This window comes from Thamnophis sirtalis, unplaced genomic scaffold (assembly GCF_051295495.1).
Source record: "Thamnophis sirtalis isolate CommonGarterSnake01/CBP01778 unplaced genomic scaffold, rThaSir2_p1.2 scaffold_3, whole genome shotgun sequence".
NCBI classification, from domain to species: Eukaryota; Metazoa; Chordata; class Lepidosauria; order Squamata; family Natricidae; genus Thamnophis; species Thamnophis sirtalis.
In genome coordinates, this window is record NW_028261383.1 from 74,536,918 (window position 1) to 74,792,311 (window position 255,394).

The following is a 255,394-nucleotide window of genomic DNA, read 5'->3' on the forward strand; positions in this document are numbered from 1 at the left end:
ACAATACAATTATCAGTTTGAATTCAGAAATCCCACAATATTTTAACCTGCTAATTTTTTTACTACTTTTTTCAATTATATGCTCCAGTAATTTTTCATTCCTGGCATATGATAATATTTACAAATGTTCCAATGAATCATTTTGGCAACTGTGTTATATCACTTTTATAACAGGTTTGGGTGACTGGATTCCTTTATATGATCTACTTTATATGATTGTATAGTAGCTGCACAATATGCACTTTGAATCATTTGATGGTTTTTCAATTCTATCCCTGATTACGTTAGTTTGGATAGTTTGCTCTTGAACAGCCAAAATTCAAGATTTCACTTTCTTTTTTTAATGTTGTAAGTCATTGCCAGGTTTATCTTTATCCACTTTTCCCTGAATCTTTTGTAGAAATTGGATGTGTAATATTCTTGCTTGCCAGCATTTTGATCACATTTTTATTACATTATTTCAATATTCATGTTTTGTTTCCTTCATATTCAGCAAGTTCCAACTTGCATCAATGCTTGTTCTTGGCTGGCTTTTACATAATCAGCCAATACCCGCTTTTCTTCTTTGACAGTTTGTTTGACTCAAAGTAAACCTCTGTCTCCATTTCTGTGGAGCACGTATAATCTTTATCTCAATATCACTATGGGGATGTATAGAATAGTGAATAGTCATGGAGGATTTTTTTGTTTCTCAGTCCAACATGTCCTGTTCAGCTACTGTCCAGTTAATATTTCCACCACTACATTTTGTTACAGGTATGGCCCATACGGATATATCTTTCATGTATCCTTTACTAATCATACTTTTAACTTGTCCATGATTGATTTTATCCAACTGTAAAATCCCCAGATATTTATAGGCTTCATTCTGATGGCTCCTGATGGTTTAATCATTCAGCATTCCAATTCTATGACTTTGTGATTTTACTGTAATTTAGTGCAATTATAGCATAAATAAGTAAATAAAATGCTTTAGGCCAAAATCCATTGCCCTATATGTGCTAACTCTTCTTACAGGGACAATGACTGGATTTCAATTTCTGATTACTTTTATTTATATTTCTTTATATTTTATCACAGCTGTCAATTCTGTTGGCCTTCATTTGTTCTTCGCAAAAACATAGAAAAGGAGTCCTCAAACTTTTTAAACAGGGGGCCAATTCATGATCCCTCAGACTGTTGGAGGGCCGGACCGACTGGGTGAGTGTGGCTAGGTCATGTGACTAGTTGGGTGTGACCAATTTAACAGTTCATTGAACAATGCACACCAATTAAACTTTAATTTGTTTTGCTCCTGGGAGTGTTTTATTTGCTTTTGTTTGCATGTTGCTCTTTTGGTTGCCTCTTTCTTTTCACTAGATCGTTCTTTCAGTTGTTTAGGAGTCTAGTGGTCCACTTCAGGAAACTCAGTTTTGCAGCAATTCTTCGCAGCCCCAAGGAGCTTGACAAATCTCTGTCTGTCTGTCTGTCTGTCTTTCTCCGCCCCCCCGCCCCCCCCGGTCTCTCTCTATCTATCTCTCTTTATCTATTTTCTGGAGGCAGGAGAAGTGAAAAACAGGCTGTTTTCACCAGTTTTTCAACCTCCTGGGGCATCTGTGTGCCCCGTTTTTCACACATACACACACCTCCAGAAGCATTCTGCAGGCCAAAAACAGGCAAAAACAGTCCAGTTTTTTGCCTCCTGGGGCATCTGAGTGCCCCATTTTTCATCTCCTCCATCTCCAGAACGTCTATTCAGGCCAAAATTGTTGGCCTTACCTTTCAGCTCCAGCCTGTGGGGCTCACGAAGGTAAGTCCTGCGGTCAGCCGAAGGGTGGGTGAGGCGGGGTCCTGCACAGGCCAGATTAATGGCTTTGGCAGGCCATAGTTTGAGGGCCCATGACATAGAATGTTGTAGTATATAGGCATAATATACATCTAGAACCAAGCAGCGTGACCTTTTGTAATTTACCGATGGAAATTTTGTCAATGTGCAGCTTTTCTAAATGCCAATAAATGTTTAACACCTTGATTAACACCAACACTTTGCATTATGCTGGGAGCCTAGCTGGCAGATATTTAAACATAGGCATCGGATGATTAGCTGCACTAGTTCAAGCAAGGATAGCTCATTTTCTTCTATGGTCCCATGTTATTCTTTGGACAGTTCCCCTTTGCCAAAACAAAAGATAGTACAACACCCCCATAAATGTTAGGCACCTATTTCTGATTTCTTTTTTTTTTTTTTGGGTGGGGGGGTGTGTGATAATGTTTTCCAAACAGTAGGCATTGTTTCAACAGTAATTGAGACATCTGGCTGAAGTGGCTCTGAGCTAGAAACTTGTTCCTGAGCCTGCTCTCCAGCTGTTAACTGCAAACATTGGGTGACTTCAAAGTTCCTACTGTTCATTCTTCTTATGGCTCTTTATCCTGAAATCAGATTGGTTTGGCAGCCCTTCAAACAGATCTGTGCCTTCAGTTAAAGAGGACATGCAACCATGTGGTGCAATCTGGAAATATGGTTTTGCGATGACAAGATTTCTAAATTTGTCCCATGGATGTTCTTCTACTTCACTAATATATTTAAAATGTAAAACATGAATAGCACTTAAATAAATTGTAGCACTTCTCCCCTTTGATTCAACACTTCTGGGGAATTCTCTAGGACTCCTTTGAATATGTGGAGAACTGAAACTGTGCATTAAAACTAGGGTTAAAGTTTGCCCAGTTGTGTGTCATTTTAAGACCCAGCCCTACAATATGTGTCTTGGTCGACTGAATAATATAGAATCCAATGCATCTTCTATAAAGACTATTTGCAAGAGATTCCACTGTCCGGCAAAATATGATGGCAGAAGATCAAACTTTGTACTTATAAAATCCCTTTATTAGACCTGAAGTTATGTTAATAATGGCAAGATTTCAAGCCTCTTAAAACCTTTTACAGGCAGAAAACGTTCAGTAACTGCATAGTGCAAAACATCAGTCACATTTCTCTACCCCCACCTTTTTCTCCCCTCTTCACTAAAGGCACAAATTTGTACAGGTAGTCCTCGACATACGACCACAATTGAGCCCAACATTTATGTTGCTAAGTGAGACACTTGTTGTCAGTTTTGCCCCATTTTGCAACTTTCTTGCCAGAGTTGTTAAGGGAATCATTGCAGTTGGCAAATGGTTTACCCATCGAGTTTGCTTGTCAAAAGGTCGCAAAAGGTGATCACACGATCCCTGCACACTGCCACTGTCCTAAATGGGAGACAGTTGCCAACTGCCTGGATTTTGATCATGTGACCACGGGGATGCTGCATGTGAAAAATGTGAAAAAAGGTGAAAAAAAGGTGAAAAATGGTCATAACTCACATTTTTCATTGATGATGTAACTTTGAACAGAGACTAAAGGAACAGTTGTCAGTTGGGGACTATCTGCATTTTTCACAGGTAAAACTCCTTTTTAATGTTGACAGATCTATCCACTGGAAAAAAAAATACTGAAGAAATAGCCAAATTGGACGGAATTGTAGGTACAGGGCTGGAACACACTTACATCATCTATTTGTCTCCTACGGTTCTATGCCCATTGCCAGCAAATTTTTTTTTCATCAGCCCCTAACTTGGCACTTAGAACACTCTTCTCATTGGAAATAGAGTCACAGGAAGCAAAACAGAGGTTGCTAGGCAGGACTGCTTGATTTACTCATTTCTATTTGCAGATGGGCTTTCAAATTTGTTTGGCTCTCCAAATATGTCCTCTAACTAGATATGTGCTGGATAAGTATGTAGATAAGTAAATAGTGTTGGGGAAGGGGTTTAGATTTGTTATGCTAGAGAATAGAGCCGTGGTGGCGCAGTGGTTAGAATGCTGTATTGTAGGCTAACTCTGCCGACTGCCAGCAGTTCAATTCTGACTGGCTCAAGGTTGACTCACCTTTCCATCCTTCTGAGGATGGTAAAATGAGGACCCAGATTGTTGGGGGAAATATGCTGACACTTTCAACCGCTTAGAGAGGGTTATAAAGCACTGTGAAGTGGTATATAAGTCTAAGTGTTATTGCTATTGCTTATATACTGAAAATTTTGAGGTCAAGTTGGGTCTGTACAAGGAAGACAGGTTACAACTTGATTCTCTTTTTGAACCATAGGCAAGCAAACCCTAAGCAGAGAAAGGTACACATTCTAGCCTAAGTACCTCTACCCAGATAAAGGGTGATAGTAATGGGTTGAGAAACAGATTCTAAGCACATTCACACAGAGAGCTCTATCCTACACTCATATATATGGCCAAGCTAATCAAGTGCTGAGTCTTTGAAGGAAGAGTCTTTTTACTGGCAGTGGAGGCAGCCATCTGGCATGGTGGAGAGCATGATGTGGTTTTTAATTGATTAAATAGCAAGCACAATCTAGTTGCAGAAGCCGCAGAGCCAATTCAGGGGAAGGAGGGAGCTCTCTACTGAAGTTCCCATGAAAGGGGAACTATGAAAAAGTCAAAAGTGTAGGATTCCTCCAAGATCCCCTGTTAGAATGTAGACCTTTGTGGTTTGTTAACTCCAGAAAAGTTTCTCCATCACAAGAAGAAAATTCCCCTTTTGAAGGATGGCAATTATGTTTTAGATTTATGTGTTAGTGTCTCTAGTAATTATTGCACATCTTTTGTGTGAGTCTGCATTTTGCATGGAGGGAGAGAAAGAGAATATTTGCATCTCTATAACTTAATAATAACCCCCCTTTCTCCCCCCCCCCCCAAAAGCAATTTGCTGTGTGAATTACAGAACTTGAAAAGCAAACTATTCCCGAAATGCATTCTGGCTTCCTACACATGTTGATGACAATGAACAAATCACCCACATTCAGTTAGTGAAACTTAGCGTACATCACATGTCAATATCTCTCGGGAAGGGAATGAGTTTGAATATCCACTAACACCATTTTTTAAAAAAGATTAAAGACTTAAATTATGCAATTACATATTATGGTGTAGAGAAGTTGGTGTGGCATTGATAATTGATTAAATAGCAACTACAATCCAATTTCTGACTGCATAAAGCAATTGTTCTTGGTGGGCTTTGGTAGCCTGACATTATTGGGATTAGGTTGCATTGGAGCCAAGACTAAAACTGCTTAAGCAAACTGGATTTGCTTAAAAGATATAATAGTTATTACAGCTGAGAGCTTCTGTAGATTTCTGAACTAAATAATACAGGCAGGCTTGGAAAACTGTTGTACTAATTGAGAAGCATGTTGCATTTTCCATCAAAATATTGCCTTTTCTTGAATAGCCCTGTCATAGGAATTGTGGATGTTGTTGGTGTGTTGTGTTACTTCCTAAGGCAGAAAGTAAATTAGAGGAAAGGTGTTAATGTTGAAACAGACACATCTGTAATCACATTTCTTCCTCTTCCTGGAAGCTCTGCTCGCCTCCAATGCTTCAACCCATGGCAACAATCTGACAGTTAGGTATTCCTGCCTTTTTGGCTTTTTTTCAACCAGATATCTGTGAAGTCAGAGCTTCTACTTAAGCAAACAAACCAAGTCTCTCTCTCTCTTGTTCACTCGTTATATCTGTATCTATATCTATATCTATCTATATCCCTCTTTTCATATAGCAAATAAATTATAAAATAAAATAACTCACCTGGACACTTTTCTCCATAGGTGTTGGAGATGCAGTTCCCAGTATGGTGACAATCCCAACATCCTTGAAGACTTAGCAGAAGCCATGGGTCTTAAATAGAATCTTCAGTTTTAGAACTATTTGATTCAAGTTTTGTGTTGCTTGATGCTCTGTGGTACAAGGAGCAGTAATTGTGCACTAATCATCATGGTTATTAGTGAAACCCAGGACTCTTAACATGTCAAAACCTGAAAACTTACATTCACATTTGAAAACTGTAACCAGTTTAAATTTTTAAACTGATATTCTATCAAGTAGCATAGTTTTATTTCAAACACTTCTAATTGTACTGCCTGTATGTGGTTTCTTCTATAGCAAATCATTATTTTTTCATTAATACAAAATTATTTTTAAAAGGCATGTATGACATGAAACCGTGTGTGTGTCTGTGTGTGTGTGTGTGTATGTATGTATGTATGTGTATATATATATGGTTTCATGTCATACATGCCTTTTAAAAATAATTTTGTATATATATAAACAAAAACAAATGGAGGTCAGTATACTGAATTGAAAGTATTTTTTAATGTTTTTCAGATATAATAATTCATATTATTACAAACTCAGTCTTCATTAGGTACAAATTAAGCAAGTATTAGACTCTCCATATTCTTCTTTTAAAAAATTCTAAGCAAAAACGTTTACATAAAAATACATAGTTTATACTTCAAATTCATACATAAAACTTTTGTTAAAAATTTGAGGACAGTAGACACAGCTTTTAACTTCTACTCTATCTTCCCTTCTCCCATTCCTTGATAATTCCATTCAATATAGAATTCCTTTTAAATATTGAATCAAGCCAGGCCCAAATAAAAAGAATCCAATTAGTTTTCTTTCTATTATTCTTAAAATAAGCAGGTGGATCGATTTCATGTTGTTTATCAAAAACTTTACCTGCAGACGACTAGATAGAGGTCAGTAAATCTGTTCTATGGACATTTGTATTGGACATTTTTCCAATTACCTTTTATCCAAAATTATTGTTACCTGCTGTGATACAGATGTTTCATAAAAGCAGATTGTTCAAAAGTAAAATGTTAATTAAAAAATTAGAACTCTCTAGAAAATAACCCTTAGATAGTATAACATTTCACTAAGTCCCTACTGCATAAATAGCAGCATTTTTTGGTTGTAAGGTTGGAGAACCTCGGGTTTAAATTTCTGGAATTGCTGGCCTTCGTGGTGTTTTTGGCACCGGAAGATCTATGCTATCCTCCCAGATCCTGTGGGTGTCATCCTCTGGACTAGGGCAGGATGTTGGCCTTTGGCTTCCTCTTGGTACTTATGGTCTATCACCTCAGACTTGCTATATCTTGTTCCTCTTTGGAACGGGTGGAGAGCACTGGGATTGACAGAGTATCTAAGATTGCCAAGTGCCAAGGAGTAGATACAACCTACCTGAGGTGAGATCCAAGGACTGCTGCAAGGGCAGCAGTTTGGAATATGTTTGGTTATATGTTTGGGTGAATGTATGAGTTGATGGGGCCAATAGGTGAATGAGGGAGGAGAGCACAGAATAGGAGTGAGATGGGAAGAGGAGGAAGGGTACTCTGTTACTGGCCTGCCCTCAATAAAACAAGATTCACCCCCTTTCCCATTCCCTGCCTCAGGTAAGCTTAATTGACCCTCCATCTTTTCCTTCCTTCCTTCCTTCCTTCCTTCCTTCCTTCCTTCCTTCCTCTCACCATGTACTATTTATATATAAAACGTTTGTTTCATATTTAAAGTATGTTGTCCTTTATAACAGAGTAATATTATAATTATGCATTGTTTCAATGTTACAGCTTTGTTCTGTAACTAGCACTGGCTCCCAATTTGCTTCTGAGTGCAATTCAAGAGGCTGGTTATTACCTATAAAGCCCTACATACATACATGGGGCTGATTATTACCTATAAAGCCCTACATGGCATGGAGCCAGACTTCCTGAGGGACTGCCTTACTGCTATTGTTCCTAGCTGACCCATTAGACTGGGCAGCATGCCATTGCTCCACACACCATCAATTGGTTTTTTTAAATCTAATGCTTTTTCCTTTGGCCAAGATCTGAACGGTCTCAACTCTGCTCACCTCTCAGAAAGCTTGAAGACCTGGCATTTTACAATATTTGAGGGATTCCTGCAGTGGTGGGTTTCAAAAATTTTTTGAACATACTCTGTGGGTGTGGCCTCCTTTGTGGGAGTGGCTTGCCGGCCATGTGACCTGGTGGGAGTGGCTTGCCGGCCATGTGTTTTATCTCTCTCTCTCTTCTCTCTCTCTCTCTCTTTCCTTCTTTTTGTCTCTCTGTCCCTTTTTTCTTTTTTCTTTCATCTCTCACTTTTTCTTTCTTTTTTTCTTTCTTCCTTTCTTTCTCTTTCTCTCTCTCTGTCTCTCTCTCTGTGAGTCTGTGTGTGTGTGTGTGTCTTTGCCTCTCTCTCCCTCCCTCCCTCCCTCTGTGTCTCTCTGTGACTCTCTCTCTCTCTCTCTCTCTCTCTCTCTCTCTCTCCCTCCCTCCCTCCCTCCCTCCCTCCCTCCCTCTCTCTCTCTCTCTCTTTCTCTCTCTGTGTGTATCTCTCTCCTCCAGTGGTGGGTTTCAAAAAATTTTGGAACCTCTTCTGTGGCCTGCTTTCCAGGTCTGGTTTGGGAGATTTGATGAACCGGTTCTACCGAATAGGTGCGAACTGGTAGGAACCCACCTCTGGATTCCTGTCTTCACACTGAACCAGATATTCTTTTGATGTTCCTTAAATACAAACATTTAGGATACTGTCTAATGTATCTCAGTGTTTACATTAGTATGGTAGGTGGTTGTGGATGGCTTACTTTATTAATCTTACTATTGGGAACAAAATCTCCACATCAAGCTACAGTCAAATGATCCCTCCCATTGGAAACAGCAAATCAGTCTTCTAAGAGCTGACTGTGAAATAGCTAGGTAAGGAATTCTGTGCAGTATTAAAGTAATTTCGTAAGTAAAATAGATCAATATCTAAACCTTTAGATTGCTGGCTCCAGAGTTTTCTTCTCACTTCTAAGTGTATGGATTGCACTTAATAGAAAATGGCAGTTGATCTAACTGATTGTTCAGCCAGAGTTTTCAAATAGACACAAGGCTGGAGGTTGCTAAGCCTCCTGCAGTCCTTTAGAAATTGGTATGAACAGTTGCTCGGGGAGTTCAGGTTGGCTGCTAATTATTGAGTCATTTACAATGCACACACACTGTTCTGTGTTCCTATCTCTCTCTTATGCCAGATTATTTTCTGTCGCTGCTATTTTCTAAAATGTAATTTTCATTAAAGTTTTTTTTAAAGGAAGATAAACTAATATAAAGCAGGAAAAGGAATTAAAGAGAAAGCTAAACGTGCAAAAATAGAAAAATAGAAAAGAAATTTTAAAAAGATACAAAGAAGTATTTACAGAGGTCATAAGCACGATCATAAATTTGTCTCTTATTCATACAAAAAAAAAATCTAAAAGGGGTTTCCAGTCAGCAGTATATATAGATATTGCCTTTTCTCTGCTCAAAGAAGTCAATTTAGCCATCTCAGCAAGTTCTATTAACTTCACCATTCCTCCATGGTGACTAATACCGAATGCTTCCATCTTTTTCACTTCAGAGATCGTGTTCTGGAGTTGCTATTGTTCTGCAACATTCTTGTCAAAGCACTATTAATATTTTTAGATTTCTGGAGAAAAGAATCCAAGCTGTACCCATGATTCTAATCTGTCTTGTGAAGCAGGAGTTCGAAGAGCCAGGGATGTTGTTTGGCATGCAAGTGCTCGGAGAATGCATGAGCACAGTTTATATAGTTTTCTATAGGTAGAAGAAAATGTGCAGGTCCACATATGGTGTCTAGACTTTCTCTGACCCACAGTACTTATGCAATGACAGTTTTACCTCAAGGAGCCCTACTTGGTTCGGTAAGACAGAGTTCCCATCCTCTGAAATTGTATTACAGGTAGTCCTTGAATTATGATCACAACTGAGCCCAAAATCTCTGTTGGTAAGAGAAACATTTGTTAAGTGAGTTAGCCCCGTTTTACGACTTTTCATGCCGCAGGTGTTAAGTGAATTGTTGCATTTGTTAAGTTAGTAACATGATTGTGAAGTGAATCTGGGTTTCCCATTGACTTTGCTTGTCAAACATTCGCAAAAGGTGATCACATGACCCCGGGACACAGCAACCATCATCAATATGAACCACTTGCTAAGCATCTGAATTTTGATCATGTGACCATGGGGATGCCATGATGGTTGTAAGTGTGAAAAACAGTCATAAGTCGCTTTTTTCAGTGTCATTGTAAATTTGAACGCTCACTAAATGTACTGTTGTAATTCATGGACTGATTGTATTACAATCCATATTTCCTAAATTATCCAAAAATGCTGCTGCCTCCCAAACCACTCTCAATTTTAAAAAATCTATGTCAGCTGTTAATAGCGTGATCATCTTACAAGTTATTTAAAAGTCAAATTAATCAGTTAATTTTATAATTGCCCAAGTCTAAAAAACCCAAACTGCTTTTGAGGTTTCGATTTCAGAAAACCTGAATTGTTACAGTCCCCAGAGCTCCTCCAGAATGGGAGAGATCGCTATTTTCCATTTATTTTTATTTTGTTTTGCTTTTTAGGAGTTTCCACAGCCGGAATTATAAACCAACTATATTTTTTTTAAAATCAGCAGATGTGATTTTCCTAACAAGGAAGTAAGTGTAATCTGTATAGCTTTTAAGAACATGGAACATCAATTGGAACTAGTATACCATACAATACAATACAATACAATAAAATAGCAGAGTTGGAAGGGACCTTGGAGGTCTTCTAGTCCAACCCCCTGCCTAGGCAGGAGACCCTATACCATTCCAGACAAATGGCTATCCAACATCTTCTTAAAGACTTCAAGTGTTGGGGCATTCACAACTTCTGGAGGCAAGCTGTTCCACTGATTAATTGTTGTAACTGTCAGAAAATTTCTCCTCAGTTCTAAGTTGCTTCTCTCCTTGATTAGTTTCCACCCATTGCTTCTTGTCCTACCCTCAGGTGCCTTGGAGAATAGTTTGACTCCCTCTTCCATGTGGCAACCTCTGAGATATTGGAACACTGCTATCATGTCTCCCCTAGTCCTTCTTTTCATTAAACTAGACATACCCAGTTCCTGCAACCATTCTTCATATGTTTTAGTCTCTGGTCCCCTAATCATCTTTGTTGCTCTTCTCTGCACTCTTGCTAGAGTCTCCACATCTTTTCTACATCATGGCAACCAGAACTGAATGCAGTATTTCAAATGTGGCCTTACCAAGACATTATAAAGTGGTATTAACATAAGATAACCAGACGTCCCGCTTTTGGCAGGGCACGATTTTTTAAAATTTGTACCGTGTCCCGCGGCATGTTCAAAAAGTCCTGATTTTCCAAAAGAAAGAAAAGACGCCGAATCATCAATTTTAAAAAGGACACCGTTAAAAAAGTTTTTATTTCTCTGAAGTGTCGTTCCTGATGTGGCCTTTAGAGGGCAGTGGTTTCCCTCCCTCCACTCGGCTCGCTCACAGCACCCAACAAGGGGCGAGGCTCCCTCCCCTCCTGCGCATGCGCGTGCCGACACACAGCGTTTTTGCGACAGCCGTCCAGCGTCCTCAGACAGGGGGGCTTGGCAGCAGTGGCAGCACAGCGAGGAGAAGGCTCGGTCCCAGGCCAAGTGGCTCAGCCGTCGGAAGCTCCTCAAAAGCACGGCGGAGGATGAGGAGTCGGTGGCAGGGGTAACGCTTCATGGTTTTTACAGCCCTCTTTTTTTTTTTTTTACAGCTCAGATGCTCCGAGCCCCCCCCCCCCCTCCGGGTCAATGGTGTCCCGCTTTACCCATCTTAAAATCTGGTCACTTTATATTAACACTTCACGTGATGTTGATTCTATCCCTCTATTTATGCAGCCTAGAACTGTGTTGGCCTTTTTGGCAGCTGCTACATACTGCTGGCTCATATTTATATGGTTGTCCACTAGGACAGTGTTTTTCAACCACTGTGCCGCGGCACACTAGTGTGCCGTGACATAGTGTAAGGTGTGCCGTGGGAAAAACACTTTATATATAGTCAATATAGGCACAGAGTTAAATTTTTTTAACATTTTCTAATGGTGGTGTGCCTCGTGATTTTTTTCATGAAAAAAGTGTGCCTTTGCACAAAAAAGGTTGAAAAACACTGCACTAGGACTCCAAGATCCCTTTCACAGTTACTACTATTGAGCAAGGTACCACCTATACTGTACCTGTGCATTTCGTTTTTCTTGCCTAAATGTAGAACCTTACTTTTTTCACCATTGAATTTCATTTTATTAGATAGTGTCCAATGTTCAAGTTTGTCAAAATCCTTCTGTATATTTAGCCTATCTTCTGGAGTGTTGGCTATTCCTGCCAGCTTGGTAGCTATCTACTGAACGGAAAGGGAGCATTCTTTTTATTAAGGGGCGAAAAGACTGCCTTTTCCTCAGACTGCACAAAATCTGAATTGGTTGGTTTTCCTCCTCCACATGCTTCAAAAAAAAGTCTGCTCTTCCAGCTGGTAATTTAACCGAGATCCATGCTAGATTATTGCTGAAGGTTTCTGTGATACATTTATTATATGACCACATTAATAATTCATTTTTTTCAGCCACAAAGGGGCCAATGCTGTTCATTGTTAGAGTTCAGAAAATGATCCTGATACTGAATTACTAAGTATCACAAATAGAGGCAAATGGAGGGTATGACATCACTGGTGTACCAGCAGCCTGGTAGGAAAACTCCAGGCTGCTGACACACTAGTAGCAATCAGTAGACTGCTGATGATTATTTACCATTAAATCAGTGTCAACTTTTAGCAACCAGATAGTTATTCTCCATGACAACCTGCCTCTAAGACAATCCCTGCCAGGTCCTTCAGGTATTCCAAAAGCGCACCCATCACCATTGTAAGTGAGTCCATCCACCTTGCTGCTGGTTGTCCTCATAGGTTCACCAACAAATGCGCGCACGACAAAAGCGTGCCGACAAAACCGCAGTGAGAAAACCGCAATGTTGAAATCGCACCCACAACAGCGCATCTTCAACAAACAACGCGAAAACAAGGTAATAACCCTAACCCTAATCCTAATCCTAATCCTAAACCTAACCCTAACCCTAACCCTAACCCTAACCCTAACCCTAACCCTAACCCTTACCTTAACCCTAATTGCGCTTTTGTGGGCGCGCTGTTGTGGGCGCGATTTTGACGGCGCGATTTTGTTGTGCGCGCATTTGTCAGGTCACGGTCCTCATATTCTCTTAAAATTACTGCTGGCTATATTTATTTAACAACTATTAAAAAAGAAAGAAGGAAACTAAGCAGCTCAATAGCAGAGACCCTCAAATGTTGTGGGGCAGCAATCCCCAACCTTCGCATGCTTGGCGGTTTGGCTGGGGGGGGAAGAGGGGACCCAGGCCGCGCATACAAGCTGAGTTGCACATGCGTGCCAGCCTGCTGTTTACACAAGTTGAGTGTTGTGGCCCACCAGCAAAGCTGGTGGCAAACTCACACAGTGAGTAGTTGGGGAGGAACATGGGCCAGTCCTGGCGTCTGGGGAAGGCTCTGATAAGTGCTCTGCATCAGAGGCAGAGATGGGGCCAGGGCTGTCCGACAGTTATCAGCTTCCTTCAGAGGCGGGGATCAGTGGGGCAGAAGAACAGCTGGAGCCCGTTCCCGATGTGCGCATGCACAGAGTTGCCAGAAGGGAACAGTTAAGGAGCAAGGGCCAACTCGGGAGTAAAGCACAGGTGGATGGTGAACGGCCCCTCTCATAGGGAATAAAGAGGAGTGAAAGGGGAGTGGAGTTAGCAGGAGACAATTAGTTTGCTTAATTAATGTGAAGATTTGTTTGTGACTCTCAGAGACTCCTTGCCAAGTATTTTCTTGTACAGGGCGGGGCATAACCTTTTCCTAGGGGGTCACAGCAACACTTGTAATAACAACACAAATAATTCATACACCATTCGAAAGCCCATCAAAAACTGAGTTTATTGACACGATTTAATAGTCAGTATGACCACCATTAGCCCTTCGAACAGCATTCAAACGAGGTGCCTCTCGAAAGGCAATGCATTTTATTCTGTCAATGATCCTTTGTTCTTCCGAATCGAATTTTCCAGCCATTCTTAAAGCAAATTTAACATTTAATAGCTCATTCAATTCAGTTTTTTATGGGCTTTAAAATGAGGTGTCGCGGAAGTTGTAAACTGCTGTCGATCTTGCTGTGACCCCCTAGGAAAAGGTTATGCCCCGCCCTGTACAGCATTGCGTTTGGAAGATATTGGCCTGGCAGCTCTCCAAGCCTGATAAGTTCTTTGGTTGTAAATCCACCCTTGAAAGACTGTTTGCCGGGACTTTGCTGGATGTGAATGAGAGGAATTCACATTAGCTTAATAATTAGCTTGTCAGGACAAGTAGTTTGCTTCGTGATTTTTGTGAAGCTTAGTTCAGAACATTGAGCTGCACATACAAGAGTTGAGCTACATGCGCATGCACACCGGCCCACTTAACATACAGCCCGGTTCTAATGAGGCCACGGCCCGGTACTAGGCTGCAACTCAGGGGTTGAGGACCTCTGCTGTGGAAGGGTCTGTGCGTCAGACAATGATAGATTTGCCCTGCCTTCATTCAATTAGGATAAGCAGAAGATATTCTACATATTAAATGGAAGCATTCTAAGTTCTTTTCCTTCTTTCCCGTAAAGGGTGTGACAATAGAAACTTTACTGAGAGTACCAGACTGCATGTTTTCATAGGCCCACACTAGGGGAAGTCTGAATGGAACAGATCCCAGACAGCTGTTAAAAAAATACTCACCGAGGGAGTGCAAAAGGGAAGTGAAGCAATGCTGAACTTCATTCAAGCAACCCGCACAGCAGTTACTCCGTTAACTCTTCGGTGGTCAAACTGCACATATAAACCATTTATGTGGGGAAATTATTACGGTGGCTCTTCACCACACTGGAGAAACTAAAGAAGAAATGGTGCAAGGCCAGAGTGGCACAATCAAGAAAAAGGGACTTAAATCTACTCTTTGTGAAAATGAAGTGAGCATTCCAAGTTTATTGTTAGCCATGGAAACTAATCAACTGCACATGCAGTTATGTGTGGACCTGGTCTCTTGAACTGATGCAGATTTATTTTCTCTGCTTGGAACGGCCCAGAAAGAAGATTTTAAGCAGATGCTAGAAGAGGAACATTCTTCTCCAACTACAGATTGAAACAAAGAGCCTGGTGGAGCAATTTAACCCTTCTAACTTATATTTGCAGAATAACACATTCAATGTTAGGTAGGTCCCTGTTGAGAGCGAATGATCTGGAAGACTCCCAGTAGTAAATACCAAATCCAGCCTTCTGCCTAGAACGGATTATCTAGACTCCTTTCAGTCTGGTTTCAGGCCCAGGTACAGCACGGAAACTGCTTTAGTCGCCCTGACCGATGATCTGTGGCGGCCCAGGGATAGAGGCTATCCTGGTGCTTCTTGACCTCTCAGCGGCTTTTGATACCATCGACCATGGTATCCTTCTGCGATGCTTGGGGGAGGTGGGAGTGAGAGGTACCGTATTACGGTGGTTCTCCTCTTACCTCTCTGACAGGTCGCAGTCGGTGTTGGTCAGGGGGCAGAGTTCGACCCCTAGGCCCCTTGAGTGTGGTGTGCCGCAGGGTTCGGTCCTGTCCCCCCTCCTATTTAACATCTAATGAAGCCGCTGGGTGAGATCATGCGACAGCATGGGGTAAAGTATCATCAATATGCTGATAATACTCAATTATATCTTTCTGCCCCTTGCCAGCTCAGTGAAGCGGTGGACATGATTGCCGATGTCTGGGGGCTGTTAGGGTCTGGATGGGGGCGAACAAACTTGTGCTCAATCCCGATAAGACTGAGTGGCTTTGGATTTTGCCCCCGAAGGACTGTTTGGATAGTCGATCCTTAACCATGGGGGGAGAAAATTTACGCCCCTCAGAGAGGGCTCGCAATGTGGGAGTCCTCCTGGATTCGCAGCTGAAATTGGAACATCATCTGTCAGCTGTGACCAGGGGGGCTTTTGCCCAAGTTCGCCTGGTGCACCAATTGCGGCCCTATTTGGATCAGGATGCGCTTCTAACGGTCACTCATGCCCTTGTCACCTCGAGGCTGGATTATTGTAACACGCTCTACATGGGGCTACCCTTGAAAAGTGTTCGGAGACTGCAGTTAGTTCAGAATGCGGCCGCATGGATGATAGTGGGTGTGCTGAGGTACACCCACGTTACACCTATCCTCTGTGAGCTGCACTGGCTACCTATTGGTCTCCGGACTCAATTCAAGGTGTTGGTTATCACCTCTAAAGCCCTACATGGCTTAGGGCCAGGATACCTTCGAGACCGCCTGCTGACACATACCTCCCAGCGACCAGTAAGATCCCATAGATTGGGCCTCCTTCGGGTGCCGTCGGCCAAGCAATGTTGGCTGGCGGGCCCTCAGAGGAGAGCCTTCTCGGTGGCTGTTCCGACTCTTTGGAACCAGCTCCCCCCGGAAATCCGGACCATACCCATTCTGATGGCCTTCAGGAAAGCCGTAAAAACATGGCTGTTCCAGCAGGCCTGGGGCTGTTGACCTCACTGTTGAGGTCCGGCCTCGACTAGAATGAATTTATGAGGGATGATTGTTGTTTTAAACTGTATTGTTTTTATGTTTTTTTTTTAATATATTCTGTTTGTAAGCCACCTGGAGTCCTTTGGGATTGGGCGGCATATAAAAGCTTTAAATAAATAGATAGATAGATAGATAGATAGATAGATAGATAGATAGATAGATAGATAGATAGATAGATAGATAGATATAGATAAATAAATAAATTCCTGCTCTAAGCAATGTTAGGCAGGTGATTGTGCCTATGTTAAATTTCCCTGACACACTATTGATGCAGAATGCCATAAGAGAGTAAAATGGCAATGACGTCCAGCTACTTCCAGTGTTTCTTAGCATTCTGCCTAGGATCTGCTCAAAATGAATGTTACTCTTGCCTCCATTTTTGGTAATGTTTGTCTCTATAAGTATTCTGGGGAATGCATTATAAAGCATACCCGTTATAAATCTAATCCCATAGTGAAGGTTTACATTCAGAGGGAGTTTCCACGCTATAGTTGCCTGGATCAACTTTTTTGCTTCTTCTAGGCAAGCCCACATTGTTAAAACACATATGATTCATCGTTCACCCTGAATGCTTATTTGAGTAAAATTTTTATCAGAATTAAAGTAACAAAGGTAGGAATGAATTTTTGTAACTTAAAAAACTATGTTAAGCCCAGAATTTAAGGCTGACTTTGAAAATGGGAAACTGAAATGAACAAGAACTCTGTATTTAAACAGCTATTCTTATCCATTCTTGGAAATGTATATTGAGACCAGTTCATGCATATTACATATGTACAAAATTACAGGTTATCCCTATCAGAATGAGCCACGGAGGCATATGGAAATTAAAAATAGTTGCGCTCACAGTGACATGTCACATATGTGGATATAGAACAAGAATGCAAACATGTCTCTCAGTGCTTTCTCTTTAATTATAAGGCAATGTTCTGTAACCAAGAGTGAAATTATGGTTAATTATAACTAGGGTGATCATATTGCCTACTCCACTTTTCCACAATTTAATGGCATCCAAATAGTGGAGTAACAACTTCTGGAATTTCAACTACCCTTTGAGTTGGACAAGGACAGCCATTCAATCAGCCATTGAACATCAAAGTATGTTTCCATGATAAGCCAGAATGGCCTTTTCCCCATTACCAGTTGGAAGTGAGATCAATCAATGCATCAACTACAGCTATAAATGTTAAATACCTGTTAGTGCTAAAATAAGATAAAGTAAAAGATAGCTTAGATAAAGAATGAAGACACTAGAACAGTGATGGCTAAGCTTTTCCAGACTGAGTACCCAAAGCGCGCCCCGCCCCCCCAAAATGCAATGCACATGCCCCCCCTGTACATGCGCCCCACTCCCATGCATGCACGTGCACCCCGCACGCCCACCCCCTACACAGAGACCTGAAGACCAGCTGGCCAGCAGGAGGTACACGCACATGCGCGGCGGAGCTGAACTGGGGTGATGGCTCATGTGCCCACAGAGAGGGCAATAGAGTTAATACAAAATGGGGCTTCATTTTACTACCAGATTACATTGTCATTGTGAGAATGGGAGCAGAGAAACTATATTTCATGCTGGATCGCTGACATGTAGCTTTTTTCCATCCTTCATATGGAAAGAAATATACAGCCCTATATAATTACAAATTAACCACAACATTGCTTTAGTTTAAACTCCTAGACAGGAAGGAAAGTGGGCATTGCTTAAACACTGCTTTTTTCACTGTATTTGAGTACGTTTTAACATGTTCCATGCCCACAAGAGCCAAAAATATTCCTTTGCTTCAGGCCCTAGGGAGTATTCGAAATGAAAAGAGCTGTTACTAAAAACTTTAGTGAGGTCATATGTTTGGCAAAGTTAATGGCAACAAATTAAACTGCTGTTTTAAGAACTTGGCTTAGCATTGGCCTGAGATGCCAAAAACGTCCCTTAACTCTTTGTAATCTGCTCCAGAACCAGCCACAACTCATTTCCTAAACTGTATATATGGATGGAGTACTTAAACCAGGAATTTGCATCAGACGATTTGAGTTGTTTCCTGAAAAAGCAGTTTGCAAGATGAGGAATGCAGCTGTTTCATGAAGTTACATGCAAGGAATAAGTAGGTTTGTGATCCTCCCCGATTAAGAATATTATTTGAAGCTACTGATGTACTTGAATTCACACATTGCACTAAGTCAAAATGCAATTTGACCCTCGGTTTAGTCTGCTGTTTGAACCTTATGGCTGATTCAACAAACTATAATTAAACCAGTTTGGGAAAATATGTAAACAAACTCTGTGAGTACTAATTAGAATTGTGACCATAATGCATGAAAATTGTATTGATCAGACCGATAAAAAAATTTAAACAGAACTTATCTTAAAGAGGAAACCTAGAAAAAAAAGCAGTCAAGAGATTGTCAAAGTAATGATAGCAGATCACCAGCTTTCTATGCACTCTTACTATTTATTGCTTCTTCATCTACAACTTTATTACTCAATGGGCAACCAAGAGAGCAAAACAAACCTCGATAAACTTGGTGAGCACTTCAATTCCATAGGTTACAGCTATAGTGGTTGTGCTTCTCACTTGGGTATAAACTGCTTAGGACTTTTCAGTGCCTGTGGCTTATTCTTAATGCAAATTTGAAATACTGCCCAGCCATTTAGAACATCCAAGGTACAACAAGATGATTTGGATCAGACCTTTCAATGAACAAATGTATGGATATTCAGAACCAAATGAAAATACCCCCATAGGCAGAAGGGCCACAAAAGTTAATGTATATCTAGTATAGAAATATCACTTTATGTGTACTTATCTGCAACTAAAAGTGGATTTTAAAATGACAGACTACAAGAATGACATGGAAAAAATGTTATATTGGACACAGAAAAGAACCAGCTGATGTCTTAATAATTCAAAGCCATTTATAAATGATAAATCAAGAGAGTGACCTGGATAATGTTCTTATATTGGATTTACAAAAGAAACTTGTTAAAGCTTTCAAGAATTTTGTGTGAAGGGACAAAAAAAATGGTGGGGAAAGTTCTAGGACCTTATTTGGAAGCAGTAAAGATCAAAAGATCAAGATTGTTAGAAATAAACGGAAGGAATATAAAGTTGGTTTATTTGATCAAGGCTCAAATAGATATATTGTTACTAGTATCTCTGGTAATAGATTTTTGCTGACATTAAGGTTGAAATGATGATGTTTTATGGGTTTGTTTCCAGATAAGAGATGGATATGGTAAGAATATCACTTTTTTGTATTTTAAAAGAAGGTGATTTTATTAAAATTGTTTATACTTATGATGAAGGCGAGAAGTCATTTCTTTATACATTTCTTTTTATTATTCTTATTTTTTCTTTTCTATTTCTCTTATTTCTTTTTTCTGTACCTTCTTTTTCTTTTCTTTAGTTTAGTTTCTACTAGCAGTTTCTATATTCTTATATTTTAAGAACAAAAAATTAATGAATCTTTTTGGGGAAAGTAATTACAGGTGACATTTGTAAATAATAGAAGTATGGCATAGGCAGTTATGGCAAACAAAGTCTATGACTAGGAACAAGTGTACAGATCTGAAACAGACAAATAGAGAAAATATACTAAAGGTTCTGAGGTTTGATTAGCAGAAAAATAATGTTCAAATTAACATTAAAATACAACAGCAGTGTACTTTTTTCTTTTCAGAGAAACGTAATATCAGAAGTATGTGAATCAACATGGTGTATTCATTTAAAAGTTGGACAGGATGAGGAGGACCCAAGTTCAGAACCACCCTCAGCCATAGAAGCTCAGTGGAGGACTTTAAACAGACTCTCATTTCTCAGCCCAACCTACCCCCGTTTTCTTATTTTGGGAATAAAAGGAAATGGTGATGGGACACTCCAATAAATAAAACACCTAAAATTCCTGGGAGAAAAAGCAAACAGAGAGAAAGGCAGGTATCAACCATAGATCTCTCTATGTAAATAATATTTCAGATGTTCTTCTGGCATTTGAGATTCAAGCAGAATCTCCCCAAAGCACCAATCATGGGGTTTAAAAAAAATTTTTGAACTTTACGCAGCACATTTGTAATTGAGACGTCTTCTATTTTTTAATGAAAAACTCCCACAGTGTGTCTTATGCATGAATGCACCCACGCATTCATATTTCAACAAGTCTACTTCAAGTTCGAAAAAATCGGTTTCAAAATAAGAATATCCATTTCTACTTTCATTTCATTTTTGTTTAGATTTGAAATACTTTTGCTAAATAAACCTTGGACATCAGAACAGTAAAGCCAAGCAACAAATCTGGCCATTTTTAATAAGAAAGGAAAGTTTAATCTTAACCAAAATGTATTTACAAACATTATTAGCTATACAGTTTATTCTAATAAAATAAATTTCACTTTAAAACCATTCATACGAAAAGACTTCATCAGTTTTGAGGGAGAATCAGGTAGTTTTTCTCTGAGTAATTTTTTGTTGATTCTCAAGACACTCCTTCAGTTTGTCTTCTGTTAATGTCAACCTTTGTTCTAGAATGGATACAGTCTGCAAAATGAGAAAGATAATGACAGAATGTGCTATAGGGTTAGCATAACAACAATTCTATGTAACTACTTAGATCAAGTCAGATTCATGTGAGAATTACATCTGAGTAAATATCTGTAATATTAGGCTATGCTGCCCATCTTATTTAAGGATACCATGGGCTATTTTTCTAAGAAAGGTGTGCAATAGAATAAATTACTAAAAGCAATAAACTCACACAAAAGTCATGCAAAAACACAATTGCAGAAGAAAACATTTTGCCACATTACATATCAAATTTGCGGCCATTCCCTATAATTTAATGGGAAATTATTATCCAAAGTAGAAAAGTATATCATTTGCTAAATAATTCATTACTATTAATCTTAACCTTTGGGGAAAGCTAACATGAAAAGAAAATATAGTCTTAATTCTACATTAAGGCCCAGCAAGCAGAAAGGATGGAGAATTGTCCTTTTTCCAATTTTGCTTCTCCTATTAATTGATCTTACAGCCTCAGGAAGAACAAGCGTGTTCTTTTATATATTTGTCTCGCTTCTGCAGCGTAGGTATTAAAACATTAAACAATATTGCACCCAACCCCAATCTAAAAGAACTCTCTGATCATTAAGTATAGGGAGAGACCCTTTTAGAAATTTAGTGACTTCCCTTGCAATTTAAGAGCTTTCTTGAAGCAGGAGAAGAATGGGGACTGGTAAAAATATTTTAAATTAAACTTTACTGTCATCCCCACAGGTATAAGTGACTGGCTGACATCAAAGACAGCAGTAACATACATTCAAGATCACTGTGGTAGAGCAGTAATTTGTATGTCTGCAATGAAGCAATGATAAGAGAAAATGTCTTGTTGCTTGCAAAGAAATATCAGAAATAATTCCATTTTGAAGCTATAGACAAGATTTTTTTTTTGATGACCACAGAAAATTATGAGAAAATTGGTGGATTAACTTCTGCATCTTTTTTTTGTCTCTGTGTGCCCGCCTTCAAGTTAGTTTTTTTACTCCTGGCAACTGCCTGTGTAAGTTCCTGCAATTTTCTTGGCAAGATTTTCAGAATTAGCTTGCCCTTTTCTGCTTCCCGGGGATCAGAAAATGACTGGTCAAGGTCACCCAGTTGGCTTTGTGCCTATGGCAGAATTAAAATTCATGGTTTCTCAACTTCTAGTCTGATCCTTAACCACTAGACAAAATTGGCTCACTTTGCAAAAGTCTAGCACATAATAAAACCAGGCTCATATATATTACTAGGAAAACTAAATTATCATTTTTCATTAGCTACCAAATTATTACACTCTTAGCAATTTACCGCATCTTACTGTCATGAAGGCAAAATATTAATGGGAATAAGTTTCCTATTACTTATATATTGAGTATCTGCGGCTACAAGAACGCCATAAATCCCTACAGGTAATCCTCAATTTACAACAATTGGCACTGGATTTTGATAACTAAGCAATGCAATTGTTACGTGAGTTATCACGTGAAGACCCAATTTTATGACCATTCCTGCTACAATTATTAAACAAATCACATGGTTGTTAAGTGAATCCCATAGTTATTTAAGCACATCTTCAATCCACTGCAACAAATTAACTTTTTCTTGTCGGAAGCTGGCTGAGACGGTTGCAAATAGCAATCATGTAATTGCAACCTGCTGCAATCATCATAAATGTGAGGAGTATGACAAGTCCCAGAATTGCATTCATGTGACTGCGGGATGATGCAATGGTTATAAATTCGAGGAAGGATCATGTCATTTTTTTCTGACTCCATCGTAACCTCAAACCATTGTTAAATGAACATTTATAAGTTGATGACTAGCTGTAGTAGGGAAATGGACCAGGTACAGCTTGGGAAATTTAATGCAACCAGGTTTGCTAAATAATACAGAGTTCTGTACAATGGGATTAAGCAATCTGATAATGGTTCCATTCGTTTCCTTAATCTCTTTTAAGCCTTATGACTGATTAAAAAAACACCACATATTTAAAATGATTGTGGCTATATAGTTCAGACAGATTAGAAAGAAGAGTGACGCTGCTTCAGTGTAATGTGGTATGTGTTTAGATCCCTCTGCTGTTCATTCTAGGGTACTAATAAAAGAAGTGCTAATAGTACGATATAGTTTTTGCTTGAGACATCTTCAAATTCATTGCAACAAAGCTTTTCTTCCGGGATTTGTCACCATGGAGGAACAACATAGAAAAAACTCTTACCCAACCCAAAATATCTTAAAAATTGGGGCCATCAAGCGGTAATGAAGCAAAGTTTTCAAGTCAAAAATCATTTTAAAGCTACTAAGCATGGTACAGATTATTTTTTAAAATATTGCAGATAATAAACATTACATACAATAAACAAAAGTAAAGTATTTTTGTGTACGTGAATAGAAGGACTACATAAAACAATCAGAATATCATTTCTCCATTACCCTCAGTATTTTTACAACTTTTTTTTTCAGGATGGCATTTACATCCAGTAATATTCAAATGTCTCCTGGACTATACCTAACCACATCCAAAGCAGGCAGATAGCCATTCTTAATATCACTGTCCTGGCTGAACTAAAAGTTTCTCCATCCCTAGGCCATGTGGCTCTGGGCCAAAAACAGACACCATTCATTGCAGCCACTCTGAAAATAGCATTCGAATGCAGCTATGAATCCAGAGATGCCAAGGCACATAGAGGCCTATCCTCCCTCACACACACAAGGAAACTCTTCTAAAGATAAATGTGCATTTAGTGACAGTGGTTGAGTAGGACGCCATGGGACACAGTGGAGTGGGAAGTAGGTCCAAGTCTTGCAGGGACCCTCAAGGGCAGGAAGCAGAGCACAGAGTGCTTCAGAGGTGGCAAAAGCCCAGGACAGACAGACCTGGGCCTGTGCTAGCTGTCCCATGGCCTTCCCCATCCCTGAGGCACCCCATGCTTTCCTTAATGACCAGCACGGTTACTTAATAAACACACTGGGAAGACAAGGGAATGCTCAAAACAGTGAATGCAGCCCAGAAATAAAAAATCGCATTGCACTGGGTCTACAGCAATGATGAACATGAGTGGAATGTGAAAAAGCAAGGACATTAGCCTGGCAACCAAATACAGGTTAGTCCGCGCTCTCTTGTGTCCCCCATAGTTATCTACGGTTGTGAAAGCTGGACCTTAAAAAAGCAAGACAGGAAGGAAATTGACTCATTTGAGCTGTGGTGCTAGAGAAGGGTCCTGCATATTCCCTGGACAGCAAAGGTGACTAACAAACAAGAACCAGACATGTCACTAGCAGGCAAAATCATGACACTGCATCTCACTTACTTTGGCCATGTCATGCGGGGAAATTCACTGGAAAAAGCAATTATGTTTGGAAAAGTTAGGGGTAAAAGGAAACCAAGCCGCCAAGGGTCAGGGTGATTGGATACTTTTATGCACACAAGCTCCTTCGCAACTTACAGGCAAAGAAAGAAAAAATGCTGTGAATCAGGAAAATTCTGCTTTGCCTAAGAGCCAAGGTGGCGCAGTGGTTAAATGCAGCACTGCAGGCTACTGCTAGATCAGCAGTTCAGCGGTTCAAATCTCACCGGCTCAGGGTTGACTCAGCCTTCCATCCTTCCGAGGTGGGTAAAATGAGGACCCAGATTGTTGGGGGCAATATGCTGACTCTCTGTAAACCGCTTAGAGAGGCCTGAAAGGCCTATGAAGCGGTATATAAGTCTACTGCTATTGCTATTGCTATTGCCTTCCCTCACTAATCCATTACAATGTAAGGCAAGTATACAAGCATTTTCTGTTTTATATGTAGTTACCCAGAAGTTTCTTCATCATATTCCTCACGCTGATTCTTCCATAACAGCATGATTCCATTGTTACAAAACTATTTATATTAGGACACTTCATCAAAATGCCAAAGTCTTTTCTACCTGAGTGAGAACATCCAACTGTCCCACGATGTGCTGGAGAGTACTGGTAAGCTCAATTTCATCAATCTGTACTTGCTGTCTTTGGACTAATTCTGCCGTTCCGGCTTCTTGAGTTTTTGGCCTAACTGGGAAATCTCCAGAGTCTAGCCCCAGTTGCTGGAGGATGAGAGACGCAATAAAGGTAATGAAACAAAAAAAGACCTGTCACTCTCATAACATACACATTTAAATTGGCACAAACATGTGCATAGAAGCTTAGGGCACAGAAGAACAGGTGCCTAAACCCAAGAGTGGTGCCAATGTTGCCTTCAACGCCCATGGTTGGGGAACAAAGATTTGAAGAAGGAAGCTGTTTTTGTTACAGATCTTTTGCTTCTTGTTGCTGGAGGAAGATGGTGGCAGTTTATTACCTGCAACTCATGTTTGGGACTGCCAGGAATTGAAACAGCCAAAACCTGGAGCAAAATCAATGGCAGAAAGCTTGCAAGCCGGCAAGCAGGTAAATGACTGCTGTGGCACGACTGTGTGGCGGGTGTGCCAAAGGTGGAAAGACATGCAAGTGGCTGCTGCAGTCAGGCAAAAAGGCAGTCAGATGGGGAGGGAGGGATGGTGTGCAGGAAAGTGGCAAAAGCAGGAGCAACTTACTGGGACGACTTAAAACCTTCACTCTGGCTTCCCAATTGATTTACTTATGGAAAGCCAACAGGGAAGATTGCAAATTGCAACGAGGTGACCCTGGGATGCTGCAAGTGTAATAAGTGCAAGTTAATTGCCAAGCACCTGAACCATAATCGCATGATCATGGGGTGCTGGACAGCTCAAACTTCAAGGACTGGTTTTAAGTACCACTCATTTAGCACCATTCTAAGTTCAGACACTAAACAAGTGATCATTAACTGAGGATAATCTGTATACAAATATGAGAAATATGTCTTATCAGTTTGAGGGTGAGCTTTCATCTGTATTCTGATGATAACCAGCTATGTATCTCCACCCTTGATGGGACATGAGATCCAGTAGAGGAAGGAAAATTCACATAGGTTTATTTTTCACTTTGGGCATATCCCCAGAGAGAAAATAATGAAAAGAAAGAAAGAAAGAAAGAAAGAAAGAAAGAAAGAAAGAAAGAAAGAAAGAAAGAAAGAAAGAAAGAAAGAAAGAAAGAAAGAGGAGAGGGAGGAGAGAGAGGGAGGAGAGAGAGAGGGGGAGAGAGGGAGGGAGAAAGAGGGAGAGGGAGGGAGAGGGAGAGAGAGGAGAGAAAAGAGAGAGGAGGAGAGGGGGAGGGAGAGGAGAGAGAGGAGAGAGGGAGGGAGGGAGGGAGGGAGGGAGGGAGGGAGAGGGAGGGAGAGAGAGAGAGAAATTATAAACTGGATTAAGTTAAATTAAATTTAGTTTTGTCCTGGCCCTGACCATGTTCAGTGGTCCAAAGAATGTATGTGGCTCTCATCTAATAAAAGATCCTTTTACTCTTAAAATGTATTGTAAATATTTTTAATTTTATAAAATACTTTTAAATCATGTTATAAACAAACAATAGTCTCCTGATAACTATAGTTTCAATTTGACTTACCTTTTCATGTCTGTAATTTCCAGCTTTTTGTTGCTCACTATAGCCAGTATCCATTGGTTTCTGCAATCAAACATTTGGTAAGATTTTGTGTTATTCTACATGCTTGCAATTTCACCGTAAGCATCCAGATATTCAATCTGCTTTCCCCAAATCTCAAGTCCTATATCATCCCTTACTTTAACAAATCAATTAAGGAATATCATCTGGCAGGCCTGCCTGGTGCAACATCATCTCCCACCCCCCCAGGTCAAACTGGCTCTGACCTAATGGACTTTTCCAAGACCCTGAAGACATCACTGTGTTCTCAAGCATGGGGGTCAAAGTTAAATGGCTGTACTGATGGTTGTTGGGTGTCAGCTATTTATTTTGTCTTCTTGTTGGCTTTGTTATTAGCCACCCAGAGTCACTTTGATGAGATGAACAATCATTTAAGTCCTGACTGGTCTTTTCCTCTGTTTATAGTGCAGTCATTTTGATAAGCTATTGTTTGTTTGTTTTATCAAGAGCCCTGATTTTAAATAACCCATACTCGACTCCCATTGTCTCTTCTGGATTTCTTCAAACCAAAGCCTCTCCAACTTCATACTTCAAATTTAATCATTTCACTTAAGGAAATTGATGTCTTCGGACCTCCAATCAAGGAAATATTTACACTTGCATAACAGCAAAGCGGCTGTTTGGCCATAAAATTATTCTCCAGATGCACTTTTTGAGCTCCACAGTCGATATAAAAAAATCTACATATGAACTATTTAGAAGGGAAACTATGCAATTATACTGGTGAAGAGATGACACTTATTTTAGTTCATTGTTCCAGTTCAAAATTTATTCAGCACAATGAAATGTTTAATACCAATAGTAGATGGAATCAAAGCCAAAAAAATGTTAAATGAAAAGATAGAGAAATGGGTGTTAGTTCAATTATCAGCCACTAATAATCCTTATTGTTTATAATCTCTACTAAAATATTGGAATTGAAACAGTTGTGGGACAGAAAGGAGGAAAAAAACAGTCTTTATTTGAAATTTTTATTATACTAATCACCGAATAGTCTTGTTAATTAAGTTGGCCAAATTAGACAAAACAATGTATTTACAAATAATGTTAAAAACATCAATGCATTGAGAACTGAAGAAAAAATGTTCTTTACAAAAGCATAAATTCAACAATAATCTTGTAAAATAATTTCTAATCATTTTATTCATTTATTAAATTTGTTTGCCACTCATCTCATCAAAAGGTGGCTCTTTTATCCAATATTAAAATATTTCACATATTTTCTTCACTATAACTTACAAGAAGTCTACAAAATCTATCTGAGAGGCATTAAATCCATTTATTGTAGTATCGAGACCCAGGAGGGGCACCTTTTCTCTCAGGTAGAAAGCTGACAGGTAAATGAAGAATGGAGTCAAAGCATCTTTGATCACTTCAGATTCAAATGCTCTTTACTCTTTCCCTTTGAATGTTTCATATAGTTTCACATTCTAAAATTATTAACCTGACCTATCAATTATTTTTATTATTTTACCCACGGCATTGTTATTTTTTAAAATCTATCTGTAAACTAATGATAATTACCAGTGACAAATAATTATGTGTGAAAAGCTAAGGGATATGTAAAAAAAAGCTGAAAGTACAGAGCACTAGACCTATTTTATGTTGACATTTCTTTCAAATAGAGCTAAGAATTAGATCACTTTAATATGGTTTCATGGTTCCAAATGGCAGTGTATCACAATGAGAAAAATCGGCATGTTTCAAAAGTCAGATTGCTAAACACGTCTTTTCAGTTCTATCCACTAACGCCTGAGTTTTTTTCTGCAAATTTCAGTGTTTTCCTTGTAATAACAGCATCCATCTATTTTAACCCAAATAAAAATTCTAAAGCTCTACAGCAGTTAAAAACTTTCAGTTATCAAAATCAATCCACTTCTTTTTCAAATACTCCTGATCTTTCAGAGGATGAATTATCACCATTACTGACAGAATATATGGAAAAAGCAAACACATGAGAGTTGATATAATGTAACACATTGGTTATAGTGTTAAATTAAGAGTGGGAGAATCTGACTTCAGTTGCTCTTCAACCAAAGACCTTGCTGAGTTGTTGTTTTTTTTTAAAAAAAAGGCCAATTGCATTTTCTCAGGCCAGCCCACTTCCTGGTTGAATTACAGGTAATCCTTGATTTACTCATTTAGTTCAAAGTTAAAACCATTTGTTTAGTTCAAAGCTACAATGAAAACAGTGACTTATGACCATTTTCACAGTTACAACCCTTGCACGATCTCCATGGACATGGGATCAAAATTTGGGCTCTTGGCAACTGATTCATATTTATGAGGGTTGCTGCATCCTGGGGTCATGCAATCTCCTTTTGCAACTTTCTGACAAGCAAAGTCAATGAGGAAGGCAGATTCACTTAACAACCATGTGGCTAACTTAACAATTGCAGTGATTCACGTGACAACTACAGTGATTCACTTAACAAGAAAGACCGTAAAATAGTAACGATTGACTCAACAAGCGTCTTATCAGCAGAAATGTTGGGGTCAATTATGGTTGTAAGCTGAGCACTGCCTGTACTGAATTAAATAAATATAGGAGTCTTATTATCTCAGTTCAGTATAGTGATTAATGCATCAGGCTGGAAACGAGGAGACCATGAGTTCTAGTTCTTCTTTAGGCACAAGGCCAGCTGGGTGATCTTGGTCCAGTCACTCTGTCTCAGCCCGAGGAAGGAACTAAAGACAAACCATTTCTGAAAAACCTTGCCAGGGACTTGTTCAGAAAGATTCTGAAAATTGCACACCGCTGAACAGAAGGAGGAAAAAATATCTAAGAATGCAGAATATACTGTTGTGTCAAACCAGAAGAGAAAAATCTAGAATACTAATTCCATCAACTTACCATACCATTAAAACCGTCATTCATATGCATAATGGAGTTCTGTGTTTTCAGATTATTACCATAATCACCAGCATTTGCATTTGCATTCATAGTATATTTCTGGGCTTGTATTGTATCACCATTATCAGCAGCATCAAAGTTTGTCTTCCAAACCATTACCTACAAAAGTAAAATTGTAAACATGTTAAAATAATCAGACTCAGGATTATAGAAATAACTTTCCCAGAAAGGGGAGTGAACTAATTTCTGCACTTTTCACTCAAGTGAATATTTCACTTAAATATTATATAATTCAGGTTTTTACAGAAATGGATTTAAAAGATTATCAAACTGATTCCAATCTGAGATCCTAAATGAATTTGATATTAAGAGTCTCTTGGATCAATATTATATTAAAAACCATGGTAGATGTGTAATTGCTATTTTTTTAAATATCAAAGTACTTTTCTGCCTCATTCTTAGTTCCTGCTTCCCCCCACTTGTTAAGAGTGCTAATTTAGTTTTTAACAAGCATAATTAAGTTCAAGGGCTTATCTGGGCTCTCCCCATACAAGATAAGATTTCTTTGAGAATATCTATAAATGAAGTACTGCTCATCCACATTCTCAAAGGAAAAACTGCAGGGTGAGCAAAGCCCCAAGCCACTGGAATTAGAAGGCAAAATCTTCCAAATACTGGCTGTTTGGGATTTCTGCTTTTTCTATGTAAAAATAACACCACATAAGTACTTAAGAGATTAATTTTGTTTTAGGTGCTGCTCTAAAATAACAAACATATCATAAGAAATAATGGGAAACTCAATGCTTCCATCATAAACACAGAAATAGTTCACCTTACATTTTCTGTGCAGAGATAACAAATTATTTCTGAGAGTTGAGGACTTGGAATAAACTGATAGCCATGAGACATGGAGCAGAAGGCCAGGCATGGCATCAAAATGATGGATCTTGTAGGCCTTACGTACTACTTCAAGGAGTCATCACTATCAGCAATTCCAGTTTTCTCTTTCTTAATATGATTAAATAATTTTTATTTAGGAAGTTTCAAACATAATGAGGGGAAAGCATACAGATTTAACTTATTTTTATACCTGCCACATAAAGTATGTAAATATTTTAAAGGCACACAAAGCAAATATACTGTACTTAATATATACAATGTAAAAAGAAAAAAAATCCTTTGATTTCATTTCCATTTCTTTGTCCCATTCCAAATTCAGAATGCAACCTGGAGTTTACATGTTATTCATATGCATAATAACATCACACCACTGATACACAAAAGAATAGAGAGAAAATACTAAACGTTGTTGTTGCTGCTGCTGCTGCTGTTGTTATTTAAAGTAATAAAACATTCATTTCATCATATGTGAACCTTCTTCCCACGAAAGCCCAGAACCACTAATAATAAAACGAGGAGCTGACATTTCTAAACCATCAATGGTTAAAGACAAGGTAGCCCTTTCCATAGGTCTACTTCACAGAATTCCCAACTCTTTTGAATCCATGTGCACATTTTCTAATTTCAGAGTAGGGCACAAATGCTCACAAGCACTGGTTGATGAATGAAATAATTGTCACAGCAGGTATAATCTGTTACAAAACAGCAAATGATTTGGCTATTTCCTGATGCACTCTCTAAGAGAGTTACTGAAGGCACAATTAGATTGCTGAGCATGAAATCTCTGTTTGCAACTCCCAAAGCCAAATGCATCTTTTCCTGGGGTTCAGTGAGCACAGCACAACTGCTTCAAGGAACTGAAATTAGGGCACTATATAAGCATGCTCATGCATTCCAAAGCACCTTTTTGCCTTGGAATCAAACAGCTTGTGAGCACACACTATTTCTGCCATAAAGGTATATTTGCTACAGGGTTATTTACAAAAACAGTACCTGCTCATCAAAGCCTCCAGACGCAAACAAATCTCCTGTTCTTGAAAAAGAAACACAGGAAGCTGGTCCCTATAAAGTTAAAAGAACAACCATTTAGTATAGATTGGAAGTACTAAATATCCATGTGAAAGCCTTATGCGGATAGCATATTTTCCCTATTACAATACCCACGCCAAGCTATTTGAACAACAATATTGGTTTTGATTGGATCTATATATAATTGTGCATATAAATGCACAATTATATATAGTGCTGTTTTCATTAATGGTAGTCTACATTGTATTCTTTTTAATTTTATCTTGTAAATTGCCTTGAGATTATGTTGTTTTGAAAATCTGGCATGAACTCATTTTAATGAAAATAGATGAATACAATTGTACTGGATTTTCCCCAATAAGTCTTTAGTGTTCCTAGATCACTCTTCTTTCTAAGTCCTACACAACAGTATCAACCATCCCACTGAACAGCAGTTAATTTCCCTAGTAGATGATGACTGATACATGAATCATGAAGCATGGTTTCCCTACCAATCACGTATCAACAATGGATCTACGCATTCATTTCAAGCCTTGTTTATGGGAAAAGAACTCCATAAATGAAGATACTGTACTTAAAATGCAGTCAGAATATATCAAATTGTGTAGCTGTAAATGTCAGCAATTAAACTCCATCTCCCTAACAAGCTTTCTGGTTTGAAAAGTAAGCACCATTATAATTAAAGACAGCAATGTAAACTTAGAAGTATTCTCTATGTAATCAACTGGCAACTGATTCCGGTACAGAAATACGTCAAAGTACTTTTAAGACATGTTGGGCTTTTCCTGTGACTAAGTGTCCCAGAGAAGTAATCAACTGTTAGATTATAAACCATATTTGAGCCAAGCAATGCCTTTTGTACAACATGCGAAGTTACATTAAAATGTAACAAGGTCTTAATCCAACTAACTAATAATTGCAGAGTTAACTCTTAATTATTAATCCTTGTATCTTTAAACTTCTGCCAAGCCAACAAAGAACCAGTATTTGGCTCTCCACATCTCTGTGAAACAAAATTGAGAAGTTTAAATAACAAACAAGTAAAAGAATTCACTGCTTTTCCCAGTAGCACTATTGCACAAAAACAGTGCAGATGCAGCTAGGTACCCATGGGATTTACATGAAATTTCAACAGTACCTGCACATCACAGTTTATATCCATGTTCACAAAGATAAGGCATGCCCTTATTTGGGGGAGGGGGGTTGTTTGAGTTTTGGAGGGGAGAATTCTTTGAAAAAAGCATAGTGTGGATCTTTGCCACAGATCCTATCATGCTATGGAGGCTCTGTTAATGATAGAATGCAGCCTTTTTAAAAATCTAATTAACCATTGATTTAATGATGATTAAAGTTGTAAATTTTTATCTATGATACTTGAATCTAACATTTCTATTATAAATCTATTATATTAACAATAGATAACAATAGATAAAGAATATAATTAAGAATATATTATATGTTAATATAATAGATTTAGCTACAGTTCATACATTAGAAAGATGACATTTAGTAAATTATACTGCACAAAATAAACAGTACAAAAACATACCCCCAAGTCTTTCTAGCATATTCCTACTAACAACATGGAGAATTTGCTAAAGTCAACTAAAGTGCAGATGATAGATTAGCAAGTACACAGAAATGAAAACTGGGAGAACAGGCAGTCTCAGAAATGTTAGATTCAAGTATCATAGATAAAAATTTACAACTTTAATCAACATTAAATCAATGGTTAATTAGATTTTTAAAAAGGCTGCATTCTCTCATTAACAGAGCCTCCATAGCATGACAGGATCTGTGGCAAAGATCCACATTATGCTTTTTTCAAAGAATTTTCCCCTCCAAAACTCAAACAACCCCCCTCCCCCAAATAAGGGCATGCCTTATCTTTGTGAACATGGATATAAACTGTGATGTGCAGGTACTGTTGAAATTCCATGTAAATCCCATGGGTACCTAGCTGCATCTGCACCTTTTAACTGTTTTTGTGCAATAGTGCTACTGGGAAAAGCAGTGAATTCTTTTACTTGTTTGTTATTTAAACTTCTCAATTTTGTTTCACAGAGATGTGGAGAGCCAAATACTGGTTCTTTGTTGGCTTGGCAGAAGGGCCTCATGCACATTTAGGATAAAATGCTTAAAGGGATATCTTTCAACCTTTCTATTGTGATCAAACCTCTGTTCAAACTGTAGGGGATGGAAAAGTGAAGAGGGATAGGACATGTGGCCAGGCACACATTTTGCTTCCTGACTGCCTGAAGCAGTGTGGCTGCATATTGCAATGTGTTATACGTGCAGCTCCTTTCAAAAACTCTTCTGCAAAGTCACTTAATACAAAATGTATCTGCAGTTATTGACATAGCACCTATAAAACTGGTTACTGGTACATTTCTGTGCACAATTCTAAGTACTGATTATTGTACCAATGAAATCCTAAAGAGCTTGGAAATATACTCTGCAAAAGATATCACAACAAATCACATCAGCCTTTCTGGAGTCATTGTTCCTTTACCAAAGCCTTACATTCTCAAATTACTGTCTCACAATGGTCCCTTCATGAAATACTGCCGCTACACACGCACACCCTGCAAAGTTTGCCTGGTATCAATTTTTATATTTTTTAATGCCCAGCAATTAATTTTTTATAGTCATGTTTCCCAACATATTTAACCTATTTTAGATTTTAATGGGTTTTGCGCTTTTTAAAGCTCAGACGGAATCTTTAGTTACTGGGTTTTAATTTTTATTATTTTATTCTATTTGATTTTATTAGAATTTTAACATAGAATCTTTTGTGAGCCTTGAAGTTAAAAAAGAGTGATCTTTTTAGAATGTTGTATGCTATTAATCAAACTTCTACGTGAGATTTTTTATAAATGGTTCTTGGGAAAATCTGAAATTCTGAGAAAATGTTGGAGCATTTTTTTTAAAAAAAACCAATTGATTTTCAGTTCAAACATAATCACACCAAAATATGCCTTTAAAAAATTAGTTGATTTCCTATGACTTTAGAACTGGAGCATTGAGATTGTTCAATATGTGATCTCCACGTATTTCAGAAATGTCCCATCTGAAAATTGTGCATTTTTGTAATGATATCTATATAACTGAACTTCTGCAGATATGTAAAAGGTATAAATGAATTCATGTGTAAGTTATATTGTAACAACTTCTGCTGTAGAATTGTTTATATAGTTATTGCATTCACATATGCAATCCATTACTTCCGAACCAACTCTCCTTACCTGATGACCATGTAAGGTATACAATAGCCTGCCTTCTAATAAATCCAATATTTTTAGTGTTGAATCATTAGAAGCAGTAATGAGGTAGTTTCCAGAGGAGTGAAAGGACAGGCAATTCACTGAAGCACTATGAACTGTGAAAAAAGAAAAAGAAATATTTGCATATTACATTAAAAAAGGTAAAGGAGTCCCTGAAGATTTTACTCCAATAGTCATTGCCGACTGTAGGTATGGTGCTCATCTCCATTTCCATGCCATTCAGTCAGCAGTGTTCAAAGATATTTCTGTGGTCCTTTGGCCAGCATGACACCATGGAGTGTTATAACCTTCCCACTGAAACAGTACCTACTATATTTATCTACTCGCATTTGCTTTTGAACTTCTAGGTTGGCAGGAGCTGGAGCGAGGATGGGAAATATACCGCATCACATGGCACTCGGGTCTTGAACCTGGGCTGCCAGCTTTTCCTACTGAAAAACCCAGGGTCTTAACCACTGAATCACCTCACATTACATACATTCACTTAAATTAAAGTATAAAATAAAGCAGGAAAAAGTGAAAGAATCATTGTAACAGAAAATAACTGGGGGGAAATAGCTCTTAATTTATTCTAATATAAACTTTTCATAAGTTTTGCTTAGCTCTCAGGTATCCTCATGTGGAAAAAACACTCGTGTAGTTTTATGTGAATAGTAACCTATGTGAATCTTAGACAGATTAATGGCACTTCACCTCAGAAATCTTCCAAGTTCATCAAGGAACTGTGAGTTCTAGACTTCCCTTAGGCATCAAAGCCACCTGAGTGACTTTGGGCTAGTCACTCACTCTCAGACCAACCCACCTTACCTGCTTAGTTCCCTTCCCTCATTATCTGCCCTTTAGGCCATGTTGAACCCTGCCTTGCTGCAGGGTGCAATGAGTAGTCCCGAGAAATACAATGTTAAACACTGCAGCAAAGTTTGCTAGAGAAGCTGGGTCCAAAAAGTCTCCTTTCCGCAAAGGAAATGTGCCACTGGGTGCAAAAGACAAACCGTTGGTGTAGGAAACTGGGAGAGAAGGCAGCTGGGCAAACTAATACTTACTAGTGCTTTTTAAGGCTTCCCAGAGTATGGCAAGCTGCGGCAGAGCTGTGCAATTCTGGGGCTACTTGTTGCCCCATTTGCCACCCCACAAAGCAGGCTGCAGGGTGGCCCAAAGGACAGAGTGAAAGGGGAGACAGGAGCAATGGGGGAGTTGAAATCAGTCCCTTACCTTATTGAGACTCGGGCCAGGAAGGACTGAACCTGGAATAACTTGGATTGGGGCAATTACTCCCCAATTAATGACAACTCAATTAACAACTACAACAGGGAAAACTGGGATTGGCATCATAAGTCAATAAGATCAGACAATGCCTTGCTTTGTGACCCCACCGACTTACAATGGAAATTCTAGTCCCAATTGTGGCTGTTAAGTTGAGGACTACCTGTAGTAATGTTTCATTGTGAAATAAACATGTACACTAAAGATATAGGTAATACGCTACTTTTCAAATATTTAACTGCTTAAAAGTTAACAGCACCATCCCTAATAGTACGATCAGAAAGGAATTGGGGGCTGCATTGCTTTAAAAAAAAATTGTATATAAAATGATGTCCGCATACTGCTTAGCCTTCAAAACAAAGTCCTTCATGCAATCAAATATGAAGTCCTTTCAAATGTTCAATTAGGAAAAATATCAAAGAAGCATGCTTTTTTCATTTTTGGGAGTTTATTGTTCTCTGAAACTCTTACAATAAGCTTAGCAAATATTCTTGTTAACTGGTCACATGGACTTTTTTAGGCTGCCTTCTGGTTCTCTGGCACCTGCAAAGACCAGCTGGCCGGCACACATGTGCACGCCGGAAACCATAAGAGAAGCTGGACCCAATCAAATCACATTATGATGTGCAGCAGACAGCACAGCCAGTCTTAACAGCGCACAGGTTACTTACCTTGATAATGTTGCAGCAGCCTGTTCATCCTAACGTCCCATACTTTCACTGTGTTGTCAGTGCCAGCTGAAGCAATGGATGTACCACTGGGATGAAAGTCCACATGTGGGACAAACCTGCAATGATTAAAAATAAGGGAAAAGTTCTAAACCAAAAATGAAAAAAGTTGCTCAAGTGTTGTCTTAAAAGTTACATGGTTGTTCTGTTTCCTATAGAATTTTTAAAAAGTGCTGCTTGACTAGTGAATACTTTTTAAACTTTCCCGGTAAAGCAAAGTCATCAAGGAATTATCCCAATAAATATGCATGTGACAGTACACGCCTTACCCCTTTAGAAGTAGAGTTTATACTTCTACAGAAAGGGTCATAACATTTTTGTTTCTCCATTTTCAGACTTGAAAAACTTCCGTTGGGTGATTTGATCTCCTTGAAGGGAGGCACGAGCAATACTCATCCCAGGGAGACATTGCCTTCTTGCAGCAGAATAAAGGTACATCACCACAATAGGCATGCAACTTCTTTACTTCATAAGGCTCAATGCAAGGGGATAGCTAAACCAAGGTCCAGCACTTAGTTCTTACATGTTTAGCTTTGCTTCCCATTTAGAACTGCAAAAGAGCCTCGTGGTTACATGATGCTCTCTACCTACCCTACTTATTTTCATTAGAAACCTAAACAAGATTTAACTAGACAGTCAGGTGTTTGATCAGGTCACTGCAATGGCTGTAATGTTGAGTCTTATATAACCACAATGATTCTAACAACTGTAGAAGTAACTTCCATTCCATGGGAGCATTAGGACAATCTGAATCCCTGAATCAACGATCTGCACGAAGTCTAGTAACTTTCACTGAGGACAGAAGCAAGGATCATCCTAAATTATGGGTTTAGCTGGGTTTGACAGAATCTTGTGTAATTACTTGAGTTTATAAATATTTTAAATCAAGTAAGCATTTTTATGATGGTTGTAAAAGACTACAGTTTTTTCTTGGCAAATATATGTGTCCCAGGATAATGTTAGCAGAATTCTGCTAGGGAAGTTCCCTGATGGGTTCCAGCATGAGTTCAAAAGCTCGGAAGACTAAACCTCTGGTCCAGGTGACGGACCAAGATTGGATCCTACTACAGTATTTGCATAAAGTTTCAAGCCTGAACTCCCTGAAATTTAGATGTAGCTCTATGAAAACAGCTTGGAATAAAGGGTACTTCTATGACCAGCCTTCAGTGAAATTCTCTCAATAAATGCTAACTCTAATTATAAACTTTATATTCAGCATTCTATAAATCACAGTAAATTATTCCATACTCTTTGAGGAGCTTTTCTAGTCACTTTCTTATTTCAGCTCACTGGTCTTTTGGATTAATTGTACCTCTTCCAAGCTATCTTTATTACCTTTATCCCCAAGTGCCTTTTATGTCACTCAATAGTTTGAAAGAGCTAGAGAGAACCAGGGTTTTCATCACGTGTGGGTGGAAAGAAAAGCCTAACAGTTCCAGATTGTAGAAATTGTTAGAATTTAATTTAAGTAATAATGCTTGTGGGCCACTGCTTTGGTTTTTAATATAGCACAGTACATAAAATTCATTACAAAAACTTCACTTTTAAAACATACTAATTAATTGTTAAACTGGTATGTTGCCTGACTTAAATAAATGGTATAGCATTATTATTTTTAAGAGATATTTCTTTATAGGCTTAAAAAAAATATAAGACAAGCCCCAATGAATGATAACTGATACTTGCCCACCATGCTCACAAAAAGAATGTATACATTCTCGGCTTGCTTTATCCCAAAGTTTGACTGTTTTGTCATCACTGGATGATACAATCAATCTTCCATCAGGAGAAAATCTGCAGCAAAGACATTTGTGGAAGCACATTTAGTAATAGCCAATGGAAATTATATCTGAGTATTCTCAGAGAAAAATTACTAGAATGGTGGCAATATTACCTGGTTATAAGGGGCTCTGTGAACCATTCAGAGCGATGTTTCACAAGCAACAAAAGCCCCCATTCAAGACCACTGCTTAAAACAATGAGGTATTGGACCCTCTCCAAAGTTCACTGTGACCACTTTGAAGGCCTTCCCACATAATTGGAGAACTCCCAAATACATGCACCAAAAGCGGGGCTGTTACAGTTCTAATAGTTAATGAGACACTTGTTTTAAATCAGAGAACATCTGTTCCTTCTCTGGCAAGCTATTATTTTACCTATTCTATTACCAGGACAATGGAGTTCTAAGTTTTTTTGACCGCTCTTAATATATCAGAAAATAATAATATACATTCTCAATCAGAGCTTTTATTTTTGTAAAAATGTTCCCATTTCTCCTGTATGACCTGTATGATCTAAAGTTATAAGAATTAAAAGGAGAAGAAAACAAGTTAGCAGTGACATTCTCTTCATACCTATTTCGAAATAAAACCTATTAAGGTTTTAGTATTTAGCTTCAGTTAAAGCTTTTTTAAAGGCCTTCAGAAAAAGCATATTATACAATACAATACAATAGCAGAGTTGGAAGGAAACTTGGAGGTCTTCTAGTCCAATCCCCTGCCTATGCAGGAAACTCTATACCGTTCTGGACAAATGGCTATCCAACATCTTCTTAAAGACTTCCAGTGTTGGGGCATTCAAAACTTCTTGAGGCAACCTGTTCCACTGATTAATTGTTCTAACTGTCAGGAAGTTGCTTCTGTCCTTGATCAGTTTCCACCCATTGCTTCTTGTTCTACCCTCAGGTGCTTTGCAGAATAGCTTGACTACCTCTTCTTTGTGGCAACCCTTGAGATATTGAAACACTGCTATCATGTCTCCCCTAGTCCTTCTTTTCACTAAACTAGACATACCCAGTTTCTGCAACCGTTCTTCGTATGTTTTAGTCTCCAGTCCCCTGATCATCTTTGTTGATTTTCTCTGCACTCTTTCTAGAGTCCCATCTTTTCTACATTGTGGTGACCAAAACTGAATGCAGTATTCCAAGTGTGGCCTTACCAAGGCATTATAAAGTGGTATTAACACTTATAGCAATAGCAATAGCAGATTTTTATATACCGCTTCATAGGGCTTTCAGCCCTAAGCGGTTTACAGAGTCAGCATATTGCCCCCAACAACAATCTGGGTCCTCATTTTACCCACCTCGGAAGGATGGAAGGCTGAGTCAACCCTGAGCCGGTGAGATTTGAACCGCTGAACTGCTGATCTAGCAGTCAGCTGAAGTGGCCTGCAGTACTGCACTCTACCCACTGCGCCACCTCGGCTCTTATTCACGTGATCTTGATTCTATCCCTCTATTTATGCAGCCTAGAACTATGTTGGCTTTTTTAGCAGCAGCTGCACACTGCTGGCTCACATTTAAATGGTTGTCCACTAGGACTCCAAGATCCCTCTCACAGCTACTACTATTGAGCAAGGTACCACCTATACTGTACCTGTACATTTTGTTTTTCTTGCCTAAATGTAGAACCTTACTCCTTTCACCATTGAATTTCATTTTGTTAGATAGTGTCCAATGTTCAAGTCTGTCAAGATTCTGCTGTATCTTAAGCCTGTTACTATTACACCTGTTATATTACACAAATGGATACATGCTATTTCTTCTAAAAATGTAATTTTTTTCTTTAGCTGAAAAAGTGAGTGAAACTTCTCCCTTTTTCCATCCATACCATATAAAACAGCTGATTTTATTCTACATTATTCTCATTTAATCTAAAGTAGTAATTATCCCTTCCAATAAGATAGACATGTATAGAAAGATCATCTGCAATATGAAATGTGGCTAGTTCCTAAAGTATATAGGTAAACATGAAAGTACATTTTCTTCACAGATCTTATTTGAGAACACCCTAGTCAAAATCTTTTTCTGTTTCTGCAAATAGCATTGCATAAAGACAATCAGAGGGTGCACTGTCAGCCTATCCTGCCCTCATATCTTTTCTGTCTCCCCTTAGTCTATATATTACAAGAAAATCTAAATCCTCAGCAACTTGAACACAGCTGTTGTCATATACCCTATACATCAGGGATGTCAAACTCGCATCATCACAGCAGTATGACATGACATACCGCGACCTTTTTCCAATGTGCTAACTGGCCATGGGTATGGCCAGCGCATGACACATCTGGCCCGTGGATCATGAGTTTGACAGTCCTACTATACATGATCACAAAATCATTTTTTTTTAAAAGACTTACTTAGCACAACGAACCCAGTTTATGTGCTGATTCAGGGAAAATAAGAATTTTTGTCTGTGGACAGTCCATACTTTGATTGTTTTGTCATCAGAGGCTGTAACCAATGACTGGCCGTCGTTAGAAAAGTGAACGCTTCTGACGGTTGCTGTATGAGCCTTGAATGAAGTCGATTCTCCCTTGCTTAGTTTAGGGAAACAAACACACAAAAAATTATGCTAACTTCTAAATCATTCAGTATTTGTACACATTTGTTTTAATGCACACATTTGCATTAACAGAAATTTGTTGAATTTAGATTTATCCAGTACAGCAAAGCAAATATGGATGGATGGGTGGATGGATGGATAGAGAGGGAGGGAGGGAGGAAGGAAGGAAGGAGAAGGAGGGAGGGAGGGAGAGAGAAAGTAAGTTCTTTTTCAATAAGTAGAATAAGGGATTAGTTTAATGGTTGTGCAAAATAATCAATTAATTCTTGGAGTAATAAAACAGAGACCTATTAAAACTGAAGCAACAAAGAAAAGTAGAACATCATGTTAAGCATTTTCATATAAAAAGAAAAAAGACATATGTACAAGAGCAAACTGAAAACTGACAGACTCTGTATTCAAATGAGAAAAAATCACAATCAGGAACATATAATTTCATCTCAGAAAAATAAATATTTTTGGTATTTATTGTGTGTCCTATAGCCAACTTCTTTTTTATTTATTTATTTATTCCAAACACAGGTACCAAGTTGCCAGCTCAGTGTACACTGAAGTAGATTTTCATGTAATAAGTAATGTATTTATCTTCTTACCATAGAGTTACAAACAGCAAACAACACATAAAAATTTCTAGTTCAGCATACACTTGAAAAAGTGACTGCTGTAGATCTTTTTTTTAAAAATCTTTAAAATTCATCCTATCTTTCCAGGTTGCATCATGGATTAGAGGACGCAAATGAATATTTTTCTATTTAAGTAAGGATGGGAATCTAGAAAAAAAAGGTAACCAGTATAATTTATTATACTTACACACTTGGAACCCATAAACGAACTGTTTTATCTCTAGAACCGGAAGCAATCAGATGGCCAGATGGTGAAAAATTAACAGACATTACTGCATCTTTGTGACCTACAAAGCGATAGGCCCTCATCTGAGGTTTCATACTCCAGATCATCAAACAAGAATCCATAGATCCACTTACTAAATGGAATTAAAAAAATAGGTTCATTATATTTTTAAATGACTAGAAATAAATCTCCTATTTTACAAAGACAGTGGAAAAAATGAGTGGTCAGTTTTATCAAACTATCCATTCAAGAGATTTTCCTAATGTACATCTGGAGGTTCTTCTTAAAAATAGACAAAGAACAGAATGAAGAATGAAAAGCCACTGTGTTATTCCAAGTGAAACTATTACTACAATTAAGACAGAGGTCTCCAAACCTTCTGGCTTTGAGGATAGGCAGGGGGATAAGATGGTTCTGCACAAGTGGCAGGTGGGCGCAGCTCCATTTGCGCAAACGGCACATGTGCGGCACCTGCTGCTTCTGCTGCCCGATTGCGAATGGGCTGCAGCCCAGTAGTGGGCCATGGCCTGGAGGTTGGGGACCCCTGAACTAGGAGGCACCTCCAATTTATCCTTTATTAAAATCAGAATAATCTGTAATATCGTTTCAGTTTTCTGAAACATGACTTTGTGCCTAAGCTTAACATATTTGCAGACTGCTCTCCTCCCTTAAAGTTAAATGAAATGTTTGTGTGGTGTGTGTGTGTGTGTGTGTGTGTGTGTGTGTTTGTGTGTGTTTAAGTAATCTGGAGACATCATAATGCTTATTTTAGAAATTAAATCTGAATAAAATGGTGCTGAGAGAGTAACTTACCTAGCTGTTTCTTATTTAGACTGAAATCCACACTAGTTATTGCATCCCGGTGGCCTTTGAAATTCCTCTCCAAAGTTGGGTCTTCCTATATAAATGTTATATTGAAACAAATGTTATTTAACAAGAATGCAAACATATTCATAGATATTCATGTATTTTATGATGGGAAATGCAGGGGGGGGGACAAATGCCAAGAATCAAATTCTGTATTCTGAAATAGTAAACTGTTTTGTATTCTTAATTTAATAAGTTATGTTCACTGAGTTTTAACCTAATCTGGCTCTGATGAAAATTAAATCAACTACTTCAGATTCAGGTTTAGAAAACAATTTTGATTTTGCCCCACAGCTTATGGAGCAGAGCATTAAATACTTGACAACCCTTCTTTAGGAAACGACAGAGATGCTATAATTTAGAATTTTAGAAAATACAGAGACAATGCTCTAAATATATAGTACAAAACATTGTGGTCTCTTCATGGCTCAAAAAAACCCAACCTACCATATTTAAATATTTGTTTAATGTGATTAATTAACCCAATTCAGAATTTAGCTTTCCTTCCACAGAATCAATATCAGATATTTATTGATGGATGCTGTTAAAATCATTGTCTGAATATAAGAGAGAAAAATAACAAATATCTGTTAGTTTTGAAGTTCATTTGGATTCTCCAATCATTCTAGTCTGTTGAATAAATTACAATGTTTGAGTTCAGATTCTGACTCCAAGCATAATATGGGCACAACGATAACTAGGATTGTATACTACATTAAGCAAAAACCAAAGAAGTCATATTTTGGCTTAGAATAATAGACCCAGCCTAGGATTTTGTTGCTGCAAGACAAATGAAGCTCAGCTTGATATTTATTATGTCAAGATTTGAGCTAATTTTATCTCACCTTTAATAGTAATATTTTATGAAATACAGATACATGAAATCATAAACATTACATTTTCACACCATACTTCCAGGAAAGATATATTCTAATAGCAACTATTACAGCACTCTCTTATGTATAGGATTTTTTTAAAATAAAAAAATACTTGGAATCACAATATTTCGCAATCCATTTCTTATCACTGTAATAGTAAATTGAGTGATCAGAGATTACAATTAAACTGGCAAGCCAAGAAGCCCCAATACAATGTCCAAATACTAATAATAGAGCAACAGGAAAAACATTTCTGAACTAATTTTTCCCCTAAATTTCTATTTATGCACTTCAACAGTTAAAATGAATAGTTTCTATGAAGATCTTTGTCATCATATATAAAGTAGTTATATTTCGGTTTCCAGGTAGCTTGTTCTTTAACCATTTTGAGAATGGTTCAGCATCAAAGAACAGAAACTCTTTGAAGCTTAAAGCAGTGTAAATAAGGTGTCTTAGCGATTATGATCATGATTTATTGTAAATAAATTACAATAAAATCTACAATAAAATCTGAAGCAAATTGATAGGGATAATTTATGATTATCCCAGGTATAGATAATTGTCCAACATTGGAAAAAACTAGATGCCCTAACAACTGACATGAGAATTAAGAAGATATCTTCAATTGCCACTTTAGAAAAAAAATCACAATAAAAATATAGAGACATCAGAGGCAGGAATCACAATTTTATCAAATTTGGATGTATTTACAGTTTACCTCAATAACAATAGACTATAATATGGCAATACTTTACATACAGGTAGTCCTTGACTACCACAGTTCATTTAGTGTCCTTTCAAAGTTACAGCACTGAAAAAAAATGACTTATGACTGTTTTTCACACTTATGACCATTGTAACATCCCCATAGTCATGTGATCAAAATTCAGACACTGGCAACTGACTCATATTTATGACGCTTGCAGTATCCCAGGGTCATATGGTCCCCTTTTGCAACTTTCTGTCAGGTAATGTCAACAGGGAATGCAGATTCACTTAACAACCATGTTACTAACTTAATAAATGCAACGATTCACTTAACAACTGTGGCTAAAAACAGCCATAAAATGGGACAAATTCACATAACAAATGTTTTACAAACAGAAATTTTGGTCTCAATTGTGACCATAACTTGAAGATTACCTATATATGGTAAATGTGTATGTACCCATCCTGCCGCTTTGTTTTACATTTTAGTTTTGGTTTTGGTTGGGGTTTTTTTTTGCATTTTTGCATATCATTTTTCTTTATACATCTTGGAGTTATGTTAATTTAATTACTTGATAATGTTTATCATACTTCAATAGAAAAAGGAAAAAAATCTATGATTCAGAAAAATATTTTTTCATATAATCTACATCCATTTTTTGACAACTGTCACTATTCTACCTGAGTATCCTCCAGATACTTATTCCTCCTTCCAGGGATGTAGGAGAAAAGAAGGGAAGGGCTTGTTACATTTTTAATATTGATAAAGTTGCATAGAAATAGAGGAAGACAAATCTAGCGGAGGGATTTGTTAAAGACAAAATCTTCACTCCCAGCACCCACATAGTTGTTACTAATAAAAAGAAGGGTGGGTGAGCATTCTTCCAGGCATACAAGGACAGGTGAGCTCAACAAGGGGGTGGGCTAGAAGACCTCCAAAGGTACTTTCCAACTCTTGTTATTCTGGTATTTGGCAAGCAAGCCCAGCTAAGCTACTTAAATCCTCCAGAGCCTTAGAAGATGGTAAAACAAAGGGAGGGGGAGCATTTCCGCCCAGAGCCTTTTCCTCTCTTCCTAGGCTGAGTACCCCCTAGTTTGGAGGGTTTTTAGTCGTAACATTCAGCGGGATCCAGATTGATGTGGCGCAACTTCAGGATCGCCCCCTCTTTCTGCGCGGAGGCAGCAGCCCACAATTAGGGGCTGGGACGGCCAAAATTGGCTCCAAATTAGCTGCCCAAGCCCGAGTTCTGCTTCTGGCAGTCGGCGGGCCTGGCTCTCTCTGCGGATTTGCTGCCTCGGGCCGGCCCCGCTTCGATTTTTTCCACCGGCTCTCCCCCATATATCAGTGCAGCCCCGCTTTCTCCCTGCCAACGCGGTGGAGCCAACTCCGACATCGCTTCGGCGTCCCTCAGCGTTGCCCTTACCAGGCAAGGGAAGGCCATGGCGCCCCGAGAGCCGCAGCGGAACCAAGGGCCGCCCCGACTGTTGCCGCCGGAGGAATTCAGTTTGCCCGCTCCTCCGACCGCCTTAGTAACGGCGTTCCTGCCTTAAAGGGGAAGGCGGCGTGGAAACGGGGGGGTGGTGGGAGGAAACTCTCCGCCGACGCAAAAGCGACCAACTCGGAAGCGGCGCTTTAATATTGGTCAGAGCCAGTGGGAGATTAATTCCCTCTCGGTTTCCAGAACAGGAAGGAAGGGAGACATTTCTCGGAAATAGAAAGATATATAGAAAGATATAGAAAGAGCATCAAATATGATTAGGGGACTGGAGGCTAAAACATATGAAGAACGGTTGCAGGAACTGAGTATGTCTTCTAGTTTAATGAAAAGAAGGACTAGGGGAGACATGATAGCACTGTTCCAATAGTTCAGGGGTTGCAACAAAAAAGAGGGAGTCAAAGCATCAGAGAGGGCAGGACAAGAAGCAATGGGTGGAAACTAATCAAGGAGAGAAGCAACGGCTAGGGGATTCTGGGAGTTGAGGTCCATCCACTGTAAAGTTGGCAAGTTGAGAAATGCTGGCCTAGATACATTTAGTGAAAGGAACTCCATCATCTCTTTGAGATATCTGGTTCCGCTATAGAACCGCTTTTCCTCAGTACATTTTTGTAACTTTCTGGTGGAAACCTCTTGCAGCTTATTAAGCAGAGGCTTTAAAAAGTAAGCATTCCATAAGAACACAGCAACAAGGCTGCATTTCATAGTATTATATTGTCTTTTAAATATCCTCCACCTATTTTGCTTACTGCTAGTCTCCATTTGAAAGGAGTCAGTAAACTCTTCCTTAAACTGAAAGCAACCAATAAATTGACACCAACAAATGAGCTGAGTGCCTCCTGACCTCTTTGGGTTACTGCGGGCACACCCTCCGCATATAAATCTTAATTTCCTCCACTACTAGTCTTTGTTCCCTCCCTGTAGAAAAATATTGGCATAGCTGTGAGGCTACTACTGTGTTTTATGGCTGGCATAGGTGCTGGGTTTTGAAAGACTACTGAGAATGAAATAAATCAGAAAGGTTATATATTTATCTGTTCCCTGGGCTTGTAGCAGTGTGGAGTTTTGAAAGCACTAAATCTGTATTCTAAGAGTAAAAGTAGAATGCAGTTTAAGCCATCTTTCAAAATTCACCACACCTGCAACCTTGCTAAATTTGGGAGCAGATTCATCCTTTCTTGTTTTGCTGTGTGAGTTAAAGCAGGAAGACATAGGTCAAAACTTGTGTTCACATCGCTGTCAAGATTGACTATGATTCTTTTTATAATTCATATATTATCCCCATAATATAATAACATATGTTTATCAATATATTTACTGATAAATATATTAAACAATAATTACTTCCTCCTCTTGCAAATCAGGCCCAAAATATATAAACTTCTACATCTATTTGCATCCAAGTTGACCGCTTGTACATCTTTCTATTACATACTGTAGGAACATCCCCCACACCTCAATTAAAATATTATTTATTCTTAATATTAAAAAGAGGCAGGATAGAATATTTCCCCTGAAGGAAAAATGGAGACAAATCATTTAAAAGGCAGAAAGCAGCCCCAGTCTTCCTGTCATAGGAAAACAGTCTCAAGTAGAATATATATAACAGGTAACCCAACAACAAAGTTAAACTTTAAAGCCTTCTATTAACAATCTATTGTAATTATCTCATAGAAATTCTACAATGGCTTTTGATCAACTCCATCATTATCTCTGATCAGTCCAGGATAAAATGTCCTCATTGGTTTAATAATAATAAACTTTTCCTTAAGATTTACTGATAAATATATTACATATTGAGAACCTCTCAAAAATTACTTTTGATTCTCCAGAATAATAAACCTCTGTTGTAAATATTTCTGCAGCACCATTGTTCAGAATGTTTCTCTGTAGGCAAAAACACAGCTGCTCTTGTCAGGTTTTGTGTGGTTAAATATAATAAATCCATTCTCCAAAGTCGATCCATCTTGCCAAGAAAGTTCAGTCCATCACTCATCAATTTAATTATCTCCGAGTTGCTTGTATTCACGCCTTTTCCTGCTTTTTCCATCAAAACTGCCATAATCAGACTAGACTCTTTTTCTTCACATCTGACAGCATCAAATCAAATTCCAGTCCCTCAGACTCCAAATTGGGACTCCAAGATTGGCTAATGGTCATGATTCTTCATAAGCTAATGACATTTGGAAAAGGGAAGAGTAAGAAAGCAAGAAGATTTAACCCAGTGTGTCTCAATCATAGCAGTTTTAAAATATCAGCTCTGAGAATTCCCCAGCCAGTTTGTATTGTAGATGCATCCTGCATAATCTGGGAAGTAAAACAGAAGCAATAGGAGTAGCAAATATTATGCTGATTTAGATAAACATAATTGGAACATGGCAGTGATAATGGCCCCTAATTATTCATAATGAGTATGTTATATCTATAGATTCCTTCAGCAGGTGGCAGCACCTGACTGCCTGATTGGAATCAGAAGCAATGCAGTCAGACCAGGTTAGAATTTGAAGTGAAAAATAGGTTCATAAACTACACAGAGAAATTAAAAAATATCCCAGAAGGAGGCAGTGGGGAATCATTTATGCATGATTGCCCCCCCTCCCAAAAAAACATAGATGTCCCTGTGAAGGCATTGACAGTTAAGGAGATTTATCAATATATTTATAATTTCTTTTTCTTGTGAATAATGCTTCTAGCCTTATTCTAAAAGGCACAATCAAAAATGATATATATTTATAAGTCGTGTATGAAATGTGAAAAAATAAGCAGGTATTACTTTATCACAAGTATCTTCAGATTAAATACAAATAACGTAAGAGGGGAACATTGCAATTAAGAAATTCTCAATATTTATTCTGTTGGTTAGGGCATTTTGACTTTTTAAATAAAAACTTTTTAAAGAAAGTTGGGAGGTGGTACATCTCCATTTTTTTAGTCATTAATATAAGAACCTTGCATACTAATGTTCTTTTTTAACTCCTAAATGAATGGAGTTATTGATATGGGTCACTTTTGTCTAAATATATTTTTTATTTTATCCTCTACACACCTGGACACCTGATGAGGCAAAACCGGTTCTCATTTTTCATGAGAACTAGTTTGAGCAATGTTTGGCTTAACTAAACTTTGTAGGTACAATACTGACAAAGCAACATTCTATACGAACTGTTTTTTCCTGCTACTGTGCAAAAAGCAGTATTACATAGAAAGGGTAAATTATTATCATTGTTCAATAGTTAACAACATGGCAAAGTACATGAAGGTATAATTTATCTGTTCCTACGTAAGAAAAATGGAGGAAAGGGTGAAAATAAGTGAGGTAGAAGTACATTTTGAAATGAAAGCTAAAAATCATGAGCTGTTTGAGAAAGAAAATCATAAGAAAATAAAGTCAACCTGACAGATGATCTTATAGTGTTTTTTCTTCTTAAAAAAACTGAAATCTGGTTTTTGGGAATATTGCCATTTAAATAGTTCTCCACTTAACTATCGGATCCATATTTGAATAAATCAGATATGTCTAACTAGTGGTGGGTTACAGGCGATACACCCCGGTACGAGCGTACCGGAGCCTGCCCGGAGCACTGGATACCGTTCTGTTCCGGTGCTCCGGAGGGCCTGCCTGCCCGCCCGCCCGAGCTCCTTACCTGTCTTTTAAGTCTTTGGTGCTTCTGCGCACATGCACAGCACGTACAGTGCCTGCACAACGCTCCGCTGGAGCGTCATGAAGGCTCGTGGAGGTGCTAAGACGCATGTGTGCACTGCATGTGTGCGCACGCAGGCTGCACACGTCCACGTGGACGCCGCTGGGCCCGTTCCAACCATACCAGTTGGAACAGGATCCCGAACCCACCAGTGTGTCCAACCTTAATTACTAAGAGTGCAGGACTGCCACATGCATTATGTGAATTTATAGACATTAACTATGTTATATATATTTTATATGCAGTCCAAGACAATTCCTTTTCACTCACTCTCTAGGCCAGGGGTGTCAAACTCACATTGTTACAGGGGCATCACATGATGTATTGGGAGTTTTTCCACTTCGCTAAACTGCGTGTAGGCGTGGCCAGAACATGACGCATCTGGCCTACGGTTTGACAACCGTGCTCTAGGCCCAGGCAAGCATAAAGATTGCATATGCCTGATATATATTAAGGCATTAATAGCCAAGAAGTCACACATAGAGCCTTTGAAAATTAAGAGAAATGAATCTTTATCATAATTACTTTAAGAAATTTCTTAAATCAGAATCAAATTACTCCTGTCTGGGATAGAGTATTCTGTTAACTTTGAAGAGAGAAATATGATGAATACCAAAAATAATATTATTGGAACTGTAGGGGAACAGGTGCTTTCTTCCTCAAGCCTTAGGCATAAAATTTTGTGGCATTTCTTACAGCTGAGCTCTTTATACTACACTTTCACAAAGCACGTTACTTTCATTGAGTTATACAAGAGGGATATTTATTCATTCATTCATTCATTTCTACAGCTGCCCATCTCAAGCAACCTCTGTACATGAATGTATTTTACTGCAAGTGATACGTGCTGAATTCAATAAGTAAATGTATTAGGATTAGATATATTAGATTGAAAAGGAATCTGAATCTCTCTGTTACAGCAATATTTTCAAAATATAAGTAACTTTATTATTCCTTTCTGCTATTATTTTAAATTTGTTAGACTCAAGAAAATTCAGTGGTTTTTGAGTAAATTAATCCACCAAAAATTGAAGCTCAGAAGCTTGCTAGAGGTAGACCAGCAATTGGAAAAAGGTCATTAGAAATCTCTAGACTTTCTGCTTAGTAATGACATTAGTGTTTGTTTGTTTTTTTAAAGATTGCTGGAATTACAGAGAATGTGAACAAAGAATGTCCTCCAATATTTCACTGTGAAGCTCCAGGGGCATTAGAATCATTGAAAGGGACAGGGACAGATTAGCTAAACCGGTAAAGCTATTACTAAGAAAACAATGATTTTGCAAAGTCTGGCCATGGTCTGTGCTATTGGTTTCAAGTGTTTTCCTTTCCTCCCTCCCTTCAACCAAGCTGGAACTTTGCACAAGGTCAGAAAAGTTCATAGCCTTCGGGGACACATGGACGCAAATAGCTTGGATGTCAAGATAATATCACATGAACCCATTAGAGGTGGTAGAAGTTCACATGCAGCTCTTCATAACATACCATGTCACTTTTCCTGGTTTTTAGCTATAAATTGTCCATGATAGTAGTTGAACAACTATAATGTGGTCCAACTGCATTAAATATCCTTGCACAAACATTTATGGTTATACTTTTGATGACAGGTTTTTTTGCAATCTGTTGTGCCCTTTGGCTCTACTTGGAAACAACTCCAGTCCCTTACTAATATTGAATAAGAGATACATTGTGTTGTTCCATGAAGTGGAGTCATCCAAAAATATTCTTGGATTTGTACAGATTAGATAGTTCTTATAATTGTTGCGTAATTGTTGCATATATATATATATATCAAAGATATGTGTGAATGTGGGCACAAAGTGAAGCTGTGCTAGCAGCTTTTATGTGCTTTTGAGATGGGAATATAATAAAGGATACATTGTTTCTTTATATAGTAGTACTTCCATTTCCAACTCATTACATAAAATGGAGAAATGTATATATCTGCTCATATTGTGATATTAAAGTTTGAGTAAGCTTAAATTAAAATTTTCTTTATTATACGTGATGCTATCTTTAAATAATCCTGTGTGAACCAGCCTGTTTTGATTGGAATTGGAGATCAGATCTAACTACAAATTCAATTTCAATTCGTAGTTAGAAATTCACAGCCAACATGTTAAATAACTTTGCCCACAGTCTGTAATGAAAAACCATCAAAACTCTTCCCTCTGCTTCAATTTTTGGCAGAACGAGACGAATATAGCAAGGTTGGTACTGTAAACTGTTTCAGTGAGGTTCAGTTTCCCAGGTTTCAGTCCAGTAAATTTGAGTGCTATGTCAGAATAAAGTTTTGAAATATTCCCTTTGCACATTTAAATTGGACAGCAGACAAGAACAGTCAACACAGCTATGAAAGAATCATCACAGCAGAAAACAATTGAATTTTCCTCCTCTTCTTCGAAATGAATCCAAAAGAATCCCCTCTTCTACCTTTTCTCATTAGTTGCTTGAAAATAATTAGGTTAGATGAATTAGTTGTTCTCTAAGTGCTCCTAGAAATGTAATTATATAATAATAGCAGCCAGAATGACTAACACTGGACAAGACCACAGTATATTTCCAAACCAAGGGAAATGGGGAGAAAATTAAAGGAAACATAATAGGAATAAGGATGTTTGGAATAACTATAAACTTTTTAATATAATCTTGTATGCTACAGGAACTCACTTGAAAGGCATGGCTGTAAATGTGCCTGTTTTACTAATATCTCAAACCAAGTATTTTGCAGCCACTTTGGCTGCAATCCAACAGGGAAAACTTTCCAAATCATCTATTTGACTCCACCCACAAACATATGCTGTTTAATGATTCAGCTAAAGTAAAATACTGAACAACAATCTAAAGTAAAATACTGAACAAAAATCTTGGATTAATTATATTAAATCTGAATTAGTTGCACTGCGTGTGTTTTAATATTGTAAATTTACAGATTTATTATTTAGTCTTGCTTACAAAATACATGGTATCTTATAAGATCGTGCCAGTGCAACATGTCTATATAAATAAAAGAACCTTTGAAGGTAATTTCCAAACTGAAATTAACTTAGAACAGCATAGCCATTAGCTAGGACACCTAGAAATTAATATATTTCCCCTAACTTCCCGTTAGTTTACAGGCACACCAAAAGAATCCAGATTTAGCCTATGATTAGGTTTGAAAATCAGGATATATCCATAAAAAGCCACAAGCAATAAAAACATAGATTGCCTGATTGGAGCAGGAGATGAGCTAACAAACTGATCCTTTTCAATTATGGCCCCTTAGGGGTGAAATTCAGCAGGTCCTGTAGAACCGGTAGCGGAAATTTTGAGTAGTTCAGAGAACCGGCAAATACCACCTCTGCCTGGCTCCAGAGTGGGGTGGGAATGGAGATTTTGCAGTATCCTTCCCCCAGGAGTGGGGAAAGAATGGGGATTTTGCAATATCCTTCCCCTGCCAAGCCCACAGAACTGGTAGTAAAAAAAATTGAATTTCACCACTACCCCTTCGGTGTGAATCTCTTTCCATCTTCTATTTAACTGACATTCAAACTGATGCAATGTGTTGGATATACCATTTTGTTTTTGTTTTTACTATAGCTTTCAAGAGTGCAATATGTTTAGGACTTTTAAATGGCTTTTAGAGTTCTATTGCTGTTGAGCATTGTTTGTACTTTGTTCCACTATGGTCTGATATTACTTTATATTTCAACTTTATAGTAGTATTAGAACCTATTTATTGAAAGCTGCTTATGGTGTATGTTGTGTTTTTCCGATGCAGCCGGCAGGCGGGGCCAGAGCCTCAGGCTCCTGATTGGCTTAGGCGTGCCTGCCGGCCGGCGGGAAAAATGCTAGCCGCCAATTGGCCAATTTGGACAGCTGTCAAATATAAATAGCTGTCAGGCGGGCTTTGTTTCGTCCGTGTTCTGATTCTGTTGTAGCCTGTTGCTTGTTGAATAAACCGTTCTGTTTACCTCAGCGCCTCGTTTTTAAAAGTGTAGTCATGTTATAGCACATAATCATGTTTTAAATTTTTGGTGCATGTATCCTAGGCAAAGGATGACATTTTTTTAGAAAAAAATAATGAAATGCATTTAATATTTATGTATATAAATTCTAATTTAATTAAGAAAAGACTTTAACCACATATATGCATACAGACTGTGATGATTAATGCTACACTTAGACTATTGTGAAATACAGATGTTATTTTGCCACACAGCACCTATTCACAAGAGGAGAAAAACTTGCTTAATAGCTTGTTTCTAAAATATTACTTTGCCCAAAAGACAGACAAAAACCCCTTAGAGGTAGATACCAAATAATGACACCAAAGTTCCAGAAAGATTTTTGTGCAAGAGGAAAATAAATGAAGCACATGGATTCTTTTAAACGAAATGCTTCAGGGCAGTTTGTGTGTCACTGATCACTGTCAGTGCTGGACTTTAGAAAAAGCAGCATGAATTGAAAGAAAGTGTAACAAACATCTTAAGCAACCTCCCTGATTGAATATTTGTCTAGAGTACCAATAACTTTATTAATTTAATTATCAGGTACATAATTCAGAACACAGGATCCTAAATAAGGGAAGTGGTTAATATCGATTGTTGGAAAGATACTGCACCCTGTTCTTACAAAACAACTTTTGGATTTCCAATTACAGCACTCACAAAATGGCTGTCATGGAAACATGCCAGTAAGAAAGCAAAGGGTTAACCAGAATGCCATTTGCCACTCCCTCTAGTCCATTCTTTGCAGGCATATTTACTACTCCACCCTATTTCTGTCCTTTTTCTTAGCGGATAGTAGATATGCTGCCAAATTGAGGGACCCTTGGGACGCAAGAGCATTCTTTGAAATAAAAGTTTACACTAGAGCTTCTTGCTTTGTTTTGCAATATGCCACAGAAGCGAGGAATTAGACAATTTGAAAGTTCAGTTGCATTTGAGTCTGTGAGGTCCATCATGTTCTGCCTTTTATTTTACCTTCCAAGTGATGCCCTCTCACTTGTCTGTCTTTGATAACCTGCCTGTAATAACTTTGAAAATAGCATTCCAGTTTTATACTCAAACAATGCAACATCTTGTGGTAAGCTGAAAGGACAATAATGGCAATTGCAATGTTCTCCAATCTCATATATCTTGGGGTCCTCAATGGTAATCGGGGTTCTATTGGATTTGCTGTATATATTTGTATAAAAATTAAATGGGCAACTAACATGGAGCTAATTTCTAGCCCCTTTGCGTCCTCCAGAAAAATAGAAAATAAAATTACTAGGAGACTGGTGCTTGATGTGTTTGGAAACATGCCATGTTGCCCTTCCCCCTCACCCCCAGTTTGGAGGATGGAGAAACTTTATCAGATTGTTTTTATTTTTACACAAACAGGGCTCTTTTATTCCAGTTCCTGGATGTCATCATGTATGTATATAAGAGATAGAGATATCAAATAGAGATAGAGACAGAGACAGATCGATAGGTCTCTCTGTCTAGGGTTAAAGAGCCTGGTTTGTGAAAATTCAAAATCTTGACCCAATTTACATTGAAGCAAATTATTCTTCCTCCCCGCCCCCACCTGATTCTTTTCAGAGATTGGCTGAAATAAAATGCTGTAAGAAAGTAATTCTCTACACACATGTGATACATCTATTTAACTAAAACTCTTGTCATGGCTGTTAACTGGACAAAAAAAATGCATCATAGGGCAATCATTTTTGAGCCAAAGTACCTCAAATGGGCTAATTTACAGAATGTGTCCAAAATCTGGAACCCATGACTCCCAAGGGAATGAATTTTGGGGGGGGGGGGAATTGGGGCTGCTTCAGTGTTATTGGCTGCTGCTGTGCTGTTGGGACGCTGTTTTGGTCACATGATCTTCATATTCAATATCCTGTAACAGTTTCCTCGCCAATGTGGCAATCTTTCACATCCTCTCTCATCCAGCAACATCCCCAGCCAGGCAGGCAGGCGGAAGATTTCTAATGCTTCCTGGCAGAGTCCCACTGAAGCTGGTAGAAGCTCCGGCTCCCACTACTTTTTTGCCCATTCATGGTCATTCTGTCTCCGTTTAGGTAAGGAAATATTGCTGACATAATAACCCAATGGGGCATGGGTTGTCTAGTTTGTTCTACAAATAGAACTATCCATTATGATATAATAGGGATTTGATGCAATCGTGCCTTGTTTGGTGCTAAAGTTTATTATTTAAAAGACACAATGCATTATCTAATCAACTACTGCTCCAGATTTTGTGGCCATTTGAGGCTTAGTGGGTGGTAATGGGAGAATGGCCTTTTTGGTAGCCATACTCATACAGATTATCTTGTTGATTCAATCTTAAAATAGGCTTAAGAGTGTTTTCTTTCTTCTGTTTCTATACTTTCGGGGCTTGGCGATGCTTGGCCTTTGAAAGGTTTCTATATTTTTTTCAGTTATTTTGTATATTTTGGGATTAGAATATTAACTACTTCAATTAATTGTACAAGGAAAGATTCAAGGGAAATATATTGCTGGCAGGTAATACATATCCTGAATGGAAAAGCGACATACATGGTTTGATAAAAAATACAGAATCTTTGTTTATACAATACCTTCAGAAGAGCACTAATAGTAGCCATTTTCCCCTAGGACAGTGGTAGTCAACCTGGTCCCTACTGCCCAAAGTGGGCGTTCCAGCTTTCATGGTGGGTGGTAAGGGTTTGCTGTAACTCTGCTTTATAAATTTTATAAATTAAAATTACTTCCCTACTTTATAAATCACCATTACTGTGGAACCAGTGGGCGGTTAGAAATTTTTACTACTAATAGAGATACAAAAGTGGGCGGTAGGTATAAAAAGGTTCACTACCCCTGCCCTAGGAGTTACTGCTAAAATGTGTGAGTCACACTGATAGTTTTTAAAAAAATAAAAGATATTTGATTTAATATAAAGTATTTGATTACTAAAATGTTTCATATTTCCAAATATAAAATAGCTTATAACCTACTTTATCTTGTTGGTCTTATTTTCTTCCTGCAGTAAGATTTGCATGATTATAAGAAGAAAAGTAAATTATGCCTTCATACGCATTGCAAAAGTCCAGATTCAGATTCAACTTTTTTAAAAAAAAAAAAACTAATATGTTCACTTTATCACAAAGAAGGAATTAAAATTTAATTTAATATATTCTAGAATCTCATTTCAAACTGCAGGGTTTAATTTTTCCATTATGTCAAATGATCAAAGTGAAATGCACTTTATCTTCATACAAGGTCCTAAAACTGACTTTCCTAAGCCTTTCCTCCAGATCTTTGTTCTTTTTTAAATCACTTTCAATCACTTCAGTATTCTCTAAAAAATTTCACTGTACGTTTGTGGACACATATGTGCCCTCTGCTCCCAGTTCAACACCATTTCTCAGCTAGGATGAGGAAAATAAAAATAAGCATCTTTGGAATACAATAATGGCATTTCTGCTTATCACTGTGCCTTAATCCCCTGAGGAATGACTACAGAAAGCTATAGACGAAAGTGAAGCCTCCAGCTTTGCTAAATGGAAGACAATAAGCTGCTTTTCTGGACTATTGGTATGTGTTGTTTGCTAACATCTTTCTTCAACAAAGGGGAGCAAGGAAAAAGATGATTGAGGATATGGGGTACAGAACATGGCAACAAAAAAGAATGTGATCAACATTTTGGAATTTTTTTTTTAAAATAACTTATTTCCATTCGTTCTTTATCCTCCTCTCTCCCTTTTTTGTATTTATGCTTATCAATTTTGAGCTTATGCTATCCCTCCAATGCTCTTTTCTTGATTATCTGTACTTTTTGCACTACAAGATGTTCCAGACCATAAGACGCACCTAACATTTGGGGAGGAAAACAAGAAAAATAAAAATCTACCTCTGCCTCCCAGCAGTTTGCCTCCTTGCAGCAAAGAGCAAACAGCCTGGTCAGCCTCAGCACAGCCAGATTTAGCATGAGCAACTGATTGGCGGTTGGATCAGCATCCCAGAATACTGTTGATCATCTGTTCCAGGCTGCAGGGATCACTCCTGCCCATTGCTGCCATCACTGCCCATTGCTGCCACTATCTATCACCACCTCCGTGCGCCCCATTTTTGGCCTCTGCACACTTCATTTTATGCCTCCGCACATCCCATTATCAGCCCGTTCCAGGCGGCAGGAATCCCCATCACCGTCGATCACCTGTGCCGCTGTTCAGCGGCAATAAGCAGCAGTGGCAATCCCTGCCGCCTGGAATGGGCCAAAAACAGTGCACATGGTGGTACAAAATGGGGCACATGGAGGCCAAAAATGGGATGTGCAGAAGCGGCGATGGGCTGTGACTGCAGCAATGGGAAGCAGTGATCCCTGCAGCTGGAACAGCTGATCAATGGTATTCTGGGATGCCAATCCAACTGCCAATCAGTTGCTCATGCTAAATGAGGCTGTGCTGAGACTGACCAGGCTGGTGGGTGGGCGGGGCTTCAGCAATATTTGCTCTATAAGATGCACAGGCATTTCCACTCAGTTTGGGGGGTGTGCGCCTTATAGACCGAAAAATATGGTATTTTAGCATAATAAAGTAATAATTACATAACCATCATAACCTATTTCAAATTTTTAATCTCTACATGAGACCAATGGCTTCAGAGGCTAGCAACATTGATGATGAAAACAAACATTTTAAAGAAAAAATATATTTCAACTTATAAACAGTAGACAAATTTCTCTATCCATCTTTTATTGGGCTTGTTAAGGAAACATAATAGAGCCACTAGCATATTTGCTCTTTAAAAATCATTTTACTTCCAAGTAATTATGCAACAAATGAGTTAAATCCATTTTCTTTTTTTTTTACTTGATATTGCAATGAAGAAAGTTACTTGCCCCTGATCAATAAGACCTATAACAAAACACTTTATAAGGAAATCAGTTTTTTATACTTCCAGTCATCCATGCCTTTCTTCAGGAAACTTAGTTTCATTTCATGTACCGTGTAGGTTTCTGTCCCTTCTCTAACAGTCAGCCAGTATTCATGGCCTCCATGCATACACAGCATCAATAAACTTTGCTTGCAGTCTTTTTCAATGAAAAGCTTTTTTCTCCTACCAAAGGATCTTTGTAGCTTCATAACCTTGGAATGCCTGTAATCTTGTTGATATTTCCTTCCCTATGCATAGATTGTGCGCTTTTGGATGGAGAAGCAGCATTTCCACCTGAACACAAAGAAAGAAAAAGCGAAATGATATATTCACCTTCACATATTTAGTGTCCTCCAGATGTTTAGGATTAACTGTCAATGTTTTTCAGCCCAAATTCATGCTTTCTGGGTGTTAGGGGAATTAAAGTATTATGCACCTGAATAGCATTAGAAGCCTGGATTAAGTATTCTGGTTTTCGTGCCTCTTGTTGTAAACTATTATTATGTTATATAAGTAAACATTATACCTGTTACCTAATACAAGCAAATCACAAAATTCATCATTCCCAAGCAACTACTTTCATGTTGATAATTATGACATATCACAGTAGAGTCTAGTAATTAAAATATGTCCTCAGTTCACTTCTTCATACTCATATAGAAGTTTGACCTAAAAAGAAGAAAGGCATTTTACACTGTCAATGGGTTACCCTGGATTCAAAGTAAGAATCCTTACCCCACCCGCAGGCTTTATATTATCCATCTGCTGCTGCCATACCAAGATTTTAGCTATGGTTGCTTAACCTTTGCTTCAGTTTGATGGGCACTTGGAAGTAAAATCCTGGAGTGTGACAGAATAAATGTCAAAACCACCTGCTGGCACAGGCGAAGTATATGAAAAGAACACAACAACAAAGCTTCCTTGTCAAAAACAGCAAGCTACAACTTAATAGGAGAATCTTTTCACAGTATGAGCCGGATGTGTCGTGCAGCAACCATACTCAACAAAACCATTTTGTAAATAATAAATTGCAGTAGGCCTACATGAACTGTTGTGTACTATGCTTTGTTCTCTTGAACAAAGCCATTTCTAGGAAGCAGTAGAAAAGAGTCCACTGCCATATGTGTATCTCCAGTAAAGGTGGATTTTATGAAGTTAATATTTCTCTTGCCTTCTATTTTTCTACTGAATAATTCCAGCATTAATCCTTCCCTCATGTACAAACCCTGTTTCCATGTTTACCGGCAGCTTCTTGAAACTGGAATCCCTAAAGAGTTTTTAGGTACCTTAAAACTGAAAGGTTTGATTGTGGCATAAACAAATATGGACTAGAATCTACTTCCTCAAATGCACAAAAATCTTACATCATCATGTACATTCATATAGTATTTGCATATGAAGGCCTTGATATATGTTTGCCCTGAATTTTATCACCAATCTACCATGTGTCAAGGATGGCAAATGTCATCACAGTACTGTAGTGGCTAAAGTTTTCATTAACATAGCCCAACTTTATTCCCTCTCAAGGCTTCACTTCCACCTTGAAACAGACCATCTCTGATAGATTGTCCCTGACCTGACAAGGGTGTAAGAGATGGTTGGGAAAGCATATTCTTCAGCTGTCCGAGAAATACAGAGGTAACCTAAAGTTTCAGAGAAATCACAGTTGAAGGAAACAAAAGTCATCTCTGCTCTAAAGGAAATGAAATTCAAAAATAAAAATAATCCAGTTACTGTAACAATACCCTTCCGTAACAATACCCTTTATCCCTTCAATCAGCAAGTATGCAGTTTTTGGTTTTGGCTGTCAAGATCAACCTGTTCAATCCAACAGGTTTTTCAGGTGATTTACCAACTATATGATTTTCAACAGAGGTCTAGAATTCACAATATGCTTCTGGAGAGCTCAGCTTCAGCTATTGATTATTAAGCTCTACATGAATGGAGAAACTAAGAAGAGAAATTGGTATAATAACTGTTATTATAGGAACCTGGTTTCAGGTTCTTTGCTTTTAACTGGTTGTACAATAAAACTAATGAGCTGTCAGCAATTCTAACACAGATAAATAAGGCAACTTGGTCCGGTATAGAGGAGCAATGGACAGTTTGATGACCAAGGAGAGAAGTGTAGAAACAGATTTTTCTATTGCCTCACAACCTCTAAGATGGAAAAAAACTGTGTATGGAGGGGTGGGAGAAAGATCTGAAATTGAGGCTGACTGGCCAGCTATTACCAAAGAAGAGGAGGAAGAGGAAGTAGAGGGAAGGGTCCCAATCAGCAGGATAATAGAGCAAGGAGGAGAAAAGTCCCTTTTGTGTCATATTGTTGGGTCAAAAAGGAGCAGGGATTCCTGCTTCTTCCAGACACACACCAATGGGAAGCATTGTAGAATGCAGAACAGGATAGTTGAAAACCTAACTGCTTTTTAGACCAGAGATGACAGTTTTGTCAACCACAATGAGTCAATCACCTTCAAGGCCACAAAATGTCCATCAAACTGTGGAAGGCTAGGAGAAAGAACTGCTATTATTAAATTGTAAGGAGAGATTACATGGTCATGTTGACAGAACACAGCTCAAGTCTTTCCGGGGCTTCATCTTAGCCCTCAATTTAAAAAAGTCTACATTTAGCCTTCATCTCAGTTTGAGCCTAAAAGTCTAGTCAAGCATTGCCAAACTTGTTTGGGAACTAGCCAACAAAACTTACCTGTTGGAATGTATCATTTTATTTTATTTTAATGTGATAATTTTGACATTGAGAAATCTATCTCACCAGATTTTCAAATGCTCTCTATAATACGTAGTACATTTCTTTTATTTATTCAATTTCCACCTGCCAAGTGATTCTAGGTAGTCTACAAAAAGATGGGGGAAAAAATAACAAAGTAGAAACAGACAAAAGAATCACCATAAAGCAACCATGCCAGGGCAGCACTGACAACCATACACACCATATTCCAGCCCACTATCTGTAGGAAAGATAAGGCCTTCAGGGACCTCCTAAGGGACAGCAGAGTTTGGACCATACTAATATCAGAGTTGCTATTGAAAAGAGGAGGCACACCAACAGAGATGAGATTGATTCATTGATGGGACCTGGATGGCCAACCCAGGCCTATCTATACCAAAAATGGACTGCTTGGTATTAAAGCTGTTTCTACTACAAATGCCCATGGAGATACCTTCTCAGCTGAGTTTCAACCTGAAAGCAGAAATACAAAGTAGAAGTTACTTTGGATTTTGTAAGCTTTGGGATTGTAATTCTCAGAAATACAACCACTCTGGGTAACAGCCTCTGCAGCTTGGAAACAGAATCATAATCCTATTCTATATGGAAGTACCTCAGTATGAGAAATGCCAAACAACCATTATTTCCTTAACTGGAATCCCCACCCCACCCCCCACCATGCATGACAGATTTGGTTCTTTGTTATATCTTCCTATGTGGCTAAACTAACAAAGACAGAAGTACCGTAAGTGACAAAAGCAAAAATATCAGTGAACAATATATAAAGGAAGTAAACTAAAAAAAGAAAGTCAATTTATTTTCATAATGTTTACTTCTCAAAAATATTAATAAAAAGGAATGTAGCATTTTAGATTTGATATATGTAAAACAATATAGTGCTCTATGAAACTATGAAAATGTATGCAGGAAGATAACAAGATGTTGATTAATTTAAATGTTATGTTTGCATTTTAGTATAAGGTACTTTCCAAGGAAGTACACAATAAAAGAAAAAAATAATGAAATCAAAATGAGTAATTAAAAACAGACCCGCACCATATAAACCACAGACCTGCTACAATCCTAAATTATAGGCCCAACTGAAGTCCTACATGTATGGGATTTAATGGAGAGCAGCAGGAGGACATTCTATAAGTAGAGAAATGGGTAAAGCACACCCCTGATTTTCAGCATCTGTACTAGGAGAGATTTCCAAAAATAGAACTTGGGGTGTCACCTGCTATACCAGAACAAAGGCAGGATTTGGATAAAGGTGGGTGACTAGTTCCAAATTCATATGGAGGAAAAAAATGTGATCTTTACAGAAACATGCCATGTTTCAAGTAAGAAATTAAAGTTTCTGACTTTTCAATATGGAGTTTGGGAGCTTTGGAAGATTTTTTTTTTAACGCAGCTTAGGTTTTACATATCTCAAATCGGCGTTTGCATGTATATGGCCAAACAAAAAACAACTCCAGAGGCATAGCCAGGAAAGTAGCCTAGTGAGGCCAGGAAAGTAGCCTAGTGAGGCCAGGAAACCACCTTCCTTAGGTTTGGTTTGGTTTTTTACAGAAGACAGTTCTCTAGAAGGGCAGTCAGAGAACCACCCTCTGTGGAAAGACAATCAGGAAGAGCTGCCTGGCCAGGTGTGGTTTTAAAGATCATTAAACAGTAACAGACAGATCACTGAACAGGCACAAAGATCATTGGACTATCCCACTCTAGTGACACGCACTGTATTCAAACTGTAATTACTCATTGATTCATAGGAATATTTTTATAGATCTGTTTCCTCTCTGGTTACTTTCCCTGAAGTCAAACCATTTTTTCAAGTTCTTGTTCTAGAAATAAAGGAAAATCCCATGTTGATTTCCTGGGGAAAAGGCAGAATACCGTATATGCCTCTAATGCAGAGGTGTCAAACTCAATTTCATTGAGGGCCGCATCAGGGTTGTATTTGACCTCGGGAGCACAGGGTGGGCATGGCCAGCTCGACATCACTCGTGTCGGGGGTGCCTGTGGTGCCGGAGCCCCACGTCAGCAAAAATGGTCTCCCAAGCTCCATTTTAAGCTGTGACAGCTGCCTGCAATCCTCTGCCAGCTAAAATGGAGCTCATGAGGGCTGCCTGTGGCACTCTTGACCTCCGTTTTGACTGGCGGATGCCAATCATTCACTGTTTCCAGGATGGCCCTGCAGGCCAGATTTAAGCGCCCCAAGGGCCACATCCGCCCCTCCTGGACCTTGAGTTTGACACCTCGATCTAATGCATACCTACATGAGCAGATAATGAAAATACCAAACAAAATATAATGTAGAGGTCTCAGGTATCAAATTACTGTCACATGTATGAATTGCTCCTAAAATCAGTCTAGCTGGAATTGTAACATAACACAGACACCATGCAATGTGGATATCAATCTGCTATGTCATTGCTTTGAGACTCAACTGCTTTATGTCTGAATCCCTAATATTCTAGCATCATACAGATGCTGCAATGCTACTATTTTGCATTTTTTATTTATTTTATAATATTTTAATACCTGTATATTGCTTAACAATTTGGTTTGGGTTTAGGTTTGTTTTTCTTTTAGCTGCTTTAATTCAGCATACTAGTTGCCATGGGAATTTCACCTGGCCAATACTGAAAAAGCATTATAGCTACCATGACCACAAATATTTTATTATAAAGGACAGTCATTTATTTCAGAAAGCTGTCTTTTAGATTGATCAAAATCCCACTTTTATCCTTTATTTTGATAATTTACCATACAAATAGTACCACAATACTAATCTTTCACATTAATGTGAAAAATATGGAAACTGAATTATGTTACATTTCCTTGGTTTTGCTCTTGAATTTTCTGTTGTAAAGCAGAGTTATAATAATAAAGAACACTTTTTTATCCTTATAAACCTCCTTCACATTTGCCCTTTTATCAGGTTTGTCCTTTATTTTTTTCAAGAAAATATGTAATCACAGCTCATCTAATGACTATTTTATAAATTACCTCCACAGTAGGTAAATATTTAATTGCTACATCAAATAAATGGGACCTTTGTCCTAAGTACAATTTTAAAATATTCAGGAATGGGTTAAATTTATTGGGTGTTTCTTTCTGAGAAATACCAAGCATCAGGTAATTTTGGCAAATATTTTTATTTCCGTGTGCTAAGGCAGTAAGTACAGAAACACATATGCTCAGTGAATAAAATTATTTTACTAGAGGTGGAGGCCAGACAGAAACTTCACTGCAGCATGTGGAATGCTACAGTACAATGGGTGATTAGTAACAATGTTTAGACAAGGAAGTGCATTTGTTAAAACAGATGGACTGTTTTAGTAATAGAATCATTCCAGGTATTTCAAAGTAGCAAAGGAAATCTGCCCATTTCAGTTTCATTCACATTCATAAGCTCATATTCCTATTTATTTTTATCAGTTTGCAAATTCAACCTAGAAAGGCAAAAAATGTACTGTATATACAGTACATTATCATATACATATGTGCCTCCTGATAGCTGTGAGAATTTTACCTATATGCACTCTTTCCCAAGCTAATTGTATATATTGCGGTATTATGGTTGACTGCAGAGTCGGCCAAATCCTTATTTGGCATTCTTGTGGTCCTATTGAGTCCCTCCCAAGAATTTAGGATAGGCAGATGTTGATGTTTGATTGTGTTAAAGTATGTAAGCTAATCCAAATAGAGCTCCCTTTTGCAATTGACAAATGGTGACAGTTAAATCTGGTGTGTTGTAAGCCAAGACTTTGTTTGTATTCAGAAATTCCACAATATGTTAACCTGCTCATTTTCTACTACAGCTAGACCTTGATTTACAACAGTTCATTTATTACTGTTTGAAGTTACAACAGCACTGAAAAGTGACTTACGACCGTTTTCACACTTATGACCATTGTAGTGTCCCCAGGGTCATGTGATCAAAATTCAGATGCTTATGACCATTGCATTATCCTGGAATCATGTGATCACTTTTTGTGACCTTCTGACAAGCAAAGTCAATGGGGAAGTCAGATTCATTTAACAACTGTGTTACTAACTTAACTACAGTGATTCGCTTAACAACTGTGGTGACAAAGGTTATAAAATCAGCAAAAGTCACTTAACAAATGTCTCACTTAACAACAGAAATTTTGGGCTCAATTGTGGTCATAAATTGAGGACTACCTGGACTTTTCAACTCTAGGTTACCACCAATTTTTCATTACTGGCACATGATATTTTTATAGATGTTCCAGTGAATTGGCAACTGTGTTATGTGGTTTATAATCAGCTTGTGCCATCTTGCATGAGCTGAGTATGAGACATACTGCTTTTTACTGCTTCTTTGCACAATCTGTACTTGAATTATTAGACAATTTCTCAATTCAGGCCTTGATTTCATTCGTTGAAATAGCTTGGTCTTGCGCAGCCAAAATCAAACTTTCAGGTTTTTTTTTTAATGTTCCAGTTGCCAGGTTTTTAATGCCATTGCCAGGTTTTTATCTTTATCTACTGTCACCCTGATCTTTTGTAGAAACTGACCATGTAATGCTTTTCAAAATAACATTATTCTGATACTCACTTTTTGTTTCCTATACCTTTAGTAAATTTTGTGCTTGGCTCTATTTTACATCCAATGCATATTTTTCTTCTTCAACAAGTTGCTTAACTTGAAGTAAACCTCTGCCTCCATTTCTGTGAAGCATACACAATGCACATCTTAATATCACTATGAGGATGTAGTGCACAGTGAATAGTCATGAGTTTTCTTATTTTTTAGTCCAAACTGTCCAGTTCAATTTGTGCCCAGTTAATAATTCCAACAGTGTATTAATTATAGGTATGACACCAGTATTGACGGTGCTTTGGCTTTAGCAATTTTCTCACTCTTTGGGTGAATCCTTTATTAGTCACATTTTTAACTTGTCCATGGTTGATGTTATCCAACTGTTAAAATGCCCAGATTTATTTATTTATCAAAAAGTAAATACTGCCCATTTCACTCTCAGATTGACTCAGAGAGATCACGTGTAGGCTTTATCCTGATGGTGCCTGATGGTTTTGCCATTCAATATTTTAATTTCATTTGTTTATGATTTTATTCCAACTTATTACCCCTGTAGCATATTTCTCTAGGCCTAAATTCCATTGCTGTGTCTGTGCTAAAAATTCTCAGTGTTTTGTCAATGACAGGATTTTGATCTCTGACTTTCCAGAAAACTTCAGATGATCCACATAAAGCAAATGATAATTTAATTAGAATTTTTTTTTGCTGTTTCATAGCTAAGATTTGTTTTCAGTTGACCTAGGTGTCATATTTCAGATGAACTACAGATAATCTTTAAGACCACCATCAGTTTTAAGATCTTAAAGGTGAGTTGTCTCATTGTCTGAAATATTATGCCTTACATCTCTTGATCATAGCTCAGAAGTTGCAGTATTTGTCATGGACCAGCCTACCTTGCCACCTGTACAGTATATAAACAGTAAAACTGAACAAGAGGCTCAAAGTATTAAGCACACCATACTGATCATCTGCAAGGATGGTGTGTGTGTTTGTGTCTGAATAGCATAACCAAACGATGGGATTGGTCTTGGTGGCAGGCCTGAAAGGTCCATGTAAAGATGTGGCAAATTTCCTGGTTACCCAGTCCTTTGTTGGGGCACGTGATTTTGCAGAGAATTCTGGGGATCTTGTGAGAAATAATGATTTTCTACCTGGTGTTCCAATGTGGGAAGCATTTGTGTTTAAGGCTTTTGCAGTAAGGAGGAAACAGGAACATTGACGGAAGAGTTTGGCAGAATGTGCTGTATATCACAGAGAAGACCTTGTATCTAAGACCAAGGCACAAGACATTCTGAGGTCCAAAGTGCGGGAGGAGGAATGGCTGCAGTTAGTCAGAGCAAGGCCATGCATCTCCCTTCCCTTTCCCTGGTCTCGTTCCAAGGGCAGCTGTAGTTGCTCACTCTGGTGGGGGGGGGGGGGGCTGTAGCTGGGCCAGAGAGAAAAGCAAGGACAAGTGATAAGGAAGCATGAAGAACTATAGCATACTGTAGTTAAAATTTATTGTTGTTATTCAAACAGGATGCAAAAACAAAGGAGGTTTAACCATAGCTATGTTTCCACATGCATGTAAGACTTCAGCAAAAAGAATCCAACTTTATCTCAATGTAATTGAAAATTATTTGGGGGGTTCCTTTCTTGCTCCGAGAACAGAGTTTTCTTTGAAAGCCACAACCAAGATGGTCTGTAAACAGCACTGCTGGCTCAGCTCAGATACTACAAAGATTGCTGATCTTCAGCGACAAAGACAGGCAGGATGCCCTAAGCAAAGTTTCTAACAAAAAAGAGGACAAATTCTAGTTCAAGAAGTCTTACCTCCACATTAGAATCATTTTACACATGTTTTACACAGGGTCCTGCATGGCTGATAGTCTGTTTCAATAGTGCCTAACCAGTGTATTTCTGACTTTCCAACTCGTACTTCCTCTTTCTCACTAGCAAGACTCATTGGGTCACTTGAGGTTGCATTTAAATGCTTCGAGGTTTTCTTTAAATTTCAAAATATTCTTTAAAAATAAAAATAGCTACGAGAATGAGTAACTTTTACTTGCTGTTAAATAGTAGGCTTGTGACTGGGCATGCCTGTCAAATCAAATGTTTTGTGAGATAGAAAATGTCAACCTCTGTCTGGAGTGACTACAATATGCAATCAAATTGAGGAAAGGTTCAAACCCTTCTGCAATGGGGCTCATCAAATGTTGTTTTCTTGTAGTTTCTAGAGCAACAATGTTATGTAGAACATTACTTGGTCCAGTTGCTTTATTTAGAAAACTGAAGAATTCAGACATGTGTTACTAATTTACTCAATGTTTTAATAATATTCTTTTCCTGAATTAATATTTATCTAAACAAAATGTGTAGCCTAATTGATTTAGCATTATTGCTCAGTCACAAAGTATTGCTGAGCACAACAGAATTCTTGTCTATCTTCTTAACTGTTCAGCCCTATTAAAAAACAGAGTGCTACAACTAAAACGAGATTTCGTCTTCTGGCTGATGGCTTTGATTTCACAGACCCAAAGCAACTGGAGAAACTTTTTTTTTTTTTGGCAGGACAGAAGAGGAAAGTCCCTTGCAGTTCTTCTCCTCTGGAGGCTTATCTGGTCTTCTCCTTTCTGGCAAGCAAGGGATTTAATTAGTCCCTTAGTTATGTAGGAAGTTATCACCCAGACCTCTCCCAGAAAAATGAAATATCCTAGGAAATATTGAAAAGGCAGAATATTTCTCTGGATGTGAAAAGAAAGAAACGTGTTTTAAAAGACAGAATAGCTCCCTGTAGCTTCCTGCCCATCCCCACATTATCAATGGGCCATTAAGAAGGCCAAGTGTAGGCACTTCAGGTTTCATTTCAGATTGAAATGTTGGCATTAGACTTAAGAAACCAAGATCCAAGTCCATAATGGGCCACGTTAAGTACACTGGGTAATTTTGAAACAGTTAAGAGTTGGTATCTCAGTCTTTCTCACACAGTTATTGCTTTGGGGATAAAATTAGGGGAGAATTCTTAATTTGTGCTGTGCTTTAATTTGTCCTGTTCTTTCAGAGGAAAAGTGAACTATAAATGCAGTCAATAAATCAAAGGCTCAGAATTACATACAACTACACTGGAGTTTCCTGTTCTCACATACGTCTTTTAGCTAAGAGAAGTCATAAACTGAAAAATTTAATAGAGAAATATAGTGTGTCATCTACACTCCAGGAACAGCAAAGTTGAGTTGTTTTGATTCAAAACTTTTGATCCAGCTTTATCTAACCACAGGCAGTGCCTTCATTCCGGCAGACATATCTAAGGGATCTTTCCCTTGCATTTAAGAGGGATTTTAAGCATTAATAAGGATTTCAACCATTTCTTACAAGGTTGAGAAACTGTAATTATGGTCAACACATAACGCCTTAGAGAAATGACTTCTAATTAAAAAAAACTAAGTATGAAAACAAGTAAGAAACATTAGTAAGAAAAACAATGAAGCCAGTGCAATTATTTGAACACAGGGACTTAGAAAACAATCCTTCATGGAACTTCGTAAAAATGAATTATGCCATATTCAAAATAAATATCCTGGGAAGAAATTGTTTTGTTTGAATCCATGCGTCACCAGGAATTTGAAAGAACCTTTCAGGGCACTTAAAGGTTATGGTCTATGTGAAATGCGTCAAAGGTGAGGGCACTGAAGCATATATATACATTTGTACTGTGAATTAACAAAACAGCTGATTATTGGTACCGGCTAACCTGTTTCCCTTGACAAAAATATCAGCATTCTTAAGCGAATGGCATTCCTGAAAGTTTAAAAAGTGCAAACACTACCATTTCATTAGCAACTTAGGGATATCATGCATGGAATAAAAGGGAGTAGCTGGAGGATTGTGCGCTAATGCAATTACAATAACCGCAATGGGACAATTTCTTAATAGGACAATTTTAAATCATGTGTCCTTATTTTAAACTCTGCTAGCATATCCATTATCTTGTGTTGCTTTAATCTGCCTGTTCTCCTGGCAATAGCTAAGTGAATAAAGTTGATGATGAAATAGCAGATTTAATTTCCTCATCATAGAACTTCATCTATTTACCTGCTTACTTAATTAAATACTATAAGCATTTAAAAATGATAAGGGGAGCTTGCAGATAATGATTTTTGGAATTATTTCTAGCCCTTTGAAAGCAATACCCAATATCCAATACTTCTTTTTTTCTCTCCTTTTTTCTTTACAAAACAACCCTGTGAAGTGAGTTGGCCTGCGGAAGAGTGACTGGACAAAATTCACCCAGCTGAGTAAGGAAATTGTGAAGAACTTTTTACTAGGGACTAATTATCAATACTATAGTATTGAGAGATAGACATTGATGATTTATTATTACTTTATGATTGCTTACTTATTGCTTAGAATTCAGGGATGTTTAAAATCCAGCAAGACAGATAATCCAAACAAATTTGTTGTTTTCTTCATTCTTGCCATGTTCCATTTGTTTCAGTTTCTTCCTCTCAATATTACAATACATTAGGTTATTTTGTCAAATAAAACATTTTATTTCCTCCACAATTCATATCAGCAACACAGTAGAAAAGAAAACCTTCCTTTTGGTCATTAACCAATGAAAGTACATTCAACAAAACGAACAAACAACACAAAACTATCCCCTAACAAAAACAATTGTGGGAGACACATATAATTTAGTAAAATTTGGCTACTTTTAGAGAAATAAATTTGTCTTGATTGTTTAACAGACAGTGCAAATAAAATTCATAGACTGCCCCAGAAATTTAAATAAAGAGGGGTAATCCACAGATGGCAAATGTCCCTGTAGAACTGGCAATACAGAAGAGCGTGAGCTGTGGTTTCTATGGTACCCGTATCACAGTGTCTTTCATATGGGGTTTTCCTATATTTCCCTGCCAGGACAGCTGAGGGGAAATCATTGAATCCAGCTAAACATAAGGCTCTTCTGAATTTGGGGAGTATACTGTACAAAGTAAACTGGATTGTGCAAAACCAAAACCATAAATGTACCTATAAAAACAAAGATATCCTTAGTATTGTTGGGGAGATAAAATGTGCATGAAATTTGCACATTTCAAAAATAATTATGTATTGTATCATGAATACTGAGTTTAATTTTGCACTGCAGTATTTTAAAGGAAAGGTATTAAGAAAGAACTATTAATGAATGTGGAAACATTCCTTTTTAATAACTTTGACAGGGTTGTGTAGCACATTTTTTCCATAATAGCCATGCAATTCCAGGAAAGTCACAATTGGTTTAAAAAGTCACAGATCAATGCTATACTGTATGAGATGTCTCACATGCTGAATCTGCAGTGTTGCCCAGCCCCCGCCCCCCCAAAGGACAAGTAATAGCAATGACTGAGTCTGGATTAAAGGCCTTCTGTAATTTCTAATGCAGATCAAAAAATGGAGTAAGTGGATTCCAACTTGACAGCATCTTACAGCATCTTCAGTCAAAGGACAATGTAATTGATACTGCAGGCAAACCATCCAAACTGAGCAAACATGTCTAACCACTTTTCATTTGGGATCTGATGTGAAGGATGTAGTAACATTTGATTATTTTGCTGCTCAGGCATTAGTGCTCAAAGATGACTCAAGCCTGCTCTTTATGAATCCAGAGTGATAATTAAGCAGATAAAGGTCTGTGTTCTTCATCCAGAAAACCATAGCTTATTATATTAATTATATGTTGTTGTGTAACGATTGAGCTAGAAAATAAAACATGGTGGAGGTAGGCTGTCAAATACATTGCAAAATAGAGTCAGAAGCTATTTATTTCAATTAGCAATTTCAATGAGTAGTCAGTCCATGGCTTCAAGGCCATCTTTTGCTTCAGAATCTTATTTCTGAGCTCCCTAAAGTTAAGATATGATTGCATCATTACATTTCATTAGTACAAGCATCAAAAATCAATAGTGGCGTGATCTTCCAGCAAGCAGAAGTGAGGGTGTGCACAAATAGTGTATTTTAAATCGCTCTTCCAAGTTCCATCCATATGTGCTATGCAATCTTGCCATCCTGCATGATTTCCCAATGACTACAAACCTCCTTTCCCCACACAAAATTACTATAAATTTAATCCCGGCCACCCAAAAGATGTCCATTTCTGGGAAAAGAATAACTAATTAAACATCTAGTGTTATGATTCTATTTGCAATAGTGTCAACGGTTTTTCTTTTCAATGCTATTAGAAATCTCTAAGGCAAGGAATTTGTTTTGTAAGCAGCATTATGAAACAATTAGCACTTCCTTTAATTCACTAAAGAATTCACATGCGGATTATTATCATGGACCTTTGAGACAAGTAAACTATTTTCTGTTACAAAAATCACTAAAGTGACTGGAATCCTTTCAGAAATGCCTAGAAAAGTTGTGTATTTTAGGAACATTTAACTATGTGAGTGTGATGGTAGAAAACAGGTGAGTCTCACCAATAATGCTATAATTACACCTTTGCTGCTTATTATGGTGTTAATACTTCAGTAACAAGATTTTTCATCATGGAATTTTTACCTTATTTGAAACGTCTGTATTTTCTTTTCTTTTTTAATCTGGATGCTCTATCTATCTATCTATCTATCTATCTATCTATCTATCTATCTATCTATCTATCTATCTATCTAACTAACTAACTAACTAACTAACTAACTAACTAACTTATAATATAATATAATAAATATAATATAATATAATATAATATAATATAATATAATATAATATAATATAATATAATATAATATAATATAATATAATATAATATAATATAATATAATATAATATAATATAATATAATATAATATAATATAATATAATATAATATAATATAATATAATATAATATAATATAATAAATATATTTATATTACTGTAACTTTGGATAAAATCTAAGGTAATTTAAATTCAGTGAAAATCTATTTTAGATTGTACTAAGCATATTATGGATGCCACAAAGCAATTTTTCTCCAGAGTCATCCCTTAAATTTTAGACACCTCTATTGCATCTGATGTAGCCTGGCTGAGGCAGTTCAACTTAATTTTATGTTGATATTACATCACTTGTGATCATTTATATAATTTTAAAAGGTAAAGGTTCCCCTCTCACATATGTGCTAGTTTGTTCCTGACTCTAGGGGGCAGTGCTCATCTCCGTTTCAAAACCAAACAGCCAGCACTGTCTGAAGACATCTCCGTGGTCATGTGGCTGGCATGACTAAACGCCAAAGGCGCACGAAACACTGTTACCTTCCCACCAAAGGTGGTTCCTATTTTTCTATTTGCATTTTTACAGGCTTTCAAACTGCTAGGTTGGCAGAAGCTGGGACAAATAAGGGGAGCTCACTCTGTTATGCGGCGCTAAGGATTTGAACCACCAAACTGCTGACTTTCATGATCGACAAGCTCAATGTCTTAGCCACTGAGCCACCACGTCCCTGCATTATATAATTATATAATATAATTTATATGCATTATATAATTTAGGTTATGTTTAATAAATTCACTAAAGGAAGAAAAAAATTATATCTGCAAAAGAACTATACATAGTAGACCACTACATATACCTTGGCCAATGGATCTCAATGGAAGATGATACAATAAAGAAAATTGAACAGCGTTGTTAAAAGTGGTTGGTAGGCATTCAACAAACTAAGCATAATTTTCAAGAACCTCCCCTATGCCTGAAAAGTTTTTGATCCGTGTGCTACCTGCTCTAACATATGCCCGAGAATCATGTTATGTTATGTTTATTACACTTGTATGCCGCCCTATTCCCGAGGGACTCAGGGCGGCTAACAAACAAGATGGGGGGGGGGGGAATACAACAACAAACAAAGACAAAAACAAATACAAGAAACACAGATTAAAAACAACACAACAGTCGCAACAATTCAAGTGGGGTTGGGAACTCATCAGCCCCAGGCCTGCCGGAACAGCCAGGTCTTGATAGCTTTGCGGAAAGCCTGAAGGGTGGTGAGGCTCCGAATCTCCATGGGGAGATCATTCCAGAGGGCCGGAGCAGCCACAGAGAAGCCCCCCCCCCCAAGGGGTCGACAGTTGGCATTGGCTAACGGATGGTATTCGGAGGAGGCCTAATCTGTGGGATCTAATTGGTCGTAGGGAGGTAATTGGCAGGAGGCGGTCTCTCAAGTACCCAGGTCCAATACCATGCTTTAAAAGTAACGACTAGCACCTTGAAGCGCACCCAAAGCCCAACAGGCAGCCAATGCAGCTCACGGAGGATAGGTGTAACGTGGGTGTACCGAGGTGCACCCACAATTGCTCGCGCGGCTGCATTCTGGATAAGCTGAAGTCTCTGAATGCTCTTCAAGGGCTGCCCCATGTAGAGCGCATTACAGTAGTCCAGTCTTGAGGTCACAAGGGCATGAGTGACTGTTCTGAGGGCCTCCCGGTTCAGGTAGGGACGCAATTGGTGCACCAGGCGAACCTGGGCAAATGTCCCCCTGGTCACAGCCGACAGATGATGCTCTAAAGTCAGCTGTGGATCCAGGAGGACTCCCAAATTGCGAACCCTGTCTGAGGGGCGTAAAATTTCACCCCCCAGCCTGAGAGATGGAATACAAGGCCAATCTTTGGGAGGGAAAAACACAAGCCATTTGGTCTTGTCGGGATTGAACACTAATCTCACAATCGATACAAAAGCTACAAGTGGTGCAACAAGCCATGGGAAGATACTTGCTTGACAACATCAAGAGAGTAAAAGAATTGAAATGGAAATGGACTGGTCACATAGCAAGAAGAACTGATGGCAGGTGGACCAAGGGAGTCACAGAATGGATCCCACTTGATAAAGAGTATCCATGAAAGAGACCTAAACAATATGGATAGACAACATCAGCCAGTCTTGCAGGCCCAATTGGCAAAAGAGAGCTCAGGACTGTATAGGTTGGAAACGTGCTGAAGAGGCCTTCATCCTACAGTGGATAGACAATGGCTAAAATGATGATGATGATGATGATGATGATGATGATGATGATGATGATGATGATGATGATGACATCATTTGTAAATTCAGCGAGTTTAATTCTCAAATGAATGTGCTTATGACTGCAAGTTTCCTAACATTGGTTCAATAATGTCCTAAATGTTTGTGCAATTTTAACCGTCAACCTCCAACCCTTAGAACATAGAAAAGGGGGAACAGGTAAAACTAGTTTTTAAAAAGTAAATAGGAATAATAAACGATTAAAATATTAAATTTTCTTTCAATAAAATATATGCTATATTAAATATAATAAATAATAGTAGTAGCAACATACAAAGGTTTTTCTATAATTATGAGGTCCAATTTTATAATTCTGCTACCTTCAGATTATATCGACGGTAAAACTAAAATAGATTTTAAAAGACTCCCATTAAATGCAGAGCTAAGAATCTAGGGCACATAGCCAACCATGTCTGTCTTAAAGTATCTTAAATTAATTAGCCTTTTTTCTGCCTTTTTTCACTATTGGTCTTACATTAGCCTGGCTTCCTTGCCACAAAGTGCTGCCTCTATGCTTTGTTTCTGATTCAAACTAGTCATTCAACAAGATATGTCTCATTAAACCAATTAAGCTATACTGCACACCATCCTTTCATCACCGGAGCTCATAAAGAAGAAATGAAAGGCTATGCCTAGAGTTTGTTTCTTCATGAAGTAGCTCTGTGTATCTGATAAAATGAATAGTATATTTACTGAAAGAGAAGCTTAACTACAGAGCACTGTAACTGCCGCTACTCAATTACAGTATGCTAATAATATCCCATCTTGCTGATGTGATTACCTACCGTAGTGTCAAAATAATCTATGAAATGAGATATTTAGTATTTTATATGGATTTGGAAGGATAGGGAAGAAGGGGCAATGCATATAGCACATGTGCAATAACTACAATGCACTTTCATGTTTTAACAATGGAATAAAATTACTAATTGTGATTAATAGATATTATGACTATTGTTAAGAGGTTCCATGTCTTTCAATACCATGGGAAACCTGAGAGGATGGCTGGTAGGCCACTGAGCATGGCTATTCTATTAATTAATTGGCCTCTCTAGGAAAAGGGACTTGCACAGGCCATTTATTTGAAACAGCGTATTTTTCTTATCTTTGTGATTATATCCAAGAATTATAAATAGCCATGTTGAAGTTTTAAGAGAAAAACAATCCAACCCTGACTCCTATAAAAAATAAATGCACAATGGTAAATCCAAACTTTTGGAGCCTCCAGAATGCAACATCAAGTTGGAGAAAAAGTGGGGATAGCAAGCTACCACCACCTCTGCAATTTGTAACCTTTAAAATGGAGCGCTCTAGCTGTGCAAACATAAATGAATTGCGTTTAGGAAGGATTGCTGAATATAATTGTGTCAAATGACCAACAATTACATTTAAGACTTGCTTAGTTCTGGCCCTAGGGGAACACTCAAGCCATGTGAGCTGCCCACTCTCTTAGGATTGGATCAGCACAGAAATTGTATAAAACAAATTCATTAGAGAGCTCTACTGAACTCAGTACAGTTTAAAGCTGTATGATGTTGTATTTCCTTCTAATAAAAGCATGACCATGTTTCATGGTTTAGATTTCATATATCATTTTGTACAAAATATTCCTTATTTATTACATCTTGCCCTAGCGATGCTGGATAACAAACACCACATAAAACCACAATGCAAAATGAATACAATAGATAAAATCTATAAATGAGGCAGAATTCAATCCACAATAGAATAGCAACATCTTGTGCAAACTTTATCAAAAACATCCAAAATAACTCCCCCCTCCCTCAAAGTTTCAAGTGATATTGCTATGTGCTCTGCCTTGACCTCCAGGAAGGAAGGCAAACTATAAATTTCCATGCACGCCCTGTGATTAGATAGCCAGGCAGCATATGAAATGCAGGGTAAAATTGCTTGATGTGCTATAAAATGGTAGGAGAAATGGTCTTGTAAATGATTGAGAAGCTTGAATAGAGAAATAAAATATCAGAAAAGTACATCATTCCTGGCTCTATCAAAGTCCATCAAATCTTTCTACAAACCTAACAAAGAACATAATCCACAGCCAAAATCTCAACATCCCTCCCCAAAAGCACTGTGACTGACAGAAGTCTACCTTTTATATACAAGGAATGCCTTTGAGGGCTGTCAAACCATTCAACTCCTCTCCTCACTTGGGTAAGAAAAGTAAATGCAAGCAAATGAATTTGAGTTGTTGCTTTTTCATGTTTGTGCAAACTTTTTGCACAAACACAAAAAAGTGCATTTCAATTCAGAATTAATTGAGTCCAGTGCACATTATTAATTAATACATAAAAACCAATTTAAAACTATTTTTAAATCATACTGGATGTAGCAAACTAAGGCACAAAGCTAGAAACCAGGAGACAATGAGTTCTATTTCCCACCTTAGGCATGACAGCAGGGTGGCTGACTTTGGGCCAATCCCTCACTTTCAACTCAACTCCCCTCACAGTGTTTTGTTGTGGGGGAAATAGGAAGAGGAAGAAGCATTAGATACACTCACCATCTTGAGTTATTTATAAAAATAATAAAGGCAGGATAAAGATAAACAATAATACTACAATACATATACCTCGGAATGTAGAAAAAAGCAATGTAGTAGCAGACAGTTTAAGAAACAGGAACTCTTCCAATATCCTGAGTCATTTTGTTTTCATTGGTTACATTATATATATATTTATTGTTGTGAATTATTAAACTTCAGAATTGTTGAATCATAGCACTGAGGTCATGCATCTTTCACATGCAATAACCAGGAAATAAGCCACGCCTACTCCTGTTTGTTCCCTGCCCACTTTCTTTTACTAGAAGAAAGACAGCCACATTTTAACTCTGAACCAAATAGAGGAAGGGAAAGGCTACCACTATTAGCATAAAATAAAATATGACCATGGTTAGGAAGCGAATACTTTTCAGAGCTCGGGCTTCTCAATATTGTCTTGCTTACCACAATAATTCAGAAATAATTATATATTATAGTTCCTTTTAAGGATTTCTCTTTGCTTTACAAAAATACCTTGTTATAAGGAATATTTGAAACTTGCTAGCTTTCAAGTTGTTTTGCCCCTCTTGCTTCTGAAAGGAAGTTCAACAGCTGCCAAAATAAATTTTTAGCTAAACCTTTAAATTACTTTACTATTCAGCTATTGAAAACCAAGACCAAAACATTCAGGCTCAAATTTTAAAATTGCTTTCCTTAAAACGAAGAGATAGCGCTTCCCAATACAGTATACTTTCACGTTTTAAACTTAAATTATAGATCATCAGGCCTACAAGAATAAAATGAAGTCTGCCTCTGCTGCCCTGGGGCAAACATTGATTAAGTTCCATTTGGTGATAAAAGGCTAATGTATAATGTAAAAATAGAAACAACACAACAAGAACATATAATTAATACATCTCACCACTGCCACTCACAAACTATCAGAGTTTTTGTGGATTGCTGCCCTATCATCTGTCAGGCTTGGAGATTTGACCACAGAGCCCTGCTTCTCAGCCCTGGAGATCACCTTTATTTGCACCCTGGCAAGCTGAGAAAACAGCTTTTCTGTAATTTTTCAGAGGTGCCTAAGATACAGAGATTGAGATACAAACCCATTCACAACAACCAATTCCTTTCTGAAAAGTTGAAACAATTATGAAAGAGTACACACATTTGAATATGTGTAGGTTGGCTTTCTCTTATCTTAAGACAAGCTTCACTAAATATACAATTGACTGGATTCACAAGTCATGTTAAATTATTTTAATGATCACTTTAATGATCACGGGGTTCATAGAGTATCTTAAGCCACAACCTTTCCTCCCCAGCAGGCATTGGTAGGAACGCAGATTTTCCCATGCAAACCACTGTGAAGTTGAGATTGCATAACAGGTTTTCCAGAAAGACAGAGAAGAGTGGCAGCTCTGATCGCTCCTCATTCCCAACCTAGGATGAGTACAAACAGGTCAAACTCGATCCAGATCATCCTGACTATCTGCTGTGCTTTTCACCTCTTTCTCCGAGGCTGTTATCCTCATTAACAGAAAGGAGGAAGATTCTAAGGAAATATTTTGCCCTTTGGAAGGACAGAAACCCCGCCCCCACTTGGAAGATAACAGAACTCACACTCCTAGGAATAGAGTAGTGGTTCCCAGAGGGGGGGGGCGTTGATTTTTAATAGGGGCAATTTGAACCTTGTTTAAATCAAGTTAATGGTCTTTTAGGCTTCCTCCGTGTGAGTAGAGTTCACTTTTTGAGTAAAATAAGAATTATACCTCACAGAGGGAGCATCAGGATTTTAGAGATGCTGAGGTGGGACATGGGCAAAAAAAGGTTGGGAACCACTGGAATAGAGGTTAAAATAAACCTGTCTGCCTCCAAGCACGTTAGTTTGAACCAACGGACTTTTTTTAATAAGAGAAATTATTGTTTAGAAAAGAAATACTACTCATGTGAATTTCCCAAGTTTCCTATATGGGCCTAAACTGCATCATTCCAAGATCCTCCTTTCTTCCCGCTGCCGACGCCGACAAGGAGGGGAAATTCCCCACGCAGAGCACACAACTCATCCCAGGAACTTGCATAACCTCTCGACGCAACCGGTCGGGGTTGCTCCGTGTCTTAGTTTGGCTTCAGCGCTACGTTTCGGTGCAGTCGCGTGACTACCCCCTGCCTATTTGGGGAGCAACTTTCTGAAAAAGGGAGGGGGGGCGTAAAGAGGTCGCAAAGCGACCATTAAAGCAGCAACTTGTTTTATATGTACGAAATCCACATATTCTGAGCTTGGAAAAGAGGAGAGATAAGCAGACATAGAGCCTAATTTCCCTTCTCCCTTCAGAATCACTCTCTTGGAGAGATCAGAACCTCCGACTCTACATTATTTATTGGCTGCAGTAGTTCCGCCTATCCACGAAACGCGATGCGTTCCCTCTCCCTCATCGTCTCCTTCTTTCCCCCCGCGAAGCCACCCACGCACCACCATCTGGAGCTAAGAAAGCGGTGGGACCCAAAGGTCTTTCTTTTTTTTTACCGCCGCGGAGCGATACATTCACAGGGAGACGGATTACTTCCGTCTCTCTTGCGAGATTGCTCCAAGTTGCGCAGCTGCCAAGATCCAGCCGGGCGCATCTTCGCCCGCGCCTGCGCATTTCGCCCTTGCGCTCAACTTATATATAGATAAGCGTTCCGAGCGAGCCTCTCAGAACGGGAAAGGTTTGGCAGGTGAGGGCCGGCGGGGGCAGGGATGAGCGCGAGCGCGAACGCGCGCGACCGCCAAGCGGGAGGACAGCCTGGAGTTCGGGGAGGCTGGGGGGGTCCGGTAGCCGCGGGAGGAGGAAACCGGTGGCTCGGGGGGCGGCTTCTCCCCGCTTTGACCTTGTGCGAGGCCGCCCAGCGGAGGCGCCGGAGGGGTTTAACCGGGAAAACGGGCGGCCAGCGTCTTTGAATCGCCGGGGCGGCGGCAGAAGGCGGCCGGAGAGTGCTTCGTCCCCGGGAGGGAACCTCGCCCTCCCCGCCCTTGTCTCTCGGTTGAAAGGAAAGAGGCGCCTCAGAGATCGGCGCTCTCTTCTTGAATCCCAAACGATCCGGCCTGGCTGCGTCCCAGGGAGAAAGGGCATCTCGATGTCTACTGGGTTGAAGCCTCTTTAGGGGTTTTCAAGCACTCATGGAGCAGTTGGGGACCAGTTGGGGTCGTGGTTAAAGGCAGCAGGCGCTAGCTACAACCGGCTATAGTCCTGCCTTGAGGCAGCTTGCGTGACTTGGGCCAGTCACTTTCTCTCAGCGCTGGGAAGGAAGGAGGCAATTGCAGATGGCTTCTGACAACCTTGCCAAGATAACTGTAGGGAGTTGGACAGGCAGTCATCAGGAGTCAAGGATGACTTGAAGGCACTCACACAGTCAACTTAGGGTACCAGAGTTCAGTTTTGGATCATCCCCGCCTACAATTTTCTTTGCTTCCATTGTTTTATTTACCATAGGTTATGCTATTAAATAATCATAGGTTATGCTATAAGGGATGCGGTGGCTCAGTGGCTAAGACTTGTTGATCAAAAAAGTCGGCAGTCCAGTTATTCTGCAGATATTTTTTTTTTCCTTTAGTGAATTTATTAAACATAACCTAAATTATATAATGCATATACATTATGTAATTATATAATGCATATACATTATGTAATTATATAATGTATGGACGTGGTGGCTCAGTGGCTAAGACGTTGAGCTTGTGGATCAGGAAGGTCAGCAGTTTGGTGGTTCGAATCCCTAGCACTGCATAATGGAGTGAGCTCCCGTTACTTGTCCCAGCCAACCTAGCAGTTTGAAAGCCTGTAAAAATGCAAGTAGAAAAATAGGGACCATCTTTGGTGGGAAGGTAACAGCGTTCCGTGCGCCTTCAGCGTTTAGTCATGCCGGCAACATGACCATGGAGACGTCTTCGGACAGCGCTGGCTCTTCGGCTTTGAAAAGGAGATGAGCACCGCCCCCTAGAGTCTGGAATGACTAACACATTTGTGCGAGGGGAACTTTTACCTTTATCTTATGTTATAAATTAACCCCTTGCAATGTTTCATGATCTCAGAAACTCTGCTTCCAAGATCATATTAACACTTCAAAGGCTTATATTGTAGCGTAACTTTAGGTACACAAAGCCTGTCCCTGCCAATAGATGAAAGGTTATTTTCAAGGTTTATGTTGTAGCCCAATAACTTGGTGCAGGACAAACTACTTAGCAAAATCTTTATGTTGCAATGTATTTTCCAGTCTACCACTTATTTGTATTTAGAGGAGTACAAGAGGTACATAATTCTGAATGTGTATATCAATATTTCCAGATATTCGTTTAGCTCAGTGTGGTCTAATTTTATGTGGTGATACTAAATTTGGTAACTTGCTGTAGTTGTGAAAAGATTGCTTCACACATAGACGTTATTGCAGAAGAAAGGCTTTTCCCCAAGACTTAGCTGTAGATATGTAGTGTAGGCTGTAATGTATCTCATGTATACATAAAAGCTTCAAATAGATCCAAAGCTCTGTGAGTGAATTATTTTGTTACAGTACCTTCTAAATATGATAAACTGCATATGAAAAAAAACCAAGCATTTAACTTAAAAATAAACAACTGTGTACATTTTTGTTTGCATTTTAGGGTATAAAAGGTGCAGATTTATTTTATGCTTTCAACCAAACCTCTGAAAATGGAAACCATTGTCCGTCGTTGCCCATTCCTGTCAAGAGTATCCCAGGCTTTCTTGCAGAAAGCTGGAAAATCCCTTCTATTCTATGCTCAAAGTTGCCCCAAAATGATGGAAGCTGCGACCAAGCCTGCTTCAAGAGCTATAAGCACTTCAGCAACTCACTGCCAGCAAACCGAAGAATCCTCTTCTGCCAAGGAGAGTAAGTCTAGACCTATTAAATTGACTAATTTGATCTGCCATGAACAAAAAAAAATTGACGAATGAAGGCAAATATACGTGTCCCAGGATAATATTGTAAGATCAAATCTGGGTCTGAAGAAGAGTAAGCCTCTGATCCCAGTAACCAACCCAGATTCAATCTTGCAAAAATCTTTTGCCTCATATGGGGAAAATGTGCTTGCATACATTGTTTAACAGATTATGCCATTTAGAAGTAATCTGGGGCATAAGCACTGCATTGAAGCATGCTATACTTTATTTCTTAATCTATAAATTGATGATAATAATTCTGAAAATAACATTTCATATGTTAAGACTATCTGACAATTTTTGGGAAAGGTGGCAGCCTATTTAAACTTTGAACATCATTCCATGAGTTAAAGGCCAAAGTATATTGTACTTTGCATCCAGCAGAAACTAGGAACAGAGGTGAAGAAAAGCATAAAGCCAGGAAAATAGTGTGTAAAGAAAGTTGACCTTGTGTACAGCAGTATGCTGTAGTTACCCCAAATGGAAAAAAACTTTTTATAAGCTTTTGTTTTTATTGTAGAAAATATTTTCAATAACTGTTTTAAGCACTGCTACATTATACTTTTAGTGCATTAAGCAATGACCTAAACCTAATATAGGAAGGAAACTTTTACAAGCTATAAATTCAGACTTGCATTGTTTGAACTTCATAGTTCTCATAAGTTTTGGTAGATATAATTATCTAACAATTTTCTTTAGAGCAAACACACAGCATGCAAAGGATTCTGCGTATTTGTTGGCTACAATTATATGCATGCGTTGTCGAAACAGCTAATGGGAAGTATAGCTGATCTGAATTTTTCAAGTTATTAAAATGCAAATAGTGAAATGAAGTTGTGTTTTCAATAAACGTGCTGTTAGACAATAAATATAAACATATTTTTGTAAGGATGCAAAATAGCGGACAACATAGTCTAAGATATAGTGTTTTTCTGGATAACTTAAACCTGCTCTTTGGAAGGCTTTGAGTAGAAAATACCTTCAGTGCTAATAGTTTTGAAGGAAATCCATCTTTACTTTTTGATACTTAAGGGACCTCAAATAATGCAGTGCACACACGCTGTATTTAAGACACTAAAAACATACATAATGTTCCCATTAGAATGTTCTTCCGATGGTAAGCAGTATTACACAAAGTACAGAGGCATAAGAAATACCTGTTCAATGACTGTTTCACATATTTCTGTTCTGTAATGATTTTTTTTTTCATTCAGAGAACGGAAACTCTACAGATGTGACTAAGCAAAACCCAAGCAGACCCCAGATTTCTGTAAGTGAACCATCTGCTGTTAGCCCAAGTGCTAATCAAGCTCCTGTGAGTAAATGCCCATTCTTGGCAGCTCAGGTGAATGAAGGAAACAATGTTGTCTGTGAAGCCAGCCGGGAACTCCAGGAGGATGTGGAAGAAATGCAAGCTGTAAGAAAAGGTGTGTAGTGAAAGTCTAAGTGTTTGTTTGTTTATACAACATACAAAAAGATAGTTGTGGTAACCAGCTTTAAAGAGAAGAAATTATTAAACTTTTAAAATCAGATACAAATTTGCAACACTTTTCAAATAGTACTTCTGCTAATATCCCATGTTGTTCATCTATTGATTCTATATACCTTCCCTTGACTAATAATTGCAGCAAACTTTGATTTGACAAAGGAAGGGCTTTTAACTCAGATTTTAAAATATCATTGAGCTCTTTTTTCTGTTTGGCTTAGATTTTTTGTTAGCTGAAATTTAATACTCACCTGGATTAATTAATAAAGCTTCTGTATGTCACTTATTGAATGGCAATAACATATGCCGTAGGATATCATCTACCATATCCTAAATGAAAGGCATATAAAATAGTTGTTGCCCGTGAGAGACTCTGTAATAGCGTATACTTATCAAACAGGCTTTACATATAGAAAATGTAACAGAATTATTCAGTAATACTGTATTTGAAATCTTTTTGAACAATTCAACTATTCTGGAATGGCTTCTTAAATTGTTAATGTTACTATATTTTATTGTATAGAATTTACCCAAACACCAGAAAGTACTGTTGAGGTTAATGCTCAGATGGATGGTGAAAAGAAAAATGGCTTGTTGAAGAAATTCCAGGACATAATGTTGAAGCAGAGGCCAGAAAGGGTATCTCATCTGCTGCAGGAAAACTTGCCAAAGTGTAAGGATTAGCTTTGTTGAACTGACTAATAGAAATCAAAACTTGCAGCTTTCAATGTTTTGCTAAATCTAAATAGAAATAATATTTCAGCTTAGTATTTTCATTTTTAGCTGTTTCGACTTTTCAATACGATCAGTTTTTTGAGAAGAAGATTGATGAGAAGAAAAAAGATCATACATATCGTGTGTTTAAAACTGTGAATCGAAGAGCCCAGATTTTTCCCCTGGCAGATGATTATTCAGAATCCTTAATCAACAAGAAAGAAGTGTCTGTCTGGTGTAGCAATGATTATCTTGGGATGAGTCGCCACCCTAGAGTTTGTGGAGCTGTTATGTAAGTATTTTAAGTAAAAAATAACATGTTTTTAATTAGGGGTGTGTAGAATATTGCACAATCATTTTTAAGAAGGTGACTAGATGACTTACTTTCTAGATCAGTGGTTCTCAACCTTCCCAATGCCGCGACCCTTTAATACAGTGTCTCATGTTATGGTGACCCCCAACTATAGGAACCAGTGTCTCAGTTCCTAAGACCCTCAAAAATATGTCTTTTCCAATGGTCTTAGGCCAGGGGTCTGCAATCTTAAACACTCAAAGAACCACTTGGGCTAGTTTTCCAGAGAAAACAAAACACCAGGAGCCACAAAACCTGAGTGGGTACGGCTAACTTGATGTTACTCACTCCCACCGAGTCACTTGACTCCCCCCTAGCCACAGCTTCTCAGGTTTTTGTGGCTGTTTTCTTTTCTATGGGAAATACACACACACATACACACATTTCTCCCTCTCCCCTTCAATCTTTCTCCCTTTCGCATCTCTTTCTCCCTCTCTCCCTCCCTAATCTCTTTATCTGTCTCTCCCTCTCCCCCATCTCTCTCATTCTCCCTCTCCCATCTCTTTTTCTCTCTCCCTCTCCCATCTCTCTCTCTCCCTCCCTCTCATCTCTTTCTCTCTCCCTCCCTCCATTTCTCTCTTTTTCCTTATCTCCCTTCCTCCCCCTCTCTCATTTCTCTCCCTCCCTCTCCCCATCTCTTTCTCCCTCTCTCCTATCTCTCTCTCTCTTTCTCCCTCTCCCCCTTCTCTCTCTCCCCCTTCTCTCTCCCCCTTCTCTCTCTCTCTCTCTCTCCCCCCCTCCCTCCCCCCCTCTCTCTGCTGAGGAACAATCGCCAGCCATGGTGGAGGCCTCCCTTCAGGTGACCCTCCTCCCCCTCTCACAATCCCCTGGCCTTGCTGTGTCATCCCTCCCCCTCACACGAGAGGAGAAGGAGAGGGAGAAGGAGGAGAGTCGCCAGAGCCTTAGTGCAGGAGCGAAGCAGCTCTGTACCTCCCTTTGCACCACATTCGCCCATTAGACAGCCTTCGCTTCCTGCCACTTCAAGTTTGAGCTTCTGCCTTCCACACTCGGCCAAAGACATGGAGGACACAGCAAGGTCATGGCTGGAGCCTTAGTGCAGGAGAGAAACCACATCCTTTTGTGCCCTGTTAAGACTCTCCTTAAGCGAGCAGCCAGCCGCCCCATGCACACCTTTGCTGCGCTTTGGTGCTCGCTTGTGGGTGGTCTCCCCATGTGTGCGCACCCTCCCAGCCCCACAGCTGGCCAGGAAGTTGCAAGAGGAGAAGGAGGAGGAGGGTCTTGGCCAGGAAATGGGGGACAGACGGGAAGCAAGAGCACCGCTTCCCGCCGCCACCGCCTCAGACCAGGCGAGGAGGAGGAGGAGGATCGGCGGGGCACCTGGGAAAGTGTGCAGGTAGCACAGGACAGGCACCAGAGTGAGCTGGTGGGTCACAGGGGAGCCCGAGACGCAGAGCAGCGCTGTGAGGTTTCGACGCTCCCGCTCCGACGGAAAGCAGAGTGCTGCGGCCAGGCAACCTGGCACGATAGGCAGGGGCTGCTGGGTGGCTCCCCCCTGCCTATTCCCTGCAGCAGCCACTTCCCGAGCTCCACTGAGCCGCCTCATCTGTACCACTCCAGGCCCCGCTCGTAGTGCCGGTCGAAGAATTGGGGCTCGGTGCCGAGGGCGCGCATGCCCGAGTGGCCGCAGATGAACTCCAGCACGGCGCAGGTGCTGTACTTCTTGACGTCCAAAATCAGTGCATGAAGGAGCCACTTCGCCACCACCGCCTTGGCCCGGTTGCTCCCACCGCTCCTGTTGCCTGCCGGCCGGGCCGAGGCAGCAAGTGGGCGGAGGGCAATGGGGCAGGGACATCACTTCTGCAGAAGTGTTTTGCGGGCGGCGGGCAGGGTGGGTGGGGACGGTGTCAGGGTGGCTGGAGGGGTGCAGCAGGCTGTAGCAGAGGCAGGTGCCCGAGAGCGAGAGCAGTGTGCCCAGCAGAAGCGCCAGGCAGCGCCACATCTGCCACCTCCGCCGGTCGAGCGCCCTGGCTCCATTGCCGGCGGCGGCCATGACTCCCTGGCTGGCACCAGCGCGGGGTCGGGGCACACGGGTTGTGGAAGAGCCACACTCAAGACTCTTAGGCGACCCCTGTGAAAGGGTCGTTCAACCCCCAAAGTGGTCGCAGAGAACCGCTTTTCTAGATCCTCTTTGATTATGAAGTACTGTGTCAGATAAATCTTGAGGATCCTTCTTGTATCTAATAGTCTTATTTATTATTATTAAATTCATTGTCACCTATCTTGCCTCAAGGCAACCCTTTTTCCTCCTTGGTTTTCGAAGGTCCAGTGGAAAATAGAATAGCTATATTTATTTATGTAAAAGTTTGGTATGACCAGTCATCTTAAACCCAAGTTTCTGTGGCTCCCAAAAGCAGTAAAAAAAATTTTTGAGACAGAACCTATTTTTGAGGCTTATTCATTAAATTAATCAAATTGATTACTTGTTCATTAATATTCTGGAATCTTGGATAAAATCTTATAATTAAGTACTCTAGAAATAATTATATGAAGTAGCATAAACCCAAATTGCAAGAATAATGTTACCCTAAGTGGTGCCACTGATGGAATTTTCTCACAGGGAAACACTGAAACAACATGGTGCAGGAGCAGGAGGCACAAGAAATATTTCGGGAACCAGCAAATTTCATGTTGATCTTGAAAAAGAATTGGCTGATCTTCATGGAAAAGATGCTGCTCTTTTGTTCTCTTCTTGCTTTGTAGCAAATGATTCAACACTCTTCACATTAGCTAAAATGCTACCAGGTAAGATCCAATTTTTCCTATTATTTTCCAAGGTAAATATTTTAACATAACAATTCTATAGCATTTTCTTCTACAGGTAAGTTCTCACCTTAGGACCGCAATCAAACCCAAAATTTCCATTGCTAAGGGGGGCAGTTGTTAAGTGAATTTTGGCCATTTTACAACCTTGAGTGCCACAGTTTGGTGAATCACTGCAGATATTAAGTTAGCAACACAGTTGTTAAGTGAATCAGGCTTCTGTATTGATTTTGCTTGTCAAAAGTCGCAAAGTATGATTGTATGACCCCAGGACATTGCAACCGTCATAAATACATGCAGTTGCTAAGCATCCAAATTTTGATCATATGACTACAAGTGTTGTTACAATGGTGCTAAATGTGAAAAATGATCATAAGTCACTTTTTTCAGTGCCATTGTAAGTTCTAACAAGTTACTAAATGAATGGTGGTAAGTCAAGGATTATCTGTATTGGTAATTGATATTGGTAATTGCATTGATTTCCTTTTAAATGCAGTTGTTGCAAATAAGAATAGTTGCTGGTTCAAAACCATAACTGGTAATTTTAGCAGTTCATCAAGAGTAAATGGTAATTCCTTATCTGTACTTTTTGCTAACTCTTCATAAGGAGCTACTTTTAAAAAACAAGATGTATAAAGATATATGCTTACCTGACTACATGCTTATGGCTACCTTTAATAAAATAGAGTATTTTTCTTGCAAGATTCTCCTAAAATCCATACAATCAAGAAAAACTTAATTTTAATAGAATCCATCATGCTGAGTTAGATTTCTAAAACATTTCATAAAACAAGGAAACTTGTCATAGCAGGAGCAGTTTAACTCCAAAGCATTGTTATCACCTTACAAGAATCATAGCATAAGTTTTATCTTTTCATTGATACACCTACCTTAGCTATCAGCCTCCACCTTTTTTTTAAAATGACAACTTGGACTTGTGTAATTGTTGCCCAAAAACTTGAAATCCATGTTAGGTAAGAACAATTTACTAATATCTGCTTGTAGCTCCAATATTTGAGGGAATTGAAAGAGTTTTCTTGCCTCATGATTTTTATTTGATACCTAGCTAGAGGGATCCATGAAATTGCTGCTGTTACTGGGGATGAGGTATTAGTTGCCACTTGGAATCATCTGATTTCCAACTGGCTTAGTCAGTTGCCCCAGTTCTATTTTGTAAATTAATAAGTACCCAAGTTAAGAAGATCAGTATGTAATGTTTTACACTGTTGGGTTGCATTTATTCTTTTTTTCTTTCTTTCCTTTCCTCAGATTGTGAAATTTACTCTGATTCAGGAAACCATGCTTCTATGATTCAGGGGATTCGAAACAGTAGAGTGCCAAAGCATATATTTCGGCATAACGATGTTGGTCACCTTAGAGAACTCCTGAAAAAATCTAATCCGTCTATTCCAAAAATTGTTGCATTTGAAACTGTTCATTCAATGGATGGTATGTTTGATGTCTGAGGCACATGTTACTGAAAATTTGGAAATGATAATTATAAAAAACCAAAATATAAATTTAACTTTGTTTTAGGTGCAGTTTGTCCATTGGAAGAGCTTTGTGATGTGGCTCATGAGTATGGAGCAATTACATTTGTAGATGAAGTGCATGCTGTTGGACTCTATGGAACACATGGTGGTGGCATTGGAGACAGAGATGGAATAATGCATAAAATGGATATTATTTCTGGAACACTTGGTAAGTATATTCATATGTGCTGAAATTTAGTTTGAAGGATAAGTAAAATGAGTCAAAACAGTGATGGATAATCATTAAATCTTCAGAGGTAATTGCTTTTGGGGTTAAATCTAACAACCCTATCTTCAGATTAATGTTTTTGAAAATATAATTAACTTTACAAAAATCTCCTTTTGATTTTAGATCTTTAAACACAGGTCTGGTCTTTATTTGATGAGGGAATTATGTAAGGGCACTTGATAGGAACAGAACTAGTAATTCCATATAGTAGAAAGCAGTATTTTCTACAGGTAAAATATAAAATGTTCTACAGATAAAATACACTATATTGCCAAAAGTATTTGCTCACAACTGCTTCTGATTATGTGGATGGGTGAGCGAATACTTTTGGCAGTATAGTGTATATTGAAAATCTTTAATCCAAACAAAGCATGATTTGAACTAAGGGAAACTAATTCGTTTAAATTTAAAGGAACTGTGAACTGACAGTATTATGCAAGAGAGAGAGAGAGAACTGTAATCAACTCCCATCTGCTCTTATTTTGCAATTGAGAGATATTGGTTTACCCAAAGTATGCTTTCCCAGTAGATTGCTTTACAAGTAGAGTTTCGTATGTTTGCATTCTTGGGATCTTGCACAAAAGGCAGTAAGCAAATGAGAACATGTATTAGAGATGACAAAACGTTATACAACAATTTCCTAATTTTGGTTATAGATGACAAAATCTAAGATTCCATGTAATTTACTTAGTGAACAATTGCTATCTTAGTATGGAGAGTTCATTCTGTACCAAAACTTCAACTGAAAGCTTCAGATTATTTCATTTTGAATATAGTAAAGTTTATTTAAGGTGTTACTTTATGGTATAGAAAATAAGTTCAGAAATACTTGATGGCAGTATTATGATAAAGGTACCTCCTGCAAGAAGATTTGATACTAGAAGAGTACTGCTTAAAATATCAATTTTTGTATTATTTGTGTTGATTGAGAGATGCCAAGAACTGAGACTTTTACTTTTTTTCCCTTCCAGGTAAAGCCTTTGGTTGTGTGGGAGGCTATATTGCCAGTACGAGTTCTTTAATAGATACTGTCCGTTCCTATGCTGCTGGCTTCATTTTTACCACTTCCTTACCACCCATGCTTTTAGCTGGTGCATTAGAGTCTGTGAGAACACTCAAAAGTACAGAGGGGCAAGTCCTCCGCCGACAACACCAACGTAATGTTAAACTCATGAGACAAATGCTGATGGATGCTGGGCTTCCTGTAGTGCATTGTCCCAGTCATATCATTCCTATCAGGGTAAATATTTAGCATACTATCATTTTACAATAAAGTTTGGAAGCATCAGCAATTTGTAGCATAGAGGAAAGACATGTCTTTAAAGATCATAACTTTTTGCTTTTTGTTAAACTTTGTGTATTAAACCTAATACATGTATAGCTAGTTCTGTTGCAAAAATAAATAGTACATAGACAGTGAGAGGTGGGAGATGCCCAGACATATATAGGATATGTATGGATACATACATAGGAGATGTGTGTGTATTTGTGCGTAACTATTTATTGATATATATATGGGAGACAGACAGGTATATCGAGGAAGAAATGGATAGAGGGATGGGGGAGGATTCATTAAATAGCTGATGGTGACTGGATAAATAAACCTTTTCAAGAATCATTAGGTGATAACAGTTTTTGATGGAAGTTTATTTGATTTCCAAACTGTTTTTGGTAATGAACAATCGTTTTGTTTCCAGAGCAAATGAATTGCTTCATTAACAGAGCTTGGGAAAAATGCCTAGCATGGTGAAGATTAACTGACATTTTGAGAGAATAGAAAACTTTTGTTGGTAGTTGCATCTTTGTCCACTTGAACATGGTGAGATGAGAGCTGTACTTTGTAAAAACAACAACAACAACACATCACTTTGTCAACTGAGGCTCAATAGCATGCCAAAATGATACCAAAATAGAATGGGGCCACTTTTTTCTCCTGTCATTTTGGGGCGTACCCTTTTTCCCCACCAAAAATCATGCATCTAATATTTAGCAGTTTGCCACAAAATATTTCTTCCCAAGAGTTTATACCACAAAAATACAGGGAGTGCATCAAGGCTATAAATTTCCTTGCAGTGAATTATATATTGGGGCTGCATAACTGAAAGAACTCCCTCTATGATGATGGCAAGAAAAGTTCCATTCTCTTATTCCAATTTCCTCTGTCTCTTGCCTTCTTTGTCATATTTCCATAACCACTTTTCTTTTGTCTCTATATAGTTTATATCTCATTAGCAAAGATTAGACACGGTTATGAGAAGTAAGCTTGTTCCATGTAATGGTTGACTTTTTTTCAGGAACCATTATAGTTAGTCAAAAGAAATTGTGCCTTCAGCCTAGAAACTCATCTGATCTTTTATTAATTTCAGGTTTCAAATGCTGCTAAAAATACTGAGATCTGTGATAAAATGATGAACAAACATAGCATCTATGTCCAGGCAATAAATTATCCCACTGTGCCACGTGGAGAAGAGTTACTACGTATTGCCCCTACACCACATCATACTCCACAAATGATGAATTATTTTATAGGTGAGTGAAAAAACCCAGCTTTAAGGTGTTATTCTTGACCAGAATATGCATTTCTGAAGACATCTTCATATAGAAAAAGGAAGTGCTATGTTGCTGGCCTGTATATGCAATTTCTCAGCTGTAAAAAGAGATCAGATCAACCATTCAATTTCTAAACTGAGTTTATTTATTCATTCTATTTATATAGTTGCAGGTCTCAAATGTCATAACTCTAGCAAGTTAAAAGTACTGAAAAACAAGAAAAAAACACATAAAATTATATATAACATGTACAGCAACAAGGAAAATCAACCAATGATTTTGTTAACCAAGTATTTTTTATGACTGGTAGTAAGGATCTAGCTTAGCTACACTTGTTTAAATAATTTCCTCTCTCTGTAATTAAGACAAATTATCATCAATATTGCTTGGTTTCATTTTAGAAGGGCCTTCAATCAAATATGCCTCCTTGTTGGCAACTTGCTCTTGAATTGAGCCTTCAGATGGTAGGCTATGGATCTCTTGCCTCTGTATAGTAAGCCACAAGTGTCCAAAGCACATATTTGTGTTTTAGGGCTGTATAAAGCATTTAAAGGGGGCAAAACGTTAGCATGTTTTAATCTTTCAATTTCTAGAGAAAGAGTTTGGTAAAGAGATGATAGATTTTGGAATTGTTTTAAGATTTTACTAGGAGAAATCTAAGACACACACACACAAACATACATACTTAAATGGTAATAGTACTTAACTCTTTAAAAGTAATCTTTATGTGCAATTAACTCATTCAGTATTAAGACAATAGTGAATCTATTACTGAAAGAACAAAACCAGTGTTTTAGGTTTTGCTGGATTTTTGTCATTAATATGTTTTCACAAATTAAAGCTTACAATTGAGGAAGAAAGTAAACTTCTTTACATTATCAACTATGTTTTTCTTTTCTTGTAGACAACCTGCTAAATACCTGGAAGGAAGTGGGCCTAGAATTAAAACCCCACTCCACAGCGGAGTGTAACTTCTGTAGTCAACCCTTGCACTTTGAAGTTATGAGTGAAAGAGAAAGATCCTACTTCAGTGGAATGAGTAAACTTGTGTCGGCCACTGCTTGAAACAAATTGCAGCTTCATCTATGTTTAGAAGTCAGATATTCAAGATATATGTTACAGGTTATTATGTGCATCTTACTCTATGGTCTGAACAAATTTCTGGAAAATAAAGTTTAAGATGATGTTTGCCAGTTCTTTATTTTATAATCACATTTCCCATTGTCATGTCTAAATAGATATAAAATATGTTTGTACTAATTTTGAAATATATAACAGATCCATGTTGATACATTCGTCCTTTCATTTTTTAGTAACATGGTGCCATGACGTAAAGTAAATGAGATGAGAGAACTTGTTCATTTTCATTGTACATTTTAGCTATATGCAGCCACACTTTGAGGGGGATATGTGCCAACTTACAGCAAGAGGTAAAGCAGAGTGCAGAAGAAATACCACATATTTAGTGCTTTAAAAGGAGAAAAACAAAAGAGAAACATTGGCTAGTTATTAAGGACTAGAGGAGTTTTCTTCGTACTTCAAGTCCAAAACACTACAAATATATGTATGATCTGGCAGAGAAGGCATTCCGCTGATCCTGGTCTGTCAGGGAATTACATTTGGCAGGTCCCAGGAGGTAGGCTTTCTCTGCCAGGGTGCCCCTCCACTTGTGGAATTTTCTCCCGCTGGACATCAGGTTAGCTCCATCCCTCTTAACATTCCACAGGTTCCTCAAGATCTTGTTTTGTCTCTAACTAGATGCAGCTAATTAGTCCTTTAATCAAGACATGGATAGAGTGAAGTCTGTACATAACAGTCTTACTTTACACATGAAGTAAGATAATGAAGCCATAGTTAGACTCCAAGAGGGCTCTATCTTGGTTGCTAAGCCAGGCTTATGGCTTGGCATGCTGTGCTTGCTTCTACTTGGCAAAAACATTCACACCTTGTTTATTTTATCTGTGCATATTTATTGCAATTCCAAAATCTATATTTGGACAATGCCTTTATTACAAGCCATCAAAAGTGTACAAACTTGGTATTTCTAAGGGAAAAAGTTTGAAGAAAAAGGAAATAGAGGTGAAAGGTATAAAGGTATTTAAATAAGAATAGTAAAGGAGCAAACTTAAGTTTAATTAGGTGTTAGGTTGTTAGAACATAGGGTAGACTGTTGTTCCTTTCAGTAATACCTACTTGGTTTTCTCACCAGTTAGATCCTTATTAAAATCTAGAAAAATGCCCAAACTTTATATACTTGAACAAGGCGGAAGAAGCATATTATCTGATATCCTGTAGGTTGCCTGTTAGACAAAGTTAGATTACCAGTCGCCCAAGGAAAATTGATGGACTTCCATATCTATTTAAACATAAGGTACAATGAGTTCAATGGAATTACATCCATATAAGTAAAGTATGTGAATGTGCGTGAGCTTGTGCAAATGACTGCAAACTTAAGTATGTTGTGATACATCCATAATAACTATTAATCTAATCTGGCAACTCTTAGGACCTTGAACTTTATTTTGAACTACTAGAGTACATATTAACAGATGTTTTGTATGCTTATACAATCCTTTTTTAAATTCTTTCTTCAGCCTTTTTGGAACATGCTTCTGCAGCTAAACAAAAGGAAAAATAGCTGGCACATACAGCTTTCACCTGCAGCTGAAATAGTTTGGCCCGCTGCCCTTGGCAGAATTGAGTAGAAAAAGAAGCCATTATTGGCATGGCACTTCATCTTTTTTACAGTACACTGAGGACATATTTTCTTGCTAGCATTTTTTGGGGGGTAAATGGGACTAACCTTGTGATTTGAAACATCCCTATTATATCCTTTCATTAGTGTCTGCTTCCATAGCAGCCCTGGAATGCAAATGTCATATCTGTCTCACCTGTTGATGTCCAATTACCAATTATCAAAGAACTTCAATGTTATCCAATTTTTGTGGATTCAATTTTTTTCAAACAAGGGGAGAGGGGATCCAAAGTTAACTTTGTTCTTGCTCCCCTTCCCCCTCATCAACAGCACCATAACTCAATTCTGAGGAAGAAACCTTGAATTAGTAGTGTTTGCTATGTTCTTCAGGGATTTTCCTTCTAAAAAGCATGATGGGCTATAGGCATATACTGTATCTTTGCTCACTCTATAAGTCTCCACTAAGGAGTGTGGGCCATGGTCCTCTGCCTTTCAGACATGTTTGGTTCCATCCCTCCCTTCCTCAAAAGTTCAATTTATCCCTCCATTCTACTCTAAATCATTGATATGTTAATATCCATGATATTATATTGCACAAAAGTGGAACAAAGACTTTGAAAAAGCTGGAATATATTTGATTTCTACCTTCTCTACTACCTTCTCTACCTTTTTCTATTACTGTTAGAAGGTATTACAGGCTAGTAACGATGCAGAGGTGCTAATGGTAAAAGTCAGGGAATCCAGTATGTTCCGCTATTGATAGTTTTATAACAATTAAACCCTTATTTTTCAAACTTAGCAATTTTAAGAGGTGTGGACTTGAATTTCAGCATTCCCCAGCCATCATGCCAGGCTATAGGAATGCCCTATAGCTGCACTTTTTCAGAACTCTAATTATCTGTAGCTTTAATTTTATATAAAAGTTCCCCCTAGTGGAAACTGCGACAATAGGCTTTTCTTTACAGTACTTTTTTATACTCTTTGCAAGGAATTTATGTTTAGAGCACTAACAGCATCTACGACATAATACATGCACTTTCTAAACATTAATTAAATAATGATTAATAGTTTATCTTTCTTCCACACAAAAGCTTACCTGTTCAAAATTCTAATAAAGTGAATCAGATGCCTTTATCACCACTAATTCTGTCAAAGTCCAGAGAAAATGGTAAAGCTTTTTGAGGAATTATTGCAATTTTTAAAAAGAAAGAAACAAAAAACAAAAACACAAAATATGAGTAATATTTACATATTCATTAGTTATAACATTGTAATCTAAAACAAACAATAAAAATAAACTTGTTTTAAATACTTTTTAAAATGTGGTTTATTCTTACTTAATATGAAATATATGCCAAGGGGGTGATGGTTATTTTTTTTATTAGCACAAATAATAATCTTTTAAAGAATGAATAAATTATACATTTTTGGAATCCAATTTTTGGAATAGTAACATTATTTTTCCCTCAATATAATTATTCTATATTCCATAAAACTAAAGCTTCTCAAAAAACAGGTTCCACTTTTGGAATATAATTCAATATAACATAATTATAACTTGAAAATAATTATCCAGACTTCTATTTATATATATTACAACATTCTTCTAAAATAAACCAAAACCAAACATAACCAATTATATATGTTAATATACCTTCAAGTTTCTTACGCCAACAATAGAAAAAAAACCCTTCTGATAAATTCCATGAGGAATCCAATAGGTTGAAAATAAAAGTCTTTTCATGGATTAGCTTCAAAGAAGTAACATTAAAAAGAACTTGTATCTATTGATTATCTATTGTTCCATTAACAGCTATTTCAGTTCTTTATTCTCTAATTCATAAAGATCATTAATTTAAATTTAAAAAATATATAATTTCTAATATAGTTTTGAAGTCAGTTTAATTTCAGAGAGAGTCTTGATCAGAAATAATAGTACTGCATTTTTGAAATCAACAGCCCTTCCTCTAGAAATTTTCTAGATTCAAAGATAGAGCCAGCTTATCCAGTGTCAGCATCACTCCATTACATAATTAGGAAAGAAGACCAAGAGACTCCATGGATGGGAAATCCAAAGTACTTTTACTAATTATAAATGGTAAGCAAGCAGTTGCGAAGCAAAGTCAATTAGGCGCGAAAGCGATTGATATATAGAATAGTCCATTCTCCACCCCTTAGGATCATAGCTCCAGGCCAATCATAAGTCCTTCAAGTGTCAGGTGTGAGATAACTTCAAACAGGCATCACGAAGATGGAATGTCGAGGCCGTTAATCAACGCGGGAAGCTCTCACGCATGCGCCATCCGAGCATCTCGAACATCCTAGAAGATTCCTCCAGCACATCAATTAACCCCTCCCAAATACCAGCCCTCCCTCCCCGTTTCATGGCAGCTGAAGCAACAGCAAGGCAGAAGCTGACATCCGGCCGCCCCCCCCCGGAAAAAGGCTGTTAGGCCTGGGAAAAAAAACAAACGAAACAGACAAACAACAAAACACAAAAAGAAGAAGGGGGGGGAAAGAAAGTCAAGGCTTGTCGGAATAAGCAGCATAAAATTTCTGAAGTAGGCGGGGAGCACGAACATGAGATTTATCAACCCATTCTGTGTGGGAGGGAGGAAAATGCTTCCAAGCCACCAGGTATTGGACGCGATTACGGTGCTTGCGGGAATCAAGAATGGCACGAACTTCAAAATGACGTTCCCCATCAATTAGCAATGGAGCAGACGGAGGATCATCAGGGGGACGCAAGCGGGAAACCCGAACAGGTTTGATGAGGTTAATGTGGAACACCGGGTGGATTCGGTTGAGGTGTTTTGGCAATTGTAAACGAACAGAAACAGGATTGATGACCTTTACAATAGGGAACGGGCCAACATATTTGGGTCCCAATTTCTTTGACTTCTGCGTAGTGTGCAGGAATTTCGTGGACAAATATACCAAATCCCCAGGCCGGTATTCATAGGGCTGAGAGTGCTTTTTATCCGCTTGCTTCTTATGGGCTTTATGTGCAGCGTCCAAAGTGGAGAGGGTCAATGGCCAAATGCGACTGAGACGCTCACTCCAGTCCGCAATTGAAGGGACTTGCGGTTGGTCACTAGGCAATTCGGGAATAGGAACAAAATCCTGACCGTAAACGACCCGAAAAGGGGTGAAACCCGTGCTGGAGTGAACCGAGTTGTTGTAGGCCACCTCAGCATGTGGTAACAAATCCACCCAATCGTCTTGTTGATAATTGATGAAACAACGTAAATATTGCTCAAGAACGGAATTTGTACGTTCACAGCCGCCATTAGTCTGAGGATGGTAGGTGGAGCTAAGGCCCTGGGCGGAGCCAATTCGTTTGAGAAATTCTTTCCAAAAATTAGATGTAAATTGGACCCCACGATCGGAGATAATACGTTCGGGCACTCCATGCAAACGGTAAATGTGGGAAATGAACAGTTTAGCCAATGCCTTGGCAGAAGGAATTTTGTGACAAGGCACGAAATGAACTTGCTTGGAAAACAAATCAGTGACCACCCATATAACAGTATGCCCCTGGCTTTCGGGAAGCTCAACAATAAAGTCCATAGAAATCTCCTTCCAAGGGGCAACCGGGCGAGCAACAGATTGGAGCAGTCCTTGCGGTTTCCCTGGCGGTTTTTTGGCGGCAGCGCAAACTGGGCAACTGGCCACATAAAGTTCAATGTCCTTTTTTAAAGAGGGCCACCAGAATTGTCTCTTCACTAGATGTAAAGTTTTTACGAATCCAAAATGACCCGCCAACCTGGAGTCATGAGCGCGATGAAGGACCATGAGTTGTAGGGACGCAGGGATGTATAATTTAGCACCAATCCACGGTAGATCGTCTCTCATAGTGCACTCGTCCCAATGGTTCAGGAACCAGTCGTCGTGAGGAAGAGCTTTTTTGAGGTCAGAAAGTAGATCGTGAGGCACCTCCCTCTGTGATTGGGTCTGTTGGCGCGTGAGCACCGGAGCTGCTAGGAGCGGTTGGACGATACTCAGTTTAGAGCAATTATATTGAGGTAATCTGGACAAAGCATCCGCCATGAAGTTCTTCCCTCCCGGGATATACTTTAGAATGAAATTGAAACGGTTGAAATATTGGGCCCATCGCATTTGTTTGGGGGAGAGATGACGAGGCGTTCGTAATGCTTCCAAGTTCTTGTGGTCAGTCCACACCTCAAACGGGTGTTTAGCGCCCTCTAGGAAATGGCGCCACGTAGCCAGGGCACAACGGACCGCGAAAGCCTCCTTTTCCCAAACCGCCCAACGCCTCTCCGTGTCAGTGAGCTTTCGGGAGGTGTACGCGCAAGGCTGCAGGTTACCTTGGTCGTTGGCTTGCAGCAGAATGGCCCCTACGGCGACATCGCTGGCATCAGCCTGGACGACGAAAGGCCGGTCCAGGTCAGGATGCTTAAGTACTGGCTCAGCGGCAAAGAGGCGTTTAAGTTTCTCGAATGCCGCCTGGCATTCCATGTTCCAGTCCAAAGGCTTATTAGGTTTAGGTTTCGGGTCTCCCTTCGTCTTGAGCAAATTAGTAATAGGAAGAGCAATCTTAGCAAAAGAGGGAATGAACTGACGGTAGAAATTAGCGAAACCCAAAAATTTTTGTAATTGTTTACGAGTTTTGGGCGCGTCCCATTCAGTGACCGCCCTCACCTTCTCAGGGTCCATTTCAATGCTGTCTGGTGAGATGCGATATCCAAGATAGTCAATTTTAGTTTGGTGAAACTCACACTTAGACAATTTGGCATAGAGGTCAGCGGCCTGGAGTTTTTTCAAAACAGTGCGCACCAGAGCGACGTGGTGGTCATAGGTACAAGTATAGATAAGGATATCATCCAAATATACGATAACTCCTTTGTACAGATGATCGTGCAAGATTTCATTAATAAGTTGCATGAAAACAGCAGGAGCCCCCTGTAGGCCAAAAGGCATGACCCGGAACTGGAAGCAACCAAGAGGGCAGTTGAAAGCAGTCTTCCATTCGTCTCCTTCCTTTATGCGGACTCTATAGTAAGCTTCTCGGAGGTCCAATTTAGTAAAAATGCGGCCCTTCCCTAGCTGTGCCAACAAGTCTTTCATCAGTGGGAGTGGGTAGAGATTCTGAGTTGATACAGCGTTCAGGTTTTTAAAATTACAGCATAAACGAAGAGAACCATCTTTTTTTTCACGAAAAAGTACAGGGGCAGCCACTTTGGGTCGAGCCGGTTCAATGAAACCACGTTTCAAATTTTTGTCGATGAAAGAACGCATTTCCTCCATTTCCCTGGGTGACATGGAGTAAATTTGGGGTTTAGGCAGTTTAACCCCGGGTAAAATGTCTATGGAGCAATCAGTAGGCCTGTGGGGGGGCAGATTGTCTGAAGATTTTTCGCTGAAGACCTCTTTAAGATCCCAATACTCTTTCGGAATTTTCTCCTCTCCTGCAATCCTCTCCTGCCCTCTAGCGGCCACTTCAGGAATGTCAGTCATAGGTTGGTCCAGAGAGCCCTCCCCCACTGGAGGCACCTTGGAGCGAATGCGTAAGCGGCCTGTCCGCCAATTTATGTGAGGGTTCCACTTCCGGAGTCACGGGATGCCCAAAATGAGTGGCCTGTCCATGCCAGGTGCGACCACAAAGGAAATTAGTTCAGTATGGGTACCCATCTTCATCTCCAAAGGCTCCGTAAAAAAATGGGCGCCCCCCCCTGCAATAGATCCATCTATTTGGCAAAACACAATTGGGGTTTTCAAAGTGCGCAATTTGAGGCCCAATTTTTCCACCATGGCTGGATTGATCATGGACCGGGAACAGCCTGAATCGAGCAGGGCCTGAAGGGTGGCTGGTTGCCCCTCAGGGGGTACTTTTAACTCTATGGGGATTAGCAGGGGCCCTTTGTTTGAACTCACCCAGTGAGGCGACGTGTCGTCATCGGAGTCCTCAGAAGAAGAGGAGTTGGCGTTCGCGTCTCCCTCTAATGGCTGGGCGAAACGAGGGGGGTTGGAGTCCACAGCGAAAGCAGTTTCCTTCTTCTTCTTTTCGGAGACTCTGCCAGACTTTTCCTCACGTTTGGGAGGGAGTTGAGCAGAGATGGGCAATTTAGCACGACATTCGGGGGCGGTGTGCCCCAATTTTCCGCAACGGAAGCATGTTAAAGGTCTGGAGAGGCCTGAAGGGGGCCCCTCCCTTCCCCCCGTCGTTTGAAGAGCGATTTACTGGCTTGAGGGGGGGTAGACTTAGCCGCTCTCTCTTTCCGCTTCCTTCTTTCCTCTTTAGCATAATGGAGCCTGGTTAAGTCGAGTTCAGCGTCCGCTGCGTGTTCAAACCAAGTGATCAAACGTCTGGGCAGGTTACGATTGACACATTGCTGATAAATGTCTTCATCTAACCCCGAAGCAAATTTGTCCAGCAGGGCATCCTCCCCCCAGCCTCTCATGTATTGTGATAGACACTGAAATTCCTGGATGTATTGGGCGACAGGTCTATCGTCCTGTTCGAAGGTTATAAATTTCAATTTGCTCCGCTTCTCCGTTAAAGGGTCATCAAAATGTTGGCGGAAGGCCTCCATAAAGCGGTTGAAATTCCCCAAGAGGGGAGAGCCAGACATATGTAAAGCCGTTGACCATTTGGCAGCTTCACCATCCAAAGATAAAAGAATCATTCTGACCCTCATAACATCAGTCTCAAAATCACGGCCATAAATTTCCATGTAATTAAAAACCTGCATCATAAAAGAGGCCAAGCCAGCAGAATCACCATTGTAACGTACAGGCAAGGGAGGGATTTTAGCCATCCGGTGTCTTCGGGGAGGTGGGCCCCCTGGGTCAGCAAAACCTCTAGCCGCAGGGGGTGAAGCAGGCCGAGGGGGAGGGGGTGACGGCGCGCGTGGGTAATGTTGCTGCCAACTTCTCCAGTCTCTTTCATCCTCCCCACTTCTTTCCCCAAAGTACCTTTGACCCCAATAATCAGGTAATTCACTCCTCTGGGGTTTTCTCATGGCTCCCTGTTGCTGCCAGCTTCTCCAGTCTCTTTCATCCTCCCCACTTCTTTCCCCAAAGTACCTTTGACTCCAATAATCAGGGTATTCACTCCTCTGGGGTTTTCTCACGGCTCCCGTCTCCAGCGTTGGTTGTCGGGGTTGCCTTTGGGTGATTCCAGCATTCCAGCTTCTCTCTGCCTCTCTTTGTCCCACCGAAGTCGACCATCGGGGGGGGGGGGGGGGAGGGTCAGGCTGGCTGGAAATTTGCAGTTGAAATAAATCTTCGTGCAGGGAGAGGTCGGGAGATCCGGGCTCGTGAAGCGAAAGTTCGGGAGGCCCTGCTCCGCTGGTATCCTCACCTCCAGTAGCCCCCTCCTCTTCCCTGATCGGTGAAGACATTTCCTCCCTTCACGGTAGATGTAAATCTCCTGGAAAGGGTTTTTGAGACTTTGCTTCTTGTCAGCATCACTCCATCACATAATTAGGAAAGAAGACTAAGAGACTCCATGGATGGGAAATCCAAAGTACTTTTACTAATTATAAATGGTAAGCAAGCAGTTGCGAAGCAAAGTCTACTTAATTAGGCGCGAAAGCGATTGATATATAGAATAGTCCATTCTCCACCCCTTAGGATCATAGCTCCAGGCCAATCATAAGTCCTTCAAGTGTCAGGTGTGAGATAACTTCAAACAGGCATCACGAAGATGGAATGTCGAGGCCGTTAATCAACGCGGGAAGCTCTCACGCATGCGCCATCCGAGCATCTCGAACATCTTAGAAGATTCCTCCAGCACATCAATTAACCCCTCCCAAATACCAGCCCTCCCTCCCCGTTTCATGGCAGCTGAAGCAACAGCAAGGCAGAAGCTGACATCCAGTCTCCAGAACGAACTGGAATAGATTGAATCATTTGCAGAGCTCTGGATCCAGCCCTTCAATTCAAGAGATTAAATTCACTCCACATCCTAGTAAGTCTACAGAGATCTAAGTGATGAGGAATGGGATTCTGAAAATTACCTATTGTTGCATTTTTATCCTTCCATTTCTCATTCAAGTATTGTATGGGGAGACTGTATGTCAGGGCAGAGGCAGAAATTTCACTTAAACTTTTCTTCAAAACAGCAATCCAGTAAAATAAATTAGGCTTAGACTGAGTGGTTCACAATTACCAATAAAACCTGTGCCTGAATAACAGTCTTGAATCTTTTATTCCTGGTTTAAATGCATCACTTTAACCATTAGCGCAATGGGCACATATAGAAGCATCTATGCAAATATAGCAATATATACAGGCATATTTGCAAATACTAATAGCAATAGCACTTAGACGTACCGTATACACCACTTCATAGTGCATTACAGCACTATGAGTCAGTCTACTGCCCCCAACAATCTGGTCCTCATTTTACGGACCTCGGAAGGATGGAAGGCTGAGTCAACCTTGAGCTGGTTAGGATCGAACTCCTGGCAGTCAGCAGAGTTAGCCTGTAATGCTGCATTCTAACCACTGCACCATCACGGCTCTTTAAATCCATTAAATTAAATCCATTAAATTAATGGCTTCTTAAAAGCAGGCTGGAAGCACTGTTTGCTGACTGCACTTACAGGCACCCCTGCCCAGTCAAAGGTCATCCTTTCCCTGAGCAATAGGTAGATGTGCCCTACAATAAAGGTCCATAAGCTTCTGTGATAAGCACATCCTGCCAAATGATAGCAGGGGAATTCCCCCTCCATTCTCTGCATGCTTATCCTCCTATTGTTATTCCTTGTTTTGACTTCCTGAAAAGAAACATTGGTTTGCAAAATATGGCTCCTGCCTTGAGGCCCATTAAAGCCGTTCTTTAAGGGAGATGAATTGTGGGGTGTATGTGTGTGTGGGGGGGGGGAGGTGTACAAGGAAATTCAGTAAAGAATTATTTATTTGCCTAACTGTTCTCTTGAGTTTTTTGGGGGGAGGGGAGATTCTTGGGAGCTTCTCTTTGCCAGGCACTAAAAAGACTGAATTGATCAGAGAAACCATGCCCTTTGACAGTAAAGGTGTGGGTGCTGCTTTACCTGCTTAGCTCCCTGCTTCCTGCTCCTCCCCACTTTCTCAATGAGCCATTAAAGCCTGAGCTAGTCTACCCTACATAACAAAGGTATGATTAGCCTTCTACAGAAACTCACCACAAGGCACCTGGGAAAATTACATCAGCCAGCAAGGCACAAACATGGACTCAAAGCACAGCCTGCAGAGTTCCCCTGCATGGCCCCATGGGAGTCTGACAACCAATCAGAATACAAGCTCAAGATCAAAAGCCAGAGAGGGCATAAAACCAGGAACTTTCAGCATCTCGACCTTTTTCTCTTCTTCACCCAACATCTGGAAGCATGCAACCCCCCTTTTGTGTTCAGGAGTTCAAGCCATGAGGTCCTGTCCACCATTAAACCATCTTTCCAAGCAGCCTCCATGTCTCCAGTGTCTTCTTCCCCACTTGGAGCTGAACCCAGAAGGACATTTCTTCCACCACTTTCTTGCCACAAAATATAGCACCTTATACCAGACCTGAAAAACAGTTAATATAGTTTATATACCTATATAGATGTTACTTTATTTATTCTTAATCAATGAAATGTTAAAACAGGCTATACAGGTAGCCCTCGCTCTACAACAGTTTGTTTAGTTGCAATTCAAAGTTACAACGGCACTGAAAATAGTGACTTATGACCTTTTTTCATACTTACGACCATTGCAGCATTCCCATGGTCACGTGGCCAGAATTCAGATGCTTGGCAACTGACTCATATTTATGACAGTGGCAGTGTCTTGGGGTCATGTGATCCTTTTTTGTGACCATCTGACAAGCAGTCAATGGGAAAACCAGATTCATTTAACAACTGTGTTACTAACTTAGCATCTGCAGTGATTCACTTAACAATTGTGGCAGGAAAGATCGTAAAACGGAGCAAAATTCACTTAACAAATGTCTTGCTTAATGACAGAAATTTTGGTTTCAGTTGAGGTTGTAAGTCAAGGACTATCTCTATGGCATTTGTGTAACCACGGCCCCAATATCGTTTGGCTTATGTCACATGAAATATAAGAACAACCAGGTACATTTGTGAGTTTATAAAGATTAATAACTTGCCTATGAATTACATGTACTGCTTGAATTTACCCACGACACTAAGATATGGCTTGTTTTAACCTAAAGACACAATGCTGGATTTAAAGACTGCTAAGCTGAAACTAAGAATGTTACAATAAGGACCAATACAGTGTACAAACCCAGAACAGGTAGTCCTTAACTTATAACCATTTGTTTAGCAACTGTTTGAAGTTACAAGTACGCTGACAAAAGTGACTTATTGGCCAGTTCTCACAGTTATAACTAAGGCAGCATCCCCACAGTCACATGATCAACATTCGGGCGCTTGGCAACCTGCCTGTATTTACAACAGTTGCAGCATCCCGGGGTCATGCGATTGCCATTCCAGCTGGCTTCTGACAAGCAAGGTCAACAGGGAAGCCAAATTCACTAAATGGCCGCATGATTCACTTAACAACTGCCTTGCTTAGCAATGAAAATTCTGGTCCCAAATTGGGATTGTAAATTGAGGAGTGCCTGCATTGTGTTGGATACATAAGAAACCACCGGTTACATTCCTACAGTGTGTTGCCTAGAACAGGTGTCTCCAACCTTGGCAACTTGTGGACATCAACTCCCAGAGTTCCCTGGCTGAGGAATTCTGGGAGTTGAAGTTAAAGTTGCCAAGGTTGGAGACTAGAATCTTTTTAGATCCAATGCATTCTACAAACCAAGAGTGGGCTGCTGGAGTTTGCACGGCTTTGGGCAATCCTCTAGCTAGGATTCTGCCCAGTTCGGCGAACCCCCAAATGCCATCCCTAACCAGCCATGCCCACCCTGCCCCTCCCATCCTGCCCCACCGATCCCAGGCGTCTCCACGCAGCCTGTTCATCATGCCAGGTAAGTGCAAGGCACGCACGGAGGCTCCGGGGTGGGGTGGGGGAAACAGACCTACTGGAGGTACCAGAAGTCCAGAAACGGGCCTGATTCCAGCCTCCCGAGAGTCTCCAGAGCCTGGTTGAAGTTGTTTTTGCCCTGGCAGAGGCTCGAGGAAAGCCTTTGGAGCCTGGGGGGGGGCACCCCCCCCTACTGTGGTGCAGGAGGCCAACTAGGCCATGCTCACCATGGCCACACCCATCTAGCAATGGCGCAGCAAACCCATTGCTGCAATTTTTGAAGCCCACCCCTGCTACAAACCCAGAAATCTGATCGTTCGGAGTCCAAAGAGGGAACATTTTAGCCTCAATATACATTGGGCCAACATTCCTCTGGCCAGACTGTACTGTGTGAATACAGATGCCATTTCTGCAGTATTGGGCTGCGCTGCCTAATCAATTCTACCAAGGAAATGAGATTGAGAGGAAGAGCAGCTGAAAATACAAGTGATTATATTACAAAGTCCACTGGCAGTCACAGATTTTGCAATTCCAGTGCTGATTGGCAAACAGCCCACAAAGTATGGCTGATCTCCTTTGCTGTACCTTAGCAGGAGGTCTATTGAGATTCTCAGTCATCCAGGTCATGGTTGTCCCAAAGGTGCTTTTTCAAGATGGAACTGGACTTTCTGGTTTTTCTTTGAAGACTTTTCGCTTCTCATCCAAGAAGTTTCTTCAGCTCTTAGCAGTAGGTGTGCCCAAGGCAAGGCTTGCATGAATGCATAGAGTTCTTGGCCAATCAAGGCTACTAATCTTTGTAAGAGGAAGGGCTATTGATGCAACAAAGTCTTATCAATACTCACCTTGCCAAGAAGGACTTCTGGAGTACTGAAGATACTGAGAAGCAATTCAGGAAGTGATCAGGGACTCTGTATTCATCCCTAAGACAATCAGACTCATTTTCTTGGTAAATTTGCCACATTGCTCATCTAATGGCACCTTCTGGGCTAGTTATGAGAAAAGTTATGGAAAATGAACAAAAGAAAGTTCAAGAAAATTAACTTTGTTTACTGGTCTCATCAAATGTTTATTCAGAGTAGTGAATTATTATTTTTTTTAAAAAACCTATTAGCAGAACAGTTGCAGTTAATATTATAGTGGATTGTTCAATTTGGTTTTTCCCCCAACCTATTCCAATATTTTAGTCAGCAGATGGCAGTGAAGGGTTATCACTGAAAATAGCAAACTTGGGTCAGAGTAGTTGAGAGAATATAAACTCACAAATGAAGGCGAATTGTCCCAAGACAATGTTGCAGGATCCAATTTGGGTGGGTCACCAGGACCAGAGGTTTAGTTTTCTGGCCTTTTGGAGTCTAGAATGGATAGGATCAGATCCTGCGGAATTTAAACTGCCCGTCCCTATTGATGAAGTGGAAAAACTTCACGGAATCTCACCAATGGCTCTTTCCAGAATGCCTATCAGTAGAAAGACTATACGCCTTGGGCACTAACCTCACAAGTGATAAAAAAAGCTAGGAAGTAGTGCAAAGAGCTACGGAAAGATGCATGCTTAGCATTACAAGACAATATAGAAAGACCTGCACAAGGATTAGAGAACAAACAAAAGTATACAATATCATCAAGAGAGGAAAAGGATTGAAATGGAAATGGGCTGGCCACATAGCAAGAAGAACTGATGGCAGGTGGACCAAGGCAGTCATAGAATGGATCCCACTTGACAAAAAGTGTCCACCAAAGAGACCTAAAAGAAAATGGATCAATAATATCAGCAAGTACTGGGGCCTAATTGGCAAAAGAAAGCTCAGGACCATATAGGTTGGAAACATATCTAAACGCCCTTCATCCTGCTGTGGATACACAATGGGTAAAATGATGATGATAATTGATGTAGATAGTGGCTAACTGCTGCTAATTTGGAAGGAAGGAAGGAGGGAGGGAGGGAGGGAAGGAAGGAAGGACTTTATTACAAGTCATAGGCCCCTTAAGCACATCAAAACAACAATGAAATGCAATACAAAGAAGTAAGAACAAAACAGCACAACTTAACCAAATCAGCAACACATGAATATCTACCAGTTACAAATGCAGACTTAACAACAGCTTGTCTTGTTTTACTATTTTTCATTCTGAAATCTAATCTTGGTAGTTTGAGTTTTATAGTCAAGATAGGCTCCAAACAACAGATTGAAACAAAAGCAAAGCAGCCATTAAACTTGCTGAGAGTTTGATTCCTTCCCTTTTTAAAGCAAATGAATAGAAACTGGCTGTTATACCAATGGCTAATCCCTATCTTCATTCCCTTTTAAAGCATCTTGCTCTGGTGATCAGCTTCTTACGCATAGCAAGGCATTTGGGGAGAACTACAGCAATCTTTTCCACTTCAATGATGGTCAGTTCCTGTCATTTGTCATCCAACATGAGATTGCAGGACTGGAAAAATTGGATTGTTCCTACAGATTAGGCAAGACAGAGCTAGAATGTTACAAGCTTTGCTATTGAAATGTCACATGACGTTAGTTTCTCTGCTCAAAAATACGCTATTTCTAATATAGGCAAGGTTTCAAAAGGTCCAAGACGCACACCTAAAGATAAAATCGCTTGGTTTGTTCACCAAGGTTAAATTGCTTATTTTTTGAATCTACGTTAGGCAATGAATCATAAACTGAACAAACAGTCTGAGTTGGCCCAATAAAGCAGTGGGGGAGATGGAAGGTGGAAATCAAGTTTCAAATTAACCAAATGTTGGCGTATTGTACTAATTTCCTATTAAGGTTTTAACTGGGACCTAAGCTTGTTGTGCAAAGAAGCCCAAAATCTTTTGAAAGTTTCACTGAGAGATCTTGTGCCTTCTTTACTAACTGCAACTTTTGATAATCAGCCACAATAATAATGCCATGTTTCAACTACTCGTGTATATGATTAAAAAATGTAAAGGACTTAATAGTATATTTACCCAACTCCTAGATTGCTAAACTAACCCTCCCAACCATCCTGTCTTCTGACACCGAGGGAGGCAGGAAATGGTAGCCCAACAACCCATAGAAAGTAAAGGGGTTCCCTCAGAGAAAGTAAATAAGCAAGGGCAACAACGGAAAGGAGAGGGGATGAGGAGGGAAAGGAAGAAAGGCTGAAGCAGAGAAAGTAAGGGTGGGGAATTAAGAGTAGGAGAGAGGGTAAGAAAAAGGAGAAGGGAGGAGGAGAGGGGAAAGAGAGGGGAAGAAGAAAGGAGGAAGGAGAGGAGGAAAGAAGAAGGCAGAGAAAGGAGGTTGAGAAGATGGAAGGAGTAAGGTTGTTGCAAAATAAGATAGAGGCACAGGGTGGCAAAATGTATTATACGTGTGTAAAAATAATTATAGAGACTAATGATGAATAGACAAATATTAAATAGCAATGATAAGAATGTATATTTGTGAATGTACTTGAAAGGGAAAAATAAGAAAAAACTTTTTTATTTAAAAAAGTTCACACGCGTCTTATTCATGAGCTCTGAAAACTCTCCGGAGCTGGTCTACTTCTTGGGGAGTTTGGAAAACTGCTCCCAAAAGAGAAGCCCTGGCTGGAAGGCTTTCTCGTCTCCCTCTTTGCCCCCCATCCCTCCCCTGCTTCGATGCGCGAGTCCTGGGACATCGCGGGGCCGCCACACCTGACGAGGCCAGGCGTGCAGTATCTGCACTCCATCGAAGCCTCATTCCCTGCTACATCAGAGCTGAATCAGCGAGGGCGTCGTTGAGGGAGGTTTCGGGGCCAGGAGGTCGGGGCGATGGGGCGTGGCCTGCAATGGCAGGGCGTGGCCAGCAGGTGAAGGGGTGGTCGAAGGTAAGTAGCCTCGGCATGCCTGGGTTGCCTTTGGCAAGCAAAGCGGTGGTGCGAGCGGAATGCCGGCATCAGGAGGGATGAACGGGCGGCAAAGGTAACTCGGCTACCCTGAGGGCGCGCGGGACGGCCGTCTCCTCCTTCTCCTCCTCCTCCTTCTTCTTCTTCTTTCCGTTCGGTCGGGAGCTCTCTCGTTCCGGCTGATCAGCCCCCAGCCCGGCTTTTCTCCTCCGAAGTGGTCAATGGCTTCTTTGTTAGCAAAAATGTTTCCACCGTGCCCTCGTTTATCCTCTTGGGGGTAGCTGGATCTGTTTGCAGGGGGATTTCGGCTCGCAGCCGACTCTTTTACACAGGCTCGCTTTTGTGATGCTAGTTGTTCAGGCGGGCGATCCTCCACTCCTAGGTCGGACTACAGTTCCCATCGTTGCCCTCGGCCAATTCATCTAGTGGGCAGTGAGTAGAGGAAGCCGAGCCATCGCATCCTCCTAAAGAACATAGACCGGGGTTCCCAGTCGGGTTTCTCTCCCCCCCCCCCGAAGGACACCTCCCCGTCCTCTCTTTTGCTCTATGCATATCCTCCCCCTCCATTTCTATCTAGGCTTGGGTGTGATTGTGTATTGTGTTGATGGTCAGGTTTTGCTTTTACCCAACTCATGATTCTCACTTCCCCCTCCCTTTCCAAGTGCTTTGCTCTGTTGTTGGGGTTCTTATTCCATCCATCCATCCAAACCCTCTTCCAGCTGTCCCAAGAAGTCATGGCATGCTTGAGCCTAGGCAGTTGTGGAACCAACTTTGACCGCCTTGGTGAAATGGTGGTGGTGGTGGTTTCTGTTGCTTCTGAGGTTTAGCAGGATAAGCATCTTATTGAGGTAGGGAAAGATTAAAAATGGTGACCGATCCAGATTGGATCCTCCAAGATTAAAAATATATGTGAGGTGAACATCTGAATGTGGGCTTGGAGAACTCCTGATGCAGTGGTGAAATTCATTTTTTTTATTACTGGTTCTGTGGGCATGGCTTAGTGGTGTGGCAAGGGAAGGATACTGCAAAGTCCCCACTCCAGGGGAAGGATATTGCAAAATCTCCAGTCCCTCCACACTCCAGGGGAAGGATACTGCAAAATATCCATTCCCACCCCACTCTGGGGCTAGCCAGAGGTGGTATTTGCCGGTTCTCTGAACTACTCAAAATTTCTGCTACTAGTTCTCCAGAACCTGTCAGAACCTGCTGAATTTCACCCCTGCCCTGATGGTGTTTGGGGGGAAAAAGAGATGATTGGGTGCTGCAATGAATAGCCCCAGCCTCCTTGAGTTTTTCAACTGCTGTTACTAAGCCTCTTCCTTGTCTTTTGTCTTTTGAGGGCTCTATAGCTTTGAACTTCTCCAAGTCCAGGGTGTGTTAACATTCCAGCTTTTCATCTTGCATGAAGTTCTTGTGAAGAGACCTTAAGTGCAGGAGAGTCAGAGAAAAAGTTGGAAGTTTGCCCAAAGGGAGAGGGATTGAGTGAATGGTGATGAAGCACCACTGCAAACACAAAGAAGGCAAAAGGGAATCCCATGTGCTGCACATTTCCAAAAGGAGTTGGTAGATTGGTGGTGTGAAAAACTAAGAGGTAGCCTTCCATGTGGCCAATCATTGCAACATTCTGTGCACAGTATTTCCACCCCATATCTCCTGAACGTGAAGGGTTTCCTTTCCTGTAATTATTGGTGATGGTTTCCCTCTTGCTTAAGCCAACTCAATCCGGTCTGTTGGCGTACAACCTCCATGATTCCTACCCAACTTGAAAAGGAGAGTTTTGGTTGGGAATGGTGACAATTATTATAACACATGTGGAGGACATCTGGTTTGAGAAAGCTGCCCTGAAATTGTTCTACAATACAGTACCTGGGATATTAGATCATGTGTTTATTTGTTTTTAAATTAACTGATGATGCTATGTGGATGACGCATGGCCCCACTGAAATATACTGGTAATTACCAGATATTTGTAATATGCCCTTGTTTGCTAAAAACAATGGGCCACAATGATGCTGTGAAGTATAATGTCTTTAGACAATGTCTTTCCCCCCCCCCCCTGTTTTTCTCTTGCCTAAACCTTGTCCGTGTTCAGAAGCCCTTTGTTAAAACATTACAAATATGTGTGGGAATATTACTATGCAATAAGTGAATAGTCAGACAAAGAAGGGAAGCTTGTTCAACATTACTTACCTTTTGGTAAAACTCAGGCATATAGTATATTGATCTGGTCACAGAGTGTTTATTGTGGTACAAACCACAAAATGGGCTTTTTAAAAGGTTCCACCACAAAACCACGGTAGACTAAAGCGCGTGTGACTAAAGCGCGGTGACAAAACCGCACCGTCAAAACCGCGCGACAACAGCACGCTGACAGAAGCGCGCTGTAACATAACCTTAAAAATAACCCTAAACCTAACCCTAACCCTAAACCTAACCCAAAACCTAACCCTAAACCTTACCTTAAGTTAAATCGCGCTTCTGTCGGCGCGCTGTTGTGGGCGCGCTTTTGACATCGCGGTTTTAGCACCGCGGTGTTGTCGGCGCGCTTTAGTCTACCGCGGTTATGACGTGCCACGTTTTAAAAAAGGGCTGAAGAAATTGAGTGTAGCTTGATTTTTAATGAATCTGTGAGTCATCATTTGAATAGTTCTTTTTCCAGATGTGTCAAAGTAGTTGGCTCCTTATAGTGGGGGACAAGGTGGTGGTTTTCATGTACAGCAGCAGCTGTAGTTTCCTCCACTGGTGTCTCAGTGTTGTTTTCACACAAGTGATGGGATTGCATCCTCACAGTTAGCAGAAAGATTGGGCGTATGTTTAATAATGCACCAGTTAGCAAAAGGATTGAGTAAATGTTTAATAACAATTGTTTAGCTTGGAAATCATAGGAACTGTGTACCCAACAACTCTGTCCACCTACTTTGCTGTTGCCACCCTAATCCAGCATGTATTGCAATTGCCACCCTAGGGCCACCCTGAAATATGAGATGGCTTTGTTATTGGATTCGGAGTGGAATTGATTGGCAGGTCATTGATTAACTTTGTCACTTTGCTTTAATATTATGTTACTCAAATTTATCTGCATGCAACATTAGGAAACAAAATCGCATCGAATATGACTAGCAGATTGTTTCAGCTAACTTCAAAGTGCTATTCCTGGGAGCACAAAGGTCTTGATCTAAAAGAGATGGACTGGGGATGCTGGTTGTGGATTCCAACATGTGCTGGACTTGCTCAGACAATAATTCTATGCTGGACTTGTTCAGACAAGAGGAGCTCCCTCCCACTGTCACATCTTGATCCCTAAAGCGAGATGTGGTGACAGGGCTGGAAGTTCCTGTCGTAGGTAAATATGTTTTCTGAATTCTGCGTGGGGGGAATCAACTTTTGTTTTCAGCATAAGCAGACAACGCACTGTCACTTTGGAAAGTGGCTACTGATTGTTCAAATTCTGTTTTTGGATCTGTTGACTTCCACAACTCCGTGTCCCCTTTCACTATTATTTTGTTGTACTTTGTGAAGGGTGCAGTAGTTATGAGTGTATCTTGGACTGAATAGATCCATTTGGTTCAGCACTGTCTACTGAAACTGATGGCAGCTCTAGAACACAGGGGTCAAACTCGATCGCATCCCGTGGTGACTTTTTTTTGGCTTTGTGGATCCGGGGCGGGCATGGCCTGCGTGTGACGCATTCGGCCCCATGGCCACCACTTTGACAGGCTTGCTCTAGAGAGAAGGGCCTTCCCTAGAATCACTGTCTACTACAGGTAGGCCAATGTGTAAAGTGTTGAAAGGGATTCTGGAGTAAAAGGCAAGACTTCTAAAGGGACCTGCTACAAAGATCCCTACCTTGAGCCCAAAGGTTGCAGACTGAAACTTGCTATTATGTAGACCTAACAACATCATGTTCAAAAAGCATCCAGAATCGCAATTAATCAAAACAGAGCTGGAAGAAACCTTGGAGGTCCTCCAGCCCAATCATTTGCTCAAGCAGGAGACCCTATACCATTTTAGGCAAGTGATTGTCCATTCTCCATAGTGAGGGGGGAGGAGTATCCAGGATGGGTTTGACCTTATCCTCTCGTGATTGGTTTGAGTCAGATAAGCTCTTTGGGCTCCGCCCCCTGGCAGTGAGCATGCCCAGTTTTCTGACTCAAAACCATCGTGAGAAGTTGCTCATTCGAGAGCTCCAGGAATTTACTAGGATCTAAAGGAATATTCATTTGGACCCGTCGAGTTTTGCCTCCCTGCTTCACACACAGCCTCCTCCTGCAAGATTGGATCTGCCACTAGCCCCCCTGGGGCGGCAGGCTGCCCTGGACACTGAGGAGATCCGAAGACTCCCAGTGAGGAGCTTGACCAGGCAGCAGGAGAAAGGGCAAAAGCCTCCAGCAGGCAGCCCCAACCGCTGAGGCTTGTAAGTCGCTGGAGCGCTCCGTTGCTCCCCTTAAGGGTTGAGCGACGAACCAGGGCTTTCAAACGCCCACAAGGCAAGCTGTTCAACTGGTTAATTGTTCTCACTGTTAGGAAGTTTCTCCTTAGTTCTAGGTTGGATCTTTTCTTGATTAGTTTCCATCCTTCTTGTCTGATCTTCAGGTGCTTTGGAGAATAGTTTGACCCTCTCTTCTTTGTGGCAGCCCCTCAAATACTGGAATTCTGCTATTATGTCAATCCTAGTCCCTATTTTCTCCAGGCTCCCCATGCCTAGTTCCCGCAAGCATTCTTTATATGTTTTAGTCTGCAGGCCTTTAATTATCTTAGTTGCTCTTCTCTGAACCTTTTCCAAAGTCTCAACATCTTTTTTGTAATGTGGTGACCCAAACCGGATGCGGTATTCCAGATGTAGTCTTACAAGGTTTTATAAAGTGGTACTGATACTTCTAGTGAATCCAGTAGGATTTAAGAGGATAAGCTGCTCTTATGGAACAGACCCTGGCCCAATTAATCCAGCAGTCTATTGTCACAGTGGCCAACCAACCTTAGAAGGAAGACCACTAATCTCCCAGCAGATGACCTCAGAGATAACCACACTGTCTTCAGGGCTGATAGTCATTGATCCCCATGACTCCCAGGAATTGTTCCATTATTATTATTTTTGACAGTGAGATTGATTGTGTTCGTATAGCATGCTAAGCCGGGCTATTATAACACCCAGTATATTGTTTCAAGTAAAGCTTGAATCAGCTTGGAATTAACAGGGAACACCTTAACCACTCCCCCCCTCACCGCAAGTTCAACTGAATCTCAATTTCCCCAGGTCCTTGAGATTTGAAAAAGTTGAACTTTCTCTTCCAGACTCCTCCAAGGCTAAGAGCAACTGCAGAATGATTGTGTCAAGTTTATATCACCCTGACAGCCGCTCATCCTTTCTGAAATGCATGAGATCATGCAGATGTCAAAAGGTAATGCTAATTCAGAAGTGCAATGGTAAAAGCAGGCTCAACTGGATTGGCTTACTTCTGCTTTTGTAAAGTAACTTCTCCTGTTAGTAAGGTAAAGGTGAATCACCCTAGGGGGGAATCCTGTTTCTGGGATCTATATGGATACCAACATGTTTCCCGTCAAGAGTTCAGAAGTGTTTTGCCATAGGATTTTTCCAAGATGTTTTTCAACCTTTCAGCCTAACTCAGAGTCCTGGTGTTCCTAATTGCCCACCCAACTCTTCACTAGTTTTATTTTAGATATACTCTGGTAGTAATACTTCTGGTCTAGGAGAATTTCACACCTAATTTCAACTATATCTTCTTTCTCCTTGAAAGATGGCAGAGAGCTTGATCCCTTTCCCAACACTCATTAAAGTAATATCCATCCACCCCTGAAGTGGCAGAAAGTTATACAGGTATATTATTGACTGGTCCTTATCTTTACTCCATTGCATCTCTTCTGGTGTTTGTTCTGATTTTGGGATACAGGATGTGCTAACAAAGCCACTGGATAGACTCTCAAGTCTTGCTGCCTTCCCCTTTCTGAATATCGTCATCAGAGGGGAAACTATTCACCAATCACAGCAGAACTGTGATGGGTGGATGATTTTGGCAAATGGGTAGTAATGTGCTTCCACATAGGAATGGAGTTTGGCAGGAGGGTTGCTCCCAACAGAATATCTGTAGTTCAGGGTTGAATTGTTGAGTCCTCAACACTCTCCAAGCTCAGTTGTTTGCCTGAAGATCAATGATGGGATTCAACATTTTTTACTACCGCTTCTGTTGGCGTGGTTGGTGGGCGTGGCAGGGGAAGGATACTGTAAAATCCCCATTCCCTCCCCACTCCAGGGAAAGGTTACTGCAAAAGCCCCATTTCCTCCTGATCAGCTGGGACTTGGGAGGCAGAGAATAGATGGGGGCGAGGCCAGCCAGAGGTGGTATTTACTGGTTCTCTGAACTACTCAAAATTTCCGCTACCAGATCTCCAGAACTGGTCAGAACCTGCTGAATACCACCTCTTCTGCAGATGTTTCATTTCCTAATTATGTAACATCATCAGTGCCCCCATGTAGACTGAAACACGTGTTCCAAGCCAATTCTTTCCAATCTACTGAGTAGCAGGCTGGAGGAGTCTCACATAAAGCAGGAGAACTGACTTTGTCAGTTTACTACATCAAACAGCAGAAGCCACTGGGTAATGATCCATGGGCTTCAGGAAGTAATGTAGCACACTGAAGGATAGTCCAGTTTTAAGAGCTAAACTCTCCTACTTTCCTTGACACAATGTTGGGAGAGGGAGAGAGAGAGAGGGCATAGTTGGCTCCAGCCTGCAGTGGCCAATAGGTGTTGGGTTGATTACCGTTGATTACCGTACAGTATAAGATGCACCTTTTCCCCACCAAGAAGAGGGTGAAAATCTGGCTGCGTCTTATACATTGAATGTAGCATGTTTGGCCTCCCAAAACCCCGCCCCCTTTGCAAAAATGGACGTGCAGAGGGTTTGGGAGGCTTGCAAAGTGCTCCTGAGGGCTGGAAAGGGCAAAAACGAGTGAAAAATGAGCTGTTTTTGCTAGTTTTTGACCCCCCAGCCCCTTGGAGCACTTTGTAGGCCTCTCAAACTCTCTGCATGCCCTGTTTTTCACAAAAAAACGAGGCCTGCAGAGGGCAAAAACTTTTTTTTAAATTTACCTCTTCAAAATCTTGGTGCATCTTATACTCCAATGCATTTTATAGTCCGAAAAATACAGTACATCTTCTGTAATTTACCTTTGTGGTAATTGGTGCAAAATGTCATAGATTTATATCATTGTAGATGTAATTGAGAGGGACGCAGTGGCTCAGGGGCTAAGATGCTGAGCTTGTCGATCAGAAAGGTTGGCAGTTCAGCAGTTTGAATCCCTAGCTAGCGCTGTGTAATGGAGTGAGCTTCCCAGCTTCTGCAGTTCGAAAACATGTAAAAAAATGCAAGTAGAAAAATAGGGACCACCTTTGGTGGGAAGGTAACAGTGTTCCGTGAACCTCCGGTGTTTAGTCATGCTGGCCACATGACCACAGAGACGTCTTCAGACAGCACTGGCTCTTTGGCTTTGAAACGGAAATGAGCACCACCCCCTAGAGTTGGGACCGACTAGCATATATGTGCAAGGGGAACCTTTAGATGTAATTGAGTGCTGTTGGTTTAAAGGGTAATACATACCTTTAAATACTGGGGTAACTAAGGAAGATTTTAGATTGACTCAATTTGGGAAGAGTTCAATATAAGATGGATAGCTATATAAATGTATGTAAAGCTATATAACAAACAAACAGCAAAAAGAAAATCAACTAACCAACCAAAAACTTGGCATGCATGTTCCATGGTTACATGCAATTCTGGGAAGAAGACTTGTTCCTTTTCATCTTTGACCACTCCCACTTCCATCCCTGTTATACAAAAGTATATATACCTTTTATATAGGACTGGGATGAATATGTTTTTTTAAAAAACAGATTTTCAGTGTCATATTTAGGTTGAGTTTTAAGTAATCTTCAGTATCAGAGTTCAAAAATTCACAGGCATTTTTAAAAATAACATCATACTTTAATGGTTTTCCGAAGTCAAGTCAATGTAAGCAATTTTAATCTGAATAAGAGCAGGCTTAAATTCTGGATATTACAATTTGTATAGTGGCTTAAGGAGAGAAACCTCAAAATTGCTGTAACTGTTCTTTTAGTGAGTAATGGAGCAACAGTTTTTTTTTTTTTCAAAACTGGCTTTCCTCAACCCACAAAAGAATTTTCAACCTGAATGGCAGATGTTGGGATTCATGTAAACAACTTTATGGGTTCTTGTTGAAAAAAAATCTATGCAATTCTATGAAATTAGTTAAACACCTATTAGAACCAGTCATATGTTGAAGTCAACTAAGTAAGTTAACAGGCAAACTGCTCAGAGTCACTTTGAACCACCAGAGGGGTGATAAATTTGGAGGAAAAAAACAAATTTTTACCAATTATTTTTCCCTCTCTCCCTCCCTCCTGCCACCCATCTCATACTGGGCTTCTTCTTTACCCCATCATTTGCATACATACCAGAGGTGGTATTCAGCAGGTTCTGACCAGTTCTGGAAAACCGGTAGCAGAAATTTTTAGTAGTTCAGAGAACCGGTCAATACCACCTCTGACTGGCCCCACCTCCATCTATTCTCTGCCTCCTGAGTCCCAGCTGATCCGGAGGGAATGGGGATTTTGCAGTAACCTTCCCCTGCCATGCCCACCAAGCCATGCCACGCCCACAGAACTGGTAGTAAAAAACATTGAATCCCACCATTGATACCTACCCTCCAATGTAGCCCCAGGCCAAGAAGTTTTCAGTTCTTCTGGAAGGCTAGGAGTGTGGGACCAGACCCCATCTCCAACAGGATAATATTTCAGATTTTGTTTTGGCAGTGGCCATAGCAGAAAAGGGTCTTCTCCTGGATCCTGCCAGCGGAAATTCTTTGGCAGATGGGATCTGAAGTACAGCCTTTCTGCTGGAACAAGGGGAGTAAACTAAGCGGCCCGGGATGAGACAGCTCCTCAGATATCAGAGATAAATTCAAATGATTCAAACAGATTTGCTTTGATAAATAAACATTAAAATTATTATGAAGTTCTACTTCACACACGCACATGCCGTATTTGTAGCTGCTGGTATGGTGAAGAATCTCTACACATTTGCATTAACACTCATTTTGATATGAAGTCTGCTATTCAAAGGATTAGAGCACGAAGAAGAAATATTATAGCAGGATGCTGTCACAATGCAGTCAAAATTAAACCAATTTACTATACTACAAAGAGAATTATAGTATCTCTGTTGCCTAGGGTGAAATCAACTGTGAATGAATGCAAGGATAACTGGAAGGAAATTAATTAGATCTGAAATCCAGCTGCTATACTCTCCATTTCTTTGTAGAGTATTTCACATGTCAGGAACTCACTAATACCTTTTGTGAATTCTGTAGTTCCTTATATATCAACGAACCACACAGGACAATAAAGATGCCAAAATAGTTTAGATTGGTGCCCTGTGAGAAATGACCAATTGTACAAATGACTTTAAAGAAAAGAGAACATCATTGTATCCTATAAACATAATCTTTTAAACCCCAGTGATATGCTGTCAGACTATGATGCAGGCACTTTTGCTAATACAAAATTTAGGACTAAAGGCAAAACTTGCTCTACAGAATCTGCCTTCTTGAATAAAATGATTTTTTAAAATGAGCTATTATTCCTAGCAGAAATGTCAAGAATTAAGAGAGTGTGTATAAGAGAGAGATAGCAATGTGAAGGCAACATTTATATTTATAAAATCTGATTTTCATCTTTATGAAGATGTGTGTCAAATCTGGCTGATGTCCCCCACTCCCAGGCTATCACCCCATCAATCTGCAATGACTTGCTAGAGCTGGAAAGGCAAGTTCTAAACCTGTTTTCCTAGAAATAAATTATTCTGAATTCAGTCAATCTGAATTGCTGGTAATTGTTGTTAGAATTATTGGTTGACTTTACTGAATAAGAAAAAAAGGGGGGGGGAGTAGTTGAGCTTGGATTGATTTATGGTGGAAAGTGAAAGTTGTTAATTACAACTCTTATTGTTAAGAGGGGGATTGAAGACACCGAAAACCCATGATCTTCTTGCCATTTTCCACATCTAAAGCACTGTCTCTCAACCTTGGAAATTTTAAGACAGAGGGACTTCAACTCCCATACTTCCCCAGCCAGTCAGCATCTGAGAGTTGAAATGCACCCCTTAAAGTTCCCAAGGTTGAAAAACACTGATCTAAAGGCTCTGATAGATTGCCTGCAGCATGCAAATATCGGAGGAGTTGAGTTTTTATGTTGGCTTTATGGAGTTGGAACCAGCTGTTTGCTGTTATTTTACCAGGCTGAGTCTTAGTATCTTTGATAATGAAATGAAGGTCACGTCTAGCTATGCTGGAATTCTCACAATTCCTTATCATTAACCAGGCTAGCAAAGTTTAATGAAAGTTGCTCTAAAACATCTGGAGGGCATCAGATTGTCTCCTGCTGATAAAAGGAAAATAATTGAGGTTTATTTTACTCTATTTGATTTGTATTTACTTAAAATATTTTTGTGTCCCCTTTGAAGAGGCTGGGGGGGGGACACAAATCAGTTGATTAGATTGGTAAAAGCTGGTGATTATAGTAAAATAAAGAATTCCAATAAAACAAAACCACTCCTAAACATTAAAAAGAGAGAGGGGGGGAACATTGCAATTCTATAAAATTGGAACAATGAAAAAAGACTGCTGCAATTGCTCATGCTTATGGATATAGTCAGGAAATTGTCCCCCACCCTACCCCACCCCCATCTCTGCCTAATCTTTCTTTGAAAGGTTGGGAAATTGAATGCTTTCAAAGCCTTTGTGATGCAATTAAGGAGTGTTAAATAGTTTTGTCCATATTAAGCAAGCATATACCTGCTCACTAATATCTGAATGCCAGACAACAGAAATGAAATCTTGGAGTTTTAGTGAAACTATCCTACCCAGGAAAATGAACAGGGTTCAGAGATGAACATTTCTCTCCTCCTTTTATCTGAGGGATATTTGTTGGAGCTGCTGGTTTTCTAATAAAGTGCGTCATTTAAGTTGATACTGTCTGATTGGTTCAGAAAGGTCGGCTTAATTGAAGTTTGGGGAATCTGCCCCTGGAAAATAGAGAGAGCACTTGAAAACATTCTCCATAGCCCAAGGGTGTTTTGCAATAGAAAACAGTTCTGGAAGATCTCTACCCTAAAGGTGGAATATTCATATCTCTTTGCTACATATTCAAGAAGATTCAAGAGAAACATTTAACCCTTTGCATGCCCTGCTTATAAAAGGATCTAAGTGTGATCTGCTCATCCTAATAGGTAGCATACTTTAAAAACAAATCAGTACTCAAGGCTCTGAAATTAACTTGTGTTAACCCTTCAGGGTGGAAACATGACACCAGAAGGACTACTGATAATTATATGATAAAATATAGAATCGCAAAATTGGAATATTCATCTCTCTTGGCTACATACTCTCTTCTCTCTCTTAAAAGAGAAGTGGGGAGAAACTCTTGAGTTTATTCGTTCTCCCTTTCAAAGCTAGGCTAGGCTGTTAAATAGCTTTTTCAGGACCTTCTTTCTGATCCTCTATGAATGGGATTTTCCTAAACTGGTGTTTTCCATTAGTGATATGGGTGAGGGATTGGGTTAGGAAACTGAAATCCAACACTTTCAGATTGAAGAAGACTGCCATAATTCACAGTTCTGTGTTTGGCCCAGTATGTGACACCTTCTTATATAGGTGATGAAAGAAATTCATATCCCACAATAGACCCAAATCCAATCCCCCTTGAATTCCACTGACTCTTATCTAGTACCAATTTGCTTTGATTCTTGGGATAAACTGGTAATACTTTTGAACTCTATCCGGCCTCCTGATTTCTTGTGTCTCAACTTTATGACTGCAAATGGGGCTGGAACTTCCATTGCTAAGCAATGCAATTGTTAAGCGAGTTGTACCCATTATTATTTTTTTACCTTTTTGTTGGGTTTGCAGTTGTTAAGCAAATCACACAGTCATTCCTCCATTGACATCCAAGAGTGTTGGATGCCAACTGAGCAGCAAATGGAAACCATGCTGGCTGCCAAGCACCCAAATTTTGATCCCATGACTACAGGGATGTTACAGTGGTCTAAGTGTAAGGACAAGTCATAAGTCTCTTTGTTTAGCCATGTCATAACTTCAAACGATCATTAAACAAATGGTGATAAGTTGAAAGCTCCCTATACTTGCAGATGTTTTTACTATGAATTTGGTAAGCATGAGCAAATTTTCAGTGGGTTTTGCTAGGCTCAATCTCAAGAGCAGGGATGGGGCTATTCAGCTCTGGAGTGTAAGCCATACCACCATCTGAACATTTTTATACATTACAACATTTTCATTAGACAGTAATAAGAACCTCAAGCTCATCTTCATTATTCAAACATTAGTAACACTCTCCAAAATGTATTAAACAGAATGACAGAGTGGGAAGGAACCTTAGAGGTCTTCTAGTCCAACCCTCAAGCAGGAAACTCTACAGCATTTCAGACAAATGGTTGTCCAATCTCTTCTTTAAAACCTCCAGTGTTATAGCACCCACAACGTCTGGAGACAAGTCCTTCCACTGATTAATTGTTCTAGCTATCAGAAAGTTCTCCTTAGTTCCAGGTTGCTTCTCTCCCTTATTAGTTTCCATCCATCACTTCTTGTTCTGCCTTTAGATGCTTTGGAGAATAGCTTGACTCCCTCTTCTTTGTGGCAACCCTGAGATATTGTTTAGAATTAAAAAATAAAGTGATTTTGAACGTATATTTGGCCTACAAATTTGCTGTCTGGAGGAGACAAAATGAGCTCACAATATTTTTAATTACTGGCCTCTTTCTTTACCCCACCAAGTAATGCTGAAAAGTAGCAGAAAGAGGGAACCTGTTTTGTTGTTCTTATGGCTGAGTCACTGAGATGCTACAGGTAGTCCTTGGCCTAAACAACCACAATTGGCACCAGGAAATTAATTGTTCATCGTTGCAGTCGTTAAAGTGGCCGTGATGTGACTGCGCCCTGGTTTTACAGACTTGTTTGCCAGAGTCATTAATTGAATCACTGCAATAGTTAAGCAAAATACCATGTGAGTGCCAGCTTCCCCATTGACTTTGCTTATGGGAGGCTGGTAGGGAAGGTCACAAATGGTGATCTCACGAGTGCTGGTTGCCAAGCACCCAAACCATAATCACACGAACAGCAGGGATGTTGGTGACTTTTTCAGCACCATTGAAACATCAAACGATTGCTAAATGAATGGTCTTCAGTGAAGGATTATATGTATTAACTATCGGCTGTCAGCATTCTTCACTGCAATTTTTAAGGCATGTCTGGACCAGGGCTATTTTGTTCCTGCTACCATGTTGGCCCTTCTCTCCACCTTTAGTAGCAATAGCACTTAGACTTATATACTGCTTCACAGCGCTTTATAACCCTCTCTAAGAGGTTTACAGAGTCAGCACATTGCCCCCAACAATCCGGGTCCTCATTTTACCCACCTTAGAAAGATGGAAGGCTGAGTCAACCTTGAGCCTGGTGAGATTCGAACTGCTGAACTGCTGGCAGCCAGGAATCGGCAGAAGTAGCCTGCAATACTGCATTCTAACCACTGCGCCACCACCAGCAAGCTGGTCCTTTAAAGGTTTTCAAGCATTGATGAGCAAAGGACATGAATTTGGCCAAGCCAGCAATCAACTTCAGTTTTCTCTATCAGCCATACAAGGGACACTTATGGACAACCAGAGATGAGTGTAAGAGAAAGCAAGCATGTAAAGGACTTGGAATAATCTCAAATGGTTTGAACCACACTAACAGGACCATGTGTAAAAGTAAACCTTTGGAACAGTCCAACTTGCTAGGGAATCTGGATGCTGTCTTTGAACAGGCAAGGGAGCCACCAAGTTGGCCAAGTTTGCTCTGAAGGTTTAAATGGCAGGTCCAATTTTCTGCTGCTTTCTGGAAAGAAGTTGCAGCTGTTCTCTTCCCCCCACCCCAAAGTCATTTGAAGAAACCCATCCTCAGCCCTTGAAGCCCCTCGGGCTGCCGAGGACTGCTGCAGTTGTGCTTGTGTCTGCATTCCTTCCCCCCAGCCCCACAAGTCCTTCCCTGGGGCCCCTTTTCTGTTGCTGAGAAAGGAGAGCAGTTGGGTACCCAGGGACAAGAGGGTAAGGGGATAAATAGCTACTGTTCCAGCGCTGCTGCTTTGTGAAATGAGTCACAGCCGGTCGGACTGGGCTGCATAGGCTTCAGGAAACCGCAAATCCCAACAGCTCAGGGAGATTCTCCTTTCACGCAACAGAAGTCAAGAGATGCCTTTGGAGGCAAAGCCTTTGTAATCAGCCAAATCTCAGCCCAGCTGAATTATCTTTCATGACTCTGAACAGCTGAGAACCAGGGAAAACTGTCTGGTGAAATGAAGGGCTTTCCGGCTGGCGGTGATATTTGCCAGCCTCCAGATGTCGGCCTGCCACTTGCTGGGGCTGTGACAGACAAGCCATCTGCACTGGGAACTGAAAGGATAATCGGACCGGAAAGCATATATGCATATAGCGCTAAGCAGATGTCATAGGATACAGGGCTTCCAAGCCATTTTCAGGATTGCACAGAAGGGAAATATTACCGTTGGCACCAATGAAGAATTTACTATGTACACACACACACCTCTTAAAAATAAAGCAAGTGTATCCTTAAAAAAAAACTGGCAGTTTTAAAAGGGTGCGTTTGCATACATACACTGCAGTTAGTTTTCTAACACTTTCTAATGTTTGGGGAGCAATACTCCCAGCAGTGATTCCCCCCCCCCCCTTTTTAATGTTTCAGGAGGAAAAATCCTGCTGAAGTTTAGGCAGGCATCCTTGAGTCTTCCTCCTGCTTAACAGACTCCCTTTGATTTCTCCACTGTTTGAAATGTTTGTGATTTTTCTTTGTAGAGGATTACTTCCAATTGTTTGATTACTCAATGTTTGGATTACAATCTGTTCCACTTGTTTTTGCTAGCCTCAGAATTCGAGCAGCGCCTATCGGGCAAGTGTGCTTGAGCCCATATGTGCCCTGCTGAACTTGTTTTATTGCTTCTTATTTTGATAACAACTTAAGTCTTCTGTGCACTTTTGCCTCCTGAAATCATAATTTAAATTATGGCTAACTGCAGAGCAGATGCCCTTTGAACGTACAAACATGCAACTCCTCATATCTTCTGTGATCCTCACAATATGGCCATCTAGCAGTGTTAGCCTCTAACCAGCTTAGGAGAATGGGAATTGTACTCTAATATACCTAGAAAGCATCAAGTTGGGGAAATCACTGCTCGGTGCAGAAGCGTTACTGGAACGAACAGGTTCAAAGATCCACCTGCACAAATTTGCTGTGAACAGAATATGGGCGTGAATTTATTTTCTAAGAAACCATAAATGTAATAAAGACCAAGCAAGCTCTTGCTAACAATGGCAAACTACAGTTGTGGTAGAAACTTCCACCAGCAGCACTATTACAACACTCACTCTGCATTTAGATGTTTAGGACCGACTCTCCTTCATGCTTATTGCCTTTCGGCTATTTTTCTCCTTGTCAAGCTTGGTGATGTTTGCCGCCAGTGAAGCAAAGTAAACAATGCTGTTATGATGAACCAGAAGCCCCTTGAACCATTTTATGAAGAATTGGAGTTACCTTTTTTCTGAGATAAAGGTGGGAAGGATGCTTTTCCTCTTGTTGCAGGGGAATGGATGATTAGGGCATGTCACTAATGGAATGAGGTCACAAATGTGCCAGGAAGTTCTAGCAGAGCTTCAGGGCTTTCTGGCCTTCCCTCTTTTTATGGAGGTGCATTACTATTCTTTTGTTTCCCCTGTGTGACCATATGGTATTTAATTCCTCCAGAGACCAGCAATGAGGTTTTTTTTAAGCATTGCATCCCAAAGAGTCTTCTCGGGTCCGTACTATCAGTTGTGCAATATTCAGTGTATATTATCCTCAATAGGCTCAGTTTCAAGAAAGCAAAGTGATTTCCCAGAAGCAAAGAGGAAGAGGAATAGAATAACAGAGCTGGTTAAATGGGCTGATAGCAAATGTCCAAGAAATTGTGTGTGTGTGTGTGTGTGTGTGTGTGTGTGTATCAGTGGTGGGTTTCAAAATTTTTTAGAACCTCTTCTGCATGTGGGGCCAGCTTTGTGGGAGTGGCTTGCCAGCCATGTGACTGGGTGGGAGTGGCTTGTCAGCCATGTGACTGGGCGTGGCCAACTTGTAAAATGTGGTGAAACTCACTTAACAACGCTCTTGCTTAGCAACCAAATGTTGGCTCAGAAACTCTGGCATTTGAAGCACACAAGTCTTAAAGTTACAAAACCCTTGTACCCCTAACCCTTTAGAAAGAAAAATTCCAGGGGTGTTCAAACTTGACAGCTTTAAGACTTGTGGACTTCAGCTCCCAGAATTCCTCCTCCAGTCATGTTGGCTCAGGAACTCTGGCTATGAAGCATGCAAGTCTTAAAGCTGTCAAGTTACAAGACCCTTGCACCCCTCTTTAGAAAAAAACCCAGGGGTGTTCAAACTTGACTGCTTTAAGACTTGTGGACTTCAACTCCCAGAATTCCTCCTCTCGCTCTTCATCTTGATGATGTGCGCATGGGCAGGGTGAGGGAGCTGGAATTGGTTCTAAACGGTACTGTAGATTTGTGGAACCTCTTCTATAGAAGAGGTTAAAACTTGCAGGAACCCACCCCATGTGTGTATCTATCTATTAGGGCTTCTCCATATACCTGGCCATTTTCTTCCTTGTGTGCTGCTGTTCACTGGCACATTCCTCTCTCTGCTGCCACTTGATCAGTCTCGTGTTCACACCTGCTCCATTCCTGGCTGGGCTAACTCCTGCATGGCCTGGCTCCTTTCCTGAATGCAGGAGGCCAAGCAGGGACCAGGAGGAGAGAAGAGAGCAAAGCAAGGGAGTGAGCAAGCAAGCCAGAGATGACAAGGATGGTCGCTGTGGCACAGATGGAGAGACAAGCCCATTGCTTTGCTCAGTGGCACTCCCTAAGGAATGAGGAAGAGGTGTATTGTGATCCTAAAAGTGGTGGTGGTGGGGAGACAATGACAAGGAATCATTTATGTGCCGTACAGCAAGTGAAAAGAAAGAGCAAGCATAATCTGAGAGTGCTGCAAGGCAGGTGGAGAAAGAGGTGATCCATCTGACTTTGGATATTTGGGGTTGGAAATTTCGGGGGAGGGGAACGGCAAAGTCTCTCCTGGTGATTCTTGAATAAATTTTACCATAACCAGATTAAGAGGATACTGTAAAAGACAGGAATTGGGCATTAATGGACAATGAGACATTATTTCTAGAAAACTCTTTAAGGGATGTTTGTTTGCTGTTCTGTTTTCTTTGTACCAGTAGCCCAAAATTTATCTTGTTAAGTGAGAAATTTGTTAAGTGATTTTTGCCCCATTTAATGACTTTTCTTGCCACATTTGTTAAAAAGGATCACTGCAGTTGTTCAATTAGTAACATGGTTACTGAATCTGGCTTCCCCATTGATTTTGATTGTCAGAAGGTGGGAAAAGGCGATCACGTGATACTGGGACACTGCAATCGTCATACATGTGAGTCAGTTGCCAAGTGTCCAAATGTAAATCACATGACCCTGGGGATGCTGCAACCCTTGTTAGTGTGAAAAATGGTCATGTCCCTTTTTTTCAGTGCCATTGTAACTTTGAACAGCCACTAAATGAGCTGTTGTAAGATGAGAACTACCTGTATAGTTAATACTGAGCAGGTTGCTACAGCAAGTTTGTAGAAGCCAGGGCCAGAGAAATAGCATTTCAAAAATAAAAGTGGTCCCTCTCTTTTCTCACTCAAAAGAAGAAATTTGTGCCACGTTATAACTACCCTGTGCAGACAAATGTTAGAAGTTGTAAGATTATGATTATGTGTATCTAAATAATATTAGTAGTAGTAGTACTGTGTTTAAAATATATTGACCCAGACAATACACTGTTCACCAAGCATTTATGGATGTTAAAGAAAAAACTATAAATAAAACAAGGCTCTTCTGAAAAGCCAAGGATTTTTTTAAAAATGCAGATTAATTACATTTTAAATACATAACGTTAGCATCCTAATTTGCAAGAAGCCATTTGTGGTGAAAACCTGGGGCCAAGTATATGGTGTTGCACTGTGTCCCCCTAATCCCTTAAACTAGAGCTAAAGGAAGGTAGAAGCTTCTACCAAAATGTACTTCATTTCCAAAGGTTCAGAAGAAGAAAAGATCTAGAAAGTGAGACACTGGAGGAAGTTGGCTCCATTGCTCACCCTCACCAAGATTAGCACTTTAAAACAAACCTGTTTCTTGCCATATTATTTCTCTGTTCCTCCTATGGCAGCGCTTGGCACAAATCACTTCACTCTGCTGAATGATAGGACCAGCCACATTGGTTAGTGTTGTTTTTGCAAAGTTCTCATCTTCAGATCTCCAGAATGAGTACCTATAAGTAGTCATTCTTCTCACAATCTACCTTGATGTAATCCCTCCCCACCCCCTCTATTCTTTCTATCCATCAACCTCTATGACTTGATAAAGGAGGATGTCCAGGAAAATCAAGTGTCTTTTAAGGTCATTTTAAAAAAATGATTTATTTGTCTGGGATCAAGAGAACTAGTCTGCTTATTTTAAGCATTGAACCATTTTAAGCGCCAAAAGCTATTTACGACCAACCCATGCTGCAAAGAAATACGCTCCATTTCTCTGTATTTTATTGGCTTTCTTTGCACTGAAATGGGCTACTGTGCTCGTGACAATTGGGGGAGAGCCTGTAGCTGTTGGAGTTGATGTAACCCTTTCATCACTGCATTTGAACACTGTTTTGATTTAAGCAGGCTGTGTTTAATGTAACAAAACAGGTAACCTATCGTTTTGCTAGGAAATCCAAATTGGCCAGATCCAGTACCAAACACTGTTATGATGTATCTTGAAGACCCCATATGTGGGAGGCATCCTGCGTAAGTCATGGACTGTAGCAGAGATAGACCAACCAGTCTTGTCACAAATCTTCCCATGGCAATGCCTCTGCCATGTATTATTACTGCAGTTCTTATGACTGCAGGACTGTAACTTTGTTGCTTGGTATCCTTACGATTTATATCGATATTGCTTCCTGATTGCTTATTTGTACCCCATGACTATCATTAAGTGTTGTATCTTATGATTCTTGATGAATGTATCTTGTCTTTTTATGTACACTGAGAGCATATGCACCAAAGACAAATTCCTTGTGTGTCCAATCACACTTGGCCAATAAAGAATTCTATTCCATTCTATTCTTAATCTATTCCACTCCATTCTGTTCCATTCTGTTCCATTCTGTTCTAGTCTAGTCTAGTCTATTCAGCAGAGGAGTTCTGCCAGATGTAGACTAGACTAGACTAGAATTCTTTATTGGCCAAGTGTGATTGGACACACAAAGAATTTGCCTTTGGTGCATATGTACATAAAAAGACGATGTATTCGCTGAGAGTACATCCCTTAATGATAGTCATAGGGTACAAATAAGCAATCAGGAAGCTATTCTGCTCAGAAATCCAGGATCAGGTTTCCCTGTCAGAAAATACCTTATTATTTTTCTTATTCCTCTCTTATTCTTTCCTTCTGACTGCCCGTGCTTTTTTTCCAGATGTGTGTGTGTGTGTGTCTCTGTGTGTGTGTGAATTGTCCCTGGCTCTTTCAAGTTTGCAAGTGAGAACTCTCCAGCCCGTGGTGGCTGCTGAGCTGAGTTTCTTCCGTTTGAAGTTTTGATGAAGTGTACACCGAGACCTCTCGGTTGAAGCAGCCGCGGGGATCACATTCCAGCTGCCCGCTTGATAAAAAGGCATAAGAGCAAAGCAAACGAAGAAAGCCCTCTGTACACAGAGCCGGCTGCGTGTCTGATGGGAGAGTCAATAAAAGACGGGAGGCTTGTGGCTCCTGCCTGTCACCGCAAACGGCGAAGAAGAGTCCCTGAATGGGCCGGGCGTAGTAGTAAGAGTTTTTCGGTCCGACTGAATGAACACAAGGCGTGCACCGCAACGGAGCACGAGGTTAGCTTGGAGGAGGTGCACATAAACACAGCTGTTCACAAGAGCACCAGACATGGATCGTACCACTCTGGAGGCAGGGGGAGAGCAGCCACAGGTAGTTTCCCTCCTCTTCGCTTCTCCCCAGTGAAAGAAGACCTCCTTGGTGGCTCCTGGTATAAAACTGATGGGCAAAGCGTAGCTGATGGGAATCTAGGTGCCAGGCAAGGAGGCTCTTGGAGCGGCCGGAGGAAAAAGGGGATTGGTCCAAGCCAGAGGGACCCACGGAGGAAGCCGGCTTAGCAGGTGCCCTGATACTCCAGGCTCCCAGCCTGAATTGAAAGAGAGGCAGAATAGCAAAGTGGGCAGAGTGTTTCAAGGAAATCCCGGGAAGCAGACGCTCAGTCCCATGGCTGCAAAACTCTTCAGGTGGGTTTCCCTCTCCTCTCTCTCTCTCTCGTTTTGTCTTCCTCCCGCCTTGCGTGCTGCTGGAAACCCTTCCTTGCATTGTCCTCCACTGGGGAAGGAGGAGGAAGCAGTCCGGGTTGGGCTGCTGTGGGGAAGAGCCGGGATTCACCTGACTTCGATCTGCAGCTGAGAGGCTGGAAAGGGAACTGGAAAAGGCTGTCGTTGGGGTTCCGTGTGAAGTGGGCTCAAGCCTGGCCTTTGAGCTGGTTGAATGCCCATCGGTTCAACTCACGGCACGCTTCCCTGACTCGGGGTCCTTGAGAGAGGGGCAAGCTGGCTCGGGGTGAAGAATGGCTGAGGAAATTCTTGCCGTGGCTCAGGGCTGGAAAAAGACCCTTGGGAAATAGGATGCTGCAAATAACTCGAACCTCTGTCTCTGCTCCTAGAGGGGATCCCTGCCCTTTTCTTATGCTCCACCCGTATTTTTTCCCCCGTTTGCCTCTTTCTACAGGAATCCCAGGCAGAATACATGTCAGTTTTCCCCTATTATGGTCGCTGTTATTTCTATTTGGCTTTTGTTCTATCTTTCTGCCCAGAGAAACAAGGTTTTTTTTTTTCTCCCCCACTGTTACTTGTACTACTCCTAGTGTTAGTACATAGTGATCATCTGCCTTTGGATTCTTATGTGATTTCCTTCTGGAATTTCATAGTTAAAACCACTGCCTTAAAGAAGCCTGTCTTGTTAAATTTTCTACAACTTCTTTTAACACACACACACACACACACACACGGCTTCTTATTTTCATGAATTTCTTTTCATATACTAGTTCTGGTGCAGGCTTTTTTTTTTTAAAAAGAAAAGCATTCAAATATAAAAAAGGGAAACTCACTTTCGGTATTCTGAATTCTCTAGCATTTATTTCAAAACCAAGTCAGGTGTAAAATTGGATCAAATCCAACCCAAATTGCACAGTGCCTGCCATGTGCAGAAAATAGCAAGGGTAGACGATGAGTAAATGATGCATTGTTGTGGGGAAAGGAATAAATAGGAAAAGGCGCTGGGTGCTAGTTAATTTGTTTCAATTTGTGTAATTCTACCAACCACAGAACAAAGTGTCTGATTTGGGGAAGGCTGTGCAGGTTTCCTTGCTTCACTTTAGCTGCATCCCCCCTGTTCTTTCAGAAGCCAGAATGTAGTCTAGAGCAGTGATCCCCAACCCCCGGTCCGCGGACCGGTGCCGGGCCGTGGAGTATCTGGCACCGGGCCGCGCAGCAGCCGGGGGCCATGATCGCTGCAGCAGCCGGGGGCCATAGTTTCTTTCTGTATGCAAATTAGGGCTAACTGGCACAAGGGGTGTTACTGGACCGCTGGTGGCACTCTGACATCACCAGCGGCCCACCGCCCCCGTGTCCAGTGCCGCCCTTCTCATTCCTTTTCAGCACTTCAGCGCTGGCCGATTCCTGAAAAAAACCTAAGAGCGCCTGCGCAGCTACGTAGGGCTAGCGTAGACAGCGCTAGTAGCGTAGCCTTGCACTTTATATTTATGTAATTGTATTTTATTTTGTAAGGCATGTTTAAATACAATAAAATAAAAGTTGTTTAATCAAAACAATCTGATATATAAACAATCAATGTGTCGTCGCAAACAACGGCCCCCCCACCCCTGCGCGCACTCAGCGGGCCACGGTAAAATTATCAAAGGCTGACTGGTCCGCGGCGATAAAAAGGTTGGGGACCACTGGTCTAGAGCAGTGTTTCTCGACCTTAGCGACTTTTAAGTCCTATGGACTTCAACTCCCAGAATCCAGCAAAACTGGCTGGGGGATTCTGGGAGTTGAGGTCCACAGGACTTAAAGTCGCCAAGGTTGAGAAACACTGGTCTAGAGTGTCGCAGGGCAGGTTAGTCATTTTCTTAGTAAAGTTTTTAATGCACCTGATTCTTCAATTTAGTTTTTGTCTTAGGCTGACCTAGATATCAAATGTCGCTTTCTTCCAGTATACTGCTGTTAGTTTTCAGACATTAATGAAGTCTTGGTTGGAAAGGAGAGATGCTTAGTCAAAGGTCCACTAAATCAAAAAGCTGCATGACAAACAGTAGCATTTAAGTGGAAATAGGTTAGATCTAGAAAGGCCTAACCTGAACTTTCACCTGGCGTTTCAGTTTGAAAAAAATCCATAGTTGCTCATAATGCTGAGGCCACGGTTCCCTCAAAAGAAGTAGACCATAAATCTCCCATATGTATCAGAAGGGCACTTTCAAGCCATCAGTGCTAATTGCACAAACCTTCAGCCCCATGGGATGACTCTTCTCTCCCAGAAAAAGGGGTAGATTATAGTCGTCATGAAGACAAATCAGTTTTAATCACCCTGTCTCTACTTTAGAACTACAAATCTGCTCAAGAGGCTGAGTGGCTGGCTAGATAGAATTCCTGATTTGTTTCTGGAAATATATTTTTTTGTCCAAAGATTATCAGAGGAGAGTTAAGTCCTATTGCGGGCTAATTGTACAATCTCTTTCTCGGCCTTTGCTAATTGGCCACAATCTTTTCTCTGTAGAATGGTTACTTGGTCATTGAATATCTTGAAATGTTTCTTTAAAGTCAAACTTTATGTGGCACCAAATGGGTAGCTTGCAGGTGCATTTGATTTTTTGTTTGTTGTTAAAAGTGTATGTAGCAAGGGTGGGAGTGGGGAGCTGTAGGGAAATGTGCAGCCAAAATCTGTAGCACAGCAAAGTTTCTATTTTCCATAAGTCCCAACAATTACCTGGCCCTCCCCGGCACCTGGCCCCTAGCTTCTAGAGGAAAGTTCCCATGCACTCTCTAGGCCTACATGCAGCTAGAACAGAAAGAGCCATTCTGGATGCCCTTGAAAGGAGAAATTGTTAGATGGCTTGGCTTATACGTTATAAAATGCTGAGGTGCTTCCAAGTACACAAATATAGAATTTGTGCTGGCAATTTATGCTACCAATTTGATTTTGACTCTATTGAATAATGCTGTACTCAAAAAAACTGATTTTCCCAACCCCATTTGCCTCCTTTTATTAATAAAACACAAAGTTTATTTCAAATTAATGAACTGTGCAGATGATCTCCTGCTTCCCTTTAGCAATATTTGTTTTGGTGAGGGGGTGCGTGAACAAATGCATGTGTGCGAAAGAATGAGAGACAGACTGCTGCAATTCCTGTCGTTTTCTTCTTAGATTTTTTTTTTAGTTTACAACTACTTTTTAATATTTTAAAGCACTATCACTTTGCCTTTCCACGTTAGCCACTAATGGTGGTGTAAACCATTCTTATTTGCAAAATCACAATAGATTCAGGCTGATACAGTTTTCAAAGAACTTTATGATTAACAAATAGAAACATATTTTGAAATCCATAATGGCACAGTGGCTTTAAAAAAAACAAAATGCTCTAACTTAGTGCTTTATTTAGATACTGGTGCTTTTACAAAAGAGTGAAACGGGAATAAAAGTTTGAATTAATCAGATAGAAATGTCATTGCATGACTGACATTTCATGACTTGCCAATTCAGCAAGACCAGAAGAAGAAGAAAACGTTTTCTTCATTGTACCTAACAGCTGCTCAGCTGCACACCTAGAATTCTACAGGTAGGATTTACAGGTGGTGCCCCACCTGGTTTCTAACAATGGGTTAAATGGGGAAAGCCTCTTCTCCAAGAGGCACATTCTCTTAATTCCAGATCAAACAAGTCTGGGGACTTCTGCCTTAAAGGATAATTTATTTTTTGAACGTCATGTCACAAATTCCGTTCATGAAAAGAAGAGATATCTCTGCCCCTTCTTGTTTCTCATCTGGCTGGCTAATTTCTCTGCCAGAGGATTCTGGGCCTAATGCCAGATTCTTCCAGCAAACTTCTACAACTTAAGTGAGCTGGCACATGCAATATTAAGAGCACAAGTCCAGAGCAGGAAATCTCCTGAGGACTTTGCTAAGCTCTGTGTTCACTGAATGGCCTGATCTGATGCTAAGCTGTTCTTTCCGATTTAGCCTCCCATTTGGAGAATGAAAACAGTCATCAAGCCAGCTGCTTACAAAGGTGCAACATAAGAAAAACTGCAAACATTGGCTAATTATATTGTTAGGAAAAATACAGCAGAGTACAGCATTTTTGACATGAAGTGCATACAATTGGGGGGGGGCAGAATCAACTAGGAACTAGGTAATTGCTAGATACGTTAAGTTCAAGATGCTGCTAATGAATGTCAGGTCTGCCTGTAACAAAACTAACTTGTCCAATCATGGATGAGAGGACAGACCTTGCATGTATTTCTGATCTCATCTTGGAGGAATAAAAGGTTGGTCCCTCTCATGGAGATCTTCCCAGTTGGGTTTCACGTTTTGCTCTCTATTGGGGGAGGGGGGGGAGGGGAGATGGTGTGGCAATTGCATATCAAGAGACCTTAGCAGTTGCAAGGATCATTGATCACAGATAGCCAGATGTGGAATCTTGGCTACTTATGCACATGTAAGTACTTGCTGTTATCCCATCCTCCCAGCTGCACAGCAGCATTCCTCACCAAGCTCTTGATCTTGTTATGAAGGTGCTTAAAAAGAGCCAGGGTGGCACAGTGGTTAAATGCAGCACTGCAGGCTACTTCAGCTGACTGCAGTTCTGCAGTTTGACTGTTCAAATCTGTCTGGCTCAAGGTTGACTCAGCCTTCCATCCTTCCGAGGTGGGTAAAATGAGGACCCGGATTGTTGTTGGGGGCAATATGCTGACTCTGTAAACCGCTTAGAGAGGGCTGAAAGCCCTATGAAGCGGTATATAAGTCTAACTGCTATTGCTATTACTATTGCTTGTAGATTTGTCCAGGTTCTTAGTACTGGGTGTTCAACCACCTTTCCCTGGGATCAGAGAACCTAAGAGGTCCTGTCTACTATGACAATCATGCATTTGTCCCAAGTAATCACTGACCTGGCTCACATAGCTGGCCATATTTTAAATCTGGTATTCACTTGGCGCAAATGTGTGATGATTGGTTCTGGAGAGTTTTTCCTTTGATCCATTGTCACGGACCAATTACTTCCTTGAGACAATGGAGACACCAAACTCTGTAAAATGTCACCCGGATATCTAATGCATCCAGCAAGTTTCTCATTTGATTGAGTTTGGGAAATTTCTTTTTTTTAAAAAATATTTTTTATTGCACAGTTTTTTAAAACAAAAAAGAAACTACTTTAATAGTTTCCTTCTATACAACATTTCCATATTGGTATACATCTATTATATGTGCATCCCCCCACCTTTCTCCTATATGCTATTATTATACATGTAATTCCAGTGTTTTTATACATGCAAATATATTAATTTATTGAGTTACAGTCATTCATTGTATGTCATTTCCATTTATACATATTTATCACTAATTTCTAATTCCTGTATCTTCTTCATGTAATCTTTCCTTAAGTTTTACACCTGTCCTCTAACCATTTATACCATTCATCCCATAACTTATAATAATCTGTTTCTCCTTTATCTTTGATCTCTTTTGCGAGGCTATCCATCTCTGCACACTTTAGGACCTTCCTTATCCCTTCTTCCTCTGATGGAGCAAAATTATTCTTCCATTTTTGTGCATACATAATTCTGGCTGCCATTATGATATTTAAAATTAGATGTTGTGGGTTTTTTATCATATTTCTCTGTCAATATTTGAGTTTGGGAAATTTCTATGTAGACTGGAGAATGAATCTGTACAGTCCCTTGTTGGCCACTGGAACGGAGAAACCCTTAATAGGATCACCCCGGAACAGTCTTTCCTTGACCTCCAAATCATGTGGAGGTCTTTTGGATACCAAGGAACTTGGGGAAATAAAAAGTGAAGAGTTTCTGGTGAAAATGTATAGAATGTAAATGCAACCAGAATGAGTAAAAGCCAAGGGGTGAACAATAAAGGCAATAAGGGTGGCAAAGCTCAATTACCTCCCCACCTTTTATTGTGGGGAAGAATACTAGCTACTGTCCTTTAGGGAGAGATGAGTCAGTAGATTATAATATAATTTAACAGATTTAACAGAGTTGGAAGGGACCTTGTAGGTCATCTAGTACAAACCCCCGCTCAAGCAGGAGACAAATGGCAGTCCAATCTCTTGTTTCCCTAGCTGAGTTGGACTTCTAAGTTTGAGTTGGAATTCAGATAAACACATCTACTGTACAGGTAATAGATAAAGTCTGATGGTGCTATCTTGGAAGCTTTTGAATCTGTAGTAACCAAGGGAATGGATAATAACCTCTTTGATCTTATGTCTGCCCCTTAGAAATTGGACCCTTGCCTTACGTTGTAATTAAAATGGACAGGAGAGGATTGAGAGTTGGATCTGAGCTGTAGTCAACAACAGTTGAGGCAGGACAGATGCCAGGCCTCCTTAAAAAGGCACAGGTGTAGCAATTTCTTGGGTGCAACAAAACTACACACTTATCAACCTATCTTTAAGGCAGCAGATCTCAACATGTGGGTCACAACCTCTTTGGGGGTCGAACGACCTTTTCAAACCCCCCGCGGATGGGCTCTGGAGTCATCACCAACCGCGCAGAGCGTCACCGCGGTTCCATGCCATAGAAAACATAGGTGCATGCACACATACCATACAATTACAGCCTCGCGAGTTCGTAATGGCGGGAAAGTGTTCTCACTCTGACAAAGGGCTGTCTTGTCTTTCACAGCTGCCTCGTTTCCAATTGGGATGGGGGAGAAATCCTCTGCATGGATCCCCCCAATTGGAAACGAGCAGCTGTGAAAGATGTGTGGGGTCCGAACGGGCACTAGACGAGATGCTAATGGTGCTGGGAGCCGGGCTGCGCGCGGAGGAGCCGGTGGCCGGGGTGCCCTGAAGCAGCGCCAGCCAGCATGTCCCGCAGGAGCCCCAAAGGCAAGGGTGGCAGCGCCATGCCCTCCTCCACCCTGCCCATTGCCCAGCAACACACTGCCGCCGCCGCTTCATCGAACGGGCCCGACAGGGGCGGGCAACTCTCATTTCCAATTGGGGGGGAGGAGAAATCCTTTGCATGGATCCCCCCAATTGGAAACGAGACGGCTGTGAAAGATGTGTGGGGTCTGGAGCCCATATGCAGGAAGAGGGGTCCCCCTTGCATTCCTCGTCTTCCTGGATGGGCTCCGGAGTCATCACCAGCCATGCAGAGCCTCGCCGTGGCTCCACGGTGTTGAAAACATAGGCACATGGCGTGCGCACACCCTATAAATTACAGGCTCAGAGACTTCCCCCCAAGGGAAAACGTCGCTGCCAGGTACTTTTAACCTGTGATTAAAGGTGACCACAGTAAGTGTGTCTGTGTGTGTGAGAGAGACAGACAGACAGACAGACAGACACAAACACACAGAGTGATAGAGATGGGGGAGGGAGGAGAGAGACAGAGAGACACAGACAGACAGACAGACAAACAGGCATAGAGCGAGACAGACAGAGAAACACACACACACAGACACAGAGTGACAGAGATGGGGAGGGAGGGAGGGAGGGAGGGAGGGAGAAAAGACAGAGAAAGACACACACAAAGATTCACACACTGAGTGATTAAGTGAGTGAGAGACAGACAGAGAGAGACACACACACATAGAGTGAGTGACAGACAGACAGACAGACACACACACACACAGAGTGACAGAGATGGGGGAGGGAGGAGAGGAACAGAGAGATACAGAGAGAGAATGACAGAGGGGGCGGAGGGAGGGGGAGAGAGACAAAAAGCCACATACAGAGAGGCAGATAGACAGAGAGACAGAAAGAGAGAGAGAAAGATAAAGATATATTCTCTTAATATATAGATATATTAAGAAATATTTCACAATATATAATTACATATTGTTTTTGTGATTAATCACTAAGCTTTAATTATGTTCAATTTATAACAATAAAAATACATCCTGCATATCAGATATTACCTCACGATTCCTCAGGAAAGAACAGTTTCACAGTATGAGCCCCTCTGAAATGTATGGTTTCCAACTTGAAGAACAGAAGAGAGAATGTCCAGTAGAGCTTTTGCAGAGCATTGGTTGGTGTGATTGTCATATCCTGGCCTGGAATAGGATGTACTGAAGATGTTCACTCATATCCTTGATGTAGCTGAATTAGATTACTGTAATCAATGTTATAGGGGGCTGTTTTTGTAAACTGCCCCAAAATTTCATCTGATCTATTATGCAGTGGCATGTGTACTGAGTGCTTTTAATAGCATTGCCATGTTACACCTCTGTAGGCTTCCAAGTGCAATTCAAGGTGCAATTATTACCTATAAAGTCCTATATGTTCAGGGTTAAGGTTCTATGTACCTCTATTCCCGAACAGTTTATGCCCATCTTGTCAAGACAATGAGGGATCAGTGGCCTGATGGTGGCCATTCTCAGTAGCAACTCTATTGCTCTAGAATGGCTTGTTGTCCAAAATGTAGATGGCCTTAATCTTCACAGCCTCCAGAAAGCAGGTGACTTTTTCAGTAGGAAAAGTCCAGTAGCACCATTTCCCACAATGTAGCTTGTTAGTTCAATTGCCATTTCAAATAATTTTATTCCAATGTTGTACTCTATTCTATCATGTCAGTTCTATAGGCCACCTGAAGTCTGGCTGATTTTGAATTTCATAAACAAATGATAAGAAAATCAGAAGGCAAATCTAAAGTTATTTTTTCATAGCATCTCTTGAATGCATTGCTGTGTCTATGCCTAGAAGCACTCTAGAACTTGAGCTGCATCATCAGAGCCTCATTAAGAAATTACTATAATTTTGAAGAAATTATAGTAATAATTTCTTGATGATAGAAACCAACATTTTTGAATTACCATTTTATTTCTAAATAGTTGAATGGAGAGGAGAATAATGGATGTCTTTCAGCAGTACACTTTTGTCCCTCTGACTTTCTTTCGTACTTGCCCTCCACTCAGTATCACTCCCCTAAAGTTACCTTTGAGCTTCATTTAATGCCTGGACTTGTCTGTGTAGCTTCCTAAGGTATTGAATTTAAACAGAGAGCTGCTGAAAAGCTATTGGGCATTTTTTTCCAGTTGAGTGACAGGAAGAAGGGCATAATATCACTTCTGTAATCACTCAGCCATTGTTTATATCATCACAGCTCAAAGTGTCTAAACCCATCAGATGTAATGAGGTTTCATTAAGAAATGATCTCATGCTAAATTGTCTAGGCTCGGAAAGAAATGACCTGAGTATTAAGTCTAAGTACTTTTTTCTGTCAACCACCTGGTGTGCATCTCCATTGTTACCTCATGTAAATGATGAATGTACAGCTCAAAAAATTCCGTAGTTTTAATGTCTCACTTTGTTTAACTTCTCAGTCTCCTTAAAGAGATTGATTAGTATTAGATCCAGTATTCATAGTTTAGAGTCTAGATATTATAAAAGCAAGGGGAACAGGTCTTCCTACTTGTCCTTTCTATTATAAAACATGAGAAATTGGTTCTTTATATTATGCCTTCATTTCCTTTCCTGTTGCTTTTTCTGATCTTCCTGTTAAATCGCACACCCTTAGTCGTCTTCCAATTTCCCTCTTTCCTACCTGTTCTTTTTCTTCTACTGCAACATTTTCTCCCTTTCTCCTTTCAGTGCTTCCCCCACTTAACCCAACAGCATTCAAAACCCTTGGAAGAGAATGCAATCGGTGCCTCTGGTTGAGGGCTGCATGAACGAGCATATCCAACAGTGAGGACAATGTAGTAAAATTGTCCAGATGGGATGACAAAAAACCTCCAGAGCCCTGAGCTCTGTCTTGTCCCAACCTCAACCCAGCTGTTTAATTATAAGGTGGCTAAGGGAACATTTGGATTCATAGCTTCAAACTACTTCCCCTGGGATGTAAGCAAAAGGGTGAATCCAGTAAGCAGAAGGCCCTCTCTGGTGAAGACACAACTTATTCCCCCAGAATTTGCCACCCAAGAAGGAGGCTGGGATATTTTTCAAAGTTTCAATCTAAAGTTTTGCATTTCTTTTTGTCTTGCCATAACCAGGATCCAGCTTGTGAGTTGTGAGACTAATCTTGCCTTCAAGGAATGCTACAATTTCCCAGCTCCCTAATGTACCTTTGAAGATCAGGTTCTGATAAAATCTACTATTTTCTTTTCTTTTGCTATTATCTTAGTGGATGTATGCAATTGTTCCCCTTTGGGCTGATTGGTTTAAAGAGTGTTTTTAAACAAAATCAGCATATCAGCTATGCCCTACTATGGATGCTTATGGTTTGGGTTGTTTTTACTTGTACAGTATATCCAGGCTGACTAGATAGCTAATTTATAAAGGATATATATCAGGTTAACACAGCAAACACATGCAGGGGGGAAAAGTTCATGGACCAGCTTCTAAACCCATCCTGTTTGTTGTTCTTTGCAAGAACCCTAGCCTCAAGTAATCCAATGGAAATGTATTTATGTATTCATTCACATGAATATCAACTCTTGAGGATGCTGGCATTTTATATAATAAAAAGCTAGCATATAGAAATACGTGTGGGGGAGGAGGGAAACTGAGCACGGATTGCTGAATAGATCCATGGATGGCTTTCTGTTGTATGATGATATCTTTCTGACATGGCTGATTGATGGGGGGGTCACTCTGAAACCTTAAAGGACTGAACCATCAAATGGACAGATCCTTTTTTTTTTAAGCCAAGCTGCTGCTAAGTTTAGGGGAGAATGCAAACAAACAGGTGGTTAGCATCTCTTGTTTAATTTATTAGGGATCCGAGCTGTCACTAAAGTTTGTGTGGACTTAATAGTTGGTGGAAACTCAGCCAAAGACTTTGGTACTGTTAACAACTACAGCATGCATTATGACTACTTTAAAAAAAAATAGAGAGAGGTCTAGACATTAATGGATAATGCATTTGGCTGAGAAATCTTTTATCTCCAGGGGAACAGTGCGTTCAACAGAAGTCACCAATGATCGAGGACGGCAATCTCTGAATGTCTGCTCCGTGACCTATGTAGAGTGAGGTTAATGTGATTGCTCCATTCCTGGTGGAATTGGTCCAAACAAATAAGGAAAGAGGCGCTCGTGTTGTCAGGGAAGGAACGGAAAGCAGCATCCAGATTTCTTCACAGTTTTCTACCAGGGACCGTAGCCTCTGGGGTTTTGGATTCAGAACTTCGCCTCCATACTCTTTTCAGAGGCACTGAATACTAAATATAAACATATGGACTTTCTTTTTCTTTTTTTAAAAATCCAAATGGATTGGAATCTCAACAGAGAAAGAGCAATGAGAAAATGACACAACCGCAACAGCAAAGTGAAACACACACACACACACACACGTGTGCGCGCGCACACACACACACACAGAGCTTTCATAAATAGCATAGGAAGCAGTTCTGAATATTTTGTAATTTAGCTTCCCCCCCCCCCTCTTTCTCCAGTCACTGATTAAATTAGCTTGGAGAGAATCTCCGCAATTAGCAAACAGGCAGACTCCTTCTTGTGCTGCTTTACATGGAAAGAAAAAGAAGGCTTTCAGTGCACTCTCATTTATTGTCATGCCCTTGTCTCCAAGCCCCAGGGGGTTCCTGACCCCCCCCCCCCGCCCCTGACCCAGGGAGAGAGCTTTATGGTACTTTTTATAGCAAACTGCTGGAGGATTGAGGGGCTCTGGGCTGCTCTCAAATCCAATAAAAGGATGGCTTGCTGTAAAGGTCTATAGTCAAAAGGTTGAGTGCTTCTGATGACCCTGGAGTCTTCAGCGTCTGTCGGGGAAAACCAGTTTGTAATGGGTGAAGTGCCATTCAAGAGCAGGGGGGTTTATTTTAGAAGGAGGGAGTGGCTGATAATCGATCAGTGCAGTGCTGATGCCATGTTGACAGTGTGTTCTGTCCTTCTTGCAGGATTGCACACCATTCAAGAACGTCACGCTCAGCTGGGGTGCTAAAATGGGCTTCGGCACAATTGAGACTCTACCATTCTCTGGGTCAGCAAACCTTCTTGTTGCTGCTGCTACTCTTCCCAGATGCTGCCTTTCCTCTTGCTGCTCATAACTTGAAACCAGCCCTGCCTCCCATTGTAAAAGACAAACCTTTCCTAGTGACTTGGAATGCGCCAACGGCTCGCTGTGCAGCTGCCTACGATGTCCCTCTCCACTTGGACTCCTACGGCATCCTGGTGAATTCCCAGGAAGCCTTTGTGGGTGGGAACATCACCATCTTCTACTATGACCAACTAGGCTTATATCCGTATTATGTGAACACAACAGTGGCATCCTCTGTGGTTCACGGCGGCTGTCCTCAGAATGTCAGCTTGAAAGACCACCTGGAGAAGATGACAAGCGACATCGCTCTGGCCATGCCCTCACACTCTTTTGCAGGTCTCGCTGTGATTGACTGGGAGAACTGGAGGCCTCAGTGGATTCGGAACTGGGACAAAAAAAATATCTACCGGGACATGTCCCTCCTTTTGGTCAAGCAAAGAAACCACCATTTATCTGATTATGAAGCTGAGCTGGAGGCCAAATGGGAGTTTGAGACAGCTGCCCAGAATTTTATGACAGACACTCTCCGCTTAGCCCAATCTCTGCGCCCCAATGGCTGGTGGGGCTACTACCTCTTTCCCGACTGTTACAACTATGATTACTTGGATGACTTTGAGGGCTTCACGGGTCACTGTCCCCCGGTGGAAGTGCAACGCAATAATGACCTCTCTTGGCTTTGGGAGCACAGCAGGGCCCTCTACCCGTCTATCTACATGGAAGAGATGCTGAGAACTTCTCCTCAAGGGAAGAAGTTTGTGAGGGCCAAAGTGGGCGAGGCCTTGAGAGTGGCCGAGTTGCCCTCTGCCCAACATTCCCTACCTGTTTTTGTGTACGCCAGACCATTCTACACCTACACTCTGAAGGAGCTGAGCCAGGTGAGATTCTTTCACTGTTTTACCTTTGCCTCCCCCATGAACTTTAGCTCTGAGCTCAGCAGAGTTCTTGGGCATCAAGAACTCTGTGCCTGTTTTGGAACTGTGTGATAATTAAACCTGACCTGTGAATGGAATCTTGTAGGACTGAAAGAAATGAATTTGATCCCCAAGTTTCAGGCTTCATTTGGGAATGAACCACTAGGTTTCTCAGCTAGAGATGCCAAACGGCATCCAAATGAGAATCACTGAGAGATGAAAAGGATGACGTGAGTGAGCCATTTCCCTTGGATTGACGCATACTCTGTACTTAAAAATGGATGTATTTAAAAAAATGATTGTGTAACACCCTTCCTCTTGAATGGGCTGGATACACATAATTGCTTCCAGCCCTCCTTTAAAAAAATATTTTCCCCCTCCTTTAGTTGTAAGATCACTACTTAACCTAGGCTGCAAAACCTCAGCAACCCGGGGCTAATGCAGAGCCTATAGTACCTGCACTCACTTTTTACATCATGGTGTCTGCCATGCTCATCATTTAAAAAACCCTCATCTGCTGATACGGAAAATTTCCAGTTATCTCGGGAACAGTTCTCTATTTGTTCATTGTGCAGCATTATGTATCATGTTGCCTTTCGTGTGTAGTTCATTCAGCCCTTGGAAGGGGGTTGCATTTGTGTAGGGCTGAAGGACGACTGTTGGTAGTTCTAGTAAATGAGGCCTTTACTCCCAGGTGGTGGCGTTGCGGTCCCCTTCCCAAAGAGCAGCAAAACCCCTTCCTGGCTGGTGGAGCTTTTCCTTCCCTTCAAGCTGAACTGGGGCAAGGTGCTATTTCTAAGTGAAAGCAGCTTTGCTCTTCTCATCTGGCTTCTTTGATGCCTCTCCGTCTCTTTGGTAGTTTTTGAGTCAAGGCACCACATTGTATCAAATTGCTCCTTTGATCTAACTTAAGGGAGCTCTTGTGAAGCCAAGAAGGGCTTTGTTGCCTGGCTCTACTTAAAAAAAAAAAAATTAACAGAAGAGGAACCTTTTAAAAAGTAGATGTATATTTTAACTCAAGTGGGATGGCAACCCGATTATGGAGGCTATAACACAGATGATAGGTAGATGGGCAGATAGATAGACCAAGAAGCACTTAAAGAATGTCACACATCTCCATGTGTGCCCAGGATTGAAGCAGGAAACTTGTGTAAACAGGGAGAGATCAGCACGCTGGAAATGATCCATGGGGGCCTTTTGTTGAAAGTAGACCAGGAAGAGCTGGCAGAGAAGGTGAACCTCCAGTTATTGGAAAGGAATGGAGCAAAATAAAGGGATCTTTGTGGTCCACTCCCCCCCCCCCCCAAGAGGGATTGACAGAAGAGGAAATGCATTGGTTAGGATTATTGTCATAGATTCATGTGGAAAAAAACCTAGAGGCTGATGATCTCACTGGGCTAGGAATAACACTTCTTCCCAACCCTTGCTTCAACATGGCAAACCCACAGTAGCTTTGTTTTCATCATTCTCTTCATTGAGAGAATGGTGTAGAGCAGGGGTGTCAAACTCGCGTCATCACGGGGATCACAACATTTTCCCCCTTGGCTAAACCAGGTGTGGGCATGGCCAGAGTGTGATGCATCCAGCCCATGGGCTGTGGGTTTGACAGTCCTGATGTAGAGAATTATGCAATTAGGAGGGACTATTTAGGCCAAGTTCAATGCAGAAGTCAAAATTAAAGAATCTTTGCCACATAAACACCCAGTCTCTGATTGAATATATCCCATGAAGTGATAAATGACTTTATTGCTTGTAGTGTAGTTAGGAAGTTTGCCCCCAAGCATCTATTGAAGCGGAACAAGCTTTCTGACAATTTGCATCCAACTTTTTTGTGTCCACACTGGAACAAGAATTTTAACTCAAGAGATTTTATTCCTCATGGAAGAGCTTACTATAAGTATCTTAAGGATTCAGAAATACAGTGTTTCCCGGAAAATACGACATGTCCTCATAATAAGTCCGTGCCACATTTTTTTTCTGGTGGGCAAAAATATAAGCCCCCCCGCATATAAGCCCCCTGGACAACCCCCCACCTCCGGCCAGGCAGAGCGCTGCTCACCAACCTAGCAGTATCCCGAAGGTGCCAAGCCGCGGGAACCTGGGGGGAGGCAAAGGTGATAGTGTTGCTTGGCGCCTTCGGGATGCCGGTAGGTTGATGAGCAGCGCTGTGCCCAGCTGAAGAGGGGGGTTGCCGGGCAGCTGCTCTCTTGTGAGCGGGCTCCCAAAGAACTGGGCACAACCTCAGGGCGTTGTCGCAGCAGCGCAACACAACAGCCATAAAGCGACCATGCTCACGAGCAGCCACCGGCAAACCCCCTTTGCAGCCGGGCACAGTGCCATTCACTCACCTAGGGGTGTTGCCAAGCCGCGTGAGTGCCTGTTCACTGCCACCTGGTTCCCACAGCTTGGCATCTTCCAAATGCCAGTGAATGGTGCTCTGCACAGCTGGAAAGGGGGGTTGCGTGAGCAGCTGTTCCGCTCTCGCTCACCTACCTCCCAGCCTCACGATGCATGTCCTAGCTCTCATTACAGAGCCAGGGCACCTCTGTCGCCCCCATCCCAGCCTGGCTTTTTCCGCGGCTTCCAACCCAAGTCTTGCATCAGTGGCCGCTCTGGGTGCATGCTCTATGGTTGTACGCTCTGCAGGCAGCTGGCCCACAACCATAGAGCATGCACCCAGAGTGGCCACTGCCGAAAGACTCGGGTTGGAAGCTGCAGAAAAAGCCAGGCTGGTATGGTGGCGGCAGTGGAGGTGCCCTGGCTCCGTAAAGAGAGCTGGGCCATGCATTGTGAGGCTGGGAGGCGGGTGAATGAGAGCAGAACAACCACTGTGCAACCCCCCTGTGCAGCCATGCAGAGCGCCATTCACTGGCATTTGGAAGGTGCCAAGCCGCGGGAACCAGGTGGCGGTGAACAGGCGCTCACACGGCTTGGCGATATCTCTAGGTCAGTGAATGGTGCGGTGCCCGGCTGCAAAGGGGGTTTGCCGGGTGGCTACTCATGAGCGTGGTCACTTCATGGCTGTTGTGTTGCGCTGCTGCAACCCCAAAACAATAAACCCTCCCCCCCCATTAAAGCCCAAGCCATATTTTGTAGGTAAAAAGAAAATTAGACCCTGTTGTATTTTCGGGGAAACACGGTAAGATCAGTTTTTTTTAAATCACACAGAAAAATAGAAGTTTTTAAAACTTGCAGTATCATGAAATCATCAGCATCAGATATCGTGATTTGTAAATAGTTACATTCAGGGGTAAAATTCAGCAGGTTCTGACAGTTTCTGGAGAACTGGTAGCAGAAATTTTGAGTAGTCCAAAGAACTGGAAAATACCATCTCTGGCTGGCCCCAGAGTGGGAAGGGAATGGGGATTTTGCAGTATCCTTCCCCTGCCACGCCCATCAAACCACGCCCACAAAACCAGTAGTAAAAAAAATTGAATTTCACAGCTGGCTACATTTTAAAAAAAGAATCTAATCACATGACCAGGGAACAATTCTAGAAGCAGGTTTTCACAAAGTAAATGGCAAGAGGTTTTAGGAAGCTCCCCCCCCCACCACAAAGAATTAAATATTTTGGGAAATATTAAAGAGGCAGGATAAAATATTCCCCCTAAAGGAGAAATAAAAAAAAAATATTGAGGCAGAAACCAGCCCCAGTTTCCTTGCCCCAAGCAGAAACTGAGGAATCCAACTTTTAGAAATGCAGATTTGGTAATCCATTCAGAAAGATGGAGTCCAGACAGAAACTCAGATAAGCAACAAACAAAAGGTTGACAAAATTACCTCAGACAAACAAATAGGATTTGCGTTTCCTCTTTTGTCCAGAAGCTATAAAAACTCACTCACTCTCACCTCCATTTTGTCAGCTGTTCCTCAATTACAGAGCCGAGGTGGCGCAGTGGTTAGGGTGCAGTACTGCAGGCCACTTCAGCTGACTGTTATCTGCAGTTCAGCGGTTCTAATCTCACCGGCTCAAGGTTGACTCAGCCTTCCATCCTTCCGAGGTGGATGAAATGAGGACCCAGACTGTGGGGGGCAATATGCTGACTCTGTAAACCGCTTAGAGAGGGCTGAAAGCTCTATGAAGCGGTATATAAGTCTAACTGCTATTGCTATTGCTTTGTGGTTGGTGGTTCTGCTTCATCAATCAAGGGAACCTTTCTTTCCAATCAGCCTACAGCCTCCATTTTATTTCCAGTGCCTTTCTCCCAGCATGGACCTGGACCTGGATATTTCTTCCAACAAGGTTCACCGGAAATGTCTCGACCTCTTCCTTGTTTATTATTTATTATTTCATATTTTTGAACCGTCCCTCTTCTTTGGGGAGGGACTCTGGACAATAGACAATAAACGTTAAAATATAGAAACAGCATATGAAAATCTAAAATTTAGAAGTGGGCAAGGAGGATGAAATCCTATTGCTGCTAATTTCTTTGTGATGGTTTCTCTTGCTGTTCTAGACAGACCTGGTGTACACCATAGGGCAGGCTGCAGCCATGGGTGCTCATGGCCTTGTACTTTGGGGAGACGCAGAATATTCTCGGAACCGGGTAATGTAGTTCCATAACTCTCCATCCTCTTTTCTTAATTCTTTATTTTTCCAATTCATTTTGCTCATTACGTGCCACAGAGTTGAGGATAGACCTCAGGCTGTCTGTATCTCTTATTTATCTGGTGGTTTTTAGATCAACTTGCATACAATGCAATTTATTTCTGCAATAAATAAAAGAGATTTAAAATCCAGTGTTAATGAGAAATTGGGAGAGGGGGGGAAATCAATATTTTTGACCTGATCTAGAGAGAGGCAAGGTGTCACATTTCAGATGTGGCTGAATTACATCTTCCAGCAGCCCCTATCAGGCTGGCTAATGGTGAAGGAATCTGATAATTGTGGTTCAGCAACATTTGGTTATGCACCTTTGGACTAATCCTTCTCTTTGAAGTGACATCCTGCATCTGGGTTATACTATTTCAAGTGTTTGTGGCAAGTCCTGCATCATTAGTAGCTGTTCTGTAACTAATTAAACATCCATCATAGATAGAAAGATACTGCGAGGAATAGTTATGTTCTGTTGTTCGGGTTTCTTGACAAAGAAATATGGAAGATCTGTTTTACTTAGAGAGGTATTCCATTATATGAGTTCCACCAACTGTTTCAAATGGTACAGCCAAGACCCATTGTTCCCTTAGGTGAGAATGCCGCACGGGGCAGGCTTGCCTTGAATTTGGCTTTTAAAGGAAGATTGAAGTGTTAGGCTGACCATCTCTTATTACAGGTTCCGTACAGTATTAGTGCAGTTTAGTGCATTAATGCATGAATAAAACACACAAGAGAAACAATATCATTTCTGAGATTTCTCATTGGTATAACAAGGGAAATGTTCTAAGGTTGGCAATTTCTCAGAGTTATTTCTGGGCAGTGCAGAAATGTAATAAATAAAAAAAAATGTTTCCCAATAGTCAGTCCTGATCTCAATTTGGACTTTCTAGAACTGTTATCCTATGGATTTTCTCAAATCTGTAGCCCCCAAGACATTCCAGCGATCACATGATTTTTTGGATTCCTTACCTCAAGATTAGAGAGAACTAGCTCTACCTCAGAGAGAAGAAAATCAGATACTGAAAACACTTTCTCCTCAGGCCCTTGGTAGAATGCTGTACTTCTACAATGGATTCAGCCTTAGCCAGGCAATTTTTTCTTTGGATTTATATCAATTATGGTAATTGCTATGTTTCTTAATGTATATCTTCCCCTCTCTTACAGACCAATTGCTTAAAGGTCCAGAAATATCTGAAAAGTACTTTAGGCCCATATATTGTCAACGTGACCAGGGCAACTGAGCTCTGCAGCCGTCATATCTGCAATAATCATGGCCGCTGCGTTCGCCGGAGAATGGACTCTGACGCTTATTTACACCTTGGTCCTAATCCTACGGAGGGCATATCCACCCTTGAGTTGGCCAACAGGACTTTAAGCCAACAGCAGAAGGTCAAGATGGAGCAGGAGTTTGCTTGTCATTGCTACAAGGGATGGAGTGGCAAAAGGTGCCTTTTCAAGGGGCACAGCGTGCGATTGTGGGCAGACAGTTGGTGCATTTACGGCACAGTTTTGTCTGTACTTTGGACAAGGTATTTATGAGCCATTTGGACTGGTTGCTATAAATATGAATATTGTGACGCCAATGCTGTAAAGTGAATCCTGTATCTTTCCGTGTGACAGAGAAGAAAGGTACAGGCATGGTGTTGGGTGATAAAAGAGGCATTGTCGAGTTGCTGTAACTCTCCCTGATGTCCCAGGATGTCCTTCTCTTGTGGTGTTGCACTGGGGAAAGCTGGCACGTGTGGATTAGTCCTAGTACTGTTCACTATCTATGCAGGACTTCCCATACACCAGGGATGGGCTGTTTGGGCTCTCCGGAGGTTGCTCACGTATATCTCTCAGCCATCGATGAAGGATTGTTGGAGCTGAAGCTTAGCCCTTGGGGAAGAACACAGATTTTCTACCCCAGATGGTTTTTGGGGAGATTTCAAAAAAAGTCAAGAAGGTGGTTGCAACTGCATGATCACAACAACCATATGGATTTGTTGTTTTTTTTTAAACTTCTCTAGCAGAACTTCATTCCTACCCCAGCAATACACAACAAATAACTTTCTTTTTAGTTTCTAAACTTCTCACCAGCATACAAGCATCCTTAATATTCGAGGGGCACGTTTTCCTAAACTGTGACAAAGACCGTAATTTCTTATTTCCTTTTGTTGAATCAAAACTGATCTAAGCACATTATTTATATACAGAGCAAACCTTTCCTACTTGAACCAACTAGGTGTCCTCCAAAATGTGATTGGTGCTGTTTTAATTGAAATATGTACGTAGGTGAAATATGTGTACTTGTCAGGCTACCTCTCTTATCAAGGAATGGGGGAGAGAAAACTTAATTTTTTTAAATTAAATATTTTTCATGTGACCCTCAGTGCCTCGGTGCCTCATTCTTTTATAATGCTATGTACTGGAAGCCAGAAATATCTTTCATCTTGATCAGCCATGAACATTTTTATTTATTTATATGAATTGACTCTCATGGCTGTTTGTTTCCTGAAAACTCTCAAATCTTTATTGTCTTCCTCTTCTCTTTGTACTGTATACTGATGCCGTTGCTCTAAAAACATTGAAATACTTTAGACCAGGGATGTCAAACTTGTGGCCTGTGGGCCGGATGTGTCATGCAGTGGCCACGCCTGGTTTAGCAAAAAGGGAAAAAGTCACGATACGTCAAGTGACGCGGCTGTGATGACACGAGTTTGACACCCCTGCTTTAGACTCTCATTCAGCTCAACCTACATCACAGGCTAGTTTAAAATTTAAAATTGGAGGGAGTGGGTTGACTACTATACATCTAGAAGAAAAGTGGGCTAGAAAACTCTAGTTCCGTGATGGCAAACCTATGGCACGCATGCCAGAGGTGGCACGCAGAGCCTTCTCTGTGGGCTTGTGCGCCGTCACCAGCTGATCTCTCCCGGGTTATGGCATGCCAGATGGTCTTTGTGTGAAGACCAGCTGGCCAATTTGCATGCACAATGGCCAGCTGCTTTCTTTCTTCCGAGCTCTAGCACTCCAGCACGCACACGCTCCAGTTTCAGAACTTGGTGCCGAAAAGGTTAACCATCACTACTCTAGGTTGACAAGCAGAAGTCCAGCAAGTGCAGCCTTCATCTTTAACAGCATCCCTGTTCAAGGAAAAAATGGGCCTTGTTTCCAATCAGCTTGACACATGTGTGGGTCCTCAAGGAAAAGGTTGCAGCTTTAAAAGCAACCCAGTGTTGCTCTAAGGAGCCACATTCAGACAATACAGAGACAAATGCAGATATGGTGGTTTTGCAGGCTGATGAGAAGTTCAATGCACATTCGGACTGCAGAGTTTGGATCATGCTGGAGCCCTGCAATGTGCAATGCATTATGCAGTTACCCTGTACCAATGGATGAGTCATAGGATGATTTCACCAATGTCCTAGCACCACTTACAAAGGGGAGGGCTGCTCACTCTCCACTGCCGCTCCATATGATCAGGGCGGTATTTGTTTGAAAGGCCCTTATGCAAAGGAGGCTTTTGCAGGTAGCCAAGGTCCTCCGCTGCATGCCAGCCAATTTCTGCACCCCGGTAGAACCCAACCACACACCGCATTGTCTCCTGTAAAGATGATGGGATTAATGCTCATGGTGTTGATTCAGATTTCATATATCCTATGTCAGGGGTGTCAAGCTCATAGCGTCACAGCGATGTCATGTGACAAATTGGGACTTTCCCCCTCTTTGCTAAACCGGGTGTGGCTAGTGCCTGACTAACTCCTGGGCTAGGAGTTTGACAGCCCATCCTATATCAACGGCCCCTAATTTTTTAGGCACAAGGGGTCTGTTCCGTGGAGAGACATTTTTCCGCAGGCCAGAGGGGGCGTGATTTTGTGTGGTGCCTTCATCCTGTGTATGGCGCTTCGCTTGTTTGCGCGGCCCGGTTTCTGGCATGCGAGGGAACTGTGCTGCTCCATGGAGTGGGGGTTGGGGGACTGCTGTCATACATATCAGCATTTGCGATCTAAACATAATAAAGTGTATTGTTGGTGGTTTGTTCTGCAAGCTTGCTGCTTGGCTTCCGAACGTTTTGTCACCAGGCTAGATAACATTATCGGCGGAACGTCGGTTGAAGCGTCCTGATTTAACAGCAACAAACCACCAACCACATCTGCCTCCTGAGTTACAAATCTTTTCCATCATCTCTAAATGTATTGGATTTCTAGCCTACGTATTATACCCATGGCTTGGGACAATTGTAACCCTCCTACTATACGGCCATTCTGTGCTGTAAGAGGCCTGGGGGCAGATGCCATGACAAATATTACTAAAGTATAAAATATAAGTTGAAATAACGAGGAAATGAAAAAGGGTGCATTTGTTCACGTACGGTGGAGAACAGTAACGCTGTTTTTATAAGAGAGACAGATTGGGGTGGGGTGGGGTATTGTTATGTATCCATAGAAGAAAACAAGCCACTGGCTGTACATTCTTGGTTATCAGATGCGCACGTGCTCATGTGCTGGGATGACTATCACAGCCTGAACAGCCTTGTGTGCAATGCGGCAGAAATGGAGATGAGCTTGTTTTATTTATTTTATTTGTATTAACTTTCCAAATGAGCTTAATGCTAATCTGGAGTCCACAGAACATGAACTGAACTGCACTATTAGCAAAGAAGTAGAGTTGCAGTTGTGTCATGGGAACACAAGGCTACTTATTGCACACTCCCCAGGGCCGTAAATTTAATCCAGGTTCATTTAGGTTCATTTAGTGTCCGTTCAAAGTTACGTCACTGAAAAAAAGTGATTTATGACCATTTTTCAGTTATCACCTTTGTAGCATCCCCATGATCACGTGATAAAAATTCAGATGCTTGGCAACTGGTTCGTACTTATGACCATCGCTGTGCCCCAAGGTCACGTGATCCCCGTTTGCAATCTTTTGACAAAGTCAACAGGGAAGCCCTATTCACTTAACAACCATGTCACTAACTTAACAACTGGAGTGAGTCATTTAACACCTAAACTGTGGCAAGAAAGGTTGTAAAATAGGGCAACACTCACTGAACAAATGTCTCATTTAACAATGGACATTTTGGGCTCCATTGTGGTCATACGTTGAGGACAACTTGTACTACCTTTCCCTATGAATTCGTATTGAATTTTTGGTGAAGACAGCTGTGGTCCACATAGATTTAGGCCTAAAATAAGAGAGCCCTACCTAATTAATTGGCTGTTTTTGCCCAGAGCAGGAATTCTGAAATGAACAGCTTGTACATGAATTAGAATTGATTCCAGCCTCTTCTTTTATTAGAGAATGACAGCTCTTGGCTTACTATTAAACCTGGATGTTAAATAAAGATGGATTGTTTATAGCAGATCATGTTAAATCTAGGCTCATCATCTGATGGCAGAGATGCCTACTGAGTAAGCTGCTTACTTGCACCTCTTTGTGTGAGGATCTATCCGATGTATTAAGTACTTAACTTCAATCCTGGGCAAGGGAATTATGCCACGTGGCTTACTAATTTGGAGGCATAATACTCAGTTTTAACTATGGCACAATAACATTCCTTTGTTTTTAAATTACAAATTGACCAGCTTATTATGAAATCCATGGTGCCTACCCACTATACAGCAGTTCTAGCTTTAATATATCCCGGACAGAAAATTCAGGCTATGTCCACCAAGTACATTCTCTAGAATATTCTTAAGTACATAAATCAAATCTAACTCCCTCAAATGTCTCTCACCTAATAATGCCCCCAAATGCATTGAGCATCTGTGCCAAAAACCAGCTGATGAATACAGGTATTTTTGTGATTCTTTTGGGGAATTATAGCTTGAGGTTCATTTACCTTCTTGCACCAAAATGTACGAGAACCAGCTATGAACACTGAATTGATTCCATAATTGAGTTGTGATGACACAGAAAGAAGCAACAAATGGATCTCAATGCTTCTTTGGTATTTAGGACCAGGTAGTGCCATGCTTTAAAAGGGCAACATACAAAGCTTTGGAATTCAGCATAAATATACCAGGTTGTCTTCACTATGTTTCAGCTGCATATTAGGCATCTTTCTTGGCACACAAGACATTTTTAAATCTGTACTTGAAATATATTTGTCAGTAAGTTATAATCAAATGATGTTAACTGAAGAGCCGAGGTGGCGCAGTGGTAAGAGTACAGCACTGCAGGCTACTTCAGCTGACCGCAGTTCTGCAGTTCGGCTGTTCAAATCTCACCGGCTCAAGGTTGACTCAGCCTTCCATCCTTCCAAGGTGGGTAAAATGAGGACCCGGATTGTTGTTGGGGGCAATATGCTGACTCTGTAAACCGCTTAGAGAGGGCTGAAAGCCCTATGAAGCGGTATATAAGTCTAACTGCTATTGCTATTGCTATTAACTGAACATGTTATTAATACTTCAAAGGGCAAGTTCACTTTGTACTGCTTTGGTAAGACATTTGGAATATTGTCTCCAGCTTTGGTCACGATACAAAAATATATTTGCAATCTAGAAAGAGTGCGGAGAAGAACGATGACAATAATTAGAGGAGTGGAGGCTAAAACATGATGAACTATTGCATGAACTAGCAATACCGAAGAGAAGGACTAGGGGTGTCAAGATAGCAATCTTCCAATATTTGAGAGAATTTGGCATCTATCTATTCTCCAAGCATCTGAGGGGAACACCACAAGAAGCAAACTATCAAGGAGAGATCCAACAAAGAACTAAGAAGAAAATTCCTGATAATGAGAACAATTAACTCAGTGAAACAGTTTGCCTCCAAAAGTTGTGGGTGCTCCCTCACTGGAAGTTTTCAAGAAGAGAGCCATTTATCCAGAATGGTATAGGCCCGGGGCTGCTCCTCGAGCAGGGGGTGGGATTAACAAACCTCGCAAGGTCCCTTCCATGTCTTGTTGGCTATTCCAGCAGGCCTGGGGCTGTTGACTTCATGAACGAGGTCCAGCCCCACCTAAACAGAATATATTGTGTGTTGTTTTTAAATATGTTTCTCTTTTTCTATTTTTAACTCTTACCTTTTATCTTGTTTTTGTAAGCTGCCCGGAGTCCTACGGGATTGGGCGGCATATAAATTTATTAAATTACTAAATTAATTACTAATTGTTATTCTGCATAAATTTTGCCTTTAAACTGTGTACACTAAGAATGCCAGCAATAAAGCTCTCCCTACTGGATATTTACCCTGTTTCCCCAAAAATAAGACCTCCCCGGATAATAAGCCCAATTGGGCTTTTGAGCGCATGCTCTAAAACAAGCCCACTCCCGAAAATAAGCCCTCCCCGAAAATATTGCAACACAACAGCAGCCGTGAGGTGACCACACTCGCTGCCACCTGCACCTCAAAAATAATAAGACCTCCGTGAAAATAAGGCCAAGTGATTATTTCGGGGGGGGGGGGGGTCAAAAGAAAATAAGACCCTGTCTTATTTTGAGGAAAACACGGTAAGGAACATTATGTTTACAGATTTGATTTCAGTATTTTGGCAAAAACAAAGGAACAATGTTGGAGAGGCTCCTCTATCAACACCTGGAGAGTAAAACTGATCTTGTTATCCTTGATAACCAAGCCAAGATAGGGCCTTGAATAGATGTGGACACACCAATGCAGGCTATATATATGTAGTATTCAAAATGGCGGTGGCATGGGCGGGGATCCATGGTTTATTGCAGACCTGCAAACATGATCTTTTCTGCAGTTACATGATGAACATGCAAACCATCTGGCTTCACAAGGTAGATTCAACCACTTTGTTGCAATAGCTTCCACGAATTCCTGAGACATCTAATTTGCCATAACTGTTTATTAAAGGAATGGCCAATTGTATCAACAGATATCTTGAGTCTACTAAAGAACTACTCAAAACAGGTTGCTTTAAAAATACTTTAATTTTTAGAAAATACAGCATTCAAAACAGTATGCCCTGCCTCCCCCATAATTTCCAAATTTACATCATCGTATAGCCCAGTCAGGAATGTGCATCTCCCAAACTCCAAACCTTGATTCTTATGGAAGATTTGATAAGTTACTAGCATGGATACAGAAGCAATCACCCCTAGCTTGCTTTTCATCTGCAGCGAGTTAACTGTAATGGCCAATGAAAACTACTTACAGTGTTAACCATGTAGTCAATTAGACATTCTTTTAGTGTGCTAGAGATGTCAGTGTAAAACTACTGTCATTTCAGTTGTGTGCACACAGGAAGGAATATAGTTGTTAGAGTATTAGCAAGGTCTTACTGTAAACATATAATTCTTGAAAAATTATTTTGGGACTCCTACAAAACTTTATTTCTATAACGAGATGTATGCTCTTGCAATCGCTCAACGTTTTGTAGTATTAGTCAGATCTAATAAATGTTTTGATTAAGTGTTCATCCTGGATATAAATAGCAAGATACATTCTGATCCAAGCTAACTGGTTCAGAGACTATTCCAGGATGGGGAGTCGTTTCTACTTTTTTTTGTGGAACTTTTTTGCTACTTGCCAAGTGTGTTGATGGTAAAGTTTGTAAGATCACATAACTGCAAGGAAAACAAAGTTCTGGAGTCTAGCTGAGTACTGAGTCTCCCTATCCTGGAATTAGTCTCTATTTGTTAGCTTGGATCATAAAATAGGACAAGGGTGGGGGAAGAGTCGGTTTTGATAGAGTAGACCAGGGTTCCCAAACTTGGCAACTTTAAGGCGTATGGACTTCAACTCCCAGAATTCTCCAGTCAGCATAGCTGGCTGGAGAATTCTGGGAGTTGAAGTCCACAAGTCTTAAAGTTGCCAAGTTTGAAGACCTCTAGAGTAGACAGATCACTATGATTCACACACTGCATAACTGATTTTATTGGTCTGCCAGTCAATAAATAAGAAAAGGGATTCACACACAATATGAATACGCATATGGCAGCAGCTACTAAGATCAGACAGACAGCTGAGAAGCAGCTCTTCGCAAGGCTGAGTGACTCCCTTGTTTCATTGTGAAGGGAAAAAGGCAGGTTGTGGAGGGTCAGCTTGAGAAGCAGGCTGTTTGCCTTCTTTCCTTCACAGACGTTCTGACTGGTCCTCATTTACCACTGATCATGCCTTTGAGAGTACTGACTGATCCACCATCATTGCCCAGTGATATTTGGCAATAATACCACAAAGGAATCGTTTCAGACTAATTTGATGGGAGTAAAAGATGTAAAACAAAGGCAGGGCTTGCGAGCTTGCTTTTCTGCCTCATTTGTTGGAATCACATGGATCAATTAATGCAATTAGTGAAAACGAGGAAAATGCCAACAGTAGTCATCCAAGTATGCTTAATATCTCATCAAGAACCCACGGAAATATGAGTTCCGGATCAGAGTAATAGCTGTTATCAGTATTGGAATGGCAAATATTTGTTCTTCTGCATCAAAATATAATAGGGAACAAAAATGATAATAATCTGCCTCTTATTGGTGAGGAGAATAGAACAAAACACGCAGGACAAATCTAACCTAAAATCTAAAATTTGCCTGGGAAAATAAATCATATTATTACAAGAGTGTAGCACTCTCAACAAAAACTTAAAATGAAAGTAGTAAAGCTATCTTTGCATATATGATGCAGAAACTGCAGAGGTCCAAATCCAAATATTACAGAATATCATATCTCTAGATTTAGCTGAACTGATTGAGATTTGGTCACAGTAAAAATAAAGTATTTAAAGATATTATTGTGCCAAAGATCAGCAATGTAGATAGAGCCTTCAAAATGTCCAAAGAACCACCCATCTTTTTTTTTATTTTAAAAAAATTGAAATGTTGTGCACTGACCAGTGTTATGCTTAGATTTTGTATTTTAGTTGCTGATCACTGCATATGCCTGTTAAAAACAGAATCTTGCTGTTTGAACATGTTTTAGGACAAAATTTAAATTTAATTATTACCTTAGAATCATATACTGGATGCAAGATCTGTTTATTTCTAAGCACTACATTATTATAAAGACATCTGTCCCAAGGGATGCCAATAAACCTAAGATGCAAAAGATGAACAGTTAAAAAAAATCAGGAAAAATTAAGATTTAGACTTTCCCCCATCCATGAAATGATGGTGCATACCACCACTTCCATCATAGACATTTTCATCTGGATTCCTGTAGTGAGTAGGGGATTGGAAATGAAGGCCTAAATTTTGTCCTATTTTTGAGAATCTATGATTTTTTTCCAGTTTTTTATTTTTAGAACCTGTGATTCTATTTTCCCCCCATACAGAATATTTGGAATTTGGCAAAACCTACTCTTTCTTTCTTAAATTGCAGATCAGTCCCACTGGGGAAAGAATGACCCAGAGCACATCCAGGCTTGCTCTTACACAAATACTACTCCACTCAAGCCCACCATACTAATACCATACGATTGGCTATGTAAAAAATAAAAAAGCTTGTAATTTCAGAGTTTGTTTGCATGAGATATAAAAGCAGACCAATAAATTGCTCCTTGGGGTCATAGGAACTTTCATTATGTATATCGAATTCACCTGCCCTAATGGTTTTTCATAACCTCCCAGTCCACAATTGTGTTTTGAGTTTTTTGTGAGTAGATCACAGTCTGCTTCTCCTTTAGACGTTCAAAGCTGATCATCAAGACTCTTCCCAGACTCCTTGGCAGTTAAAATGCCCGTCCATCATGTACACGGCTAACAATTTCATGCTATGGGCTATCCTTTCCTTCCACCTGGTTTTCATGGATCTAAAACAATTAGTCTTGGCAGACAGTATCCAACACATGGAATGAACATCCTCTGGGCAAAGTACATTCTGTGAAAGACAGAGCCCATCCGCATTCAGTGACCAATGAAAGGGCTAATGCTCCTTTGGCCTGGCAAAGCTCTATCACATAACTAAAGAGCTATGACAAGGGGATGCATTGGTTGCGTGTCATGATCTAGGATGAGGACAAACAATTGAGTAAATATGAGAAGACCAAGGACCAAGCGACTTTACTTTAGATGCCAAGCATGGATGGGTGAAAAACCTCCCCAACAAAACAGATCAGGAAGGAATCTACTTTCTCAGTTAAGTCAGAAGATGATCTCAGTTAAATCAATGCTGTGTTAGGCTGCAAGCTAGCACACGTGGAAAATGTGACCTGGGGAAGCATTCGAGAGCTACCCGTGAGGTGATTCTTGCCATCTTGATGTAGTTAAGTGAAACCGATGCCAATAAGGGCAGGATAACAATTATGCTCCCAGTTCCTAACCGTCCACGTGTCTATCCCAGGCTGTGACATCACACAACGAGCCATCATGACATAAGGCAGGGAAGAAAGAAAGGCAGTATAATTAGCTTTCTGCAGATCAGAAAGGAAGCAGAGCATCTTTTAAGAGAAATCCAACCCATCACTGGATTTGTGATGGAGATTTCCCCTCACAAACAGTAAGGCCTAGATTGGGATTATCAGGACTCTTGAACAAAATGAGTGTTTTACTTCTTCAGTAGCTTGGGAAACAAAGAGTTTCTTAAAACCCAAACAACGCACCTCTATTTTGGAGGAGATCTGTTTCTTTTAGCACTACCCCCATCCCTTCAACTCCACCCTACCTCAAAAACAATCCATGGAACATACTGCTATTTGCCTTAACCAATAGGCAACTGACCACTGCATCAAATATTAGGGAAACAGACTCCCTTGGTAAGGGAATGGCTTTGACAGGATAGAGTGCCACTAAGTTATTGTTACCATACAAATGGTGCCTCTCTTTGATGGGGGGTCACAGCACCCAAGGTAGAAGTTTATAACTCTCTTAGATGAGAGGAAAACAAAACTCTTTTGAGTGGTGCAGATTCCAAGTAAAACAGGCCACAAGATGAAGCAATAACAGCATCTATTGTAAGAAATATTTAAAAAAAAACAAAGAACAAAAAGCCCTAGGGTACCCCTTCCCCCTAGATTTAAATCACCATAGAGCAAAAGGTAAGAAAAAAGAGCATGCCGTCGTCTTCCTCTTCCTCTCTGTCCCCCGATTCCAACCCTCCCATCCTGTTAATGAAACCGATGGACATGACTTTGAGAAAAGAAGTAGGGAAAAGGCTCTGGAGTTCAGTGGACAGGCTCAAATGCAGAGAAGTGGATTTCCTTGGAGCTGCGATGCTGGAGGCTGACCCATCCTCTGGGTTTAACTGTCTTCTCCGTTCTCGCCTGGTCCTTTGATAAGTCGCTTCTGTCCCCTTTTGCCCACAGGACCTTTTGGCTTGGCAAAAGCCTGCTTGAAGGCATGCTGCTTGGGATGGACCTCATCATACAGGAACTCAGCAGTCAGCTCAGCTCCATCACCAATTTCAATCTGATACAAAAGAGAAAGGAAAAGTTTTAGATCTGACCACTGAGAACCTGAAATCCAACTGAGATTGGGAATTTCTTCCCAGGAATGGTATTCCATTATATTTCTCTTCCCCCATAGCTTTCCAGCTTCCACTCTGGTTCGCTCCACTCCTACTTCACAGGACCATTTCTAAATTTGTTTTGGTTTTATTTTCAGGACTTGAACGTTTCTTCTTCTCATTAGAGATGGGTTCACTAAAGTCTTATCTTACTTTTCATGTTGTCCATGGTATTAGGACACCTGTTTCTAGCATGTCCTTCCAACAACCTCTGGTTGCTTCAATCTTCAGATCCCCGCATCACCCTCTTTCATACTGGTTAAAACACTAGATGCCTAGTTAGAATGGAAGAGAAATCATTTTCCTTCAAGATGCTTATGAATCCAGAGGACAAAGACTTACCTGTCAGGCTTGGAAGTCATCGGGGGATAAGGCCTCAAGCCTGCCACATATTCAAACATACACTATATTGCCAAAAGTATTCGCTCACCCATCCAAATAATCAGAATCAGGTGTTCCAATCATTTCCATGGCCACAAGTGTATAAAATCAAGTACCTAGGCATGCAGACTGTTTTTACAAACATTTGTGAAAGAATGGGTCCCTTTCAGCAGCTCAGTGAATTCCAGCGTGGAACTGTGATAGGATGCCACCTGTGCAACAAATCCAGTCGTGAAATTTCTTCGCTCCTAAATATACCACAGTCAACTGTCAGCTGTATTATAAGAACGTGGAAGTATTTGGGAACAACAGCAATTCAGCCACAAAGTGGTAGGCCATGTAAACTGACGGAGCGGGGTCAGCGGATGCTGAGGCACATAGAGCAAAGAGGTCGCCAACTTTCTACAGAGTCAATCGCTACAGCCCTCCAAACTTCATGTAGCCTTCAGATTAGCTCAAGAACAGTGCACAGAGAGCTTCATGGAATGGGTTTCCATGGCCGAGTAGTTGCATCCAAGACATATATCACAAAGTACAATGCAAAGCGTCAGATGCAGTGGTATAAAGCACGCCGCCACTGGACTCTAGAGCAGTGGAGACACGTTCTCTGGAGTGACGAATCACGCTTCTCCATCTGGCAATCTGATGGACGAGCCTGGGTTTGGGGGGTGCCAGGAGAACGGTACTTGTCTGACTGCCTTGTGCCAAGTGTAAAGTTTGGTGGAGGGGGGATTATGGTGTGGGGTTGTTTTTCAGGAGCTGGGCTTGGCCCCTTAGTTCCAGTGAAAGGAACTCTGAATGCTTCAGCATACCAAGAGATTTTGGTTAATTCCATGCTCCCAACTTTGTGGGAACAGTTTGGAGCTGGCCCCTTCAACATGACTGTGCACCAGTGCACAAAGCAAGGTCCATAAAGACTTGGATGACAGAGTCTGGTGTGGATGAACTTGATTGGTCTGCACAGAGTCCTGACCTCAACTCGATAGAACACCTTTGGGATGAATGAGAGCAGAGACTGAGAGCCAGGCCTCCTCGTCCAACATCAGTATGTGACCTCACAAATGCGATTCTGGAAGAATGGGCACAAATTCCCATAAACACACTCCTAAACCTTGTGGACAGCCTTCCCAGAAGAGTTGAAGCTGTTATAGCTGTTATAGGTGGACCAACGTCAGATTGAACCCTATGGATTAGGAATGGGATGTCACGTACAGTAAGTTCATATGCGAGTAAAGGCAGGTGAGCGAATACTTTTGGCAATATAGTGTAGTTACTATGGGAAACTGGGAGGGAGGATGGCATGGAGCTTGGGAGATGTGTAGCCATAATCACAGAAAGTCAAAGTCGCCTTATCCCTGCACCTGGATGGATGTGGATGGGAGGAATCTTCATCCACGGCAGTAACTGATTGGATCATTTGATGGACTTGTGAGTGTTGGGGAAGGGTCTTGAACTTTCAACTGGGTGGGGAAAAACCTGGAAGATGTCATATTTGGGTTTTTCCCAGCTGTGCCAAATGGCTCTTCTAATAAATGCGTGTTTTGAGGAACTCCTCTCCTCGAGCTATTATTTCATAGAGGATGCTATTTGGAACCCTGACATTACCTTCTTTGCAATTTCTAGGCAGAAATCTTGCTCTATGGAGTCAAGCAATCGGCTCTTGCAGCTAGAATACAACATGCGCTCTTTGATGCTACATTTATAACCAGGCATGGAGTAGATAAACACTAGGAGAAAGAAAAAAATCTATGTTGAAATAATGGTCATTGCATGCCATAATAGCATATGACAAAACAAATAAATACAGTTGCATTTGTATACTGTTTATATATTGCACGGATGGAATGATACCAATTCCTATTATAGCTAAAATCTATTGCACATGAATTGGGTAACTGATTTTAGAAACAAATTAAAACTTTCCCCTGGGCTGTGAACTCTTTTGTTTTAGGACTGGCATAAAATTATTTAAATGTCTATGGAGATTCTCAGTCATCCAGGTCATGGTTGACTCAAAGGTGCTCCCCCCCCCCCACACAAAAGGCAACTGGACTATGTTTTTTTCCTTGAGGAGGAAGACATTTCGAAACCTCTTCTTCCTCAAGGGGGACACCACCACCCCCGTCTTTTGAAAAGAGTACCTTTGAGATGAAGCTGTTTAGTTTCGCACTGCATTTCTGGACTGTGTGTAGGAAATATTTTTACTCCTGCTTTTGAGTTTTTCCAGAGCAGGGCAGAAGAGATCAGTCTTAGGTAGAGAAGTGAAAGAACTTCCCAGCCGGCTAGACTGCGGATAGCAATAGCACTTAGACTTATATACCGCTTCATAGTGCTTTTTTTACAGCCATCTCTAAGCGGTTTACAGAGTCAGCATATTGTCCCCAGCAATCTGGGTCCTCATTTTATCCACCTCAGAAGGATGGAAGGCTGAGTCAACCTTGAGCCTGGTGGGATTTGAACTGAGTGAGATTTGAACTGCCGAATTGCAGTTAACAATCAGCTGAAGTAGCCTGCAGTGCTGCACTCTAACCACTGCGCCACCTCAGATGCCAGGAGATTCACCTATTGTAATTACAGAGGTGCTTGGATAAGGAATCCGCCAGAGAAGTTTTAAACTTCCTCCCCAGATGGCAACACCATTCTAGGAGGTAAGGAAAATACCCACTCCGTGCCCAAAGGGAGGAGGTAAAGCTTTCCTCAGCTGTAGATTTGGTTACAGCTTACCTACTGACTCCAGATAATCTCCCTCATGAGAGTGTTTGAACAGAAAGAAGTGGTAGCGGGCAGAATCCTGAGGAATTCTTCTAGGCAGATCAGCAATTTCTGTAGCCTTTGTGTGGACCAATTCTATGGTCTCCTGCTCCAGGTTCAGCTTCTGTTGAAACAAAGGCAAGAGAAAAACAAAAATAACAATGAGGTGGAAACTCCAACAGTACAACTTGTGCAAGCAGAGCATGCACAGAAACGAGCAAAACCTGGGACAATTAAACTGAAAGCGCTCTCCCCCCCCCAACCCTACCGAAGAATCCCTTACCAGCTGGATGTAATTGATTTTCCTCTGCTTTAGTAGCTGAATGGCTTGTTGTGCATCTGGCTGCAAAGGGAAGGCCAGGCCTTGGAGAGTCTGGTGTTTGCTTTCTACGCTGATTTCAGTTTTCACCTGGCAACAGAGGCGCAAAAAAAAAACACACCGAGCCTGAAGTGAAATCCTGCATGCATATCCTTGCATTTATTTTACACTTTTACCCATCAAAAAAAGTTAATCCCCCCAAAAGTAGAGAGGTACAAGAAAGATGGAGAGGTAACAGACAAACCATGCTACTAGCATCCAGAAGTGTAAGGATCCTTTCAGGAAAGAGCCATTGTAATGTTCTTCCTTTCCCTTCCCTCTAAGACTAGAGAGTTTAAAGGATGTCTCTCTTTCTCTTTCTCTCTCTGTGTTTATGTGTGGATTACAAAACTCTGTAAAAGAGAGAGGTGAGAAGGACTGAGGTAGATATTGAGAACAAGGGGCCAGCAGATCCGACAGCAGTCAGACAATGAGGAGGTTGGAGAGGAACATGGGCCAGTCCTGGAGTCTGGGGAAGGCTCTGATGAGGGCTCTGGGTTGGAGGCAGGGATGGGGCCAGGGCCGTCTGACCGTTGTCAGCTGCCTTCGGTGTTCCCAGTGTGCGCATGTGCAGAGCTGCTAGAAGAAGGGAAAGGCTAAGGAACAAGGGATGACTCGGGAGTAAAGCCACAAGTGGACGGTAAATGGCCCTTCCCATAGGGAATAAAGAGGAGCAAAAGGGGAGGGGAGTTTGCAGGAGACAATTAGTTCAATTCATTAAAGTGAAGATCTTTTCCAGACTTCTTGCCAAGTATTGTCTGCTACAGAGTGGCATTTGGAAATCTCTTGGTTGGGACTTTGCTGGAGAGGAATTCACTTGAAACTAAATAAAAGGGGTTTTATCGGGATGAGGAGTCGGCTTCATGCTTTTGGGAAGCCTAGGTCAGAACAGAACTCTCCGCTCAAGTCCAAATAGAACTAAGTTCATTGGTTTGAATGGGGCTGTTTCCCAGGGAAGTGCATTTATGATTCCAGTCTTAGGAAGAAGGGAGAACACCCGAAGGCAGGAAATGGCCAGAACAAATGAGGCTTGTGGCTGGATGACAAGAGGAAGGTCTCTTGTGCTTTATTAGTTGTGAAGAAAAAAGAAATCCATCAAGTGTAGTTTGCATGATGTGCTGAAATTCCATTCTCTACTCAACTGTTAAAGCCACCCTGCCCCTTTTTTGTCTTTGCCCAAGCAGGAATGAACAGAAAAGCTGGCTAGGAGATACAGTACACAGGCATTTACACCGATGTAAATCCCAGAGTGAAATCGGGTTACATCAACATTTACATGCCTTTGATTGGATTGTGTACAGAATTTCTTGGGCAAGCGACTTATCCTTTGACCACTCACGCCATCCATGGAAGTTTCTCAGCTTTCTAAAAAACGTTGTCTAACTTATATGTTAGACAGCCCTTTCTAGTGATGCCTAATACAGAAAAAGAAGGCTTCGTATTTTGGAAGTGAGCAGAAGAGGAGATGTCAGATATGACTGGCTTTATAAATATTCTGGAGATGATACTGAGAAAAACAAAGTCTGATGGACACTAAAAAGGAAAAACAATATTTTCCTTTTGAGTGGCAGCTTGTAAGGAAAATAGGAAAAGGATTTTTCATCATAAGCTGCAGTAATGATTAACCAATCTTATAAAGCTAAAGAGGTTAATACTAAATAAGATACATACTTTTTAAAAATCTACCTCTTTGGGTCGCTTCTGGCAAGAATCAATTATTAGGTGAGGAAGAATGACATTTTAAAAGCAACTTCAGCATAATTTTTTCTTCTTAAAATAATTAACAGTACAAAAGCAGCTTTATAGGCTCCACACAGAATCAGCAGAGGGAAAATCATTAGATTTCAGTTTCATGCTTCATAGAGGAGAAAAACTAGGTCACATGCTTCATTGAGTAACAAACAAAATATCATTTGTAAAATAGAACTGCTAGGTCTACTTTTCATCAAGTGCTGGAAGTGACATTTTCAGATATACAAAACATTTGCATTTTTTAACTTCTAGTCTCTAGAATAGTCTAGTCCAGCAACGGCGAACCTTTTTTGGCTCGTGTGCCATAAGGGGGGGAGCGCGGTGGGGTCGTGTGTGAGCGTGCCGCACCCATAATGCAACGCACGCCCCCTCCCACTGCACATGCGCACATGAGAGGCACTCCCCCCATTTTTTGCATGCTTTTTTTGCCCTCCCCAGGCTCCAAAGGGTTTATAGGAGCCTGGGGAGGGTAAAAACAGCCCTCCCCGGAGGCTTCAGGGACCTTCAGGAGGCCCTGACAAATAGCTCCATCTGTGGCATGCGTGCCATAGGTTCGCCATCCTGGGTCTAATCTTTTATTTCTAATCTCAGTTATTTCAAGTAATTTTTATTTTATTTACAGATTTTTACCCTCAAACATTCTGAAGCAGTTTTGGGTTTTTGGCCTCCTAAATAAAATTATAGATTTCCACCCAGATATAGTCTGGATTAATTTATATGGAAGAACATATGATAGGCACAACTATATCAAAATGATATATACATTAAATGGTATTGTTTATTGTAGATGATGCTAAAGAAAAAGTGTAGATAAATTTGTACCCAATTATAAATTATTTTTGAAAGATGAGGCCATATTCATATGGGAGAGCTTTGGTGGTGCAGTGGTTAGAATGCAGTACTGCAGGCTACTTCTGCTGACTGCCAGCTGACTTCAATTTGGCAGTTCAAATCTCACCGGCTCAAGATTGGCTCATCCTTCCATCCTTCCGAGGTGGGTAAAATGAGGACCCAGATTGTTGGGGGCAATAGGCTGACTCTGTAAACCGCTTAGAGAGGGCTGTAAAGCTTTGTGAAGCGGTATATATGTCTAAGACCTATTGCTATATATTACTGAGGAGCCCTTGATGCTCTCTGAGCTTGTTTGTTTTCTTCCAGATGTTTCATTAGGTAATGAAACATCTGCAAGAAAACAAGCAAGCTCAGAGAGAACCAAGGATCCCTCATTTCAACCCTAAATTACAAATATTCTCCTTTATTGGTATCATATATTATCAAATATATAATTTGCATCTCTATAGAGTAACAAGTATTGCTCCCATGACATAGGTTCTACAAGTGAAAGCCCTGGGCATCAAATTTTGGGTGTCTGTGCTTTCAACAACCATGATAGTGAGGTGACCTGGAAGATACCAATTATCCTGACTGAGTTTGTGAATCTTTGAAAAAAACAACAACCGAAAACAAGAGGTAGGGGCTGTCACAATGAAAGAAATGAAATTAAAACAACATATTACCAAAGTTTCTATGTTGATATAATGCTTTTTGACCATTTCAAGCACTATTTATAGTTCGGAAAGAACGGTGCGTGATTAAATTGAAAGTTGTCACTGAATAATTTCAGTTGTTACCTTTGACCAAAGGACAGGGAAGACTTTTATGGGCATGGTATGGTGAATTATTATCTCAGGTAGTAACGCTCAAATGAGTCACAATAGTTCTAGGATGTTTCTAACCAAAATGACTAAGTACCAGGGTGATGTAATTTAATGCAAATGAGTATACAGATTAGAACTCTCACCTTTTGATAGCCAGAACACAGTGCGAGTTGAACTTTATGGAGGCATTATACATTTTATGTTCAAAGGTCAATGGGTGGTTTGCCTTCTTTCCTTCTAAATTCCCTGGGCTGAATTCCTGTCCATGCTGAGTCTTCCTTATAACAAATTGGGGGATGAGCTAGTTTAGCACTTGGAGCTCTGGAGCAGAGTTTGATTGACATGGCCTAATCAATGTAATTTTCTTTAGTGAACGTGGGCTGAAAATGCATTTTTCCAGGGTGTTTTTTTTTTAAACTTCACAGCCTAACCTTCAGACAGGGTCTGCCCTGGATCTCTCCCATTTAAGTACTAGTTAGGCATGGCCTTGCTTAGCTTTGTTTGAAACTGTATTCCCACCTAAACCTTATGTTATAGAGATATTTCTCTTGCCACTCTAAAAAAACTTGAAACCTTGGATTGATCATAAAAGAGTGCAATTAAATATAGGAGAATTCTACAGACTATAATGCGGGAGGCATAGGAAGCGACTGAAATCTGATCTTCATTTTTGTGTTTGATGTACCTTTACTTTTCTTCATTTTCTTTAACAACAGTAACAGGATCACAATGACAGGGTCAAGGGTTGTACCTAAGGCTTTGCCCATGCTGCAATCATAATCAAAAATTCCTAGCACTCTGCTCTTCATGTCAGAGCAAAGACCCCTTTGTCTGCCAATACAAACCTCTCTTATAAAAACAGTATTTTCCTTGGGAGGGAAGAATGTAACGTCAACCCTTTCTCTTTATATTTAGTGGTCTGAATCCTAATATTAAAGGAACAAATGAGATGTAATCTGCCATTCTAATCTAGTGTTGGCTCTAATTTCTAATCAGTGCAAACCTTTGACAGGTTTTGTACAAAGCAGCCATAATCAGATGGGGGTTGTAATAATACAAGTGGAAGCTAAAAGAGATGCCAATCCAGACTCACCCACTTTTACCAAAATTTAGAGAACTAGAGCCCTTCCTAGCATCACGTACTGACATAGTTATTGCATGGTGTAATTAACCAGGAGCTCCCAAGAGGCTTATTAAACTTATCAGTGTGAGATAGAAATTAATATATGTTTTGATTCTTTGAATTTTGACAAATTCTCTAAGATTCTTTAAATTTAAAAAAATGCTTTCTTGAGATAAACTGAATTTTTTAATTCATGTAACAATAAAAAAAATTAAAAAATGATAGTAAGTTAACTAGTAATACATGTTTGCCAAATTTATCAGCACAATAAAAACAATGGAATTGTTTGGAAGAAATTCAAGACACCCCCCCCCCCCCAAATCTCAGTAATAGCACATTGCCAATCTTGCCTGAGTTTAAAAGCTAAGCTGGACCAGGCAAGAATAGCACTTAAATGAGAGATCACAAAGGAATTCCAGGTCTGCAGGCAACTCCAGAAAGTTAGAAAATATTAAATGAAGGTAAAGGCAAACCACTTGTATATTATTGCCAGGAAAATTTCATGGGTGTATCCACGAACTCACTTGACCACTTAAGACTTAACCTTCTCAAGGCTTTGTTTAGTTTTTACATAAACAAGCTATGAAAATGGGGAGGGGAAAAAAACCCTATCACTGAAGATTTTTAAAACCAATATGTATGTGCAGTTTATTCTAAAAGAAATGCAGGCAATCCAATTTTTTCCCCATTAGAAATTCATAATGTCCTTTAAGTAATTTATCTTTTTACCACATTTCTCTTAAAGCAGTTTAGAGAAAAAAAAGTTTGCAGACATAAAACCAGTGGTGGGTTACAACCGGAATGCCCCGGTATGGGAATACCGGTGCCTGCCGGGAGCACCAGGTACCGTTCCGGTACTCCGGAGGGCCCACCCACCCGTGCTCCTTATTGGTATTCAAGCTCTTTGGCGCTTCCACGCACAGAGCGTACGGCTCCTGCGCAACGCTCTGCCGAGCAGCTGGAGTATCGCGGAGGCATCCTGGAGCGTCGCAGGTGGTAAGTACGCATGTGTGCGCTGCGAGCGTTCCTATGGTGGACGCCCAGCTCCGTTGCACCATACCTGTTGCAATGGGATCCAGAACCCACCACTGCATAAAATCATACAATAAAGTAATGATGGATTAGGTTTAAGAATCCAGTGTAGTAGTTAGGCTAGAAACTGAGAGACTGCCAGTTCTGTTTCTGCACAGAAGCAGCTGTGTGACTTTGGACCAGGTACTTTCTCTCAGTCCTAGGGAGGCGGCAGTGGCAAAATACTTCTGAAATCTTGTCAAGAAAGTTGCAGGGATTTGTACAGGCAGATACCAGCAGTCCAGAAGGACTTGAGGGCACCCCGCCCTTCAAAATAATACTAATACTAATACTACTAATAATAGGCACATGGGGACATGAAGCCACATCAATTCTTTCAATAGCAGAATACTGAAGGAACAAGAGTAAAATAAAGTTTCTCAGTACTTTATGGCTCTTATATATTAGTATATTTTAAGGAGTGCTAGAACCACCTATAGCAGGGGTGTCAAACTCAATTTCACTGAGGGCCGCATCAGGATTTGTGTTTGACCTCAGGGGGGCTGGGGTGGGCCTGGCCATCTCAACAGCACTCATGTCAGGGCGCCTGTGGTGGCCCAAGCTCTCTACCCACGCATGGCCCTCATGAGCTCCATTTTCACTGGCAGATGGTTGCACGAGGCTGTCGCCGCTGAAAACGGAGCTCAGGAGGGCCGCATGCTGGCAGAGCACTCGAGCCACCAAAGGTGCTCCCGACATGAGTGAGGTCCAGATGGCCACACCCACCCTAGTGCCAGAGGTCAAACAAAACTCTGAGCTCCGTTTTCACTGGTAGAGGCACTGTGGGCCAGTCCTCTGTTTCCAAGTCGGCCCTGCCGGCCAGATCTAAGCACCCTGTGGGCCGGATGTAATGCGCAGGCCATGCCTGACTTATAGTAATTTCTTGGAATAAAGGATTCAAATCCATTCATAATATTTAATAGCCATTAGATATACCATAACAGCTCAACAAATTCTAGACTTAATTTACTTATACTTTTATTTTGAATCCAGTCACCTGAGAAGCATGTCTAAGTAGGCTCCTCAGATAATCTTTAGATACACTGAGTCAGATGAGTCTAGATTTAAAATGGGAAAGTTTGTGAACTTGGTTAACAGAAAGCGGACCTGGAATACTGTGGAGGAAATATATAAAGGAGAATATGATGAAGTGAGTAAGGGAAGGGAAAGAACTCTGCAAAACGTAACAGAAGACAGAATGCAGGCAACATGGCCTACCTCCTCAGGATGAGGGTATTCTACCACAGTTGGGCAGCAGCAGCAGCCCAAAACCATCTGCCAAGTAGGAAATAAGAAATGATATCATATTATAAGAGGAAAAAAACAAAAAACGCTGCCCAACTTCCATCTATCCTGGCATGTACTAATACTCAACAACAATCTATGGAGTCATCCAGGTCATGGTTGTCTCAAAGGTCCTTTTTGAGAGCTGAAGAAGCTTCTTGGATGAGAAGCTAAATGTCTTCAAAAAAACAACAGGAAGAAAGTCCAGTTGCCTTTTGAAAAAGCACCTTTGGGACACTCAACAACAATCCTTAATAGAAGACAACTGATCTGAAACCTTGGTTGTAGATTATTATCATTCAATAAACCACACAGCTTGTTTAGCAGGGCTTCCATCTCTCTGCGATGACTTCCAAACATGTAGCTTTACTTGGAGTTAAATATGATGGCTTTTAAAGTCTATGCTGCAACATGTACAACTACAATTGGAGTAAGCAACTGCTGAAAAAAATGTTTTTATCTTGAAGCAGAGTTTTTCTTTATATAGACCAGCCTACTAGCCCAATGCTAGAAAAACAGTGCCATAAACACTTTTTATTTGGAAAAGTACCTTGAGATAGTGCGGCATGCCACTTTGATTGCTGTATATGACTATAGTACATAAATCTATATTTACAGGTTCTACAGAACCTGAAATCTTTCTGCAAATCCACCTCCATATTCTTATAGTGCTTCTTCTCAGGGGAAGGCAGAAACAGATATTACAGGGCTGATATCTGGTTGATTGGCACTAAATCAGCAAAAACACATGATTCCTAATTGTCCAATAATGAGGGCACTGGAAGTCCTTTATTGTAGTTGCACTCCTCCATCATCACAGGATTCAACATCAACAGCTAAAATGCTTTCCTCCTTTAAATAATATTGTTTAAAATGCAAGGAGGAAAACCAATAGATTTTTTTACTGATTGACTGAAAATATTTCTACGCTGTTTTTATGGCCAAAGAGCCACTCAAGAAAACGTACGATATTAAAGTTCCACATGATAAAGCAGAACAATATAAGCAGAATAAAAGTACATTGATACAAGGAATTTCATTCTAGCATTTATAATATCCTACATAGTAATAAAACCAGATATAGCTAAATTAATAGCCCACGGCTGAGTAATAATATTGATTCAGGAGATACATGAGAAATAAATAAACCAGGTTTTAGAACTTTCATAAGTATTAACAGTGATGGAATCTGAAGCAAGAAATTTCTTGCTTTAAATGATGTTCTGTTAGTGAGATGGGTAGCCTCCAAGTTTGATAAATAAACTAACAAACTTTCACTGGTACAAGTCAAAATGGTCCTTTACACTGTTACATTTTTCTTTCTTTTTTAGATATATTTTTTATTTTATTCTCATGAAAGCAGCCTTTGCAAGATAGGTTGGGCTAAGAGGGAGTGGCTGACACAAACTCTCAGCTTCTAGGGCTAAAGGTGGAGTTGGACCACATTATCCCTAGTACAAGTCCATTACCTTCACCATTACATCATACTGGTATTAGGAAAGAGACTTGGAAATGAACTGGTAACCAGTATTGCTGTGAAAAAAAGATGACTCAGGATAGGCTCAACACATCTAATTATCTATCAATATAGGTAGTCCTCGACAATTGAGCCAAACTTTTTCATTGCTAAACAAGACAGATGTTAAGTGAATTTTGCCCCATCTTATGACTTTTCTTGCCACGTTTAAGTGAATCACTGCAGTTGTTAAGTTAGTAACATGGTTGTCAAGTGACTCTGGCTTCCTCATTGACTGTGCTTGTCAGAAGGTCGCAAAAGGTGATCACCCCCGGGGACACCATCAATCATCACAAATAAAGCCAGTTGTCAAGTGTCCAAATGTTTATCATGTGATCGTGGTGTCCCCCCCCCCCCCGGTGCCATTGTAATTTCCAATGATCAGCCAATGAATGGTTGTAAGTTGAGGACTACCTGGGGTGAAATGCCCACTTTCTATACCAGCTGAAGTTTTTCAAAGCCTCAGACAGAATGTTTTATATTATGCCAGTCTAGATGTCTCTGGGGCATGAAAAATTGAGCAAACATCTAGCTAATATGGCCATATAATAGTGATAAAAGGCACTCTTGGCCTACATATCACTTGATCTAGTAGGATTCCCAAACTACGGTATATCCTTAGAAGTTTTTTTTTAAAAAAACAAGGCACTTACAGTTAAAACCATTTGTAAGTTTATATCAAGAATGCTTGGATTCCCCACTTATGCTGCCTCAATCTTATTTTGCTTATGACGTAGTTTGTTCAATCTCACATACACCTTCCAAACATTGTTTCAGGAGCTCCCAAACGTTTTTCCAGATGAGATGAGCTAGTTCAGTGTTTTTCAACCACTGTGCCGCGGCACACTAGTGTGCCGTGACATAGTGTAAAGTGTGCCATGGGAAAAACACTTTATATATAGTCAATATAGGCACAGAGTTAAAAAAATTTAACATTTTCTAATGGTGGTGTGTCTCGTGATTTTTTTCATGAAAAAAGTGTGCCTTTGCACAAAAAAGGTTGAAAAACACTGAGCTAGTCCAGCAGTATACAAATCAAGGGGTAATTAATCCCATTCTTTTAGATAAAACTCTTGCTCTATATATACTGCTTACAAACTCATTCATCATCTTTTTTGCAGAGGCATCTATAAATTGTTAGGGTTACAGGTTCACTGGTAGAGAAAGGAAGGAACTTTAAAAAAAAAAAAAGCAAATGCTTCAAGGCTGGAGGGTAAAAGGTTTAGGATTAAAACATGCAAGAGAAAAGAAGCTCCAAGGAAGAGCCGTAATTCTGAGAAGAAATGTGTAACATCAAGCCTACCATCTCAGTGTAGGACTCCTGGGAATCTGAATCCTGAGGGCAGGTGAAGAGAAGACACAAGAGTTCAAAACCCATGAAGAATTATTTAATAGAATAATTTGTCCTGAATCAAGTGGCAGGCAATAGATCAAGTTATGCATGAAAAAGCTGGCTACTGGGATTTAATACTTACTGTTTACTATATATACTATGCCACTTATTTTCCCCAAAATACATCCAAGTAACTTTGGAGAAATCCCCCTTCATCACTGTTGGAGAGCTGTGACTGAAAATCCTTGGAGCACACGCAAAACAAATATAACCACAAATTTCCTCCAGAAGTATCCACAATATAGAGAGCCAAAATCCTCTGATATACAAAGGGGAGGGGGCGCAATCTGTGTGCTGTAGTTATATGCAGCTCTTGAATTTTGTTTTTGTATTCCCAGAACCTTTCAGTTCTTTTCACTGAAACAAAACAGCAAAACAGAGGGATAGTTTTCTACTACCGTGTTTCCCTGAAAATAAGACAGGATCTTATTTTCTTTTCACCCCTGAAATAAGCGCTTGGCCTTATTTTTGGAGAGGTGTTATTATTTTTGAGGTGCAAGAGGCCCCTTAAAACCTTGGCATGTGGCTCAGCTGATTCAGAGAGGGCCAGAAGTTCTGTTCTCTGTTTCTGGCACACTCTTGCCAGCCTAGCGTCTCTGGGTCTTCTGCTCTTTTTGCGACCGCCACTAAGAGAAAGGACGCAGTAGCTAGGATTTGCGGTTCCACATGGATGGCAGATGCATGTGGGGCACATGGGACATGTTACCCCCCCTTTTCCCTAGGAAATGGTGGGGACCAGCTGCGCATGCGGTTAAATATTTTAGGGGAGGGCTTATTTTAGCACATGCGCTCAAAAGCGGGGAAGTCCGGGAAACAGGGTACTTTTACATTAACAAACAGGTTAATGGAGTTATGTCAAGCCTATTATGACTTAGTGCATCTATTTCATTAAAAAAAAAAGCTCAAACAGAAACCAATGGCCAAATAGAAGCCCCCCCCCCCCCACCATTATGGAAAGCCTCTCACAATTCTTGACTACTTAAACAGACAAGCAATGTAATGGAGCCATACAAAGGTTAACCAATGCAGTGATAATAAAGACCTGGGATTTTGAGCTTATCTAAGTGGTTCAGAAAACTGTATTTCTGCCATAATTCTAACATAGTTTCTTGCTTTAATTATGGCCTTCTTTCATTTAATAACATGAAAATTAGGTGACATTTGCATAAGTATTCAAGTGATTGCAATACATTTATTTTCCTTTCAAAGACAACTAGCCAGCAAATAGGGTTCAAGATGGGATGTTCTAAACTCGGATTAGCAAACTTCCAGAGGAGTAAATTCCTCTTTATTCCTTCTTTTCCATGACTCAGAAATAAACTATGACATCTTCAACTTTCAAACACGGTGCAACCCTATATGAATTTTTGACACTGGTTTAAGAGGCTGACTTTTCCTAAGACGACAACTATAGATTCCAGATCAGAGGAAATGAAAAACCATCGATCTAAGGCTTCTGTGCTATATCCAGGTGTGCTGGGAAAGGAGAAATAAGACATATAAAAGGAAATAACAGCTATGTTTCAATGTATAACGAAGGACTGATTGCCCACCAGGGTTACTATAGCTGATTAAAGAGCAAAGATGATATAGGGCCAAAGGTATAAAATATTATTTCAATCAACACTCTACTGCCAAGCTGCTTATAAAACTAATAGCACTTTACCAAACCACAAATCGAGATAGTAAGAAATGAAGATCCTTAGACATTTATATATCTAGTGCAGCAATTCATTTTAATGTAATTCATCATGCTCCTCTTCAGCAATGCTGTCAGAGCAGTTTTAAGAAAAAGATGCAATGCAACAATCAAGCAAGTTGTCAGGCCTGCAGCCATCTTTTCTGTTAGATCTTTGTCCTGCCGCACTTTCTATTATTCTATTATGCCTTTTCTATTGTGGGAAAATGGGAGGGGGGGATTGTACGGAGTTAGATGCTATGTAGCCATAACAAAATTCTTTCTAGAAAGCCAAGGTCATCCTTTGTCTTTACACCTCTGCACCTGACCGGAGCTGGATGGGTGGAACTGCCAGCACAGCAGTGGAAGATAGGACCATGTGATGGACTTGTGGGTGTGTGGGCAAGATTTTGAACTTTCAACTGGGTGGGGAAAACTGGGAAGCTTTCAGATTTGCGTTTTCCTAGATGTGCCAACATGACTCTCTTAATAAATTGGAACTTTGAGCAATACTTTGCCTTGGACTCTGATTTACTTTTGGATGCTATTTGGAACCCTGACACAAATGTGTATACAAGCATGTGCGCCTCCCCCTCCCCCACAGATACATAAATAACGCAATTACAATATTGGATAATCTAAATGGAAAATGTCTCCTGCCCTTTTTGGAGTTGACTTAATGGCAACTCTGAGTGAGCAGCTCTGCTTCTAGAGCAGGAGCGGGCAACTTCTCCAGGATCTGTGTATTGGAGCAGGGACCACACTCCTAAAGCAGTACAGGATCAGATCCCAATGATATTTCTTTTGTGGGCTGGAAATGCACTGCCAAATTTTAAAATTTTCAGATACAGCAGTAACTGATCATAGGCATATATGCTCAAATACGTTGTTATTTGAAAACATTTATTCTGAGATGCATTTTATCAAATACAAGGTGAACGTGAAGAGCAGGCCTATTGTGCACTTTTAATCCCTATTTCTACATGCTAGAAAGATCATTCATTTTTTTAAAAAAAAAATAGTCTGAGGAAGTGACAAAAACTATTGAAGCACAATAGGACCTTCAGGTATCTCATACAGGCAGCACACAATAACCACGTGCAACTCAATCTTACACCAATTGATAATTTTTGGCAGTGGAGCCAATGGTACTTAGGTTGCAATCCTATACATGTTTATCTGAGAATAAGGGCCACTGAACCAGGTAGGATCATTTCTAAATGGACATATGTGAGTTTGCACTTGTGGTCGTCCTATGCTTCCACTACTTTTTGTAGTCCCTTTTATACATTGACCTATGCAACAAAAACACCGCAAAATTATGAACAGAGGTTTAGCTGCTCCACATTCAAAATATTCAATGAAAGCTACAGAAATATTGATTTTAAAGGCTACACTGTGCAGGAAGTTAGCACCTAGCCTTCTCCTAGAAAAATGAAATATCCTGGGAAATATTGAAAAGGCAGAACGTATTTCCCTGGATCAGAAATAGAGAAACATGTTTTTAGGCAGGAAATAGACTCACTCTCAATAGCCCCTACTTTTCTTAATGGGCCATTAAGATGCCCAAGGTAGTCTATTCTTCATAATAAAGAGTTCTCCCCTTCAGCTCCAGAGTGATGTGATGATAGTATTAGCCCTTTACCCCACTCACCACATGGCATCTGGAAACTCAAACTTGAACTCAAAACAAAGCCTAGAGAGTTGCCCCTGCATGGTCCCATAGGAGTCTGACAACGAATCAGAATACATTTCTTACACAAGAACAGGAAACAGAGAGGTGGGGCCGAACAGAGAGTATAAAGCCAGAACTTCCAGCCCCCCCCTTCTTCTTCACCCAACACTGAAACATGTGATCACTTTTTCTGTTCAGGACTCAAGCTATGTGGTCCTGTCCACCATTAAACCATTTTTCCAAGCAACCTCCATGTCTCCAGTGTCTTTTCCCCCACTTGGAGCTGAACCCAGAAGGACATTTCTTCCAACAACTGCTTGGAAAGAAAAGTAGGGTTTTTCATTCTTAACTTTGTCCTGGAAAGTCTGCAGATGTGAACAAACAACATTGCAAAAAAACAAACATAAAAACCAACTCTCTCAGTTCTCTTTGGGTTGAAAGATGCCCTTTATAAAAGACATACTCAAACAATCCTCCAATGTAATGCAGTTATCCTGAATTCTGATTTCTCATTGACTTGCATGTATTTGAAACAAGCCCTCTTATTTTCTAGAGAAATTCACAGCTTGATAAATAGATTTGGGGTTACGCTTGAGATTTTGTCCACAACGCCCCAATTCTTCCCAACAGGTCAGGCTTCCAGGAAAGGTATGGTTCGAGGCTAGGAGATTATCATTTGCATCTGCTAAAGTTCCTTATTTATTTAAGTTTAAAAGTCAGGACATTCTACCTGATCAATCCAGTTGGCATTCCTAACAAGCCAATGGAGTACATCAAGGGCCTGAACAATTTATGTAAAGAACCCTTTAGATCAGCTCCTTGAATTTTCGAGGCAATTGTAAACATTCAATGGCCTGGCAATTCAACTTCAAGGACTTCCTGGAATCCTCTGGGCATTTATTTTGCATACCCAGAAAAAAAAAATCTCTATCAGGGCTTCTAGCAAAGCAAATTCTATTGCATAGATGCAATCTACAATTTAAGTAGAGGAAAGGAAGAGGAAAAAATACATTAAATTGTGAAGCAGTGATATCCATTCTCTGGTTACCAATGATAGTCCATAAGGGTATTGCAAGTGATCTGCGGGGAATGGGAAGAAATAATGTAGTCCTATCTGAATCATTTTTCACATTAGGTAAATGTTCTCTCTTTCCCAAGGGCAAGTTACTGTAGATAAATGAACTGTAATGAGTGCAATATGCTTACTGTTGAGAGTAATAAATCACTAGGATTTTATAAGGTTTATTCCCAATTTATGTGATTGTCTTCAAAAAGTTTTAAGTCGATGGAATAGTCTCTATTTTTTTTAAAAAAAGTTAGAAATGGCTCCTTACACTGTTCTGTGAGATCAGAAAACCTGGCAAATCTTTTAAATGCAATTGCTACTGTGTCTGGACTCAATCCGGCTCAACTAAGCCTGAGTTTAATACTAGTATTTGAGGCTATAATAAACATTTGACTAAAAGATAACGAGAGGGTCTCTAGTGATTGAGATGTAGAAGATAGATAGATAGATGGATGGATGGATGGAGGGAGGGAGGGAAAGGAAGGAAGGAAGAAAATCTTTAAGGCCTGTAGGAAGTTAGCACCCACTCCTCTCCTAGCAGAATGAAATATCCTAGGAAATATTGAAAAGGCAGAATATTATATTTCCCAGGATAAGAAATGGAGAGACATGTTTTTAGGCAGGAAACAGACTCACTCTTAACAGCCCCCACCTTTGTCAATGGGCCATTAAAATGCCTGAGAGTCTATTCTGCATAACAAAGGTAGGATTAGCCTGCAACAGAAACTCACCACATGGCATCTGGGAACTCAACCAAGCTTGGGACTCAAAGGACACACAGCCTACAAAGTTAGCTAAGGCACCCCACCCCTGGGAGTGTGACAACCAATCAGAATACGTTTCTTGCACAGGAACAGGAAACAGAGAGGTGGGGCCGAACAGAGAATTAAAAACTCAGGAACTCTCAGCAAGCCCTTCTTTTTTCTTTCTCTTCTTCACTCAACATCTGGAAGCATGTAATCACCTTTTTCCCTAGGACCTCAAACCATGTGGTCCTGTCCACCATTACAATCATCTTTCCAAGCAGTCTCCATGTTTCCGGTGTCTTTTTCCCCACTTGGACATTAGATGGACCCAGATGGACATTTCTTCCAACAGGCCCCTAGAGCAGTCTGGAAGTATGATGAAGCTAGCACCTATTAAATCAGTGGCAAAGGTGACACATTCCACAAGCATAACATAATTTACTCACTGTATTTCCCTCAAGGAAATAAAAGAATAAGAAGTGTCAGAAAGCATACCATAGAAACACCAGCCTGTTTTATCCCACAAGGCAGAGACAGAAAGCCATTTCAATCAAACCAAAATTAAAACAAATTTCAGATGGTGGTGAGTTTACCAGCAGAGTGGTCTCAAGTGAGTTTGGTCCTTGCTTTTTGTCATACTGGAGGAGCGGCAGAAAGTTTCAAGAGGACCTGCCAGTTGAGATGGACCCACCACTCCATCCTGCATACTCATTTTCCAGAAGAAGCAACATCTTCCTTGTCCTTTGGCTGGCTGACCGGCTGCTCTCTAAGCAACAGTCCAAGGGGATTCTCAGAGCAAAGCATTGTGGTTGGGAAAGCAAACAGCACAGCCATCTTACAGTTTTGCCCCTTGAAAAAAATGCACCTAGAGTAACCAGCACCATGTGGTTGTGGCTCTGGCTGCAATCCTAACTGGCCATCTGATCCGGAGTGAGTTCTGTGAGAAATGGCTGCTTTGACTTGGTTAACAGGAGGATTAGTCCAGAAAATGGAATGGAGCAAGGGAAGACTTTCTAATGCAAACTCTAGAGCAGGGGTCTCCAACCTTGGCGACTTTAAGCCTGGAGGACTTCAACTCCCAGAATTCCTCAGCCAGCTGACTGGGGAATTCTGGAAGTTGAAGTCTTCCAGGCTTAAAGTTGCCAAGGTTAGAGACCCCTGCTCTAGAACAGTGTTTCTCAACCTTGGCAACTTGAAGATGTCTGGACTTCAACTCCCAGAATTCCCCAGCCAGCATTCGCTGGCTGGGGAATTCTGGGACTTGAAGTCCAGAAATCTTCAAGTTGCTAAGGTTGAGAAACACTGCTTTAGAAGACTGGGCCTAGCTCTCAGGTCAGCAAAAAAACTTTCCTGATGGCTTAAGAAAGTTGTGGGCAGCACTAAGCTAAACTGCCAGAGCCTGCCTTAGCCAACCCTTAATTACAGTACTTCAGAGTAGTACCCTAACAAGGAGAAATGGAAGTTGGCTATCCCAAACTGGCCTTAACTTTGACTTCTTCACATCCATAAGTATACAACGGAACTACACTAAAGTCCATGGTTTACACCCAACCATGCCTGGCTCCATAGGCCCAAATCAGAGAAATCAGACAATCACTTTAATGTGGTGTGTGAATTCACACTGATCCAATTGAGGGCAATTCTTACACATCAAAAGTCAGGGCGGAATGCAAAAATCTGGGCTGTCTAGTCAGGCTTCGTGCGAGATAATCCATTTTCTGAGCATCCTCTAAAATAAAACGGATGCCTCATCTGCCGCCAGTGACACAGGATCACAAGCAGGGTGACCCAGAAATGGAGCCATAAACTGAAAGGGATTCTCTTCGCAACCTGTCAGAATCGCTCAGCCACGCAGAAGTGGCAGTAGGAAGCTAAGCTCCAGGCCTGTCATATTTAAAGAAAGCTGTGGAATGGGACGGAGGGGAGGAGAGGGCTGGAGTGCTGCACACTCGGTTGGGGGCCCAAATAGGCTATTTGGCTGCACCTGATGTGTGCAGGTCTGATGGAAGGCTGATCTCTCTATAAAGACGCTTTGTTCTCCCTCGCTAGTAATATTTAGGTTGACAGTTGGTACAGACTAGTTCAACAGATTCAGATTACAGAAACACGTGAAAGAGATATTGCTTTTAGGCCCAGTGCCCAAAAAGGATTTGCACCCCCCTCCCCAAAGAGAAGCAGGCACACTGCTCTCTAAGCTAGTATCTTTCTGAATGAATAACTTCAGCTTTCCACCTGATCTCCAATGTGAACTTGTGCCAATATTCCAAGTTCAGGGTTTGGCAAGCAACCCACAAGGACGAGGCAGGAGTGAATTATTTGGAGAATTCGGAAATAAAGGTAAAGGTTCCCCTCGCACATATGTGCTAGTCATTCCCGACTCTAGGGGGCAGTGCTCAACTCTTTTTCAAAGCCGAAGAGCCAGCGCTGTCCGAACACGTCTCCGTGGTCATGTGGCCGGCATGACTAAATGCCAAAGGCGCATGGAACGTGTTATCTTCCCACCAAAGGTGGTTCCTATTTTTTTACTTGCATTTTTATGTGCTTTCAAACTGCTAGGTTGGCAGAAGCTGGGACAAGTAACAGGAGTTTACTCCATTACGCGGCACTAGGGATTCGAACCACTGAACTGCCAACCTTTCTGATCGAAAAGCTCAGCGTCTTAGCCACTGAGCTGCCGCATCCCTATACGAATTCAGAAATAATAATTTCCTGGCCTACTCCAGCCCCAATCAAAATAGCAGCCCCAAAACTTTTAAGTCCTTTCCAGTCTTGTTACGGGGTAAGACTATGTTACTTTCACTGCTATATGTCAATTTAAGAGATTTTGCTTTGGGAAATTTGGTCAAAATGCAGGTTTTTAACTTGAAAGAAAAGTATTTTTGTCCAACTGGACAGCTTTCCCTTATATTACTATTTTACCTCAGCCATTTCCAGTCTCTATATTTAAACAGGCAGATGCCTTTTGTACTTCAGTCTCAAAGCCCTTCTTCCATTTCCACACCCTTCACTTTCTCTCAAAGACAGCATAGCCAGTGTTGGTGGAAGGTAAAGGGAATAAACCTACTCAAGAATATATGTTATAAAGAGCCAAGGTGGCGCAGTGGTTAGGGTGCAGTATTGCAGCCACTTCAGCTGACTGCTAGTTCTGCAGCTCGGCGGTTCAAATCTCACCGGCTCAGGGTTGACTCAGCCTTCCATCCTTCCGAGGTAGGTCAAATGAGGACCCAGATTGTGGGGGAAATATGCCGACTCTGTAAACCGCTTAGAGAGGGCTTGAAAGTCCTATGAAGCGGTATATAAGTCTAACTGCTATTGCTATTGCTATGTTGCTTTGGAGGGGATAAGGGCCCAATTCAAATATATTGTATATATTTTAGCTATATGGAATATTAAGTCCCCCCACTTTTCTCTTTCTTTTTTTGTATTTAGATGTATATGTACTCTGTTAGTATTATTTGCATTTAAAAATAAATAAATATTTTTTTTAAAAAGACAGCATAGCCATGGTGACTTTAAAATCTTATTCCTATGGTTTACCTCTGTGGGGACTCTCATACATAACACCAATCAATTGTTACCAGACTTATAAATTTACCATATAAACAACTGAGAGAAATTTCTTTCTGTTTGCTTTCAGTCTCCTTCATCATCCACTTCGGTAGGAGACGAAAACTGCACAGAGCGCTTGGGCCAATAAATGCAAATGGAAAACCTACAAGCAGCAATCTTGCCCTGGCTGCTAAATCATCTTCTGACTTGATAATCATGTGCCAGAAGGAGATGAAAGTCCTACAGTCAAGACCCGGCAGGTTAAACATTATTCAACTCAATGTACACATCACATTAAGGAAGCAAATAAAACGCAATACTTCAAAAACTAATTCAGGAAATGACGGGAAAGAACACTATATGAGGCCTATGTTATTGTGCAATCTTGGGAAAGTGCTATCAGGTGTGCCTTGTATATACAGGATCTTCAAATCCGTACAAACTCTGGGTAGTCCCTGGTTACCAATGGTAATTGGACCTGGACTTCCATCACCAAGTATGTGGCGGTAAAGCACAACATCACGTAACTGCAACAGTAAGCAATGGCAATCCTGGCACTTGACGTTGTTGTCGCTAAGCGAGGATGGCAGGCAGCTTGCAAGCAAACTGGCAGGCCAGGTATAGAGTGAGTTGAGATACAAGTGCAGTGGGACTGGGGATGGCTGCTGCAGGAATAGCCCCTGCAGGAACATTGCATCGTCCATCATCCCACAGTCACATGATTCCCATTTGCAACCTTCCCTGCCAGCTTTCCAAAAGCAAAGTCAATGGGGAAGCCAGTAGGAAAGGTTGCAAGTTGCTCCAGTTAAGTTTCTCTCTCCCACAGGGCACAAATGCAGCGGATCAGGGGGATGGGTTGCAAATGGCAATCATGTAATAGCAGAACAATGCCAGAATTGTAAGTGTGAATCAGGTACCCAGATTATGATCGTGTGACTATAGGGATGCTGCAATGGCTGGATCTTTGAGGACTGGCCGTAGGTTCCACTCATTTGTTAACTCTAAACAGTCACTGAATGAGTGGTCATTAAATAAGGGTTACTTGTAATACTGTGCTATCCTTTTACCATGAATGTTTTGATTCGGATTTCTTACAGTTGCATTAGTTCAACACTCTACTCTTAATGTGGGATTACAACCTCCAAAACCAATGCGTAACTACACTGGACACAGTTTCGTCTGGGTGTTTCTTTACAGTGGTAGAATCTGGGTGTTGTTTTAAGTTTAACACTTGTCCATCCCAGCCATTACTCTCATAGCTATGTATGCTGGGATCAATAGCCCAACATCAAATTGGGGCAAAAAGATGGGTCTATTGTCCAAACCAAATGATGTTTCATCACACTTATGGATGATGTCATTATGCACCTTGTGCAATTTGAAAATTGTTTTCATTCTTTTTCCTTTGCTTTAGGGAGCAGCTGTCCTATACATGAGGAAGGATAGTAGTATGTCTATAAGACTATTGATGATCATGGCATAATGGCACAGATATTGGACTAGGGCCAGATTAATGTTCCTCCTTAGCCATAGAATCTCTCTCTCTCTCTCTCTCTTTCTCTCTCTCTCTCTCTCTCTCTCTCTCTCTCTCCCTCCCTCCCTCTCTCTCCCTCTCTCTCCCTCTCTCTCTGTTACTAAAGAATGGTAGCCAGACATTATTTCTGGAGGAAACCTGAGTTTCTTCAAGATTCAAGATAGTGCTACTTCGTAACTGGAAAGACAGGCTTTACCTATTCCTAACCACCAGTCATTTGAGTTGGGTGATGTACTCGAAATCAATCAATCACTGAAAACCTGACTATTAAGAACAATATGGCTGCTCAAGTATTGCAAGTCACCTACGGGATAGCAACTGCCTTGGGAATGATAGCTGCAAACTTTGGCATTTCCCCCCATACAACTGTGCTCGGAATTATCCTCTGAAGTCTGTGTCTGTCTTGTTGGGTTGGTTCTGCAACCCAACAAGACAGATGCAGACTTCAGAAGATAATCAGAACTGCAGAAAAAACAATTACTGCCAACCTGCCTTGCATTGAGGACCTGTATACTACACAAGTCAAAAAGAGGGCTGTGAAAATATTTACAGACCCCTCGCATCCTGGGCATAAATTGTTTCGACTCCTACCCTCAAAATGACACTATAGAGCACTGCACACCAAGACAACTAGACACAAGAACAGTTTTTCCCCAAACACCATCACTCTGCTAAACAAATAATTCCCTCACCACTGTCAACCATTCACTAAGGCTGCATTACTATTAGTCTTCTCATCCTTCCTATCACCCATCTCCTCCCATTTATGACTGCAGGACTGTAACTTTGTTGCTTGTATCCTTATGAATTATATTGATTTTGTTTCCTGATTGCTTCTTTGTACCCTATGACTATCATTAAGTGTTGTACCTTATGATTCTTGACTAATGTATCTTGTCTTTTATGTACACTGAGAGCACATGCACCAAAGACAAATTCCTTGTGTGTCCAATCACACTTGGCCAATAAAGAATTCTCTTTCTATTGATCAAGGGTGGAAAAGTGAAGAAACCATTTCCCCCCCAAGAATCAATGAAACACAAAAGGAAAAGAGGTGAGAAAAGAGATGGGGTGCATCAAACCAGCATATTCCTCTATGTTAGAAGCCTTTCTGTTCTTTTTAAGCACCTTGAACTTCCCATTTTCCTAGCTGGACTGCTCAGCTCTTCCTTCCAAATGGAAAATGCAGACACTATTATGACTATCAGCAGCCTCCAGAAGCAAACTTTTTATTCTTAATTGCACCTGAATGGACTTTTAAATGACATTGTGACACGTTTACACACAAAATCCAAGGGAAAATTGTAAAATTGAAAAGAAAGAACTGTATAGCATAATCAACAGCTCAGTTAACTTCCTTCTTACCTCATTGATGCGGATCTGCTGAAGCTCTTGTTCGGCTGCAGTCAGAGGAGCTGGAGCAGAGGAAGAAGACACATGCTTCTGGTAGCCACTGAGCGAGATGTCTTCCTGTGGCCCAACAGAAAAACAACCGCAGGAAAAGCATGAAACTGGTTCAAGGTAGAACACACCGTGCATTCATAAAGTGGCTGCCTTAATTGGTTGGGTTAGCCACAAAAGTGCCAACCAATACAAACTGGCAAAGTTGTTCTTTACCACCTCCTCTAGCCTTGCAAAACGTTGTCTATTAAAGGGGCATCAAACTTGCATCGTCATGGTGGCACCACGTGACATATCGCGACTCCCCCCCCCCCTTTTGCTAAACCAGGCATGGGTGCGGCTAGTGCGTGATGCATCTGGCCTGCAGGCTGCAAGTTTGACAACCCTGGTCTATTATCCCAGCTTTTTGTTTGTTTGTTTAAAAGGTGCAGGGAAGAGCTCCAAAAAAAAAAGGACTGACTAAAACTCTATAATTTTCACTTTGTAAGAAGGCATATGGGAGGTCTATGAGGGCCAAGAGACCTTATCTGAAGTACAAATTATGCTTGTGGTTGGCGTTCTGTAATACACTAGTTTTCCTATTCATTTTTAAAAATCAAAATATTTTTTAAAAATCAGATGGAAGTAGGGAGGCTGGGGAACACTGAAGGAAAGTCGTTGTAAATCACGGGTACCACTTAGGCTTGCATTATATAACTATCAATGAGCCATGACACGTTTCTCAACGGATCTTCTTAAATGAATCTCCACTTGCTGAGGTCATCTGAGGTGATTTGCTGTCAGCTGCCTCAAGATTGCCTTTATCCATTCAGGGTTGGGCCTTGACTCTGCCCAGACTGGAAGCTTTGGCTGACCCAAAACTGAGAAGCCAAGTTGATTATGAGAGGTAACGTGAAGAAATCATATTATAGTTGTGTTTATTGCACTACAATGGTGCTAACTCATTTCTGGATTAAATACCAATTGCTGGTCATTACTTTAAAATTCTCTATGGCAATAGAGATCTGTAAGAATATCACTATCAAGCTATTCCTCCATATTTCCTGAGACCACCTGAGAAAGTTCACCTTAAGGGTCAAGGGACTGGACTGGTGGTGACCCAAATATTATAAAGATGAATTTTAAGGCCCTTCTCTATTGCTGCTTTACATCGTTAAAATGTAGAGTTGAGCAGTCTAACACATTTATTAGCTTTTTACAAAGTCCTCAAAATGCATCTTTATGTCTTTTCACTGTTGATTGAATATTCACTTTATTAGTTTTAAGTGTTTTAGTTCTTTTCATGGGTTTTAATGCTTTGATTTTACATTTGTTTTACAGTACTGTAAGCCACAAAGAGACTTCAGTGATCCAGAGGTCTATTAACTTCAGTAAATAAGCAATAACAAAAGAACTCTACCAGCTGGTGGATCTAGGATAGCTGCTCACAAATCATATTGAATGACAAAGCTTTGCAGAGAGTCATCTAGATTCTAGAAGATTTCACTTATAGTACTGTATAATCTAATGTACTATCATTTGATGTGCAACACTGCCCCCTTCTGGCACTTTTAAAAACGTTCCAGGTCTGTAAGCATTTTTGCTGGGTTTTCAGGACATGTAAAATGAGTTTAGCTAGTCAAATTTTATATTGGACAGAATACAAAGTATTTAGATAATCAATAACTACTAGTCAACAGCCGGACCTATGCCAATCCACAATATGAAACTCTCCCTTTCTTTTTATCTTGTTATTTGCATTTGTAGGAAAGAGAATAGAGCAGGGAGGGGCTTAATGCAATGCATGCATTCCAATTTCTACGTTTCCAATTTAGTGAATTAGTATAGTCAGCAAAGCAGTCTAAAGATTTTAGGACCAAGCTTCCTCTGGACTAAATGTTATAAACAAACAAAATAACAGAAAGGACAAAAGAAAAGCAGGCTAGAGACAAGCAATCTTCCAGAGGATATAAGTGCTCACCTCTGCTCTTATGGCACAAACAGATCACCTTGTGCATAATATCTTTCTCTTATGTCAATGTCTCAAATCATGTACTCAAGTCCCTGCACTCATTTTATCAGCATATGCTCAAACTGAGCATAGGCTGCAAGGGTGAATCAGATAGGACTTCTTATGTACGTTCATATGGCAAAGCAGAAGACACAGCTCAAGTTCTTTTTTCTATGCAGCCAGAATCCTTGCAATCTTACAGCAAGCACTTCAAAATGAGTAGATGATAAATTCTAGCCTGGCTTTTAGAAGCAGGACTCCAAACCTCAACAGTTATGACTCTGATTGTTCTGATCTCAGTGGATACGACCAGCTGCCATACCTTTGCTGTCCCAAAGAGTTCATCTTTAATGTGTCCTCCTCCAAACTCTTTCTTTACTGTCGCTCGGGTTGCGGCATAGAGCATCTTGAGTCTAACCTACAGAGAGAAAGAGAAGAGAATATTAACTATAGGAAGACATTCATGGCTGCTAACAATCAAAAGTCCAATTCACAGTGGCTAAAAAAAAAAAGAGTTGCAGGAATATTTATGGTTCTGAAACCCATCTGAAAGGATCTTTCCATATTTGGAAATACAGGGTCTTTTAAAGCCAACATTTATATCAAAATGAATCCATCTTTCCCAGAAGCACTTTCTGAATGTGTTGTTGCAATTCCCAGAATTCAGCCCGGCCATGCTGAAAATTCTGAGAGCTGAAATTCATACAACTGGAGTTCTTTCCTCCAAGACTGACAAAAGCTATGTTAGCTTTTGAATAATCACAGATTGCTTAATCCATTATAACAAAACTAAACATTAACGACTCTTTGTGACAAGGTTTGTAGTGCTCAATGTTGCCGTGTACATCTTTAGGACTGAATACTAATATAAATGGAAGGGAAGTATTTTTCTTTCCCTCGGGACTTCATTAAATAAATAGGCCTTTGAGTCAGCTCCTGATGACTCCATGGAAGGTCCATGTAGTTTTCTTGGCAGTTTAGCCGGCAACCTTGAGATTTCTCTGGTGCTCTTTCTCCAAGTACTAATGAGGCCTGATGTTTCCTTGACTCAGAGATTAGAGAAACCTGATTACATGCTGCAACATACTTGGGCAAATTTCATTACTTCTCATAAAGAAGTAATCCAGTATCTTGGATGGACGGCACCATATTGTAGGCTTGTGAAACATGAGGCTGCATGTAAACACCATTCCGAAGCTACTGCTTATGTAGCATGACAATAATGGGAAAAGAGGTCCCCTGCTATGTGTAAGCTGCCTTCAGATGCAATTGAAGCATAAAGCTTAGCTATTTGAGAAATTAACTGTGTCCTGCAAAATCTGCTTTCCTGTGCCCTCCAATGGACTTGGCTTGCTTCAGGTCCCATCAAGGTCACCTAGTGGGCATTTTCTGTCACTGCACTTTCCTTTTGGAAAAAATCATCTCCCAAAGATTTGCATGGCCTTCCCACTTAACTCCTCCTCAACTCTTCTCTAAAAACCGGTCCTTCTCCCAAGCCTCCAGTTCAGATGACTGCAGTTCAGATGACTGCAATTCCCCCTTTACCCCAGATCTAGAAGGGTTGTTTGAAAAGTTATTGTTTTATGGATATTGTTTTTGTGGAGTTGTTGCTCTTTTAATTTTGTGAAGCCACCCATAGTTATTAGAAGTTGGATGGCCTTGAAATTTAATAAACAAATAATGTAGTTTTTACTAATTTAGTGACTTCTAATGTTGGACTTTAATTTTCCTAATCAACTAGTAAGATTGGTTAAAACAGCTCACATTTGAATTGTTTCGAATTCAGAATGCCCTATTTCAAAGTTGAAATCACACCAGAAACAATCTGCTTCAATTAATCTTCCCAATGATCTGTTGCGCTCCCATTTTGAAGGAGCCTGCATTGAATGAAAAATAACTTTCCCACATTTGTAACAACTGCTTCTAAACTAAGCAGCTTTCATACTTAGTTACCATGGTCAAACTCTGTGCTGACTAGAGATTATGGGAATCATGAACACCTGGAAAGTTCCTGGCTGGCAGTGAAAGAGCTAGAGATTAAACCGATATAAGGCACCTGTAACCACCAACCATTAGCGGTTTTGGACTGGAGAAAGGAAGTAGAGCAACCTCAATGATGCTTCTGGAGAGCACTTTGCATACCTTTTATCGTTCAGCTTACCATCTAAACTAACTAGCAATAACTGGATGTTCTTGACCTGTATTCTGTCAATAGGAATAAATTGAAAGCTTACCGGAGAGTTGTCAGGTGACCAGGAGATGAAAAGCCACTCATAGCCCTGGGCGTTTTGGGTATCCAGGCGGTAAAGGATGTAGCATGGCTGCAGTTCATCTAGCAGAGGAAGCACAAAGGAATCGTAGTCCTTATCCCAGCGCCGAGATGGTTCTTTGGAGGCCCCAAGCACTAACTGCTCTGGAAGTCAAGGTAGGGTGAGAGAAGAAAGAATTAATGAGTAAGCAAAGGAGCCATTGCATTTGACACATCATTATGCATCTGATCTTTATTTAGAATTTGGATGGAGAACCTGAAGCCATCCTCCCATCTGCCATAGACAATTTATTTAGTGGTGAAGGATGATGGGAGTCAACAATATTTATAGGGCAATAGATCTATCTTTATTCTGAGTAAAGGCTGGGGCACGACAGATCCCAAGACTTTCTTGTTAGGACTGTGAAAATCTGGGGTTTCCTTCCTTGTGGTAGCCCCCCAAATTTTGAAACACGTTTCCCGTGGAGAAATGTTAAACCCACTTTCCCTGCATTTCACAAGATAATCAGACCGAGGGTTTATCTTGTGTGCATACACATGGATCAAAACAATCACATCTTTATTACGATCATAGGCAGCATGGTGTGCGTGTCTGTATCTTATTTTTTTTTACTGTTAGTGTTTTGATTTAGTTTTGATTCTTGCTTTGATGTTATCGCTCAAAGGCTTGACTGGTTGGGAACAGAGCAGGGTTTGTTAGTCAAACTTACTGCCAGTTTTCTTGGCATAAAACTTTAATGTGCATGATAATGAGAAAAGAATGAGGTCGGCCAAGAGTACACCAGTTCAATGTACTTAACGAGATAGACGTTAAGGGAATGAATATAAAACAATCTGTCACTCCTCTGCCAACAGCTTCACAGTTCTGAGACTTCAATGTTCAGGTTGTGCCCTCATGAAAATATGGACTTTCCCCTAAAGTTGCTAAGTCAACATGATGACACCACGGTTGGCTTTTCCTTAGAATAGATATTTTCTCTGCTCGTGATAGAACCCAGTGGCTCTCCTCCTTAGTTGGTTCTTATATGTGTGAAGAAGAACAGTCTAAAGGACAAGAATGTGTATGGAGATTCTCAGTCCTCCAGGTCATGGTTGTCCCAAAGGTGCTTTTATTCCCCAAGAGGCAACTGGACTTTCTGGTTTTTCTTTGAAGACGTTTCGCTTCTCATCCAAGAAGCTTCTTCAGCTCAGAGCTGTTTACAGTATTACACAGTTTTCTAAGATGACAAGATTGAGCAGAATGTTTTAGGAAGCACCGGATCTTATGATAACTCATTTTCCTATTTCTTCCTAATATACAGAAAATGAAAATGAGGTCCAGAAGGTCAAAGAACTTGCCAGAATAACTTCTACATCTAACACCACAGTTAGATGAAGGCAAGGAAAAGTTCTCAGAGTAATGCCCAATTTTTCCATTTTGTGAAACTCTGGGAAGCAGAACAATGCTTAGGAAAGGAACAAGAGGTTTTACTGTAAATAAAGGAGTGTTTCTCCAACTTGGCAACCTTAAGATGTACAGACCATTCATTTTAAAAGTTGCCAAGTTGAAAAAACACATTTAAAGCATCCTTAGCGTTAATATAGAGCAGGGGTGTCAAATTCAAGGCCTGGGCCCAGATCCGGCCGCAGGGTGCTTAGATTTGGCCTGCAGGGCTGCCCTGGAAATAGCGAAGAACCGGTCCACAGTGCTTCTGCTAGTGAAGAGAGAGCTCGGGAGGGTTACACCTGGCCCTCCCGAACTGTGTTTTCACTGGCAGAGGGTTGCAGGAGGCCGTCCCAGCTGAAAACGGAGCTCGGGAGCCTGTTTTCGCTGGCAGAGTGCTTGGACCACCACAGGCGCCCACTTCTGACACGAGTGACATCAGGCCCACCCTGGCCACCAAGATAAACCCAACCTGATGCAGCCCTCAATGAAATCAAGTTTGACACCCCTGATATAGAGCTTTCCCTGCGTATTCCATTTCTCCCTCATGGATACAGTCTGACATCCTCCACTGACCATTTTGCCGGGATGCTGACAGGTGATCCCTGGCAGCCCAGGATCTTCATAGGGACTAGTGGGATGCTAGTGACAGCATGCCTCCCTCATGTTCCTGGGCACCTTTTTCCAGGGCCATTCTATATAGGCACTGGGGGAGATGCATTAGCTCAAGCCAGGCTCTCTCTCTCTGTACCTGCTAGGCCAGGCTGAACAGCAGCTGACCAGTGGTGGCAACAACGTTTGCTCAACTCCACAAAGCTGTTCATTGCGTCAGAGCGATCAAACATATATCCCTACAGTACGAAAAGGATAAACCCAGGAAAGTTGCATCACATATTCAGAATAGAAAGGCTTGGTTTCAAGGCTCATCTAACAGTCACGTTAGGAACTTCATTGCACGGTAGGGCAGGAATTCAAAAACAAATTCCGCCCTTGTAACTAAACATCCCAAAGGACGTAATGACTTGGGACAAACAAAAACAAACCCAAGATAATTCTACCTGCATACTTTATTTTTTTCCCCAACGAAGGCTATAAAGAATTCAACTGGCAGTAAAAATGCTTTAATCAAAATAGGGGGGTAAAACATGTTACACTTACAATGCTTCTAAAAACTCAAGCTTTTCTCAAGGCTGTGATGAGATTCCCACCCACCCCCCTTTCAATTTAAACACGATTGTTGGAGAGGGCCTGGACAAAACTCTGCAGTTTTCTTGGCAAAGTTTTTCAGAAGTGGGTTGCTGTTGCCACCTGTCTAGGCTGAGAGAAAGGGACTAGCCCAAAGCAACCCAGCTGGTTTTGTGCTTAAAGCAGAATAATAGAATAACAGAGTTGGAAGAGACCTTGTAGGTCATCTAGTTCAGTGGTCTCCAACCTTGGCAACTTTAAGACTTGTGGACTTGTGGAGTTCCTCTGGGAGTTGAAGTCCACAGCTCTTAAAGTTGCCAAGGTTGGAGACCACTGATCTAGTCCAACCGCCTGCTCAAGCAAGAGACCTTATACCATTTCTGACAGGTGGCTCTCCACTGATGAAGCACCCACAACTTTGGAAGGCAAGCTGTTACATGAGTTGATTGTTCTCACTGTTAGAAAAATTCTCCTTATTTCTAGTTTGAATTTCTCCTTGATCAGTTTCCATCCATTACTCCTTGTCTGGCCTTCAAGTGCTTTGGAAAATCAATTGACCCCCTCCTCTCTGTGATAGCCCCTCAAATATTGGAACACTGCTAACATATTGCCCCTGGTCCTTCTCTTCATTAGACTATCCATGCCCAGTTCCTGCAACCGTTCTTCATATACTTTAGCTTTTAGTCCCCTAATCAACTTTGTTGCTCTTCTCTGTACCCTTTCTAGAGTCTCAACATCTTTTTTAAAATAGTTTTAAAACTCCTTGTACACTTTCTATATTCCATTTCCCCCAAAGTATATTTCAAAATGTACAGACCTGGATGGGCCTCAAACATTCAGAGAAATGCGAAAAATAATTCAGCAAAAAGTAATTTCAAATATACAGTTTTCAAGTGATGATTCTTCACCTAGGTTGACACATCATGTAACATCATCATTACTTTTGCCCATGTTTAATGCAAGCCATAAAAATGCTAACTCCTAAATCATGATAGAGCCGAGGTGGCGCAGTGGTTAGGGTGCAGTACTGCAGGCCACGTCAGCTGACTGTTATCTGCAGTTCAGCGGTTCAAATCTCACTGGCTCAAGGTTGACTCAGCCTTCCATCCTTCCGAGGTGGGTGAAATGAGGACCCAGACTGTGGGGGGCAATATGCTGACTCTGTAAACCGCTTAGAGAGGGCTAAAAGCCCTATGAAGCGGTATATAAGTCTAACTGCTATCATTTATAAAGTACAACATCTCACTAAATCACCTAAGATATTATTGATGGCTTGAAATCCTCTCATCCTGAAAAGTAGCATTTATTCTATAAAGTTAGTTTATCTGAGCTTATTATTACCCCCTTATTAGCCAATCCAATCGATGTAGGACTATATATTTTAAAAAAACATAAACCATCTCTCTCTCTCTCTCTCTCTCTCTCTCTCTCACTCACTCTCTCTCTCTCTCTCTCTCTCTCTCTCACACACACACACACACACACACACACTTCTCTAACAACCTCTTTTGAAGGGGCTCTTTGCCATCTTTTTCTTGATAGCATCTTGGTAGTGGACATAACTCTCTCCCTGATCTCTGCTGTTTTGAATCCCAGCTAATGGAAAAACTGCTGTTTGATTGACACCCAAGGGCAGTCAAGGGTTTGTCATCTTCCCTGAGTCTCCAGGTCAACATTCAGGGCTCAGAACCCCGGACAGCACCCCGGAGTTCGGGGGAGCTCGGTGAATTTTTTTAAAGAGGATTCGGGTTAATGTCATGATTACAAGTAATACCTCCAATGAAAGAAGACTCAGAGGCTTGAATTTCTTCAAAGTTCCATTTTTATTAGAGATGCCGTATTGGCACATCTGGGAAAACCCAAACCTGAAAGCTTCCAGATTTTCCCCAACCAAATAAAAGTCCAAGTCCCTGCCCCAGCACTCACATGTCCATCACATGGTCTAATCAGGCACGGTCCTCCCAGTCACACCACTCCAGGTGCAGGACAAGATGTCCTTGACTCTCTGAGAAAGGAATGTTATTTTGACTATATATCTCCCATACTCCGTGTAATCCCCCCCTCACATTTTCCCACAGTATTAAATGTGGCAGGCCTGAAGGCCCAATGCAAAAGATGGTTTCCCGGCCTGACAGGGTTATTTTTACAATCTTTGCTTCTCCTATCTTATTTGCTCTTTTTGTTTGCTTGTTCTCTTTTGCCCTTTTTCTTCTTTTCCTTTGTTCCCTTTTTCACCCAACCATCCTTTGAATCTCAAGTGCTGACAAGTTCCTTCTTCAAGGTAGCCTCAGGTGCCTGCTTTAAAAGATCCTGTCCCTCCTCTTCCCACGCCTATATGCAAATCATGTCATGTAATTTTGCTGTCTGAGGCCAGCTGGCTTCCTTTCCAGGAGTGGCAAGGGGACAGAAGGAAGGAATAAATATGGAAAACACTAGGTGTACTGAACTACCAATGATATGAATATGGAGCAGGTGCCCTCTGAAGAGCCAGGCATAGAACCCTAGGGGCATCTAGACTGCTTTACAATTGGGACGTCTTGTTTTTCTGTTTTGCTAGCGCACCTTTGGGGCAAATCCATAGATGTTATTATCCTGCGCGTGATGTGCAACTCTTAATTATTTCGATGCGAAGGACACTGAATAATCACAGAAAGGCATCTAGGTAAGCTGCATTTGGTAGGTCTGAGCCCAGCTACGTTAGTTCTCTGGAAGCCAGATTCCCACCTTCAGATTTTCTTATAATCGCTCTCCTTCATATCTCTCCAGCAATGAGTTAGTTATGTGGCCTCTCTCTCTCACACACAGAAAGAGCAGAATCTAAGGTGATCACAGAAATGTTTGCAACTCTTATTCACTAGAGTGCATTATTTACTGAAGATATTTTAGCTGTCACTTTAGGATTGGAAATCAGCAAGTAACATGAATTCCCAAACAAATAAAAGAATTACACTGTAACACTGACAATGAAGTATAAACTTTTTATGTAAGCTATTATGACTTCTTCCACCTAAAGCAGCTGAGTCTTAACTTTCTGACCTATTTCCATTAGCATTAACATAATAGCAGAGTGAGTCAACAAAAGAAAAAAACACACATTTGTTTATTCAATTTCTACACCGCCTGCCTTATTAAGTGACTCTGGGCAGTTTACAAATATGGCCAAATCTCAGAACGACCAGTAAAAGAACAACTGTGTTCCAACACTAAAGCTCTACAAACATAAGATTTGTGCTTCAAAGTCCAAATAGTTGTTTTCCAATCCTGCTGCTCAATGCAGCAAGATTTCAGAATATACCAGCATAGCAAATGTGCAGGGAAGACAGTGTGTCAAGATGAGACATTATGTTATATTGGAGTCTTTGTGGTCCTTATCTTTTTAGAAAAACCTGTTTTAAGAAATTGCAAAAATAAGTTTTTCTCTTATTTACATTTTTATTTGCACATGTTTATTCTACTCCAAATTTATCAACTGTGCCTTTTTAAAATAAGTACTGCATTTGAACAGAGTTGTATGTATGTATGTATGTATGTATGTATGTATACATATACATACATACATACATACATACATACATACTGACGTGAGAAAATGAATACAGCTAAGAGGCAAAGCCTTAAAACAACAATGCTCAACGTACTGCAGTGCAGCTACTCTGTAAAAACTTTAAAGCAGGGGAAATGGCACATTCTTTGATAATCCATTGCCAATGTCAACATATGAAAAGAATTTGTCGGGAGAGTAGCAGTTCAAATTTCTTCTTAGTGAGTCAAGATTTTGCAAATTTTTGGGCAACAATTCAATCAAACAGTCATTTTGTCTCCATTTAGTCTTCTTTCTACTGGGATATTCTAGCCACAGAAACAAAATAAACATCTGGGGTCCAGGCAGTAATACTGTTCCTAATATAAGCTATGATTTATTAGCTTCTCTTTATTGACCACTAATTACTACTTGGTACCACTGTAAGTGCAGTTGGGTCTGTCCCAAGTCCTCCTCCTGATTTTATAGAACGGTCCATAAAGTTTCTTTGGCAGCTACATGGAAGTGGTTTGCCAGTGTCTTCCTTTCCTTTAAAAGGTTTTCTTAGCCTATCCTGTAGGCCTACAACCCCAAAGAGCTTCCCAGCCAATCGGGCTCAAACCTTTCTTAGCTTTCAATTTCAAAACCCAAATTGCTCTGATCATTATCAGTTGAGAGAGGTGGTTGAGACCTGTGAAAAGCAGAAGCACAGTCAGAAAAGCACTATAATTTAACATAGGCTTGTTGCTTCTCCTTTTGATTTTAGTGTTATAATACAGTTTGGGTGGTGGGAAGTATGCTGCATTTATAACTTGTAAATCAGTTCTATATACAAGTGGTCCTTGTTTAGTGACTGCCTTGCTAAGCGACTGTTTGCAATTAGGCATGGAAGAAATGGTTTTGCAACCAGTACTCACATTTGTCATTTCACAGGTTCCTAACACAAAGGAAGTTGAAGTAAGAGAATAAAACCAGGAAGTTTCATTTAGTGACTGCTTAACTTAATAACCAATTGTCAGTCTGAATTGTGTTTGCCAAACGAGGACTACCTGTAACTTATTCTTGATTTAGCTCTACAAATGTTACCTTTTGGCAGATGAATTCAGTAAACCCCCTGAAGAGGCATTGCCTGTGTTTCTTTACAGCTCCTCTCCAACTGACGATGAGGTATGTTCAGCCCTTGCATCACCATATAAAAATTAGAGGTGCCCATTCCATCCAGGTAAATGTGACCCATCAGGGAAGGGCATTAATCAGCAGAATGGTCCTATTTCCTATACATCAGAGAGACTTCTCAAGTCACAGCACAGATACTAGAAAAAAATCTCTAGTTTGTACACAGACTCTCCTGGCCTAGTAAAGTTTGATGTACAGTTCAGCCACTGAAGATGTATATGGAACCTGTTTGTTCTTCCTATGGCTGGGATGCATCTTTGATTTCTTCAACTAGTTTATAGCCCAGCCTTTTCCCTAAAGGTCTATAAGCCATTTATTAACCAGGGGCAGCCATGCTTAGCTTCTTTGTTGGTACCAAGTAAAAGCAATTTATAAAGGCAAGAAAATCCTTCCCCTAAGGAATTTACAGAGTTTCCTTCCTTACCCTCTGGAAGTCCAGGTCTAACTTGGGATTGTTCCAGCTCCAGAAGCGATGTGCTAAACTAAAGTTTATGGTTAAAAGTAAACAGAGTAAAGGGAGCCTGTAGGGCAGATTTCAGAATCTCACAGGGCATGTTTAGAACTACACAACTGAATGCATTCCTCTGACATATAAACAAACCAAAGCATTTATTCCCATTTTTAGATTTATCTGACTTCACGTTTCTGCTTTGGCCATAAAACACAAACTGTCATTGGTTCTTTTGCATATACCCAGGTTAGTGGGCTCCAAAACCGCACAAAGATAACACAACCCCACCTGGCCCCTAGGCAACACATCCACAAGTACTCAAAGCTAGTACTCACTATTTACTATACCACTCTTCCCCAATTCTATTACAACTCCTGTTCCTCCATTCCTGTTCTCTACTGGAGAACAATCATTTTTCTATTTGCTTTAGGCTGTTCTAGTTTTCTACACAAACCACTTTCCCTCCCACACCAACACTCACAGCTGCCTCAACTTTTTCAGCCAACAGTTGCTGGATTGGCTAGGGAGAAGTCTCAAAGGGAGAGGGCACCTGTAGTCCAGGTGCTGCTCATTTTGCAGGCGTCCTGTCCTTTCACAAAAGCCAAAAAATCAGCTGAAGCCATGTGTGCTTCAAGCATATGCAGTAGAATGCTGTCTTACGTGGATGCTATTCAGCTGTTGTTTTTCCAAGAGGAAAAGTACTTAGTTTTTGAATGTAAATGAACTCTTCCTTCCTGCACAGAAGAGAGTTTTCAATCCCTCTTCAAAATGAGAAAAGAGAACTGTGCAGAAAGCTTCATGGGCTGAACTTACAGGCCATTAAGAGGTTAGGCAAATGAAGGCTAGATCCAAACTTGCTCCCTTCATCCAGACCAAATGAACTGCAATCGTTGAATTAAAAAGAATTGTGAAACAGGACTATTCTCTTTCCAGAGAATTTGAAGCCTCTCTTTTATTATCACTTTAGATAACTTCTAGGGTCCTTATCTGCAGGATAGCCCTATATAGCCCTAAGTACTGCCATTTCCCACTCCTTTCTCCTTTAAAAAGAAACACCCGTTCTCACCCTTCAAGCATTCTGAAGAATGGAGAGCAGCCAACTCCATCTAAGTCCTGAGCCAAGTCCTTGAAATCAGTGATGACTCTGGTGACTCATTTCAGGCTACAGATTACAGTTACTTCTTGCTTAATTTGGTACAAGTCTTTGCAATCTTTGAGCCATAGATAAAATTTGTTTCTGTACCAGTGGACACACCTTAACCTTGAGGCTTAGAGAAGAGGAAATAATTTGTTTTCAAAACAGAGGTGTAAAGCTAATATTATTGAAATCATGGAGGGGGGAAAAAGAAACTTTAAACCATCCTATTATGTATTGCAATGATGAAGGGACTCTGATAGAACTGCCAATATCAGTTTTTCTAACTATGTCACAGATATTCTATACCGAGATGCAAAATTAAGTCCAATTTCAGTAATGTAGTTCTTCTTCATTCCAGCCAGCTCCATATACTCCCTCTTCCCAAAAAGGGCGTTGGTGCTTACCTGATACGCCTCTTCTCATAGTGGGGGGAGGAGTATCCAGGATGGGTGTTGACTTTGTCCTCTCATGATTGGATGAGTCAGATAAGCTCTTTGGGTAACGCCCCCTGGCCAGCAGGACTACCCATTCTTTTGACGAAGAGCTCCATCCGACTCGTTGCACCATTCACTCCAGACTCTTAATTCAGTTCTTAGCTTTTATCGTCTTCAACATCAATATTTATATAACTTCATAAAACTGTGAACATAAAACTTAGTCATACAAACATAGTCAGGGAGGGACTGGATACTCCTCCCCCCACTATGAGAAGAGGCGTATCAGGTAAGCACCAACGCCCTTTCTCCATAGTGAGGGGGGAGGAGTATCCAGGATGGGACGTACCAAAGCCTGCACGTCCCTAGGGAGGGAGACCCCAGAGGCCCCATGTCCCCCGCTTGTGCCAGTTGAGGCGTGGGCTCCGCCCTGTGAACCACCTGCAACGCCCTGCGTCCAAGAGGCCCTGCGTCCAGGAGGCTTTTGCCCTGCGGGGTAAAAGAGTCCAGTTTATGGTTCCTAGCAAAGGGAGAGGGGGAAGCCCACGTGGCTGCCCTGCAGATTCCGGCCAGGGCTGTCTGCGTGGCCCAGGCCCTGGATGTGGCTGCGCTCCGCGTGGAGTGAGCTGTGATATGATTGGTGTCTGAAAGCCCTGTGATTGGTATGCAGTGGCAACGCAGGTTTGCAACCACCTACCTATTGTGGTGGAAGTCACCCTGTTACCCAGGCCCCTATTGGAAGGAAACAAACAGAGCTTCGGATTTCCTGACTGGCCTGGTTCTCCTGAGATAATCCTCAGGGCCCTCCTTATGCCCAGAGTGAGCCCCTTCTTTCCCCCCCGTCTGGACAGAAGTTGGGCAAATCAGTTCCTGGGTTTGATGGAAGCAGAAGCCCACCTTGGGATGAAGGGCGTAACCCCACTCTGTCTTAGTGGGGGAAGCAGAGACCCTCCCCGGTGGAGGGCTTGCAGTTCATATATCTGCCTGGCGGGGGGGGATGGCCACCAGAAAGGCCACCGTGAGAATCAGGAACTTAAGGGAAGCTGTTCGTAAAGGCTCAGATGGAGCACCTATTGGAGCGTCCCCTACCCTGTGTAAGTCCCAGGAATGGTACTTGAACGCTGCGTGCGGTTTGGGGTTGGAAGCCCCCTTGAGGAATTGTCTGACCACAGGAAGGTGAGTCGAGCTCTGGTTCCTGCCACGCAGGACAACTGGCGAGAAGTCTGGGACCTGTCTCCTAATTGTGTTAGAAGCTAACCCTCTGTCCCGGCCTGCCTGGAAGAGGTCCAGAATCTGAGGCACTGAGGCCTGGCTAGGATTGTGCCCCAGGGAATTACACCATGAGGCAGAGGCCTGCCACATGGAGCCATATATACGCTCTGTGGAAGGTGTGCGGGCAGTCTGGAGTCTGCATCACCCTGGGGGGGGGGGGAGGGTCTTTCCCCAGGATGCTCCGTTCCAAGAGCTAAGCGGTCAGCTGGAGCCATTGACGGTCTGGGTGCTCCAGCGACCCCTGGTTAAGGGATATTCCCTCCAGGGGGAATCTCCATGGCCTCTCCGTTGAAGGCGACTGGAGCTCTGCAACCACAGTCTCCGGGGCCAGAGAGGCACCAAGAGAACCCCTTCTGCCCCCTCCCGAAGGGTTTCCCATATGACCCTGGGGATCAGGGGTAAGGGCGAAAGGCATACCGACAACCCCTGGTCCAGGGGCTTCGCAGATCGTCCGCCCCTTCTGCCCCCCCCCATGTCTGGTACCTGGAGATGACCCTCAGGAGCTGAGCGTTGAGGGCGTGGCGGATAAGTCGATCTCCGGGTGTCCGAAGCACTCTGCCATTTCCTTGAAGATTGCTGGCTGCAGCTTCCGCTCCAAACTGTCCCCTTGGTCCGGCTGAGCCAGTCGGCTCTGATGTATCCCACCCCTGCTATATGTTCTGCCCTCAGCGAAAGTTGTCTAAATTCATAGGCTATCTGAGGTGCTTCTGCGATCTCTCATAGTCGGGCATCCCATTCTGAGTTTGTGGTGGGTTCTGGCATGGGGACCAGCCTATCTGACCCTTTTTTTTTTTTTTTTTTTTTTTTTTTTCCCCCCCGGCCATAAGGGTGCTATGATTCTATGGCTAGGATTAGCGCAGAGATATTCTGAATGTAAACCCCGATGGTGTTTAATGGGCAGCCACTAGAGTGTGTGTAACGATGAAGAGAGGGAAGCTAAGGCTCACAATAAGGCCTGCCACAAAGGTAAAATAATAATAATAACAAGAATCACAACAACAATAATAATAATAAAATGAAATACAAAAAGGGGGGGCATCTTCCCGCCTGATAAAACCAAGAAAGATTAAGGAAACAATTGGTCCCTTGCTGGGAGAAAGTGGCCCGAAGGTGACAGGCAGCAGGGGTAGAGCCGAACTATTTAACTCGTGCTTGGCATCTGTCTTTACCAGCAGGGATAAACTATCCAACCTATCAAAAACAGCACCCCAAATTCAGATTAGGGACCCAAGATGAGATAGGGAAGAAATGGTAGCCTGTCTATCTTAGGCAAGGTCCAATTCCCAGGACCGGGTTACACCCCAGGGATCTGAAGGAGCTGGCGGATGAGATCTCCAAACAACTGAAACTATATCTATCAGAGCTCCTGGAGTACCGGAGAACCACTATAGAATTGCTGATGTGATTCCCCCCCTTCAGAAAGTGAGAAAACCGGCTCGAGAGCCCAAAGCCAACATGGGTTTGTCAAAAACAGATCATACTAGACTAGCCATAATGAATGTTGTGTTTTATAGTTAATTTTTTATTCACGTTTCTTTTATGTCTTGTTTTGCACTCCCTTCCCCATTGTTGTAAGCCACCCTGAGTCCCTTCAGGGAAAAGGGCGGCCTATAAATGTTCAATAAATCTAAATCTACAAATCTTCTTAGATTACGGTGACAACCCTAGTGGACCATAGGAATGCCCTTGATATAGTTAACTTGGACTTCAGCAAGTCCTGATAAGGTAGACCATAACCTGCTACTAGATAAAGTAGAAGACTGAGGATTAGACCTAGTCACACCAGGTGCCTTGGTAACTGGTGCACACACCTATACTCCTCAATGGGACTGCCTCTTCATGGAGGGAAGAGTGCAGTGAGTCCCCCAAGGCTCAGGTTGAGCCCAGTACTCTTCAACATCTTCATCAGTGATTTGAATGAGGGTGTTAGGTGTGTAAGCTAACATTTGGGATAGCAAAATAAATGCCATGATAGTAGTACTGTTTCTTTAAGAACTGCTGTTATCTCAAGCGGTCATGAGAAGGAGCCAGAATGACTGTTAGCTCTCTGTTTGTTAAATGCTGATGGGGGGGGGGGTCATCAGGTTAGCAGGTGACCCCAAGCTGGCAGGAATAGCCAACACTTCAGAATACAGGCTAAAGATACAGAAGGATCTTGGTACCCTTGAGCATTGGGCACTACTTAGGGAAATGGGATTCAAAGAGGTAAGGTTCTACCTTTAGGCAACGAAGGTGAAGTGCACAGGTACAGAATACCTTGCTCCACAGTAGTAACTGTGAAGGGGATCTTGGAGTCCTGGTGGACCACCCTTTAATATGAGCCAGCGGTGTGCAATAGCTGCCAGAAAACCTAACACAGTTTTTGGCTGCATAAACAGAGGAATAGAATCAAGCTCCCGTGAAGTGTTCATTCCACCTTATAAGGCCTTGGAAAGGCCAGATTGGAATTCTGCATTCAATTTGGTCACCATGATGTAGAAAGGATGTGGGGGTTCTAGGGAGAGTGCAGAGAAGAGCAACAGAGGGATCAGGCTGGAGGCTAAGGCCTATGAAGAACGGTTGCAGGAATTGGGCAGGTCTAGTTTACTGAAAGGAAAGACTAGTGGAGACGTGATAGTAGTGTTCCAATATCTCAGGGGTTGCCACAGGGAAGAGGCAACCTGATTATCCTCCAAGGCATCTGGGTGCAGAATTAGAAGTAATGGGTGGAATCTAATAAGGAGAGAAGCAACTTAGAACTGGGGAGAAATTTCCTGACAGTTAGACAATTAATCAGTGGAACAACCTGCCTCCGGACGTTGTGAATGCCCCAACAGTGGAAGATTTTTAAGCAGCTGTTGGATGGTAATAGCAATAGCAGTTAGAATTATATACTGCTTCATAGGTCTTTCAGCCCTAAGTGGTTTACAGAGTCAGCTGTTAACCATTGAGCTACAGGGCTGACTAGTAATGATAGCCATTTGTCTGAAATGGTGTAGGAATTTCTGCTTAGGCGAGGGGTTGGGCTAGAAGACCTACCAGGTTCCTGCCCCTTCTGCTATTGTATTGCATAGTATTGTATTGTATAGCATTTGCTCTTTGCCTATTCACCCCCACCCTTGGAAAGCCTTGGGGGAGGGGGGTAATCTCTAACCTGATTGGAGGTTCTTCTGTCTCTTCCTGGGGGCTGAATACTCTTCCTTACGTGGGGCCCCTCCCCCCTTCTTTCCAAATGGTTTTGCAAGGCAATTGCCATCGCCCCGCCCTCAGAACTTAGCCACAAAAAACAGCTTTTGTTTTGCCTCCTACTCAGGGACTTCCCGCCCCTCCCCCCTCCTTCTCCTACTCAAGGAGAATTTTCTTAAGGGTGAAGGAGACTTAGCCCCCCCCCAAAAAACACAGCTCTTGCTGGAAGCCTTTTTCTGATGGCATTCTCGCCAAGTCTCTTTCTCCTCCTTAAAGGAGAGTGTCCTTAAGGGTGGGGGGGGGGGCTTTTCCTGTTACTATGCAGTTAGAAAGGGAGAGAACGGGCTTTTAGGCAGGATTTCTGAAGCACCAAGCCGAAGGGAATCCTCCTCTGGGAGGTGAGGAGTTCTCAGGTGGGGGGGGGGGTTTCGTGCAGTCTTGATTCATCTAGGAAGTAGGGGGGGGGATCCACCGCCTGCCTCTAACTCCCTTAACAAGCCTCCTGTTGGCCCTTTGCTGCCTCCCCCGCCCTTGGCTAATGCCTCTGCGATGGTTTCTCACCTTTCAAGGGCTCCACAAGCCTCCGGTTGTGGCTGGAGGGCTGAGAGTTGAGGCTCTGAGCTGCTGGGGGCAGCCATCTTGGACCATGTGGTTTCAAGATGGCCCCGGCTCCAAATTCAAACGGCTCCTCCTTGCTGGAGCACATGGAAATGGCTTTTGCCTTTGCAGGCTTGCCATGGCTGCAGCTCTCTCCCCTGTCTTACGCAGCTCTTTTTAAGCCTTTCCGGCTCTCACCTTGTCGGCTGCCAGCACAGGTGTTCCAGGGTATTTTAGCCAGCTTCGTGGCTCAACCCGAGGGGAGCAGAGGAGCGCTTCTGCTCCTGATTAGCCTCTGCATTAAGGGCTGCTTCTAGGAAGCATATTGCCCTCTCCTCCTGCCTGCCCGGCAATTGTCCTCCCTGAGTGACTCCGTCTCACTCAGTGGCCAGGGCAGCGTGCCGCCCCAGGGGGCTTGTGGCAGTCCAGTCCTTGCAGGAGGAGGCTGTGTTCGATGAAGGGAGGCAGGATTCGCCGGATCCAAGTTTATTTTCCTTACTCCTTTGTAAATTACTGGAGTTACTGAGTAGTGCAACTTTTCCTTGAGATGAGTCAGAAGAATGGGTAGTCCTGCTGGCCAGGGGGCGTTACCCAAAGAGCTTATCTGACTCATCCAATCATGAGAGGACAAAGTCAACACCCATCCTGGATACTCCTCCCCCCTCACTATGGAGAAAAGCTAAATGTTTTTCCAACACCTACACTACAATATACTAGCTAAAAAGTGAACCAACAGAGCGGGATAAAATGTAGAATGAAATGTCCAGAGATATCAGTTTATTTTACATTTTCTATCTTTGATGATGGTCAAGCTTTAAGTAACTACATGAAATGTCCATATTTAGGCCTCTTATGGATTATTCTTCGTTTTTTGTTTTTATCTTTTTTTTAATTAAAGTTTTAAAAGCTTTTACCAATATTTACCTCCCCTCCCCCACCCTAACCTACCTCCCCCCCAACCTCCCAGAGCAAATACGGGGTATAAATCTTTAACAATCATATTCTAAAGTAAACTAACAGACTTTAGCATCATCCCTCACTTGTACTTTAACTCCCCTTTTGTTAAGCTAACTCTAAACAAGTTATATCATTCCTTGCTCCTTCAATTATAAGCTATCTGGAGTTTCTTAGTCCCATATTTATTTTGAATATAATCAATCCATCTTCTCCACTCCAACTTATATTTCTGGTCTGAATGATCCTTGAGATATGCTGATATTTTAGCCATTTCTGCTAAATTTTTTACTTTTAGTGTCGGATTATTCTTAAAAGATGTTCCAGGCATTCATTACCGGTATTTAACTTCTCTTTAACAACAAATGGAGTTCTATTAAGAACCAGCAGACCACCCACTTTCCACATCTCTTAGATCTGGGACAACTATTCCTATAAAACCATTTAGCTTCTATGATTGTGGGAAAATGTTAGAGGCTGTGTAAAGCTTTGGAAGAGAGTGCACTGGCCTACCATCTCCCTGCCGATTCCAGATAACATTTTTCAACATTTAAAGAAAGCTTGTGTTATTGCTTGACTGACCATGTCTGGAAACCCTGAAAACTTGCAAGCTTCCCCTTTTTCAACTAAGGCACCTACAGATGGTGATCCTTGCAGGTAATATTATTTTAACACCATTTCTTCAGATGCATCTGATATTTGACCTGTTCCAATTTCTATGTTTTTTAAAAAAAGAAATCAATTTTACTGTACTTTCTTTTTAAAAATCTAAAAAATTTCTTCATAAGCAAGTAATCATTACTTGAGGACAAGAATGTCTCTGAAACAAAAGAAAATACTTTGGACAAATGACAACTTTAATTAAACTTTAAAAAAAATGAAAAAGGAAACCGTTTATGTAACAGCTTTGTCTTGCCAATTTTTGCTCGTTTAGAAGAGATGCTTCTGAGGGCACGTGTACCCAATGAACAATCTGCTCTCAGAAGAAGATACAGACAACCAGTTTCTTTACTCAGAATCAATCTATCATCTATCTATCTATCTATCTATCTATCTATCTATCTATCTATCTATCTATCTATCTATCTATCATCTATCTATCTATCTATCTATCTATCTATCTATCTATCTATCTATCTATCTATCTATCTATCTATCATCTTCGATCTAATCTCTCTGCTATATATGTCCTGTCTTATGGAATTCAGGACAGAATAGAAGAGGCTAGAATATGCATAGGCAGTTGAATGGGATACTCTGTTCTAGCAGAAGTCAGTATGTTAGCAAAAGTGAAGAAAGATAGGGCTAAAGAAGAAAATTTAAATACTTTTCTAAATGTCTTAGAGGACACTCCTGTGACAGCAAATTGACATCCCATTGAATTTTGGGGAACTTACCTTATGAAATCAGTTATAGCACTGAATCTAAGTTTGTTGGAGATTCTCACCTAATTTGACATTGGTGTTACAACATAGAAAGATACCATTGTAATTGTTCACTGTGACTTTTGTCACCTGTATTTCCTTGTCTTGTTTCTTCTAAATAATTGTAATTTCCCGAATTCCCAGTCCATCTATCAAGGCTGTGACATATGTATCATCATCTAGTTCAGGGGTGTCAAATTGGATTTCTTCAAGGGCCGGATCAGCATTGTAGTTCTCCGCAGGCTGGCCGACTTTGGGGTGGGGAGGGGAGAGATGGAATGGCTGACTCCTGCAACACCTTGCTGGCCAAAACAGGGTGTGGAGGAACCTCATGTGGTTTTGGCCGACAAAATACTGCAGAAGGCAGTCCAGGTTGAAAACAGGGCGTGGGGGGCCACAAACGTGCTGCCGCCCTGTTTTGGCTACCAGATGCATCATGGGTTGATCCTCTGCTATTTCCAGGCCAGTCCCACGGGCCAGATTTAAGCACCCCAAGGGCCAGATCTGGCCCACGGGCCTTGAGTTTGACACCCCTGATCTAGTGGATAAAAAGTATACAAATACTGTTAACCAAGGCACTTCAGCTCTTTACTTAGGATTTGGCACTTGGTGCTCACTGTATTTCAGTGGTGAAAGACAGCAATGAACTATAGCCCTACATCTCTGGAGGACTGTCAGAAAAAGATACTAACACTGCATTCTCACGGAATACAATCTAGCATTCTTACTGAACTGTGATTACATTTAATTTTTTTCTGTCAATTTCCCTTGCTGAAAGTATTGTTTTGAAGATTCCTCTCACAATTGGTATTTCCTTGAGGAAATGGTATGTTATACATCAATGAAAGAAAGTGAACAAAGTTAGCATTTTTTTAAAAAAAACAGTGGGATGGACAGACTTTGAAGACAATACTCAAATATCTACCTCTATTATCAAGAGAAGTGATTTAAGGCAAGCGTTTTCTCTCTCTCCCTCTCCCTTCCTCTCCTTCAAACACTGTTTTAAAAACCCAATTTAGCCAACTGAAAACTTGGAAAATATTATACCCCCTCCCCTCTTAATAGCTACTAAAAGTACATTCCACAGAAATAATTTTCCTGGAGCAGCTCTCCTTACTGATACAATTGCCAGGAACTGCTGAAATGATTCTGAATTCCTTGAACACTCTCTGTGAGCCAAGGATAGGAAATCACTTTGAACCTGTTGCTGTGCTTACAGGAGTCAGCTGTCATATTTTTAATGCCCGTCAGATGGATTTTTGATGTTTCTCAGAGCCAGGAGTTGTTCTTTTCTGTAGAATTCTTTCTATCCATTTAAACAAAGCAGAGACCGAGAAACATTTAAGTTCTTAGGTGGCTTAATGGTGGTTTGGAAATGGGTAGTGAACGGATGATGGCAAAGAGAAAGCTTCTCGTGTAGATATGTCATGGCTTTGATTAAAACAAAAGCAAAATTGAAAACTTTTCTATCCTTGTAAATATACTATAAAAATAAATGCCCATTGAATGGGGTATAGTTGCACTAAAAGATGTCAGTTTTCATCAACAGCAAAGGATTAAAGAATATCTCTCAAACATCAAAATAATATCTAGGGAAGTGAAGGGGTGCTCTGGGTGATCCCTGCCTCTGCTACCAGGTTCTCCCCATAAATAAGAGACACTAATGCTTTCATTCAGTACATGCACCAACCCTCCTCTCACAGCAGCCACACAAACAAAAGACATGGAGTCATAGGCACAAGCCCCATTGATAGATCATCACCCAATTAACTTGGAATAGCCCATAAGCATCTTCATACATTCATTCCACATGGGGAAAGTTGTTTGAAACTCCTCGACTCCTTTGAAAGTTAGCATGATGCAAAAATTAGCTCCAAACAACATGATAATTGCTGCATATACTTTCAAGGCAACTAAAAAATTAAGAGATACTTTTCTTAAAGCCATTAAAACAATTTATGTTAAAGTAGCATTTGTCTTATAATAGCAACAGCAGATTCCTATTCTATTCCCAGTCTGTTCAATTATAACAACCAGGCAACTTTCTTAAACAACGTTTTTGGTCACCTTCCTTCCATATTATTAAGAATCTCTAAAACAGAGTTCTTGATTTATGTTTCTGTCCTCCTTTAAAAATGGTAAAGATCCCCTCAAGTCAAAATTGACTTTTGGTGATGTGCCATATTTTTCAGAGTCTTGCACCTTCCCCCTCCCCAAAAAAGAGGGTGAAAAATTGGGTGCGTCTTATACACTGAATGTAGTCCCACCCACCCACTGGGCTCCACGCTTTGGCCTCTGCCTCCCAGCAATTTACCTCCTTTCAGGAAATGGGGAAAATGGGGCTTGCACAGGCAGCAATAAGCTATGGCAATCCCTCCAGCCTGAAACAGCTGATGATCGGGAGGCCCCTGCTGAAATTGAAAGTGAAACTTGCTGTTTGCTGTAGGAGGCAAATTGCTGGGAGGCAGAGACAGATTTTTTTTCTTGTGCTAATCAGGCTGTTTGCTGAAAGGAAGTCAGTCAATAACCATAAATGCCTATAGAATGTTCAAATTATTAGAGTTATTTTTTAAAGACTGCTTTATTATTGTTCTAGACAACTTAACAAAATGAAGAAGCATTTTGATCTAGAAAATTGATCTGAAGAGGCCCAGTGCTATTGTATCTTCTTTTAAATAGCAGAGAATAACTATACTTCCAGAAAGCCACATCAATTTTAACAGCATCTGTACAAGTATAGTCTGAAATGTAACACCACAAACAGTGTATGTCGTCTGTACTGTTTGCTGTTCGTTGCAAGGAGGTAAATTGCTGGGAGGCAGAAGCAGATTTTTTCTCCTTGTTTTCCTCCCCAAAAGCTAGGTGCGTCTTATACTTCAGAGCATCTTATACTCTGAAAAATACAGTACGTTTTCTTGGTATTGCCGTTTGACATTGCTGCCTTCTGGATTTTTTTCAATATCCTAATCTCACCTAAGAATTTCCAGGCAATTGCTATACAAGTTCTAACCCAGGGTTAGCTTCTGAGCTCACCCTAAGTTGGTTATGGCTAGGACTTCCTGAGATCTGTCTTCTCCTACATTATCTCAGTATTTGTCCTCTATCTCCGTTGACCCTAGTACTATCTGTTAGCCAAATATAGATATTAGAAAGGGTCATATTTTAAATTCCTCTTACGTCAGTACCCCATAAGCCCTCAAGTTTTAGAGTGGCATATCACAGAGATATAAATACCTCATCCACTGATGATTATTAAGAAAGCTTCCTAGGTTGCATTCATAGAATGCATCTACTCATTCTAAATACGTAACAACCACATCAGCGATATAAAACGGAAGGGAAGGTCATGTACCATCTGAACTTTAGATAAGATCTAAACCAAAGAGTATGCAACTGAAGCACTGCCTAGATTGTCCCTATTTAGTAATGGATGAAAGTTCTCCTGTACTCTTTGGAAAATCGTATTCCATGAAGGAATATGAGACTTTGCCTATTTTTTAGAGGGCTGGTAAGCTAAGTGCAGAAAGATCTAAAACACTTCCACTTTGAATAAACTGCCAAATTGCCATCATTCCTAAGCCAATGGGGAAACTCAAAGAGGTTTAGAGTTAAGGGTGGAAATGAAACTGTGGACTGCTTTAATCTGTCTTTCTTGTATACATGGGTAAACTGACACATAATCCCCTTTTGATATCATGCCTTAAAATAATAGTGTTAGCGAAGGGAATACAAACACTAAGGACATTAATTAAAGCAACGTACAAAAATACATATTAAAATAACTTACAAAAGTATATTGCAGTTATATAGGTAGAACTGCATGCAATAACATGTATATTGTAAATAATCTAAAAAATATGAGAATTTGTCTCCCAATAAACTGCCAAATAGTGTGTAAATGTAAAATAATTTAAAATTTAAAAATGGGTGGGGGAGCATGAATCCAATGGATGTGTCTGTGTGTATAGAGACAAATCAAAAGGATAGAGTACAGATAATATTTGACTTACAACCATTTGTTCAGCCACCATTCGAAATTACAACGATGCTGTATGAAGGGGCTTACAACCTTTACCTTAGGTTAGAGCTGCTGCACTGCTCCTCTGGTTACATACATAACATTTGGGTGTTTGGGGTGGGACCAGTGAAACAGGTACCTCAGGGGGTGGAGGCGGCCCTGGGAGACCCAGGCAGCTCATGTGTAAGCTAGGGAAGCCTGCATTAGGCCTCTTAACTCCAAGGCATCCTGTGCTCTGTTTAATGACCACCATGGGGAAAACTGCGATGGTGATCATTAAATGAGGCAATCATCTGGGCACCTTGCTTAATGATTGTTGTTGTGATAAAGAAAGACGCAGACAGGCAGGAAGACGCTTAATGGGAAGGCACCCCGAACAGCTCGTGAGAGCTCCCTTTTTATTGTCATATACAGCTATCGTGGCAGAAACTGATTCATTGATCAAAGTACACTTTGTACTGATTGGATTAGCTAGACAGTGTCTAAACTATAGTTGAGAAGGTTAATGGACAGCTCATGGATTATTGTTGCAAGCGATGGAATGTGCCTACGTGCCCACACTTATTAAGGAAGGATCAGGTTAATGATCATTGTGCTGAGTTGCATTCCTCAGGCTTCATACTTATTAAGGAAGGATCATTGTGCTGACGTTGCATCCTCAGCGTGGTTTGCCAGCCACTGAGAAAAGCAATTATCCCCACAAATGATCTTACAACCATAACTCTGGGCTCAATTGTTGTCATAAGTCAAGGACCACCTGTAGTGAAGTTTACATAGGAATCTAACGAGAGTGACATAATGTCCAAGCAATTTAAATAATAAGAGTTCTAGCGTACACAGATCTACGCTTCTACTTGAAAAATATTAGGGTAGCCTATAGTTATGAATAAATGTTATCTTCCTGATTCATTATCCAATGCAACGGAATAAACACATCAGGGCAGAGTGAAAGATGAACATTTGAAAGATGATATGGGGATGGCATTCCACCAGGATGTAACTGATCTCCAGTAAACAAGAATATAAACAATTTGGAAAAACAAGAGTCTAGTTCTCATGGAAAAAAAATTATGTTTGGGTTTTTCAAATTGGGAGGAGCTTCTAACATGAAGAGAGGCTCCTTCAGGTACAACATTTTTCCTAAACATAAAAAGAATCAGTGTTTTTCAGCCTTAGCAACTTGTTTGGCTCCCTAGCATGCTGGCTAGAGAAAACTGGGAACTGTAGTCAATCCCTCTTAAAGTTGCCAAGGTTGAGAAACATTGCCCTTACTTTTCTCCCCCACATAATTACACTTGGTTTGGTAACCCAATATTAAAAGAACCAACATTCAAAGCACAATAGCTATTACTGGATAATCATTTTAAACAGATCAGTGGTTTTTCCACACTATATGGGTTCTCTGTGTTCAGTGGGGCCCAGCTCAGATCTTCAGATGGGCCATTTTCTTTCCATTTTAACAGGAGATACGAGTGGCATGACCAGTAACCTCAGAAGATCACCAGATCACCAGTAGGCGGGGCCTAGTTCTGGGGTTAGGAGGAACTGAAGTGAGTTTTAAGGAATGAAAGGTGTGTTATCAACTTTGCATGAATTATGATCTAAATTAGGGGAAACCCTAAGGATTCAGAACTTGAAGATTTTTAAAGTGTGAAGTGAATTGTCTTGATGCCTACAAGGCTTCACATAGCAATTCTGCCCCTTAAAACGTGGTGCCATTCCACCCCAAACATCAATCTCCAAATGTAGGCTGTGCCCACTCTTCTACTAAAGGGGTACTGAGGGCTGAGTGTAATCTACGGCTTTTTGCTAAAAGGAGTTAACAGGGAAAAAATGTCTAAACAGATAAAAACAAACAAAATCATTTCATAAGACTGAACATTCCTATATCTGCTAATCTGGTTTAAGCATAACTGAACTCAACGGGATCGACTCTTGGACAATATTACAACTAAGGCAATGCTGACACAGCCATGCTGGAGTTCTTATTGAACTTTGCACCAAAAGACACACACTTTAATGGCAATTTAAAAACTGGGACAAAACTGCTTTATTGAAAAACCATCACATTAGAAAACAGGTCTTCATGTCTTGGCCAAACAACAACCCCTTTATTCTAGCTACTGAGTGTCTGTTTATTTTTCCCAGGATACTCATAGGAATAATGATTGAAAACATGAATGCACTATGCACATCAAAGAGAACTGTCTGAAAAGAAGCCAAGGGGAGGAACAACTAACAACATTATTTGCTTCTTTAAATGTACAGCTGTGCTGATTCCACACTTGTCACCTGAAGTCACAGTTGCTGGTCCTGACTCCTGAGTAATTATTTTGTAGCAGCTTCCACCAGAATTGCTCATTGATAGGTTGAATGCGCAACACCCACCACTGTACTCCGTTAAAATTGATGCTGGGAAGGTGCAGAGCAGGTTTTAACAAGCGGGTTGAAAATGTCAAGGAAATGAAAACTTACCATCCTCAATTACGATTTTGATCAGGCGGATCGAACCATTCCGAGCCTTTGCAAAAAAGTCCTTTAATTCCGTAGTGGCTAAAAGAATCAGAAACATGCTGATCAGAATTTGATTCCCAAAGTTATTCCACTCTCTGACACAATAAAGGAAATGGCAAAAAAAAAGGGGAAAACCTGAGAGAAACCTGAAAGTAAAAGACTAGAACAATGAAAAAAAGGAGATGATTTCCCTAGTTCTGATCGAGGCTGTCTGGGGAAGTATGCATTTCACTTTCACAGAGGTTCCAGAGTTAAATACCAGCTGGAAGCACATGTGATCCAGAGAACTTGATACTTGGCTGGGGCAAACATAATATCCCAAATTTAGCAGTCTGTTGGCTTCCAAAAGCAAGGTGGGCTCAAGTGACAGTTTATTAAATGTACAGCATTTCCTGCTGTGCAGACCAGGCAGGCTGAGAGGACGGCTGGAAAATGGGATGAAGATGGGCAGGAAAAACACTTCTGATTTTACTCCTGTGACAGATATGTTTTGCCTTTGACAGCCCCACACCCCCACCCCAGGCTGGCCAGCTTGCTGAGGAAAAACATTTACAAAGGAATCAGAACTGGAGCTGCTTTGGCATTTGTCTTCTGCCTTTCTGATGTGGATTCTTCAAGGATAATTTTTATGACCTTGAAAGTATGGTAGGTGGTAAGGTTTCCATTGCTACCAAATTTAAACATCAACAAAGCATCCATTCCCACAAAACCAATAACTAGTGGTACAATTACTGAAGACAGCAGATAGCATTACTCTTCACACCATAAATAAATACTTTTTATTTATTTTTCGGAATATAAGATGCACCAGAGTATAAGACGCACCAAGATTTTGAAGATGCAAATTAAAAAAAAAAGTTTTTGCACTCTGCAGACCATTTGTAAGAAAGTCATGGTTAACGTACAAAGTTTAACAATAATTATATGAATCTGTAAACTTTCCAAAATGAATCTCTTGTCAATATTAAATGTACAATCTGGAGTGTTTAATCAGTTTTAATAACAGAGACCTCTTGCAGGAAAGACCTAAGGCCCACATTGACATTTGCAAAATGGAAAAAAAATATGTCCCAGTAAACGCCCAGTTTCTCTACTTTAGAAAAGAAAGCGATTACAGTGTCGCCTGTTAGCGAACAGCTGCTCTGAAGGGTTGCTGGGGCAATCACTGAGCGCATCTCAGGATCAATCAACACCAAAGCAGTATCTGTTCCACTGCATTCCCTCCCATTAACATCAAAGAGGACATCAAATGCATGAGCCACATCACAGATGTGCTACAAGGAAAGTTATTTCATATCAAGACTCGTGTTGACGATGCTTCCATATAACCAGGAAACTGCAAACACAGCCATCCAAAACTGTCGTCAAGCTTCAGTCCGGCTTTCAGCAGGCACCCAAACACACATTTATACTGGTTAAAACATGAGGAGAAGTGGGTTCTGGACCAGAGAGATCTCAGAACCATTGCATTCACCTAGCTTCATGAAGCCCAAAAGTACAGGTAGTCCTCAACATATGACCACCATCGAACCCAAAATTTATGTTGTGAAATGAGAAATTTGTTAAGTGAGTTTTGCCCCATTTTACAACTTTTCTTGCCACAGCTATTAAGTGAATCCCTGAAATTGTTAAATTAGCAACGTGGTTGTTGAGTAACTCTGGCTTCCCTGTTGACTTTGCTCCTCAGAAGATCTCGAAAGGTGATCACATGACTCTGGGACCCTGCGACCATCCCAAATATGAACCACTTGCCAAGCATCCAAATGTAAATCATGTGACCATGGGGATGCTGCAATGGTCATTAAGTGTGAGAAATGGTCACAAGTCACTCTTTCACTGCTGTTGTAACTTCTAATGGTCACTAAATGAACTGTTGTTAAGTTGAAGATGACCTGTACTTCATATATTTGCTCTTTGAATGTACCAGTAGCTTTTCAAGTCCCAATCCATCACCGCTGAGGTATGCTATTTAATAAATAAGTCAATCCATTTGTACTGTTAATGAAAGCCAATATTCCCAAGATGCCAATCTCTGGATCTGTGCATTTCTGTATAAATCCTAGAGCAGCGATGGCTAAACTTTTTGTCCTCGTGTGCCAAAATCGTACGCATGTTGACAGCGCACACGTGTGTGCCCACACCCACAATGCAATGCACCCAGCCCTGTACGTGTGTGCATAACCCCGCCACATGCACATGATCTCTGTGCTTTCCCCCCCTCTGCACGTGAATACATCTCCCTCCCGTGCCACATTTTGGGCCTAGCAGACCTCCCTGAAGCCTCGTAGGATCAAAAATGGGCTGCGGGGTAGATGCGCATGGGCGCGGGTCTCCTGTATGCATGACAGAAACCCCAAAATCAGCTGGCCCACGGGAGTAGGCGCATGCGCGTGTGCAGTGGAGCTGAGCTGGGGGACGGCTTGCATGCCCTCAAAGAGGGCTCCACGTGCCACCAGTGTCCTAGAGGAAGGTGCAACTCTCTGAAGAAGGCTCTAATGTTGGGAAAGGTAGAAGGAAAGAGGACGATCCGCGGCAAGGTAGGTGAACTAAGTTTCGGTGGTGATGAATGCACTATTGGAAGACCTGGAAGTCCAGGTGAGGGACAGAGTGTCATGGAGAAAATCTATCCATGGTTGCTAGGAGTAAAAAAATATGACTTGATGGCACGAAATCAATCAAAGGAAATTAAAGGCAAAAGAGGAATGCAAAAGACAGGTGCTAAAAAGAAGCGGATACCACGGTGTTGATCTTAGGGCCAATTGCAGGTTTAGCAGAACAGTTTCTCCCCACTTCAAGCCCTCTTTTGCATTCCTTCCCCCTATGCCCCAGAAGAGATGCTTCCAAGGTCCCAGCCTTCTGTTCCCCCCTCCGCTGCTCTTAAAGCGGTAGGCACTCTGATATTTGGAAGGCTGAAACAGGCTGCTTACTAAACACTGATAATCTCTCTGACCTGAGAATCCAAAGAAAACACAAAACTTCATTCTGACTAGCTTAACTATATACGTCTCTCTCGGATGTTAAGACTGCATCAAATTGGGAGTTAGCCAGGAGAGGCGTGGCTGAAAAAGTTTATGGATTCAGTCTCTAAAAGGAAGAAGGCGGAGTCAATACCCATACTTTGGATTCTCACGTCAGCACATCAGAGAATTAATACAGGTAGTCCTCAACTTACAACAGTTCATTTAGTGAGCATTCAAAGTTACGACGGTATTTTAAAAAGTGACTTAGGACTGTTTTTCACAGTTACGACCTTTGCAGCAACCCCACGGTCATGTGATCAAAATTCAGTTGCTCTGAAACAGCTTCATACTTATGACCATTGCTGGGCCCCAAAGTTTTGTGATCACCTTTTGCGACCTTCTGACAAGCAAAGTTGACGGGGAAGCCAGATCCACTTAATAATCCAGTTACTAACTGATCAACTGCAGTGATTCACTTAACACCTGTGGCAAGAAAGGTCATAAAACTCACTTAAATGTCTGAAATGTCTCAGTTAACAACAGAAATGTTGGCCTCAATTGTGATCGTAAGTCGAGAACTACCTATACTTTTTCCATTTTGTTGTCCTAATCCCTCTTTGCATAAAGGAAGTTTTTATTTATTTATTACTTACACAACTTCAGGACACCATCAACAACATTAAGACAACAAAACATATAAATAAGTCACTCTCCTTCCGTTGATAGGCATTAGGACAGTGTTGGTGAACCTTTTCGGCACCGAGTGATCTTCCGTTTTCCAGCATGCGCACCAGCCATCTGGTTCCTGGCATGCATGCATGTGCGAAGACAAGCTAGCTAGTGCACATGCATGTGGCGAAAAGTGGAAGATCAACTTCCCAGCGCGCACATGTGCACCGGGCAGCTGCTCTTCTGGTACGTGAAGACCAGCTGACCAGCTCTCCGGAACCCAGAAGAGCAACGGGTAACAGCCCAGGCGCCTGGAGAGATGTCTCTACTTATCACTTCCAGCCTGTATGCCATAGGCTCACCATCACAGCACTATGATAAGGGCAATCAAGAACACTTCTTCACTGCTTCTGGTCTCAAATGAAAGAAAACACAGACCCAAGGCCAGCTGTGCATGACAGGAGACTTTGGGGAAGGTAGAAAATTTAGGACAGGCTCTAAAGAAGCAGCTACACAATTGCATTGAAGGCCCTTTTAGTAGATCTCTGTCAAATAGAAACTACCAAAGTTAAACTGATGGCTTGCTCAGCCTAGAATCCTTCCAGCAAAACAACCCAAATAAGGAGAGAGAGAACATATGTATCCCCTCCTCTTTCACATCCTGCAATTGCTAGAGCAATCTGTTTTCTTCTTGTTTCAAAATTCAGTATACAAAGACCACAGGTTCTTTTAACTTTTTTTGTTGTTGACACCAAACAAACAGCAATGACTAAAGGGGTGCCATGGTGGTCCACATTCTTCCAAAATGAGAAAGAAAATCCAGGAGTTGTGCATGTGTGCGGAATGAAGGCTATGAGATTCTTTTCATCCTAGCGCTCAGGACAAACTTGTAGCTCAGAAATCTTTCAGCATGACTGAGTTTTTGGGTAAAAAGGTTAAGCAGAATCACTGTTTGCTTGATTAAATAAACCACAAATGTTGGGTTCACAAAGAATGCTATGCTAAAACCAAGCTTAGGATAAAGGCAGGCAAACTCAGGCACCCCTTTAGTCATTGCTGTTGGTACTGTGTTAAATGTTTAAATTATTCTCTCACAGGATCTCTCACTAGGGATGCTTCCTAGGGATGCTGAGTTTTCTAGCTCAGGAATATCAGAGTTACCATAGATACCCTTGCTTTTGCACAATACTTAGACGAGTCTTCAGTTAGTAAATTCTAGTGTTTTAGTAAAATTTGCCAGCCATGATATTTCTATCAGATATAGAGTGCAGCATGGAACTAGCTGTTCCTCACTGTTCAGGAAACCAGTTTATCTGCAGAGCTGCAAGCTATGAATCCTTCCTTCCTCTCTAAAAGCAGCAGCAATGTTCTAAGTATTACAAGGCTGTTTTCACTTTTTAATCAAATGAGGCTCCAGAGAAATATTTAAAGGTTTGTTGTTGCTATATGGCTGCATTGCGTTCTGAAAAAAATTCTGAAGAAATATCTATTTATACTACCAATGATACACTGAGAACTGGCACTCCTGGCACTAAGACAAATGACTATGAAGCAATTATTTTGCAGCACTATGTAGAACATAGCATTTCCTCTCTGAAATGAGAGACCAAAAGTTCAGAAGTTTTTTGCTTTGTTGCTTAGTAAAAGCCAAGGAAATCAGTATTATTTATATAATTATGCACCACACTCCACAAACCTCATAGTGGTTTACAGCTAAAGATGATTACCAAAACAATACTGTAAGCATGGCAAAGTCTATATAGGTAGCCGTTAACCTATAACCACAATTGTAACTAGAACTTCTATTGTTAAACAAGGTGATTGCAAGTAAGCCATGTCCAATTTTATGACCTTTTTTGTTGTTGTAGTTGTGTAGCAAATCCAGTTTCCCCACTGAGTTTGTTGGAGTCCTCCAGCAACCATCATAAATACATACCAGTTGCCAAGTGCCTGAATGCAGAATGATCCATGAGTGATGGGGGAAGCTGCAATGGCCATAATTACAAGGAGTGGTTGTAAGTCACTGTTTTCAGTACTGGCATAACTTTCAGCAGTTGTTAAATGAATGGTCATAAATTGAAGGCTACTTGCATACCATAACAAATGCATTAATAACAAAAACAAAATCATCAAAATTTAAACTCATATTCCAAACATCATTATCGTTGCCTTCATTATCTGATTTTAAGTCCTGAACCTGTCTGAACAGCTCCTTTTTAACTATCTTTCTAAAAAAATCAGGTGTGAAGGCACTATTCAAGTTCCCATGCAAGGCTATTCCAAAAGATGGTTGTTACAATGAAAAAAATCACATGTTTTTTCATCTTTCCTGAATCTTGCACAGGGAGAGGAACCTTACACATTCCAACCCAGGACTTAAATACTGGACAAGAAGAACAGTTTTGACAGAGATAGTCCTGCGTCTGTAAACAAAAAAGCTGAAAACATGAATTGATAAATGGAATGAAAAGTGAGTGCGTGAATGGAAAGAGACAAAAAAACAACTATCATCATTTGTTATTAGTGCAAAGTCCCACCCACTCTTTTTTGTTTATTTAATGACTGGATTTCAGCAATGAGAGATGAAGGCATGCAGCTAATTATACTTGGTGAAATCTTTGATGACAGACAGACATAAGTAATATATCTAAACGAAGAGGCTGAAAATCCCTTGCTTATAGAAGAAAAGAGTAAGTGACAGGCAAATGTCTTCAATGAATAGAATAGAATTCTTTATTGGCCAAGTGTGATTGGACACCCATGGAATTTGTCTTTGGTGCATATTGTCTCAGTGTACATAAAAAGACAAGATACATTCGTCAAGAATCATAAGATACAGCACTTAATGATAGTCATAGGGTACAAATAAGCAATCAGGAAACAATCAATAACAATATAAATCCTAAGGATACAAGCAACAAAATTACAGTCCTGCAGTCATAAGTGGGAGGAGATGGATTAAAGGAACGATGAGAGGATTAATAGTAATACAGCCTTAGTGAATGGTTTGTCAGTGGTGAGGGAATTATTTGTTTAGCAGAGTGATGGCGTTCGGGAAAAAAACTGTTCTTGTGTCTAGTTGTCTTGGTGTGCAGTGCTCTATAGCTTCGCTTTGAGGGTAGGAGTCGAAACAATTTATGTCCAGGATTTGAGTTATCTGTAACCTTTTTTCACGGCCCTCTTTTTGACTTATGCAGTATACAGGTCCTCAATGGAAGACAGGTTGGCAATAATTGTTTTTTCTGCAGTTCTGATTATTCTCTGAAGTATGTATCTGTCTTGTTGGGTTGAAGAACCAAACCAGACAGTTATAGAGGTGCAGATAACAGACTCAACAATTCCTCTGTAGAACTGTATCAGCAGCTCTTTGGGCAGTATGAGCTTCCTGAGTTGGCACAGAAAGAACGTTCTTTGCTATGCTTTTTGATGACGTTTTTGATGTTAGGTGTCCATTTTAGGTCTTGAGGTATGATAGAACCTAGAAATTTGAAGACCTCTACTGCTGATACTGTGTTGTCTAGTATTGTAAGAGGTGGTAGTATGGGAGGGATGCTCCTAAAGTCTACCACCATTTCTACGGTTTTGAGTGTGTTCAGTTCCAGACTGTTCCGGTCGCACCATGAGGCCCGTTGTTCAACCTCCTGTCTGCATGCAGTTTCATCACTGTCTCAAATGAGACCAATCACTGTATCATCTGCAAACTTAAGTAGTTTAACCGATGGATTGTTTGAGATGCAGTCAATGGTATACAGAGAGAAGTAGAGAGAGCACACAACCCTGGGGAGCTTCTGTGCAAATTGTACAGATATCTGATGTGATTTTGCCTAGCTTCACCTGCTGCTTCACGTCTATTAAGAAGCTTGTGATCCACTTACAAGTGTGTTCAGGTACTGCTAGCTGATTTAGTTTAGTTAGAAGAATGTCTGGTATGATGGTATTGAATGCTGAACTAAAGTCTACAAAGAAAACCCTTGCATAGGTTTTTGGAGATTCAAGATATTGTAGGATGTAGTGCTGAGCCATATTAACAGCATCATCTGTCGATCTATTTGCTCAGTATGCAAATTGTAGGGGGCCTAACAGCAGATCTGTGATGGTTTTTAAGTGGGACATCACTAGCCTTTCAAAGGTTTTCATAACTACAGATGTTTGAGCAACTGATCTGTAGTCATTCAGTTCCTTGATGGAGGGCTTCTTTGGCACTGGGATGATAGTGGAGCGTTTGAAGCAAGAAGGAACGTGGCACATCTCTAGTGATTGGTTGAAGATTCGGATGAAGATGGGGGCCATTAGGTCAGCACAGACTTTTAAGCAAGGAGTTATCTTGTCTGGGCCTGATGCTTTTCCTGGCTTCTGTCTGTGAAATAGATCTTATACTTCCTTTTCAGTGATCACCAGGGATTGTGAACCCAATGGGATGGGGTCAGTTATAAGAGGTTTGGCTGTTGTTGTTGTGTCTGAGATGGGGGTTGTGGAGATAAGTAGGCTGTAGTTTCCTTTCAAACCTGCAGTAAAACACGTTCAGGTCATCTGCCAGTTGTTGATATCCTTCAGCCTGGGAAGGAGGTTTGCTATAACCAGTGATATTTTTAAGAGTTTTCCACATGTTTGCTGGTTCATTTGTTGAGAACTGATTCCTTAGCTTTTCAGAGTAGCTTCTTTTTGCTGCTCTGATCTCTCTTGTTAGTATATTTTTGGCCTGATTGTACATCATTCTATCATCTTTTCTGTTGGCTTCCTCTTTGGAACTACATAGCTGCTTAAGTTTAGCTGTGATCCAAGGTTTATAATTACTGTATATTCGCAAGTTCCTGGTCGGTACACATAGGTCTTCACAAAAGCTGACATATGATGTTACAGTATCTGTGAGTTCATCTAGGTCTGCAGAAGTTTCTTCAAAAATATTCCAGTCAATGCAGTCAAAGCAAGCCTGTAGCTTTAACTTTGCTTCCTCAATCCAAGTCCTCTCTGATTTAATTGTTGGTTTCGTGTTTTTAAGTCTTTGTCTGTAAAGGTGAATCGTGCAATGATCAGAGTGGCCCACAGCTGCTCATGGTAAGGACCGATAAGTATCTTTTAGTGTTGTATAGCAATAGTCTAAAGTATTCTTGCCTCTGGTGGGACAATTGACATGCTGAAAATATTTTGGAAGCTCTTTCCTTAAATTACCTTTGTTGAAATTACCTAAAACAATGGCCAGTGAATCTGGCTTCATCCTCCATAATCTGATCAGCTAGAGTTCATAATGCCTTGTTTACTTACACAAGCTTGTGGAGGCACATTCACAGCAATTAGGAGAAATGAGGAAAACTCTGGTGGAGAATAAAAAGGTTTACAGTTGATAAGTAAAGACTCTAAATTTTCATCACATAATTTATGTATTGTAGTTATATCCACATATATATCCACATATATATCCACATAAATCTCCGCCCTTCTTTTTACCTGATGATTCTGCAATCCTGTCTGCACTAGGTATCTGAAACTCTCGTATATGCATGCTGTTGTCATGAATTCCTTCGTTTAGCCAGGATTCAATGGCTTTGCTTAATATCTTTGCAGAAATTCAGAAGGTACCAACAAAAATCTATGCCTCATTTCTAAGGAGATGGTTTAAATGATTTAAGGATTTGGATTAATGCCATTGTTTGTATAAAGTGTCAGGTAATGAGGATTTAATAGCTGCCAGCTGATGTAAGGTTCTAAGATGTAAACTGTAAGCTGATGCAATGAGGATGATTCAGCAATACATTTATAGCTATTTAAGACACTAGTGAGGTCCACACAAGTCATTTACTGTTTTAAGAGGTGTTTATATATAGGTGGCCATTAGAGGGCATTTCTCCCTCTCATTGTATGTCTTATTTCTCCCCTTGTAGCCATAGCTGGTAAGGGATTTATCTACCATGTGTCTGTCTGTATATATGTATATATAAACCACTATTAATTGTCTTTAGGCTCTGTGTGCAGTGTGCTGTGTTTTGCTCCTGGGTTTATCTCATAATAATAGTCACGCTGCCAAAACTCAAGGCTCTATTTAACAGCAAAACATTAGGTCTCTATGGTTAGAACTTTAGCTAAAGCAAAGGCCCATCATTTTTCTTAAAGCTTATTAAGGAAATTTCCTAATATCAAAATGTTGGGAAGTTTAAATTGGACTTTAAATTAACTGGATTTTAAATAAGAATTTAAAGTAAGTTTTGTCCTCCACAAGTGTATTTATCCAAAGAGCAAGTTTGTTGCAGTGTTTAAGGCATCAAGCTAGAAACTGGGAGACCGTGAGTTCCATTCCTGCCTTGGACATGAAGCCAACTGGGTGACTTTGGGCCAGTCACTTTCTCTCTGGTCAAGGAAAGAGGCAATGGCAAGCCACTTCTGAAAAACCTTGTCAAGAAAACTGTAGGGACTTATTCAGACAGTCTCCCAAGAATCTGATACGATTGAACTGACAAAACCCCCCATCTATAGCACTTTGATTTAGTTTGAGCTGAAAATGAAAATATCTCCCCCATAGTTTGCTTACCTAGCTTCTTTAAAACCTGTGCCAATGATATTGATTCATTAATCACAAGTGTAAGCACATGCTCTCTTCACAGATATACAGTATCATACTGGGAGAGAATAGGCCTAGTTTTTCACTGAGCATCTCTTGCTCTGTCCATCAGCGGTAACCAACCACTTCTGATTCAATAATACATGAACTCTGAAATGGATGCCTTCCTGATTCAAATCATTCTGTCCTCCTGATAGGATACTTGAGCCTCTGTCTATCAATCTTTAATCCACTGGATGTGGTGACTGTTAAAAAGGCTTCAAATAGCTGCGTTCATTTCCAATTCATGGTTTGAAAAAATAGGTAGTACATTTCATGCTATTATTCCAAGGTCCTACTTGTGATGGATTTCTGAAACACTGAATTTCTAGTTCCCTATGACAGCTTTGCTTCATGGACTCCTGTTTTGAACTTACTTCAATTGGCTCTTCTTCTTTCCTGATTTCCTCCAGTTGTTACAGCTTCTTTTACAGGCATCTCTGCTGTTAGCAGGACCGTCCAAAAGCTACCATGGAAGTCACAGAAGATTTGTGCCTTTGCTTCATAATGGAAAATATAAATGCCTATAAAATCTTTGGTGTTTTTTTTTTCACCAAGGCATATCTGAAGACTGGACAACATGCTATACTCACCATTTTAGAGCTATACTATGTCAGATACTCCATGAGGATTTGGAGAGAACTGAATATTTGGAATAGATCAATATTGTGAGAACTTTCGCTTGATACAACCAATTTGGAGAAAAAATAGCTAACAATGGTATCAATAATTTCTACCCTATGCCTGACAGCTGTCAGGTACCTCCATTTTAGAAAAGTTTAATACTGAAACCAACTGACTGTACAAGGCAATATTTGTCTGCTGGTACCTTGTGTTTATTACATCTAAGGGTAAAATTAGTCAGCATCTTTATTGTAATGGTCACAAGGGACAAAATTGTCAGTATCCAACTGAGACAAACAACCGACTTGGATATTTACTTGCTTCTGAATCACTAGTATTTTCGAAGAATTATAAGCCCAAGTGAAGGCTTATAAAACAATGAATTTTAGATGCAGTTAAATCCAAAGGAGTAACTAAGGATTTTGAATCACACTTACAAAACACTATGTTCTAATTTCCCTTTTATATATAACTCTAGGATATCTCGGCTCCATCTGATTTGCTTTTCCCCCCCCCCTCAGTAAATATGTTTTTATTTTTCCATTTTCATTTCGTACAGTCACATATATACTGTGCATAACCGGGGCCATATAACATTAAACAATAAACACAGCCAACAATACCCCCCAAAATACAAACCCAATGTAACTCTTTGACCCTCCATACACCCTTTCTTTCGCCCCCCTCCAATTTTCCTTCTTTCCTCCAACATTCCCCTCTACCCTACTTCCCCTCCCCCTCTACCACTCCTCTCTCCCAGTACACTCCCTCCCTTCCTTCTCACCCTCCCTCCCGTCCTCTCTCCCACCCTCTCTACCCCTCTTTCTTCTATCCCTCTACTCCTCCCTTCGGTGTATTTCTACTATCTATTAATATATTCAGCTTGTCCTATTTTTACAGTGAAATTAAAGAGCAACAGTATACAAGTGCAATCACGTTACTATAAAATCTAACACATACTATATATCCCCCCTCCCCCCTAACACTCCACCTCCCTTCCCCCCCCCCGACTTCCCAGAGCCCGTACACGGTATAGGTTTTTAACAAATACAGTCTAAAATATATTAAGACAAAGGAAATAAAAAAAAGAAGTTAATAACATCTCTGCATTAAACTCAGCTTCTTCCTGTTACACTAACTTTAAGCAGTTTAGATTATTCCTAATCTTAAACATAGGCTATCTGTAATTTCTTAGTCCCGTATTTGTTTTGTATATAGTCAATCCATTTTTTCCAGTCTCATTTATATCTCTCATTTGAATGGTCTTTAAGACATCTGATTTGCTTTTAATGCTACTTCCAAACAGCTTACATTTCAGTGCCAATGTATCATTGAGAAAGTCAATATTTCAAGGTCAATTTATCACTGCTACCAGAGAAATTAAGAAGAGGAAGGAAGAGAATTGCCATAAAATGGAGCCCAATCCTGGAAGATGGCCGAGAGGGATATCATCGTCAATGGTACTGAAAATTGCTAAGAGATCAAGCAGCACAAAAATAGATGCACCATTCTATCATTGGCCATGTAAAGCAGGGCTCCCCAATCCCTCGGGCCAGTTAGTGGCCTGTTAAGAACCAGGTCACACAGCTGGAGGTGAGCAGAGGACAAGCAAGAGAAACTGAAACCATCCCCTAGGATACTAATGTATGTGGGCAGAAATAGGTCATGGCACAGTCTTTGTGGCATATGCTACTTTAAAATACAGTAGGACACCACTTGTCTAAAAAGGATTTTCTGCATATAGAAAGCTAATACGTTTAAAGATAACTACAGTGAAGTAACAGTCAACAGTTAATAACACAAAGGCAAGAGCCACCGGAGAAGTCCTGATGCTTTAAAAATGGAAGGCAACAAAAAAAGAGGCATAAGCTTATAAGAACTCAAAGAAGTAATTACTGTCAAGAAAAAATATTTAAGTCCAGCTTTCTTTATTGTCTTGATGATACCAAAAACTGTACCTGGAAGAAGTATCAAAATGTAATTCCATCATGCAGAATATATGAGTTGGGCCTTCGGTAGGTTTCCAAATCATATAGGACTCATCATAGCACAATATAACCCTCTCTGCATATTTAAATGGATGCTAGGCAGAAGAGATCTAACTTCTTTTTCTCTTTTTCTTGTTAGAATTTTATAAAACCCTCCACGATGGATCATTAGTCATCACCCTGACTTTGCATTTTCAGTTCCAAGTATCACAGGCTGGGCAACCAGCCTAAACCAGGGGTTGGCAACCTTAAACACTCAAGAGCCACAAAGGTCCCAACCGGAAGCCCCCCCAACCCCATTCAATTCTGGAGCCGACTGGAAGTCCGGTTCCCCCACCATAGTCTCCTCCTAGTGTGGCGTCCTTTTTCCTCTGCCGACCAGAAGTTCAGTTTCCCCACCATAGAGTCTTTTCCTAGTGCGGTGTCCTTTTTCCTGTCCTAACTGAAAGCTCTATCAATTGTGGAGCTGACTGGCAACAGGAAGCCACAGCAGAGGGGTAAAAGAGGCACATGCAGCTCCAGAGCCGCAGGTTGCTGACCCCTGGCCTAAAGTAAGCCAGTGGAAAGGCAAAGTTATTAAAACATATTTTGAAGTATTACTCTGGAAGACATTCAGCCTGTTGGATTACTTTAGCTCAATCTGTGTAGTAAACAGCTTAAAAAACAGGCTTCTTTAAAAGATCACACAGTGCTGTGCTCAGATAATTCACTACTTCAAATATGCAAATATACAGATATCCTAGAAAATTTAATTTCTGAGCATTTCACAGCTATAGAAAAAGAAGTAAAAAGGGAACGAATCAGTATGCTTCACTTCTGTTTTCCTTCAGACTTGTTTGCATAATAATATTTGAACAGGATTTGACTCATGGCTTTTACCCAAAAGGCTTCACTAGGGCAATTTGCCAGCATAAGCACAAAACTATCACAAAGGATATGAACAGCAGAAACATTTTAGCCTGGGATCAAAACTAATTATTTCCTACATGAAACAGCAGGATAGGTTAACGTATTTGAATAAGAAACACATTCACACAAATGTTCTGGTTTACTCATAATTTTGCCCAGATTAGAACAAGGTGCACAAGCAGCAACTTGACTTGGGCTAGTATGTTCTCCATGCCTGCTCTGTCAGAGAGATTCCACTGTGTTTAATTTCATTTTTCACAAACCTGGTTAGTGAAAAAAAACCAAGGAAACCTGTTCCAACAAATTGATCTGCTTCTAATTAAGCCAACTGCAAATCACAAGTTATGAAACAGGCATAAAGCAAACTGTAATTTCTGGTCCATACGTAAGAACTAAGGAGGATTAGTAGAAAGAAAAAGCAAATGTTAGCAGCATAATCTTTCTCCTGGCTGTAGAGGAGGAAGAGATAGGAAATGAGTTAATTCTTTGGATTAATTCAGATTCGTTCCAGTTTTCACATCAGCATTACTCCATTTGATTCTTGCTGATTTACCTTCTCTATTTAGTCATGCAAGTCTATCTTTAGTCACAACCTAATCCAACTTCTATTTGCCGCACTAATGTCATTTCATTTGGGACCGCTATTTATTCAACACCATGGTTTTGATGGATAACCATTGTAGGCATTTTTGGGAAATAAAAAGTGGGATGATTTGGTATAGCTGTGTAACTAACTACAACAAATATACTTTAAATCACGGTTCTCAATGTGGATCATATGCCATCCAGATAGCCATGCCGCATTTCTAGGGGATTGCCCAAACATAACTGCCAGGCATGTGATCAATTTGTCATAACCTTCAAATATCTATGCTAACTTAAGCAGCTGAATATTACTGTAGCTTATAGTAGTAAATATCTTTATAGTAACTATGGGTAGGTTATGGTCACAAAAGTAAATGGGGTTCAGAAATTGTGCCATAGAACAATGGTCTCAAAAGAAATCTCCTCTCAGGAGAGGAGAAGCAAATACAAGTAGCTGTTGTCTTACGACTACTATTGAGCGCAACATTTCCCTTGCTGGTCAAGGCTGTTGTTAAGTGAGTTGTGTTTCATTTTATGACCGTTTGCTACTATTAAGTGAAACATTTGAGTTGTTAAGCGTATCATGCAATCATTAAGCGAATCTTGCAAAGTCAATCTCCCATTGACTTTGCTTGTCGAAGCCAGCTGAGAAATGGTGATAACAACATGTCTCCAGGACAGTGCAACTATTGCCAAGTGCCCAAATTTTGATCACATGATCGTGGGGATGCTGCAATGGTGATAAGTGAAAACTGGTCATACGACACTTTTTTCAGGGCTGATATAACGTATTTTTCAGAGTATAAGACGAACATTTTTCCCTCAAGAGGGTGAAAATCTGGGTGCATCTTATACACTGAATGCAGCATTTTTTGCCTCTCGAAGCCCCACCCCCTTTGCAAAAATGGCCGTGCATAGCCTTTAGGAGGCCTCCAGAGTGCTCCTGGGGGCTGGGAAAGGCCGTTTTTTGCTTCTTTTTGCTCCCCCCAGCTCCCAGGAGCACTCTGGAGGCCTCCTAAAGGCTATGCATGTCCTTTTTTTTGCCAAAAATGGGCCCATTTTCGCAAAAAAACAGGCCATTTTTGGGAGGTTTGCTGAGTGCAAAAACTTTTTTTTGTAATTTGCCTCTTCAAAACCTTGGTGCATCTCATACTCCGAAAAATACAGTAACTTCAGTTACTAAAGAAATGGTTGTAAATTGAGGACTATCTGTATCTAGATTTAATCCAAGGCAGTGACCATGATGAACTAAAAGAAAAGAATGAGTACTATAGAAAGCTATTACATTTTGCATGCATGCAAGTGGGAAACTCTCTCCCAACACTTAAATCTTAACAGAGGCACAACTGACCGCAGAAAAATTTGTGAAAAAGGTGAAAAGAGATTCTCTTTTTCTAATAAGAACATAGTATAAACTCTGACAGAAAGTAGTATAAGATGATATGTTGTGTGTGCATACTTTCAAGTCATAGTTGACTTCAGGAGACTGTCTGGGCAAGTCCCTGCAATTTTCTTCGTAAGATTTTGGAAGTGTTTGCTCATAGCTAGGGGTGAGAGACAGTGACTAACCTAAAGTCAACTAGCTGGCTTTGTGTTTAAGGCAGGAAGGACTACAATTCAGTCTCCGGGCTACTAGCCTGGTGCTTACTAGCTTCCCATTACACCAAACTGGCTCTAGAGATAATAAGGAATTTTTTTAAAAAATGGCAAAAACTTTTAAGAGAAATAGCAAGAACTTATTTCCGTTTTAGGGGGAAATCAGTCAGAAAAGCGGCTAGCACTTTTGATTGCTTGATTACATGACAGCAAGTTGATATTAAGTCTTCATCCCTATTATATCAGAAGGCTGTTTGAGGCTTGTGGCAAAGGAAAGGAATTGTAATTTAGCTGCTCCCAGGGCTGAAAGGCAACACCAGATGATTAGAAGGTCCATAGGTATCATTTCATGCTTTGCTATTATTATTATTCTGTGTTATGTTATTGATTACAGTATGATGCTATTGTTTACCATTTTAGTTTCCATCCTAGTTATTAGAACTGAATACTGATCTGATTAAAATATTGAAATGACATAAAAACCCAAGTAAATAATTAATGAATGGCAGATCAGGGAAGAGCAAGCCCACAGGACAAAAACCACATACTAACATGCCATGGTTTTTCCTAACATACATACCAACACTTATACTTCCCTTGTGATACAATACTGTAAAATCAACTGCAAAGTTACTATATACATAAACTTTAATACTAATACAGGTAGTCCTCAACTTTTAACCATTCATTTAGTAACCGTTCAAAGTTACAACAGCACTGAAAAAAGTGACTTGGTCATGTAATCAAATTTCGGATGCTTGGCAACTGGCTCATATTTATGATAGCTGCAATGTCCTGGAGTCATGTGGTTACCTTTTGTAGCTTTCTGACAAGCAAACTCAATGGGGAAGAGATTCACTTAACAATCTGGTTACTAATTAACACCTGCGATGATTCACTTAACAACTGTGGCAAGAAAGGCCTAAAATGGGGCAAAATTCACTTAACAAGTGTCTCGCTTAACAACAGAAATTTCGGGTTCAACTGTGGTTGTAAATCAAGGACTGCCTGTACACATTTAGTAACCATAATGAAATGGCACAATGAATGGTTCTGAACTAGAAATAGGGTTGTGGGTTCAAATTCATATCTCAATTTAGCCACAAAACGTACCAGGTGAGTATAGATCACCCACTGCTTTTTAATCAAACTTACCCTAGAGGGTTGATATGTGGATAACACAATAGGAGACAAAAATATGACTAGATGAGATCATTGGAAGAAAGTTGGAATAAAATCATTATTTAAACGTGTATATTCCATTGTGATTAAAGCAGTTACATATCTCTGCATTTGTCTGCTAGTTTATGAATTGACCTTAAATTATTATTACTGTAATCTTGCCAAATCTACCCTGAGAGTGTTTAAAATAGCTGAATTTTATCAAATCCAAGAAGCCTAGAAAATTGTAACAAAGATAATTATTGCTGAAGCTTAAACCATCAATATCCATGAGATTGTTCTTTCTTTCAGAGAAAAGCAGATGTGCAATTCACCCAGCCATTCAGTCAATCCAGCATGTAACTTAGTTTAAGTACTGCCCAGCAATACCGCTACTTTTACAAGTTCTGAGCACTACTGGTCACTCACTAGATATTTTCCTGGTTTTCAAACACAGTTCTTGCAAGTCAGCTTCATCCTTTTACATCAGATTGCACCTTTGCTGCTCTACTATCAGTCTCTCACTTTTTTGGATTATAGCCATTTATGCAGATTGCACTGTTTGAATGTAATGCACTTAAAATTAGCAGCACGCAACACTTCCAACTACTGAAAAAGTGCTGTCTAAGTCTAGAGACGGAATTATGAAAACAGCTAGAGTAGGCCTCATATGTATTCCCATAGCCTGACACTGTAAACTGAAAATTCACAGTCAGTTGTTAAAGCAAGATAAAGATGTGGGGGGAGGCTGGAGAAGGGTTCAGGACAGGCCAGTTATAATCACTCCTATTTGATTTGTGCAGCTGATACATGTATAATTTACTGTAGTGATACAATCCCATTCTGACAGCTTTCCAAGTCAAATCTTTATTTATAGTTACTTCTTGTAGCACAGTAATTCTGTGGTGCATTTCAACAAAATCCATGCATGCAGAAAGACATTAAGATTTAGCCTCTGGATGCTAAAGATACAAGGAAGCAGGGACATACTGTAAAACCATAGAGCCGCTTCCATGTGGTGAGGGAAATGGCTCCGGTAATTATGATTCACACTGCAGAGCCAACATGTTAGGCGATTTATACAGCAGCAACCAGAACAGGCTGCCACATCTCAGATCCATTGCAGAGTAGAGAAATGCCATGAGTACCTACAATATCCCATCAGCAACTGCACCCAAAGACATGAAATAAAAGAAGGAATCTTCTGTTTAATTTGAAATGTACACGTAAAACAGAAAACAAGTATGTATGTATATATGTATGTATGTATATATGTATGAATGTATAATTACAGGCTAGCAAGGATCACTGTGCTCAAGCTTGCTAGAACATCCGGATAAGCACGGGCTAAGGAGATGATGCCTTTTACCTCCAAATAAATGGTGTAGACAACCCCTTTACTAAACGGATGCTTGCTGGTGACTATCATGTAAGAAAAAATCATGGGGCGCTGTGGGGTATCCTTGGCAATCACGACCACCCACACAGCATCGAGAGAGATTTCTAGGAATTACTTTTCATTGTAAAGGTGCCCCCCCTTGCTTCAAAAAACCTCCCCTCTCCACCGCGCACAGGCAGATGGGTCACTCATAATCCCAGGCGTGAAAGACCAAGGGAATCAACCGGGAGGAAGAGTCGTCTGAACGATGGAGGCCGAGCTCGCGTGTCGGAACCCCTTTTCTCCGACCCCCAAACCGGGAACGGAGCAGGAGGGGGAGAAGAATTGAGGTTTGGGCGAGAAGGACGGCCACCCACCAAGGCAAAGCCGGGGGAACCGGTATGAATGGGCAGCAGCGGCTTGGGCGGGCCGCTTGGCGACAGGCTCCGGGGCGGCACAAAAGGTAGTGGCAGCAGCCCCCCCACCCATCCCCTCCCAGGGCTCCCCGTTTTCTTACCGTGGATGCCGGTCTGGTGAGTCATGGCTCCGCAGCTGCTCCGCTTCACCAGATCGCAGCTCAGCCCCGTCTCCGACTCTGGCGCAGGAAACGGCTTGATTGCAGCACCGCCTGCTTCCGGGTTCCTGCTGACTGGGGCTGGCGGGGCTGGGCGAGAGCCGCCCGAGGCAAGGCCGAGCGTGTCGCCAAGCGAGCGGCGCTCCGAGATGAGGGGCGGCGCTGCAGCGAGGCCTCCATTCATTGCTGTCGCCCACGGATCTGGAACGAGAGCTCCGCCGTGTGGGAGCCGGAGAGGGCGACGCGCTTCATTCAGCGTAGGGCGCAGCCCCAAGCCCACGCACCTCAGGTTTCTTAGGGAAGAGGAAGAGTACCATCCGCACAAGAAGTCCGGCGCCTGAAATAATGGGGCATGGAGCGGCTTGGCCCTTCTGAGCTATTCCGAGAAGAACCGTTTGCTGGACCGTTTAATACAAAGAAAGGGGAAGGGAGAGTTTAGAGACAAGATCAGTTTTTCTTCGAACCCATCACTCTGCTAAACAACTAATTCCCTCACCACTGTCAAATTATTCACTAAGGCTGCATTACTATTACTATTAGTCTTCCCATCGTTCCTATCACCCATCTCCTCCCACTTACGACTGTATGACTGTAACGTTGTTGCTTGCATCCTTACGATTTATATTAATAGTTTCCTGTTTACTTATTTGTACTCTATGACTATCATTAAGTGTTGTATCTTATGATTCTTGACGAATGTACCTTGTCTTTTATGTACACTGAGAGCACATGCACCAAAGACAAATTCCTTGTGTGTCCAATCACACTTGGCCAATGAAGAATTTCTATTCTATTCTATTTATTCTATTCTATTCTAATTTCCTCATGAGTAACAGTGGTGAGAAGACCCCTTTGGGTTATCTATAAAGGCAAGCTTGGCTAGCCTTTGTGAGGAAACCGGATTAGCACATCAAGTGAATCCAAACACTTCCCTCATGGTTGCAACGAGCAACAAAAAAAGGACGTCAAGACCGAGCCCCCACTGCCACCCCTCCATGCCCACCCAGAACTGATACCTATTCTATTCTATTCTATTTAAAGATGAACAGTTTGGAAAAGCCAGACAGGAAAAATCCAGCTTGGGGTGGTTCTACATCTCAAAGTGGGTTCCTATTAGTGCCCTGTGTTGAGAATTTCATAACATTATTTTTTTAAAAAATATATCTTTGTATTCTGCTTGATGAAGAGAGCCAGTTTGGCGTAGTAGCAGGTTACAAACTGGAAGACCTGGAATCTTATGCACAAAGCCAGATGGATAACCTTGGGCTTTCTCTTAGCCCTAGCCCTAGGAAGGAGGAAATAGCAAACCACTTCTGAAATCTGTCCAAGAAAGCTGCAGGGACTTGTCCAGGCAGTCACCAGGAGCCAGACTTGAAGGTATATATACCCACCCACCCACCCACCGTTTGCCTGCCTTTGAAAAGAATCACATTTCATTGAATTTCTCATGTATGACTGTGGAGATGCAGACTTGGGAGGGAGGGAGAGTTCATACAGTGAGTAACAAATTAACCAAACACATCTTAGTGTAGATGGTTGTGGGAATGAAGGTTAGTTTAAGACAGGGGTCCCCAAACGTGGCAACTTTAAGACTTGTGGACTTCAATTCCCAGAATTCTCCAGCATAATTTTCCAACATAATTCTGTGAGTTGAAGTCCACAAGTCTTAAAGTTGCCAAGTTTGAAAACCTTTGGCTTTCCTTTGAACCTAGACATGGAATTGAAGAAGTGGTGGTTCAATTAACAATGGCCTATTGTGCAAACAGCCTGTATGTAAGGTTGCAGGAAACAGCCCAAAGCATTCAGAAAGAATTTCCAGAGCCAGTTAGATCTAATGGTTAAGACACCAGGCTAAAAACTGGGAGAGCACAGTTCTGCCCAGCTGTGAAAGCCAGCTGGGTGACTTTATAAGTCTGTAGCCTAACCCACTTCACAGGGTGGTGGTTGTGGGGAAAATAGGAGTAGAAGAGTGTACTTGATAGGTTTGCCATATTGATTTGTAAAAATAAAGGTGGGATGAAGTTTCCTCAGTTCTGACTGAATGGTGGTGAATATCTTCCACCATTCAGTCAGAACTGAAGAAGCTTCTTAGATAAGAAGCAAAACATCTTCAAGGAAAACAAAGTCCAGTTGCCTTTTGAAAAAGCATCTTTGAGACAATAAAGGTGGGATGTAAAAAATAAAATAAATCTAAGATGAAAAACAGAAGCCTCGTTTTCAGATTTAACGGTTTGGGTGAAATTGGAAGATCAGTTGGGATATGCTCTTCCATTAAAAGTTTAGTAGATCATGTGTTTGAAAAACAGCTGCTTTGCTTATAGTGCTGCAATATTGCCCTGCAAAAAATACATGTAGGCTGTGGGATATAAAACATAGTTTAAGATGCCCAATTTGGAAAATAAGGTAATAAGGCACCACCATAGCAATATGTGTTGGCAAAAAATTTCCTACTGTCTCTGTATTTCCCCTACCCCCACCCCACCCCACCCCCACTGTTCTCCATCTTCCAAAGACTCTCAATGTCTGCTTCTCACTGGCTTTGCTCTTTTTCTCCTGATTATTTTCTTCCAAAGCATCACAGTAACAACTAGCAAGGCAGCCAGCCCATGTTACCTTCTCAGATAAACTCAATGTTAATCGCAGCTCTGTTGCAAAAGGAGAGTAACAAACATTAGGGAGGGTGGGCTGTAAAGTAAGGTGACCAGACGTCCCGATTTCAGCGGGACAATCACGCTTTATAACAATTTGTCCCGTGTCCCGGGCCGTTTTAAAAAAGTCCCAATTTTCTGGCTTCATGTTGAAAGCCCAGTGGATTTGCTTAAGAAATCCTAATCGGGGCAAGACAAAAGACACTCTGTCTAATCCCTCTCTCTGTCTCAGTACTTTCATTGAAGATATTAAAACGTTAAAGCAACAAAACGGACCCTCCCCGCGCCCCTTTTACCTCATTTTATAAGAAAAAATGACCAAGTACCATAGAGCTGCAGGAAACACTTGGCTAGAGAGGTCGCGAGTGTTACTTCCTGGATTTTCCGGAGGGGAGGGACACGGAGGTTGGAGGTCTGTTCATGTAGAAAAAATGGTGGCTTTGAAAAATATTTCCCTGACTAATTTCACCATTTCAATTTGCTCAGTTCTTTGTATTAACATCTACATCATTCTGGGTTGACTTGGAGTACAAGCCTGCTGGTAAGTGAACTGGGTTTTTTTCTTTTATTTTTTTAATGTATTTTAAAATAATATTTTATTTATTGTGCATAGGATTTTTTAAAATTCTGTGTGGATTCTTTTTTAAAATTGTCTTAGACTATTTAAAAAAAGATTCCATCCAAAATAAATTGAAGTGAAACCATGTTTAAAAATTTTATGCACAATACTTTTGAAATATATTGTGCATAGAAAGAATAGTTTGAAATGTTTTACTTCAATTTATTCTGTGTGGATTCTTTTTTTAAATTGTCTTAAGCTATTTAAAAAAAGATTCTATACAAAATACAAAATACCAACTGCAGTTATTCACTTAAGAACTGTGGCAAGAAAGGTGGTATAATGGGCTTAGTGACCAAAGTTACAATGGCATTGAAAAAAGTGACTGATGACCATTTTTCACACTTAGCGACCATTTTCACACTTAGCGACCGTTGCAGCATCTTCATGGTCACGCGATCAAAATTTTGATGTTTGGCAACAGATTCGTATTTATGATGGTTTCAGTGTTCTGGGGTCATATAATCACCTTTTGACAAAGTCAAATGGGGAAACCAGATTCACTTATGTTACTAACTTATCAGCTGCAGTTATTCAGTTAAGAACTGTGGTAAGAAAGGTGGTATAGTGACCAAAGTTACAATGGCATTGAAAAAAGTGACTGATGACCATTTTTCACACTTAGCGACCATTTTCACACTTAGTGACTATTGCAGCATCCTCATGGTCACATGATCAAAATTTTGATGTTTGGCAACAGTTACAATTTATATTTGTAAATTGTAGTTATGTTGAAATAAAAAAATATTACAATACTATTTTTGCGTTGTATGAAAATTTTTGTTGCTCCGTATAAATTTTTTAATCACCCCCCCCCCAAGTCAAAGGTGTCCCTCTTTACCAATCTGAGAATCTGGTCACCTTACTGTAAAGACAGGATAATATTTGCAATACCTGCCACTTTTTTGTTTTCAGATTCTCTGTTGTAGTCACTGATAAATAGTGGTACATAATGTATATTCGTAATTTATGTGAATTGGGTAGTTTTTGGAAGAAAGATATCTAAAACAGTGAGGTAAAGATTTATTTAAGAAATGTTTTCCAAGAGACACTTAAAAACTCTCACTCTGCTAGCCTTATTTTCTCACCCTCCCCACAGTATACAGTAACAACTATTATTGGAATGATATTGCTGTAATAATAAATGAGTGGATAGCCATGCTTCAGATATATGTGTCTATCTGCATTTATAGTTTGAGAATCTGGGTAACTCAAAAAGAAACATACATTGGGATTACAGGTTGAAGATTACAGAACAGTGGAATAAAATTACATGGAATAAAAATAGAATGTACTTTGGGTGGATTGTAAGTTTCCAGACAGCCCAATTATATATGGTTTTTCTTTTCAGCAATAGTGCTTTAGAACTATGCTTTCTATCTCTCAGTAGTTTAATATCTCATGTTTTTTTCCAGAAAAAAACATGAGATATTATGAGATTTTTCAACAGAAAAAAGGCATATAAAGAGTTATTCTAAAGTTAAGAGTATAACTTATGTAAGGAGGTATTCCAGAGTTGGTGAAAGAAAATAAAAACAAACCTCCTGTAAGAAATACACAGTGATAAGTGATAAGAGGGCTATTTAAATCTCTATATCTAAGAGCCTGTCAGGTGCTCTTTAGCAGGGGAAAGAGTTCCCCTCAAGTGACTGCTGAAACTGCAAAGTCCATCCAAAGATGAGGGAAAAAAGATGAGCTGAAAGAAGAGACAAGTGATAAAAGCCGCGAGAGTCTAATCAATAGAAGCCATGTTTACAAGGATCTGCAATTTAAGTCCTTTAGATAAAGAGGATACAGAAGCCCATTCCTTTTACTAATGCTTTGGGTGTTTATTGCCTCTAACTGGCAGGAGATTATAGATGCAGAAAGCCAGGGCACACAAGGCTGAATGAAAAATAATGGCTCCATCTTGCAAAAGGGTTTCCACTGAGAGTTCAGTAGCTTTTCCATGGGAATTCTTCTGTATGAATAATCTCCTAGAGCAGTGATTCCCAACCTTCCTAATGCCGTGACCCTTTAATACAGTTCCTCATGTTGTGGTGACCCCCAACCATAAAATTATTTTTGTTGTTACTCTATAACTGTAATTTTGCTACTGTTATGAATCGTAATGTAAATATCTGATATGCAGGATGTATTTTATTGTTATAAATTGAACATAATTAAAGCATAGTGATTAATCACAAAAACAATATGTAATTATATATTGTGAAATATTTCTTGATATATCTATATATTAAGAGAATATATTTTTCTCTTTCTCTCTCTTTCTGTCTCTCTGTCTGTCTCTGTATGTGGCTTTTTGTCTCTCTCCCCCTCCCTCCTCCTCTGTCATTCCCTTTCTATATCTCTCTGTCCCTCTCCTCCCTCCCCCATCTCTGTCACTCTGTGTGTGTGTGTCTCTCTCTCTCTCTCACACACGCACACAGACACACATAGTGTGATCACCTTTAATCACAGGTTAAAAGTACCTGGCAGCTGCGTTTTCCCCTCGGAGAAAGTCTCCGAGGCTGTAATTTATAGGGTGTGCGCATGCTATGCGCCTATGTTTTCAATGCCGTGGAGCCATGACGAGGCCCTGCGCGGCTGGCAATGACTCCGGAGCCCGTTTGGGAAGACGAGGAACGCAAGGGGGACCCTTTTCCCGCATATGGGCTCCGGACCCCACACATCTTTCACAGTTGTCTCGTTTCCAATTGAGGGTATCCATGCAGAGGATTTCTCCCCCCAATTGGAAACGAGGCCACGCCTGCCCCCTGCCCGGCCCGCTTGATGAAGTGGTGGCAGCAGCACATTGCTGGGCGATGGGCAGGGTGGAGGAGGGCGCGGCCTCTGGGCCTCTTCTTGCGGGACATGCTGGCTGGCACTGCTTCAGAGCGCCCCGGCCGCTGGCTCCTCCGCATGCAGCCTGGCTCCCAGCACTGTCGGCATCCCGTCCGGTGCCCGTCCTTGGCAGCAAGGAAGGGGTCCGGACCCAACACATCTTTCACAGCCACCTCATTTCCAATTGGGGGGATCCATGGAGAGGATTTCTTCCTTCCCCCAATTGGAAACGAGGCGGCTGTGAAAGACAAGGCAGCACTTTGTCAGAGTGAGAACACTTTCCCACCTTTACGAAGTCTCCGAGGCTGTAATTGTACAGGGAGCCGCGGCGACGCTCTACGTGGCTGGCAATGACTGCGGAACCCATCCGCAGGAGGTTTCGAGGAACGCGAGGTGGAGTTTAAAGTTTAGAGTTCCGATGGTCTTAGCACCCCCTGTGAAAATGTTGTTCAACCCTCAAAGGGCTCGCGACCCACAGGTTGAGAACCGCTGTCCTAGAGGAAGAATCTGTTTTGTTCTGGTAACAGAAGAATGAAATACTCTAGGAAATATTAAAAAGGCAGAATATTATATTTCCCTGGTTGAGAAATGGAGAAACAGGTTTTTTAGGCGGGAAGCAGACTCACTCTTAATAGCCTACGCCCTCCTCCAATAGCCCACAGCAGATGTCAGCACTTAAGAGAGAAAGAGATAGTTAGGTCTATTCATAAGCAAATGCCCTCACCCAAGATCCAACAAAGGTAGGATTAGCCCTCTATCCATCTAGCTATAGAACTCACCACATGGCACCTGGGGAGATTACATCACCCAGCAAGATTCAACCAGAGTGAAAGACAGACTCAAGACATTACAAAGTTACCCCTGCAAGGTGCCATGGGAGTCTGATAACCAATCAGAATATATTTCTTACACAGGAACAGGAAGCTGCAAGGCAGGGCCCAAGAGAGGGTTTAAATCTCTCTCCCTCACTCACTCATGTGCTCTTTTTTGCTCAAACCATGTGGTCCTGTCCACCATTAAACCATCTTTCCAAGCATCTTCCATGTTTCCAGTGTCTTTCTCTCCACTTGGAACTGAACCCAGATGTACATTTCTTCCAGCAATATAACTGGATTGCTTCTTCTTAGCTTGAAAAATGCTTTAATAGTTCTTCTGTTTCTTTAGTTAGGAAATTTTGCAAAAATGATGGCATGATCAGTGTTTATTCAGAGTTATTTTCCTGTTCTCCAGTCTCCGAAGGTCTAGTTCAGTATCTTGCTGATTGATAGTCTTATTTTCATTCTATTATAGCATCAGTGTAATTTGATCCTCAATACACTTTTTTTTTTATTTTCTAAATCCTGGTTTAAGTCATAATATGATTTAGGTGAGTTTTCATGGAATCAGAATTGGAAATGATTATAGTGGTCATCTTCTCCAATCCCCTGCTCAGTGTGGGATCCATTAGCGCACCAGTTCACAAAAGGTTTGGTCTCGTGACCCCTTTACAATCTTAAATATGATTGAGGATCCTAAAGAGCTTTACTTTATGTGAGATCTATCCAGACGTCCATCCACCCTGTTGAATCAGAGTTTACTCCTGACAAGATCATTTCAAGATTTCCAAAGCAATTTGCAACTGCCTGCTTCTTAGAAATAGTGACTAGCCCAAGATCAGCCAGTTGTCTTTGTGCCTAAGGCAGAAATAGAACTCATGTTCTTCAAGTTTCCAACCTGATGTCTTAAAACCACTACACCAAATGAGCTCTCCTATCTATATTTATTGTACTGGAAGTTAAAATCAAGAAATACTTGAGAACTGCTGCACTAAAACATCTCTGATAATGATCTATCCAGCCTCTCTGAAAAGACCAGCTTCTGTCTGAAGACCACTAGAACATTGTATGAATTCAGTAATAGCAGTTAGTTCACTAAATCAAGCTTAAAACTTTTATGTATTATAGAAACCAAACTGAATATATTGGAAAGTATACTGAAAATAAATGCTAAGTGTAAATAATAGAAACGATATTTGTTACAGTTCATTAAAAAAACAGGCTCTTATTAATTATCCAGATTTCTGACACTTTTAAATAGACAATATGATGATACCAAATCTGTCCAAAGGCATTTCCTGATTTATTTATTTATTTATTTATTTATTTATTTATTTATTTATTTATTTATTTATTTATTTATTTATTTATTTTTGCACACTATCTAGTTTTCCTTTAGTGTTCTATTGCCATCTAGTGGATTTTCAGATTTGGCTTTTTAAAAAATTGCAACAGATATAAGCTACCTCCTTTTTGCAGAAGGGTGCAAATGAAGTAAGTTCTGATGAAATTCCAAAATTCAAAAGTGGCAAGATTCCATCTGACTTCAAAATTTCAGATTTATAAAAGCAACAGGTCTTGCTTATGTCTTGGCAACAGGCTAGAGAGAAAGGTGTAGAAGGACCATACATCAATATTGTATACAGAAATGGCACAACTACCATCATCAATCTGCAAAGATCAATGAAGTGATCCAATTTCACTGAAACTATTCTCAGCAAAGTCTAGAAGTAATTGTCTCAATTGTCTGAAGTGATCCAAAGAAATAGGATTAACAATAAATAACCTTGACCATCTATATTTTGTCATCTTTAATATGATCTTAAAAGACAATAATAGAATTAACATCAGTAAATTATTAGGCTATTATTAGGAAACAAGTCATGTATAACAATTATTCCAAAACTTGGTCAATAAAAAATTGAACATCAAGAATTGTGAAGGTCAAGAGCTGGATCTACTGATTATATTCCATTTAAAGTCAGCTTTTATTAGATGGATGGCCATGTAAATTTGATTAATGAAAAATTCTACCTCAAACAAAAGTTATCATGAAAGGTGTTCTGAAAGAAATTCTGAACTGAAATTGAATTAGAGAATGTTTGGACAACTTAATGTTGCATTACAAAAGCATCATACTAACCTACTTAAAGACAAAATTATTTACTCGGTGTATATTATCTGGGCTGATGTGATTGCAAAATATGGGTGTTAAATGCAAATGTGATATGCAAGTTGAAAACTACCCCCAAAACCCAGGAAATGGTAAATGCTTAACATATCACAAGAAAAGAAATACATGGATTTATCAACAGATAATATGCCATAATTTACCATGGTATTATTTAGTATGCTTTAATGAGTTATTTTGTATTAATCATGGCTTTATTTTTCTTTGTGTACACTGCCCTCTCACATGGTTTGTGACTGGGCAGCCATATATATGCAAGTTGGGCAACCAAATATACGCATAAATGAAATAAAGCATGTAATGATGTAGCAATAGCACTTAGAGTCTTAGACTTATATACTGCTTCACAGTGCTTTACAGCCCTCTCAGAGCAGTTTAGAGTCAGCATAATAATGCCCCCAACAGTCCGGGTCCTCATTTTACCCACCTCAGAAGGATTGAAGACTGAGTCAACCTGGAGCTGCTCAGGATCAAACTCCTGGAGTGAGCAGCGAGTTAGCCCTACAATACTGTATTCTAACCTCTGCGCCACCATGGCTCTGGTAGTTTCACTGAAATGACAATGGACTGGCTATACGATACAATGAACAGATCAACCTTAGACTATAGCAATCCTCACATCTATAGAAATGCTGGGCAAATGATGTAACTCAATTCCAAAGGTGTTTAACTGGAAAGGTTAAAGCAACTGAAGAGATCATGAATTGTAATCAATAGGTTTGGCATGATAATGTCGATGCATGTAGGTCTACTTTGGAATAAGCCTCATCGAAGTATGTGAAATAAATTGGAATAAACCACTTTATGCTTAGATTGATATGTGAATCCAATCAATACCTGGTAGAACTGCATGCATCAGGGCACTGGCTCTGAGAAAGTAGAAGGTCCTTTTCCCTTGGGTCTGTTCAAACAGACCTTTTCAGTCCTCTTTTTACAAGTAGACATTGGGACTGTGTATCCGGATGATTTGGCATTAGAAAACTACAAGAGAACATTTCAGCATTGTAGGACACATTGCTAACCTCCAATTCGCATCCTGCAGGAAAAGCACAACTTCAGAAGAGTCTAGAGTGCATAAAGGTTTAAATTCACTTTGCCTCATCTATTATAGTTCAAAACAGTGTTCCAAAATAGGATTAAAATAATAGAAAATAGTATTGCAAAAGTTGAAAACTTTTATGCAAATGTGAGTCATTTTTCATCTTCCTGTTACCCGGGAACAATTCCAGAATGCTGCAGAAGGATGGATCCCCCACTTATGAACCTTGTATGAGGTTGGGATGGGAATTCAGTCTAGATTATTTGCATCTTCCCTTGCAGAAAAATAAAGTAAGCAAACCCACCTTCCAATCCATCTTGATTCCAGGTACTTCCATGCTCATAGATACTGTATTCTTGATAGTAGCGTAGCATTGTTTGCCATTACCATCTTTTAGAATTTTATTTAATCAGGAATCATGACAGTAATGGTTTCCTCTTATCTTCACTACTGGTTTGGAACTGGGAGCGCACACAGCGCTTCTGCGCATGGGCAGAGCATCCGTGATGAAGTCTGAGTGGGTGGGCGGAGCCTCCTGTCACCGCCGCCACTACCGGTTTGCCTGAACCGGCAGAATACTACCTCTGAACTAGGACCACATTAAGCAAATAGCTGTTGCTAAGGCATTCTTGAAGGGACGCAATGGCTCAGTGGCTAAGAAGGTCAGCAATTTGGTGGTTCGAATCACTAGCACTGCATAGCCGAGTTAGCTCCCGTTACTTGTCCCAGCTTCTGCCAACCTAGCAGTTCAAAAGCATGTAAAAATCCAAGTAGAAAAAACAGAAACCACCTCTGGTTGGAAGGTAACAGCGTTCCATGTGCCTTCGGTGTTTAGTCATGCCAGCCACATGACCACGGAGATGTGTTCAGACAGCACTGGCTCTTCGGCTTTGAAACAGAGATGAGCACCGCCCCCTAGAGTCAGGAACGTATGTGCGAGGAGAACCTTTACCTTTATCTTAAGGCATTCTTCTCATTGTGTATTCCCCATTGCTTGCTTAATCATTTGTAATCTCCTCCTCTTCCATACAGGTAAAAGTAAACATTAATTTTCTCACACTAATTATCCCAAAAGCTGCATGAAGTTTACAAAGAGCACAGGAGTGATGGGGAAAAGGGGGTTATAAGGTTGACCTCTTTTTTCTCCACCTTTCTTGAGACAAGTTCCAGAACATGAACCTTCCTTGCCATTAGGGCTCACCAGATTGTTTGCATTCATATCCTCCTGACCTTTAATTATTTAGGGGCAATTTCTTAAACTCTTTCCAAGATTTATGACCATAGAGGCATCTCTCTTGGTGTTTTCCTCCTTTGGTATCTCTCCTACAAATTTTAAACTGTCAATATATGGATTAACAAAAACAATGCCATATTTTATAAGATGCAAAAAGGTTTCAAGCTTAAAAGAGGTTGCAACTTTCCGAGAAATATTTTTAAACATTCTGTACATCTTTAGTCTAATTATTAGTAATTTTATACCTTGTTTTTTTTCCCCATCAAAGTGTCAGGTAATGCACAAATAGTCCTCACTTACCTTAACAATAGAGATTGGGATCATAATTTCCACCACTAAACAATGCAGTCAGAAAGCATAATATCACTTTAGCTTAGTGATGGAAATTCTATCACTTCCGTCTGGAACTATTACGCGGAAAATCAGGAGATTACCATTTGTAACCGCCTGCTGGTTTCTTCATTCCTTGCTTGTAGGAGGCTGGAAGAGGCTACAAATCATGTGACTGCAGGGACTCTGTGATGGTTGTAAGAATGAGGACTGTTCCACCTGTTCAATGACATCATAAGTTTCAACAGTTACTGAACAAGTGGTCTTTAAGTGAGGAACACATGTACACGAAGGTCGTCTCTCATTTTATTCTCAGCCATGAAAACCTGTGAAATTATCATTCATATACCATATGTATGATTTGATTTTTTTCTTTATACGTACTGGGAAGGCAGGTTTTGTTGTTTGTAAACCATGCATTCTGGCTAGGATGAACAAATGCTGGTGGCTCATGTATCCATGTAATCCATGTAATCTCCTTATTTGCCTCCTTTGCTCTGACTAGGATTGCGGGAAACTGAATTTCCTGCAATTTCAGGATGGAAAACAGATAAAGACAATCCTGAAAATATGCATATTACAATTATAAAATAAAGGACAGCTACACAACTTTTCCTCTTAAGCTATATCTTACCCCAATAAAATGTGGCCTCAGACTATGCAAAATATTAAATGCAGACTTTACCAACTTAAAATAATATTGATTCTGATCTGAGGGTAGGATCCTTGTTCTGACCCCCCTCTGTCCGGTGAGCACCGCCGACACAAGCTGTTAGCCACGCTTTATTCACAGTAATTACTCACAGACAAGACGGTGGCAGCAACCCAAACTCCCACAGATAAGAGATACACACAAGAGCTTCTCCAGCTTAGTATAAATGGTTGTGTCCTGCAAAAAGTCTCCTCCCAAAGTCTCTTCTTATATACTCTCTTGGGAGGAGCCAAATCACAACCACTTGGGCCTGATTATCTCCTATGAGTCTGTCTTGTAATTACTGCCTTCACTTCTCCGCCCTTCTCTGCCTGGCGTCAGGGACAAACTCCCTTCGATCTTCACCACTGCTCCAGTGCCTGACGTCAGGGACAGACTCCCTTCGATCTTCACCATTGCTCCAGTGCCTGACATCAGGGACAGACTGCCTTCGATCTTCACCACTGCTCCATGCCTCAGGAATCTCCTGGTGGCCAACCAGCCTCTCTGTTCCCTGCTCAGAGTCTGAACCCTGCCCAGGGTCCTCCTCATCTTCCAGAGCAGAATCATAGGGTCCCTCGCTATCGGAGTCTGTCAGCAGCTCCAACGGCTCCTGCTGGGCCACAACAGATCCTAAACCCAAGTGATTGAAGTTACAGATAGCCTTGAATCAGGGGTGGGCCCTGTACCGGTCGGTACTGCTTCACTTCGCACGTGCTTCACTTTATCTTGAATTTCTTTTTCATCCCTTTTTCTGTCCTAGGTCTATGTTGACACCCTTTATATGAAGAGGTGACAGATGAATAATCCAGAGAGTTAAGTGAATGGCAGTTTATCTCATAAAGAGCAATTTAGCTTAGGTGAAGAGCTATCTGGAAAAAAGAATTTCAAAGCCCTGAGACAAGCTCTGCCTTAATTAACTCACTATAAACAAAGGTGGGAAATCCCTATAACAATTTTCAAGATTTTGTCTTTATTCCAGGCTAGTATTACAGATCATGTGTGGGTCGTGACATTGAATGAGCTCTATGATTTAGCAGAACCTTGGCTATTTCTCATTACTTCAAACAAACCGTGATATCATGAAACCTTTGGTAAGTGCTGTACAAGGCTAAGCACCAGAAAGAAATTGGACAGGAAATATAGAGGCTTCAAAAAGTTGCTAATGTTGAAATCTATCCAGATGATGCTCAATTATGAAATTAGTGGCAGCATTGGCACTGACGTTATCTGAAATGAGTCAGCATGTGCAACGCAGAAGATGTGAATTCTATTGTGTCTGTTTCTAGCAACTCTCTATGGCGAACATTATTTAAAATGAAAAAGAACTGTAGGTACAATATAGAAACCCTCTCATCCAGTGGCAACCATGACAAAGCCATGAAGAGCTATGGAGGCCAGTAATAATGAGCAACCAAGTGGCAGAACATATTATCTGTCCTTCTTGGTTTTCCATGTGCCCACCCTGCAAGACATATGAGTGCAGTGATGAAGATATTCTTGAGCTACAACTGTTGGAATTTTGCATTCTTGGCTGGTGACCGTGATTCCCCAAAGGTGTACCATAATTCTGATGGGAAGCACCCAGCCTTGCAGGAGAAGGGATCAAACATGGAACTAGCTTAGAGTCACTGTGCAACTGCAAAAGGGCTAGGGTTGACCCCCTCCTCCCCAAGTTTCTTGCAGCCTTATCTAGTTGTTCCCAAGTGTAGGTCGCCAGACTGGTGAGATTCCTATGTTATAGGCAGAACACAATAAAAGAATTAGCTTGAACTCTGTAAGTGTGGGTCTAGTTGCTTGCACCTGATAAATTCAGCAATATATGGTAGACGTTCTGCTCTCCATTCACTATGGACCGAGTAACTGGGGACTGAATTCTGCATGAACAAGCATAGCCTGCACTATTCTTGGTTGTTGCATGGTATCCCTTTCATTTCTTATTTTATTTGAGAGGTAGCTTATTTGCAGATAATTGAAATATATGTAAACATTAGATATGGATCAAAAATGAAGTTTTATCAGTGGAGAAATTCTGGGGGAGGGGTTTGTGTTTAGAAAATCCTAGTAGTTTTCTACTGCTGTATCACTTATTTGCTATTTTGATTTTTTTACTGTATTGCTTGTTTAGAAACTAAGTTACTTAATCCTTGTTTTGATTAGAATCCTGCTTTCTTTTCACTTCTTCATTTATTTATTTTTTTTAACAGAACTTTTTTATTTATTTTTTCTTTAAAAAAAACACAAATATGTCATCATTTGTCAATCATTAAAACATTGAAGTACAATTTTTTTTTGTGTGTACCCCTCCCTCCCTCCACCCCCCACCCCCCCTCCTCCTTCCCCCCCCCCCCCGACTTCCCAGAACCCGTACACGGTATAGAATTTTAACTAACACAGTCTAAAATCTATTGAGAAAAAAGAAATAAAGAAATTAATGACATTCTAGATTGACCTTAGCTTCTTCTTACTGAACTAACTTTAAACAATTTAAATCATTCCTGATCTTAAGCATAGGCTAACTGGAATTTCTTAGTCCCGTATTTATTTTGTATATAGTCAATCCATTTTTTCCAGTCTCGTTTATATCTCTCATTTGAATGATCTTTGAGATATGCCGATATTTTAGCCATTTCAGCTAAGTTTGTTACTTTCAATGTCCATTCTTGAATTGTAGGCAAGTCTTCCTTCTTCCAATATTGCGCCACCAACAGTCTTGCTGCAGTTATCAGGTGAAGAGTCAAGTTGGTCTCTACCACTGTAAAGTCAGTACATATACCTAGTAAAAATAGCTGAGGACTATACTTTATCCTTCTTTTAAAAACATTTTGCATGACCCACCATATTTTTATCCAAAATGCTTTAACCTTTTGGCAGGTCCACCATATATGATAATATGTAGCATCGAGAGAACCACATCTCCAACATTTAGGCTGTACATTCGGATACATAGAAGCCAACTTTTTAGGATCTAAATGCCATCTATAGAACATCTTGTAAAAATTTTCTCTCAGATTTTGAGCTTGTGTAAATTTCACATTTCTTACCCAGATTCTTTCCCATGTATCCAACATTATTGGTTCCTCAATATTTTGAGCCCATTTTATCATACAATCTTTAACTAATTCTGTTTCCGAATCCATCTGTATTAATACATTATATATCCTCTTTATATGCATTAAGCTTTGATCTCTTATTTGTTTAAACAAGTTATCCTCAACTTGAATAAAACCAATTTTTTGATCTATTTTCCACCTAGCCTGTAATTGCCCATACTGGAACCATGTTTGAACTACCTTCTCCTCTTTTAATACCTCTAAAGATTTTAATTGTAATACCCCCCTTTCCGAGGTAAGAAGCTGTCTGTAGGTAATTCTGTCCTGTTTTTGTGCTGTATTCATATTTTCAATTGCGTGTCTAGGAATTGCCCACATGGGTATCTTGTCATTTAATTTATATTGATATTTCTTCCAGACCCGCAATAAAGCATATCTTAAAATATGACTTTTAAAGTTCTTATCCAATTTTTTGTTGAATAACAGGTAAGCATGCCAACCAAATACCAGATCGTGTCCCTCAATGTTCAATATTCTATCATTGGTTAAGTGAATCCAGTCACTAATTACAGATAATACCACTGCATCATAATATATTTTTAAATTAGGTAGTTTCAATCCTCCTCTCTCACGTACATCTTGCATTATTTTCATCTTTACCCTCGGCTTCTTTCCTGCCCACACAAATTTGTTGATACCCTTCTGCCATTCTAAAAGGTTCGCATCTTTTTTAAGTATAGGTAACATTTGGAAGAGAAATAAAAATTTTGGTAAAATGTTCATTTTCACTGCCGCTATCCTACCCAGCAAAGATAAGTGCAGTTTCTCCCATTTTTTCATCTCTGTCTGTATGCTATGCCAAAGTGGTTCATAATTATGCTTATATAATTTCCCATTTGAAGTTAAAATGTTAACTCCAAGATATTTAACTTTTTTAACTACCTCACATCCTAGCATCACTCCTAATTCTTCCTTTTGTTTAATATTCATATTTATAGCTAATATTTTGGTTTTTCCTAAGTTTATTTTAAAGCCCGACACTTGACCATATTGATTAATCATATTCATTAAAACCATACTAGATTCCTGCGGTTGTTCCAATATTATGACCAAATCATCCGCAAAAGCGCGGACTCTATATTCTTGCTGCCTAATCTTGATCCCTTTTAAACCATCCAAGCCCCGTATTTTATTCAACAATACTTCCAAAGTTATAATAAACAATAATGGGGACAAAGGACAGCCCTGTCTTGTACCTTTTCCAATTTGAAAAGAGTCTGTTAGACTTCCATTGACTATAATTTGTGCTGTTTGCTGTTGGTATATTGCTTTAATTGACTGTAGAAAATTATCTCCTATCTGCATTTTTTGCAGTATCTTCAACAGAAATTGCCAGTTAACTCGATCAAAGGCCTTCTCAGCATCCAAAAATATAAACGCAGCAGGGATCTGGTTGTTCTTTCCCAAATATTCTAATGCATTAATAATTAATCTAACATTACTTTTCATCTGTCTCCCTTGTATAAAACCTGTTTGGTCCGTATGTATCAATTGTTGAGTGACCAACATTAACCTGTTTGCTAATATTTTAGTAAAAATTTTATAATCTACATTCAGTAATGAAATAGGTCTATAATTTTTGGGTTGAGTAGTATCTTGTTCTTCTTTGGGTATCAAAGATATAAACGCTGTCTTCCAAGATGGAGGGACTTTACCTTCCGTTTGAATCATATTAAATAATTCTCTAAGAGGTTCTACCATTTCTAACTGTAAGTTTTTATAGTAAACCGCTGTCAAGCCATCTGTACCTGGTGCTTTCCCTAACTTTAATTGCTTAATTACCTGCAGGATTTCCCCCGAGGTTATTGGTTGATTCAATTTTTGCCTGTGTTCTTCTCTAACTGAAGGTATTTTCTCTTTGTCTAAATATTTGTCTATGTCTAAACCATTAATTTTATCCCCTTTATACAGTTCTGTAAAAAATTCCCAGAAAGCCTTTTGAATCTCTTCCTGTTGAAACACCTCCTTCCCTCTGTAAAACAGTTTAGATATATTTCGAGTTTTCCTTTTTTTCCTAATCTGATAAGCTAACCATCTGCCAGGTTTGTTTGCATTACAAAAAGTATTGTGTTTTGCATATAATAGATTAGTAGCCACCTGGTCAGAGATCAACATGTCAAATTGAGATTTTAATATGTTAATAGCTTCCTTAACCTTTGTATCGTCTGGGTTCCTTGTTAACTCCAGCTCTTTTCTCTTAATTTCCTCTTCCAGTTCTGTTCGTTTTAACCCTTGCTTATTTCTATGTGTTTTATTTATATTCATCAAAACTCCTCTCATATACGCTTTGCTTGCGTCCCATACAAATTCCATAGATGTACCCTTATTCATATTCAAAACAAAATATTCAGATAGTAATTTTTTACAATCATTAATATACTTTTCATATCTAAATAAGTTTTCATTCAATCTCCAAGACCTTCTTGCCTGCACTACCCTTCCCAACTCCATCCAAACTGGATTATGGTCAGAAAGGACCCTAACTGCAATCTTTGTTTTCTTGACCCTAGAAAGCAAATCGTTAGTGGTTAGGATAAAATCAATCCTTGAAAGGGATTGATGCCTGTCCGAGAAGAAAGTGAAGTCATATTCCTCTGCATTTCTTTCTCGCCAAATATCTCTCAATTCAAAATCATCCATAATGTCAAAGAAAGATTTGGGTAACTTTGCTCGCATCTTGGTATTTAGGCGGGAAATCTTCTTATCTCTCTTAGTGTCTATCACTCCATTCCAGTCACCCAATAGTATACAGGAACTATAGTCCCACTGTACTAATTTAGCATGAAGATTTCTATAGAATCTATCTTGCTGTTGATTGGGAGCATAAATTCCCAAAAGTAATGTCTTTTTCCCTTCTAAGATTAAGTCTAAAGCAATATATCTTCCGAAGGGATCTGCTTCTATTAATTCAGCTTTCATATCTTTTCTTAAGTATACAACTATACCATTCTTCTTTTCCATAGCAGAAGCTGCAAAATGTTGACCAAGTTTTGAGTTGATCAAATATTTTTGATCAGTTGACTTGATATGAGTTTCTTGCAAACAAATTACATCGTTCTTAAACTGTTTGAGATAATGAAATATTTTCTTCCTCTTCTGTGGAGAATTCAGTCCATTGACATTCCATGTTAAGATCTTAGTTGTCATTTTTGGTTGGTTGAAGCATTTTTAGAGCTTCCTGCACGGCCTGTTTAACCTTAGGTCTAGCTCCTCCCATTGCTTCCAGATTTGTTGTTGTAGATCCTTGATCGATGGCCGATGATTGTTGATGCTGTTGCTTTTTAGCTTGTTTCTCCATACGTCTAGTAGTCATGCGGCTAGGTCTTGGTTCCATAGCACCTTGCACTTCTAGAGAAGAAAGATGCTCCATCTTGTCTGATGGTTGTGTAGTTTGCTGTCTATCCTGTCTTTCTTGTGGTCTTTCTCTGGGTCCAGATGGTGCAGGGTGTCCGGCCTTCAATATATTATAATAAAAATCTCGGGCTTTCCATACAGAGTTGAGGCGGTACCTTTGCTTATCAAATGTAAATATGATGCCAAATGGTGCATCCCATCTATACTGTATCTGACGATTTCTGAGTTCTTCGACCAAAAAAGCGTAGTCTCTCCTGGCTCTTAACATTGGAGGTGGTATCTCTTTCAAAACAACCAGGTCTTGACCGCCAATTTGAAGCTTAGTGTTGTAAGATGCTTGCAGTACCATATTTCTAAACTCTCTTGTAGTAAAATATATAACGATGTCTCGAGGAAGCTGCTTCTGCTTTGCCAGCCAGGAGTTGACGCGGTAAGCTTTGTCAATTTGCCAGCCTTGATTGGTCCCTGGTCTTCCCATCAGGCGGTCAAAAGCTTCCGATAGGATCTGTTTCAGGTTCTCCTGTTTCTCCTCACGCAGCCCCCTTACTCTTAATGCGAACTCCATTTGTCGGTACTGTATCATAATAATTTCTTTTTCAGCATTTTCCACTTTTTGTTCCACCACCTCTGTTTTCAATGTCAAGTTAGCATTGACATCATTAAGAGCCTCTAGAGTATCTTCCACTCCAGAAATATGTTCTGTTAATACAGTTACAAGACTCAGCATGTCGTCTCTAACTTTATCAACCTTAGCCTCAAATTTCTCATACAGCTCCTGTTTGAGTCCTTTTATTTCACTTTTAATTTCACCTTTAATTTCTTCTTTCATTTCTTTTATTTCCTCTTTTCTCTCCTCTCTATTATCTCTAAATTTATCTTCCATTTTAATTGTCTGTGCATTAAGAGCCTCGCTTAGATTACTCAGAAAAAATTCTTTCGTTAACACATCCCCAGCAGGGGGCGTAGGAAGCGGAGGCTGCAGCTTTGTGCCAGGCACTGAGGATGTGCCCCTGGAAGTAGAGGGTGACGACTTCAAGTTAATATTTGGTTTTGAGGCCATTTCAAAATTTATCTGCCTGCAGTTAATAAAACTCTATTGCCTAAATATGCAGCTTTAAAAAAGGAGGCTTTTATTTTGAAGTTTAAGGCTTGGCAAAACTTTCAGTGAGTAAACATTGTAACAAGACCATTCAGCAGATTCATCACCATTTAACTTCCAAATAAGCAAGGTTACTAAGGGAGTAAAATTCTTCTATTGTGAAACCAAAACAAATGATAAGCAATCTCTCTTGTTTTGAATTCTTTTGAGGATTTGCATTGTCTAGCAAAAAGTGTTCGTTATTACCGGAGAAACCAGGCTGCTCGGCGCCATTTTAGAAGCCTCTGAGTAAATAATTTTTCAGAGGAGAAAAAGAAAAGAAGCTAAAATGTTGATAAGCAATTAATGTCCACAGTGAACGGATCCAGCTCGTGATAAGAATAAATCAAACAAAACTTTGATCAGAGTGGGAGAGACCTACTTTGTCCTGCACAAGGCAGTTTGAAGTTCCCAGCACGGACAGCCGTTCTGCCTTGGGCTAGCCCCCCTTTCCTTGCAAGCACAAAAGCTGCAAAAATCGAAGAGCATTTGCCAGCAAAACAGTTTCTTCTTTCCTTCTTGCCTGAAGGATAAGAAAACCTGATAAGACGTCAGATGGAAGATCCTCTAAACAGGTACGTAGCCAGGAATTCGGAGGCAGCTGGTTTTTTGCTGCTTCCACCAGTAGGCTCCTCCCAGGAAGCCACTTCTTCATTTATTATTAACTGTATTTTTGTTATATTCGTCAAGGAAATCCTGGCTACTTCATTTATTTTGTGGGTGGTGTGGCACCAATGTGTGGCACCAACATTAGACTTCTGTTTGCCAACCACAAGATTTCGCTTCTTAATTTGTTAGCAATGTTATATATATATATATATATATATATATATATATATATATATATATATATATATATATATATATATATATATATATATATATATATATTGTTTTCTAAGAAATTCTGTTTACTTCATTTTCACTGTGAGTTATTGTTTTAGTATCAGCTTATTACTGAATATGAATGTGCCTTTGAAGTCAGTTATTCTAACAAATTAAAGAGGTTTGGGTAAACTTGAGGTTGAAAAACTACAAATCATAGCGCAGCCAAGGCCATCATGACCTGAAGACTTCCCAAAGGTTTCATATACATACATTTCCCAGCAGTTACCTTATCTGTGTAATCAGATGAGTAATCAACCTGCTCATGAGGGAAATCGCCTTCTGCTTTTCCTGCAGGTCAAAGAGCTGATAATGATCAGGTTGCTTGATTCTGGTAGTTAATGGGGAACTCAGTGATTTGTTGGGCTCACACGGTGATGTATGTTTATTTGTGAGTTGTTACTTCTAGATAAGGCAATCATTGCAGTCCTGGCGGATAAAAAGTTTGTTTTTCTCCTCTGATAGCATTCTCAGCCTATGAAAGATGAACACAAGACATATAAAAGAAGGCTACCAATTAGTGGTGGGATTCAAATAATTTAACAACTGGTTCTCTGCCCTAATGACTGGCTGGGTAGGCATGGCTGGGTGGTCATGTGACTGGGTGGTCCTGGCCAACTCAACATCCTTCATGTCGAGGGGCGCCTCGCCTTGCCCATATCAAGGGCACTAAATGGTCTCAAAAACATGGACATTTAAACTTTTTGTCTGAACTATCATCCAGAGCCAAATTTAGATATAAGCTAAGCAAATACTGTATAATTTACAGCCTCACAAAAGGGGCCTTTCAAACTTCCAGTGGTTTTTGAGTTACAGTTTTATTGTAATTTTTTATATGAATTACATTTCCATCAATTAAACCCTTCTATATGGCTCACATGAGCCACATTAATTAAGATATGCTTTATTTTGCCTGCCTTCACATCCTCTGTTCAAGAGCAGGCCCTTTCTTACCCCATCACAGGATTGTTGAGCATTTTGGTGGCATTATACTTCAATTCAGTGGGTTACCCTGTCTTCTTTGTTAGCATTTATCAATTAGAGCCTCTCTATATCTAAATCCAGCCCTTCTGTCAGCAAGGAAGTGGTGCTAATTGTCAAATTGACCAGCAAATAGTTTATAATTAGACTCCATAATGCACTGCAGAACTACTTATAGCCTTCAAATGGTGAGGAGGCATGACTATGACTAAGCAAAGATATTATTTCCTATAAATATCTTCTTTCTACATTATTGTTGTTAAAAATAAAAACCAGTACTTTAAACTGGATATAGAAATCAAAACAAGGAACTAAATTTCTACGTATTCACATATTAGTAATCAAGCCAAAGTCAATTTAGAATGGTATCCTGTCTCTAAAGGAAAATCAGGTTTGAATAATAATAATTTACTAAGCTTGTATGCCATCTGATTCTCAGCAGCAATGGGTGGCTACATACAACATCATTCCATTTGGTCATCAGAAGTATAACGATTATTGATCTGATAGGAAATATGGAGTATGTGGGCACACATGGATATGTACATACATACATACATTCATGCATATTTTCTAAGAGGGTCAATTTTAGAATTCTAGACTCTCTTGAAGCTATTTAAGAAAACAATCAAAGCTTATCTGGAATGTCTATTGCCATGATGGTGCACTTATAGCATGCTTGCCACAGGTGGTATGTAGAGCCCTCTCTGTGGGCACGAGCTGTTGCCCCAGCTCTGCTCCTCGATGCGTGCATGCATGCCTCCCACTGGCCAGCTGATTTTCACATGCGGGAGGCAGGATACATGCAAAAGACATGCGTGCATGTGAGTGGGTGTCACATGCACAGGGGGGGAGCACGGGGGTGCGTCCCTCTCCCACTGCGGCCCATTTTTGGTCCCCGGGAGGCTGCAAGGAGGCCTACTAGGCCCAAAATGGGAGTGGGGGGCGGGTGTCACGCATTCATGCACGGGGGCCTGGGGTGGTGTTGTGCACACGTTGCATTATGCATGTGGGTGCACAGGCAGGCTGTCGCACACGGACGCATGTGCCTTCACCACACAACAACAAAAAGATTAGCCATCACTGGCCTATTGCAACTCAGGATTGGTATGAACTCACCCAAGCAGAAAAATAATATAAATAAGAAACTGAGTCATAGAAGATGTAAGAGGAAGGGAAAGTTTCTTCAGAAAAGAGAAGTACTACTTACTCATGAGACTATAAAAAGAAACATGTACTTGGGCAAAATAAATGCAAAGCAGATTATAAAGGATGCAGACATGAATCTGAAAAGTAACAAACCATTAAAACCATTTTAAAAAGTTATGTACAGCAGAAACAGCAGAACAAGAAATAGCAAGGGAGCCAAAAAGTTGGACTGCTTAAAATATCAAAAGATGTTTCCCCCCAGTATTTCATGTCTTCATGTTTTCATGCTCATTTGTTTAATATATATATATATATATATATATATATATATATATATATATATATATATATATATATATATATATATATATATATATATATATATATATATATATATATATATATGCTTTTCTATTATGTAGTTTATAAAATTTGATGTAGACCAGTCTGAATTGTGTTGAGTCAACAGTTTTATAAATTGATTAATTAAATAAAATCTTTAAAGTAATTTCCCACCAGTGTGCACATTTACAACTATAAAAGCTTAAGTGTGAAACTGATTATGGTCTGGTCAGTTTCAGGCAGTTCAGGGAGGGTTCATATCAACTAATTAAGGCTGCAGGTGAATTTGTTAACTTGTGATTAGTACTTTTTAGAGATGCTTGGTGCTGCTAAGAAAAATAGCTCAGAAATACCTTATTTATGCAAATGTCTCCATCCTGAAAAGGAACAAAAATGGGGAAGGAATGAGTCAGATACAGGACACTGTATAAGGATGTGATGATAGCAATCATCAATCTTCACAGCCTCTCTTTTAGTTACATATTTGCACAGCAATCATTTCACTTAACAATTGTCATGAGAGTGCCAAAATCTAAGTTTGGGACAATTAGCAACTGTATACAGGAACAAAAATATGCAGTGACTGATGCATTGCATTTTATCTGGATGCTTGACCCAACAATAACACAGTTGGGTATACTTTTTCATTTTTTCTCATAAATATAATCCAATAGGTAATATGCCAATGTAAAAAAGAAATGACAATATAATGTAAATAATTACATTCAAATCTTAACTTACTATATGAATGTCCCAAAGATGCTTTTTTTCAGGAGGCAACTGGACTTTCTGATTTTCCTTTGAAGACGTTTTGCTTCTCATCTAAGAATTGTTATGTTAGGTCACAATTACGACAAGTTCAATAGTGGAATATCTGATTTAGCGCTGTAGGAATTTATCACCCAGCCCTCTCCCAGAAAAATGAAATATCCTAGGAAATATTGAAAAGGCAGAATATTTCGCTGGATGTGAAAGAAACATGTTTTAAAAGACAGAATAGCTGCCTGTAGCTTCCTGCCCATCCCCACTTTGTTAATGTGCCATTAAGAAGGCCAAGCTAGTCCACTTTACATAATAAAGGCTTCTCCACTTCAGCTCCAGGGGGATGGGATTAAAGCATGATAATATTGGCCCCAACTGACCACATGGCATCTGAGA

General features: G+C 40.5%; 4 protein-coding genes across 8 annotated transcripts; 2 read left to right on the forward strand and 2 right to left on the reverse strand.

The window, feature by feature from the left end:
* Positions 1-20,589: 20,589 nt before the first annotated feature.
* On the reverse strand, positions 20,590-45,609 carry POC1A (POC1 centriolar protein A). Of its 3 annotated transcripts, XM_087709190.1 has the most exons (14): positions 45,493-45,609; positions 44,504-44,658; positions 42,930-43,039; positions 42,429-42,513; positions 41,577-41,748; positions 40,561-40,740; positions 38,110-38,217; positions 36,367-36,482; positions 34,394-34,527; positions 31,113-31,181; positions 29,220-29,378; positions 26,309-26,368; positions 24,739-24,894; positions 20,590-20,828 (listed from the first exon to the last, which is right to left on the reverse strand). In XM_087709190.1, the coding sequence occupies exons 3-14, from the start codon at positions 42,930-42,932 to the stop codon at positions 20,730-20,732; spliced, it is 1,341 nt and encodes a 446-aa protein (XP_087565316.1). In that variant the 5' UTR covers positions 42,933-43,039; positions 44,504-44,658; positions 45,493-45,609; the 3' UTR covers positions 20,590-20,729. The 3 variants fall into 3 exon arrangements, with proteins under 3 accessions (XP_087565316.1, XP_013913768.2, XP_087565318.1); XM_014058293.2 differs by lacking the exons at positions 42,930-43,039; positions 44,504-44,658 and having other exon boundaries at positions 45,493-45,603; XM_087709192.1 differs by lacking the exons at positions 42,930-43,039; positions 45,493-45,609 and having other exon boundaries at positions 44,504-45,211.
* A 33,944-nt stretch (positions 45,610-79,553) lies between these two features.
* Positions 79,554-92,732, forward strand: ALAS1 (5'-aminolevulinate synthase 1). The gene is made up of 11 exons (XM_014058292.2): positions 79,554-79,681; positions 81,603-81,850; positions 83,115-83,327; positions 83,910-84,059; positions 84,170-84,392; positions 87,031-87,215; positions 88,503-88,682; positions 88,770-88,934; positions 89,966-90,234; positions 91,361-91,523; positions 92,449-92,732. Exons 2-11 carry the CDS (start codon positions 81,628-81,630, stop codon positions 92,607-92,609), a joined length of 1,932 nt encoding a protein of 643 aa, XP_013913767.2. The 5' UTR covers positions 79,554-79,681; positions 81,603-81,627; the 3' UTR covers positions 92,610-92,732.
* A 16,270-nt stretch (positions 92,733-109,002) lies between these two features.
* On the forward strand, positions 109,003-149,357 carry LOC106542515 (hyaluronidase Ccc Hy-4). 3 transcript variants are annotated; one of them, XM_014058289.2, is made up of 4 exons: positions 109,003-109,078; positions 141,345-142,359; positions 146,853-146,942; positions 148,157-149,357. In XM_014058289.2, exons 1-4 carry the CDS (start codon positions 109,044-109,046, stop codon positions 148,529-148,531), a joined length of 1,515 nt encoding a protein of 504 aa, XP_013913764.2. In that variant the 5' UTR covers positions 109,003-109,043; the 3' UTR covers positions 148,532-149,357. The 3 variants fall into 3 exon arrangements, with proteins under 3 accessions (XP_013913764.2, XP_013913766.2, XP_013913765.2); XM_014058290.2 differs by lacking the exon at positions 109,003-109,078 and adding an exon at positions 129,085-129,494; XM_014058291.2 differs by lacking the exon at positions 146,853-146,942.
* A 5,496-nt stretch (positions 149,358-154,853) lies between these two features.
* On the reverse strand, positions 154,854-231,083 carry TWF2 (twinfilin actin binding protein 2). Its single transcript, XM_087709194.1, has 9 exons — positions 230,828-231,083; positions 211,810-211,887; positions 188,543-188,721; positions 186,631-186,726; positions 184,283-184,387; positions 162,798-162,923; positions 162,488-162,638; positions 161,369-161,490; positions 154,854-159,285 (listed from the first exon to the last, which is right to left on the reverse strand). Exons 1-9 carry the CDS (start codon positions 231,066-231,068, stop codon positions 159,118-159,120), a joined length of 1,266 nt encoding a protein of 421 aa, XP_087565320.1. The 5' UTR covers positions 231,069-231,083; the 3' UTR covers positions 154,854-159,117.
* Between the last annotated feature and the right edge of the window lie 24,311 nt (positions 231,084-255,394).

What these genes read in the sequence shown, in the direction of transcription:
- POC1A (XM_014058293.2), bottom strand. An exon ending in CGTTTATGGGTTCCAAGTGT is followed by an intron (nt 40,741 to 41,576) that starts GTAAGTATAATA and finishes CCCTAAACTAAG; the next exon opens with CAAGGGAGAATCGACTTCAT. An exon ending in CTGGAGGCTTTGATGAGCAG is followed by an intron (nt 29,379 to 31,112) that starts GTACTGTTTTTG and finishes TTACTTTTGTAG; the next exon opens with GTAATGGTTTGGAAGACAAA.
- LOC106542515 (XM_014058289.2), top strand. Translation starts at nt 109,044, where the DNA reads ATGCCGGCATCAGGAGGGATGAACGGGCGGCAAAG. An exon ending in CTCTGAAGGAGCTGAGCCAG is followed by an intron (nt 142,360 to 146,852) that starts GTGAGATTCTTT and finishes TTGCTGTTCTAG; the next exon opens with ACAGACCTGGTGTACACCAT. An exon ending in CAGAATATTCTCGGAACCGG is followed by an intron (nt 146,943 to 148,156) that starts GTAATGTAGTTC and finishes CCTCTCTTACAG; the next exon opens with ACCAATTGCTTAAAGGTCCA.
- ALAS1 (XM_014058292.2), top strand. Translation starts at nt 81,628, where the DNA reads ATGCTTTCAACCAAACCTCTGAAAATGGAAACCATTGTCCGTCGTTGC. An exon ending in ATTAGCTAAAATGCTACCAG is followed by an intron (nt 87,216 to 88,502) that starts GTAAGATCCAAT and finishes TCCTTTCCTCAG; the next exon opens with ATTGTGAAATTTACTCTGAT. An exon ending in AATGATGAATTATTTTATAG is followed by an intron (nt 91,524 to 92,448) that starts GTGAGTGAAAAA and finishes CTTTTCTTGTAG; the next exon opens with ACAACCTGCTAAATACCTGG.
- TWF2 (XM_087709194.1), bottom strand. Translation starts at nt 231,068, where the DNA reads ATGAATGGAGGCCTCGCTGCAGCGCCGCCCCTCATCTCGGAGCGCCGC. An exon ending in TCACCAGACCGGCATCCACG is followed by an intron (nt 211,888 to 230,827) that starts GTAAGAAAACGG and finishes TGATTCTTTTAG; the next exon opens with CCACTACGGAATTAAAGGAC. An exon ending in AAATCAATTACATCCAGCTG is followed by an intron (nt 162,639 to 162,797) that starts GTAAGGGATTCT and finishes TTGTTTCAACAG; the next exon opens with AAGCTGAACCTGGAGCAGGA.